The sequence below is a fragment of the Talpa occidentalis genome, unplaced genomic scaffold (assembly GCF_014898055.3).
Source record: "Talpa occidentalis isolate TD23 unplaced genomic scaffold, MPIMG_talOcc4v2.1 talOcc4.4, whole genome shotgun sequence".
NCBI classification, from domain to species: domain Eukaryota; kingdom Metazoa; phylum Chordata; class Mammalia; order Eulipotyphla; family Talpidae; genus Talpa; species Talpa occidentalis.
In genome coordinates this window covers 131,812,682-132,101,039 of record NW_023604295.1, presented here as the reverse complement: position 1 = coordinate 132,101,039, position 288,358 = coordinate 131,812,682, and the positions used below count along the sequence as shown (strand labels likewise).

Here is a 288,358-nt window from a genome sequence, read left to right as displayed (position 1 = left end):
GTCTCTTTACACTACCCACGGATCAACAGAGCATGCGTGTGAGCAGAATAGACACAAGGAACGTGTGTATCCAATCTTCCTCACTGCATTTGCATAGAGTGTTTGTACTGATTCATGAGCACAGGTCCCTTGTGGATTCTGACTTGTGAAAGTTTAGTGAGACTGAAATCTTGTACAAGATGAGCAATTTGCTTCTACAACTGAGTAATCAAGGTGGAGAGTTGGTGCTGACCGTCTGGAGAGGCCATGTTTTTGTTAGTAGCATCATTTGTTTCTAAAGCAAAAAGATGGGATTGATTGAGAGCAACACGAATCAGCAATTACTTATGCTATGTCTTGAACTAGCCAATCACTTGGGCTGAAAATAATGATACAGAAGGAAAAGGGAAAATGTAGAAACTTGTGGTTTCCGTTGCTTTTAGTGCTCCCTTTTTCATCAGTAAGCTGATAGTAGACACTGTTGGTTGAAGGTGTTTTAAGAAATGAAATAAAAATGATTGAGATCATTTTGTGCAGTGATCCATTCTTCTGAAAGAACTGAATTATGTGCATATGAGCTACAAAATATGAATGGCATATAAAAACTAGTATGGTGCAGCGGTAAGAAACTTCGCCTCCCTCCTTCAATTGTCTCACTTTCTCCAAACTCAAATTTTCTTCTAGTCTATTTTGGAAGGGGTAAGATTTTCATAGTAGCATGGAAGTGGAGTGACCACCCTGAATATCCTGCTCTCAAACATTTTTTGCATTTCAAGACTCCCCACCATCCGCTGTGAGATTTAGATTTTTATGAACCAGAGCCAGGAATCAATTCTGTTTCTTTCCTTTTTCTTTTTCCTGTTTTCAACTCATCACATTCCTCCCCAAGGTAAGATCACAGAAAGCCCAAATGCTTGAGTGGAAGAAAGAAATGGCAGCAGAAAATAAGGGCCAAGTATAAATGAATATTTCAAATTTACCATATTGCTAAACCAGAATAAAATTTTGTGCCATATTTCAACTTGATTTACTTTTTCTAAACTCCAAATATCTTGATTTTCTAAGGTGAGCTGCTACAAAAACAACAATATTGAAAGCTGCTGTTCTTATTTGAGCTCCAGGGCTTTGTCTTTGCAACAAATTGTGATTAAATGATGATTTCAGTAATTTTTTTGAACCATTCTCCTATGGAAGATTTTTTCCCCTGCCTTTTGTTGGGGTGGAGACAGGTAGAAAAGAGGGAAGGATGCAGGCCATTGCTAGCACAGTAGCTGTTAACTCTTTAATAATTTATTTGATAATATCTTTAAAATTCCTTTAAAGCCTTAAAAGTTTCCATCAGCAGCGGTTGAGCGCTTGGTTGCGAGGCTTCCCGCAGACTCAGCGCCAGTTCGATCCCCCGCCACCAGCGAGGGTCCCACAAAAAAAAAAAAAAAAAAAAAAAAGGCTTCCATCCTTTTGTATGTGCAATTGATTGCAAAGTCAAAATGTTCCTGTTTCCCCAGGGTGGATATATGGGGATCTAGCCAGAGATAAGAAAATGAAGAAATCCACATTCCAAAGAAAGTCTCCAGACTTTAGGACCAGACCGTGCCTTCAGGTTTTAAGTCTAGGTGGCTCGGCATGCTCAGCAAACGACAATTTCAGCTGATCACAGCAACCTATCACAGACCTATAGACTATATTTTACTTATTTTAAGACATGTAATATATTCATGTTTCAGCATTTCCTAAATCAAGTACCCTTACCATCAACACTGTCTTAGTCACTTAAGCAGAATTTCAAATATAGTTGCATTTGCTCTTCATGTGAAATGCTGTGTAGAAAAGAGACAGCATCAGAATGTGCTGAATGAGTGCAAGTGACATGGAAGAAGGTCCTACATTCAACTTTGGGAGGATGCTGTTAACCCTGGAAGCCAGAAGTTTGCACATGAGAGCTAGAGGCAGAAGTTACATCGAGACATAGTAAGAAATAGTTCAAAGGGGGAGATTGCTGTTCTCTAGGTCTATGTAATTACAAAACTTATCTAAGAGCTCAGAACTTTCTGGTCATTTATGTTTTCTATTTAAAAGTATCTCATCCACACAACTGTTGATGAAACAAAATAGATTATGTGGGAGATACGGTCATTAATGACCTTAAATCCAAAGTGATTCAGAAGAATCAAACCCCAAATTGGAGATTGTTCTACAAATTTATTAACCAATATATTTTGCTTATATATGTTTGATATGATCTGTCCTGAATCTACTTGGAAAGCAAAAGAGACTTAAAAGAAGAGACAGCAAGACAACTATAGAAAAGTCTATGTTCTCACCATTTGCTTTGAAATGATGTGTTCATTTCAAAAAGGAAAAGTTATGTCTCAAAAGTCACCCCTTTTTGCTCCTGTAGCCCACTACAGATTCGTAACAGGGTGGTCCCCAGGAAATGGGGATGATCCAGATTTCCTGCCCCACCCAAGGGAGATTGGAACTGAGCAGGGAGGAGAAGACAGAAAAAAGGAAGAGGGAGAGCAAGAAGACCTGGAGGAGGCACATGGAGCAGAGAGACATGTAAAGAAACTGCTTTTTTTCTCAGCCTTGGACTTTTACCAGGGACTTGGATGACATAGAAGGAGATGCTTAAAACAGTGTGGGGGTAAGAGACCCATGGGGAGGTTAACTATGGCAGCCTTTATCTGGAATTTGATTTTGTTCTATTTCTTCCAGACTTGTCTGGCCCCATTAGACCTACCAAGAGGTGCCTCAGACTCATGGCAAGCTTTCTGGCCTCAGTGGCCCTGATTTGGGCCATCCCTGTTTGGCTGGAAATTTACCCAGGAGGGGATGGGTAACTTTGGATGTTTCATGTTTAAACCTTTTATCTCTTCTTTCCTTTCTCTTCTCTTTATTGCATACTGTTAATACAGTTACCTCTATTGAGGTAAAATTTGTTCATGACACTGTATATGTTTTAGACATACAGCATTTGCTTCCTGCTCTAAATTGTACAGATCCAAAAGATATGCTGACACTGGACGAAGGCAATGTAGGATGCAAAAACCATCCCTCTGAAGAGAAGCAAAGGCTGAGCACCCACTATTATTTTTTTTTTTTTCCATCTGAAAAGCCTTGACTCATACTTCCAGGCAAAGTAGATTTCTGCATACAGGATGGCTACTGTGAAGATGGCTTGTTAGTTTGCCTGTCAGACAAGGGGCAGGATCCCCAGAATATTCTACCTTATGTTTATGTTTACACATCCATGCTAAAACAATGAAGAAGCAACTACAAGGATGTATAATCACATACAGAATTGTATAAGATGACTTTCGCCCATCCATCCTAAGGCCTCATTATTTCCATAACAACTAAAATTCCATGAAGGGGGTAAAAGGGGCATAAAAATACAGAAGCCCCTGTATTCAAGTCCCTCTAGCAAAGGGTTAAGTCATTGCGTAATGATAGAGGAAGAGAAGAAATTGGAGTTTTCAGCTGGATTGAACTTACGATAACTGGAAATGAAAGCAAGGCTGCGGGGTTTGCCTGCAATTCTGTTAAGGGACTTTGAATTAGAAACTTGACAGAGCACAGTTGAAGGATGTGATTGGAAAAGATAAAAGTTCAGACTGCTCCATTATGTAGTTACATTTATGTGTCAAGCATTTTAAAGTGTAATAAATTTTCCTCATATTCTTTTGCTGGGAAAAAAAAAACATACAAAAACAAAGGAGAGATTTGCAAAATCTATACTCTCATCCAGTTGAACTGTAAAGATTTCATATAATCTCAGCCTCCAAACTAATTCGTCAAGTACTTTGAATACAATGTTACAATTCTTTGGATACAATTCTTTTTGTGCTTGTATTTTCAGACAATGCTACTAATTGTATTATTTTAACAGCCCACTAATATAACATTCTACTTGTAATGTCAATATCTCAGCTCTTAATAATTTTTTTCCCAATCGTTTGCACTTTTCTGAGAGCTTACTTGATAAATGCTAAAATGCATGTTTATTGTCAGATTTTAATTCCTTTTACATAATTTTTTAATATCATGTTAAGCAGTTCTATTAATGCTGAAAAAGTTGGACACTAAGTGTGTGTTCAATTCAATTTGTTCGAATATGATGTAGTAACTCATCAGGAGCCATAAAATTATATTATAAAATTTTACATCATAAAAATGATTGAAGAAATGGGGCTGTTTTATCATCATACAAAGTGGACCTAATGATTGATTTGTAAGCAGGTGCTTCTGTTGATCAAAGCTAACATGATGAATTATAGCTTGGAGATGGAGTATGTCAGCATCCAGAAAATCCTTTTGTGTTTTGGGCCAGAAAAGCCTCTTTAATGACCTGATGTTATGGACATGGAAATATTGCCTAGAAATTTCCCATGTACTGCTTTATGTCCAGGAACAACTAGAGCAAAACTTTAAAGCCACAAGACTGAGATCTATGACAATATTCGTAATGACCTTGTACAGGTATGAACAGGGGAGGCTGGAAAAGGTAGCCTGATATAAACTAGAACGTAGGAATGGATAAAAGGTCCTTCATTGGAAAACAATTAATAATCAATCTGGATGAATTTAGACTCAGGTTGGGAATGATTTGAGAAGAACATAATGATTTCAAAGGAGCCATGTTTAACCCACGCTGACAGTCTTTTGCTGGAGAATCTATTCACATTGTGGAGATGATGGTAGAAAAAGACTGAACTGTATCTCCAGAGACTCAACTGGTCTTTCAATTTTGAGTGACCTGAATGATAGAAGAGAAACATGGATCACTACTGGCTGAGTAGAGAAGCAAATAATCTTAGGTCATCAGGAGGGAGTTTAAGAAGAATTCCAGACACAGAAAAGAGAGTGCAGGTGCCCAGCCACCTGTGACCAGGCGGGGATCAGAGTCCTGAGGTCCCCAAAGTAGCCGTATTGTTGAACTTCCAGAGACAAAGAAGAGAAAATTTGGCGAGGCAGACCTCTCCTATCTTGCCCGCTGCTCCCCTCAGCAGTGTGTTTCGTCAGTCTGCCTGTTTTGTTCCCCACTCTGTCTCTGGTGAATCCTCTCACCCCCCACACCTCTGGCCTGTACCCCAGTTCTTGTATGCATAAATAAATAAATCTTTAAAAAAATAGGAAAGGGAAAGAATGAAAGCAGGTAACAAGGGAGGGAAGAAAAAAGGAGGGATGCTAAACTTTGTAGAATTAAAATCACACATCTATCCAAGTAATTCTGCAACGATATATTAAAAATCCTCTAATAAATATTTTATTGCATACTTCCGTTTGTTGGGGGTGGGAGGGAGAGATCCGAAAGAGGTAAGTCTTTTCTAAGAAAGTAAGGCAGAAGCCAGATGGGGGAACTGACATTGAGCCCCCAAAAGAACTAAGATTGTACCAGTTGAACAACATCCCCTTAGAAGCACAAGGACATGCAGATTTCTGTTTCATAAATGTAGTCCCTCGGGTTTTCAGCAAATGTGAAAGTTCCCTTCCTGCAATGGGGATTATCTTGTAGCAAATAATGAACTCTCTTACGGGAGCCGCTTACATGGAGTCTGGACAGAATATAAAACATTATCTGAGGGGAATGAAGAAGGACCAAATCCAGGCAGACCTGGAGAGTCAATACTGGGAAGAAGGGGCCAGTACTTTCCTCTTTTTGTGGTTCTTCAGGACAGATCCCAGTCTGTGAAGATGGTAATATTGTTTCTCTTGTTCACTGCAGTAGCCCCAGAACCTAGAACACTGCAAAGAAATAGTAAGACTTCAATAAACTACTTTGCTAAATGAATTAACAAGGGAAAATGCAACTGAATGAATGAATGCCAAATGAAAATTTGCTAACAGAAGCAAATGGATGACAAAAGACAAGAAAAGAAAAAAGAAAAGAAAAGAAAAGAGAAAAGAGGTAAATTTAGCTTCTAGGCCAGCTGAGCTAATATGAATGACTGGATCTGCTAAGTCACAGTGACCATGAACCTTCAGCTACATGGGTGAATTTTGTTTCAACATATTCTGGCACTGTCTGGCCAAGACAAAAATTGCGGAAGTATAATTTCCTGGTTCACAAGGCTACTTAATGATCTATTGCATAAATGAGACAATATAAATGAAATATATGACTACATTTTAAAAATATTTGACATACAATACTCTGAACACTGTTACTTGCATTAAATCTGCTCTTCATTTACGTTTACAAGGATGCATGGCATGCTTAGCTATCTTTGAAAGTGATTAGTGCTAATAATATTTTATAATATTAATATTATTAGCAAGGTCTTGACAAATACCCTCATGTCTTTACTATTCTTTTTTTATTTTTCCTTTATTTTTTCTTAAAAATATTGTTCTTTAAGAAGAAAAGTAGCAGTCATGGTAACTTTAAACAAGAAACATATCATAGAAATCTGAGTGGACATGGCAAAGAGCATCTCAGTAAAAGATATGGGGCTGCGCATTTTTCTTGGTCTGTAGAATGTTCATTTTGAAAGACAGAAACAGACTATGACATCATTCACCAAAGCCATTTGTGTGGAAGAAAAAGAGCAATGCTGCCATCTTGTGTTTGTGAGTTATAAGACAAAGGCTGACATTTTCCTTTAAGAGCACGAATTCTAAGGACCGAATCACACACTGAGAGAACAAGCAACAAGGACACCTGGGCTACAGATGCTGAAAACCATCAGCTTCAGTTCACAGCCCAACCCAGGAGTTATCTAGCAGATTGTTATATTTGTGAAAATGACCAGGGTTGAAAATGACTGCATATCGCTGACAATAAAATAACCAGATTTCCATAATCACTTTGTATGTACTCAGAGGTCTTGCCAAGGGAAAATGAGAGAGAGAGAATAAGAACCTAAGAAAATGAGAAAGAAGCTGTGATATAAATATTTATGTAAAAGCACTGGCTGGACTGGTAGAAATCTCTAGATGCTGACTGTTGATGTCATTGTATTTAAAATAATAGAAAAGCCCACAAATGCTGAAACTGAATTGTCCTTTAATTATCACAGCTCTCTTCCCTCAACAGATGAAAGAATCCCATGTGGTTCAGGAGTAGTACTTGCTTTTGGAAAGATGTCAAGCAAGGTTTGCCTTGCTTTCCAGAATCATCACCACAAAAGCAGAACCACAAAACTCCAGAACCTGGCAGGAGACATTCAGGTATTTTCCCTACCATAGTAATCTCGCTCAGTCATCAGCGAGAAGGTGCTAGCCAGGTTAGTGTTTAAGTGAGACCATAAGTACCATCTGAGGATACTCAGCAATATTCTATTTTCACCCACTCTAAATTTTTCTAGAGACATTTGCAGAAGATTAATATGAATCAATGAGATTTTACGTCTGCATCTATTTCTTTAACTCTGCTTTAATTGAAGTTTAGCTCTACTGTAGGTATCAGATGTCATTATGTGTCCCAGAAGAAACTTGGTATCAAATGAAAAATGGTCCTAGATAGAAAGTATTTTTTTTTTTTAAATATTTATTTATTTATTTATTTATTTATTTATACAAGCACTGGGTACAGTCAGAAGTGTGGGAGGGTAAGAGAATTCACCAGAGCCAGGGCAGGGAGGAGAGCAGACAGAAGGACCGGAGTACACTGCTGAGGGGAGCAGCGGGCGGCAGGAGAGGTCTGCGCGCCATGTGGGACCCTCCTCCAGTGGCCGGGGAGCAGCCAGGGATCGAACCGGCGCCGCAGAGGCCGCGGGCAGCTTCGCAACCCAGCGCTCAACCGCTGTGCCACCGGGGAGGCCCCTAGATAGAAAGTATTTGCAAATATTATCTAATACACTTGGTTCTCTTTTTTTCTTTTTTTTTTTTTTAAGATTTATTTATTTATTTATACAAGCACTGGGTACAGTCAGAAGCACAGGAGGGTGAGAGAATTCACCAGAGCCAGAGAGCAGAGCAGAGCAGGCAGACTGACAAAGTACACTGCTGAGGGGAGCAGCGGGCGGCAGGAGAGGTCTGCGCGCCATGTGGGACCCTCGCCTGGCGGCCAGGGATCGAACCCGTGCTGCAGAGGCTGGGGGCAGCTTCGCAACCCAGCGCTCAACCACTGCGCCACCGGGGAAGTCCTTGGTTCTCTTTTTTTTAATTAGTGGCTGGTACAAAAGAAAATATTCTCAATAGCTAATAGCCATTATTTCAGACAATGTCCCTGATAAAGTATAGTTACAATGATAATGGATTTTCATGGAAAAGGAGCATAAAAATGGAAAAACTGGGGCCTCTCTGGTGGCCTAGTGGTTAAGTCTCAGCGCTATTACCACTGTGACCTGAGTTTTATCACAGCCAGGGAGCTAACCTACATGTGGCGCAGCAGACCACTCCTGTCTCACCCGCTGCTCCCCTCAGCAGAGAATTTCAGTAAATCCACCTGTTCCGTGCCCCATGCTGTCTCTGGTGAATCCTTCCCCCCTCCACACACACACCCACTCTGGCCTACGCCCCAGTTATTCTATGCAAAAATGAATTTTAAAAAGAATTTAAAAAAAAAAGAGTCCGTAAAAAAAAAATACAAAAACTGCAAGGAAAACATGATTTAAAAGAATAGTCATTGGTTTGAAAATGGGGTCACAAAATGTCACAGATCTCTGCTTCTCTACCACTAAAACCTTGGAAAGAGCTATTTATTGGGTCAATCAAAGGGATACATCCATCTAGTTTGTTCTTTTACAGAATAATGTGAGGCATGAGGGATAGTATATAAACACCTGGAACAATATACTAAAGAAAGAAGCATGCTACTATGCAGGTCAACCTATAAATCACATTTTACAAACAAGAAGATGTTGGGAAAATTTCAAAGATGGACCACACACACATGCACAGAATACACACGTGCAGGGTTTACTGTGTGCAATAGTACTCTGGCCAATGTGTAATACATAAGATTAAAGCAGAAACTTACAAAAACGAGGCTCTCAAAACTATACAAATTTGCCATGAGAGAGCAGAAAATATTCAGACAGAAATACCCAAAATGTTAAAACCAAGGTGCAATTTTTTTAGGACTCAAGAGAAACATAATATTAAATGCCTGCATTGAATTTACATTTGTATATACTTTCACAAGCAATGTGTTGATGAAAAAATATGCAAAGGGAAGGCTTAATCATGCATTCTTAGGAAAAATCTTAGGGTTTCTCCTTGAAATTTCACTGCCAGCCTCTTTGCTCACCTCATTAAAATGAATCTTACTGCAAATCACATACATGCAGACAAAAAGACAAAATGCATAATGACTACATCCTATTTGCACAGGTCCAAGTTTCCGTTTTTTCATTTTGTCCTCTATTTCTCATTGCAGAATTATACAATAAATTAATGAAACTATCAGTCTGTATCTCTTTATTTATATTGAACAAGGTCCAGAATCTTTTCAGGCAAAATAACTACTTAATTGTGTGTGATGACAAATAAAAAGAAAAACGTACAATGCCATCTCTAAAGTAGTAAATTCAATGGTAACACACTTATTTAAAAAGGATTAAAGCCCTTCTAAGAGAAAGTTTATGTTCAAATATTAATGGAAGCTGCCTGCTGTATTTTTCATACCTAAAAGTAAGAACAACTTTTTGCTTTCTTTTCAAATTTCAATCAGACATATTCATGTTGACGATTCACCAGGAATCCCAGGCTTAAAGCATGTTAATACAGTATGTAACAACACGCTGACTCAGAGGACAGCTAAGAATAAAGCTGTAGATTTTTGGCAAAACAAGAGAGCTTTTTTGGAGAGCTTGGCAAACAAGCCTGTGTTTGCTGTCACAAAATATAAAACCTATGGATTTGGGGAAACATTCATAAAATTTGCCACAGCCTTTTTTGATGAGTTCTATCGAATCCCCAAAAATATAAGTGCAAGTCCTAAACTCCAGTACCTCAAAAAGTAACCTGATTTAGAAATGGGGTCATTGAAGATTTAAATAATTAAGAGTAGGTTATACTGGTGTAGAGTAGACACTGCATCTAATAATACAACTGTGGCCTTTTAAGAAGAGGACAAAATTGGGCCTCCCCGGTGGCGCAGCGGTTGAGCGCCTGGTGGCGAAGCTGCCCGCAGCCTCTGCAGCGCTGGATCGATCCCCGGCTGCTCCCCGGCCACCAGAGGAGGGTCCCACATGGCGCACAGACCTCTCCGGCCGCCCACTGCTCCCCTCAGCAGTGTACTTCGGTCCTTCTGCCTGCTCTGCTCCCTGCTCTGGCTCTGGTGAATTCTCTCACCCCCCTACGCTACTGACTGTACCGGTGCATGTATAAATAAATAAATAAATAAATCTTTAAAAAAAAAAAAAAAAAAGAGGAGAAAATACCAGGTGATGGTGGAGACAGAGCCTGAAGAGCAACAACTGAGAGTGAGCAAGTGTCAGGTTTTGCTGGTGAACAGAAACTAGGTCTGTTTCTCCCCTGCAGGTGCAGAGGAATGATGGTCTTGCCAATTCCTTGATCCTTTGATAGCCTCCAAAGCCCCCAAAGTTGTGAGACCATAAATTACTGTTGCTTTAAACCACTTCATTTGTGATACTTACAGCAGCTCTGGGAAACTAATAAAACCCCTACTATTAAAAGATTTAAAAATTGGCAAAAACCCAAGGGTGTTTTGTGAAATGATTACAGTGCCATCACAGAGGAAACCCCACACCTCAAGAAAAACTGAACTGAAATATGACTTGGAAGTTGGACTGTCAGAGAAGAGCAACATTGAGAATCAGATCCAAGTTCAGTGGCAGTCACAGGTGACCCTTAGTAGACAGGTAGGCCATTTACATATGTCCATTAGGTATGTCGGACTTGACGTTTTCAGTATATTCTGATAAGTATTTGTACACAGTAGTTATTAAGTCATTTGATTTCATTTATTTTACTTGTATGCAGATTGGTGAAACTGATATAAAAAAATCTAATACAAAAAATGTCTAAAATATTTCTATTTAATCTGAGGGGGGAAAGACAGGAAGAGAAAATGAGAAAACAAAAATTTAATAGCTACTTCACCTCACTCTTATTCCTCCAGGTTTTCTTCATTATTTTCCTCCTGTCCCTCCTTCCACACACAAACTAAATAGAAAAATAGAATTCACATAAAATTGCCTTTCTCCATTATCTTCAATCTTCTTTGCTTATTTTTAATATTAACCACTTTTTCTTAAATTCTTTGTTCAATTCTTCAATCCATTTTGAATTTTAAAAGTTCTCTTTTTCATCTCTATTTCTTTGAAGTCACTTTTGTTCACTTTTGGTGTTTCTTCTACATTAGTTTTAATTTCAATTTTTTTTTCACTTCTAATTATTTCTTAAGTTTTATTATCTCAAGTATTGGATGGTTTCACTTACATACAGAATATATAGAACCCAAAGTGTCAGGGGAAGAAATAAAAGACAAAACTTGCAAGCTGACTGTAGACCTGAGGGACACACCAGGGGTGGGGGGGGCCAACACAGGGGCAGGAAGAGGTCAAGGGACTGTGGTGATGCCTCATCACAGGGGCTGTGGTGGTGGGAGAGCTCCAGGGACCACACTGGAAGGGAGAAATCAAATACTACCCCAAAACTAACTAAAATGTAAGAAAATAAAAACAACATTTAAAAAGTTTTATTGTCTCACTTCTGAGTTGTAATTCTGTTTTTTCCTTTTTTTTCATATCTTGGTTTTATTTTTTTTAGCATCTCAGATTATTTCCAACTGATTTGGAAGATTATCTTTTCAGAGATTTTTTTGTCTGTAAGAAGGTAATTTTCCTTATATCTTTCTATTACGGTAACTTAAAATTGAGTTTTGTTTTTTTGTTTTTTTCATCTTTCCTGCTGCTAATTGTCATGATAATTTTTTTTCTAGCTGAGAGAGGAGTTGGTTCAGATAGAGTCCCACCTTCACAAAGCTCCCTCCTCTTCTGAATTCATGCAGTGTTAAAATAAAGAGGAAATACTATTTTCTGACACTCCCTAGTTCTCTTCCTGTCCTGATTTCTTCTGGACCTTCTCTTCCTTCGTCTCCCAGGTGAAGGCCTCAGTGTGAAGGAAGGTCTTTTGGCTCAGTGTCATTGAGTCAGGGCAGCTAGGTTGCTCTAGAACCTCTAGACCTTACTAAGAACCCCTACACTCCCCCATCCACATCGTGAGTGAAATCCCTCCTGGTTTCCATTGTCTCTTCTAAATTTGAATCACTTACATTACACTGAATATCCCTTTGCTCTTTAGGGATTCTCCTATCATTATCATCATCACCATCACCATCACCATCATCATCATCTGTCAGATGCCAACTTGCTTCTCCACTTCCACCAACGCAGATGCTAAAAACATATGTGCCTTGTGGCTGTTCAGTGGCTTCCCCCTCCCATCAGCATTTTGAGGATAGCTTGTCAACAGTTTTTTTGTAAATATTCTCCATATGTTTTTTGATTTTGCTCTCTATCTGCTCTGCATATTTTAACACAGGCATTCAGAAAGATCCAGAATTATAGTGCCAATCCACTGTGCTTTTCTCTGTTCTCTCAGAGTTGTTTTTTAACAGTGTTAATTCATTTTGCCCTTCAAATCCTTTTTGGTTTGTCTGTTTAATTTTACTTCATCTCAGTGTTTACGCAGAGGTTAAACGATGTTTGACAGGGTTTACACTTAAGCAGTTTAGTAAGATATCAAATTCTGTATGTATGTGAGAGCTCAGATTTTATCTCCTGCTAAATAATTTCATGTTTTCTTCCTTTTCTAGTTGGGGGTATACTAAAGCAGGTTTCTTTCTGAATTAGAATCAATGCAGCCATTACTATACCTATAAATTCTCTTGACTTCTCTGTATTCTCTTCCTAATATTTTGAATGCAATTGTTTATTTTGGGAAAAGTCAAGCTGCTTTGGGGCATTTTTAATTCTTTTATAAAGATACTTGGAAGTCCAGTCATTAAGTTTTGCGGTACAATTTAAAATCACTGATATTTTTCATTTTCATATTTGTTTATCACATAGTGAAACTGTCATTGTAAAACAAATGTTAAAAAAAGCTAAGAAATAAATATAGGAGAATAATTACATAAAAGGAAATGATAAGGAAAATGTATAAGATTTTTAATTATTGTTTGATTAGTAATATATTGATCATCCTTTTTTGCACAAATTTTATTCCCTCTAAAACACATATTCCTATATATTTAATAATTGCTTATGTTGAAGTAAAACTTATTATGTCTGCTGATACAGTTAGGACAAAATTTTCTCAAGGGGAAAACTGTCCTTCGTGTGATATTTCATTTGTGCTGACAAAGAAAGGTTCTAAAAGCCCAGCGGGGTTTCTAATTTGTGCAAACATCTGTAATGGCTATCATATGCTTTCTTTATTGCTTTCTGATTTTCCAGTCATATAAGGTTTGGCTCCTCTCATTTCCACTCATTTCCTTCCTACAAAATGTGCAGTGTATGGACCTGTAAGAGCAAGAAATAAAAAAAAGGTTGCAATTTAGAAAACTACTAAATTTTTCATAAATGTTCTAACAAGATCTCCAGGGCAAAACTCCAGCCTAGAAATTTGGGACACTGAGAAGTTTTGAGTTGTATTGGCATCTGCATTTATCACCATCCTGTATTTACAAACCCTCTACCTGTTCCACTTGTCTGTGATAATTTCTACTTGTCTTGGTAAGAAATCCCTTAGTGCATTCCTTCAAGAGTTATTATACAAAGCGACTGATTACTGATTCCTTGAAATATTCAATGTGTTTGACTTTTTATTATAATATTTCTTATTCATCATATACTTCTTCTGAAGCATCAATACAATCAATAATGTACATTATTTCTGGAAAAGTGAAGCAGTATACAAATAAGATTAAATGCAAAAAGCTCAAGACTTATAAGTGAACAGGAAAGTCCAAACTTGAATTTTGTGTATAAAGTAAAATTCTCCAGGTCACGGCATAATTCAGAGTTATTCAATAGTCTTCATGTTTTATGTTGAGTTTGTTTAGATATATTAGACTCACATTTATTTATAGTCCTAAATCAATCATGTCCTGCTTGTCTTAATTTTTTCAGTTGAATAAAGGTTAATGTACAGTCTTTTGGCAGAGGTCAGGTGCTCCTGTTACTGTTTTTTTTCCCATTTTGTCTCAATTAGATTTTCAGACCAGTTAATACTTTAAATGTTCATGATACTTTGTCACGAGTCACCCCACATATACCAATTGTTAGAGAAGTGAACTAAGAAGATTATAATTAGGTCATAATTAGAACTTCTAAAATAATGTTAAAATAATCCCAACACATTATCAGCATTTTACTCCCATATTCTTCCTACCCTAGGCCAAAAGTGGGTAATATCCAAATTTACTGAACAATCACTGCTTTAGGCATTCACATCAATTTAACTCAATCCTTAAAACAACCTTACATGATAGAAAATATTTTTCCAAATTTTTCTGAGAAAATTAAGACCCACGGAACTGAAGTTTCTTTTTTTTTTTTTTTTACGATTTATTTCTGCATACAAGAACTGGGGTACAAGCCAGAGGTGTGGGGGGTGAGAAGATTGACCAGAAACAGAGTGGGGAACAGAACAGGCCGATCAACTGAAATACACTGCTGAGGGGAGCAGCGGGTGAGTCAGGAGAGGTCTGCTGCACCTTGTGGGTAGCTCCCTGGCTGGGGATTGAACTCATGCTGCAGAGGCTGCAGACAGCTTCACAGGTTGCATCTCAACCCCTTGCACCAACAGGGAGGACCAGAACTAAAGTTATTTACACAAAATCATCACATCTACTTAGTGACAGAAGTTAATTTGGTTCCCAACTCACACTAATCACTGTGGTTTGATACTACCCCAAGACAGTAGATATCCTCACGGAACTTCTTTGCATATTCCAGAATATCTACCTCCTCTTTTCCCTCAAAAACCACAACTCTTTGAAGCCCAAACCAATAGGTAATTTTACTCACTATCTGTCTTTGTTAAAGTCAATGACTTACCTCCTTATAGCTCTCCCTCATTTACTGCAGAATTGGATTCAGATATTTCTCTTCAACAACATTCATGTCAGCACCTGACTGATTTCTACATCCATGTAAAAGGTCAATTCCAAACTCTGCAATGGCCAGTCCATTGTCTTGTCACTCCTGATTTTTATTTATCTCCCATTCTCATATTGCTTCTTTTCCTCCTGACTACTTGCTCTAGTAATCTACTAGAACATTCCTTTATCTATAAGCATCACTAATCTATATTAGTCTTTTGCGTTCCCCACCACCTGAATCTGTACTAGAAAGCTACCATTAGCCAGGAACCCTGCTACATTTTTCTAGTCAATTTATCTTTCCATTCTTCCAAAGGATATTCCATCATTGCCTTCTCTATTCAAACTGTCAACACCCACTTTTCATTCTCTCTTTCATAGGATGACTTTGTTTCTTATTTTCACTGGAGAACTAGAATCACTCAGAAAGTTTTTCTCATCTTCCCACCACCACATCCATGAATTGATCTGCATTTATACATACTTATTTTTAATTGCTAATGGATAATTTTAGACTATACAGTCTACCTAACCCTACCTAAGTCCAACACCTTGCTTGTGCACAGGACCTTCCCATCTTGTTTCAGTCTCTCAAAAGCCTATGCACTGCTGAATCTGCTCTTATTAGAATCTAATGATTTCTATTTTTCCAGTCTCAACAGTCATCTCTTAATCCTCATTTGATGCCACATTTCTGTAGCACTGAGCACAGCACATTAATCCTTTCTTTTCAGACACTGTCAATTCTCTTTCTTCAAATGGTCTCAATTTCATTTTCTGGAGTTTAAGATAAACATATATTTTGATTAAGAGGATAGAAAATCATAAAATATTTTATCATCATATAAATATTATATACTCATGTTTTATTTACTATTTAGCAAGGCAACAATTTTTAAGAGGCTGAAGCAAGAGATGAATATTTTTACTGAAATGTCACATTTACTAAAATGGGAGAAAGTTTCCCCATCAATATTGATTCATGAATGCAAGTTATATATAATTTTTCCCAGAGATTTTGTTAAATTATTGTCATACATAATATTCAGGTTTCAGAATGTCTGCAGGAAGAAAATTAGAAGCCATTGTCATGGAGGCTGTAGGAAAAACAAAATGCCATCACTCTTTAGACAACCATGGAAAATTATGTCATTCCATGTGCTTAAGCTTCCAAGAATTTAAGTCAAAATCTGTGGGAAATAGGCAGTGTCTGCATGTGAGAAGGGTGTAAAAGAAATGTGAAAGCACCCTCATGGAAGGGGCTGACCGGGAAATTTGAGAAGCTTCAAAATTTACTCCATTTAAGTTGAAAGGCCTCTCCTGTTGCAGAGATCATCTAAAATATTCCCCGCTTATTTGTGAGATCCATGACTGAAGATTCCTTGTAAGCACATGGATTTAAAACTCCGGCTCCCGCGGCCATGCTACTTTAGTTGAAGAAAGAAAATGTTTACTGTAAAGTCACAGCATAATATTTAAAACTTAGATTTGATTTCAAAAGTTATAAACATAAAAGATTCTCCCTTCTTTCCTCATCGTCCTTGAACTCGTGTGTTTCTCCTCACGAAACTGGCCTCACATTGTAAACCCTGGTGGGGCAGAGTGAAGTTGTGTCAACAGCTTTGTTTGCCACCCACACACTGACAGAGTATGGCTGTGTATTAAGTCCATGTTTAATAGCTCATTCCCAAGACAGACTCAAGAGCCAAACCAACATAGGAGGGGCGCACATTCAGGCTGTAAATAGCTTTAGGCAGATTGCTCTTGAGTAAAGCATCAAGGTCAGCTAGCAATGTCATTGGTAACTTTATTTTCTATTTTCTGGGAAAAATTCATGGTGATACTTTTTAAATTTCACAAAGACTTGTGGAAGCTTTGAGATCAGAATTGTGCCTACCCAGGTTCCAATACATGAGCTGCGACAAGGTGGCAGTGTTTTCCATTTTTATATAGAATCTGAAAGTTAGAAGTTTATCCTGCAATGATAAGTGTGTTGTCTGCACAGCCCTATTTGAACTGAGAGTTCATCTGCCTGGCAACAGCAGCAATAATATTTTCTACATCATATTGTATCTGTTCTTTGTTCTATTTGTCTCCATTACAAACCTCACCAAGTCTTTTTTTTTTTTTTTTAAGATTTATTTATTTATTTATACAAGAACCAGGGTACAGGCCACATGCGCAGGAGGGTGAGAGGATTCACCAGAGACAGAGCGGGGAACAGAACAGGCTGACCGATGAAATACACTGCTGAGGGGAGCAGCAGGCGCAACAGGAGAGGTCTGCTGCACTATGTGGGACCCTCGCCAACTGGCCGGGATGGAACCGGTGCTGCAGAGGCTGTGAACAGCTTCACAGTGCTGCATTCAACCGCCTGCGCCACCAGGGGAGGCCCACAGACCTCACCGAGTCTTAGCTAATTAGATTAGCATCATTATTTCAGAAACTTTTAAACTTCCCCTATTAAATACTGTTATCTAAGTAGTTTAAAGAGACTGGGCCATTTTATTTATTTATTTTTAAAGGTTTATTTTAATTTATTTATGCATACAAGAACCAGAGTGTAGGCCAGAGGTGCAAGGGATGAGAGGATTCACCAGAGACAGAGTGAGGAGCACAACAGGCAGATTGACTGAAATATACTGCTGAGGGGAGAAGCAGGTGAGACAGGAGAGGTCTGCTGTGCCATGTGGGTCAGCTCCCTGGCCAGGGATCAAACTCATGCTGCAGTGATTCATGCTGCAGTGGCTGGCCAATAGCTTGATAGCGCTGAGAATTTAACCCCTGCGCCACCAGGGAAGCCCAAGAGACTGGGGCATTTTAGATGTGTTTATGTACCCAGGACAAGTATCCAATGCCAAAGGATGTGTCTCATGATATAGGGAGAGATGGTGGTTCCCTCCAGTCTTTGAAGTTTATTTATGTATCTTTTCCCCGTAATTCTGTGGATTTGAAAAGAGAATAATTAGTTCATTTTTTCTGAGAGAATCTACTCTTTGATCAACTCATCCTGATTGTTTTCCTTAAACAAGCTTGCTAAAAAACGTAACTGTGTGGTGATGGATGTCAATGGATGTCAACTAGGAATAATTTTAATACAATTTCCTTTATTTAACATTAACTCTGCATTTCAAACAAGAAAATTTCTTTTGAAAGAGAAGTGAATAATCTATAATGCTCAACGTTGTTTTAAATGACAATTATTTTTATCCAATCTGGTACATTTAACAAAATACTAATTTGTGAAGAGAATTATTTTGTGAGAAGTATATTAAGGAGACCTGTTCCATGACTGAGTAACATAAGAAAATTGTCTACTATGTAAGTTACCTGACTATTCACAATACGTGTGAGTTTATTTAATGCTACAACTTGATCTATAGAAAAGACACATTAACTATTGTTCTAAAGTAATCTGTTGGGCCTCCCTGGTAGCACAAGGGGTTAAGCACAGCACTATGAAGCTATCTGCAGCACAAGTTTGATCAGCGACCTGCCAGGGAGCTACCCACATGGCACAGCAGACCTCTCCTGTCTTGCCTGCTGCTCCCCTCAGCAGTGTATTTCAGTCAATCCACCTGTTCTGTTCCCCACTTTGTCTCTGATGAATCCTCTCAGCCACACACACACACACCTCTGGCCTGTACCCCAGTTCTTATATACATAAATCTTTTCAAAAAATAATCTACTGTTGGGCTTTTTCTTAGAAATCATATTATCTATTAAAATACAATTTGGCCAAGAGTCTAATGAAATATGACTATAAGCAGTACATTCTTTTTTCTTTTCAAATAAAATAGTAAAGTTCTAACAACCTTGTAGCAAATTGAGAGGAATTTATAGAAAATGGTTTCCTCAGGCCCTGATAATCATTTTGTTAACTCAAAAGGCATTTTAAATAGGCCTTAGAAGTAAATAAGTCATCAAGAAACTGCCTAATGTTGTCATCAGTAAACATTATCTTGTATAAAGCATAAAAAATTGTCTACCTAAAGACTACCATATGGTTATCTCTTATTCCTTTTACACACCAAATTTTCTCTAACATCAATCTATGCCTATACCAAGCATTTAGTAAAGTTTATTGGACATAAAGCTACTAGAATTATTTTCATCACAAAGAAAGTTTGATCTAAAAGTCTGTTTTTGTTTTATTTGAAATTACCAGGTGTTTGTCTTTATCTGTGTATATTGGTGGTGAGTATGACTGTTGATTATAACAATGCACACCGGAAACTATTGTGGGGTAAGGAAAAGTATCAGGCTTTTCTGCCCTCCCGCCATTAGGATAGATGAGGGAGCCCTGTGGTCCTGAATGCATGCCTGATGGCGGACACCTGGAGTGGGTACACCTGGGCTGAGAGACTGAGTTTATAAGGGAGGCATCACAGGGATGCCAGCAGAAGCTGAGAGAAGAAGAGAAGCAGAGAGAACGCCCGAGAGCCCAGATAGGGTGAGGATTTGCTGGGGGCTGGGAGGCCTGCCAGCCCCCCGGCCCCCCAGCACCCCTGCCTGCCGTGTGCCTGGTGAATCTAAATAAAAGACCTGCAAAAGCCACTGAGGACCGACTCCTCCTTCACCAGGTCTGCTGGATCAGAAAACCTGCCCTGTGGCCCATTCCTGTCCCTACACCTATATATTGTTTTAAACTAATATTTTAATTTTTAATTGTTTTAATAAAAAACAAAGTTTGCTTCCCAGGAATCAGTTGTTCCTGAAGGCTTGTTATTGTCTCAGGCTGGAGACCCACAGGATGACAGTGACATCCCCTCTCTAATGGTGAAACTCTCCTTTTTAGGGGTCAATCCAAGCATCCTTACTCAGATCTACTGCACATCTATTGCATATTGTAGGGTAAGGTAAAAAATATCAGGCTTTTTTGCCCTCCTGCCATTAGGATAGGGACAGAAACTGAATGCATGCCTGATGGCGGGCAGCTGGATTAGGGTGTGGGCATAGGTAGATGGGTTTCACCTGGACTGAGACTGGACTTTTAAGGGCGGCTTCACAGGGACGCCTGCAGAAGCTGAGAAGCAGAATGGAGCAGAACCACGAGAGAAGCAGAGAGAAGCACCAGAGAACGCCGGACAGCCCAGACAGAGTAACGACTTGCTGGGGGCCGGCCCCCCAGCACCCCTGCCTGCCATGTACCTAGTAAACCCCAATAAAATCCTGCAAAAGCCACTGAGGACTCTGACTCCTCCTTTACCCAGTCTGCTGGATCAGAAAACCTGCTCCATGTCATTCCTGCCCCGCAAACCTACTTACTGAGTAATTGATCTACTGAGATGTCCTGAGTAATTTATCAATGTTGGAGACATAGGTTTGATCATGAGTTGTACTTTATAAATTCTCCCACTCCTCTTACTCTTCCCGATCCCCGGGAACTTAATGGTGATTTTCCTGAAGCTTCTTTCTCTTTACGTCATTGCTGAGCTATTCTTTCCCTAATAGAGTCACGTATTTCTGGCTTATGCAAGACATTCAATCCTATTATAACACTAATACCAAATTGCCTTTTAATTTTCTTATATTCTTTGAGCCATTTCACAGGAGTTTGGAAAAGAACAAGATATAAGCACATATGCCCATAACATCTTGAGTTAGAAATATGTCCCATTGAATAGCTGCTTTTATTTGTTTTGGTTTTACAAATGAATGATTTAGCTTTATTTATTCCCTGAAATTGCGACTAGTCACAACTACCAAATCCCTTACATCTGTTAACAATGAAATCAGAGGCTATAGTCACAGTCCTACCATGAATATTAAAAACTAAGGTGTGAATCAATTCAAAGGCCTAAAACGTATATAAATATTTTACCAGGGATGATTTTTTTAATTATAAAATACTATAGTATATTCATAACAAGTGTGAGCAGCTCAGAAATGTGTGTTATGAATCCCACAGTCCTTCCCCTTCTTGGATGGTAATCAACAACTGTTTAACAATTTCATGATCTTATTCCATTTTTGTGCTTTTATTTTGCTTGTTTTCATTAATACAGGTTTTTTGGTTGGTTTTTAAAGTGTATTTTCTTCTGCATGCTGCTGTGCATAATGTAGAAGACTATAAAAACATTATCCTGTCATAGTTTGCTTGTTCACTCTAATATATCCAGGATGTTTTGCTGTGGTAGTAAATACAAGCATTTTTTAATTATTATTTAGATTGTTGGGTTTTTTTTTTTTTTTGATAAGCCATTTTGTCTATTTCTGGGTATTCAGCCCATTTTCTTTCTTTTTTTGAGATTTATTTATGTGCAGAAAAACTGGGGTGCAGGCCAGAGGTGTTGGGGGTAAAAGGATTCACCAGAGACAGAGTGGGGCTCAGAACAGGTGGACTGACTGAAATACACTGCTGAGGGGAGCAGCGGGTGAGACAGGCGAGGTCTGCTGCGCCATGTGGGTTAGCTCCCTGGCTGGGGATTGAACTCAGGCTGCAGAGGTGATAGCTCTGAGACTTAGCCCCTACACCACCAGGGAGGCCAGTTCATAGCTTGTTCAAGAGAATTTCTTCAAAAAGAATCTTTCTTCTGTAAGAAAATTCTTTGTTAGAATCATAGAAGTGAAATTGTTGCTTAATTGGCTCACAAGTTTTGTATTTTGATATGCATTCCTCAATTGCTCCACCAAAACTTACACTCGCATGTGCAGTACCCATTTCTCCACACAACTACCCGCACAGGATGTCAGTGGTCTATATAACTCCATGTATCAGTCAAAAAACTGTTTTGATGTGACGGAAAATAAATTAAGTACAACCCTCCTAAATCTCAGTTGCTTAACGTAACCAAGATTTTGTCTTTCACCAAAATCCTCTCCCTTAACCTTGGCACTGAGTCATCTGTAACCAAGGTTCTTGAAGGTTGCTGCAAAGAAATTTTTAAGCATTTAGATCCGATAGTAACACATATCCTAACTCTTGCTAGCCATGGTACTCATCACCAGCACCTTCTAATTGCAAAGGGAACTGTGCCACGCAAGTGGGGGTAATAATTGTAGTACCTGTCTGTTAATCATATTATGTATAAAACTATCTCATTATGGTTTTAGTTTTATTTCTCTCTACAATCTTTCAACTGTGTGGTTGCTTTTTAAATTAAGTACTTTTTAATTTTTATCATTGATTTATAGAAACTCATGTACTGTGGGAAAAAACCTTTCATTCTATATATTGTAAATACCTTCAGGCTTTCTGCTCTTAATTATATAATAACAACATTTTTGGCAAACAACCCTGTGTGAAAATTATCAGTTACATCAGTGACAAACCACACACTTTAGGGCCTTTTATTTACATTAACTAAATCTCTTTCAAGTGACAAGGCTAAAAAGACACACACATTTAAAAGTGCCATAAGGGGGCGGGGGAGCAGTGGGTGAGACAGGAGAGGTCTGGGGGGTTTGCAATTGTATGGGGGAATGTAGGGTAAAGAAAATGTCAGGCTTTTCTGCCTTTCTACCATCAGATAGATGATGGATCCTTGTCCTGAATGCATGCCTGATGGCGGGCACCTGGAATAGGGTGTGGGCATAGGTAGATGGGATTCAGCTGGGTTAACTAAGACTGTGCTTTTAAGGGCGGCGTCACGGGGACGTCAGCAGCAGCAGAAGCCGAAGCAGAAGCCGAGAAGCAGCAGAACGAACGCCAGAGAGCCCAGATAGAGTGAAGACTTGCTGGGGGCTGGGAGGCTGACAGGCCAACCAGCACCCCTGCCTGCCATATGCCTGGTGAACCCCAAATAAAAAACCTGCAAAACTACTGTGGACTCTGGCTCCTCCTTTACCCGGTCTGCATGGGATCAGAAAACCTGCACTGTGGCCAGTTCCTGCCCCTTACAATTGGCGTAAGTCGGCAGGATCCATGCAGACGGGTATTGGAGCCCTCCGAAGACCTGGAGGGACTAAGGAGAACAGACTGTTTGCCTGTGATGACGCTGGAGGCGCCATGGCGGCACAGAAGGTGGATACGGTCCGGAGCTGTGGGACGAGACCTCACATGGAGGAGATGCCCGAAAGGACCAGGCAACGACACCGGAAAGGACCAGCCAATGATCCCTGAGGCAGCAGGCCGCTGCTGACGCAGGGAGAGGCCAATGGACATGGACTGATAAACTTAGACTGACAATCCCGCCAGAAGGCGGAGGACCTTGGCAGGTTATGTTTTTTTTTTTTTTTTTTTTTTTTGAGAATCTGGGAGTGGCCAGTGGGCCTTGATGGCCAAAAGCAGCCTGTGCATGCCCAGCAGCCAGGTGGAGGAGAAAAGCCAACTGAGAAGGCAAAAGCTGGTGCTGATGCTAAGTTGAGAAGGCCTAAGCGGCTGTTAAGCAGCCTGGGTATGCTGAAGCCCTGTGAGTCTCGTAAAATCACCTGTGGGTGATGCCCTGCTCATTCTTGAGCGAGGGTGAGGAGCTGAGGAACCTGTCCTTGGCGGACGGGTGGGGAACGTGGCTTGGGGTGGAGCCCAAGCCGAATGCAGAGTTTGGATCCCCGACCCATGTGCTTGTGCAGTGGGTTGGCCTGAGTGCAGGGGTCTGTGAGTCGCATGGGTGGCCGTGAAGGCCGAGTGTTGGAGTGACTGCAGACAGAAACCCTGAGGGTTGGCGATTACCCCCAACAGAATAAAATTGCCAATCCCAGAGCTAGTGCATCCTGGGGGTGGATGCTGTGTGTGCCTTGTAGCCTAGAGTACAGCCAGAGAAGGCCAGGAAGCCTGACGGCTCCTGGTATGTTATAGTAGATGCCGTGAGTGATTCCCCTCCCTCGTATGAGCAGTCCCTTCGGCAGCAGATTTGGTGGCTTATCTGCTGGTACCAATAATTGTCTTTTGCACTAGGTTGGTGCCCTGCCTGGACTTATTTGTGTTCTGTTGTATTTTGTTATATTGTATTTTGTTATATTTGATGTATTTGCTTTTGTGGGCCAGGGCTGCATTGTTTGTTTGCTTAGAAAATTGTATATGTATGTATAGACTGTATGGCAGAAAACCCTGAGGGGGTGGACTGTAGGGTAAAGAAAATGTCAGGCTTTTCTGCCCTTCCGCCATCAGATAGATGATGGATCCTTGTCCTGAATGCATGCCTGATGGCGGGCACCTGGAATAGGGTGTGGGCATAGGTAGATGGGATTCAGCTGGGCTAAGACTGTGCTTTTAAGGGCGGCGTCACGGGGATGGAAGCAGCAGCAGAAGCCGAAGCAGAAGCCGAAGCAGAAGCCGAGAAGCAGCAGAACGAATGCCAGAGAGCCCAGATAGAGTGAAGACTTGCTGGGGGCTGGGAGGCTGACAGGCCTCCCAGCCCCCAGCCAGCACCCCTGCCTGCCATATGCCTGGTAAACCCCAAATAAAAAACCTGCAAAACTACTGTGGACTCTGGCTCCTCCTTTACCCGGTCTGCATGGGATCAGAAAACCTGCACTGTGGCCAGTCCTGCCCCTTACAGGGAATATAAAAATAAAATTTATTATTTAAAAATTAAAAAAAAAAAAGTGCCATAAGGCCTCCCTGGTGGCACAAGGGCTAAGCACAGCACAGTGAAGCTGTCTGCAGCCTCTGCAGCACTAGTTTGATCCCAGGCTGGCCAGGCAGCTACTCATACGGTGCAGCAGACCTCTCCTGTCTCGCCCGCTGCTCCCCTCAGCAGTGTATTTCAGTACATCTGCCTATTCAGTTCCCCACTCTGTCTCTGGTGAATCCTCTCCCTCCGCACCTCTGGCCTGTACCCCAGTTCTTGTATGCATAAATATATAAATATATCTTTAAAAAATACATAAATAAAAGTGCCATATTTCATGTACAAAAATGAAGATAGTAATATGGCATTGACTTAGCAGAATTTGTTATTTATCTTTTTTTTAAAGATTTATTCATACAAGAACTAGGGTTTAGGTCAGAGGTATGGAGGTGAGAGGATTCACCAGAGACAGAGTGGGGAGCAGAACAGGCAGATCGACTGAAATACACTGCTGAGGGGAGCAGCGGGCAAGACAGGAGAGGTCTGCTGCGCCATGTGAGTAGCTCTTTGCCCGGGGATCGAACTCATGCTACAGTGGCTGCAGATAGCTTCATAGGTTGTATCTTAACCCCTTGCACCACCAGAGAGGCCCAAATTTCTGTTATTTTTCTAACTCTATCATGAGTATCTTTTTTTTTTAAACAACTCTAAGAATTTGTGAGATGCTGTCCATTCCAAGATATAATTAGCACAAAAGAGGCCCAACCAGGAAAAAAACAGCCTGAAATGCTAATGAACAAGAATAAGGAGGTATACACAATTGTTCTGAGCTAGCAGGACTTTTTAAATTATACACAAACAACACAGGTACATATTTGGGTAAACATGTCCAAATTTGTGGAAATTTGCAAAATTAGCAGGTAAACAATGATTTTTAAACAATAAATCAGCCTCAGAGTCCAGGAAAACATTGCACAAATGGCTGTATCAAGCACAACTTATCAAGTGACTTCAAGGTGAGAACTCCCTGTTCCTACCCCAGGTTTTATGCTCCTTGCTGAGGCTAAGTGGAAAGTTTCCTCGGGCCTATGTTTAATTGGCTTGAGTGACCTCTAAAAACAAAATGCTCAAAACTCCCAACTTTGTCTATATGCTTGTAAATTTCTTTACCCTTCACAAAAATCCTGTAAAGCAAGAAATAACAGTGTCCTTCCCAATGAGCATTCTGGTGTTATAAAAGCCTAAACAGCTATTATAGAGGAGAAGGATATGAAGGGGAAACTTCTTATCATAGCTCCCACAGCTGATGCCAACACTGCAATTCCTTTCCCTCCAGAAAATTTCTAACAAAGCGTTGTGTAGGTAGGCTCACCCCCTTGGGTAAACTGAAACAGACATCCTATCACAGACCACAAATAACTTCAAATGCAACATATTGGTGCATCCGCTTTGTTATGAAACACATTTCTCTAGACTCTAAATCACATTAGCCATAAACTCTGTTCCAGCCTGGAACTTGGAATATAGAGCTATGACTAGGGGAGATATTTTTAAGCCAAGTGTCAAAAGAATTGGGGTTACATAGTTGTAAACAAAACAGAGATCTAGCAGCCTTAGGATTAACATAGTAATTTAATTCTGTAAGGGCTTTCTATTTTTAAGCCATCCTTTTTTCTAGCCTTAACCCAGGACATAGAATTTGCCATCTCTGTCTTATTTAACTCACTATCCATCTTGGTGCATGGTGCCAAAAGTTTCAGGACATGAGGATAAAAACTTAAATCAGAAAGACTGAATCCAAAAAATTACTGAGATGACAACCATACCAAAATGTACTTTAAAATAGGAGTTTCCCACAAATCCAAGTTCTCTTTTTTTTCAGTAACATTACAAGCTCACAGTTTCAAAGATCATTTTTTTTTTTCCCTTTGTGTATCAATGTCTCATAGAGTAAACTGGGTGGCTTGGTTGTCCCTAAGAACAGATGTATGTTGCTGTAGGAAGGCAGCAACGCCTTTGAGTGTGATCCTTAGCACTTCCCCTGTGGCCACACCATCAACCACTGTAGCAAATCATAAGCCCTAAGTGGCATTACTTGTTTACTTTGTACTCCATCAGGGTCACAAATTCTAGTTACTTTGGGGGTCATCTGGGTGATGGAAATAATGAAATGCCATGGGGAGTGCTTCGGTGTGAGATGAAGTAAACCAGAGTATACCTTCACTGATTAAAGACATTCACAGTGCTTTAAAAACTTTAAAAACTGAGTGCCAGTTAAAAATAACAAAATATACATAAATGTTTCTAAACCATATCTGTTAAAACATGCACTTCTCAAAGACAAGGGTAAGAAATAATACCTTTGTATTCCCAGGCTCTAATGCAGTATCTACTATGAAGTGTTTTGTGTTGACTATTTGTTTAATTGAAGCAAGGAGTTGTACTTCAAGTGAGAATTATGTAAGCAGGGGCTGAAGCCAAAGACGGTTGCAGGTGGCGCCCCCTAGTGGGTGGTGCTGGTGAGGATGGTTAGCCCCAGGCAAAATCCAAAGTATCCGTGGGGGTGGAGACTCTGATAAGGTTCAAAAAAGATAAACACATGCAATTTGCAGCAACATGGATGGCGCTGGAAGGGATCATGCTCAGCGAAATAAGCCAGAAAGAAAAAGAAAAATACCGGATGGTCTCACTCATAGCAGGAATCTAGAAAACTTAAATAAGGGACCAGGAAAATGAATAACTATAAGAAAGTGAAAATCAAAATCAACAGAAAACTATGAACCAGAGACACTCTATGGGGGGTAGGGGGCGGGGAGGGGAGGGATTGGGGTCAAAATAAGGGGGTTGCAATTGTATGGGGAATATAAAAATAAAATTTATTATAAAAAAATAAAATAAAATAAAATAAAAAGAAATAAAAGGGACTGGAGAAGCAGCCCCAGGGAATTCCACATTCAGGATTCAACATTCGGGATTTCAGCATTTTCAGATTTCAGCAATTCCAGGGTCAGCCATTTCTGCCCCCACCATGCCGATCTTCCAGGAGGTTGTTGCAGGCCTCTAAAAGAGGTGGAGAGAGGCTTCCAGCAGCCAACGTCAGAGAGAAGTTTGAAGGCTTTTCAGTAGCTGAGCGACTGAAATTCTTCCCAGCTTTGCTGCTGTTACAGCCTGAAGAAAAAGTTTTAAGCGTCAGCTCCGGGGTGGGGGGTGGGGTGGTTTGTTATTGGTTTTTATGATTTATTTATTTATTTATGCATACACGAACCCGGGCACAGGCCAGAGGTGTGGGAGGGTGAGAGGATTCACCAGAGACAGAGTGGGGAGCAGAACAGGTGGAGCTGCTGAAATGCACTGCTGAGGGGAGCAGTGGGCGAGATAGGAGAGGTCTGCTGTGCCATGTGGGTCAACTCCCTGGCCAGGAATCAAACTCGTGCTGCAGTGGCTGCTGATAGCTCATAGTGCAGATACTTAAACTCTGTATCAATTGGAGAGGACATTCAAGGTTCCTTCTTAGTCCTGCCAACCTCTCTGAAGCCAGATGGAGACAATGAGAAAACTTGGAAAACTGAAGAAAAAGGAGAGCATGCTGCATCATAGGAGAGAAACAGCATGAAGAAAACTGGACATCTCTTTCTGGACCTCCAGAAGTCTCTGGGGTGCCCACCTGTGGCATCTCTTTCTTGGCCAACCCCTATAATTACACCATAGAGAAAATCAAAGACCAGTTGAATTTTAAATGTACAACCTATTCTTTGAAATAAATGTGCTAATGATAGAATTTTAACAAATGATTAAGGACTTATATGAAAAATGAAAAAAAAAAAAAACTAGCAGGATTATCAACGCTACCCTAGGGAGATGAAATCCTCCATGAACTACACATAGAAGAACTCAAGTTCCTGGAATTTAGTTGTACTACAGTCAGAAAAGAATGCACAGGCCATTTAGTCCTATCTTACTTTAGCTGGCAGAATAATTGAGATCCAAATGAGTCATGTTCTTTTCACAAGACACGTGGTCTCTCAACAACAGCTAGAATTCAAGTACTTTGATTCTTAATCTAACCCTGGTTCCTACCACATCATATGGTCTCCTTGTCAAAACAAATCTATCACAGGAGAATATTCCATTTCCAAAGTGCAAGGAGACAAGGAAATAAAAGCACAAAAGGAAAGACAACTCTCTGAGACCTCTGGTGGGGGGAGGGCATGGAGGTGGGAGGGAGAGCAGAGGAAATCTTCCCACGCTCTGTGGAGAATCAGGCAAACCTGGAATGGGTTAGGGCACAGAAAATCTGTAATAAATGCCGTTGTACTAAAAAGAAAAAATCTAGTAGTTCCAATAGAAAAAATTACAATTAGCACATATTATCTGCCTTATTTATCAGAATGCCAATCAAGTTATGATGCATTCGAGTGAACAATTTCAAAAATGTACTGTTTGGCCCTGTAGAAACATTAAGAATGAGAGAGAGACAGAGAGAGACAGAGAAAGGAGAGAGAGGAGAGAAAGAAAAAGAAAGAAGGACAGAAGGAAGGGAGGAGAGAGGAAAGAAGGCAGGCTGGGAGTAAAGACTTGAGAGGGCAGTTTTTTTGTAACGAAGCCAAATTCTCTGCATGTACACTTACATATTTATTCAAAGAACTTTTTTTTAAGAATTTATTTATGCATAGAAGAACTGGGGTACAGGCCAGTGTAGGGTGGGTGAGAGGATTCACCAGAAACAAAGTGGGGAGCAGAAAAGGCAGATCTACTGAAATGCACTGCTGAGGGGAGCAGCAGGGAGACAGGAGAGGTCTGCTGTGCCGTGTGGATAGCTCCCTGGCAGGGGATCGAACTCCTGCTATAGCGGCTTCGGATAGCTTTACAGTGCTGTGCTTAACCCTTTGTGTCACCAGGGAGGCCCTCAAAAAACTTTCATTTGAATTAAATGCTGACAATTTGTTTCCTTCATTTTGAAAATTTTTCTTTAACTTTCTGCAGTCTATGTTTGCTTTCCTGTTGGGACTGTGAAGTAAATAAATGTGTAGATAGATAAATAGACACATACGTACTCTTCCCAGGGGCACTATCTCTATATAAATGTTGCTTTGCTTTGCCTAGATGTGGCTTTGAATTATTTCATGGCCATAGTCAAGAACTGAGGACCCCCAAACTTGGTAACATCTGGGAACCGCAAGACCTGGCAACCCAGACGCGGCTAAACAGTGCTTGTCCATCTCAGGACTGACTGAGCCTCTTCAACTGCTTTCACTTGGTTCCCAGCTCACTTCAGCCTTTGCTTCATCAATAAGTTCTGCATCTGTGGACACTACTCCCACCCAGGCCCTCCTATTTGCCGTCTACCCTCTGGGATACAGGGATGAACAATGGAATTGCATTTTCAAGATTTTTGTCTTAACCCCTCCAGTCCCTTTGAGGGGAGTGAGATATAAAAACTTTGTCTCTATGCAGCGAGACTAGGGGACCAGGTGCTAGAGTCCAAGCAAAAGGTGAAGGTCCCGACCAGGCCTATTTTAGTAAGGCTGAAAAATCTAGGGACTGGTTCCAAAAGTGTTTATGGAGGCAAGTGAACAGAACATGGTGATTTGACTAAACATGGAACATGAGGAAATGGTGAAATTCAAAGACAACGTCTACATGTGTAGCCTGGGTGACTGTTTGAATAAAAATGAGATGATCTGGGTTAGTATACATAAGAAACGGGATTTTTCGGAGGAAGATGACAACAAAGCATCTTTTAGTGAAAAATTCAACTTTGAGGAGACTTGAGGCATCATTTCAAAGCTGAAAAAGACATGTGATTCTTATAACTTGACGATTGTGTGCCTTTAAGCTGAAACACATGTTTCAATGAAAGTACAAATTATTTCTGTGTTCCTGTGTTGTTCAGAAAAACATGAAACAAAGAATCCAACAGACCCTGACTCAAAGCAGTCCTGACATTAGATAATAATATTTAAAGCAAACAATTTGTTTTGTTTTTCTTTGAGGATTTTGGTGAATACAGGGAATGAAACCACGTGAAACCTCAAATAGAATTCCATGTTTGCCTTTTCAATGTCAGTTCTTAAAACTGCTGTGTACATAACAGATGTTATAACTTTAGGCTTTTATAGGTTGAAAGAATCCTTCTATTACTAAATGGTTGTTAGCATATCAAGAAAGCCAGTGGGTAGCTATAAATCCAATTTGTATCTCCACTATTCCCCATGATGATCTGCTGGTCTCAAGCCCTCAGGACTCACAATAGCAGGAAATCACAAAGGAAGGAGGGGGCACCCCCAAGAAGGCAATGGGGGAAATAATCTGAATATTGCTTCTGGTGACCAATAATTCTAAGATATAACGTAGCATTTTCTGATCTCATTTAACTTGAAAGAGCTTGAGAGTATCACATTTCTTCTAACAGAGCAGATGGGCACAGATAGGATCACAGTCTGAAAACACTTTGGACGGTGGCTTCTTTGTCTTCACATGCTTTGTACATTCTTTTACTGTTCACTCATATAGTTTATAAAATGTCAAAAAGAATTCAACACCAAATATTAAGAGTTGTTTCAGGATAAGATCATCCACGCTACCTGATTCTGTTGTTATGGGTGTTATTAATACCATAAAGCTCTTGGGCCCATGTCCTGTGGTCTTCAGAATAAACATGATTCATCGTTATATTACTGAGTGTAGGGCAAATAAAAGGCTTTTCTGCCCTCCCGCCATTAGGATTGATGAGGCATCTGCAGTCCTGAATGCATGCCTGATGGCGGGCACCTGGAGTAGGGTGTGGGCATAGGTAGGTGGGTACACCTGGCCTGAGAGACTGGGCTTATAAAGGCAGCATCACGGGGACGCCAGCGGAACAGCAGAACCATCAGAAGAAACGAAAAGACAGCCCAGAAAGAGTGAAGACTCGCCTGCCAGCCTCCCAGCCCCCTGGCACCCCTGCCTGCCGTGTACCTGGTAAAATGTCGAATAAAGCCTGCAAAAAGCCACTGAGGGCTCCAGGACTCCTTTACCCCATCTGCCCGGGTCACAGAGATCCTGTCAGTGTCCGTCCTGCTGCTACGCTGAGGTACGATTGGATAACTTTGTGAGTTTTTCTATTTATTTGAATGGAAGCCTATGAAGTCACACTAATCAATAATGATAAATTAAATAAATAAATATCCCTCTCAATAAGTACAATGGATTTCAAATTGTGTTATCCAAATCAAGTGTAGCCTTTGAACAATTTTTAGAAATCAAATTGTGATTTTTAATATTTCCTTTTAAAAAACTTTAACCAGCCTTTAAATTATTTTAGAATGCCCTTCTATTTTCATAAAGATATGTGTATTTTGGGATATTAATGGGGTTTATTTTTTGGATATGTTTTTTTCATGAAACTACACAGATAGTAGTTCTGTGCATTTTTCCAACTAAAATGTTAACTCTGGGCCTCCCTGGTGGTGCAAGGGCTTAAGTCTCAGCGCTGTGAAGCTGTCACAGCCACTGCAGCACAAGTTGGATTCCTCAGTCAGGAAGCTGACCCACATGGCACAGCAGACCTCTCCTGCCTTTCCTGCTGCTCCCCTCAGCAGTGTATTTCAGTGGATCTGCCTGTTCTGCTCCCCACTCTGTCTCTGGTGAATCCTCTCACCCCCTGTAGCGGCAGGAAGACAGTGCAGGATCTCTATGATCCAAGCAGACTGGTAAAGGAGAGTCCCGGAGTATTCGGTGGCTTTTCAGGCTTTTATTGCGCTTTTACCAGGTACAGGGCAGGCAAGGATGCTAGGAGGCTGGCAAGCCTCCCAGTTCCCAGTAGTCTTCACGCTTCCTGGCTCCCTGGGGTTCTCAATCTTCTCCTTCTCACCCTGCTCTCTTGTTCTACTGGTTCCCCATGACGCCACCCTTATGGGTCCAGTCTCTCAGCCCAGGTGCACCCACCTATGTATGCCCACACCCCACTCCAGGTGTCTGCCATCAGGCATGCATGTCAGGCCGCAGGGATCCATCATCAACACTAATGCTGGCTGGGTGGAAAAGCCTGACACTTTTTCACTTACTCTACACCCCCCACCCCAGCACCTCTGGCCTACACTCCAGCTCTTGCATTCATAAATAAATAAATCTTAAAAAAATAAATGATGCTAACTTCCTCTTTCCTAGAAAACAAGCTCCTGGATCCCATTACTGAGGCATTCCAGGATCCCAATATTACAGTCACAAGTGTCTATTTCTTGGAGTTTCTGCCCTCAAAACAATTTCCAACAAATGCAGTGAGGGAGACAAATCTCTGCTGCACAAGGCAAGGCAGTACTCAGTTTCCTCCTGGACCCTGGTCCGTGTTTGGTAGGGCCAAGAAGAAAAATTCAAATAAAAATATAACTTAGATTATTTGCTTGTTCATTAGTTTAGTTTTCTTTTGTTTTTGTTTGTTTGCTCAGTTACAGAAAGAAATAAGTCATGAGGCCAAGTCAGAAAATTTTGCTGCTGTTCTGAATCTACAGTCTTCCCTATTCATCCCACTTACTGGGCTCAGAGCTTAAAATTGTATGTGTTCCTTCTGCCTCTTCTGCTCATGCAATAATAAGATGTATTTAGCCAAAATGCCAGGCAGGCTTAGCAAGACACTCCTCTCCATCTGCTTTTGGTTTACTTGTTTTATATTACCTGAATTCTCCAATATCAAATGTGTTTAAAAAATTCAACAAACCACATAGCATCATTGTCCAGTTATTGTAGCCTTCCTTTTTGACATAGGCACACCTAAAAGAAATTGAGGGACCTCCCTGGTGGCGTTAAGCACAGCACTTTGAAGCTATATGCAGCCTCTGCAACACGGAGTTCAATCCCTGGCCGGCCAGGGAGCTACCCCCTCTGGCACAACAGACCTCTCCTGTCTTGCCCGCTGTTCCCCTCAGCAGTGTTTTTCAGTCAGTCTGCCAGTTCTGTTCCCTACTCGTCTCTCATGAATCCTCTCAGCTCCTCCCACACCTCTGGCCTGCACCCCAGTTCTTATATGCATAAATAAATCTTAAAAAAAAGAAATTGAGTGTGCACATGAATCAAGAAGTACCAGAGAATTAGATGTTGGAAGATGACCCATGTTAAATTTCTCCCAAGTGACCCAGTTATAAAATTGCTAGAACTAATGTTTCACAAAATAGTCTGATCCACAATGGTCCAAATGGATCTTGAAATTGCTCAAACAACTCCTTCAAAGCACTTTTTAAAAGAGCTGTAAGTAGCCAAGCATAGATACTTAAGCTTTTTCACTTTGGAACAAGAAATAAATAGGTACCCCATGTACGGAGGACCTAAATCAAACTACAATAAATGGAATTGGAATCAGCTTGAAAACAGACTGTGAGTTTTCTCCTCTTCAGGAATAGATAAAAGAAAGTTAGTTCAAATAAATACTATTGAACTAACTTGAGGGATGGCCATTAATTCCTAGTCATCTTTCCTACGGAGTTTATTTTATTGGGGGGAATTAACACTGAGGTATAGTTATTTAACATGCTCCTTCTTGAGTCCTACCAACTATCACGTCAGAAGAAAACCTAGCTGTTCCTACCCAACAAGCTGTGCCAAAAATGAAATAAAGTGGGAGAGTTGCCAAATCATCTCTGCTATACTAATATTTTTTTATCAATCCTCTGTTGATAAATGGTAGTTTTCTCGCCAACATAACTTTGCATCTATATAAACTAAATTAACTTTCTTAGTTCTTGGAAATTTGAAGCATCCATAAATTGCTTACCACTGAATCTACCAATGTGCATAACCTCTTACTGGTCTTGTTCTGGATTAAAACCAGGTCTCTAACCCCTAGGGAGGAAATGTATACCAAACTCATTTAAAACACACATGTGATATAATGCTGAATTGGATTTGTAATAACTTTTCACAGAGATTTATGAGCCAACTAACAGATGGGAATAATATTTCAAATATTTCACTTTTAAGTACTCAATTGTCTCACACATTAATACAGTAGCAAATTCTCTCTATATATACATATAATCTCAGTACACACATACACACACACACTATTTTATGAACCAAAAGCCCCAATTTTTTTTTAAAACTTGAATCCCAAACAAAATTTTACATTATTTAAATTTATGTGTAACTCTGTGCCAGTTTAATATTCTCAAGCAGATTTAGAAAGACTGAGTCTGGCCCTGCCTGCCATCCGCTGTCTCAAAGAAGCCTTCCAGTCCACACAATTTTTTTTTTATTTCCCTTACTATCTTTCTTTACTATCTTCTTGTGAATAATAGCCTAGCATCTAACCTCAGCACTCTGGATCATAATATTTCATCCTTTTGGAATGCCTCTTTTCTACTTAGGATTCTATTCATTTCCTTTTTATGATTTAAAACCTTACTCAAACCTCAAGACTTCCCAAGTCTGAAAAGTCTTTTCCTTTCTCTTCATTCTATCATTTATTATACATGAACCACAAGGACAGCAATGCTATACTACTGTTTTTTTTTTTTAATATTTTCATCCCATTTCATAAGTTCCTTGAACATGAGCTTTGTGTATTTAATTTCATCCAATTTCTGCTGTGTTGCAAAGGGCCTTTCAGATCTTCCCTTCCCATATTTCTACTAAAATTTTGAGATTGTTGTTTTTCTATAGAAATCAAAACAAAATTATGACTTTGCTATTGTCAGTTTTATTAATACAGCATTGCTTTTGTGAGGTCAGACCAACAAGAAGTCATGTTTACACAATAATACTCTGTTTGACATCCCAGGTCTCTGAAAGATTGTTTATTTTTAGTATTTGTGCTTCACTTTAGGAGAGTCATTTGGGGAGATGAAACTTGTAAGAATACATCCAAATGAATTAGGTAAAAATAGTGTTATAATATGAGAACTCACATATTATCATCACACAATAAGTCTCCAAAGAAATTAATGCTGGACTCCACTATAATTCTAACAAATGGCTTTAATTTCTTAAAAGATTGATGGTAACAAAAATTAGTAGTCGGGATCTATCTGGGGCAGACAAAAATGTACCACTTAGACAGCTTTTAAGAGTTGCCAGTTGTTCTTAATGGTTAAGGACAAGCAAGTATACAACTCATGTCTAATTTTAGGTTAAATCAATTGTACAGGAAAAATACTCTACTGTCTATAATAGTTGCAAATATAGTTTATATAAAATACCTGAGATAGATATTGGCTCAGATGTTTCATTTATTAACATTAGTAAATGTTAATAAACAAAGGTAAACTTATATTGACTGACATTTAATTACAAGCCCAAATGTTTTGCTTTAGATTTCATGCAAATTGTCTTTTTATTCTTTCCAATTTTTTCTTTTCTTTTTGTATATTTTTATTGATGTAAGATGGGTTTACAACATCGCATAGGCTTGAAAGTATAGGCTCACACTTCTTCAGATGCTTGTTTCCAGAAGTTGTCATCCTTCATTCTATTATGTAAATAACAAAACTGAGAACTAAGGGGTGAAACTGAATTGAATTCCAGATTAGCTAAATCTAAAACACCTGTGCTCGTCAACAAATTGTATGCAAGGTTGACTACATTTTCTTCTAAGCTGAAAATAATAAATATTAGACTGTAAATCATTCAAGAGTTAAACTTAGCACTGAATGCATGGATAGTATATAAAACACATTTTAATCATTTTAACTGCTTAATATACTTTCAACCAATTGGAGCAGCTCTATATTTACTTATAACATCTTACCAGATGAGAAATAAGATGGAAAGTAATGACAGTGTATCCCTTATTATAGTCATTTTGATTTTGCTTTGTTTCATTTTGTTGATAAAGCAGGATCTTCATCTGTTCTCAGTGGAATTATGTATGAATACTTGTTTATAGACAAGAAGATAGAAAAACATTATTGAGTGTTGTGTTCAATATGGATGGAAAAGGTGAGCTCTAAGTTTCAATCTTTTGTTAGGTAGATGTGAAATGAGGATCTAAGGGAGAGATGTCACACATTCATGCATATTCTGCATTAGTTTATCCTGCATGAAAGCCCCCAGGAATTAAGTCACTAGAACAAAAATAGATGAATATGATTTTAAGTTTTGTAAGTTAAACTTTAAAGAGCTCACTCTCTTGAAAAGGAAAACAATATGTTGAAATTTATTCAAGTTCAGTCAAATATATAACAATTGATATGATAATAGCAATCATTACATTCAATCAGACATCTCTTGTGCATATAAAAGAACTGATAAATTTCAGCTCCAACAAGAGAAATTTAGAATGTAGGTGTTCCAAGTTCAAAAAAATAGATTGGGCTTATGTTTCTAAAATGGTAGTTTTCCTTATGAGCATCCTGGGATAATGTTTCTTTTTGTATATGGAATGGGCCAAGATGCTTACTTTGGAAAATAGTCCAAGGTTAAAGAAGCATTCATATTACCATATTAATAACAAGCAGAATTGCATAAGCAGAGCACATGTCCTCCTCTTGCATTTCCTCCCCTACACACTATGGATGTGAAGTGAGAAGTAAAGGAATATGGATATAGAATGGAGGTATGTTCCAGGAAAAATATTGTGTAAGGCCTTTATAATAGGTCCTAAAACTTGGCAGAATGTTCAGAAGAATTCCAATGAGCCATGAATTTTTCATTCAGTAGATATATCCTTATGACATGCAAAGCCAAATGCTAGAGAGGAAAGTGAGAAGCTGATGGTTAGAGAATTGAAGCTTCAACATTAAAAGTAAATACTCAAATGATATCATTTGAAATAGGCTGCAATACCTTCATGCTTAAGAAGGTCAATAGAAGCAAAGAGCTAAAATATCCAATTGGGAAGAATCTCAAGTTGAGAGCTACGGCCTTGGACAGTTACTTGGAAACACAGATTGCCTCTTCCTTTCTCTAAAATGAAATGACCCAACTGAATTATCCACGAGGTGCCTTGAACTCCTAAAATGATATAGTTCTGAGAAGAAATACACTTCAGAAAAAGTGTTCCTGACATAAGCCCTTTGCAGACAAAGGTTTTGTTTTACAAATTCTGGAGCGGTGTCAGACATAATAGGGAAATGAAGAACTGAATGGGAAACTTGACTATGAGGAAAAGAAAAATAGAAATAAAGCTACCTTCTTGAAGGATTTAGTAAATAGATCTTATCACCAGTTTCAGAAGCATCATCTCCTATAATAAGAAAGGTTTTACTGTGTGATAGTGAAGTAACTAAAGTATCATTCATTCAACAAATATTTATTGATGGCTTAATTTTCCCCCAAGTAGTTGCTATGAATACAACAGATTTACACAGACGCATAGAGATACATTTAGGGCAGTGTGGGGCTAAATTTCAGGGTACTGCTCCCAAAGAAAGACATACCAACAGTGACAACAAAAATAGATAATTTGAACCTGTGCCTTCACATCTTCCATAATCTTTCTTAAAACCCCCTTTTTTCCTTTTCAGTCCTCTCAAGCATCCGCACTTTCCCACCATCTCATTCCATATGTCCTGCAATCTTGGTTCCAATTTCTAACTCATCCCATTTTCCAACACAGAAGAATTTATTTTTCCTCTTCTCACCATTTCTTCCCCTCTCACCTTCTGGCTCTCTATAGAATAAGCAGTATGCATTTTTCCATTAAAAAGTTTGTTAATTAGATGAGTGATTAAGTAGAAATCTAAAGTGTTCTGGTTTCTGCCCAAAGCACACTTAAGAGGCCAGTGGTTGCAGGATCTAAAGTGATATCTAAGTGAAACAGACAGTATTTTATTTTTGCTTTGAACTTTATCCTAACATAGAGGAGTAGGTACATTATTTTTATAAAAATAGTACAATATCAGATTTTCTTTATTCCCAGTCTTCTTATTTTGGTTCATCTGTTGCTTGACTGAACTTTTTTCATGAATATTTGCTGATATGCATTTCATATTTCATAATGTGCCTTTATTTTGAGTGAGAAGCTAACTGTAATGTTCATCCACCACCCACCTTTTTTCCTCAGGAATTTATATTTATTCAAATAGTAATTATTGAATGCAAACTGTGTGCCATAAAATGCAACATGGGCTACACATACAGCAGAAGTCAGAGCTGAGTCTTGCTGTCATGGTCTTTATCTAAATGGTCTGTGCAGACACATCTCCATTTTCTGCTGACATTGATGCCCAAGATCAAACTGATTTTCCACTTTCAAGTTTCTTCCTTTATTGAGATTGAATGTCTGAAGAATTACATCTTTATCCATATGTTCTTCCATACCTTTACTCAGATAAGACGCAGAATATGCCCTTTCAATTTGCAGATTCAGTCATTTCTTCACTTGAGGGAAACTTTCTATGTTGTAACATTTAACATTTCCCTTTTATATGGATTATCTCTTTTTTTATTATATATCATTGTCTCATCTGTCTTCCCTATTATGTTGTCTTTTGACTTTAATTTTCTTAACTTTCCTGCTGCCTCAACTTTGATTATCTCAATATTTCCTTCTATTTGAGGAATGTAATGTTCAGCTGGGTCTATTTTACTCTGGGATTTCATTTGTTCTGTGTTATTTTGGTAGTGTGGTGTGTTGCCAGATCACTTCTTGTTATATTGCCTGACTTGAGAAGTTCTGTCCAGAATCTCTAATTATTCTTACAGTATGTGCCAGAATTTAAAATTTCATGTGATTTCTCTTTTATATTATCAGAGAAATGTTAGTCTTCTCTGGATGAAGTAGTGAGAGGTCTAAATTATATTATATCCACTGGGAGAAAACAGAGAACTGGACTGAATGCTTTGGCTCTTGTTGGTAGGATGGAACTGAACAGTTCTCTTTCCATGAGAGCCACGTCCTACTTTCAGGAAAGGGAATACCCTTGCAATTTGTGGGATTCCTCTCTTCTAGAACTCTGAAGCTAAATGCCCCTATATAAAAATGTAGCCCTAATTTTATATATGTATTTTATACCTAACTCTACAAAACTAACATTTCTGGCAAAAAAAAAAAAAGAGAGAGAGAGAGAGGAATTATAACTGTAGACCTCAAGCCTACCTCTTTCCAAATTTGGAAATATTATTGAAAGTTTTTAATTTCAATTCTTACAACTACCTGCGACAAGAGTTGATATGAAGTGAAGAGATCTTCAGGGTCCTATAAATCCCATTATCCTTAAATGCCATAGTTCTGGGTGAATACTTTTATCTGATTGGAACTCTGAGCAATAAAAAAAGGAAAGCCAAAGATTAAAAAAAAGAGTTGAAGAAAACATGAGATCCACCTCCAAGCTATTCCTACTTACTGAACTGTGATTTTGTAGATCTATATGGGGCGAGGATGAGATTTTTTTTAATTGTATTATTTTTTATTCAGGTAATGTTGGTATGAAACAGTTTATGATTTAGAGGCATATGTATTTTATCACACCACACCTTTCACCAAGGCACCCACATAGCCATTTTTAAAATGTTCAATACTTTATATAACTTTTTTTTTAAGATTTATTTTTATTTATTTATACAAGCACTGGGTACAGGCAGAAGCACGGGAGGGTGAGAGAATTCACCAGAGCCAGAGCAGGGAGCAGAGCAGGCAGAAGGACCAAAGTAAACTGCTGAGGGGAGCAGCGGGTGGCAGGAGAGGTCTGCATGCCATGTGGGACCCTCCTCCGGTGGCCGGGGGGCAGCCTGGGATCGAACCGACACTGCAGAGGCTGCGGGCAGCCTCGCAACCCAGTGCTCAACCGCTGCACCACCGGGGAGGCCCTATATAACTTTTTTTGAGGATCACCTAGGAGCTTATGAATGCTGTAATAATTGAGAATTCTGCCTATGAAGAAACAAGAGTAAGTGATTGTTAAGTTGAACATTCACATTCATAAATTTCACTGCAGGGGGATAAAATTTTATTCTGAACTGGAAATCAGTGTGTTTGGGGTCAACAACATCTAATTTCTAAAGAGACAGAGAAATGTGGACTTCCTTTAGTTCTTCATAGGTTTTGCATGAATGACTGCAGAGCTCACCAAGGTTTTGCCACGTCCTATGAGCTATATAGAAACTTTCACTTAGAGAGAGACTTAGTAACCTAGAAGCTGCTACAGAATGTAATAGACTACGAGCCCAGCTACCTGGAAAATGGCTACCGGAAATTGTGACATCTGACAGAAGGAAAAGGTACTGAGAGCTGCTGCATTATTTAGCAGACCTTGTTGCTGAGGGGTAGACAACAATCAATATTGTTAAAAGCTAGTCTCTCAACTCAGGAACTGTCAAAAAAGGCAGGTGTCAGGCTCAACTACTCAACAGCATTCAGTAGTGGATGAAAACATAGCATCAGCAAAGAAAGTATAAATTGCTCATGTTTTCAAAATACTTTATTCTGGAGAGAAAGAATAAAATGTTTCTGCTGTGAAACTTGTAATTGAAGTTTCAGTATCTTTAGGTATGGTGTCAACCCAACTATAGAAAATTTGATTTCAAACTCATCCATCATATCTGAATGTAGAACATAACCTAGGAAAAGAAAGTCACTTTCAAATAAAGAGTTCAATTAAATAAATCTGCAGACTGTCATGGAGTCTATTGCTGTGTCAATTAGAGGTGGACATTGGAAGGTAATGCAAGTCAGTCTCCTCAGTTTTCAAAACAGGATGTCAGGTCAGCCTCCTGTACATCTGGAATTTAAATCACATGGATAGGATACCTCTAGAATCAACTGGGATAAAAGAGCTGCACCTCAGGCACTTGTCAGAGGATCCCACTGTAAATAGACTGATGCAGCACTTCCCTGAAGCTTACTTGAGAACGCTGATATAGGACAGGCACAGTCTAAGAGCATGTGAAATCTTTATTTCTCAAGTTTCTCCAAACTGTTTTCTTGTGGTAAGCCAAATGTCAGCTCTTAGAGGGAAAGAAGTCTGGATCACATTATCTTAATTCCCAATAGAAAGACTTTTAGTAAGTTAAGATTTCAATGTTAGAGTCTCCAGTGCTCAGTGTCATAATTCAAAGAATGCCAATATGAAAAAGAATTACTTTCCATTTTGCAAGATTGAATTGTAAACTCAAGAAAACTTCTGTTAAACATTCACAATCCATTTTTTTATAGGATTCAAGAACAAGAGCTCAGATTCTATAATGTTGAATGTACAGACATATTCAAGAACCTGATAGACATAGTTTATATTCCAGCTCTTCCCTTTACTTCATAGGTGGAATCAGGATAATTCTACTACTGGTCTTATAGCACAGTATAAGTTAATATGAGTTAAATAAGTTAATATAGGTGTAGATTTTAGAATGCTGGCACATATCGAGCAATTGCAGGGGAGACATGGCAATGGCTAGATTATAGGAATGGAGATGGAGAGAAGCAGACAGATTGAGATTTTAGAGGCTATGTTGGCAGTTCTTGATGTTAAATTAGATAAGGAATGCAAAGTAGGAACAGAATTTGTATTACACCTGGGTTTACACAACTCAAAAGGGAAATTACATCATTAAGAAAGCAGAGTACATTGAATCTTGACTTTGGTTTAGACATAGAGTTTGAAGTGTTTTTGAAATACTTGATTGGCAGTTGGATATTCAGATCTGGAACAAAGTGAAATGCTGTGAACTGAGTATATATATATATATATATATATATATATATATATATATATATGGAATTTTTAGTTCCTATAAGGATGGGAGTCTACATTATCACCTAACAACCAATTCATGTAATTGTACAAACTAATATATCCACATCATGTTATTTTAAATCAACTCTTAAAATTTATATTAAAGACACAGATAATCACAACTGAAAGAAGTGTTTCAAAACATGATACAAAATAGGCTTAATAGGAAATTCTTTTATATATGCAACAGCCTTAATTTATTCAACGTGCTCTTGATCTCGAAAGTTCAACATCAGTCTCCTGATTTTCTAACTTCCGGATTACAGCACTGGAAGCATTTATGGAAGGTCATTTTTTGATGTTCAGGAAGCTAATATGGGCATCACATCAGGAAACCACCTCTCCACCTTTTCTCCAAATTACATTAACTCTCTTTCTTATTAAAATCCAACAATTTCTACTGCCTGCAATGAGCCCAAACTCATGCTTGAACATGTACCTTATAAAAAGCAGGTAGCATATCAATTGTGTGTTTTATCCATTATCAATTAAAATGTCCATGATAATTTGTATGTGGTCATCTCTATGTGATCCTCTAATACAGAGTTCATTTGATTAATTTCGTAAAACTTGCTTGTCACAGAAGTTGTATTGATTGCTTCCTTTTGTTCTGTTATAGTTCTGTAACTCTGAACACTCTCCGTTCTTGAGTTTTTCCCCTTCATTTTGAGCTGTTACTCCCAATATTGAGAATTAATTGAATAAAAGTCTATATAGGTGGGTAGGTATAGTTTTAAAATTGATAACAAGGGAGTTTCAGGCTTCCTGAAGGTTAAATGAGAATAGGAAGGGATTATCTGTTCATTCCAAATTCCCTAACTCTTCAAAGGTTTACACTGAGTTCCTTATCCATTTCTGCCATGGATATTAAAGGACAAAAAGTAACTTTTTTTTTTGAGAAAAACTTAAATGGAGATAATATATGTAGAAATGTAGTTTCATTCTTCTTTCTAAAGCTAACCTTTTGCATTCATTAATACAGGTTGTAAGTTAGCCCTTTTTAAGGCCTGAAAGGGATTTAATAAAAAACCTCTTCACTCACACAGCTTAGAGGAAGACAAATATTTACTTAAAAAAACAGAAATATAAATTTTCCTAATTTTCACTGAAAGTCAAATTTATTAACATTGCTATATAAACAACTTAGGATCCTACCCAAATATACCCCTTTCTAACTTAAAAAAAATAATAGAAATAGAGGCAAATGTCTCTTTATTTTACAAAAGTGTTCTCACATTTGTGTAAAGTAACTGACCTAAATATTTTAAAATATAGTATCTTCTTGTCCATTATTAAAAATGGCAAACCCATTCCTGTATTAGTTACATTGTTATTTCATATTAGTGTTACCTAAAAAATGTTCTAAATCTTAAAATGACAAATATTCATATTCTGAATAATTTTAATCATCAAGTAATTCAATTTAATTCAGTTCCCCTTCCAATTCTATGCAACCAATATGTATTGGAGTCCTTTTATCATGCAGTTCTTGTAAGTACAAGGTAAAATATGCACCAATGAATAAAATCTATTGCTTCCTTTCAAGAATCTCAAAACGTTGCACAGGAAGATTAATTCAGTATAAGATAAATGCAATTATCATGACAAATATTTGGTGGCACACAGAGAAGGAAACTCAGTATAATTTCTAAATCTCTCCTGTAGCACTTTCAAAAACACATTATCTTATAATGAAATCTTTATGGCTAAACCTTAATATAGTTCTAATTTCATTTATTTTGCTTCTCTCCTCAAAATTACTTGAAGGAAATCATGGCATAAATGATTATCTTAGTCTTCACGGAGAACATGCTAACAGGAATGTTTTGTAACATCTGATATTTGAAACACCTTCCTCATATTCCATTAAGTTTAATCTTGCTTTCATTCAAATTCAAAGGGGCAGAAAAACATGCAGAAAAAAGTATCTACAGAATTATGTTTCATGATGCTCTGTCCTTGAAGTTAAGACAATACTTTGTGAAAAAGCTAAATCTAAAACTAATTCAAATGCATCCTCACTTCTAGATTTGAATTGTCAATATCTCATATATTGCCAATGGATCGACTAAAAAAACGTTAATTGTGTGTATTGATAATCATCTTCTGGCAGTGGTCTGATTTTTCTGTCACTATTCTTATTTTGTTCTTAGTAACAACATTGTTTACCTTCTCTGCTAACATACTGTAGTGATTTTAAGTTATGAATTTCTTGTGACCGTCTCAAAAAATGATTTTTCAAAATTTCCAACTTTCCTATAGTCATTGTTCTGGAAATAGATATTTGATTGAATTAGCAGTTCAAGAATTTACTTTCAAATGTATTTTGGCAAAGAGTGACAGTCAGTTTACATGGATTCACAGCTCCTCACCCTGGTCAAGAATGAGCTAATTCCTAGTAGGAAAGCAGAGAATAGGGTGTTGGTTCATCTCCAAGAGATATTTTTCCTGCTGAATGTTTGGCCCTTCAAAAGAGAATTATTTTCTTTTTTTAAATAGTCTCCTTAGTTTTGTGAATTTTGAATTTTAGTTTTTGAATTCTACATATTGCTTTAAGAAGTACGGACATTTTATTCAGTCTTTCAAATCATGAGCATAAAAGTCTTTCCTCTTATTTGTATCCTCTTCAGTTTCTCTCATCAGTGGCTTAACATTCTCAGCGTACATACCTTTCACCTCTTTGGTTAGATTTAGTTCTAGGTATTTCGTTGTTTTTTATGCAATTGCACATAGCATTTTCTTAATTTCTCTTTCTGAAAGCCCTTTGTTTGTGTATAGAAATCAAATTGATTTTGTATACTAATTGCATAAATTAGTACCATAAATTTACTGAAATCATTTATTAGTTCTAACAGTTTTTATTGTAGTCTTTAGAATTTTTACATAAAATAATATCTGTAAATAGGGACAATTTTACTTCTTCTTTTCTGATTTGGATGCCTTTTATCTCTTTTTATTCTGGCTAGAACTTCCAAAGCTATATTTGAATAAAAGTGGAACCAGAGGACATCCTTGTCTTATTCCTGATCTTAAAGGAAAACTTCCAGTTTTTTTTTTCCATTAGGTATGATATTAGCTGTGGTCATGCCATTCCACGTGTCTCTTAAATTTATCTTTCAATCTCTTTACCTCTCTCTTCTATGTGTATGTGAATCCTAGTATCTCTCAACTCATAAATTGTCAGCTGTATCTAATTTGAATATTTAATAATTACTATATTTCTAGATTCAATTAAAAAAATCTACTCAATACTTTGTTAGCACCTATATCATTTTCACATATTTTCTCTTTATCATTGTACTTTACATGTTGTAATCACGGTATCCAAAGTTCTAGAGCCTAATCCTGCCACTTGTTATTCTGGATTACTCTTACCTAACCACTGTCTTTTTTGTGTGTGTGACATCATGTTTTATGAACATTGTCTCTGGTGATAATATGTTACTTGGGTGGCAAGTATATGTCCCTGAGTGCTTTTTTAGAGTCTGCTCTTAAGAGGGTTGGGTACCCCAGGACTTGACCAATACTTCAAAATGGCTTATTGGCTTGGAGAGGGAAGCAAATGGTTAGCCATTGAGGTGTTTCACTGTCCCAGAAATCACACTGCAATTACAAAATTCCCTTTTCTGTAGTTAGGTCAGAAATAAGTGATTATGGAATTACAGTGTATTAATGTATCATAGTAAGACTAGCATTCGTTAAGCACTCCAGGTGCTGACATTAGGCAGCATTTTTTAATACATGACATTGTTTAGTTCTGAATAAATGTCAGAATTTTTCTATGTTATTCCACTGCCATTGCCCATTTTGATAATACCTTTCATTTGTAAATTGAAAATATAAGTAACTGATAAGTGAAGTTAATGTTTATCTCTCCAACTAGAATTTAACCTTCATGAGATCAAAGATTATGGCGTGGTTTTTTTTTTTTTTTTTTTCATTTTTTTCACCTCTCACTAAATTCCTCATACTTAGCAGAGTAGTTTGCATATTATTAGATATTAAACAAATATTTATTAAATGAATAAACAGAATCACTGAATTTTTAAAAAATGGAATGAATTACATGGTTTTACTTTGTATTTTTGGTTTGGAAACAGCAAAACTACTTAAGTTCCCAAGAAATTCAAACACAACTAGTTGACATTTTGTGATGTAAAAGGGACTTGAACAAATTCAGTATATCTCTGGAAAATTTTCCTACAATTTACATTAATTTCTAATATAGCCCTCTAAGGAATATCCATTAATACTCTTCTAGAATAGGTTTGCATACTTAAGCCTCATTATCTATAATCCTTTCAATATATTTGTCCTTTCTGGGCAGTTTTCCTGTTTAAATAATTGCAATGGTCATTCTTAAACATCTCCTTCCCTGCCTTCCCACCTCAACTCTGTTGCTACTATTTTCACAGTCTGGCATCTTATTCATGAGTCACTGGTTCTGACTTTGGAATATCAGGAGGGAATCATATTTTGATTGAAAACACCTGAGGGGGCAGGGAAGCAAACATTGTTTAAAAATGAACAATGGTGTAAAAAACAAAGGAAATGGGAAGTTCTATTCTGAAAAAAAAAAAAAAAGTTAAGTACAAACAAAGAAAAAGAAAATTATTAACTAAATTTCTATCATTACTCTTTTAAAATTTCCTAATTGGGCTTTTGACAGATAGAAAATTTTTCAGTGCTTTGATTTGTTGTGCAGTTAAATATTATGACTAATATAACTAGATTACTTAACAGTAAAAGCACTATTGGGTCTGTTTTTAAAATGAAATTTGTAAAGTACTCTGCAGCAATAAACACATGTTCAAGTTATTGCAAATCAATTTGAATAACCTTAGTTGCTATTTTTATTTCAGATGTAAGTATGCTATAAAATCTCCAGGGTTGGGCAAAATATAGGTAGACAGAACAGAGTAAACAGGATTGGTGAAGTTACTAAGAACACAAAGAAATTCATTATTTACTCAACACTTCTACCCTCGCAGCAAAGAGAGAAAAAACATACCTGACAGGTTATTTTATCTACACTTATTAAACTGGCTTCCTGGATAACTCCCTTCAGCTGACTCAACCAAATATATTTTGACTCACAGCTCTTCCAAAGTGAGAAGTTGATAGTTGCTGATTTTTTTTTTTTAAATTGAGGTGATGTTGTTTTACATCACTGTATTTCGGGAGCTGAGACCCCTGCCTTCATGGGTTATCACCAAAGTGCTTTTTGATTTTAAAATATTGTGTGAGAGTGAGCATATAGATGCACTCAGGGTCTAATCTCTTTGGAATCAGAATGCATTGGTCTCTGCATCAAGGGAGAGTTGTGTGGTGAGCTTGGATTAAGGCAAATAGATGGAGGAACAAAAAGGGGGCAGGTTGAAGACTGGACAATGAGAAAAAGTATGAAACCAAATATCCACAATGTTTCTGATTCAACCTTTCCATCAAGTGTTTCCTAAGCTGATGATCAAGTTTCTAAATTTTTATAACAATAACAATAAAAGACTAAAAGCTAAAATATTCCATGACAACTCTCACTATGCACTGAAGCATTAAAAAGTCGAATTCATTCACAAAATAGCATTTTTTTTGTTTTTATAAACACATGTAATTTTTGCCCTATAAAATAAAAGACATAGCTGCAATTCAAGTTATAATTCTTTAGATGATTAAATTTTCTGCTTTTTTTCCTCCCATGCCAGGTTTAACAAGTGGCATCAAAGTTGTTCCAAAAAAGTAAGTCTTATTCCCAATATAATTTCCAAACATTTTGATAAATGCTTTAAGTAAAAGTTATTTTTAATACATATATGGCTATAGTTTACTAAATATAAGTATGCAATTTAATTATTTTAATTACCTTTAGCCCTGTGAAAAATAATAGTAGATACTTTTAGAGATTTTTTATATGGAAGAATAAAATTTCATAATTGATGTTTATCATGAAAAATACAATAATAACTGAAACCAAATAAAAGAGATGAGGATATTTAAAAACAAAATTGTACAGAATTTGGTTCTGATGTTGTTAAATATTAAAATCAGCCCTAAGTAATAATAATCCAAACAATACAGGTAGGGAACATTTTGGGATTTTGAAAAGATAATTGCTTTTTCTTTAAAAGTGATGTTTTGCACAATTAAGTCATGATTTCCTAAATAAACTAGATATTCAAAATTGACTTTTAAAAATAATTTAATAAAATCATATTAGGTGGGAGCAGGTTTTTTTCTGTGCATATTAGCAAGAATTGTATAGGAGTTAGAACTTCAGAAATAGAGAACACAATATACTAACATAAGGGTCCAAAATAATTTACAAAATTAATTTAATAAAATGCCTAGAATAGTAGCAATGATTAAAATTATAATGTGGCTATCTGCATTTGCATTTAACAACACATTTAAGCCAGAGTTGAGTTGATATAAAAATAATATGCAGTAAACTGATACCTGCATAGGACACAATAAAAATTCATGTTCACATTGAAGACCTAGAATAATAACAGTACGCTATATGTCTTCTAAATACTTCTTTACTTTTTTTCTCAGTTGTGTTGAACACAGCCTAAAAAGACATCAACCGGAATAACCAGAATATTTCTAAAGTAGAACATTGCATTCCCCCTACCATACCAGATAAAATAATTTAACATATTTACTTGAACCAGAGGCTCATGGTTTCTAACTCCAAACTATGGAGTAGTTTTTGTTTCGAAGTTCCTAGGACTAACTGTGGTTCCTAAATCTATCTACACTTGGTATTCAAATGTTCATCCTGTTCCAGAAAGGACAAGAGGTACATCTTGAACCTTTAACTGTGACTCATCCTTAAAATTTACTTTTTGTGGAAAAGTTTCATTATAAAAAAATATCTAGTATTTATATCAAGATTTATTTGATTACATTTGGTAGAACAAGTGCAGATTTTGCTATGAGACAAGTTGGGTCTCAACCTCTAACTTTACCCAGGGACCCTGGGAATGTATATATATATATCCTTCTTTGAGCCTTAGTTGCCAGCCCACACATGGGAGCCTCATCTCACCGCAATCCTCAGAGGACACATACTATGTTTTAAAAGACCAAATGCCTGCACTAGGTAAAGGGCAAGGCATAATAATAGAACACCCGTGGTTATATATTTTTTTGCCTCCTCTATCCTACTCCTGATGTTTTAGCTAATTTAACAGTAGCATAAAAATACAGAAGTTATTGGAATAAATCAGCTGCACTCAAAAGCTCATGATATTACAAGCAATCATTATACATTTCCAAAGTAACATTCCATAAGATGAGAAGATTGGTTTTAAAAATGTATTTACATTTTAAATTCATATGTGAGAAAGAGTTTTCAGGGCAACAATGACCAAAAAATATATATATATTAACAAAAAGCTACATCTGTGTGTATAGTTTAATGTAAAAATGAAGAAAAATCCCCAATTTTATTAAATGTTGAATGTTCATGGACAGGTAATAGAAACAGAACTACATACAGCAGTCTCCACCAACATCAAAAAATAAAAAAAGAGTTTCTCTAAAGGAAAGAACCTTTTTAAAGTGGATTGGTAGTAATTAGAAGTTCCCATTATTTGTCCATGAAACCTTCTAAGAAAGGTGCTACTTCAAACAGGATTCTAGTAGAACTTGGCACATAAATTTTAACTTTTCCACCACCTCCTACTTTTCACCTTCCTGTAGCTTCACTCACTCTCTTCACTTCAATCTCACATATATATATATATAATATATATATACAGTAATATTAAAAGCACACATGACTGTAAAGCAGAAAATTCATTTTCTACAATAAAAGCGGATTACCATATTTATACACATTGTTCTCAATGACAGAAATGGAGTTTCCTTATAGAGCTGTGAATTAACATACACTATTATGTTCAGCATTTCAAAAGGTGTTCCTAGGAGGATCTGTTTGTTCATGTGCAAGAATTCTAAGGCATTGTAAGTAGTTGTTCCACAGGACAAGTGCTACCCTTGTAATGATATACCCTTGATACCCTTAGCAAGTCTTTAGTCTTCAAATACCACCAGCCAGATATAGGGAAGACATTCATAGTCTACAGGTGTTTGGCTCAAAGTTCAAAAACTTTGTTTAAAAAAAAAGGTTTATGGAATAGCACCATAGAAAGTCTTTTAGAAACAAATCCATTTCTCCAATACTGCATTTTTTTAAGTGGATCACAGGAAGAGAAATAAAGAGATCTTTCAATTCTTACAAGGCCTACTTCCACTTAATTTCATTTTTTTTAAATACAACATTAACCATGAAAACATGAACAATAACAACAGAACAACAACAAAAGAAAGACAATAGCAGCAGTGGTGACGTGAGTATGAGCCATCCAGGCAGTCACTTAAAAGAATCCTGTTCACATCTGTTTTCTCATCAGTTCCTCACAAGACTTCTCAGATTTGGTGTGAAAAGAGAGAACTTCCTAAGAAAGAACTGGGTTTTCCAATCAATGGGGAGTTTTCCAGCACTTAAATAAATGACATTGAGTTACACTACAGTCATTGACACTACTGACAATTCAAACATGTCAAAATGTTGATAAAATGAAGTGGTCTCAAGATCATTGGTGTTTCAAAGAGGTTAATCTGGCCTGCTAGCGAAAATAATGAAGCTGAACTATTCCAGTTTCCAAACATCAGACATACCCACATTTAAAGCACACACCACTTTCAAAAGACTCCCATTTCACAACATCTTCTGTGCATCTGATTTACAGTGTATCCAAGATACAAAGCCAAAGCAATTATCCTAAGATATAAGAAGAGGGCTTTCCAGTTTATGACCTGCAAGATCATTTTATTTTCTTCAAATCTTGAAAAATTGTCCAAAGGAACTTTCTACAGGGTCATAGATCCTGTCCACATTGCAAGGCATCTATGTTAAGCTGTCAGCAAAAGTTGTGGAGTCTTCTTTGGAGATGTGATGGCCTTTCTCCAGCTTTAGATACCGCCAAATATGGAGTTCAAATATCCTGGTGATGCTGATCAGGGCTAGCTGGAAGCTTCTCTTTTAGTACAGAGATAATTCTGGTCTTACTGTTTTCTTCTGCTCAAACTCATTATATAAAACATGTGTGCTAATATTCTTCAGTTTAAAAAATATATGTCTTCTCTCCATTATGCACATTCCTTTATGTTCTGTTGGAGGTTTTGGTGTTATTTTTTGGTATGCATGGTATCTGGATATCTGATGCTTTTGTATCTTATATGAAATCCTTTCTTGTTGATCGTGTCATCAGTGTGAAAATGAATTAATACTGCATCTCCTATGGAATAGAGCTCTTCTGGTGGCTGGAGAAAAATCAACAACAAGGAAATAAATAAATAATAGGATGTATCATTTTTTTCTTAAGTGTAGTTCCTGTTTGATAATATTTTTCTTTGGAATACAACTTAACCCTCCCAACAACTTTACTGAGTAGATATGAGTACTCCTTCATTTGAAAGATGAGAAAACTTGAGTTTCAGAGAAGCAAAGGATGCACTGAAGATGACATGGACTCAGGGATACAGCTGGGCCTGACGCACAATTGAATCTGTTTCCAAGTTCTAGAATATGGTACTTTTTTCCAATTTTTTAAGCCAAGCTCATTTGATTTACAAGTAAATAAAGTCCAGAGAAGATGAAGAGACATTAAATTAAATAGTTTCAGAAGCTGTTCTGAAACAGAGCCACCTCCAGAATCCAAACCATCTATTTTTTCTTGTTTTAATAACCTAAGTACCAAAAAGCTTTTTTGGTTTCATTTTAGTTGCTATTTGGACAGGAGTTTCCTAGTATTATATAAGCAATTATATAAGCAGTAGGCATTCCAAAAGTTGGGAATGTCTTCAAAACAAAATGTGTCTTCAGAAGACCACTGGATGTTCACTCAGTGAAAAAAGGCATTGAGAAACCTTAAAAGTTTCTATTTCTTATTTCTTACAGTGACACCCTCTGACCTGTGCTGGTACTCTGTACCCTGCATGAACCATGTTCCAGCAGTACTGAGCCCACACTTTAGTGGTGGATCCTTCCACTCTTACCAAAAATATATTTGTTAAGAAGGAAAAGTCAATTTGAAAGGTGTGCATATACATTTTCTTCTATATTTTAATTTAGGAAGGTGACAAAATTCTCCAAAGAATGTTGTTTTTAGATTACTAAATATTTAAATATAGATTGCACAATAAAATGTGAATAATGGGCCTCCCTGGTGGCCTAGAGGTTAAAGTCTCAGTGCTATCAAGCCATCACCAGCCTCTGCACATGAGTTCGATCCCCAGCCAGGAAGCTAACCCACATGGTGCAGCAGACCTCTCCTGTCTTGTCCACTACTCCCCTCAGCAGTGTATTTCAGTTGATCTGCCTGTTCTGTTCCCCACTCTGTCTCTGGTGAATCCTCTCACCGCTCCACACTCTGGCCTTCACTCCAGTTCTTGTATTCATAAATAAATAAAACTTTTTAAAAATGTGAGTAAAAATGTTAGAATGTAGACATAGCAAGAAACTTTACTGAATTAATCTGTCTCATTTGATTATTGACCAAATGCAGTAGAGATGGTGACCTGGCAAGGGGATAAAGAGGCATGCTGTAATTTACCAAGCCATTAATAACACTATGCAACTTTCTTTTACAAAACACTGCCTATTTATATGTGTTGCACATATATGCATTGTGAATCAATAGCCTTTTTATCATGTTGCTGTTGAAATGGTATTTACCCCTGATCCACAGAATCGACCAAGCGCCACTGCCGTTGAATCGAGACCATCAAAGAGCTCAACGTAGTCATAGCCACAGTCAGCTTCTTCCTCCACTTCAAATATCTGAAAGGACAACTCGAGCCGAGAGCCCCGTTCCGACACCAGCAGCCACTCACAGTCGACCTGTCCTGGGTAGTTGTTGTCACCAAACTGAGCATGTGAGTACAGGTCTCTGGGTTTTGGTTCAGCCTTCAGCCGGCCACCACACTCTGCCCAGGGAAGAAAATATGAAAGTAAGTTCAATAAGCTTTAAGAGGTCCAACTTCAGTTTGTAGGACAATTATTCTCTAGCTGTGTATTTATGACCATCCTCAGATGTGTTTCTCATAATGAGACACTGTGAATAACAGCATTAATTTACTTAAGTAGAAATATTTAATTTGATTGGGGAAATCATACATACATTATTAATTAGTTACCTTTGTAGTTCTAGTACCCATTTGCTTATATTTTGTGTTTGCACAAAATAAAAAATAATGACCTTTGTTTAGCTTCTTTTTTCAGAGAAATATGCGTATATATTTCACCAGTTATTTCTTTTGTTACTAGAGGTGACTACAGCAAGGAAATAAATATGCATAAAAATCTATCAGTTTTCAAAAACTTTTTCTCAGCAATGCTTTGAATTCAGAATCCCAAAAATTTATAGTAACTAGAGATGAAATAGGGGAAGAATTAGTTGACAATGCTCCCTCCCACCAGTATAGAAGCAAACATATTCCTGGGAGTGTGGGAGGGGAAAGTAACAGCTATTACAAGCATTAGGGGAAAGTAGAGATTCTGTCTCTGTGAATATCTGAGGAATTCCTGGGAAGCAGTAATTTCAGTGCTAAATCTAGGAAAACTGAGATGACCTGGGAAAAGGACAAAAATAAAAATCAAATATGGAGAGATCTGGACAGAAATTACAACATTGGCTGTCAAAACCCAACTGCAATACTGTCAGGTCTGAGGCCAGAGTCCTTGGTGAAACCTGTGACGATGACTTATTAGGCAGCTAAATTTTTTAAATTATTTTTTTAAAATTTATTCATGCATACAAGAACCGGGGTATAGGCCAGATGTGTGGGAGGATGAAATGATTCACCAGAGACAGAGTGGGGAACAGAACAGGCAGACTGATGAAATACACTGCTGAGGGGAGCAGCGGGTGAGACAGGAGAGGTCTGCTGTGCCATGTGGGTATCTCTGCAGCCGGCAGGGATCAAACCTGCACTGCAGAGGCCACAGACAGTTTCACAGCACTGCACTCAACCTGCTGCACCAGCAGGGAGACCCTGGCTAAAATTCTTATCTAGATTTCTCAGATTTGTATATATTGTGGATTGGTGATTTTAAATAACAAAATATGTTTGAGTCCCCAGGATGTAACCCCATTCAGATGTGTCAGAATACAGTTAGACTCAACAAATCCCTGCTGTTGTTACATATTCAGAGACCTTTCTGTGAATAACATAAAAAACTTCCAACCAGGGTTTTAACCATGAAATGTCTTCCCTATAAGGCTGTGTTATGTGATGAATCTCAATGCCTTCTGGTAGGTGGGCATATTGCACCATCTGTTGATGACATAGGTGCCACTATTACAAATTAAACATGTGAGGAGACACATGTGCTTAGAACCACTTCTGAAGACTGGATTCCAATCAGCCCCAGATGTCCTCTCTTGAGTCCCAGAATCTATTAGCCAAGCATCCTCCCTTGCCCACCAAGTAACTCTAGAACTTTTGTCTTTTCCCTGTGACAGAACTCCACAGCCCAAGGAGAAGCTCTGATTTTCATCAGCTATGGGACTTGTCCTAGACTTCATTACTAAAATAAGGATCATATAAAGGACTCCTATCATGGGGGATAGACAAAGAGTGAACAGGGTCTAGATGAAGAATAAAATGCTTGAAATATGCCCAGCACATGGAGAGCGGTCATGTAAGTGTAAGCTATCACCATCAGTCCTATTATTTTCCACGAGAATACCCAAGTGCCATCATCTATACTTCCACTGAGGTATGAAATGCAAAGCCAGAAAAATTGAAAAACCATTTAAAACACTATTAATCTGCTATTAGAAAGGAAAAATATATTTTGGAAGACCAGGAAAATACATGGTAAAAAATATTCCTGAATTCAATATATAAATATATAAAGCAGCATACCTCATTTACACATTTTTCAAAATTCTACCTGTTTGCAAAGTTTCATCTAAATGGCTGATTTGTATTCTTTTCAATGTTTAAAGAGCTGCCAGTGCTGGGTTTACTTTTATTCCACAAACCAGAAGGGCTGAAGGACAGAGCTGTGAGATGAGAAGGGTCTGGCTTTTCCTGCTTGCTTTGCAGAAAGAACATAGCAAAACAAAGACCAGGATCCAGAAGAGACATTCTCTGCCAGCCCCAGCTTGGAACAAAAATCAAGGAGGAAATGAAGAAGTCAAACAATATGGGAAGAGAGATTTCACAAAGCCTTTGTGAATCTGAAAATGACAGTGAGGAATCACAATTTGATTTTATTGAAAACTTCTAGAAACTGGTAAATACAAAAACGATTTCAAGTCCATTTAAGGGTGCCTTAACATATTTCAGCAAGTCGCCCTGTTCTAGTGTATTCCTAGAGATCACTGCTCAAATTAATAAATATGAAATAATACCAATTCTGAAAACAAAGAGAATTTAGTCTGCAGAATACATTTTTAAAGAGTGAAGATTTGAATATTATATGCACAAGAGGTGTGATTTTTGTATGTCCTGAGAGAAATTTCATGAGCAGAAAATATTAGGCAGCATAAAGACAATTGCTTGCAGTGTCTTTAAGAAATCTTATGACTGTTCTTCAAAATATGGTCCATATATCATTTAACACAGTCCCTTTCAAAAATATTTTTAATAAACACATTTCCTGCAAATATTCCTAATAATTTACCAGGCCAGGAAGATATAAAAGCAGTCATTTAGCGTGGCAGCAATACTGCTTTTAAATAAATTGTTTGAAAATAGTCCCCAAGCTGCCAGTGCATCCTCTACAGATTCTGAGAAATGGAAAATGAATTTGAATAAGAAAGGTAACAAGGGGAGAGAAGCCTGGGAGAGCCTTCATTTTAATTTGGAAGGACATGTTTGTTTATTTCCTGGTAAAGTATTAAATTCCCGGAGAGGTTCTGCAATTTGACCTATAAATGCTTTTGGAGGGCATTCTAATTTAATTGAGTTAGATAAAAATAATTTCCTTCCTAGGGGGTTTAGTAATGCAGTATTTGATTTTTAAATGTCATTGACAAATAAGTGTAATGTTTTATGCTATAGAAAACAAGTCTTACCTAGCAGACAATGCCACTTAAAAACACTATTTTCCACTCCATACTTACAATATCATTATATAAGCTATATCTTTTGTGAGAATACACAGGGCATTTTTTTTTAATTGGAAGATTTGTTTCCTTCAGTTAGTTTATTTAAAGCTGGAATAAGGCCTCTCTGTGGGGCAGTGGTTGAAGGCTGGCTTGCAAGTCTGCCCGCAGCCTCTGCAGCTCTGGTTCGATTCCCCGGCTGCCAGGCAAGGGTCCCACATGGAGCGCAGACCTCTCCTGCCGCCCGCTGCCCCACTCAGCAGTGTCTTCTCAATTTGCCTGTTCTGCTCCCCGCTCTGGCTCTGATAAATTCTCTCACCCTCCTGCGCTTCTGACTGTACCCAGTGCTTGCTTGTATAAATAAATAAATAAATCTTAAAAAAAAAAAAAGCTGGAATAATACCATTAATTAACTTTTTTTTTTTTTTTTTTTTTTTTAAGCGCGGAAGGGTGAGAGAATTCACCAGAGCCAGAGCAGGGAACAAAACAGGCAGACTGACGAATACACTGCTGAGGGGAGCAGCAGGCATGGCAGGAGAGGTCTGCGCACCATGTGGGACCCTTGCTGGTGGCCGGGGATGGAACCGGCGCTATAGAGGCTGCGGGCAGCTTCTCAGCCCAGCGTTCAACCACTGCGCCACCAGGGGAGGCCCTAATTAACTTCTTAAAATAAATTTGTACTCAGAATTTCCCCCCAATTTACTGTGGCGGGAAAGGACTTTTCTGATAATGTTCATTTCCTAAAGTTTTGGGAAATATTACTTATTATAAAGTATCTTAGAAGACTATTTGTAATAACTGGCTTTAAAATTCATAGTTATAAGATTTCCTTGTGCAGAAAATTAATATTAGAAATATAAATTCACTCAAGCAATTTAAAATGTATACTTTGGGACTCTTCAATAATAGTTACATGTATTCTAGAAAAGTAGTGAATAATGAATAAAATGCTTTATAAATATAGCAAAAGTGGATATATGTGGTATTGAATTATGTTGTCTTGTCAGTAGAAACCAAGCAAAAATCAAAAGTTCAAAAACTTCTGAAAAATCAATTTATCTTATCAGATTATGAACTGCCTACAGGCAGAAATGTCTACCATGTTCCTATAAATTTCCCCAAATTTCTATTATTTTCCTATAAATAACAAATACCTTGCAGGGTATATTCAAAGCAAGTGCCAAATAAGCATTTAGTGAAGGACTATTTGACATTTGTATTAAAAACAAGCTTTGAGAAGAAATAAATAGTAAGCAGTAATAAGAATTTTATGGCTACTAGCTGTATAAAATAAATCTACTCAGAAAATTCCAAGAGAACTAGGTAAGCAAGACTAAAGCTTATACATGAAAAAAATTAAAAATCAAATAGGTAAATGTCATCATTTATACTTTTGGCAAACGCTAGTGAGTTAAAGGGAAGAAGCCAGGACTCTAATTCCATCTGTTACATTTTGTTTCTTAGATTGTCATTTAAGCTTTAGTCTCATAATCCTCATTTCTGAGATGACAGAACTGGATTAAACAACATCCAAGGCATGTGTTTGCCTAACAAAATGTGATTGAGGTGGTTCACATGGGTATTTGAACAGATATCAACAGGGAAATAAAATCAGCCTAATCAAGTATCTATTTCACCAGAAGATTTGTTTACAATTTAGATAATGAAGTATTCAATCTCTACCACTTGCTTCAAATAATAACATTCCCATTTTGTATTAAATTTCTTCTTAGCCCAAAATTTCTGTTAGGAGAAAATATACTACACTGTAATACATGAACTTTGAAGATAAGGCTGGGCAAAAGTACAGATTTAACATCATTTTAGAAATTTTTGCAAATTAATGAAACCTCCAGATTTTTAATTTCTTCATCTGAAGAGTGAAGAGATAACATCAAATAGCTCTTTTGAGGATACAATGTATGTCAAGTGTATGTAAACCAGGTAGATAGATGAATGGATGAACGGATGGACAAACAGATACACATATGTTTAAAATGTCAAGTACATACCTCATATACCAATAGATTTCAGTACATGATCTCTATTATACTTAGAATCTACCAATGGATTATTAAACACTGCAGGACGAGTCCATGTCAGAGGCCATGAAAATTAAGGCATCACATTTTACCAGAAACCTTGAGATTATTTTACAAATACTATGTCATTTTGACAGCATATTTCCCACTGCATTCTTAGAACCTGTAAGTTCTTGGAACTTGGAAAATATATAAAGAGTAATGTCAAATATATGGAAAATCTTCACTACTATGAAATTTCTAGTTCATGAAATACTTTCCTTATGCAAAATGACTTATATTAATCACATGACATAACCAACTTGTACTATTGAGGAATCCAACCATTATTAGAATGAAACAGATCAATATTCTAACAATATTCATTTTCCACAAATAGACTTCATTAAAAATTCAAAACTCATAATATACTAGAGTAAAAAATAATATTGGACAATGGATTAATTAAAATTCTGATTATAAAACAAGGGGAAAATACAAGAACAATCAGTAAGAAACCATGACAAAAATTACTGCACTGAAATTGTTTCATGGACAAATTTGTAGACTATTTTAACTGTTTCACAACTAAACTAAATTTCTCCCAGAAGTGTCTCAAAAGTTTATGCACTGAGAGTACCACTAGATGTCACTACAAGCTAAATGACTTTAGCCAATATCAACATTAACTGATTTTAACTGCTGATAAAAGAACACTTATGGAAGAGATTATTATTTTGTCTTCAAATTATGAAAGAAACTACATTTTTGCCTAAAAATTCCCACACTTTTCTAAATATTTTTTTTTCCCTCAAAGATATAGAGCAGTCAAAATGTGTAAATTAGGATTAGGGAAAAGATCAGATTGCATGCAAAAATAAATTAGGCACTGTAAAACAGAGATGTATCCAAATTTGATATGTACAATATTACATTAATGCAAAAACAGGCCAATCAGGTAATCTATTGGGTTAAACATTATTTTTGAGTAGCAAGTTATAAATTTCTGTTAAATAGAATATATAAAACAAACTGTTAGAGTTAAGATGAAATTCATTTTACAAAGATTCAGATAATTCTACTTGGTCATACCACAGCAACACAAATCAGACCAAATTATTGCGTTTCTTTCTAGATATTCAACAACTACAAAGATATTTATTTCACACAGAACTTCAGTGAAATTTCTTCTGCATTGATGATCTTGTTATAGGATCCACTCCATTCACTGGAAGAGAAACTTTGGTCTTTGTCAGAAAAGTATGACCCCAACATACTGACCTGTAGAATGTGTGGCTTGAAAGCCTTTTCTTTGTACAGAGGCATCAGAGACAAACCGAACAAACATTTTATTTCCAGTGGCCAGTAGGGGCTCGGGTATCTTGTTGCCACAGAGTCTCCCAAGAATTGGTGATTTTTCTGTTTCTCCATCAAAAACTTCCAAGTGATCATAAGCACATTCTTGATGCTGCTCTATCTCAAATTCACTAAAGGTCTATTAAGAAAAAAAGAACAAAAAAAATCACAAATCACTCAAAATGAGTTCTTTTCTTTTGAGCATAAGTACAGTTCAATAGAATATGTTTCAGCCACACAAAGGATCTAATCCATATAACACATTATTGAAAGGGGGTGAAATCAATACAGTATAAAATTTATGGGAAACCATAATGAGGATAACCATGTAATAAATTCATGTAAAATTCTACTATTTAACTATTGCAACTAATTCTACCATTGCAATTAAGTCAACTCAAGAATGTAAACAGATTATAATAACAAAATGTTTTATTCTGAATTTATTCTAATTTTTTTGGAATGTATCAGAATCAGAATATTTTAAGCAATAATAATATAAATGTATTGGTTTTTAAAAAAATCAGTGAATAACATTTTATCTTTGGGCAATTAAAGTAAGAAGAAAATTGCATAAATAACTTATTTTCACAAAAATTAAATTCAGTAAATCTTAACAGAATAACTAAAACAAATGGAATGTTCACTATATTTCTATCTTAACATCTGATGACAATTATTATTAGAGAACATTAATATGACTTTTGATTATTTTCAATTTACTTTCCCGATAGATTTTAATTCTGGGAAGGTTTAGTATGCTTTCCCATTTAAAAAACATTGTAATTTTCATGACTGGGTCTTAGCAAATTCTTAAGGTAAACATTCATTAAAGGCATAATATATCAAATCTTCAGAAGGAAAGTTTAGTTGAGATGGACTGAAAATAGCATTGTCCAAACTATTAATAGTTCCAGGAACTCTAGGTTATCTAAGACATTTTACTTTTCCCCAGAAAATGTATCAGACAGACAAGAAAGAAATCATCACTTCTATTTAAGTCTATAGAGCAGAGCTAAAACATTACAAAGAAAATTAATCTGAAGAAATATATAATGCTTTAAAATTCATTAATTTTGCTGCAATATATTTAGCATAAAACATGTACACATAAATTTTTCATATACGTGCTTTCATTAATGCAACTTTGTGAAGTGTCCATAATCCTTGCTTTCGTTAACTCATACATTTTATAATTTTGAAAGGAAATAAGTGACTACTGGACCTCCCTGGGTCGAGCACAGTGCTGTGAAGCTCTCTGCAGCCTCTGCAGCGCAGGTACGATTCCCGGCTGGCCAGGAAGGGTCCCACATGGCGCAGCAGACCTCTCCTGTCTCACCTGCTGCTCCCCTCAGCAGTGTATTTCAGTCAGTCTGCCTGTTCTGCTCCCTGCTCTGTCTCTGGAGAATTCTCTCACCCTCCTGTGCCTCTGACCTGTACCCCAGTTCTTGTATAAATAAATCAATCTTTAAAAAAAAAGTGACTACCTCTCCCTTATTGTGGGTCATAGTTAATATTCCTTATCTCATAGTTAATATGAATTATGGAGTCAGAGAAACAAAGATATTTAAAAGAAGAAAAAAGGTTTGATCTCTCCTGCCTCATTCCACCACACACTAGTACAAAAAAAATGCTATAACCAACAAGCATTAGTCATTATTTGTTATAATTATTAAAATAATTATGAAAGAATATTCACTTGACCGAAGACACTGGAAAGTACAAAAAAGATTGAATACATATAGCACAAAGAATCTCACTGGAAACAAAAGCAATGCAGGAAATTTGTGTGAAGACTACAGCAGAATTTACTTATTCTAAAGCACAATATGCAAAGCAGGGTATCACTGAAGGAATTCAACTTTTTTAATTTCTGTAATCCAGTGGCAGAGAGTGGAGTGGATTGGACAGTCTCTACTGGATGGGATCTCTTGGCCGGCTGTCTAGATTAGTCTGTCCATTCATCGACCCACCTACCAATTCCATGTTTATGACCAACCCCATGGACAGAAATCCTGCAGAAGTGGAGACCACTTCAGAAGTAGGTTTCCTGCCTCTTATGAAATAGTATTCTGTCAGCCTCTAACACCATTATACACAAATACACAATTTTACTATCAGTTTGTATCTGTTCAGAAACTAATGAAAATAACATCAACCAGAGATTTTTATTGAACCTAAAACCAAACTTCTGAATGATAAGAACATGTTAGCGCCAGAAAAAGAAACATTTTACAGGAAGATAATACGTGAAAATCTTTGCATGTTGAGTAATTATCTCCTTTGAACATGATTTAGTATTATTGCATCAATAAATATTAAGATCAGAGAAACCTATTGTATGGAGATAATGGTAAGTTGGGGAATTCTAAGTATATCTTTCCAGTAAATGTGAAAAACAGGAACAGAATGAAAGACCATTGAAACTTAAGTGAATGAGATGACTACTTCACTTCCCCATGAAAGCAGGCTGTGTGGAGTAAATCATAACATCTGTTAACAGAGCAGAACACCACTACACAAAATGGCATTGAACGTGGGGGTGGGTACACACTGACACCTGTTCTAACGCCAACTGCCTCCAGCTTTTTGTCAAATTATTCATGGAATCAGATTGGCTCTATAAGAGTCAAATTAGACAAGGTTTTATAGCTGACACATTCTCAAGCAATGCGAACAGCTCTCATTCATTAAGGTATTAATGAATTTTCCTCCTGGAATAGGGAGCAGCTTGTTAGGTCAACTGCAAAGATTGGGTGGTCCTTTTCCAGAAGGCAACCTTACCCAAGCACTCCACTTCACACAAGCAAAAAGCCTGACTAGGTCACAATCTGAGCTCTCTTAATTCTGGCCCTAAATATCACAGAGACATCTACACAGAGGCATCTACACCTAAAAATATATTTCTAGATCACAGAAAGGTATTATAGGAGTCCATGAGAAGATGGAAAAACTTTGAAGATATTTTTTAGATTTCCCAATGATAAAGTGAACTTCACAATTTATTGCTTTATTCTATGACACATAAGCTGAGTAACGAATCTCTATACCTAGAGGATACAGAATGTGAAAATTTCCAGTGACTAGATACCAGCACCAGGAAATGTTCCCAGGAAACTTAGATTCTCAAAAAGTCCTTTCACTTCACAAAGCCAGGATGGCTAACAAAGCTGACATCTTGAGCAATGTGGGACTCTGATACTCTGATTTCTGCTAAAACACTGCCCTCTTGTTTTGTATTTTTAAATATTTTGCAAGCATGGTCACTGAAACTTTATAGGCATTTTGGTATTTAAAATTTTTACTCATTCCAGTTCTATGATTTTTAAGGTTACTAATCTAGGTCTTAAAAAAACCAAAAAGGAGCAAATCACCATGAGCTCTGCTTAGAACTCCTAATGCATTTCCCACAAGGCAAACTACAAGATTAAGGAATCCAATTCAAAGGAAATAAAATTGAACTCTCATTTTAAGCTGTGGAAAGAATAACTGTGTGTTTCTGGAACACGCAAGCAAGCCTAATCTACCTAGCTGGCCACTAGCCAGACTCCCATATGTGGCCCCTTCAAACAACATCTGTGGAGGTGCTTTTATTGAAAATGCAGGTGCTGGCTAAGGAATAAAGCCATGCAGAGTAACTACATATATCACAAAGGACAAGATACTAAAATGATAGGACTTAATGCGGAAATAAAATTTAGTGAGGGTGCCTATTTAAACTAAGGGAATTAAAGAGACTGATGCAATTTGAGCAGCTGTGAGATAAGATTGAGAGCTCCCTAGTCACACATCTTTTGCCTTTTCCTGTCTTCCATAAGAACTGTCATTTGGTTTCCCACAAGATATTGGAAGGATTGGAGATTACTGGAAAAAGGGTGAGTGGAATACAAACTTCAGTCTTCTGACTCAAAAGATGTTTTCTTTTCCAGGAGTCCTCTATAATTGAGATCAAATATACTTTTATGGCTTTAGGGTGGAGAATTATACACTTTATAGGCATTTTTGTTTTCTAAACAGCCCATATATAAAGCTATAAATTGTAACTACGTAACTTAGCAAAACTCTAGGGCATAATAAATCAAATATAAACAATATAAGCACATTAGCCTGTTGCTGTCTGCACCTATGTCTGGAACTTTGTGCCTGTTGTTTTTTGTTATGTGTTGTTTTTAATGAATAGTAGTTCAAAAAATGGAAAAGTACCACAAATGAAATGATTACTTGAGTCTCAGGAGCAAGACAGGATAAAGTCAGAAATAATAGATCCTTATCCTTCTCCATTCAGAACTTTATCCCCTTTCCAGGAAGAAAACTTTCTCTCCCAAATGTTTTTCAACCAAAATTCCTTTTACTTTTAAACTATTATCATGCAATCAACATCTCATATGATTCAAAACATATACACATAAACATATACACAAACAAAAACAAAAACAGGCAAATGCATTGGTTCGTATTGCTTCTGAAGCAAATTACCACACACTGAAAGGCTTAAAAAGAATGCAAATTTATTTCCCTAGAGTCTAGTCTAAAATGGATGGGGGGCCTGTGTTACCGCTAAAGGTCCAAGATGAAAATCTAGTAACATGTCCCATATTCTAGAAGCTGCTCTCCGCTCTGGGTTCATGTTCCTCTCCAGAAAATTTAAAACCGACAGTTCAGCATGTTTTCTCCTCTCTGACCTCCTGCCTCCCTAATATCCTATTTAGAGGGGTGGACCCCATGTAAGGACCCCTGTGAGTACACCGTTCCCACGCTGATAATCCCAGATAATCTCTCTTTTTCAAGATCCTTAGCCACATATTTTTTGCCATGTAACACGTGCTCAGGCTTTGGGAATTGGGACATGGACATCTTTAAGGGTGCGGGACATTATCCTGCCTACTACAAAAATGTTTTCACCCCAGAGAAAATGGTAGAGGATGGAAACTGGTCTTTCAGTGGTGATCACGCTGTAATGTAGATGTAACATCACTATGCTAAGATTTGAAATGCAGGGCATCGCTGGTGGCACAGAGGTTGAGCGATGGGCTGCAAAGCTGCCCTCAGCCTCTGCAGCGCCGGTTTGATCCCTGACCACCTGCGAGGGTCCCACATGGCGCGCAGACCTCTCCTGCCACCCGCTGCTCCCCTCAGCAGTGTATTTCGTCAGTCTGCCTGTTCTGTTCCCCGCTATGGATCTGGTGAATTCTCTCACCCTCACGTGCTTCTGACTATACCCAGTGCTTGTATAAATAAATAAATAAATCTTTTTTAAAAAAAGAGAGATTTGAAATGCACAATGCTGTGATCTGAAACATATGTAATGTTACAAACTCATTTTATCTCAAAAGAAAAACCACTATGACTCCAGATTTCAAATATTTTCTCCCCAACCTTCTTAATTTGGGTCAATTAACTAAATCCCACATACCAAATTTGATCAATAGCCTGTTTTTGTAATTAGACTTTGTATTGGAACACAACTACATCTTTTGTGTATTGTCTATAGCTAGTTTCACACTAAAATAGCAGATTTAAATTGCTGGGACACAGACTACATGTCTCTACCTTTTTCATTGTTAGGAATGAATTTCAAATTCATTGCACTTCACCAAAACTTAACCATGTTTGAATAGTTTTTGCATAAAGTATTATTTTGCATAAATTATTATTACTACCTCATTACTATTTGAATATTAAATATCAATATTTATTAGCAATTTAAATAAAACACTATGCCAAACACTTTATGTACATAGTACACACACAAAATTCATGATTATTATCTCTAATTTCCAGATCAAGAAATCAAAACTTTCAAAGGATAAGGATGCTGTCCCAAAATAATATAGCTCATAAGTAGAAATGGTGGTATCTACACCCAAATTTCTTTGCATTCAAAATAGTTTAATCCCTTCATAGTTCTCTGTTGCATACTTGTTTTACTAAATCACAACTTTCTCTTACTAATAAGATTATTTTCCATTTACATTATTCCATGTGCACATACACAACAATTATGGTTCTCCTTACTCTCTGATGTAAGATGTTATAATGAAAAATAAGAGAAAATGTAGAAACAGCACCTGGGCTGAATGTATTCAGACCCTTACTAGCTCTTAAACTTGTCAAGTCACCTAAACTGCTGGGCACTTCTTTCTTATCTGTGTGTCATTCATGGTACCAACTTGAGATAATATACATGACACCACTTTGAAACACAGGCGCTACACACACATTAGTTCTCAGTGCTGTTTAGCCCACATGGATTTGTTTTTTGCAGCACAAGATATACCCTATCAAGCTGTATTTTACTATTTGGAGAGCATTTTTAAGAACTGAAAAACTTGAGAACATTCATATTTTTATTTGTAGAACTACACATGATAGAGTGCCAATTTTAGAATTTTTCAAAGAATACTTCCAGGCTTTCTGAATCCTAGCTCTGTAGTTTACTGCTTTAACATAAAGACAGTATTCCAAGGGGTTATGAAAATCAGACAGATCACATATTAGAAAAGGTCCATGCAAGAATACAAAAATATCTTCATGAGCTGATATACTCACTCATAAACATAACTTTTTATTTTTAATATTTGTTTATAATTAGAAAATTCATGATCTGGGGTAAAAAATATTAATGAGTATGTTTACTATGTAGTATAGACATAAGTTATATTCAATTTTTTTATTATACTAGACAGCATTTACTGTAGCATTTATTAAATCACTTTTTAAGCACTTCTGGTTTGTATACCGGGTAGTAAACTAGAACCTAATAGTATTTTGGCTACTCATGCTGGACCTCACCTGGAAAACTAGTCAAGAGAGTATAAGCAGTTAATTTATTCATGTTATTTTTCTTTCCCTGCATATGTGCAGTGTTGCACTTTAGCTACATGTGTGGGATTAAATATGCTACATATTCTGTGCTCCTTCTCCTATTAAGAGATACAGCCTAATTCACTTTCCCTTGAATCCTAATCAGCCTCTGTGATTCGCTTTACCAAAGGAAAGTGCAGAGGTAAAGTCCAGGGGCTTTTGAGGTGGACTTGGGAATCTCTTAAAATGCTCTCTTTAGGGACCCAAAACTACCACGTGAAGAGTATGGTTCCATGAAACTACCATGCCGGTTGGTCATACGAGGTGCTCTGGTTGCCCCATCTGAGTCAGCCTCTCTGGCATCCCAGCCAAGCCACCTGACCCTCCCAACGAGACAAATATCACTGATGGGCCTCAGTCGATACCATGGGCAACAGGGAATTGCCAGCGATGCAGCACGCAGGCCATGATGCCCTTACCTACAAACCATGGGCTATAGCAGCATGCTGCTTGTTTTAAACTTGGGTTAGTTTATTATACAGCAAGAGCTAACTAGAAATCTACAACAGAATATTTGCATTACAATGCCAAAAGTCTACAAATCTGCAACAAGTAGATCACTACTGAAGCACATTCCTTATGTTACTGTACAATGACATATATTAGATAAGGCTAATCATAACTGTGAACTAATTGTACTTACAGTAAGTAAATACTATGCACAAAAATACTCATATCTCACCAAGGGCACTGGATTGTACTATAATTCTCCTTACTCAAGAATTGTAAGATCTCTAAATAACCTTGACATTTGTAGTCTTACAAATTAAGCAAACTAACCAAAATAATAGTTCTCTTAGATACAGTGAAAGAAGGCTTGCATATACCCACAAGTCACTACGTACAAGTCACTCTGTATCAAATTAGAGGGGTATTTGGGTTATAAAGAACACTAATCCTCTCCAAATTCACAAAACTATTTTTTTTAATATTTCATAAAATTGTCTTTAGGGACAATTTCTTTTTCTTTGCTTCCATATAGGTAAGAAAAATATTTAGAAATGTTTCCTTATTTTTTCCAAGCAGCCTAAGGATCTAAGAAAGGAAGAATAAGTCTATGAGTTATAAAAGTAAGCTCCATGGAGCTAGTAAGTACACCAAATGTTTTATTCCTTTCCTCTTTGCACTGACCCATAACAAGTTCAGCTTGTAACTAAGTATCTATCAATGGCTCTTTGGCCTAGGGGGAGTACAAGAGTTCATAATTTTCCAAGTTTTATTGGAATCCTTTTTCCAAATGTCAGTTTGGGTTCAAGTTCGTCCATGAAAATTAAAGATTCTAAAGAAACTTGGAAAATATGTTTGTTTTAAACAATGTATCTTCCTGATGAGGTTTCCTGCATAACAAATACTTACAACAAATGTCAAACAAATCTAGTGGTTTGAATTGATATTCTAAACAATGTTGGCCAAATGTCACCTGGTGTGAACTATACCTACTCCCATAAAGATCACAAAGATCAAATTTGCATTACAGCTTTTATGTTACTTGTGAACATCAGCTTTTTATGATACTAGCAAGTATGACCATTGTTGAACAGACATATTTTATGTCCTGATTCTTAGCTGGAATATTTGCATAAGAAATAGAGTCTGTAGTTTGTGAAGGAACAGACTATCCTAGAACTGGAAGGGCTATTCAATAAGGCAATATGTATATATGAAGGACAAATAAAGTATTGACATTTTAAAAGTTGGGGTATATCAGAAGTTCTAGTTTCCTTTGTACAGATGAAATTAAGTGTTGCTTCTCTCGTCCCTTTGCTCTCTCTCTCGTTTAACATAAATAAAGTGCATCCTGGGGCCTCCCTAGTGGCGAGGGGTTAAGACACAGCACTATGAAGCTATCCGCAGCCACTACAGCATGAGTTCAATCCCCATCCAGGGAGGTGACCCACATGACACAGCAGACCTCTCCTGACTCACCCACTGCTCCCCTCAGCAATGTATTTCAGTACATCTGCCTGTTGTGCTCCCCACTCTGTCTCTGGTGAATCCTCTCACCTCTGGCCTGTACCCCAATTCTTGTATGCATAAATAAGTGAATCTTTAAAGAAAAAAGAGAGAGAAATAAGTGTTGCTTCTACCCTAACTAAAGAAAAACCCAGGTAGACTAACAACTCATCAAAGAACTGAAGTCACTAATTAACCAAGTGGTGTGAAATCTACTGAAATGTAGGCCTCTAAGTATCCACTGAAATGTAGGCCTCTAAGCTAAACTTTTAATGTATTAGTAAAGGTCTGGAGTGGAGGAGGTAGCAGTACAGAAACTCTGGTTCTGTACTGCAGACACAGGGGCAGTTTGCACCCGCTCACAGGCTTCCCTTGACCTCAATCTCTTCTTCATGAGAAAGACTATAGGTGTAGCGAGAGATGGGCAAGTATTGTGAGGTTGAAGGTAAGAGTATTGTAATTCCTGCTACTGTTGTGAGAAAAGTATGAAGCCCTCGGCAACCCCTCCCAGGAAAAAAAAAAAACAATAAGCCTTGAGGGAAAAACAAATCCCTATTGCCAGCAGGGCAAATGTATAGACCAACTGTAGCCAGGGGAACAGTTAAAAATAATAATAAAAATGGTCTATCCATGGGAAAGTCCTGGGCCCAATATTCTAAATCAACATTAGAAATTTGCTACCACTGGGAGAGGGAAAAGATACTCTCACATGAAAGAGCAACCAGGGTTGTAAGATGGAGTATGGATGCCACAGAGAGAGGAGACAGGGCACTGAGAAAGGCCATCCCTAAGATCAAAAAACACATGTCCTGTCTAAGATTAAGTTGATCTAAAGGAATAGAGAACCCTTCCCTTCACCATGAAAGTAACTTGTTACTGTGGTCTACCTCTCAGAGGGGGGGAGAGTGGGTGGAGAGAGACACAATTTGTGGAGGAGATGAAGCAGAAACATTAAGAAAATGCCTCTGAAATCCTAGCCCCCACACTAAGAAAGAGGAATTTGAAGCCAATGGTGTCCTAGAGTTAATCGTAGGAGAAAGACAACCCAAACAACATAATTACTGACTAGATTATCTCAACAACACACACACACACACACACACACCCTTTAAGTTTAACAGAAGAGATGTACCAAGCATCAGGCATAAAATTTCTACTACAATACAAGTTTGGGGTTAAAACAAAAATTACCCAGTATGCAAAAAGGCAAGAGAAAAACAACGCTTTGCTAAAAGAGAAATAACCATCAGAACAAAATCAGACAGAACTCTGATTTGAAAACCACAAATGGAATGTAAAGCAACTATGATTAATATGCTAAAGACTTTAGAAAAAATACAGATAACATGCAAAATGCAAAAGCAATGAGCTGTTTCAGCTGATGGGTGATATTATAGACTAAATTGTGCTCAAAATTTGTACTTTGAAGCCCTAATCCCCAATGTGACTGCATTTGGAGATAAGGCCGTTAGGGAGGTAATTGATGTCAAGTGAGATCATAAGGGTGAGGCTCTAACCCCATAATGTTAGTAGCCTTATAAGAAGATGAAGTGACACCAGAGTACTCTCTTCTGTGCACACAGAGAGGAAAGGCCAAATGAGGATATAGCCATGAAGTGGTCATCTACAAGACAGGAACTAAGTCCTTTGAGACACCAGTCCTGAGAGTATCTCAATCTTGAATTTCTAAGCTTCAGAACTGTTATAAAATTTCTGTTGTTTTAGCCACCCAGTCTATGGCCTTTTGTCATGGTAGCACCAGTCAACAAATATACAAAAGAATTATAATGTCAAGTCAAATTGAAATGCAAGAAATAAAAAGCATGGAAAGAGAGATAAAGAATGACTTTGACAAATTCATCAGTAGGCCAAAGACAACTGGAATAATCACCGAACTTGAAGATAAGTCCATTGAATTTACACAAAATTAAAACTCATAAAGGGGGCCTCCCTAGTGGCGCAGGGAGTTAAGTACCGCACTATGAAGCAATCCACAGCCTCTGCAGCATGAGTTTGATCCCCAGCCAGCCAGAGAGCTACCCACATGGTGAGGCAGACCCCTCCTGTCTCACCCGCTGCTCCCCTCAGCAGTGCATTTCAGTCAGTCTGCCTGTTCTGCTCCCCACTGTGTCTCTGGGGAATCCTCTCACCCCCTGCACCTCTGGCCTGTATCCCAGCTCTTGTATGCATAAATAAATAATCTTAAAAAAATAAAAATAAAACTCATAAAGGGACAAAAAATAAAAGCACATCAAAATGTTATGGGATAATGTGAACAATCTAACATACATGTGCTTTAATTCCCAGAAGGAGAAGAGAGACAATAATGCAAAAGAATTTTTTGAATAATTTTTTGAAGAAATAATGGTCAGAGTTTTTTTTTTCTTTAAGATTTATTTATTTTTATACAAGAACTGGGGTACAGGCCAGATGCACCGGAAGGTGAGAGGATTCACCAGAGACAGAGCGGGGAACAGAACAGGCAGACTGACTGAAATACACTGCTGAGGGGAGCAGCGGGCGAGACAGGAGAGGTCTGCTGCGCAATGTGGATAGCTTCCTGCTGGGGATTGAACTTGTACTGCAGTGGCTGCGAATAACTTCATAGGCTGCGTCTTAACCCCTTGCACCACCTTTATTATGGTGCTAGCTAGATTGTCCCAAGTCTTACTAGCTGCAATCCCTTCCACTTTTGACAATATCATATTGCTAAAATTGTTTAAAATGTCTATATGACTATGAATTTATTCTTTTAAATTATATTCTTCAGGTATTCTGTAGTCAGTAATGAAACTAAATGTGTATTATCAGATGATCAGGACAGAATGCAAGACTAAAATAGTACAGGAGTGCATTCATTAAATTCATATTAGAATTTGGAAAAGTCTAAGGATATCAGTATCCATCTAGGAGCACAAATATAATTATGCAAAAATAATGTCCACAAACCACACAACAGAGCAGTTTTATTACAAAAAAATATATGTTTTATATGTGAAACATAGAGTTGACACAACCAGTAGACTATACTGTACAGGGTTTAAGTTTATAATTGTTTCATTCTGTTCTTGCTACAATTCTAATTTGGTTTTGTTCTTTATTTTCCCTATTTGGAAACATCATTATGAACAACATATTAAGAAGTAGATTCTACTGTTTTGCAGTAACTTCTGACTTTTGTAATGCCTTTTAAAGCATCCAGGATAAGAACACTATTGAGAGCTACATGTTACCATTATTATCCCTTGATCTAGGAAATCAGTGACTTGTTTAGTGTAAGTAAGAAAGCATAAAAAAGGAAATCTTTTGCAGCTGCATACTAATTCAATCCAATTACATAAACATCCATCTTATTTCCATGTGCTAACAGTAAAAGGAATAGGCAGTCAACTTAACAGAAGAAACGATGTGTTCACTTACTAATTTGATTCGGTGGCCAGGGGTGGCGCTGATTTCCCATGTGCATGCCTTCCTGCTTGGGTACTTGTCTGGCCAGTTGGGACTGGTGATGAGGCCACTGGGACTGTGGATCTTCTGTTCACATTCAGCTATGCCAATAACGATAATATCCAATCAGTGCATGGAAAGAAAGCAGTCTATTTACCTTCTAGCCCACTGAAGATGTTCTTGAATACCAACTAATCATCACTCCAGTCTCTGTTATCATATTCATCTGCTTTGGCAACATGTTGCTGACATAATCAGAACTGTTTGTTTTCTTATTCACATGAAATTAAGTGTTTACAATGAACTATGTAAGTGTCTAAAGAGAATAAACTCCTATTTTAAACTGTTGAATCTGTGAGTTTAGATTTTTTCAGAGCTGTAAACACTGACAAGTAAGGATAGAAACACTTGGTATGTGAAAAAAAATTAATGTAATATTACAAGCAAAAATCAGTACACTACCCCATGTTCAATTCATCGATATTAACAGAAACATCCTTTACTGCTATTTAATATCACTAATCCAGTTTCTGAATCATGTATTTACATTTTCACTTACTCTTCATTACAGTATACACTTGAATACTTAACCATAATTTTAGCTGTTAAAGTAAATTGACCCTAACTTCACCATGGTAAAATGAAACACGAAGGGGAAAAATAAGGAAATAGTTACCAGCCATGGAGATTGCTTCTTAACTAATTTCAAAGAAAATCTCATTCAATTAATGTGTAATTTCTTTTAGAAGTTTTACAATTAAAATAATTTCAATTTTAGATTATATCATTCCATACTATTAATATCAAACTTAAGAATCTTTAATAACCTCAAACTCTATTCATTCTATATAATTTACGAAGCAGCACCCTAAACATCTTGGTTTAGACTTGGTATTCTTTTTTATATATTGTGCATCTCATAATAAAATGTTATTATTTCTCTGAAAATTTTCAAGAAATTTTCTTTGTATAAATTCTTTACTGTATGGCAAGAACACCTGGTATAATTATACTCAGGACTGCACTAAATAGGGGTGATTTGCTCAAAGCTAACATGCTGTCATTACATTCCTTCCTACTAAAACTTCAACATCATTGTGCTAGATTTCTATAAGGACATTTCAATTTATAACAGAGAAACACAAAAAAGAGGTGAAAGTCAGCTCCTTTCAAAACAACATAGGATCATGTAGCAACACAATACCTTTAAAATCTAGATTCTATGTTGACAAGGGTTCCTAAATTCTATTATCCCTGTTTTTGTTGTATGAAATCTTGAGTCCCCAGGATCTGTCTGAAAGCCAACAAGTCAAAGGCAAGAGGTCTCTACTAAACTGTAGAAGGTGCTCAAACTTTAAGTAAAAGAAAATCCAACCATTTTCTGCAATAAAAATAGTCTTTATTAGGGGTACCTGGATATCATTCTATTTAAAAGGCAGTCTTCTGTAAATGCCTTTCTTGAAAATGTTTTCTGTAATGAACAGAGACTTGAGATATCCAAATTATATTTACCAGCTGTGATCGACAGGCTACATGAAGATTTTATAAAAGCTACCTCAATTTTTCCTCTCAATTACCTTCCTTACCTGCAAAAGAACGAGTTTATTACTCAGCCTGTTGGTGAAATAGGTTATTATACTGAGCTACAAATATCAAACTCCTCATGGATTTATGCTCATATATGAAAATAAAAAAAAGGAAAAAATTCTGTTTGTATATGATTCTGAGCAAAGTATTAACTCACTGGAAAAAAAAAGAGAAAAAAAAAGAGAAAAACCTGATATTCATATTTGAATGGAACAAGGGTTAATTAAGGATTTTTCGCACAATACAAGGTTTGTTCTGACTGTGGTGCTAGTCAATTACCTGCCAACCTTTATGTGCTAATAAATTGTTATTAAATCTGCCTTTGCATATTTTTTGTTCTTTCAAAATAGACATAAATCCAAAAGAAGGAGAAAATCCAGGAGTAAACTGTCAAAAAAGAATTTAGAATTGACTAAGGAGATTAAGATAAATGTCCATATGAAATCTTGGAATATTATACGGTCTTGTGGCCAAAAATTGGTTGGCTTCTATTGTACTACTAGTGTGTTCTGTTAGGTTTTCTGTTTTTTTTTTTTTTTTCAAAACCCACGACTGAAAACTTTAAAAGGCACACAGTATCTGCCACTTTCAAATGTCTTTCTTCTGGGAGGATTTGAGTTTGATATTCTTGATATTTAAAGTGGCATCACTCATTTAGCACGTATATAAGATATTTTGGGAGGGAAAGTAAATCAAAAAGCAAAACATTTAGCAGAAGTTAACTCTAAATATGGAGCCTGTTATAAGGTCCACTCGACAAAGACCCAGGGATAATTTGGTTTCTGGTTTCCAGATGGCATCATGGAAGCTTCTATGTTTATTATACAAAGTTATTCTAATGCCATCCATGTGTGAAGAGCAGAACCTTTAGGTAACATGAGGTTTCCAACAGTATGACTTGGATCTTTGAATAGTGCACATATATATTTTTTTGACATCTGGATAGTCAACAATGATATCACTCATTGATATGATTAGCTCTACTTGGAAGTGGTGCTTGACTCAAACTGCATGAAATTCTACAGGTTGTGAAAAAAGAAAAAGGTCACTCCTTTCATGTCATACCTTCCTTGCAGTCATGTTTGTTTTCATGCAGCACAAATCCGTTACGGCACTGACACACGTAGCTTCCCACAGTGTTGACACATTCATGTTGACACCCGCCATTATCCTTGGAACATTCGTCCTTGTCTAGCAAAGAGATAACCCCATCATTTAGTAAGCAGCTTTAAAAACAAAGGACATCAAAGGAGGGTGATTTAGTTACAGTTAACAGTGGCAAAGGGTAAACCAAGTCACAGCTCTCCATATTCCCAACAAAAGCCAGGCTTTGTTTTGGCTTTGTTTCCCAACAAAGCCAAATGTTTGGCTTATTCCCAACAAAATTGTAGGCTTTGTTTTGGCTTTGTTTCTCCCACTTGTTCTTAAGCGTGGAGCCTTGTGCCTTGAATTCTGTCACTGAGACAACCACTTGTAGTGCATTTTGACTCCTATGCTAATTTAAAACTTGTGAGCAAGAGAGAAGAAATCAACTAATCTTTTCTCAACTAACCCTAATCATTTATGGCCAATTTTTAAAAGTGAACTTAAAAGTGTGAGCAGTTGGAAAAAATGCAAAAAAATGGCATTAAAGCAGAGAAAAATTTTTCCATGGTATATAGACATAGGCTAAACAAGATGTCAAGACTCATGTGCAATCATTTTTTTTAAAATATCAGTATAAATAACCACTGTAGTTGATTTTTTTTCATTAATTTTGCAGTTAGGCTTTAGCATTAATGAATCTGGATATTATATAACATTCCAAGACACTAGAAGGCATCCTTAGATTACCTTAAAGGAGAAACAATTTATATATTTAAAACAAATCTACATTGGCAGAACAGTTTATTAATAAGGAAATCCCTAAAGGGACTTTTGATGTGCTGAAAATATAGGTTATGAGAAGAAATATGAGCTTTAAGAAATAGCCAACAAATTCACTACAGGGAAAAAAGCCAACCTAGATTAGCAAGCAGTCAATCCAGTGAGAGCTTTCAGCCATGTGCTAGTCACTCAGCTGTCACTCCACACCTGGCTTGTCCATTAAAGTCACAACTGGCAGATTGTTCCTGACACACATATATGCTGACACATCACTCAGACTTTCATCACTCCCATGGCACAGACAACAAAAAGGACACATGGCAGTCATATCAGAGGTGAGAGTTAGGTTGAATTCAAAATTACGCTGTCAACTGATTATTCTAGAGAGAATCAGCGAGCTAGCTCACGGTAGCACACAAGTAGCAAAGGCTACCTTTGCTTTTTTATTAAATAGATATCCACTATGGAGATGGGTTTACGATCTGATAGTAATTTTTTAGGATACATTTAATTTTTTTTCAATCCTTAATAATATGAGAGCACACACACGCTTTGGAGCTATATTCATGCGTTGACTGTATCAGTACATTCCAAATACATACAGGCAATGTCAGCTTTAAAGAAATCAGAATATCTATGATTTACATGTTCTCTACTGATTTCTACACTTTTAATATTCACAATGAGGACTCAACCAAAAAAAGACAATAAAAAAATTATTCTCTCATATAGCATCATACAACAAAATATATAAAAACATCAGAAGTCAGTAGAGAATTAGCCTTGTAAGCTTAATTTTAAGAGAATGTATAAAAACTTAGAATCCTCATTCCCTAGCTGTATTAATAGTGAAAATTATAGCTTGTGATTTACCAATGACCTATGCAGAATGGATGATAGTAAACCATACTTTCTGCAGCTATGGCCTCCTCTACTTGAATTTTGTAATTCAGACAGTCATTCAGACTGCTTAGAAAATGATTTAAATTTATAATTTTAAAGTAACTTTCCAGAGGCTCTTTACTTAAGAAGGTTCAAAAAAACTTCCTCATGCATAGACATAGAAGGACATTTTATTTGTACTAAATGAAAGATTCCATTAAAAAATTGCTAGTGCCAGAATTACTCTGAAATAGACACATATTTCCTATGAAAATGTTTATATAATGATTGCTTGGTATACCCAAAATAAAGCCTCATGGAGTGAATTTTAGTAGTATTATAATTCAGGAAGACTTGGAAATCCAACAATTTTAAACAAAGAAGTTTAGAGAAAATTATTTCATATTTGCAATCAACTGCTAAACAGATCCACTGCTCAGTGGCAAACCCTAAGATAGCAGGGAGTGCCTGAATCATACTTTACCTGGACCTGTATGGATCCTATATGAGAGATATGAACATGTTAAAACATAAGCATGAACACAGGTTATTGCTGAGTTTTTAAATGCAGTCATTTCATATAAAAACTATACCGATGCAGAAAATATTTCTACAGTTAAACTTTATTCTAGTGGAAACTTCAAGTCACGCCTTATATTGTATTGGGATGATATTCTTAAGACAGAATAGAATACAATCTGACTAGTGAGAATGTTAACTAAAGAGAATTAAAACTAATATCTTTTTTTTAAAAAGATTTATTTATTTATACAAGAACTGGGGTATGTCAGAGGCGCAGGGGGTGAAAACTAATATCTTTTAATGGTAGTTTTTTTATGCCTGATTATGCATATTTCTGTTGTGACGGAAAATATTTTTAAAAATAAGTTATAGTAGAAAATAAAGAAGAAGAAAGAGAGAAGAGGAAGAGGGGAGGGGAAGGGAAAAATTTTATAGGGTCATTATTGTCTAAACATCCATTTTTTTACTACTTTTTAATTTTATATATATTTTTACATCATTTTTCATTTTTGCACAATGTTTGCATTTTCATCTTGGTTATAGTTCCCATACAATTCCCACCCCCCTTGTTTTGATCCTACTCCCTCCTCCCCCCCATAGTGTGTCACTGGCTTAGAGTTGCCTGTTGATTTTGATTTTTACTTTATTATAATTATAATTACCCTTTTTCCTGGTCCTTAAATGAAAGTCTCATTTTTCACTACTTTTATTGAGGTAACATTGGTTTATAACATTGTGCATGACTCAGAGGTAGAGAATCACACCCTTTAGGTGTGTGTCACCACATCACACCCCCATTAGGCACTAATAATCCCCCAGCATAGTCCACTGCGCCTCCTCCTTGCTTAGCTGTCTCCCTTCCCCACGCCCCTCTGCTAACCTCAATTCTACAGTCAGATTTCTAGAGCTGGTTATTGGTTTGATTTTGCTGACCTTTGCTTTTCTCTATATTCTACATAGGCGTGACACTATTTGGTATTTGTCTTTCTCCTTTTAACTTATTTCACTTAGCATAATGCCCTCCAATTCCACCCTTGTCACAAGAGTTTGTTTTTATTAATTGTAGATTCCCAGTTTCTTTCCTGCCCTCATTCCCACATCTGATGTTGCATAATAAAATCAATGTCACATGAAAATTATCAAATAAATTTATAAAATATATTTATGAGTTAATCTAAAGTTTAGTTAAAATTCAAAATTGGACTAACAGTGGCAGAGGAAAGTTATCATGCCCAGCAAAGTAGCATATAAAACAGCGCCACCATGTGTCAAATAGTCAAATGAAAAGAGAAAATTTCAGTAAATATTGAAAACCCTATAATTATCCCATGCTTTACGTCATGCAGACAGAGGAAATTATTTATCTCAATATTTTAAGTTGTCTAGGAAGTAGTGAGTATGGTATATTTTTAATAATTTTTTGAATAAAAATAAAATTTTAAACTATTTTAATTGAAGAGAATGCATCTTTTGAATGTAAAAAAATTGCAATCATGTTACTATTTATAATTTAAAATAGTACTAGTCAGTGTTTTGTTAGAATCATTTCTGGTTGAATTTCCTCTAAAATGGTCTACAAGCATTCCAAGAGAGAAATAGTGTAGAGTAGGAACAGTATGAAAATATATCTATATACAGTGTAAGGTGGATAAGATGAGGAGCATGTCAGCTGAAATGTCAGAGGTAAAAAATTGCACAAATCATATGGTTTGACTCCCATGTTTGTTAGACAGAAATGAATTGCAAGTCAAGAAATCTGGATTTTATTCCATTTCTGCCACTAAGCAAGATACTTGACATACCAGCAAGAGATCACATTCTCATTAACTTATCTATGAGGTTTATTAAATGAGGTTTATTCTTCCATTTCTGTTCTTGCTGTCACAGAAGTCATAATTGAGACCCTTCACTAGTTTAGGCTTCCCTAAAGAAGGTAAAATGTCTATACTGGACTCTCATTACCCAAACTCATTTGTCATCCCAAATGTGAATGCTACGATTCAGCTTTTAAAAGCATGCCAAATTTCCCAAATGTTGCCATTTTTACACACACACACTCTTACTATAATGTCCTTTAACCCACTTAAAGAAAAATAATTTGTTCTGAGTAGAATACAGGTCATTTCACTACTGATAATAAACAAACTACATCACAAATGCATGCATAGATGTGTATATGTCTATTCAAATATGATATCATATAAAAGTAATGGTTTTATCATCATATAAAGTAAGTCATTACTGTTACTCCAATAACAAACTCCATTCAGTCTAAGAAAAGACCAGTGATATCTTGGATTAGATATCGTCTCAAAATGCTATGTCACCAGATTCCAACATTAGCTAAAAAATTGAATAGACACATAATTACATATAGTGTCCAAAGAACCTTACTTTGATATTCCTTATTTGCTTTAATATGATTTTTAAGTGTACCTAGAATTAATACAGCCTGACACTTTATTTTTGTAGAGACTCACATAAATTTTCTAGTGTATAATATCTTCCAAATTGTCAAGTTACAACATTTTCATGCTAGTTTATGATTTTTAATCAAGGTTTATATGCAACAGTTTGTTACATTTATGAACATGGAAGTGACAAAAATAGTAATTATTCTATTAATAAGTTTTTAGTGTCATCCATCCAATTCCACTTCATAAGTCTGTGAGATTTTTGTTTAAAATCAGAAGCTCTATGTAAAACTATCTCAAAACTCTATATGATTATTAACTATTGTATTTTGGGCTATAAATATTTTATTTCACTGTATACATTAAAAATTCAAATATATTTCCTATTTTTCTTTCTATGCAACTCTCAACTGCAAGAAAGCTAGAACTTATTTTTAAATAACTCCTTCCCAAATAAGTAATCATATATTATTAAATATATTTTTCTTATTATTATTGAATTACTTGATAATTGTTCTTGGAAAAAGAATGTGGAAAATGCTTGACATATTATATAACTTGTTATGTTTTCATGAACTCATAGCCACTTCTGAAATTTTTAGAACACTATTTAAAACAGAATCATTAAAGACTAAGTAAGTCACCACAAAACATATTTTGATTAGTGTATATAATACATTAACAATACAATAACATATTTATTATAACACATATAATAATGTATATAATAACATAATTTATGTATTGTATGTTATATGTAATGTATAATATATAACATATATTATAATGTTACAATACAGTAACATATTTATTCAATCTTATAGATAATATAAATTAACTACAAAAAATAAAATTACAAAATTTAACTCAGTTCAAAAACTTAAATTAATATTACTAATGTGTATTAATATTTATCAATATTTAGTTGCATTTAAAAATTTCTTTACTCTCAAAGATCAAAATCTAATATTTGCAAATCTAAAAATATTGATAACAGTTAAAATATGAGATAACTGGTGTTCTACAGTTTTATTTTTGTGTTTAAATCACACAAAAATTCTCTGAAGGAAACTAGAGAAAATGTACCCTCTTTGTACCTTAAGACAAGCATTCTTAGTATTTTTATATAATAACCACTTTCAAGTTTGTTTCTGCCCACATGCATAGCTGCATGCATAGTACACAGTTAGTTTTATAGTTAGAATTCCATTAATATTTTTATCATATCCAATTTTCATACCATGGAAACATCAAACCACCTTTATGTGTACAAAAAGTACGACAAAGTGCATTTACAATAACTTATTCACCATTTTCCTGTCACATTATTAGATTGCTTCTAATTTCTGAAATCATCACATTATAGTGATAGCCTTCTTCCAGATTTTGAGATATTTCTTCATGAAAGGATCCCAAGAATGGGATTTATGAGGCAAAGAGAATAGTCATTGTAATGACTCATGATCTTTTGCCAAATTTCATTCCAAAAATTTTATCACAATAAACCCATTGTGTTTATATCAAAACTACAACAGTGAATAACATTTAAAAAATCCTTTACTTTCATTTGTGAAGTACTGTATCCTTATAGTTCACATGCTCACTTTCTAATAAATGTAGATATAATAAATTATTTGGCTTTTCACACAATTGCATAATGTTACACAGAAGGACTTACTACTACCCTAAAATAATGTTTTTAAAGTGAATTGAAACTGTAAAGGTGGGTGATCTTTTGTAAATTATAATTCTATAAGATGATCATAATTAGGATATTTAGCTACATATTTCCTTATCTGCTGATATCTCTTGATAGCACCACACCAATCGATATGTTTTCTATCTTTTCTTTTCCCAAGCAAACATCTTCCTTGCTAGCAGAAATGCCCAGGAAATTCAATGTGAAATAGATCTAATTACTCATCTAGAATCATAGCATTTTAAATAGGAATCTGAAAAAGAGCCAAGACTTTTCAACATATCTAAATGAAAACACTGAAAGTTTATACTTAATGATAATTATCTTGGTCTTTATAAAAAAAATCTAATAAAGAAGTAAAAAGTATATCTGTTGTTTTTCAGGTTCTAAGTATGTTGAGTGTAACGTACTACTAATGCCATTTGCAAAGGGTGTGATCAGCTCTAGGGTTAAGACGAACCAAGACAAATTAGAATTTAAATGCTTCACGTCACTGAGCAATTTTTTAACTCCTCAGCTGCCTCATCTGTCAAGCAAATATAGCAATTAGAATATCAGAGTATTATTTTGATTATTAAATAGATAATATATGCTTGCATATAAGTTCTCAAAAATAGTGGCTATAATATGAAAATATGGGGCGTAAATTCTTCTTAGACTTCATTGTTTAGCTTACTTAACTGCTAATATTCCATGAAACCATCTAGATTAATCTTCGAAAATAAAGTATTGTCACTTAATTGATGTAATTTTTTTAAAAAATGGAGATGACTTCTAGTAATACCAGTGAACATGATTTACAGCAAGTTAGCTATGATAGGCTGATTGTATAGTACTGTCTACTGAGGTGTTTGGTTAATGTTACAAAGCACAGCTTTGTAGAGATAGAAGTAAAGACTATATACCCTTATGTGCTAGAAAATAGCATCTTCTGCATATGCCTTCATATCTGTGTTACCAGAATTGAAGAAGTCCTCTATTTCTTAGTATTACTCCTAAGATACAACCAGAGAGTATGTCTTTATAATTTGGGAAGTTTTTCCTGACCATAAATATCAGAGTGAATTTCAAATGTGCTAGGTAACCTTTACTTAACTAAACTCTCTCTCATCAGTCTATCTGTAGCATGCACCATTTAAAAAAGGAATAACTAAATAAAACATATGACTAAAGTAAAATAAAAATGATCTGAATGTTATTAAACTTATAACATTTATTCACTTTTAATTTCAATTTTGAAAAAAAATTTGGGTATCTCTAAGATAAGAGGTCTTATCTCTAACCAGTAAATCACCCAAGATTTGTAAAATACATGAGATATACATAAAGCGGTGAAACCTAAGAAAGTCTTCCTTTCATTGAGATAGGACATTTAAACTACTTTGAATAGCATAAATCTTAAATGAATGTCTTAAAAGAATTTTTAAAAGGCAGTTAAATCAGGGGGAAAGGAAATGAAAAAGACAAAGGAAACCAAGTCCATTGTATTTGGGACATAGTTTTGTGTGTGACTTGGACCTCAATGGAGCTTGTGAACCATTAACTTCAATTACACTGAAAACCCCAAACAAACCCTGGGCATTGTAAATCTCATTAATTTTAAACACATGGGACAGGGATAAATGGACTTTGAATTAACTCAATCCAAATTACTTAATACTAAAGCATAATTGGAATTCAGTTGCTTTAAATTGCTTGCCAGTTTGAAACACAGAATAGATTGCTATACTAAGGTTTATTACAATTTTTATCTGTATTTGAAGTTGCAGAGTGTTTGCTTCGGCAGCATATATACTAAAATTGAAGTTGCAGAATATTATTTTTATAAAGCATGATTCTGAAATTGGGAAAATAAGGTTTCTATGTCTTTTTTTAATGTTTGGTGACCTTTCAGCTCTTTAGAAAGGAAATTTTACATTGAGTTGGTTAAAGTAAACATTGAATTCCAAATACAGAAGCTTCAACTATTAAATATATCTGATAATATATTGTTTTAGTAAAATTGTAATATATTCATATTTCTAGGTCTTTACTGTTATTTCTATAATGAGGAGGGAAATATGGCTTTAATACCTATTTAATAAGAATGACAATATACTAATAAAAAGAGCAAGAAACATGTTGCCAAATTGTAAGAATAAAAAATATATTGTTAAAATATGACCACACATTCCAAAAATAAGATAAATTATTGTGAAAAATATCCACCACTTTTTGGAAATCCATTATTATTCTCATCTACTTGTAAAGAGTAAATTCATATTAAAATCTTGTTATAAAAATTTTGTGCTGTTTGTACTAGCCTTTATTGTATTTAATTAGATTTTACATAAGATCTAAGTGTATCAGTGGCTCTATTACTACATCTGAACTTTAAATTAAAGAAATGTTTGAACTTAGGATAAACGGTCATGCATTCCACAAACTTCCAAATAACACAGAAAACTGTGAAGGACAGCTGACATGCAATAAAAGCCAGCCTACCTTGAAAATTCATAAAATATACATGCAGGACCTGAATACTGGTACCTGAGAAGAAATGTGCTTTGAAGCCCTTCTTGGATACAGTGTTATCAGATTTGAATTCAATCCTCATATTATTGAACTGGGATGTGATCACTTCTGGCATTTCAGCACCACAGAATTTGCCATGCAATTTAGAGTCAGAGGAAAGACCACTCCAAATCTCCACGTAATCATATTTGCAAACCTAAAAAAAAAAAACATGGTTATTGTAGCAACTGGATTTTGAAGTATTCAATGATAATTGTTTTTGGAAAACTTATGTTTGGTATAATCGAACCACAGATGATACAAAGAGGGAAAAAAGATCAAGAAAAGGGATCAATTTGAGACAGAAGGCATGAAAGATAGATGATAGAAGAATTTTACTCTGAATATATTTCCAAGAGATAGTTACATCAATGTATACTTTTTATATGCATTGACAGCATACATCTATTCCAGAAAAAAGAAAAAAAAATGCAGCAAGAAGAACTGAGATGAATATTTGTCAAGATGATAGTGCTGACGGTCACAAAAAGAGCAGCAGTGCTCTATTTTGTTTTTAATTTTTACAAGGCACCATAGAGGAACCATCATGTAGTGCCTCAATGCATTCAACAATAACCATTGTTTTTGTCTTATTTAATAATATCTCCTGGTACAACTAGTCTATGAAATTGAAGTTGGTACAATTCAATCTATGAAACAACCATTAACAATAGAAATGATCCTTTGTACTGTAAAAAGGAGAAACCTAACATTCACAAAATCTTATATAATTTGCCCAAGATTTTATTTATTATCTGTGGCAGTTTCATGGTCAACAGAATGGAGTTTGGCCTGGTCTGGTGTTGAGCTCCACAAACAGTATGTTCTAATCAGATCAGCACCATTACAGACTTTCAAAGTGAGACAGGCACTTGGGACATAAGAACAAGATCCCTTTGCCTTTCACACCTATTAAAAGGACTGATTTTTTTTTTTTTATTTCTTTGAGTTGTTAGGTACTGTGAAGCTACTCTGCTACAGGATTGTAAACAAAAAGGAACTCTAGTCAATAGAATGGAGGTAGTCCTTTATACTAACTTGATTTATAGGCAATGCACTAATAATAAAATGAAGAAGGTAAGTGAATGCCAGGTATTCTTTAGCAATTTTATAGCCACAAACACATGTTGCCATAAAACCCTTTTCCAAAGGTCTGACAGTACACCTTCTAAAGAACATATCTTGTATGAATGTCCTTATTCTATAAATGTGTAATTAGCGAGATTTAATAATGCGTATGATTGAGCCAGGGGGCATAATTTGCACTTTGCAATACGTCAACTCAAACTATTGGTTCTTGTGATATTAATTAACAGGGTGATAAATAAGCAAAATATTGCTAGGAAAAATTAAAGACATTTTTTGTCTACATTGTTGCAACTTTTGTGTTGAACAGGCTTCAACATAGTGTAGGAGAAGGCTGCCACTGCTAACAATGGTTAGCACTGATGTTCCTTAGGGATATTCATCTTATTTAACACATAAAACAAAATTTTACTTTAACTTAGCATTCTCTCTGTGAGTTTTTGCTTATGTCTTTATAAACAGCTAAGCTGTCAAACTATGAAAATACACAGAATTGTGTAATACCTTTCTACACAGACACATCAGTATTAAATGAGTGATTCTGGGATATGTTACAGAGTTTGTAAAAGGTCCTTCCGTGACCAGAAACATGACATAAGAAAAATACTTTTGGAACACAGTGCCCAATTTATGTAAAAGCATCTGTCATGCTTCTTCCTGAACATAAACTAGCCTTTTTTAGAAATACTTATCAATTAATGAACTAAAATGTCATTTCCACCACAATACTTTTAGGGAATACTAGAAAATAGAAGTCTTTCACACTAAATCAGGACTGGTGAGGAGATTCTCATTTGCAAAAATGAGTGACTCCTATGAAAATTTTTGTGAAAACACTGTAAAAATTATATTCTTCATTTCAATATTTCCCCAAATTTCAGATAATTCTAAAAGGAATACAATATTTCATGATGTGGATAAAATATGTCTTTCCCATCATAAAGCCTACAAATGATTTTTTAAAGAAAATTTTAAATGGTCCATGGATCTCTAAAAAATCTATAATTCTCTGAAATATATGTTAATCACGTCAGACTTTAATTTCCTTTAAGTGAACCCAAAAGTTAGCAACTTTATTTTACCTTTGTAAGAGACTTTTTGCCTTAGTAAGAGACTAAAAAATGCTCAGGAGTGTCTTGAAAACTACAGGCAGTATTAAGAGGTAAGAAAAAAGCAATTAAAAACAAAAGAAGTCAGGGGAGGAAGAACAAAGACAAAATTATGGCCTAAAGCTCACAAATATTAACAATTATTCTCTTACTTCTTCCAAGTGTCCAATAAAAGTATATCAAAGACAAAATAATGCAGTTAACTTCATCTTTTTTAGAAGCCTGAATCATATTCATTTTAAAATGAGCACAGAAAAAAGTGCAGAGAGAAAAGATATGGGAGTTAGAAAAAGAAAAGCAAAAAAAGTAGGAAAACGCAAATATAACAAACTTTTGTTACATTTTCTCTGGATCAAACCAGTCGTGACCAGTCTTTTACAGGCCACAGTTCTAAAAGTTCTCATTTCTAGCCTTGACCTTCCAGTTGCACTTGGAGTGTGTGTGTATTCTGACACAGGATCTCTCACATCATTGATTTTACTTGTTGAAATGTGGTCCACTGTCAAGAAATTACACCTTTACCACATAAGCTATATTTTGTAAAAGAAAAATAATGCCCATGAAATGCATCTTCTGATGAGGTTAAAAAATTAATCTTTCCTTATTTGTGAACCATAAGCACATTCATGATGAAAAACTATTTATTTCATGAAAATACACACATTTCCACAAGTAAAATATACCAGGTTCTCCCAAATGGATATTTTTGTTATGACTCAACTAGTGGATGTTGGTTTATTTTTTCTAGAAAAATCTATGTGACATGAAGCTGATGTAACTTGTTCATAGTTCTTTAATAAATCAAGGAAATTCTGTATATTCATACACTGAATAAAACTCCCTCTGGATAACTTTCAATCTCACAGAAGCAGTCTAAAATGTCATTTAATGCCTTCCTTCCTCTCCTCCTTCCATTTACCAATTTGCCTTAGGCGATTCACAAACCATGATGGGAAAAAAGTATATTTATTGTTTACTTACTTCATTGCCCTCCAATTCAAAAAACTCAAACTTCATAGAAATCCTGTACTGAGTTGGTGCAACCACTTGCCACACACAGTTTTTATTAGGTGGGTATTCCTTGGGCCAGCCTGGGGTGGTTATGGTGCCATTAAGTTTGGTAAGGAGTCCACCACAAGCCGCTAGAAGGAAAGAAAAAGCAAAGGTTTTCCCTTAGTAAGGAAGGTTTCCTTATTAGGTTTCCCAAACATATCAGCTTTAAATTTCATCCATCTTCCTTCAAAATCTAGAAAGTTTTGCCACTTACGTCACTCATGTCCTCTATCACAGGTAGTGTAAGAAGAGAACAATAAGTTCATTTTTAGAGAGCGTGCATTTTTATAGGAAACACCAAAAGCAAATTAGTATAAACATAAGTATAAATAATGCTAAATGGTTACAGCTCTATGACAATGATGGCAGAAATTTTCAGAGGGGAATAAAGGAGAAATAAACATTACAGAGAAAGATCAGTACATTAATTTTGTCTGTAGAGATTAAAATAGAAATAGGTGATCCAACTAGAGAGGTGAAGAAATAGGTGTAGGGGCCTCCCTGGTGGCGCAATTATGAAGCAATCCACAGCCTCTGCAGCACAAGTTTGATCCCCGAATGGCCAGGGAGCTACCCACATGGCGCAGCAGACCTCTCCTGTCTCTCCCCCTGCTCCCCTCAGCAGTGTATTTCAGTCAGTCTGCCTGTTCTGCTCCCCACTCTGTCTCTGGTGAATCCTCTTACCCCCCGCATCTCTGGCCTGTACCCCAGCTCTTGCATGCATAAATAAATAAATCTTTAAAAAAAAAAAAAAGAAAAGAAATGGACATCCATGCACATACAAATAAGGTGAACTGGACCTCAAAGGAGGAAAGAATTGTTTCTATAACAAGAATTCAGGAAGATTTCACATTTGCTGTGACATAGCTGAGGAAAGAGGCTACTATAGAGTAAAGGAAATGGAAGATGGCAGCAGAAAGGGAGAGAGAAAGAACTAGACTAAGTGACAGAAGGAAGGGAATGGGGCTGGGGCTTCAGGCAGGGGAAGCTGGGGGGAACCCCTCTATACCTTCACAAGTCCTCTTGTCGGGTCCCAGCTCATAGCCCGGCTCACAGGCGCACTGGTAACTGCCCAGAGTGTTCAGGCACCGCTGCTCACAGCCTCCATGGTCAGGCTTGGCACACTCGTCTTCCTCTACAAAGAAGGTAAGAGTAGGGGAACAGCTAGAGTATTTTACTTATGTATTACCCACGGGAAATGTTTTTCAAAGTATGATGCGTAGTGGTTCTGACTAAAACTGAGTCAATTCATTCCTTCAACAAAGAGCACAGATGATTCACAAGTCCGAGGTGGGTAACATGCAGGAATTCACATCACTGAAAGACTGGAAACCTACTGCAGGGCCAACTGGAGATCACCTTATCTCAGAGAGTATATTTTCTTGTATTAGAGTCATATGGGAATTATTAAAAGCTAGATATTTTACAGAAGTAAAAAATCTCTTTAAGTAAGAAGTTACTTAAAAAAACATAACTACTTGAAATGTTTTTTAAACAGTGTCATTTTTAAGAAATGGATAATGGTGACAATAAATTAAATGGCAAAAACTCAGAGACTTTCAATGTCTTTAAATTTAAAATATTTGGTGTTTCTTATATGGACACGTTGATCCGGAAAATGTAATAATTCCATATTTTTGTAAATACATATACAACATTAATTGGAAGTAGAAGCCTAAAAATATACAAAAATATGTATTATTTTCTAAAAATGTATATGATAGGGTACTCTACCATCTCACTCTTTAGGAATAAACTATTGTGAGCTAAATAGATAACCAAAGTCCTCTGGAGAAATTTTGCACAAAAACAGTAAGATTTTTGACAGCCAAACAGACATCACATGAAAGTATCTTGCTAATATGTTACTTTTATTATAAAATACAACATATAGAGAAAATTAAAGCAGGTACACTTAACATATCCTCCTAGTACATGCAGGAAAAACATTCTATAAAAATCAGTATAGAAAAAAAATTGTTTTATCTTAAAAACAATGTTATTCTACAGGAGACACTTAATATAAATGTCTATGGATTTTGTACATGCATGTTTGAAGTTTCTATTTACACTAAAATAAGTTTTTTTTTAAAAAGATTTATTTATTTATACAAGAGCTGGGGTACAGGCCAGAGGCATGGGAGGGTGAAAGGATTCACCAGAGACAGAGCAGGGAGCAGAACAGGCAGACAGACTGAAAGGCCTGCTGAGGGGAGCAGCGGGCAGGACAGGAGAAGTCTGCTGTGCCATGTGGGTATCTCCCTGGCTGGCTGGGAATTGAACCCATGCTGCAGCTTCACAGTGCTGTGTTCAAATCGCTACATCACCAGGGAAGCCCTATGTATATTAAAATAGCTTTCTATTTGGCCTCAATAAAACACAACAAATATGCAGCAGAAAAATAAACTAAAATTTAATAATGCAATTCATTATCAGTAATCATTATAAGTAATAATTCTGAGTCCATAAATTATTTCCAATATGTTGGAATGCTAGTCTGGAGGTAATGGTTTAGAAATACTCCCACCTGGAAGTAAACTGATGAACTATATGTCATAAACCCCTTTTGGTAATGAATCCTTTATTGACTATGTTGCAAATATTTTATCCCTTTCTGGGTTGTGCTATTATCACTATTTCATTAAAAATAGTGTGGGGCCTCGGTGGTGGCACAAGGGGTTCAGTCTCAGCACTATGAAGCCATCAGCAGCCACTGAAGCACGAGTTCAATACCCTGCCAGGGAGCTAAGCCCCATGGCACAGCAGACCTCTCCTACCTTGCCCATTGATCCCTTCAGCAGTGTATTTCAGTGGATCTGCCTGTTCTTCTCCCCTCTCTGTCTCTGGTGTGCCCTCTCACCCACCCCCGCACCTCTGGCCTACACCCCAGCTCTTGTATGCATAAATAAATGAATCTAAAAAAAATAAGTTAAAAAAAAATAGATGGTGTAATATCCTAATGCAGTTCCTATCCTATATGACACTTCTAAATTCCAGTTTATTTAATAATTTTTTCCCTGAAAAACCACCCAGTATCCTTATGTACAGTACATATTCCAACTTTCTGCATAACTTTACTTGAATTCGACTATAACTCAAAACCTAATATCACAATTATCCCTGACAAAATAAAAAGCTCACCCTTTAAGTCTTTTTGTTACCTTTGAAAAAATTGGCAGCAAACCCTGCCTTGTTCACAGTTCCATCAGAAACAAACTTCATCCACAAGGTGTTGGAGGTAGATCGTATATCTTCAGGTTTATCATAACCACAGAAACGCCCTATCAAGGGGCTATTTTCATTGGTTCCATCTCGGACTTCTAAGTAGTCATAGGCACAGTTGTCATGTCTTTCAATCTGAACAGTAAAAATATGTGAACATATATCTCATTAAGAGGTGAAATAATTTCTATAGAAAAATTATTATATATTCTCAGCACCACAGTACCGACGTGGTCATATGAAGAATTATTTATGTGAAATGAGAGTACTTCTTGTGAGTATGTATGTGGAAAGCCCTACAATTGTCCATGAATTAAAGATGCATTATTCTATAGATAAGAAGAGATTTTTTAAAAGTTCCCAGGGACAGTGTGTCCACAAGATTCAGATCAACAGAAGTTAGTTGCCTAAAAAAGAACATTAAAATACAAGTAGTGATTCTGTGGGCAATAAAATTGAAAAAAATATATATACTTTAAAAATGTGGACCACATATGCCATGAGCAATATATAATTTGCTGTGAAACATAGCTGTAAATGTTTTCAGAGTTCATCAACAAAACTATCACTTTATTCATAAAGAAGCTGGATTCATACACTATACACAAATAGTCTACTGTTTTAGGTTACAAATCTCTTTTTGAAGGAAAATCTGATAATATGGGATTATATTTCTTCCTAGTCTATGAAATTATTTACCCAGAGTTGGCATAGTTCTATGTAGAAAGACCACTATTTTCTAGAATTAGCACTGGGTGTCCCTTTTTCAAGGTAACATGACTTGTTTGGATGAGTCTTTTTTACCTCAACCCACTTCTCTCAGCTCACATAACATGGAGGAATTCTGTCTCTTTTCATAAACAATTTAAGGTCAGACTATTGGCCTATGAAGCTTTATGGAAAAGTGCATGTTCATGGACCTATGTTTTAGCATTGAACTCGCTTTCTAAAAACAACAGTAAACAAATTACATTATTTTTTATTAATGTTATGCATCTCGTACTAGGAGTAACACAGCAGAAATACACACTGTATTCTTATAAAATACCACATTTACTGAGAAATTGTTAAGAAAAATAAAATGTGCCTCTAATGCATGAATTTATGATATTCAGAAATGCTTTGTCTCCACAACAATCCCAGATATCTTACCAATGGCCTCAATTATCTTTATTAGCATATTTTTCCATTTTAATAGCATCAATGTTAATTTCAATGCCAGTATGCTAAATCTGCTCTATTGGTGTTAATTACATTTCTTCATCTACCTTTGATGAACACAAATGAAATTTTGAGATATCTGTCATTTGTGTAACAATTTCTCTAGCTATTTCATTATTTCATCAATGAATATACAGAATGGAGACAAATAAATGCGGTTTAAGCTAAGAGTGGATCAAGTCCATTGATGTTATGCCAGTAACCTTAAGCTTTAAGAGAAAAGAATACCAAACTCATTGATTTATAAAAACAAAAGAAGAAAAAGCAGTTTCTTCTTGAGTTCAGGCATGGACACAGTTCATAGAGCTGGGACCTGAAAGCAGTGTTATGCACAATTACACATACAATAAATATGTTTTGATAATGATGGCAGTGATTTATTACAGACTTTAAGGTAATCAGAGCATAAACCATATATGAATGTGGCAAGTTTATCATAATGTAAACAGAACTCATACATACATTAGAGAATATAATAAAAGTGATAGTAAGTGCTGAACAGTTTTTTGGAAACTGATATATTAAATGACATGGGAAGCGGATCCAAAAACATGAAGAAGAAAGAACAACTATAAAGATTAGCCAGAAGGGATTAGTATTACATTTCATTACTAAATTTGGGCTCATGGCATTATTGGCAGGTTAGAGTAAGGGAAAGCTGAGTGATTTCTATTTAGCAAGAACTAGATTCAGTTAAATGTAACCTAAAGTGGTCACTCTCATTCTGAAACTGCCAACCAGTGCAGAGTTTTGGGGTCATTGCAAGGGGTGAGCTTTCAGAGAAAACGGCAGCCAGCCCTGGAGCAAGGGGCCATGCAGACTTCAGACCATTCATATACTTTTGCCTTTATTTTATAATCTAAATTTTCAAATAAATTTAACATTATAAAATCATCTACTGCATGCCCTAGGTATCTGTAAAATGCTATGAAACACCTTAAAATTTCTCTAAGTAATAGTTTCAATAAAACTCTCTCATGTTCCCAAGAAGTAGAAAATAGAATTACCATATGATCCAGCTACCCCAATTCTGAATATAAAGCCAATAAATTGAAAACAGGGACTTGAAGAGATACTTGCACACACGTGTTCATAGTAGCCTTATAAACAACTGTCAAAAGGTGGAAGCAATTCAAATGTCTATCAAAGGATGAATGAATAAACAAAATATGGTGTATACATACAATAGAACAGTATTCAGTCTCAGAAAGGAAGGAAATCCTTTCATGGGCTAGAACATGACTGAACCTTGAGGATTTTACACTGAGTAAAAAAGGCAAGTATGAAATGGTTTTACTCATGCAAGGAACCCAGAGTAAACAGTCAAATTCAGAGAGACAGAGAGTAGAAGGGCGGAGGAGAAAGAGGATTGTTATCGATTAGGTTAGATTTTCAGTTTTGCAGTATGAAAAGAGTTTTGGAGATTGATTGCAAAAATATTTGAATGTTGAATTAATGCTTAGTGAACTCTATACTTAAAAAAATGGTTAGGATGGTAAATGTTATGTTGTATCTATTTTACCACAAAAAGAAAAAACCTCTCCCAAGACTATAGGAATGCAGTTTTAAAATACAATGAATACAATCAATCGGATGAATTACTAAGCTTTTAGAAACAATATAATCCAAAATCTCTATACTTGGAGCCATACTAAAGTCGTTATTTTTTGCATGGGGGGAAATGTTAAAAGGGGATGCTAAAACACAATGTGAAGTAGCATTGATCATTAAAAAATTAATTTTAATTATTGTGAAAATCCAGTAGCATCTAAAAATTGGTGCTATCTGGGCCTCCCTGATGGTGTAAGGGGTTAAGACGCAGCATGATGAAGCTATCCATAGCCACTGCAGCACGAGTTCAATCCCAGGCCAGGGAGGTGACACAAGTGGCACAGCAGACCTCTCCTGTCTTGCCCACTGCTCCCCTCAGTAGTGTATTTCAGTAGATCTGCCTGTTTCTGTTCCCTACTCTGTCTCTGGTGAATCCTCTCACCCCCACACCTCTGGCCTGTAACCCAGCTCTTGTATGCATAAATAAATAAATCTTTAAAATATATATATATATATATAAAAATTGGTGCTATCAACAAAAGGAATTTTGAATAAAAAGATGAGTCCTGAGTCCAAAGAACATGATTTTAAAATTTGCTATAATCATATTTAATATTTTATTTATTAATATTATTTTATTATTACTACTTAAATTTAATTAATACTGTTCATAGATAATTCTCTCTCAAAGGAGGAGTTAAAAACAAGTATGTTCAGCCAGGTGAAAATCAGAATCATGAACCTGGTTAGGTGCATTTTTATGTGACTGAGCATTTAAAAATCCTGCCATTTGATTTTTTTTTCATGACACAATATTTTTAACTCACTTGTAAATTTAATAAATATTTATTAAAACCTACCGTGGCTACATGAATATTTTGCAGTGTATATATTATAAAAGATGGGGACTAAAACAGACATCACTGACTGACAGGAATATAATCATATAATCTGAAATAAAGATAGCCCTGGAGGTCAAGAATTAAATGCTAGGAGACAATATCCATGCCTGCCTTTGTTCCTAGGACTTGAGTGCAAGAGTACACCAGTCCATGGAATTGGTTTCAATCACACTGGCACCAATCATGAATTGTGTGACCTGGGGCAAGTTTATTTAAACTAACAGATAGTCCTCTTTTCAGTAGAATTATAGCTAAACCATAATTCTAAAGATTACTTAATTCTTTTCTAGTCATTAACCAATATATATTCACAGCTAAACATCCAAAAACAGTACATGGCAAGCTTAAAGTGCTCCCTAAAATCTCTGGTCTTTGCTCTACAAAGACTAGTGTACTTAACTTAAACTAACATAAAATATTTAAAAGAATTAAAGGATTGCTTTTAGTCAGGAAATCCACTAAATAGCTTGATAAAAACTTTTGTACATAGTTCAAAATGTTGTAGCACAAAGTAATGATGAGAGAGGCTATTAAACATCAGTGGTTTTCATAAGGGAAGTGTCACCAAATCAGGTTGTATAGAAAAGTTGACAAGTACCTCAAACTTAATCCCACTTAAATTAATGTACATGGAGAGTTCAATGTAAACATGCATATGCTCTGGGTTTAATTCACTTCTTTTCTGCTTTATTGACATTTCTTTGAATCTGTTACTATAAACATTTTTAGTCCCCCTAATGTTTTCTCTCCCATATTTCTGAATATCAGAAGTACTCAAATAAAACAGTAGTAATGTACAAAGAGCACTGCCGCTGACTAAAGAACAAATTCTCCAAAATGATTTCAGGTATGATCTGTATTCCTTAGGAAACAATGAATCAGTTGAAGAAGAAAGAGCTTCTCAAAGGGTATGACTACAGAAGAATCAGGACTCTATGACCCTCCAAATATTGGCCTTTCCTGCTCAAAGACATCTGAAAATTCATTAGCCAAGGGACTTGCTTCTGGAGAAATATGGGTTTAGGTTCCTAAGGGCTTCCAGTCACAAAATTTTTGTCAACCAATCAATACATACTTTTTGTATGTATATTTCTATTCAAAGACATCTTAATATATGCTGTCCATTCATTAACACTAAATTGATCACAAAGAGCTCTCTAACACAAGCCTATGATATAGTAGGACACCTCTAAGTTCCTGAATTTCTTAGAGCTTATCTATTTACATTTTCTCCATGGGGAAATTCACACATGGGACTATGGACATCAGACAACTCTAGTAGTATTTTACTGCCCTGAGCATGCTCATAAGTGACCTAGAAAGCATCACAACTATTGGTTTGGGATTACAAATAAATTTGAGTGAGATTTTGCAAATAGACAACCTGTGAATAATAAAGATAAACTCTACGTGGATTTGAATGCTGGTTTAGTGTTCTCTTGTGTGAAACTAGGATAATGGCATGAGCTCAGTTCCCTGAACTACAAGATTTAGATGATATATTAAGATACCTTATCACTTCTGAATTTCTTAGAGCCCAGGATCTCTTGTCTAAATTCAGTTTCAGAGTATAACAGGTCCTCTATAATCCAAATTTTTCTTACATATCCATGTTTATTGCCCCTAACATGAAAACTTCCATAGTTTTGTAGGAAAAAATATTTATATTAATTTATATTATTAAAAATATTTAATATTTAAAAATATTTAATTTTATTTATATTATTAAAATATTAAAAATATTTATATTAATTTATAATAATTTATATTAATTTCCATCCACCCCATCATGCCCTGTCTACATCATACCTGTCTACATATGTTCCACCATAAATTCATTCCTCCCATTATCAAGTATTAATCACACATCTACTGGTAATGTAGACAGAGGGATTAACAAGACAGATCAGATTGCAACTCCTTGGTGATTGTATTCTATTGACAGAGACAGACAGTAACCATTTATACAAACAGATCCATGACATAAATTCTGTAGTCATATATACAGCAAACTGAAATAAAATAAGAATGATAGTTTATAGAAACTGTAGGTAAGAAAAAATTTTACAGTTGCCAGTAAGGACTTTTTTAATTATTTCTTTCATTTGTTTTATTAATGATGCACCACTTTTTTATATCCTTGTTTGTGTTTTCACAATATTCTTTCAAGAATATTCAGGGAACATTGTTCCCTTAGGTGTGGTGACCATAGTTCTCCTACTACCACCAACACATATAAGTATTTTTGACTTAAAAGGGTATTAAAAATAAACAGAAACCCATCACCATCCATTAGACCCCTCCAAATAAAGTAGGAATTAAAGCAAAGATCTGGAAGGAAAACATCAGTGGCAAATGCTATGATGGGGGAGTAATCACAGTGTTATTGAAGACAAGAAAGAAGACCAGAGTGGCTGGCACAGAGATAATGAGAATGAGCTTAGGGCCAAATTGCAGGTTACTTTTGTCCATGACAACTGAGTCTGGATCTCATTTTAGGTGTGATGGAAACCTGGAATAATTAAAGCATTATGGTGCTATGATCTTAACTCACATTATACAGTATCATTCTTGCTGTTATATGGAAAATAGGGTATGCAGGGGAAAACAAAGATGTGGTACTTTCATAAATTCCAAGAGAAGGGGCAATCATGGGAAATGAGAGGTGACCAGAAAGTTGGCATAAAGTGGTTATGTATAGAGTATACAGAAGACAAAGTAAATGGAATATGCTGATGAATTTTGCTTTGAAGTTTTAGGAAAAAGTGGAGTTAGGGATATTCCTTGAGTAACAGTAAATACTATTAGGGAATAATAAATACTGAATTAGGAAAGACTGAAGAAGAGATGGCTTAGGAAGACAAAAGAATAAAAGATTTTGTCAATTTAAAGGTGAGATGTCTATTAGACATTAAAATATGTCTACTATATAATTGAAGAAGAAAGAGACATGAGTAAATGAGGCAAAATGAAGAAAGGACAGGGAAGCAGACATAATAAAATGTACTATCAGTCAAACTGTTATATGAATTTTTCCCAGCCCCAAAACTTACTAAAAAATTATCCATTCACCCTATTGACACATATTTATCAAATATGTTCTGTACCAAGTTTGATTCTAAGAGGCTGAAATATAAATCTTCCCTATTTATCCTCATGCTATCCTATTTTTTGAAGAATATTACTGCTACTATATTGATATATTTTTTAAAACTCCTAAGCAATGAAGTCAGCAACTTCTCAAGTTGCACCTCAATTTTTAGATGCATGGAAAGAACACATTCTCCAACATCACTTCTGAAGTCAAATTCCATAATTCATTGAATTATATATTGAAAGAATTATGCTCTTATTTTTTGTAATATCACAAAATACCAGTAATGTGAACATTAGGTAGATAAATTTTCAATGAATCATTTGTTTTGTTGTTTTGGTCTAAATAACAAGTAAACCCTATCCAATTTTAGATTGTTGTTAATTAAATGGTTTATTTGAATAATATTAACAATCTTACTAATCTATAAAAATGAAAAAAAATGCAAATGCAAATAAAATTATCTCAGAACCAAGTTTTCCAAAAACTGCAAGCTGGTCAGGTATGAAAAATACAACATCATGATCATAATAGAAAGAATACTTTTTTCATGATAAAAGGAAATAGGCCTAGGAAAGTAAAAGCTATTTGCAAAGCAGAGAGAGAAGATAACTATCACACAGCTTGGAGACAGGAAGGTGAGATTCTCTGGGCTTTCAGATAATGCCTGGAGTCCCATGGGGATTCAAGAAACACCACCAAGTCAAAGCATAAGTGGCAGGTACACCCAGCTAGCAAATGGGGTTGTCTACTGTTTGGTTGGATAGTGAATCGACCTTTTAATTAGTAAAGGAAACATCTCCTATTCTAGCTGCTGCATGTCTAACCCCTGCCTGGACTACCACCACCATCTTTTCTTCCCACATTCCCTTGGGCTCTCATTTCTTTGAAACATACCCTGGAGTTCCAAACAAATTCTCCCAACTCTCACCTTCTAATTCCTAATCCCTTCTCTCCCGCCCCACAAAACTGAGTCATTAGCCAGTTTGGTAGTTTTAGCCCAGACTTTGTTCCAGAATTCTGTCTGGTCTTTGGTTTATTCTATTCTCATCTCATTTCTCAATTGTGGTGCTGATCTCCTGGACAAATATTTTTGATGAAGTCAAGTTCTTAAGAACACTTAAAACCCTATTTCTGATAAACAATTTTCTATGTAATGGTTAAAAGGTAAAGAATGGATTTTCCCCTGACAACAACAAAAAAAGATGGTCTACCTTTTAACCTTTAAGTTTAGAGGAGAAATAAAAGTTCTATTATTTAATGGACCCTTCAAGCAGTCTTGTGAAACAAGTCTGTGCATTTGTCAAAAAAAAAGAAAAACCTATTGTCAGTACTTCAAACATTTTAATTCAAATAGCAAAGATAATGTAAACTTACTTTAATCTTCTTGAAAATGTCTGCAACAAGAGGAAAGAAAAGGGAGGAAAAAAAACCCCTCTTTTGCTCTTGATGTTCCATTTTATAGGCAATCTTTTGCTTCTCCCCTGATTAAAAAGCTGATTGTCTGGTTCTCTGCTTGTTTAATGAGGATTCCCTTAAATGCCACTCTCATTTATGGAGGATCCATTGCGAGATGTCAGCCTAAATAACTTTACCTCAAAGGCCTGAAAGGTCAGTCCCACATAGTAGTCTTCTGACACTGTTATTTTCCACACACATTCTTTCATCGGTCTGTAGTCATCAGGATAATTAGGAGACTGAATCTGCCCCTCATTTTTACGTATCTCACCTCCACAGATTGCTGAGGAAAGCAAAAATATACAAATAAATAAACCCAGGCCTGCACTTCATTTTCCTTTTCTCCTAAGATAACATTGTAGTTCAGAGCCCGTGGTTATAAAAATCAAAGTTGCTTGGCTGTACTGTTGTCAATATTTAGATGATTAAAAATAAAACCTTTGCCATTTCACTACAACTATCAGATAGTAGCGAGGAATATGATTTTTTTAATCACAGTTCATTCACATTTTTACCCCCGGAAGGATTTTTTTTTTAACTTTTTAAAACCTCTTGAGATTTTGCAAATTTATTCTGTGTGAGTCTGTTCTGAGATTCCCTGAGCTGCTTCTTCTGGTGTTATGACCTCAGGTGAAGCAGCTGATCAGAGCTGAGTTCCACAGAACTCTGGGGATCTGTGGCAGAAGCTAGGCTCACAGCTGGACACCTGTGCCTCCATCCAAAAAATCCTCTTTTCAGCTATACAGTTCATCTTAAAACAAAGTGCTTCCTTTACTTAAACATTTAAAGAAGGCAGAGATCGTCTGTCTTCTAAATTACCTAATTTCTGTGCTAGTGGAGGCAGCAGCAAGAAGGGTCTCTTCCACCCACAACCTGGCCAGAGTTGCTGTTTTCAGGCCAGGAAGCACAATGCCAGTTTATTGTTTTAGAGAAACATAGAAGCATCTAGTAAATTCTTCTTTGAGTGCTGACTCTCTCATTTAGACAAAGCAGGCTCCAGAAATGTGCACAATTACTTTCTGTGCATTTCCCTGTGAATGTTTCAGCAGTACAGGCACTGATAGAACAGGGCTTCGGTAGAAAGGAAAATAATAATTTCAAGTAACATTTTAATATTATCATGAAAGCAATTGAACTTTAAAACATCCTGTGCTGTTTGTTGGTTTTTCCCCAACTCAAAACCCTGAGTACATGAAATGTGACTACATCATGGGTACCAGACAAGTTGTTCTTGCATTTTAATATTAGTGGGTGCTTTTATTAAAATCACCCTTGTAAATGTTATAATATAGGTTCAGAAAAGTTCATCATTAAAGCATGGTTACATCATTCTAATGAAGTCAGTGGAAAAGGTATTTTCACTAAGAGCTCTAAGAAGATGTCATCTCTAAAATACAATGTGACTAACCTTCATAGATGGCCGCAAAACCTTTTCCTACCCAGTTACTGCTGCTCCGAAACTCAATCCACATCCTGCTGTCAGTGGAGGTGAGAACTTCAGGCACTTTGTCCCCACAAAATCTACCTAGAAGAAATAAAAGAATAAAGAATCGTAAATGTGGTTCTAAATTCTAATTGCTTCCCACACTAGCTACGAGTTATATGTGAATATAAAAAATCTGATTTTGTTCATATGAGGCTACCCAAGTCAGACCACTCCAAGTTTTTCAGAACTGGTCTCCTCAAGATGCCATCTCTGGAGGCCTCCCTGGCAGCCTAGGGGTTAAGTCTCAGCACTATCACCACAAGAGCTTGAGTTCAATCCCTACCCAGGAGCAAACCCACATGCCACAGCAGACCTCTCCTGTCTCACCCATTGCTCCACTCATCAGTGTATTTCAGCAAATCCACCTGTTCTGTTTCCCACTCTGTATCTAATGAATCTTCTCACTCCTCTAGCCTACACCCCAGTTCATCTATGCAAAAATTTTTTAAAAAAGATGTCCTGCTCTGGCATGTGGAGTGTTTTGAGCTAAGAGCAATGAACTCCCACAAGACTGAGGATAAGTTTCTGCCCTTGCCAAAGTCCTACCCTTCTTCAAGAAGAGTTTGACACATCCTAAGCTTCCATCCATTTCCTTGTCAGAGAAGCAATCACTGCTTACCCTTTTATGACCCAGAAGAATGTAATTGGGGCGGGGGGGTCTCATCCAGTTGTAGAATTATCAATGGGCATGTCCTCTCTAAGAATCACATCATTACTTGTAGAGGAAGGATAAAATCACCCCTTCTTGTCTATCATGTGACTTCTCCACACTCCCATCCTTGATGTTTTAGGTCCCTAAATGCAAGCTAAATATCTCGTCTGTTATGTTGTATTATTCTCTAACATTTAAAACCGTGTCTACTCTCCATACATATGCTATTGAACTGATTTTCCTTTTGCTAACTCATCAGGTATCGTTGCAATCACTCATCCAGCCTGAGAAGACCCTAGAGGGGCACAGGCTGATTTTCTTTGTTTCCCAATAATGATCTAGTTAATAAAGTCATTACTATGCCTTAATATTTATTTAATAAAGGTGAATAAACAAAACAATCTGTTCAGATCTATTTATAAAGTATTCAAATATGTCCTCAGATCAACCAACTGGCATCAAAAGACTTTATAAAATGGTCACTTGATACATCAAGGTGGGGAATATTATTCTTTGTTCTCCAAAGAAAAAAATTGTAAGTGATTCTGAGAAACTGTCAAATTGTCATCAGTCATTCACAGAGGAGCAACTTGGCTAAGAATGTCTCAGTTCTGAGTAGAGTTCTAGAGTACTCATCTAGCCACATTCTAAAAAGACCCTTGAGGAAACCCATACACTGTTCAAAAGTCATCTGTCACCGCATGTATTCCATGTCATCTATACAGTTATATTCTATGGTGTAGTAGGCAATATAACTAACAGTCTAAGGAGACTTGAGCATGACCTGTGATATTTTTCAATGATGTATCTATTTAGTACACATACTATCTGTCATTTCTTCCTTTCTCCCCTCAACTTTTCACAAACACTATTGCTTACCGGATGTCTGCCACTAAGCTTTCATGTGGAGACAAAAAGGCTAAATATGACAGAACACATAAAATACATGTTGATCCTCTTCTGTGTGCGGCTGGAAGTGGTATCATACATGGCTTTAGTACATGACAAAACAGTAGTTAACTCAAAATGCATTCATGTTAACATCTAAAAGATGAGGTAATGTCTTCTTAGACAGCAAAGTAAATTTGGAGCATGCCGCAGGGAACGGTGTTTAAACAGCACTGTGCCTATGAACTTCCTGTTAAAATGAAGTATCTAGTTCAGACGTAGGAGAGTGTGACCTGAATCTCAACATTGCTGAAAACCTTCCAGAAGACTGTGATGCCACAGTCTCAGGAATAACCTTTGAGGAGCAAGTTCTCAGGAAATGGTGGGGAAAGCTTTTCACATGAAAAACATGGTCAGACCGAACCATCCAGGTGGACCATTATATACCAAAGCTCTAAAAGACATCATTTCTCAAACTTTTAGCTTTATATTTGATTCTTTGATAGGAGTTTAATGAAATGTTTTCTTGGGAACACATGTACACCGATTACAAATGACTTCACTGAAGCTAAGAAACTGAATGTTCAGCACAGTGTATTCTTTAGCCTGATTTATCAGAATATTTCAGGTCTTTATATTTCCTTATTTTTGAACATTTCTACAGATTGCAGACTTATTAAGGCTGCTGTCACTGAATTCAACTGTGTCCATTCCGCAGATTTTAGACGTTAAGACAAAAATCCAGATCTATATGGCACATAAACACCAGTGAGCAAAGCTCTTTCTAAAAATAAAGGAAAAGTCACAATCTCAAAAAAAAAAAAATCAATAAAGAGCAGATGCTGACAAACTCACACAGCTCTCACCTTTAAGTAAAACAGAGGGCAACAGTGAGGCACTTCATGCAAGTTAACGGTGCGGTCTGTGGTTAAACATTGGCAGCAGACTTTCATGAGCGCTAAATCTGAGCTACATTTATGACACAACCTACAAATGCCTCTTCTCAGCCACAAAAACTCTCTGAGAAGCAAAATTGTGATGCCTACAGAAAGAGCTAATATGTTTGGCATAGGAAGCCAGGTCCCAGACATAGGTCTGACGGCTTACACCCACAGCCTGAGCACAGCAAAACAAAACAAAGCACACACACACAATTTATCTGGGTTTCTCATTAAAATTATGATGCCTAAATTAAAAATACAGAAAGATGGTGATGAGGAGAGACTCTCAGCCTAATACATGCGAAAGTTATCCTCAATGATTATTTCAGATCCAAGAACTTCCTCAAATTTTAAGCTAGTTTGAATAAATCAGCTTATTTTTCTGTCAGTATTTTTGTGGTAGGTGAGAAAAGAATAACAAAAATTAAAATGTTCATCGCATACATTTTTAACTAAAAGGTGAGGGTACAATTGACTGTGGTGGAGGGTTATGGATGCCTTGGTGGAGAGTGTGGTGAAGTAACTTATATCTGAGGAGATGGAATTCTATATTTCTGAATAATAGTGTTCAGACCTATGTTGCCTTAATAAAAAAAAAGAAAAAATAACTGTTGGGCCTCCCTGGGATTTCAAGTAGAAGTTCTTTCACGATCCTCTATTCTTTACTTTGTTTTGAAATAATGCTTCCTTTTGTTAAAATTAATACAACTCTAGAATCGACAGGTTTTTACTGATTCACCAAAGGATTTTACTTTTCAAATATTTAAGTCTTATTTTACTTGATTACAACAAAGGGTGCAAAGGGTTAAATACAGCACTGTGAAGCTATCTGCAGTGTCTGCAGCACAAGTTCCATCCCTGGCCAGCCAGGTTGCTACCCACATGGTGCAGTAGACCTCTCCTGTCTTTCCTGCTGCTCCCCTCAGCAGTGTATTTCAGTCAATCTGCTCCCCACTCTGTCTCTGGTGAATCCTCTAACCCCCACACCTCTGGCCTGTACACCAGCTGTTGTATGCATAAATAAATGTTTAAAAAATAGAAAAGATTGTTTTCATATAGGGTAGAATATATGCACAGCCACTTAGGAAGAAAATAATTTCTTACCAAGGAGAGGAGATTTTCTCCAGTATCCATCTCTGACTTCAATGTAGTCATACCAGCACAAACTACTTTTATATAAGTCCATGGTAGTAAAATTTAAAACTATCTGCAAAATGAAACAAAACAACACACAGAGTAAAAAGATAGTAACTACACATTAATTTATTCCTTGAATTTAGGAATCAGACTACTGTGAAAATGGATTATTAACTAATTCTTTCTTCTTCTATATTTCCCTAACATTTCTTCTAACACTTAAAAAGACATTTTCTCATTCTTGTTAATGTTTAACAATAAAGAAGTACCATGTCAATCATTGAACAAATTAAACATATTAGCAATTAAACAAAATATCTGTAAAGTCAATTTGAAAAACTGTGAAACAAACAGAAATCTTCATTCAAGTAGTTTATTTTGAGCTTTCTCAAGATTATGTGACAAACCATGAAAAATTCTGGTTTTGCCATAAAATGTCTTATTTTTCATAAATTTATTTCAATGATGATCATTCACATCTATAATTATGTTAAAAATAACCACTATGTGCCATCGTCCAAAACCATAGTATCATTGCGTGTGTTGCAATGTTTTAAAATCAGTCCTAGGATTGAATATGTCCATGTAACTATAACTGAAGGCAGATGTCACTAGCCTTCTCTATATTCAAGAATATATTCAAAGGGATTTCAAGTAGAAGTTCTTTCACGATCCTCTATTCTTTACTTTGTTTTGAAATAATGCTTCCTTTTGTTAAAATTAATACAACTCTAGAATCGACAGGTTTTTACTGATTCACCAAAGGATTTTACTTTTCAAATATTTAAGTCTTATTTTACTTGATTACAACAAAAGCAAAAACAAATTAGCATGAGAAAAAATCAATTTGATGAAGTAAAATTCATCTGAAAAATACTGTTACATTCAAAAATTAATTCTAACACTAATTTGCTTAAAATCTCCAAGATAATCCTGACTTATGGTAAACCTATTATTTATTCTAAAACTGACTTCGACTTTAATCAAGCAACATTTGAATGAATTTTGGAAAAACCCTTCTATGACAATATGAAAATATCACTATAAGAGAATGCTCAAGGAACAACCACCAAAAAAGAAAATGAGAAAGTAGAATCAATTAATAGTTCAGAAATGTACTACCATTTTTGTGTTAGAAAATATATACTCTTTCTTGGGTATAATATTTAACAGAATGGTAAGCACTAATTATGGTAAATTAATCTCAAATTAGCTTAATCTTTGCAATTAAACTATACCTATAAATATTTATGGCATCTTGTATTTCAGCACCACAATATTCACCAATGAATTATACAGCAAAGCTGGTTATAATTGTCCATATACATTTTCATTTGCTGAGATAAAAACTAAGAATTTATCTAACTATAAAGACAATTGTATCTATAAAAGTATTTAGATTTCATGTTAAACTAAATGTTTTTCATTTAATTTGTATAATTTCTTTGAACATATCTTTTCTTCGCTACAAAGAAATGAAATTTACCACAGACATGAAAATAGACATATACTTTTAAAAATGTAATACAGTAGATGTGACATAATTTGGTTTAGTTTAATAAAAATGTATTTTTTTAAGTTATTCATAAGTTTTGTTTTTTCCTTTCTTTTTTTATACTTCACCTAATTTTATCACCTGAATTTTCTTAAAGGTGTTTAGAAAGACTGCAAAATAAACAAAGACAAAGGATTGATCTTTTTTTTTCAACACTTCATTATTAAAATGTTTGGTTTCTAAACTATTTTTCTGAAGTTCCCAATATATTTTCTCCATAAACAAATACCAATGCAACATTAAGTTTTTCTTAAGACATAATTGGTAAATAATTTCTGCCTTTCCCATTAACTTCATACTTACTTTATTTCTGCTACAAATAGAGGATACTATTACTACCTGATATTTAGTTTCATTCTGCATTTATAGTCTCCCTATAGTAACCACTAAAGTTACAATTCCATATGATTATATAAGAACTCATGATTGCAAAGAGAACAAAACTAGAATACGGACATATATAGTAGACCGCAAGTCTGATTTTATGGCTTCCCTCTTGGATTTAAAAGGGAGTTTTACAATGGTGTGTAAATAGTTTCAACTTCCTCTTCAATGAAGAGAAACATCAACTAAATTGGAAGTATGTATATCATCAAATTTTATTGAAAATTGGAACAATGTGGTTGGACTGCTAACATAAAGTTAATATTGAAAGTCTTGAAAACACACACACACACACACACACACAGTGGGAGGGGCATAACACTAAGCAGAAAAGTTTCCTATCTTGTTTATAATCTTCTATTTAAAAAGCCAAGCACCGTGGAGGAACAAAACTGGCCTATTTTAATGTAAAACACAGAGTCCTTAAGAAGCAGAAAATGTAATAAAGATAGGTTTACTAAAATCAAATCTTAAGGCTCTCGTGTAGAAGCAAAACACCGGCCTTTGACTGTGGTTGCTAGCAGAATCCATACTTGGATTACAAATCAAAAGCACTTGGAAAATATTTGGTTATTTTATATTATGTTATTTCATGTAAATATGGTACATCTGTTTTCAAAGATTAAGAAAATAAAAGCTACCTCACACAAATATGTTTTTATTTTATTTTTGGTGGTTAAGTATCAATATACCAGTTATCAATTTAAAATTAATCATAGTTGTGTTGGAACTGGGGTTGGGGGACAAAGATTTCCTGTGATCTGTTAGGAGTCTTAGCTGCTATTCCTACAGGTAAAATAATTCTATTGCTGTGAGGTTTGCTTCTCAAAGACTTTGTTGAGAATGCTGCAGAATGCTGAAAGACAGGCAGATTGGACAGTCAGGGGAGGGACATCTGCAATTCTCCAGAGAATGATATAATCAATGGACTTTTGTCTTTTGTAAGACATTATGGCTAGCTAAAGTAATCCCACTGGCACCATGGAAATACCAATTAGAATAATGTCAAGGATGAGGAAGATACCAACTTTGTCAACTGGCTGATATTATGGCTCATAAGAAAGAGATATTAGAATCAAAAACAATAAGATAAAATAGATTCTTGGGCTCCAGCTGAAAGCTTGGACAAGTCTAATAAACTCTCTAGAGAGATTGCTGTTTTCTTTTCAGAAATAAGACTAAGGGAGAGAAGATCTGGGATTACCCCATAGGCCAAATCCAGCCTTCAGCCAGTTTTTGTAAAGGTCTGTTGGAACCATTCCTTTACATATTGTCTATAACTGCTTTTGCAATACAATGGTGGGATGAAGTATTGAAACAATCCTATCACTTGTGAAGCCAAAAATATTTACTGTATGTTCATTCCAGAAAAGTTTGCCAACTCCCAGAATAATTGACCATTAAGGTTTTGTTTAGCTCTGAATTGTAACATGCTAAAGGAGGAAAAAATGCATGTTTTCCTATAACAAGAAGTTGTTTATGATTGGGAGTGAGAAGGCTGCCTGCATTCAACCTTTAACTTCTCAGTTTGCTAGTTTACTGAAACTTTCCAAGTTTGAATCAATTTCCTTACTATAAAGTGAAGGTCACCAGAGCAGGCGATCTGGGTAGAATTAAATTTCATGGCACACATTCAGACATCCCTCACACTAATGATGCTGAAAATAATTATAAAATATCCATCCAATTTTCTTTATCTAGCTATGCTGAGAAATATAAAATATTCATTTCATTTCAAAGTTTCATACAAAAATCAAGGTGTTAAAAATCTAGATTTTAGACGATAAAAATCTAAAGGAGAATGGCCAGGAGAACATGGAGGCTGTTTCAAATCCTTGCCTTAAAACACACTCAGCATGAAGGACTATGGGTACTTGGGTGGTGGGTGTGGTGTGGTGTGGTGACATACATCTGAGGATATCTGAAGCTATTCCCTTAAATTATGCACATCTTTGTAAAACACTATTACCTCAATAAAAAATATTTTAAAAAATGAATTAGGGCAAAATGGCATTAAAAAAAAAAAAAGCCCAGAGTTGTGAGACCCTTCATTTCATCATAGATAAACTGTGACAGGTGACAAACAGAAGTTGGATAATGCTGTGGACATTGTTTTCTGCTTAAATTTATCAAAATTTCTAGATTTTCAACTTTTTCTCATTGTCCCTACCCACAGGAACAGTTTTTATATCTCCTTCTTCAATCCTCACTCCACCCCCATATCTAATAACTGCAAACTGGTAGAGATGATACTCCACACATCCTCTAAAAGTGTTCGTCTTCCTTTTTCACTGTCGGTGCCCCCCAGAGTTCTCTGCATTAACTGCAATTGTTTCACAGCATGTGCTTTGGTCTTCAGTTTCATTCTGCCCCAAGTCATCCCACATGCTCAGATCACTTTAATCCCAATATAGTCAAGCTTCTACTTTAGAATCAATGATGTCACACCCAACTCAATATAAATGTGTAAATCTGGGCACCAAAGACTTCACACTCCTAACTCGCCTTTGCTGGCGCATCTTTCACCCTCTCCAACACAGAATATTCATCCCATTTATCCCTGACTTCTTGCTGTTGTCACCTGACAGGGTACCCCAATTTGAGCATTCCTTTAGCCAAGATGTACATAATTCTGCCTGAGATTCTATTTTCCTGTCCCTATTTCTTGAGACTTTTTATATTTCTCAAAGTCTATATCAAATGTTACTCTCTCTTGGGTCATGCTTGTATCTCCCAAAAAGATCTGCGATATCTTATCTCTGCAAACCCATGACAAGTTTTCTCTTGCTTTCCTGTTTTTTTCCCCCAGATTTGGCTGGGTGTTATTGGGTCTTACCCTTGCCTTACATGTTGCTAAGCTTTTGGACAGTTTTTGCATTATTCATTTAGCTTTTCAATTCTGAAATTAACTGTTTTTGTAATAGAAACAAACAAAAAAACAAAATCAAGAGATTTTGGAGAGCAAATATTTCACACACCAGAAGATACATTTATTTTCAATGGAATGAAAGATTGATCTATACAGTAAATGCTAAATTTAAGCACTGCCTTTGGCAATATAAACATCATCTTGAGAATTGACCCCATATGTGGAAGGCATAGATGAGCTATTAAAAGGAAACCTTTGCAAAAGGAAAGAAGTAAAATGATAGCTTTTACAGAGCTCTATAGAAAAAAAAATACTAACTTTAATCAACACACAAGCAATCTGCCTTTGTTAAAAGGTCGGTTGGTTCTAAGGGATAGAAAAATAGACATGTGTGCTGCTGTCAGCTTAACACAGCTCCATTCTTAGCTGCAAGTTGTGGACTGTCGCCCTGCTACCCACATGCACTGTGCAACACCCAGCCCAGACATAGACTGGACAGGAAATTCTCTTTAGTTTGGGAAGCTGGATCCTAGCAAGAAATACATGTGAATTGGCAATCATTTTTTTTTTAGTAGTAAATTACACACACAATAAAAGTGACCACTTTAACCATTCAAGTGCATTAAGTACATTCACACTATTACGTAGTAATATTATTTTTAAAAAATGATTACATTTTTCTGCATAAAATGTATGCTAATTTTAGAAGATAAAAGGAAGATAAAGATATAATACCTATTTGAAACCAACAATGTAACTTTCATAAATATTCTTCTATAATTTTGTTTCTAACATAGGTAATTTAAAAACTGGATCTTTTCATGACTATGACATTTAACTTGCTTTTAAAATTTCACAATATATTGAAAACATTTTTTAAATCAAGTTTTCTTTTGGTTTTAAAAGTTATTGAATTCCCAATTTTTTGTTAACATGAAGAACCGCCTTTGCATTTACTCAAATATTACTTTAAGATAAATATTCTATGTAAAACTATAGATATATATTTTAAATGTGATGCCAAATTCCTTAGAAAGGTTAATTTTGACTTCCAGGAATTGTGTATATGCACAATCATTTGATATTATCATTCTATTCAGTGTTGACAATTGGGTTTTTTGTTTGTTTTTTAAAGATTTCATCTATTTATTTTTGCACAGAATTGCTGGGGTGTAGGCCAGACGTGCACGGGGTGAGAGGATTCACCAGAGACAGAATGAAAAGCAGAACAGCTGAACCTACTGAAATACACTGCTAAGGAGAGCAGCAGGAGAACCCAGAGTTTTGCTTCACTTTGTGGGTTAGCTCCCAGGCCGGGAATTGAACTCAGGCCATGGTGATACCACTGAGACTTAACTCCTAGGCCACCAGGGAGGTCCTCAGTGTTGATGATTTGATAGGTGAAATATAACACACATTTTGGTTTAAGGAATATTTCTTTCATAAAAAGTAAATAATTTTCATATATTGATTGCATATTTATTTGCCCTGAACTTCAGTAAATATTGTTTTCTTAACAATATTCTAATGTGCTATTACCTTTACTTAGCAGTTGTTTATACTTGCTTATTAATTATATTTACATTTTATATACAGTTAAGTATATATAATTATATTTACTTATTAATTACATAATTATATAATTATCTTTATAATCACAATACCAATGTTTTATATCTATTTGTGCTATATAGTCCTCATTTTGATCTTTATTTCTGATTTAATATTTTATTAAATTTATTTTATGTAAATATTTCCATTAAATTACTTTATATTTTATTTTCAACTAACGTTGACATATTTTACAAAACATAAAAACAAATTACTTATGCCTTCCTCAGAAAAATGCACAGTATGAGATAAATTTTTAATTTTTTGACAAAGACAAAATGATTTTATTTTATATATTGAAAGAAATCTTTTCCCAATTTATTTGTGTAAATGAGTAAATGATATTTATAAATGAGTAAAGGATAAACATCATCTATTCTCCCAGGCATGTTTTGGCCTTTTTAATTCGTCCCAGAATTTCAGAAGCTTATTTCGAAATTAGCACAAGATTTTAATTACTTAAGCTTCAAAATATTTTTAACCTGTTTTACAATACAATCCACTCCATCTCATCAGTTCTTTTCAAATTTGTATTAATTATGCCAACCCTCTTATTTTATAAATAAACTCTAGAAATATTTGATCTGGGAAAAAGACAAAAATCTACTGGAAATTTATTTTGAATTATATTAAAACTATACATTAATATGGAAACATTTACAATCTAAAATTTAGTTACATGATATAGATCTTTAGATCCTGCTACATGATTGGATATGACATCTGTTTTAGTCCCAAAGTCTTCAGTGCTCTATAATCTACTATATTTAAAATATTTGTTTTTATTTGATCACCTCTAATTCTATTTTTGAGTGATTCTTTTAAATTTTTAAGAAGAGAAAATATCCTCAGGGCCCTCCCTAATGGCGCAAAGTGTTAAGTTTCAGCAATATGACATTATTGGCAGCCACTGTGGCACAAGTTTGTTTCCTTGGCCAGGGAGCTACCCACATGGCACAGCAGACCTCTCCTGACTCGCCCACTGCTCCCCTCAGCAATGTATTTCAGTAGATCCACCTGTTCTGCTCCCCACTCTATCTCTGGTGAATTCACTCTCTGGTGAATTCTAGTGAATTCACTCTGGTGAATCCTCTCACCCCATCCCACCTCTGGCCTACACCCCAGCTCTTGTATGTATCAATAAATAAAATAAATCTATAAAAAAAAAAAGAAGAGAAAACATTCTCTATAACTAAAGAAAAATTTAATGATTAGCTTTGTTAAATGCAAGCTCCGTCATGTTAAACAGGTTATACAGCTCTTTTTTAAGTTTAAATTCTTCATGTGTAAAATGGAGATAATTATAATACTAAATGGGGTACAAGCAGATAATAAATTTGTCACACAGTATCTGTTGTAATTTAAGCACCCAATAAATATCAATTTTTTCTATCTTATTGGATTGGAAAGAATTCTAGTGTTAATTTTCCAGAATATATTTGAACATATGTGTGTGTGCATACATATATATATATATATATATATATATAAATAATTCTAGTGTTACCAGTATTTATGGAAATTTTTAGACAGTTTTTTTTCAACTTTGATATTGTTATTTGAAAGATTTTTCTAACATTGAACTACTTTCAACTATTTATAGCACACTTCAATTGTTATAAATTATAAAGCTTATTTTGATTTGATTATATTTGTATAATATCCATGTATTTATGTTCATATGCAATGCACTATTAATTTTTTCATATTTGTTAGAATGTTACTAGTTTTGTAAAATAAATGAAGAGTCTATACAGTTTTTACAAAGCATTTAAAATACATTTTGTTACATGGGATGGATCTGAGTTTTTTCAAATTGCAAAAACCACAACGAACAATCCTCTGCAAATTCTATCACTGTATAATAATTTTGTCAACTTGTTGTATATGTTTATTAACATATTAAATGTTTAGTGCTCATTCAATCAGCTTTGATTATATTAATTTCTAAGATCCTGCATTGAGAAATATTTCAAATGAGAGTATTTCTGCAATTTTTTATTTTTAACAGTTAAACAACTTGCTAAGTATATCCAGTGAAGCGAAATTATCTTGAATTCAAGAAAAGCACCTACATTTTCAAACAGAAACAAAAGCCACCAAAAAATGCTAATTAAAAATATAATCACAAGTATAAATTATAGCAAGAGAAAATGAGCAGATGAAATTCTGAAATATGAGAGGGAAAATTGATAAAATTATGTTGGTAAATCTTCAACAAATGCTATTGGGGGGAAAAGACTGTGCAAAATAATGAAGTTAGACCCTTATCCTCAACAATGTACAAAAATTAATTCAACAATGGATTAGAGATCTACATATAAGACCCAAAAGTATAAAATTCTAGAAGGCAACATAAGGAAAAGCATTCATGTTACTGGATTTGGCAACAATTGCTTGGATATGACACCAAAACATACTGCCTGTAATCACAATAAATCCAACTGCAATAAACACTCTAGCTAAAGATAAAATATGCCACCATGGATTAAGTAAAGATAAAACCAAAATATCAGCTATCTTAGGACACACCTGAGACATAAGATCACAGAATGATTGAATGTCTAAAGTAAGATTAAGATATATCAGGCAAAAACATTAATCAAAGCTTTATTAAAATAACAAACTCCATGACTGCAGTTAAAATAATTTACTATATAGTAATAACTATGTATTTATATAGAAAAATTTAATAATCTAAGCACATATGTAATAGTCATAACTATATTTTTAAATGATCAAAAGTATAAAAAGCACTTAATAAATCTACCAATAGTGTCAAATATTAATATACCTTTCTAACTACTTGACAGATGAAACAGTCAAAAATAGTATTATAGAGAATAAACAGTACTATTAAAAAGATGGATGCATATATAGAGAATTTTGAACCCAATCACTGCATGAGATGCATTTGAAAAGCAAAGTTTGTTTTATATGAATATTGGTCATTTCCAAGGTCATACAATCTCAAGCTATTTGAAAGACTGACAACATTCAGATGATAGTCTCTCACTGAAAAGTGACTAAAGGGGAAATTAATTAAGAAAAAAAGATTGGAAAAACAACATATGCATGCAAATAAGTAAGACATATGTTACTGAAAAATATTTGGGTTGAGATGAAACAAAAGATGAAAAAGATAACTAAAATTGAAAAATAACAAAAATACTGTATGTCAAGCTGGTGAAATTCAGATAAAGTAGTTCTTAGAAAGAAATGTACATCCTAAAATGCTTACATTAGACAAGATGCTTAATTAAAATTAAGTTAAACTTCCAACTAAAGAAGTTAAAAAAAACAACAGAATGAACCCAAATTTTAGCAAAAAATAACAAAAGCATGTGAATGAAAAATGAGTTCATTGACCACCTATAACAATCCAATTTTTTTGCTCATCACCATGCATAACATTAAGAAAATATGGTAGATACGCTGATTTCTTCCTACCTGTATTTTGGAATAGTCTATAATAGTTTCTTTAAAAAAAAATCTTGTATACCTTTGAACTCACCCTGAAGCCTTATTATCTTTTATATAACCTTCATTATCTTTAAAAGAATATTCTCCTTATGTTTTTATCATTGTAACATGGACATATAATTCTTTAAGATGATTGTAAAGATAATTAGTATGCATTCATGTATTCCAAGTTAATTTACAAATGTTAGTTGTGAACATTTTAACACCCTGGACAGCTCCAGGTCCATGATTCTCTATACATTAAGTTATAAGGAATTAGATATTTAGATGCATATTTCTTAATTTTAAAATGGGGGGGCCTCCCTGGTCACCTAGGGGTTAAGTCTCAGCACTGCCACCAAGATGGCCCATCACAATGGCCTCAGTCTAATCCCCCCATCCCCAGTCAGGGAGCTAACTCACATGGTGCAGCAGACTCTGTCTCACTTACTGCTCTCCTCAGCAGTGTATTTCAGTAGATCTGCCCGTTTTCCTCCCCACTCTGTCTCTGGTGAATGCTCTCATCCCCAGAACCTCTGGCTACACCCCAGTTCTATGCAAAAATAAAAATTAATAAATTAATTAATGGTGTAGGGAGTTTTCTAGTGATCTTTTTGATACTGACTTTTAATTTACTTTAACTACGTCTCACAACATAATTTTTATTATTTCAGTTATATTTAGACTTATTATCATTTTAAAATTGCATCTTTTTAAAATTTCTGAGTTAGAATAACTTTTATTATAAATTTGATGAGCTTTATAGTATTTTACTTGATGAATCAAACAAGAATAAAAATAAATCAAATTATATTTGAAGGAAGATGAACTTTGGTACTTATAAGACTAAAAGAGATCTCTTGATGGTGTAAACTACCTTCTCTCCCGGGGTCACAGAAACTCTCCAGATGCAGTGTGTATAAGAAGGGTAACCATTTGGAAATCCTGGGGAGGAAAGGTTGCCATTGGATTCTTGTAGTGTTTCTCCACATGCTGAAAGGAGAAAAAAAGACACATATATCTGATTTTTCAAAAACACTGACATTCATATTTCCCAGAAAAGATAAGATCACTATTATTAATTTTTATGAATGACATGGACATCATAAATAAAGCTGAGTCTTTTATTTTTGACAAAAGTATATGCTTGTATTTCACAAAAGTTTTCCCTCCTAAGTAAATATGTTTTGTCTCTCTTACCAAAATTTCAATATAGTTAATGATATCACAAGGGCTAACCATAAATTAAGATTATGAAATAAACTGACAGATACAAAGTTCTTCCTCATGGGAAACTTTCTTATTCATTCCCCAAAAGCTACTAACCAACTTGTATGTCAACCATTTTCACATCCAGTTCTATGTATACCAAGTTTAAATGGGGCTGGGATCACTTGAAAATTTCTATTAATTTTATAGTATTAAATATTTCAGTGTAAATTGCCACATTAATTTATACACGAAGAAAAATAAATTGATGTAAAAACAAACAAACTATATAAATATATATATATAGTTATATATATATATAGTTATATAGTTATATATATATATATATATATAGTTTGTTTTTACATCAATTTATTTTTGGAACTCTTGTAGGAATGTAGAATGGTCCAGTCAAGATGAAACACGGTATGCAAGTTCCACAAAAATTATTAATAGAACTATGTATGATCCAGCAATCCAACTTCTGGGTATTTAATCCAACAAATACTGAAAGATCTCAAGGAGATAGTACGCTCCCCTCTGTTCACTACCAGCCATTTGAATTGTCTGTTATCGGGCAATTATTACCAACTATTGTCCTTTTAACAATAATGTTAAATTTATAGCTGACTGCATCACAGATATTTTCCTTTCAAATGTCTCTTTCATCTACCATATATCAAAGGTTGAGACTTTCCTCTCTGTTTCTATAGGAACACTTGTATAATTTTGCTAAGACCAAACAAAACAAAGGTAGATAGATATGCACAATAATTTCTATTAAATAAAGCCTCTCCCAAAGAATCTTGACCAAGTCCAGAGTATGGAAAGAAATGAAATTACATCCAATCAACATAGTACTACCTAATTTTATTCTTAAATCCATGGCTCTCTTCAACTTTGAAATATAATAAATAAAATAGAGTTTTAAAATGATTTTAAGATAAAGAAATGTTAAAAGGAATGCTAAGTCATCTGAGTGATAATGGTGAGATTAATTATGGAAGTATTTTAAAATATATTTTAACAGTAACTTCCCAAGTCTGAATCATTCTTAAAAATGAAGCACAAAAATCAACTCCAAGAAATTTTCCTTGTCCCGTGAGCATCTCAGCTGGGTATCCTCTCAGACCTATTTAGTGTCTTTACTAACCAAATTAATTCCTGACTAATTGATACTGACTAGCCCCCAGATACCTTTTATATGTACAGTCTGCTTCCTTCTCTGCAATAATAATACTTGGAGCAACTTTCATATGTTATGATAACTTATTTGTTGATAGAATAACTACTTATTGAGCAACTAATTTACATCTGATTCAGGATACCAGAGGCAAAAGCTTCACTCTAACCTTGAAGATGCTCATACTTTAGTGAAGGAAATGACAAGTGAATGGACAATTATACGAGTAAGACATAGATGAGGATCACACACACAGCATTTACCACGACAGGAGTGTGGGAGAACAAGGATATTTTAAGTTAGAGGCAACATAGGAGATGGATCCTAGAGATGAAATAAGGATTGACCCACAAGGCAGTTCTGTGTGCTTCTGCTGGAGGGAGAGGCAGAAGGCAAGCATACCCATCAGAGTGCCACAGGCTGAAGGAGGTAGCGATGAGAAACTATGCTGTGGGAAAATACCTAGAGCTAGAGACATCTTGAAAATTAGTTTTTATCCTGAAAATAAGCAGAGGAACACTGCACATTAAAAAGGAACTTGAACAGCAGTGTGGTCAGAGAACTGAAGATGGAAGAAGGGAAGCAAGAGTCATTTTAAAGCTTTAAGAGGCATGTTAGCAATTGAGACAAAAAATGATGATCCCTGGAACTAAGTGACCTACCCAAAAGGCAATGGGATTGACAGTAGTAGAAAGTAGGGCAGAAGGAGAATAAAACAAGAATGCCTCCAAAGTTTTGATTTGGTGACTGGATGGTCTGTATGTGGCACCAGCACAAAACGAGGAGTACTTTACAGTCATGAATAAATAGGGGGACGGGGAAACTAAATGACTCTAGCACATTGAAAATACATTTTAGCCAAGAATTTCTATCTATCCTCTATCTACACACACACACACACACACACACACACATATTTATACATATATACTTATAGATGTATAATTTCATATATAAACATAGATACATATATACTCATATATGTATATTATACACACATAAGATATATATGGAGAGGATATTCTATTTAGAACCTCAAAAGCATTATATCAGGAACCAAGAAATTAGTATTTTAGGTAACTTAAAGAGACCTTATATCAATTTGAAAGATAAATTTAATGAAGCAAATATTTAAAGCACTACCAAGTTTCTATTGAAAGTAATCAAACTCCATGCATGCTGAAATTAGCCTTCCAGCCATGCAACCTCCACACAAATGTTTATCTGTAGACACGGACAGTCTGTGTATGTACCATGTGGACTCCAGAATTGAGAACAATTTAAATTTGTGAACACAGATTGTCTGTGTCTTATATGAATAGGTACCTTTACGTGTTTTTTAATTTTTTTTAATTTTTATTGAAGTACCATTGATTTATCTCCTTGTTAGTATTTTAGATATGCAATTTTATATAACAAGCAAGATTCTAATTCTCAAAAGAGCCTTTATTTTTAAGTATCAATTTATTTTCTATTTTTATACTTTTATTATTCTACTTGACATATTAATTAAGGAAAAATCACTGAGAGTATATTATGGTTGATAACTGACATAAGTACTATGTAGTAATAAGCCAAAAGGTCATGGCACTAAAGAAAAACTAACTTAAGAGAATATACAAAAAAAAAAAAGTGACTGTATCAGAAGAACTAAGTCACGCAGCTTAGAAATAAAAAAGTGAAAGAAAACCTAAGATTAGAGCAAAAGAAAGGACATTGATTTAGAAAATAAGAGTCAGGAGAAAAAGGTCCCCACAAAAAGAGCACAAATTAATCATTTATGAAGAGAAGACATACTACAACTCTTGTACCTATGAGAGGATCCCCTTCACAGCCAAACTGCTAATTATCCAGGGAAGGGAAGACAAAGAGTTGTAAAGATGACTCATCCTCCACCTCCATGTGGAATATTCTTGACCTGATAGTATGTAGGATGCAAGGGATTATAATGACAGGCAACTAATATGATGTCCTTTAAGATGTCTTAATGGTAGGAAGGCTTAGACGTCCTTGAAGGGCACAGAATAGTGTTCATAACATAGTCAATCCAGTGCTGGTCAGCTCTCCCTTTCTCGCCCTTGCTTTCCTTTCCTTGTCATTTTTGGGGCTATGTAGCCTGGAATGGATAATCAGGACTTATAGCACTAGAGCACCAGCATTGTAAAGGCCCATATTCATTCTTTATGTATAAGCAATGCATAGGGAGAGAATTCTTGCCTGTTTCTCAGAACAAGAAATGGCAATGAAAAATTAAACTAAAAGAAACTTATCCTCATTCGATCACCTTAAAATCAGAACTTTGTTCCTTTTTCAAGCTTTCCATAATGAGTATGGACTGATTGCACAGTAAGGAGACACATACAAGTCTAATTTATAAGTTTGGCATATAAATGATAAATATAATTTATATTATATTTATATTTATAAATGACATATTTACATATTTATAAATATTTGTAAATTTATAAATAATATATTCATATATTTATAAATGGAATTTATATTTACAAATGATAAATATAATTTTGGCATATGAATGACAAAATGATACATACAATAAGTTATTTGTCATTGAGAAAATTCCACCAAAATAACAGTTTACATTGTTTTAAAGGAATTAAAAAAATATATATATTATTAAAAGTTAAAAATATATATATTTTCATGCTGTCCACTTCATGATAGAGAAAAATACATTTTCTATATTATTAAAGTCAGAGAGCAATAGTATTTGCAGCTGATTATTACCTGCCTGTTAGAAACCTGCCCTCTTGGACTCAATGCCCCACTTATCATTGAACATAAAAGCCACAATTTTATATATCTAAGTTTAAATCAAGATTAAACTCTAAAGACTAGCTCTATAAAATGCAGGTCTAATAGAGCTTTGAGCATAAACTCATAAAGAGTAATAAGTAGTCAAATACCTCTTATTGGCTCTAGCAAAACTGTAAGATGAACAACGCCAAAGTGATGTGTAGTTTTGTAACCATATCTTTTTATGAAAACGCAGACACAACCAAATCTCACTTTACAAGCTCTTGCTCTCTTCTTGGGTGATTCTCAAATAAGTTATCCTACTTGAATTTCTATGTGTAGTCTTGACTCTTCAACACCATTCGTGTTACCGGTAAACCTACCATTATCATTACAGCTTAACTTTAAGCACAGTTTAAACATGAAGAATCTATACAAACAATGATATAAACCAACATTATCTCAATTAAAAAAATAAAATTTTAATGATAAATGTACCCAAAATAGCTCTGATTTTCTGCAAAATTATTAGGATATCAATTAAAGTTGCTACCCTTTTTTTTTACCAACTGTACTTTTAGTATCTAGAATAATATTTCCAAAAATGAACTCTAAAGATTAGTAGTAAAGTAGGTTTCCATTCACAAAAAATCTTGGGGAAAAAAGTTGTGTTGAGTAAACATCTTTTTTTGATACAGGTTATTTCTAAGTATTTTGTGCATACTTTAAATGCATGAAATAGCTAGCATTTCCAATTTGGAACCAGACTCTTTTTCCTCCTTAAATCAATATACACTAATATTGCCTTGAATTTAAGGCAAGACCTTAAATTTATTTAAGACCCTCTGTTAATCTTCTTTTCACAATTGCATGCAGTAGGAAAACACACAGTAGCTCACTAGCAACACGATTAAAACTAATTTTTTTGCAATGAAGTTATGAACTCCAGTCAATAAAATTATAATTCATATACCATCAATGATGGTACTTGCAAGAAAAGATTATTCAGTATTCAATTATGAAGCTAAAATAAAAGATAATCCATTTATGTTGGCAAGGAAGTTCCGCATTTGCCTACGAAACCATGCAGCTATTTAATAATATCAACCAACCACGTTTTGTTCTTTCACTTATATATTAAAAGCAATAAAACATACTATCCATGTGCTTGAAATCTGATCTCTAGCAATTCGTTTTTAATTATATCAATGCGTGTTCCAAAGTTCTCTCTTATGCTATTTTATTACTTTGAACTGACTACGTCATTTGCCAGCATGAACAGAAACAAGTGAACAATTGAGTCAGTTGTGGCTTAGTCATCTGGAAGAACACAAGCAGGCATAATCATGCTTCTGTGTTTGTATGGTGCAATACCTGGACATCTATACAGCTTTCTTGCCTGTGCAATATCTCCTTTGCTTAAACGGGTTCGCTGACCAATTGCTGGACGTATGCCATTATCATCGCGAGAGGGGAGAATAGTATCCAAAAACATCCCCCTGAAAAAAATCAGAGGCAAGCCACACATAAGTCATCAAGTTAAGATGCATACATTCCTTACAAATACAAAGTAATTTTTTTCAAACTCAAGTGAATCAAAGGGACACTACATTCTTCTTGCGCTTAGAATAGTATGTCAAATATTCAAACACTTTAATCAAAGTAGAAAAATGGTGTGTTATATGTATGTGCCTAGCATACAGGTGATAATGGCATTCACTTTTTCCTTAGAAATGTTTAAATATTTTAGAATTTAATATAGTTGCCCACCAAGTACACAATGGCCCCTGTTTTAGTCTCTCAAGTAGATCAAATAACTCTTTTGATTAGCAATTTGTAAAACAATTCTCCCTCATCAAGACCTGTCTTCTTAAGCATAACCTGCAATATATATTTGTGAGGGTATTAATGACTAAAGCAAAATGAAATGTTTTACTTTTTAAATTAAACTATTCTAAGAGTTGCTTGCATTCAACTATTAATTATAAGTATTCTTAGAAATCCAAGTGTTACAGTACAAAGAAAATCATCAAATTTTAAACAAATTTTAGAGACAAAATAGTTTTGTGATACACACCCAGTTTAAAACTTTCATTGCAAAGTTAATAAGTAAAAATCCATGCAGTGCCCTAATAATGCTAAGCCATAGATTCTGAAATTTTTGCATCCAAGGTTGTGATAGTAACACATTTTCTGTAATATGCATGACTAAAAATTCTGAATATACTGTACCAATGATAGTCTAATTTTGCAAGACACATCAACATATATTGCTCTAAAGGAAATACAGCTATTAAGTTAAGTGAACTGGGAGACTAGTCCAAGTGGCAAGAAGGAATGAGTATGTGTATATGAGGATTTAAAAACAGAAGAAACTTTAAGTACTTTAGGTTAAGAAATGCAATTATTAAGAAGTCTTTTCAATTGGGGTGAATATTGGGACACTCCTTTCCAAAATTTATAAATGAAGAAATTATGTTTAAACTTCAGTTTAAATGAATAAAATTTCAGCTCTATCCCTTCCTCTAGGAAAAAATTACTAAGCACTACTATATATCTATATTTGCAGCAGTTAAATAAGACAAAAAGATTGTCCCCTCATGATTTTCACATTCCAGTGGGGGGAAGGGTTTGTATGGGAGAAAGAAGTTAAACAAAAGATAGATTAGGACAGGTACTACAGAGAAAAATAAAGAGATCTCTGATTTTCCAGTGTTCAAAGGAACATTCACTTGGAAGTGGAAATTTAGCTAAATTAGGGAAGTAAAGTTTGGAGCAATGTTGTATCTGGGAGTAGAGTTTGCAGGGATAAGAAAAAGTCACAACCACCCAGAGATGGGAGGACCATTAAAATGTTGTCACTTTCAGGTGAAGAACTTAGTATCCCAAGAACTTCTTGTGTATACTATTTAAGATGAGGGGAGGGCGAGAGAAACTAATGACTTATGGGAATTGACCATCAAAAGTAAAAGTTTGCAAATACTTAATAGGAAGCAACTCCAGTTGGGTCAATGCAATTGAAGGGAAAGTTGAGCTATAGGGTAGTCATTCTTCAATTATCTTCCATGAATCATCAGCTATATTAAGAAGGTTAAGTTCAAATTAATGAGGTGTTACAATTCCTATAGCAGTTTAGTACTAGCAAATTATCCAGTTTATTTCTATTCCTTAAAAAAAAATGCAATCTTTATAAGTCTCATTCTTGCCAATTTTCAAAAATGATTCCATTTAAGGTCAATAATATCGTGAAGTAGATAAACTCAAACTCAGACAATAAAATGTTAATTTTATTTCATTCTGTCTTTTAAGTTAAACTGCCTTTCATTCCCAAGGAAGCCAGTCACCCATTCATTTGTTCTTTCTTTGTTCCCAGGAAGTTAACAATTCTTTCCCTGCATACCCAGGCCTTTAAGCAGCACAGGCTTTTTCTGAATATTCTTACTATGACAAGGCATTGAGAGGCTTAATAACTAATATTCTTTTGTTCTGCCTACATTAGAGGAATGAATTAGCTATGCTTTTTAAGAAATTTCATAAAATTTTACATTCCCTTTATTACTGAATAATGGAAGAATTCATTTTATACCATCTACATTATAAATTACATAAGAAAATTCTGTATATCCAGCTCTATTTTTCCCACAAGATTGCTGATGGGTTGCATTCAGGAAACAACCAAAACTTTTATAGACTCTAGAAACGTATAACAAATGACCTTCATCAAAAGAGTATAGACAACTTATTGGGGAAATAATTTTTTTTCAACAAATGATGATGGGAAAAGAATGAAGTGTCTAATGGTAACTTAGACACTTAAGTCATACACAAAAATTAATCTCAGATGGATTAAAGATATAAACATAAGACACAAATTTACAAAACTCCTAGAAGAAAACATAGAGAAAAAGCTTTGTAAAATTGGATCTGGCAATTTCTTGGACATGAAACCAAAAGCACAAGGCAGAAAAAGCAACAATAGTTAGTAGGACTATATCAAACTGAAAAGATTCTTGGCAGCAAAGAAAGCAATCAACCAATACAAAGCAAGAATAAAAAAGAAAAAAATTCAAATTATATATATATATATATATAAATATGAAATCAGAATACATAAAGAAATTTTATAACAATAAAAAATCAAGTAATCTGATTTTTAAAAAGGCAAAAAGACTTGAATAGACATATTCCCAAAGATGATTTAAAAGACAGCCAACAAGTTTATGAAAAGATGCTCAACATCACAAGTCATCAGAAAAATGAAAATCAAAACCATGAAGATGTCAAGTCACAGCCATTATGATGGCTTCTATTAAAAAAAAAAACACAGAAAATAGTACATGTTGACCAAGATATGGATAAATGTGCACATTTGATGGGATTGTAAAATGTGCAGCCACTTTAGAAAGCACAGTGGAGAACTTTTAGTTACTCTAGAAATAGAACAGCCAAATAATCCAGCAATCCCATTTCTAGGTAATATCCAAATAATTGCAAATATGGGTCTGAAAATATCTTTTAACACCACTATCCACAATAGCTAGAACATAGACAGTAAACCAAATGTCCATTGATAAATGAGTGGATAAAAAAATGTTGTATATACATATAACAGAATATTATTTAATCACAAAAAGGAAGGGAATCTATTACATGCTACAACAGGGATGAAACTTGAGGACATTATGCTAAGTGAAATAAAACAATCACAAAAGAACAAATAATTTATATGATTCACTTAACAAATTTTCTAAGTTAGTCAAATTCAGAGAGAGAAAATAGAATGGTGGTTATCAGGAGATTCAACGAGAAGAAAATGGGGAGTTACTGTCTAATAAGTATGAGGTTTCGGTTTTACAAGTTTAAAAAGTCCTGGAAATCTGTTTGACATAAGTGTACTTAATATTATGGAACTGTATACTTACAAATGGCAAAGATAGTATGTTTCATGGTGTATTAAAATTGTTTATCACAATTTTAAAAACTTAAATACTCTGGAATTTGTGGCTTTGAACCATGCCAAATATCTCATTTCCTAAAATTCAGTTATTTAAATATATGTATGAGTTTAGAAGCATTCTCTTTAAAGATGAAATTGTTAGGGGGAAAAGGATGTCCCAAAGCAAATTCCATATAGGCTTTGTGGACTCCACCCCAACCCAGGTCAAAGCCAAAGACACTGGGAACTCCAAATCCCATCACCACCAAAGGGAAGGTGGCTGGGACCTGAGGGTGGGGTTAAGCAGCCAGGTGGATACAAAAGGCAGACACGTGGGCTTAGGGGATGCCCCATTTTTGGCTCTCGGCCAGCTCGCAGCGGTCCAGCGAGCTCTGAGAGTGACTTTGGGTTTCCAGGTCGTAGGATCAGGTAGGACGCATTAAAGACTTTATTTCCCTATTTTCTCCCTGAGTTGTACATTTTCCTTATTTCTTTTTCTCTTGTAAATAAACCTTTTATTAACCCTTTTGGGTGTGTCTCTAGTAGAGTATTCATAAGTCCCTTTAAAGCGCGCGGGTAAGGACCCACAGCCAGGAACCCGTTTAATATCAGGGTTACTCTATAACAAAAGCAATAAGATAATTTGAATTGGATCACTTCTTCTAATGAGAAAATGGTGATGTTCACTATAAGGATATACGTTTATTAAGGAAAAAGTGAATAAGATAATTTTGAAGCACTGAAAAAAATAAATGGTCAGGGTTGGTTGGCAATCAGCTCCAAAGAGGGTGTGGGGGGAGATGGACTGTGGGCTTGTGGAAAACAGGCATTCACAATTGAAACACAAAAAAGGAATACAGAGGGGAATATAACTTTCAAACTTTGGTTTAAATTCATCATTTATCAAGGAGAGAACAAATTTTCTCCACTTTCCAGTACCTTCTCTGTTCCAAAGAATCAAAACTCAGTTTGTTTATAAATAATATAATTCAACAGCATCACTAGAGGCATCTTGGCTGAACTGAAACCCACATCTCCATATTCTACATGTTTCTAGGGAAAACTCAATTCCAAACACAGACATAAAAATAAATTTTTGTAACTCTTAATTAATTTCAGGCCAAATGTGTATATTTTTATCCAAACTTAAATTCAATTCCAGAAGCAATAAGGAATCAGATAGTTACACTGAATAACTATAGATCTATGCAGTTAAAAAGAAAATAGTTATTAAATCACAGTTCAATTTTTAATGATGAAGCTTGGTCTTTTAGAAAAGCATAATTTAAAAATGTAACCCAGTATTAGTAATTTTTTTACAGATACTTCAATACTTTTTACCTTTTTTTTAAAGAACAGGGAAATTAATTTGAAATGTTTATCTTGTTCTTGACCCTTCCTTTCAAAACAGGTGCTAATGAATTGTGAAATGGAGATATGTAGGCAAAAAGAATGAGCTAGAACAGGCACATAAGTGTAAAAAATGGGTATAAAATGGGGAAAAGAGATGATCACAATGGTTTAACAGTTTCAAATTCCTTACCTGGGAACTATTTGCTGGATGACTTCATCTTTAGAATGAAGTAGATCAAACCCAAATTTATTACACTCTTTAAAAACAGCATTTAGTTATTAATGAAATATTTTTAAGGTTAACAGATGGTGAAATTCTAAGTTGGATGAAACAAATTACCTTCCTACCATTATCTCTCAGAATTAGTTTAGTCTAGCAATTGTCAAGTGTAACTTAGTAATTGAGCACAATATACGTAGCAAACACAAGTCACATAGAAAGTACAATATTTCAAATCAACAACCAAGCATCCTATTTGACTTTTGAAAGCCTAATCTTCATGAAATAATGCTCTGCCCATTTAACATACTGTTTGGTTTGGTAATCATTTCCATCGAATTTTTTATGCTATAAGAATATTAAGTAGTTAAATAATCCATACCAAAGTTTTAATTTGAATCGATATATTTAATAGGAAACGTAAGACTATGTTGGCTAGAAATACCCATCAAGTTTTTTGTACTTTCTGGCAGCAATTGTTGAAAAGTAGTTCTAGTTCTAATGTTCAACATAGTTTTGTGAAGAGCCACACAGAGAAAAGGAATTAAAAGTCAAAAGGTATAACCTGAGACTCCAACCTTGAGAAGGTGTTCCTGGCATAGTGCATGATACTATCAAAGTCATATCTTTCTCCAAGTGAGTTCACTTCTCCAGGCTCCATCTTCAGAAAGTTGTACTCTTGACCTAAGGATCAGGCACAAACGTTTCAGAGGCTTTTTTTTTTTTTTAAGATTTATTTTACAAGAACCAGGGTGCAGACCACATGTGTGGGAGGGTGAGAGGATTCACCAGAGACAGAGTGGGGAACAGAACAGGCAGACCAACGAAATACACTGCTGAGGGGAGCAGCAGGCAAGACAAGAGAGGCCTGCAGCGCCATGTGGGATTCTTGCCGGCTGGCCGGGATCGAACCTGCGCTGCAGAGGCTGCAGAGCTTCACAGTGCAGTGTTCAACTGCCTGTGCCACCAGGGACGCCCTCAGAGGCCTTTTAACAGTCAGTAAAGAAAACAGAAGAGTCCATTCTAGGTCTGCATCTGTTGTTGTTGGGTTTTTTGTTTTTTGTTTTTTTTGTTTGTTTGTTTGTTTGTTTTAACTAAATGTCAGATCTTGCTGGTTGAATTTACTTACCTATGTCCTAGCACACAAAAGTGTCCCCGCAGGGTGGCTCTGCTGACTTCCTATTGTATGCAAAGAGTGACACTGAATTCCAATAGTAAAGGAATTTCTGCCCCAAAGGTGGATTACCAAGAGAAGATTTGGGGTTTTTTTTCTTGTATACTCTTACCTTCTCATAATACTTTCTTTCTTGTTTTTTTGTTTTATAAATCACAATTTCTTTATTGTGCAATTCTTACTGTAGTTTCCTAATACAATCTGCATATAGTTTCAGAAGACTATTGATATTTGGTATTTGATATTTTTCTTAATTTCTCAAATATCTTTCAAGTTGGCCTTTTAAGCATGGCACAGAGATGCAAATACCTAATTCCTATTTTCTTCTTGCTTATTTTCTTAAAGTATTGTGCTATTTATTTATCTGAGCTGTGCTATTTTTTAATTTTATAAATTTTTAATTTTCATTTTATATATTTTTACATCATTTTTCATTTTTGCACAACGTATGCATTTTCATCTTGGTTATAGTGCCCATACAATTCCCACCCCCCTTGTTCTGATCCTACTCCCTCCTCCCCAGTGTATACCCCAGTGTATCTCTGGTTTATAGTTGCTTGTTGATTTTGATTTTTACTTTATTATAATTAGTCGCTACATGCAAAAGAATGAAGCTTGACTACTACCTCACACCATGTACAAAACCAACTCAAAATGGATTAAAGAACTAGACATAAGACTTGAAATCATAAAATATATAGAAGGAAATATAGGCAAAACACTACATGACATATACCTCAGTAACTTCTTTAAAGACTCATAATATTTCTTGCACAGTGGGTTGAGCGTAGCGGGTTGAGTGCAGCGCTATGAAGCTGTCCTCAGCCTCTGCAGCATGGGTTCGATTCCTGGCTGGTCAGGGATAAACCCACATGGTGCAGCAGACCTCTCCTGTCTTGCCTGCTGCTCCCCTCAGCAGTGTATTTCAGTCAGTCTGCAGGTTCTGTTCCCCACTCTGTCTCTGGTGAATCCTTTTACACCCCATGCCTCTGGCCTGTACCCCAGCTCTTGTATAAATAAAATCTTATAAATAAATAAATAAATAAATAAATAAATAAATAAATTGTACTGCTTTTTGTAATACTGTGAGAATAAAATAAAAAGTGACATTTTTTCCAAGTTTTCCACCTCTCTCTTATATTACATTTGCCAAAACTGACAAAAAATTATCTTCCTATTTGCTTTAGAGCTTTCCTATGAAACACTGGGAGAAATACAAAACAATATTTGGATGTTTACACAACAGAGCAGACTTTATGCCCTTTGTCACCAAAGACAAACCAACAGCACAAAATTTCATTCAAAACTGAAACAAGATTTTCTTTAATAAAAAGGAATTTCTACTTGGAGGCTTTTTTGATCCAGAAGAATATGCTTCAGAACTTATTTTTAACTTTTTCACAGTGTAATTTTTACATCTGGATGTCTTCATTTTATTTTTTATTTTTTTTTTTTAAAGATTTATTTATTTATTTATTTATTTATTTATTATTTATACAAGCACTGGGTACAGTCAGAAGCGCGGGAGGGTGAGAGAATTCACCAGAGCCAGAGCGGGGAGCAGAGCAGGCAGAAGGACCGAAGTACACTGCTGAGGGGAGCAGCGGGCGGCAGGAGAGGTCTGCGCGCCATGTGGGACCCTCCTCCGGTGGCCGGGGAGCAGCCGGGGATCGAACCGGCGCTGCAGAGGCTGCGGGCAGCTTCACAACCCAGCGCTCAACCGCTGCACCACCGGGGAAGCCCTGGATGTCTTCATTTTAATAGATTTTTCAACTGCCTGTTTGTATCTGTATGGTAATATTATTTCTTGAGAATTTCTTTAAGATTCCTCTCTTATGTTGTTGAAAATAACAAAAGAGTTAAATATACAGATCTACACCAAGGGTTCCAGAAATAGAGAACTTCCTCATAGAGTCTGGGTTGCTATTATTCAGTTTTCATAATTTTATGACTCATTTTAAAAGCTCTGAACATCAAAAAATAAAGTGAGCTAGAGTTCCAAATTCAAAGTTGGAGTTCAAAATTAAATTAGTACAACAAACTACATTTTATTCTAATTGCCATAATACTACTTAATATAAAATATCATATTAATCAAAAAATTTCCAAAAGGTAATAAAGAAATTGAGTGATGCCACAATCAAAATTTCAGTCAATAATACAGCAAAGTTGCAGAGTGAAAAGAATTAATTCCATCTGTATGTATCAATATAGCTCAATCTCAAAAACAAGCAAAAGAAACAAGTCCTAATCTGTCTCTCTGTCTATCTATCTATCTATTTATGTTGTATGATGGACTGCATTTATACAGAGGTCGAAAAAGCAAAATTAGACAACATTCCATTTAGGAATACCCATATGTGTGAAAAACAGTATGGAAAAGTGGAGAGAGCGTGACACATATTTTAACATAGTGTTTACTTCTGACTGATAAGGAAGACTCAATTGAAAAAATACAAACTACTATTTATTATAGTTCCATTTCTTAAAATGAGCGAGAGATCCACGAGGGTTCATTTAATGTCTCTGGAAACTACACACCAGCTGAAGTTTTTTCTGCATTATATATTACATAATAAATTTAAATGATTCAAAAAATCTAAAAGCTGTTTTAATTATCTTCTTGCTCATCATCCTATTTTTTAAAAAATGCTGCATACAAATGCCCTTTTTTTTAACTGTAAGAAAACAATGATATTAGCTTCTTATAAAAAATACAGTTCTAAATGAATGGACCATATGGTAAATAGGTACTGCACAGGTCACTAGTGTGTCTATCTGTACTACAACCATCCTCAGAAAATACCCTTTATTAGCTTTGTTAAAGAAAGTCTTCTTCAGAAAGGATTATTAGTATGTTTTTACTAACATGCTAGCATACTAACATACTAATATACATACAGCTATATGGTAATTTTTTTTAATTATGGCCTGATTTTAAAGAAAAAATTTATAATCCACTATAACACAATATGGTAACAAAATTCTCTAATGAAAGCAAAACATTTCATTACAATTTCTGAAAGTGGGATATTGAGCAACTTCAGTAGTACATATTGATGCAAGAACTAAGCTCTTAACGTGTGTGTGTATGTCACAGTGTTTTGTGCTATTTAAAAAGAACATGGCCATGCACAGTCCAAATAAATAAAATTACATTTGTTTCAGAAAGAAGAGAACCTGAGATACAGAGGACTAAGGGAACTCACCCTAACAATAAAAAAATAATTAGCCTATTCCTTAAAGGTATAAACTAAAATGGATTAGAGTAATCCAATCTTTATACCAATTTAGTTCCTATCACAGAATTTTGCATAGAAATGCAAAGCTGAAGTCTGTACTAAGTAGACTTTGCCCATGAATAACAGTTGATCTTAAGTTTCTGAGCTAGGGAAAGTCATAAATTTGTTGATGATTAATCTCCAACAAGAACTCTTTCAGGGCCTCCCCGGTGGCGCAGCGGTTGAGCGCTGGGTTGCGAAGCTGCCCGCGGCCTCTGTGGCGCTGGTTCGATCCCCGGCTGCTCCCCCGCCACCGGAGGAGGGTCCCACATGGCGCGCAGACCTCTCCTGCCGCCCGCTGCTCCCCTCAGCAGTGTACTTCGGTCCTTCTGCCTGCTCTGCTCCCCGCTCTGGCTCTGGTGAATTCTCTCACCCTCCCGTGCTTCTGACTGTACCCAGTGCATGTATAAACAAAAACAAACAAACGAATAAATAATAAATAAATAAAAACATGCCTCTATAAAAAAATTAAAAAAAAAAAAAAAAAAGAACTCTTTCAAACTACAATTGCCCTGTTGTAGTGATTCCAAATACAGGAAATCTCACCCAATAATTTTTTTTTTTCTATAGACTGAATGTAGAGTCAAGAGAAACATGAATAACCATAATTTGCTTAGCACTATATTAAGAATTATACACACATATTACCTTTTTCTTGTCTTTTTAGATACACATTTATGTTGAAACAGTCTTATTTTTAAGTGTAAGAATCATTCTTGAAAGTTACTTCCTTCGTTATTTTTTTGTCTGCATAGTAAAATATTTGACATAGAGAGGGAACTAAGTAACTGTAGTTAAGAGCAACTTATTATTACAATAGTTGAAATAATTTTCTTTTTTTTTTTTTTAAAGATTTATTTATTTATTTATACAAGCCTGGGTACAGTCAGAAGCGCGGGAGGATGAGAGGATTCACCAGAGACAGAGCAGGGAGCAGAACAGGCAGACTGACGAAATACACTGCTGAGGGGAGCAGCGGGCAGTAGGAGAGGTCCACGTGCCATGTGCGACCCTCCCCGGCTGCCAGGGATCGAACCGGCGCTGCAGAGGCTGCGGGCAGCCTCTCAGCCCAGCGCTCAACTGCTGGGCCACCAGGAGAGGCCCAGTTGAAATAATTTTCAAAAAGTATTATTTCATTTTCATTTATCTCCTAGTTATGTAAAGTATAAAATAAATCTTTATAGCTGGCTCAGGTGTTGAGTCTTCTATATTAGGAGTGCAAGTATCTCTTGCTTTTTCAAAGTTTGCATTACTGCCATTTCACAATTACCCAAGACCTACTTTAGTACCTGTTTTAGCTAACTGAAAGAAATCCAAAAAGGATTTCTGCTTTAATCATAAGTGAAAATTAAAAAGAGCATTCAAAGTTAGTTTTGTAGCAGCTATTCTGGAGGAAGCAGCACCCCAAGCAGCAAGAATAGCACCACCAAGCTCCTTCCCCAAAACTACTTTATTTATTTATTTGTTTGTTTGTTTATTTATTTATTTTTGGTGCGTAGCCTTTCTTTTTCTTTTTTTTTTCTTTTTTCTTTCTTTTAACATGATGGCGCATATCAAAAAAACAAGCAATAACAAATGTTCGCAAGGATGCGGTGAAAAAGGAACTCTCCTACATTGCTGGTGGGAGTGCAAACTGGTCCAAGCATTGTGGAAAGCTGTCTGGAGGTTCCTCAGTCCACTGAAAATGGAGCTACCATACGACCCAGCACTACTAGGGATAGACCCATTACTAGGGAACTACCCAAAGGACACAAAAACAGTGATTCAAAAGAGCACCTGTACACATATGTTTATTGCAGCACTATTTAAATAGCACTATTTAAAACCTGGAAACAACCCAAATGACCCAAAATAGACGACTGGATCAAGAAGATGTGGCACATATACACAATGGAATATTATTCAGCAATCAAAAAAGATAAACTCATGCCATTCCCAGCAATGTGGATGGAGCTAGAAGGAATTATGCTCAGTGAAATAAGGCAGAAGGAAAAAGAAAAATATGGGATGGTTTCACTTATAACAGGAATATAGGGAACCAAATATCAGTATAAAAAATAATAATAACAGTACAAAACACAACAAAGCAAAAACGGACAATTATAAATCAGAGACATCCTGTAGCGGAGGAGGAGGGAGAGGGATCAGAGGGAGGGAGGAGCACAGAGGACTGTGGTGACAGTAAAGAAAACATAAACAGGTTTTCCCCACTATCCAAAAATAGTGTTATATGAAATTATTTTTAGGTCAAAATGGTATACAATGAAGAAACAATTAACATTAATTTATATGAAAAGAGTTTTGAGCATTCCCAGACCTCTAAAAAGACCCTCCAAGTCATACCAAACAACACATAAAAATTAAAATGGAATTAACCTATATTAAAAGCGGAAATGATATGATATATACTCACCTGTATAAAGTAGTTTTGGATAGTGGGGAAAACCTGTTTATGTTTTCTTTACTGTTCTTAGATATTCAGCACTACATTCATTGAAATGATCTTTTCCTTGGGACGTTACAGCTCACTTTTCTTTTATCTCTTAAACTAAACCTTCTTTCTTTATTAGAGGATTCTCTACAAAATGTTGCCTAAATACTGATGTTTCCCTTTTTTCTATCTTTAATTTTATTTTTCTTTACCCTCCAGCTTTTCCCTAGGCATTCAACTCTACTATCAAATTTCTACCTTTAGACATACTCTGAAGACAAGACTGACCTTTCCTTTGTCTATTAAACATATTCAGGTGTCCTATCCAAAGATTTCTTAAGGATATGCTAAATAAAAATACTGTTTGTCTTTCTCTCTTTCAAAAATTTGTTGCTCTATCCATATTTCTTGTTTCACTTGATAGTACCAGCATTTATCCTGTTGCCTAAAAATAAAACTTTGAATTCACCTCTCACATGATGATACACCTCTTATAGTATTTTTGAAACTTTTTTCTGTTTTCTCTTGACCTGTTCCACCCTTAGTCACCTGTTAAATTATTTCATTTTCTAATAGATTTCCCTGACTTCAGGTTCATCCTTCCATCTTCACATGCCGATTCGCAGTTAATGATTCCTACAGCTGAATAAATTCTTATTTAAAAAAAAAAAAATCTGAACTCACTCTGTTTTCAATTCTTCAAATATTCCCCAGTAGCAACAGGATAAGATCTAAATTTCCTGGATTCATATAACAGATCCCTGCGATATAATCTCCCTAAGTAATTCCCAATTTAATCTCCCATTTATAGCTTCCCAAGCTGCCACAATTGACAAATAAAAATGATTCAATTTTCTGTAATTGTAAGTTTGACCATGATTTTTTTTTTCAGCTTAGAAATTCCACCAATCTGTATACCTGAAATTTCAGTTCTCTCTTGACTTGCCAAGGCACATTTGATCACACCTGCTTGACTACAGTATTCTCAACATATGACTATTGTTACTCTGCACTTAGCTTACAGTTATTTGCTTATGTGCACGTACCCCACACTAAGCTTCATGTTTTTCATGATGGCATCTAATGGTGCTTTAATAGCTAACTGGCACCAAGCAGGTGACAAGCAAATAATAGATCAATGCTGTTAATTATAAAAAATTCTATGGAATTCAATGTTTTAAACCCAAACTGGACATGAATAAGCAAATAAGGATGCAGTTTACTTTCCTTACTTTCCTTTACTTTGCTTAAAATTCACATACTACTTTATAAAACAACTTCAAACGGGGTTTTCTCTTCTGGCAATTCAGGTACACTGCATAAATTTATGAAAGATAAAACAAATAAAAAAAGGCTTAATATGTGGCTTTTAGCATATAAATCAACTGAGAGAAGATTAAATTTTAATTATATAATATATTTCAATTACCGCAAGCATTCTTAAGAATTTTCTTTAGGGTAGTAAAATTTAAGGGGAAATCGCAAAGAAACAATTTAGATCATCCTGGAAATGACTCACTTCACTGGAATTTTCTCCAGAAATTATCCCTGGTATTACATAGATTCCTATGGTAGAGGCACGTTTTGCAGCAAACCCTGGGACTCGTTCTAAATCCCTACAACATAAATTATAAAGCTAAGTATAGAAAATGCTCTTAAAAGAAAACATAACAATATTAATTTATGATTCAATAGCCTACACCCATTCTTGGAAGGCACAGATATTTGAAAACAAAACAGTTCTATCTTAAGGGAAAAATGTAAACCGAAAAACAGCATAAGACCATTTGGTCTATAGAAAGAAAATTTAAGATATTACACGATCACGGGTATGTTTTAGTCAACAGAATGTTGATTCTACATATTAAAGAACCAGTTGATATATTAAGAAGTTAGATGATAAACATATAAACAACGAAAAGATACTCAGTCAGCTTAAACCCCACACATTCTGAAGCCTCTCACCTGGCTGGATGTTTTCTCTTATGATGGTTACGTGATTATCTCGATCTGGTCGAGTGTGTTCATGCCAAAAGCCTATCACATGGCCTAATTCATGAACAACAATTCCAAATTTATCACAGTTCTTGCCAATAGAGATCGCCTGAGGTCCATTTCCTCGTCGACCTACATAGGAGCAGCATCTGGAATAAAGTAGAAAGTGGGGTGGTGGTGGAAAGAGTGATGCCAGATGAATTAAAATACAGTGAAACTTTTGTAAAGAATTGTGATAACTACAGCACCCAACAGACTCAGATGCAGAACAGCTTTCACTATTAAGTATGACTAATTTCTAGTAGCTTGGTAATTTCTGTACAATAAAACTCTACAGATAAGTTGAAGTGCTTTTGTACTGATTGATTGGAATATATTGAAATACATTCCAATCCATCCGTACAAAAGCATATCTTAAATCAGTTTTAGGAGTATCCAGAAGATAAATCAGAAAATAAAATACTTGTGACAATGTTCAATGTGCTATTAGAGGTACAGTAAAACTCAAGACAGTGACTCACATTTATTTTTAGCATAGTTTTATTATTAAATTATTTTTTATTGAGGTAGTTTTAGGGGAACAGATTGATAGCTCTTTAAAGGTATGTTACCACACCACTAGTACAGTTAGCCTCACAGTCTGTATAAATTAAGTAGGCAACTACTTTGCAAGATGGACATCTGATAATAATCCATTATTTCAATAATTGTGTGTTTTTAAGTCTATTTTCCCTCTTTGAAAACAAATTTATTTATAAAAGATGTTGGTTAATTAGTACTTACTTTCCTACTCAATGGAGAAACATTTTGTAAAAGAAGATTCAAAATAAACAAAGTGAGAAAAAAAAATAGCTTCACAAGGCATATTATCTAACATTAACGGTTAACTGGTGGAGAAAAATCAATTAACTGTCAGAATTATGAGATTTTGTGAGATTATCAAATGCCCAGAGGTATATGTAATTGTGACATTCCATTTAACCTTCTGAAAGAATCTTTCAGACTGTCAAAATGTGAAACATTTCTATATTTTCCTACAAATTTTCAATTTATTGAGGATTGCTTACATATTCAATGTTTTTCTGTCCAAAATATGGAAGCTACATTTACTCATTTTGTGTTTGAATCTGATGTACCATGATTCCCAAATATTCAAGACCAATTATTTATTGCCCTCTTTTGCTGTTTAAAGAGGTGACCCAATTGATAAGCTATTTTTAATTGTGTACTATATTCTTATTCAATTTAAAACTTACTGTAATTATGATATTATTATACCACTTAAATCAATTTTAAAGTTAGTCTTCCCAATCTGTACACCTAAAACATAGACAGTATTGTAAACATTACCTCAAAGAAACATTTAATTTTAAAAATTAAAATAAAATTTTATTATTTCCCCACCTATTTGATATAGAATTAGGTACCCAGTAAATACTTATTGAATAAAGGTTGACTGTAGCAGCAAAAAGTGGGAAATTCAATGCATTAAATGATTCAGGTGGTTGAATATTTAATAGTTGTCCATATAAATGGAGATAGTTTTAGCTTTTATTTAAAAAAAAAATCACAAGCGCGACAAGTTGCCATGACTTAGAAGGTAAGCTAAATCATAGGTATCAAAGCTATACAAAATGGTTAGATGTGTTTGCCTTCCACATTAGGCTTCCTGAAATCCTATTTCCAGCTAGAAATAGAACTTATAAATGCAGCAATCAGCATCACAGCCACAACCTCACAGATTCTCCATAGTCAATGAAGATTTACAATGAGTATTGGTAAGTGCTATACAGCAAATGCCACAGCTCTTGTGAGGCAGAAGACCCAAACTAAAGTCCAATAAAATTTTGCATTGAACTTGACATATATCCAGTCTAGATGGTCCTCAGAATTTTGTGTGAAACCAACTATCAAACTCTTTTGAAATTTAATTTTTGTGAGATACAAATGCAGCAGCATTAACATTAAAAATCTTCATAATTATGAAATAACAACTGCTTTAAGATCATGTCCAATAATGGCAATTGCAAATAAAATTTGATATTTATGATGTGATTAGAATGACTACCAGAACAATTATAAATTCCTATAAAAATTATTATCCTTCTTATCAACTGAAAAAATAATGTAGGATAAGGTTTGGACTAGAAAATTATAGCAAAACAAATTTAAAAACATTCAATATTACTACTGTAATAATTGTAAATATATGAATGCATGAATCCATAAGAATCTAATTTCAGGAATGCAGCTACAGATTTAAGTGTATGAGCAAGTCACAATCTCAGTTTTCATATCGCTAAAATCTTTGAAATGTATCTTCTTCAGTCCACACCCCTGAATGCCACACTGGGAAACTCAGAAATGGGTACTGAGGGGGGTGAGAGGAAGCATATGGAAGAATTGCACTGGTGAAAAAGAAGGTAAAAGCACACTTAGTGACTGAAATATAAGCAAAACCACACTGTGAAGGAGGAAAAGCAGTTGGCAGGACAGAACAAGTGAAATGGAAAACTCTGAAAAGAGCCAGATTAATACGAAGAAAATAAGAACAAATGTGAAGTTGTTAGAAATTGAACAATAAAATAGTGATTGGTGCTTGGATATATTTGTTTTACAACACTGAGGGTGGAGAAGAGGAAAGATGTATTGATCTGAATACATTATGTATTTAGAATATGTAAGCTGAGCTATATCCATTCCTCTTAGATAACCAGAAGGAAGGAAGGACAGTCTAGATTTGGATCTTTTAAATATTAAATAGATATAAAGAACTAGGAGGCATTTCAAATGTAACCAAAACTAATCAAGCTAAAATTAGAGTAATATAAAGTATCACTTGAGCCAGTTATACTTTAAAATTATGCATTACACAAAAATATATAGAAAGATATGTATATTGTCACTCACACTGGGTCAAAATTCAATTCAATTTCTTTTTAAGGTAACAATTCTAGGAAAATATGGCAGAATAAGCCAGATGATGCAATTTATTCCTTTCTATACCTAGTAAAGGATTTATATTTCAAAAAATGCATGGCATTAAGGCAAAATCTATTCCCGCCAAAGGATTTAAGAATGATTTTTAATTCCCTGTATGATCTATACTAGAGTGTATTCAAATAGCTATAACTTAGTAGGAAAAAATTCTTTTCTAGAAGAATTTCAGTTAAGAAACATAGAAGGTAAACAACCCAAATGCCCAAAAATAGATGACTGGATCAAGAAGATGTGGTATATATACACCATGGAATATTACTCAGCAATCAAAAAGATAAACACATGCAATTTGCAGCAACATGGATGGCGCTGGAAGGGATCATGCTCAGCGAAATAAGCCAGAAAGAAAAAGAAAACACCGGATGGTCTCACTCATAGCAGGAATCTAGAAAACTTAAATAAGGGACCAGGAAAAAGAATAGCTATAAGAAAGAAAATATCAAAATCAACAAACAACTATGAACCAGAGACACTCTGTGGGGGGGTTGGGGGGTGTGGAAAGGAGGGATTGGGGTCAAAATAAGGGGGCTGTAATTGTATGGGGAATATAAAAATAAAATTTAAATTAAAAAAATAGAATTATTAAAATTAAATTTAAAAAAGAAACATAGAAGGAATAAAAGAAAAGCACAGCATTACAAAATTGCTGTTTTCCATGAGGGGACTTTAAGGAGGCTGTCAACACAGATGTCTGCTGATCAGCTGTAGGATGGAACCAGGTACACTGTTTCCTGGTGTGAAATAATGTAGACAACACATCCTACCATGTATTCCTAGCAGACAAACTTACAATCCAAACTGGATTTAATCAAATATTTAAATATAAATTCCAATTAAAGAGAAATACAGGGGAGAGAAGTTTGAAAACCTTTTCAATTTAAAGTCCATTTAGTTTATGGCATTGCTTGCAAAACTGCTATTACTGTAAACTGGCTAGATTATGGGGTGTGTGGGGAGATGTGGTGGCAGAAGCAGCAACAAATGGAAGATGTAAGTTAATGGCATTCCTTAAATGTTATAGCAAGGACTTTAGATTTTATTCTCAGACTAGCGTTTCCCAAAAAAATGTGTTTCAAGATATTGATATATATCCTAACTTTTAAAAGAGTAGAATGGATGCACCCTTTTAAAATCCATTTAGAAAACACCTTACAATTGGTTGAATATTAATAATGTTCATTAGCACACTGCTGTAGAAATATCTATTGAAATTTAACACAGGATTTCACAATTTACAGAACAGTTGTTATGGAGCAAATATATATTTATCATCCTGTAAAAAGCGAATCTGGAGAACACCACTGGAGGACACACCAAGGTGTCTCAAAAAGTATGATCTGGGCCTCCCTGGTGGCGCAAGGGGTTAAGCCTCAGCACTATAAAGTTATCACCAGCCGCTGCAGCATGAGTTCGAACCCCAGCCATGGAGCTAAACCACATGGCACAACAGACCTCTCCTGTCTTGTCTGCTGCTCCCCTTAGCAGTGTATTTCAGTGGATCTGCCTGTTTTGCTCCCCATTCTGTCTCTAGTGAATCCTCTCACCCCCACACCTCTGGCCTGTACCCCAGTCTTGTATGCATAAATAAATTTTAAAAATCTATAAAAAAAAGTATGGTCTCTTCCTCTAACAAATAATTTAAAAGATAATGACAGAGACAGTGAACTGGTGAGGCAAGACAGGAGAGTATTTGGAGTAGACCAGGTGTGAATTGGCAAAGCCATGAAAGGACTCAAGAACTGACAAGAGACAGAGGTGCAAACCAAAAGACACAGTGACTGTCAATAGACGCTGCCTGCATGGATTTTAGAAGGAGCACAACAGAATAACTAATCAGCGATGCTGAAGTTTCTATTCAAATGGGTGGGACCTTGGCAACACCATTGTTATAGTTGGAACACAGGGAACTGTCACTGAGGCATGCAATAGTAGAGGAATACACTTGGGGGTGAGCATTGTTTAAAATACAATATTTTCTTATACGAAATTCATACTTTCTCATGAATAAAATCCTAAGCAAATAATAAAAAATGAATCTCATGTATGGATTTTTTTTTCTCCTTCTAAATTTAAGTCATTCCCTGGCTCTACTTACCCACAAGGCCGATATGTGAACACAATGTAACTCTCTTCATCACTCCTTTCAATGAAAGTCACACATGTGTGCTTTTCCCAGTGCCTCATGGCCTGCTTGAACATGGCTCGCTGGCTGCCTAGAAGAAGGGCAGGACATTAATGAAACAGTGTCTGTCCAGGTAGAAGTGCTCCATGCTGGCTTCTCCAGCCTGAGTCTGAGCGGTTCCGTCACCCCCTCTGACATCAACCAGAGAATACTAGCCTAGAGCAGCACACAGGAGCCATTGTTAAAAATGGACACTGACCTTGTAATGAGAAGGTTCAAGCTCATTATCTCTACAAACAAGTGTGTCCAAGGCTCTATAAACAGGACATACATTCTTCCTGTCAGTTGAAGAGAAATCAACTTCCAGATTTAATGAAAACAGTTGAAACTCAGTTTAAAAACCAAAGTACTACTTTAAACTCTCAAGAGTTCATGACTATATTTACCTTTCAGTTCCAAAGATGTTCTCAATGAACAACTAAGGTGAGAGGAGTATTTCTCAAGTCTGGGTTCATACTCTATGAACTATTTTATATACTGATATTATATGGAAATGGACACTTAATCTGCGTGGTCATTTCTACTTTTTGAACAAAACAGACACTCTGGGACTATCTTACCAGTGAAGTTGCCTCCTATAACATAAGGAATAACACCTCCAGGCCATATTCTTTCAGTTCTTGATGTAGCAGCTCTGGGAACTCGATTTTTCTCATTTTGCCCTGAGAACTTTAGAGGTACTTTTCCCTTAACTGTGTTGTTTTGCTCCAAGCCTGCAGTGACATTTAAAACATTCTGTGAAACAGAAGTCCTTGGTCAGGGTATCATTTACCTCTTAACGGATGAAAGTTAAAATGCCTTATTTACATATTTGTATAAATATGCCTGAAGTCAAAGTCCATTAAAGAAAAACTTCACTCATATTACATACTTGGAAAAAGCATTGAAATATTTAAGTATTTCAAGTCAAAATACTATTTCTTAATGCTCTATGAGATTTTGATAAATGCTCATATCATAGCTAACAGAAGATAGTTTTATATATTTTAATGTATTAAATCACTACCATGCTTGATAAAACCATCTTTGTTTGTTACCCAATTTACTGGGAAAAAGCATCAAATATAAAATAAACACCTTACATACATTCTTAATGAGGAGCAACTAAAGTTAAAGAAACATAACAATTGTCTCAATGAGTTCTAGAAAAACTTACATCAGACATCAACTAACAAAATAAGAATAAAGGACTCTCTCAACATCTATCTTTACATAGTTTTCATCATAATGGCAAACGTAACTGCTAGCAGTAAAATATTTACTGTACATCAAGTCAAGTGTCTGTAACTATAAACAGATATACCAGCGCCAATTCTTCTTATCCTGTCTATAAGTTGGTAGAGGGCCCCTCGTTTCTTTGACATACCATGGTCTCCAAATCCACCTTAAAGAAAAAAGAAAATAGGTTAAACTCACTGTAGCAATTTAAAGTTCTTGTAAATAAACAACAGCAATAGCAATAGGCTACATTGATTTCTGTTTAGACATTTTCTTTTACATGGACTGGATGTGATAGAGTTGTAAATCTTAGAACAAGGTAAAAATGCTACAATAACAAATTTTGGTAACTAAAAATAAGAGTATGAGGGAGATCCAAAGAGCAATTTAAATGACTTTATTTGGACATCACAGCAATTGAGTCAACTATCGATAATTTGAAACATTTTTCTTTGCTGTGACCTTGACATCACATGTTATGTAGGATGACAGCAAGGGGTCTGACCTGCGACCACATTCCAGCTATTTCTCCAATGCAAACAGAAGCCAAATCAGCACATGGAAATAAAAACATTAGGAGAGCAAGTGTATAGTGTGAAATTTGCCCCAAAGTTTTGATCAATTTTGAAATGTTTCTGAAAGTACATATAACAGTCATATAAATTTTTGAATTAGTTTCTGTAAGTAACACCTAATTAGAAATAAAATGACATATAAGAATCCAAAAAGGTATTCATCTGCACATATGTGAACATTTATAATTCAAAATATAGAAGAATGAGTTTGGGTAAATAGCTCTTCCTGCAATTTTATCAACAAAAATTAATAAAGGAGTGATCCTATTATATCTCAAGAAATCCAAGCAGATTCCATTATATCTCAAGAAATCCAAGCAGAGCATTGGATGAAAATACAGGGCCTTTGATTCTCATTCCAAATCTTTAATAAAATTCTCTCCCAATTTTATCTTGTATTTTCCTTTCTCCTTGAATTTTTAATAGGCAAATAGTAAAGCAGCATCACTGAGCAAATAATCAGTGTAACTGCTGCTGATATCAGTACAACATAGATGAATTTGTACCACTAGGTGTATCTGCCATTCATGAGTCTTATTTTCAGAAAAGAATAAAAAAGGACCAGGATTCTATAAAGACAAATGACTGTTCTCAGACTTTGAAATATTTCCTTCTAGTCTCTCTCTTTTGCCCTTTGAAATGAATGCTGAAACCTAATTACCTCGAGTGAGGCTAATACAAAACAAAAACAATAATAAAAAGTGCTATCATAGAAGCCTTTTATAGAAAAAAAATCAATGAAGCCCTTATAAGGCAAATAAGTTAAAATGCTTTTTCACTGACTAATAATCTGCTTAATTATTTGCATTACACGGTCACATTTTTTCTGTGCCCCTGGAGAAAAATTTCCAAAATTTTTTCATTGAACATTTTAGAAAGATGAGGTAATACTTAAAGATATCCATTCCTAAGCAGTTACACAGGAAACATTTTTAAAGGATGGCATCTATGTGTTTGAAATGACCTTCATGTATCAATATTTCATATTAGATGGGTATGAAACATATATAGAGCTAGAAAAAGGTTAATTATGAAAAAAGGAATGTCTTGGATAACATTAAGATAATTATAAGGACAAGAATAATCATAAAATTGAAAAGAACAATTTTTCAAGACTAGCAAAAATAGTGTTTTTAAGTATGTTATTTAGCAATCTGGAATTTTATAGCAATTGAAATAAAACTGGGTAGGTAGTTCATTAAATTAAAAAAAGAAATGTATAAAATAAGTGGTTATTTCTCACATATTCTAAGGGCAAAATAAAAACACGTGAATAGGGGAAATCCTCTATTTCTGAATTATATACAGTATTGTAAACCTATGCTACCTGAATAAAAATATATATAAAAAATATACTTTTGAGTGAGAAAAAAATAAATTTTTATGAGACAGACTAAACATTTTGAGATAAGTAAATAAAATAGTCAATTTGGCACAAACTGAAAGGAAAAATAATAAGAAAAAATAAAATGTAGCATATTTTTAAAATTAAACTGAATATATAGTGCATAATACATTTAAAGACATGGACCTTTCACAAACATATTTTGAACATTTTTTTTTATGGCTGACAGTGTTATCTGTTTTATATTATTGATTTAAAATAATGATATTTTTCAGTTTTTCTCAGAATTGAATTTTAGTCCACACACAGTCACTTCTTGACTATGTGGCAATGTAGTGAAGTGTAAAACTTTCTAAATTTTGATCTCATTTGTAAATCACAATATTAGTAACTGCCCTATGGGGCTGCGATGAGGAGTCAGAGTCAATATCTGCAAAGCACTTAAACTAGGTCTGGTACATGGTAAACACTACCAGCTTGTTAAATAAATTAATTAAAGGAAAATTATGAACAAAACAGAAATTTCTAAGCAGGCTAATTTTTATCTAGGAAATTAATGTTGATCTGTAGGACATGAAAAATCATCCAAAGAGTATTTATAGTATGTCAAGAGTATATTTTCTGCTAAATTATTGCAAACTGAATCAAATCATCAACCATACCTGTGGTATGTCCAAGTTTTCCAAAGGGATTCTGTGTAAGGTCAATTGTCCTATCAATTTGAAAGATATTTAAGTCTTCATCATCTAAGGCAATATCACCCCAAAACACAGCTAAAAAAAGAAAATTTCAATTAAATGTAAAATATTTGAATAAAAAAGGTAATTAGAAAAATATCCCTAAAAATATGTAAAAGTGACCCATATAGATATAAACAGATACTCCAGAAAGTAATTATAACTGAATATAATGGACATTTTTAGTTACTATGAACCAAGTGTAAGCTTGAGCTACGTTTCTTTTAATGTTTGTTGGGAGTGAAAAATCAGTTCCTTGAATGAAATAGTTACTGATTTATGGGGAGTTCTAAGAAAGTGAAATTGACAACATGAGCTAATCTGCAAATAAGTGAAAATCAGATAAGAAGGCCTGCATTTAAAATGGATGTTTGTGACTAGTGCAGGTCTTCACTAACAGGTAGACAAGGTAGTATCAACAAAACTATGTGCTGTGATAACTTTATCAAGCAAGGTGGAATTAAGACAAGAGAATGCTGTGCTATTAAAGCAATTTATCATATTTACACATTTATAATGTACCTATTCTAAACATAACATTATCTCTAGATCAAAAAAAAGTATATAGAACTACCAAAAGTATTAAGTCAAAATTTATTTAGGCAAAGACTAGGTAGCAGGGGTTTGATCTTTAATGAAATATAAAATATTGTTCATTTATTTGGGTCTTCAAAATCATTACCTTAAACTGGAAACACTCTGATTCTTTAAACCATTGTGAAAAACTGGGACAGTTTATTTATAACCAATATGTGAGTTTCTCCTCTGTGGAGAAATTTCTTTTACGGAAACAAAACAAAAAAATACCTCCTTATTTGAGTTTAAAATTAAAATAGCATACCCCTTATTAAATTTCTGTCAAATTTTAAACTATAATAACCTTAAGACACACAGCAAACTTTAGAAACAGAATAAATTAATTATGAAACAGTAAAGCATTGGCAAATGCCTTAGAAACTATAGGATATGTGTCCTGATACAGTTTTACATATTTTCTTTATAAAATTTTATTTTTCAGATTATTCTACTGAAAGGCCAAAAGGAAAAGGAGGAAAATACATTAAAAATTTAAGAAGTGACAAAACCCATCCACTTCAAACCACCGTCTTTATGAATTTTAGCTATAAGAACTAGTTAATATAATTTATGAGATTTAAACTTCAATTCTGAAAGCTGCACCATGTATAAGCCTAGATGAGATATTTATCATATACAATTATTTACCCACTTTAGTTTCCTCATACAAAACTAACTTGAGATAAGAAAGTATAAATCTAAAAAGGAGTAAAATAGACATTAATTCAAGATCATCTATCAGTTAGACATATGAAAAGAACTTCTTCAGAATAAGAATTCTAGTCACCCCCCTGCTCTACTGCCAAAGGCAACAGCAGTTTGTAGAGGTAAAGAGATTCATACTATCTTTTACTATATTGGCTCACAGAAATAAAAAGATTTACTCTTTCAGCAACTTGTACATATGCAATAAATATTTTTGACTGTAGACAACATACTGTATATTTCATCCCCATGACTATTTCTAACTGAAGTTTTACATCTTGACCTCCTTCACCCATTTTACCCTCTCCCCACAACTCCTCCCCTTGATAAACAGCATTCTGTTCTCTGTATCTATGTGTTTTGTGCCTTCATTTGTTTTGTTGTTTTCTTTTTGGGATGCCAAATATAAGTGAAATCATATGGGATTTCTCTCTATCTGACTTAGCATAATATCCTCAAGTGTATTCATGTTGTCACAAGTGGCAAGATAACACTGTTTTTATGACTAAGTTATAATGTTGTGTGTGAGTGTGTGTGTGTGTGTGTATGCTATCACAATCACATCTTTTTCATCCATTCATCTATCAGTGGATATTTGGTTTGTTTCCACGTATTGGCTATTGTAAATAAAGCTGCAATGAACATGGATGGGGGGAGTGCAGATATCTTTTTTGAGATGGTGTTTTTCTTTTCTTTTGATGAATACCCAGAAGTGGAATTGCTGGATCATAGGGTAGTTACATGTTTAATTTTCTGAGGAACCTCCACTCTGTTTTTCATAGCACTGTTTTACATTCCTATCAACATTGCACAAGGGTTCCAATTTCTTCACATCCTTGCCAACAACACTAGCTATTTTCTTTTCTTCACTAGACACATGGAGATGGTCATTCCTGCTGTATATACAACTAGTAAATCATTGTGTTCTATACCTAAAACTAATGTAATATTTCAAATACACCTCAATAAAAAAATAGGGCCTCCCTGGTGGTGCAGTGGGTTAAGGGTAGCGCTGTGAAGCTGTTTGCAGCCTCTGCAGCACAAGTTCAATTCCCAGCCAGCCACGGAGATACCCACATGGTGCAGCAGACCTCTCCTGTCTCACCCACTGCTCCCCTCAGCAGTGTATATCAGTCCATCTGCCTGTTCTGCTCCCCACTCTGTCTCTGGTGAATCCTCTCACCCTCCCGCACCTCTGGCCTGTACCCCGGTTCTTGTATAAATAAAATAAATCTTTAAAAAATATATATATAAATGGATAAATATGTCAATTAAAAAGCATACTTTCAAAGAATGTACTACACCCTTGCCCACAATGGTTCTCTAAATTCTGTCTCTAAGAGACTCACTTTAGACACAAGGACACAAATAGACTGAAATTGATGGAATGGGGAAAATTTCCATGTAAATAATAACCTAAAAAGAGCTTTGGTGGCTATTATATTATGTATGTATAATTCTTAGGCACCTTTGATGTTAGAGTAACACAAGAGTACTTTGTACTGCTTGATACATCACTAGATAAATTTGAAAAATTTAGACCATAAAAAATCAACTTTAATATCAATTTTCACACGATAATATTTTATTCATTTTAAGTATATGATACGATGAGTTTAGACAAATGTATACATTCATGTGACCACAATGATAATCACAATGTACTATTTTCAGGCACCCCGGAAAGCTTCCTGTGGCACCCCTTTGCAGTTGATAGACTCCAGCCCCTGGCCTGCTTTCTGTCACTACACTTTTGCCTTTTCTAGCATTTCATATGAATGAAATCATGGAAAAAAAAAAAAAAGACAGAAGAAAAATCTGTAGGACAGTTATATCAGTGACTAAGAGGTTGATCTTGATGTCTGAAATTGAATCCAGATTCGAACCAGCTTCATATTCAGACACATGTCGGGGAAACTGCTGATATTCCACTGCCCCTAAACTCAGAATCCCAAGAAACAGAGAAACTACTTAAGGAAAATATCTTGTCTTTTATATAAAAGACTTGTAGGGTTTGATAAAAATAAATTTTATTCTTTCTCCTTCAAAATTTTATACTGTGGTCAGATAAAACCAAGTTTGCGAGTTATTTAAATCTTCCAGTATTTGTATTAATTATGCAAACACTTGAAGGCACTGGCTGGCAGCTTTCTGCCTGGCTCTGCCTTTTCTAATGGTGGGGACAACTGGAGACACTCAAATATTTAATGTTTCTCTAACATTAAATTGCATAGGATTTACTGGACATAGAGAAAAGCCTCAGAGCCTACATTTTTTAACAAGGTTCCACTACTAGAAATAATTCTCGCTGTCATTATCTGTAACTATTTTTCTGCAAGAATAAATGTTTATTCCTCTCTAATAACTTAGTTGTCTTGAAAAATGAGGCATGAGGAAAACAGAACACAATTTGATACTGCTACATTCATATAATAAAACCAATATGAGTAAAATAAAACTCAAATGTGTTCTACATTTTTATTTTCTTGTTACGACTTTGCACATGCAATCGGATTCATGTCTTGATAGATGATCTCAAACACAGATGAACAGTGCAACGATTAACACTTCAAGGGAGCAAAATCATTACTTCAGAGGAAGAAAAGGCAAGAGGGTCGATGATTCTTTAAAGGAGACAAAATTGCTCTGGCTGTTTTATATTTATTGCTTTTTTTTTCCCCCTGAACTAATAGTTTCAGAATCACTCAACAGTTCTATGCACACCATGAACTGCTTCAGAAAAAAACCAAGAACTTCTTTGAATGCAAACAATAGAGAGTGACTGAGCCAACGCATTTATGTGCCGTCTAGATGCATGGTAGGTCATGTGCCTCATATTATCAACTTCATATTATCGACTATCAGGAAAAAAAGATAGATGTCTTAGACACTTCAACTTATCATGTAGGTTAAGATGTATTTTCTTATCTGCATATATTTGCAAGTTTTCTTAATTCACCCCTTAGTTTAAGGGTTACATTTCTGCATCCTAAAATATTTTACTTATATTTCAATATAGCAAGCTGTACCATGGCAATTTATGTTATTATGGTTAAGAATTTGCATTATGATCTAAGATATATGTGATTTTAGGCTCAGAGATATTTGTAATTCTCAAGTCCAGTTTGGAATTTTTTTTTATTTTTCTTTCTATATGGTATTTTCATTCACTTTGAATTTAAAATATTAGAAAGAAATAGTTAAAAAAAGAGTTATCACTAATCAGCCCTACAATGATCTGAAGTTAGAGATATCAGAACTGGCGATAAATGACAACACTAAGGAGATGCTCAAATACAACTAGAGTATTTACTATATGGTTTGGAATTCTGCTTGGATTTCTATGGTCAAACCTGGGATTGGAGCTAAGCAATAGGCCAAAATGAAATGTCAAAAAGAACAATTTTTAAACTATATGGAAAACCACAAGTTTTGTTTTTCTCCTGAAGGTTATTTGTATTCAAAAAACACTAAAAAAGTGCTAAAAAATAATAAACAATGAAACTGGAGACCAAAAAGGAGTGCTTTTGTTGTAGTAGACAGAATAAACATATTTTATCAAATAATATGACAAAAATAAGGAACTCATGATTGAAGTTCTCTATACTCTAACTATAAATATCTCTTGTACCCATTTCTGGATTCTCTGATAATCTCTGGTCTTTCATTTCTGACACTGGGGTCCTGCTTCAAGGAGACTCAAGTCTATGATTTCCTAAACACCATGTGCAAAATAATAATAACAATAACGACAATAATAATATGTATGAGCCACCACATGTCTTGCAGGGAAAAAGATCCGCAGCTGATTGTCAAAAGTTATCACACAAAGTAAAGATTCACTACTTTTACCAAAAAACAAAGGCTTTCAGTGCATTAAGGAGAAAGTACTTGCAAACTACATACCTCAATAAAATGAATGTATTTTCTTGAATTAATACTAAGATATCTGATAGCTGGTTACCACTTGAAAGTACACTGTAATCGACAAGGGGGCAGATCCTTGGGCATCACCTACAGAAAGTCCTCCCACAACACCCCCTCCCCAACGAACAGAGTTAGGTGTATCATCTGCTTCCAGAACCTGCCTGTGTTTCTGTTAACAACAGGCCAGCACTCAAAATTTTATGTTTTCAATCATCTGATCCCTCAATCTGATTTGAAAACGATGACCACATACAGGAAGCATGTGTGGCTCATCTGTAAATCCTTGTTGCCAGAGTGCCTGACATAAAGTAGTTCCTCGATATATGTTTTGAGTCACAAAAGAATGAGAATGAGAAGATACTTTGGATTGGGGAATAAGTTATATTTAACAAAAATGAGGTTAGGCATGCTACATATTCCACAAATTTGCCTTAAGACTAGGTATACAACCATTCCAAGGAATGATTAGTTCAGCCTAGACTGGATTATTGCTACTCATTTAAAAACACAACGACAAGGCATCTGCCTTTCTCTTATGTTACAGTGTCCCAGATTCCTAAGCACGGTTATGAGAATTGTGTCCCCATGTCTCTAAGCACCACATTGATAGGCTGAGGAAACATATGACTGAGCTAATAGAGCAGTTATCTTGAGATTTATGGGATCTGGAGAGATAGTTCAAAGATTCAATAACAGCCAAGAGCACTTGCTTATTATACTTTTTTCATATACAGTTTAAACTTTCTGCTTTTATTAATACTGGATTTAAAGAGGAAAAGTGATGTCATGTGAAGCCCTGACAAGGCTGCTCTGGCTGCTGTACTCAACAATAAAGGCCTCCTGAAAAATTTCCTCAGACAAGGATAACAAAGAAGACTCAAAGGTAACTATTTTTACATGATTGGCAACTACTTAGTAAACTCCCAAGGAAAAGTAAGACTTGGCAAAATTATTTATACATTTGGGAGATGATATCACCTCACTTAAAAAGGAAATAATTTCCTGGTGGCATTTTATATAGAAAATAAATTTCCCCAAAAAAATGACAAACATGAAAGTTAGCATAATTTCCAAGATTGAGAAACAATTATTTATAATTTTATTTATTTTTTTAACTTTTTTTTAAAGATTTATTTATTCATGCATCCAAGAACCGGGGTTCAGGTCAGATGTGTGGGAGGGTGAGAGGATTCACCAGAGACAGAGCAGGGAACAGAACAGGCAGACTGAGTGAAATACACTGCTGAGGGGAGCAGTGGGCGAGAAGGAGAGGTCTGCCGCACCATGTGGGATTCTCACCAGCCAGCTGGGATCGAACACATGCTGCAGAGGCTGCGGACAGCTTCACAGCCTGTGCCACCAGAGGAGGCCCTATATAATTTCATTTTTTTTTAAAGATTTATTTACCTATTTATAATGTTGAAAGCACTTGATAATGTATTTTTATATCAACTCTCACAAATACTCCTCAAAAAAACTGAGATAAGTTTTTTCATGTAGTACATTCCTAATAATAATTAAAAAAAGCATTTGCAGCCCAATGATATTAGTGGTTGTTCATGAGAAAGCATCCCAGGCAGTGATCTATTTAAAATATTTTATGTAATAAATAGAATATTTTATAGTTGTTTGAAAGAGCTTCATTTCTACTTTTACTATATACTATCACATGAACAAAATCATCTAATCTTTGATTACAAAGTGTGCATGAAGTGAAGACTACAGATGAGTTAAATCAAATAGTTTTCTCATAAGTTGGATTAGAAGAGATTCTTTTCAGTATTGTTACCCTTGTCTGGCTACTTTAAAACAAGATGCTTTTTTGTATTAATGAAAGATTTTTTGCAGGGAAGGGGGGTGGTGCTATATAAAAAGTGAGACACTACTTATATCATTGATTATAAAAAAAGAAACTGGGGCCTCCCTGGTGGCTCAAGGGGTTAAGCACAGCACTGTAAAGCTATCTGCAGCCTCTGCAGCAGGGTTCAATCCCCTGCTGGCCAGAGAGCTACCCACATGGCGCAGCAGACCTCTCCTGTCTCACCCACTGCTCCCCTCAGCAGTGTATTTCATCGGTCTGCCTGTTCTGTTCCCCACTCTGTCTGGTGAATCCTCTCACCCCCACAACTCTGGCCTGTACCCCATTTCTTGTATGCATAAATAAATAATCTTGAAAAAAACCTGTTCAATAATACTCCAATCTAGAGATCCCTTCAAAGAACATAAAACTGATGAGAATTAAACAGTCTTCTTTCATTATTCACTGAATCAGAAAATAAAATATAATCTCAATACAAAATCAAATGTTTAATCTAAAATATAAATCAAAAAGACTTGTCTATACATATACCACCCATCTGCATCCACGTACACTATGGCATATATGGTAGAGCCAGGGATATTCCAAAATACAGAGCTATTTCATAATAATAATTCTTGACATTAGTGAATTTCAACATGAATCTAGATTATTTAACAGATTCTGAAAACAAAACACGAATGGTATGCTATCTATTTAAAATCATTTTGTGTTTCAAATATAATTTTACATTACGGGTGTTATTAAATATTGAATTTCTAAATAAACAAATCTTTTTTTTTAAGACAAGAACCAAAATTTTTCCCATAACAAAAGATCCATTGAAATACCATACCAATCTGCATTTATAACCCACAATGCCCGAGGATTAGATTTCTCAGGACATTTTTAAAATATCACCCATACCACAAATAATCATTCTGAACTCTTTGTCTCGAAAGAGAAAACACTGTCAGAGAAGAACGTTGATCAAGAAACTTAAAAATAAATACTGAAACTTTTTTGTGTGCAGCCTAATATTTTCTCTTGGGAGCTTTAACGAAATGAATGATTGAAGTTCATGATTTTTACAAAATTGTCACTCTTATACTGTTCAGATAAAGAATAATCAACCAAGTTTCATTTATTTATATTCCCCCATCATACATCTAAGGTCAGAGCAAACACTTGTTTTGTTTTGTTTTTTTTCCTTTCCTTAGGCCCATAATTGTTTACACTGGTGGTGAGCGTAGGAGTCAACCCTGATATTTCTTTTTTAATTAGGTTTGTTTGTTTTCTAAATATTGACACTAGCTCTTAGAATAAATATTGATGTCTTCCTGGAAGTAATATTGTTCATGCAAATTTGATATTTTCTATATTCTAGCTATGTTTTCCCCACTGACTTTCAGCTCTTCCCACAATCTTTTTCCCCACTTTTATTTAGTCTACTATTATCATCAGTTAAGTGAGAAAATGTCAAATTCCAACCTCACAGGGTATTTGTCATCTTTGTAAAAAGATTTCCTCTGCACAAAAGCCAAAGGCTAAAATCTTTTTTCCTTTGGTTCATATTTCCTGCTACACAACCAGTAAAGCGTATGCACGTATAAACTTTATAAAATTAAAAATCTCATTGATCTCCAAAAACTTGACTCCATATACCGATTTCTATCCCTGCTTTTCAAAGTTTCAGGAATGTTCAACGATTGGGAGAACCCTCCCTTATAGCCTATCAGATCTACCTTTTAGTTGATAAAGCATTTGTTTCTAGCAATGGCTTTAGATCATTTGTTAAAATTATAAGAGACTGAATCAGAAGCATCGTTTGTTTAAAATTTTCAATTTGAGGTCAAACTATAACCCATCTGAGCCTCAGGAAGATCCCATATGGGGAATGAAGGAATGTATGGTTCCTTTTTTTTTTTTCCAATCTGCAGAAACAAGGCTGTTTGCTGCACTGGCATAAAGAAATGATATCTTTTATTGAAAAGCAAAGTGTCTACCAAGAAAGTTACTTATTAAAAGAAAATGGAGTTCATAGTGCCTTGCACACTGGAAGGAACAAAACCACTAGAGACTCTGCTTATTATCTAGTCACAATAATAATATTATTGAGTAATTTGCCAGTAACGTTTCAAGACACATTCGAGATAAGTAGAAGAAAATGGATTTTGAAATACAAAAAGCTATATGTTCATATTAGGTAAATAAAATCTTTATAAATACCAGAAAATAATTTTCTTTAATGACGACATTTTTTAAAGTAAATACTTAGAACCAACATGATGAATTTTAGCAAGTAGATATAAAATAGAAATTTGCTCATAAAATCCCCCAATCTCTCTATAGAACTATCAATGAGTTAATTTTACAAAAAAAAAAAAAAAGCTTAGAAGTTAAAATTACCATATGTATATCATAAACAAAAGATATATATTCAACATTGAGCAAGATAATCCAGTTGTAAAATAAATCTATATATTAATTCACCTTATGATAAATTCATTGGAGGCTTAAAAAAATCAGTGTCTAAATAATGAAAAGAAAGCTCATCTATAAAAAAGTACCACCCCCAAATAATACATTCAAAAATTATGTTTAAAATCCATCTTTTTCAGGCCCCCCTGGTGGTGCAAGGGGTTAAACACTGCGCTATGGAGCAATCCGCAGCCTCTGCAGTATGAGTTCGATTCCCAGCCAGCCAGGGAGCAATCCACATGGTGCAGCAGACCTCTCCTGTCTCACCTGCTGCTCTCCTCAGCAGTGTATTTCAGTCATTCCGCCTGTTCAGTTCCCCCTAGGGGATCACAGAATGTACTCAAGGACTCAATGTAAGATGAAGCATAAAATTACATGAGAAGTTTATTCATTTGGAAGCACCATGCTGAGATATAGGATTTAACAACCTTGAAAGGACACTGGAAGATGATGCAAACAGACTACAAGGATAAAGCACTGACCTGCCCTAACTATGAGAGAAATGCCAAAATTGCCATCTCAGAGAGAGTAGAAAGCTCTGAGAAGCAAATGGACTCATATATGTACACTATGCTCAGTCAGAAAAGCCACCAGATGACTAGGTAGCAGGACACTGGAGAAACACTGTGTACCAAACCTACAAGAAACACACTGGTAAAAAGGAAGCAATATCACTAAGAAGCAATGATCGACTGAAAGAAGACTGATAACAGAAGATGGTGTTCTAGAACTGGGTGCACTACAACAATGGGTATGACAGAATCTTGAAAAATGGGGGCCATTATCATAATGCCAAACTATAGTCACATGCAGGACCACAGAGCCACAGAGAGTTATGAGAGAGCTCATAGAAAGTGGTCTTTAAAGGCCAAAATAGATGTGCAACTAACCAAGGGTATTATTATTATTGTGTACAAACAAAAATAGAAAGCTGGATGATCAGAAATTGAGAGGTTACTTCCCACCTCATTGAGCTTCAGAATCTCAACCAGTTTTAAGGCCTGGAGTCCATATACTGAAGAGCGATCTGGCTTCCAGGAGGAAGACTCATAACACAATGAAAAGAAGACAAAATTATGATCCTTCAATCCTTCCACAGAGGCCTATAGCTATTTCCTTGGGGAATCTGTCACAGACATTCTGGGGACTCTTGGAAACAGGGTATAAGTTAATGCTGACACTTGAAAACCCATGGACCTCCTGCTAGGGTGGAGCCATATGGGAAGTAATAAAGGGAGTGCTGAGCCAGGATTGATTCATGGTACTTCCAGTGGGTCTGTGACCCTCCTAATGGTCATTTTTCAAGTCATTAAATGTATAATGGGCATGACATCAAGAACTGTCACAACTTCCTGATTGGTTTTCCAGCTTTCCAGACCAATCACATAGGTGAAGTCTCTTCAAATGAAAACCACATCAGGCCACCCCAGTGACACAGGGGTTAAAATCTCAGCACTATTAAGCTATTTCCAGCCTCTGTGCCATGAGTTTAATCCCCAGCCAGGGCACTAACCCACATGGTGCAGCAGATCTCTCCTGTCTTGCCCACTGCTCCCCTCAGCAGTGTATTTCAGTCAGTCTGCCTGTTCTGTTCCCCGCTCTGTCTCTGGTGAATCCTCTCACCCCCACACAACTCTGGCCTACACCCCAGTTCTTGTATGCATAAAATAAAAAAAAAATATTTTTTAAAAAATGAAAACCACTATCAAATCAGACACTATTACTATGATTGTTCTCTTTATGAATAAGATGTGAAAATGTGGAAGAGAATGTTGTTCCCACCTCAACTATGTCTTAAAATAAATCCAGATAATTGACAAAATTATCACTTTTCTTAAATCCAGACAGCTAACACTGCAAATTGAACTAAATTCCATCCAATGAATAAGGCCCTATAAAAATCCGAGTATGAGAGGAAGAGGCAAGCCCTTAAAACTGGATAAGAAGAAACTATCCAAAATTTAACCAATTCTTAAAAGCTGACTGTAGACTAACATCACAACAAAAAGCCAAAGGGGAGAAGCAGATGTGGTCCGATGATTATCATTTCCAGTAACCCACTGGGAAATCTGTGTTTCTCATCCCCCACAGCTTTGGACTCAGCATTTAGAGATCCTTATCAACAATGAAAGACATTTTAAATCAGAAGCAAGAATCCCACTGAACTTTAAACTATGACTGTGGCCTGGGTACTTTGGACTTTTTGTGTCAAGAAACCAGCAAGCAAGATGAGGACTCATCATTCCAACAGGGTAACTGAAAGTGATGAGAGGAGCAGAGCTGTGCTACAAACCTGGAGACTGGGAGATGTTTGCCAGCAGCCAATGCCCTTGAGTTCCTTGTCATCCTTTCTAGAGCAATTTTGATTATCAACATAGCAGTCATGGTCTGATAAGGGGGTGTGGGCATGGGTGACATCAGAAATAAGCCACCTAGACTCCCCAAGGAGGCCCTAATACTACCAACCAACAAAGTATGACTTTGGTGAGGAAAAAAAAAAAACAACTCATGAATTACAATTTCTGCTGCACATGATGTATAGGTGATCATCAGTGAACCAATTCAATTTTATATGTACTATTTATTTTTCAAAGCAAAATAACTATAATCATTTAAGTAATGTGTCAATTTCATTTTTAAAAAACATACCCTAGAACAGGAAATTTGGATAAGTAAAAATATAAATGTAAATGTCTTTACAGTCCAGTCATACTGTCTGTTTCGAATGCTGGTATTCTTGTGCCGCCCATGAAGAAAAAAATTTAATACTACCTCCTCTTACAGCTTTCATTTTACCAAAAGAGAATAAAGTTTGAGTATGGAAGTAATAGTCTCTAATTAAATGCCCCAAGGAATTCACCTACTTATAAATATTATATTTAGTGATATTTCTTACTACAGAACCCACTATAGTGGATTCCCATTGGATCGTTTCCAGAATCATTTAAGCTTGCATTCCTTTTTTTCTACATTTACAAAACAAAGAAAAGAAGATTCCTTAAAGAATCAGCAATGTTTACTGTATTTTTAAAATGTCACTTCTAGAACAGAGCATCCATAGTACAAACGTAGAACAAATATAAAAACTATCTAATTATAAATATTATTTAAAAACACGATTTTCTGTGACCTTAGAACCCTAATGAAATGTTTGATGTTTGTGCCTTATAAATTCATAAAACTGTTAGAACTTTCCTTAAATTGGGTATTTAAACTTAATGAATCCTGTTAGAATTATACAGGGTGAAAATATGTGTAAGAAAGTACAGATTCCTATAAAATTATTCATATATTATTACACAGAGTAAAACCCTAACTGGAAGCAACATCTGATAAACTTTATGTGATAAAAATGTACCCTCCTGATAATAAAATATACAAGATTCTTCAAAGGATCATTTCATGTTTTCAACACTTTAATATGAAAAAGTCCCTCAAAGCACAGTGATTCATATTTTGTACTTGGGCTCTGTTGTTTATTTTCATGACAGCGAGTGTGCCGCACATTCAGGAAAGGAAGCGAAAAGCAGACCCTGAGTAATTTCAATTAGGTCATCTCTCTAATGTAATAACCACAAAAACAATTTATGACCCTCTGTGCTATTATAACTTGCATCCATTTTAGGAAAGAGGAAACTTTCCATGTATTTTTCTCAGATCTTATTGGGAGCTAGAGTTATTGAATATGGAGCCTATTTCAATGTATGCAACATAGATGCAATATATTTTTAAATGTATATACACATAACACAATGACCTCCAATTCTAACAAGAGTCATAAATAACCTGTTGCTTAATGGTTTAGAGTCATGAACACTTTCTAAATGAATGTGCACTGAAACAAAACAATAAAGGTAAAACTAGATATGCAATGATAAGACAAACATTTCAGTAACAAACACAAACTCATTGGGAATGATTGAAGATATTTGACCAACCATCAAGGCACAAATTAAAATTTTAAGCTAAACTCACTTTGGGCTAGACTACAATTTAATATTAGAAAGACAAAATTCCCAGGTTCAAAGAATATCCCATGGCTAACAGAAATCTCTTATTAATATGGTATCAGAAATAAAAATATCCTGAAAATGCTCAGAGCTATAAGCTTAAGCAAGAAGGCAGTTCTCAAAAATGTGTTTTGAGCTTTGCTAGACAAAAAACATTTCAATGTGAAGTTTAATTTGGCCAAGTTCAAAACAATTCCAGGTTCTCCAAGGCTTAACACCTATACACCTGTAGTCTGTCTTTTCACTGGCAATGAAAGTGACTTTCCAAAACCACAAGGCTTCACAGTTTTTCCCATGTTGCCATCATAATAATTACTACAGGGAGGGAGAAGCTCTGCCTTTGAGTAGAAAAACTACCAAAATAATTTTGATTTCAGGGTTTGAAGAAATGACATTTTGGTAGAACAATACAATTTGAATCTTTCTCTTAAAAATTATTGGTAACCCTATGTTTATAGCAGCACTATTTACAATAGCTAAGCTTTGGAAACAGCCCAAATGCCCAAAAATAGATGACTGGATCAAGAAGATGTGGTACATATATACCATGGAATATTACTCAGCTTTCAAAAAAGATAAACACATGCAATTTGCAGCAACATGGATGGCGCTGGAAGGGATCATGCTCAGCGAAATAAGCCAAAAAGAAAAAGAAAAATACCGGATGGTCTCACTCATAGCAGGAATCTAGAAAACTTAAATAAGGGACCAGGAAAATGAATAACTGTAAGAAAGTGAAAATCAAAATCAACAGAAAACTATGAACCAGAGACACTTTTTTGGGGGGTGGGGGGCAGGAGGGGAGGGATTGGGGTCAGAATGGGGGGGGTTGCAATTGTATGGGGAATATGAAAATAAAATTTATTATTTAAAAAAAAATTATTGGTAACATGGTCTCCCCAGTGCAGCAGTGGTTGAGCACTGGGCTGCGAAGCTGCCCGCAGCCTCTGCAGCGCAGGTTCGATCCCCGGCCACCGGCGAGGGTCCCACATGGCGCACAGACCTCTCCTGCCATGCCCACTGTGCCCCTCAACAGTGTGCTTCATCAGTCTGCCTATTCTGCTCCCCACTCTGGTTCTGGTGAATTCTCTCATCCTTCGCACTTCCCCAGTGCATGTATTAAAAAAAAAAAAAAAAAAAAAACTTTAAAAAAATTATTGGTAACAGAAAAGTCATCATTTTTCCCTTTTAGGCCATCAAGATGGCTAAACTGGCTCAGATTTCCCTGGGAAACAGTCAACATACCTATGATTATCTTACTAACCATAGCATTAATACAACTATTTTGGTGAATGATAGTCCTCTGACGCACAGCCCAAAAATGTCAGGACCAAGCTTGAAATTGATAACTTTTTCCCTAAGGCAATATTTTACCATTCACTTGTTTAGTCTGTGTTCCAATGCAAAGAAATGATCAATTAGAAATTAGGGGAAGAATTCAGAATTGAAGCCAGGCACTGAAATAAATGTGCTTTGAAATCCCCTAGCCAAGAACAAGTTCAGTCCCTATTAGAAGCGTGTGAGTCCTGTAGGTCATCTATAGGATGCCTACTAATGAGAGTGTTCTGCCAAAGCAGTCACAGCAACCTCAGAAACGTAGATACACAATCCTTATTTAGAAGTTCTGCATTGTGAACGAGAAGACAAAAAGTACACAGATATTAAAATTCTTGTTCTGCAAACAGAACTCTGGGACCAAAGACAAATGAAGTGCCATAGCTAGCTTTTTTTTACTGTTTACAACTTAGAGAAGGGATGTAGAAAGTTCTCTACATGTGCTTATTTCTCATAACAACTCATATGAGTTGATACACCCTTTTACAGATAAGATAAGTGAAGTTTAGTGAGGGAAACAAACTTGACTAACCCAGGCATTTTATTTATTTTTTATGTCATAGTCATTAATGAATAACCTCATGGAAACCATGGTAATTACAATCAGGTAAAAGATAGCCCCAACATAAATTTTCTTCTCCAGTGACATCTTAATATGTCTGCTTTGTCATCACTCTAGCCCCCTCTCCCTTCGTGCAAATCATCCAATGCTGTTGATTCTACTTCTTGTCGAGTTTTTCTGTCTTCTCTAGGGTTTCTGCGAGCACATCAGGTCGGACTCTCACCACCACCTAGCTGACCTAATCAGTAGCTTTCCTATTGGTCTCTGGCATGTCACTCCACCAGATTTATTTTCCTGAAACACTTTCAACATTACTCTTCTGCACAAAATTGTCAACAAATAGCCCCACTTCCCCTGGTATTAGTTCTCCAAGTGTGAGCCTTGCATTCTACACATTAGAACTTGTGAGGGGTTAGATAAAATATTGATAACTGACCTTCACCTCCAATCCACTGCAATGTAATCTCTGAAACCAAGACCCATAAATATGCATTTTAACCAGCCTTATCAGCCATATAGTTGGGATGCCCCGCTCCTCAAAATCCAGCTTCATTCCCTTGCCAGCCTTGTCAGGCTTTGTCTACATCTTTGTCTTCATTAGGGCTGTTTTCTGTGGCTTCTTCTCTTCTTACTTTGTACTGTCTGTCTAAGTTCAAATCCATTTCCTTCATGCTACACTCTAAATACTGGAAGGCTTCTGAGGACTCAGGGCAAACAAACATTCCACATCAAATTCTTAAATGGCAACATAATAAAATACAATATGCATGTGCCTATCATCATGAAAAGTGGAGAGCAGACATTCTTTCTCCATGACTCATGGTCATGCATTATGAGTAGGCATGAAGAGCACTGATTGTTGGAGACCACAGGAATACAGTTATGTTGACATTAAGGTCACTGTGTCCCCACTGGTCATATGGGGGTCACACCTCCAGCTGTGGGAATACTTACTTCCAAATACTTTGTCAGTAAAGCTGATAATTAAACTTATTAAAAATCCTATGCCAAAAAAGAATCTCTAAGGCTCCAGTAGGAATTCCAAGAAATAAAATGTCCAATTAACACACGGTTTTGTGACACAGATTTGTATTAGGTGTTGCAAACCTTTATTTACTTCAAGATTCAAAGTTCTGCTCTACAGAATAGAAACATCTCTAAATCTGACTTCAGGTGAAATGTGCGTTTATAAATCTTTCATAAATGGATTTTAATGTGTCTCTTAAAGGTAAATATAATCTCATGAAAATCCATCCAAACATTTCTATAAAGAACCACATTAAGTTTGAATCTATATAAAATCCCAACATGATGTATCTATACTTGGTTTTGATTATTTTAATTCAACAGAGAAACAGTGGTAGGGAAATAATGCAGTTTTAGAAATCTAAATGATCTGAATATAAACAGCCAGATAACTTCAATGAACACTGTTTTCACATATTGATAATGAAAAATATAAATGCCCAAAGTTATGCAAGGATAACTGATATAGGTGGTTTTATTTATATCTGATTGTGCTCTTACGAGTCTCTTTAGCATCTTTAGCATATGCACCACACCCTTTGAATTAGGAATCACATCATATGAAGGGACTAGATAAGATGTTTAGTGAATCCTCATCACAACTGATCAACATCACGGTCAGAAGTGGGAGCTTGTATGCTGACTTTAAAGTCAGAGCTGTTAGGCACAATGTGTTCAAGCTCACACACACACACACACACACACACACACACACACACACAGAGTTCTTGATGCCCAATAGCCTTTAACATCACAATGTTGTTCTCATAACATTTTATTCATAATTATCTTCACAACTAATTTATTGTGAATAACCAATATTAAAGTTATCATGGTGCAAGTATTGTTACAAACAACTTACTAAGCCATCCAGTTATTTTCCTCAGATTTTAAAAGACTAATGAAAAAATAGAGTCTTAGAGAAATTCAGTCATCAAATCACCAAACAGATTCAAACCCAGACAGTCTGATTACAGAGTCCAAATATTTAACTATGGTTACTTTTTTAGTATCTTTCTTTTATAGCACTTAATGCATCTTAATGTATATGCTAAGCTATGTCTCCCAAATTGGTTGTAAAATCTTAATGGGACTCTGACATATTTCGCTTAAATCTTGAGATTCTCATACACGGTCAGAGAGAAGTTTCTCATTAGGTACTAATGACAACACAATTCCTGCAAAGATGTAACGTTACATGTTATTTCAATCATCAATGCTATTTTAAATGTTGTTCTGTGGGGCTGGAATCTCTTTCTTCTATTTGTCCCCACGTTTTCACTTCATCCATTTTCATGTTGAAACCAAGTACAACTTCTGTGAACCCCTAAACTTCAGAGGCATCACCATGGAGATGCATCCTCCCCTACCAGGCGAGACAGAGTCTCTTATATATTAGGCTTTCTCCCTTGCTCCTCGCAGTGTATGATAAATTACAGACAATTGAAATCTGACCAGTCTTCCCAGAGAATTATGCATTTCCCCTTCCTCTGGATTACCTGTGCTTGTTTATTATTTTTCAATCCTCACTATAAAAAGCTTAAAATTACAGAATCAAAAATGCACCCTTCCCTGAGCTATAAAGAAAAGACATCATTTCCCACACACTGATAAAGAAAATATGATATATGACAAATATAAAATAGTGATAAGAAAATCATGAGACGAAACTAACCCAAATACAAATTCACTTAATGGTCTTTGTAATATTGAATCTTAAATGTCTATAAGTCTAAGACTTTTCTTTTGCTATAACAACATAATACTGAACTTGGTTGTTTGCTTGCCTCCAGTCTCAGTACAATTATTAAGCATATGGTCATAACTTTTTCTACTTGTCTTTCTTATGAGTCCGCCAGTATTTTCCAGATCCTAAAAAATCTTCTTTGAGGGGAACCCATTGGCTCCTTTTACTCCTTTCAAATGTATAGCTATTCTATTTTCACAAATAGTTACAGTGACTCTTACTCAGACATTCTTAAAATCCTAGTCTTTTCATATCCTTTGGCATCTCCCATTGTTACGGGGTGACACTGGGTGACACTGTGTGGCTCCAAGCAATGGTATATACAAATGTAATTAGTGAATACTGGCAAGAAGTCAGTAATTACTTGAATGTTTAAAGTAATAAAGATCAAAAATTAAATACTATAAAAATAAATTTTGAGTTTAAAAGTAAAACACATATGACAATATCCAAATGAAGAATTCTAGTGACCAGAGGAAAGTTAAATATAGAGTTGAATAGGGTGAGCACCATATTGGATAACAAAAGTCACTACAGCAAAGCAAAAATACCAAAAAAACCCATAAATTTTTATTTTAAGAGATTCTGCCACAGGATCTCTTCTGAACCCTAAAATTGCACAATTCTCCAATGGGATTTGTTTCCTTACAAATGTTACAGACTCTACTTCGAAACCCCTTCTCCCTAATGAAGTTGTGAAAAGATATTTAAGGGAAAATTTTGTTCTTTTGTTAAAGAGAGGAGCAAGGCCTCTCTTGTGGTGCAGGGGTTAAGTCTCAGCACTGTGAAGCAATCCGCAGCCACTGCAGCACTGAGTTCGATCCCCAGGCAGGGAGGTGACCCACGTGGCAAAGGAGACCTCTCCTGTCTCACCCACTGCTCCCCTCAGCAGTGTATTTTAGTTGAGCTGCCTGTTCTGTTCCCCACTCTGTTTCTGGTGAATTCTCTCACCCCCCTGCACCTCTGGCCTGCACCCCATCTCTTGTATACATAAATAAATAAAATAAATCTTAAAAAAAAAGAGAAGAGCAGAAATGCCATAGTGTCCTTGACTAAAGGGAAGGAAATACACTGTCTTCATTTGTGCAAAAAAAAAAAATGCCCAAGAGCAAATGGATGACCTACCTCAAAGGTGTTATTTTATGATAAATAAATACCACTGCAGTTAACATCTCTGCAAATGGAAAGCCAGGACAACAAAACCAGCTGGGTGCTGCAGCATGAGGTGATGTATAAATAGATGCTCCGTGGGGAGAACATAGCCGTGGAGAGGCAGGTAGAAGTTAGATCCTGGTGCTGCAGCGTTGGCACAGTTAACCAGACTCCAGATGGAAAAGGGAAGCTTGCGGGAGCTAAAGAATTTGAGAGGCACAGGCTGTCCATCTGGAGTACCTCATGGTTCCTGAACACTGCAGGTTGGGGGAGAAACTGAGCAATGACAATAAGCAACAAAGGACAAATACTATACACACTCTCTTGGACCTGTCTCCCACACTTGAACCTCCATCAAGCAAAGTCATTGTCTAGTGTCAAAGTGTAGAAATCACACATCCTTTCAGCAAGGCACTCTGGTTATCGTGGTGGAAGATGGAAAACCTACAATACTGTGTCTTGACAAGACAGCTGCTTTTGACATCTTATTTTGACCTTCACTTAGACTCCATCTTTAGACATGTTAAGGCTATTTGAAAGATATGTAAAAAGAATAAGAAAAAACTCAATCAATCAGCTTTGTAACCATGTAAACATAAATAATTTGGAAATTAAAAATGTCAGAAAGAAAATTTTTACATATCTTAAGTTTTCCTTTTCCTTTTTTAAACTCATTCTTGCTCTTTAAGCTCTTTATTCTTGCTCTTTATTCTTGCTCTTTTTTCCTTCAAAGTATTGATCTACCTACCTTCTTAATATGTTGATTGTCTCCCCAATGATATGCATTATGGGGAGTTAATATAGGCATTTTGGCAGGGAACCAATTCTGTTGTGTCTTCCATTGACTATTAATATATTTAATTTATAAAGAGAGTAACCTTAGCAGGAACTCAATATCCAGGGCCACAGTTTTTCTTTCTTTTTTTTTTTTACTTGTATTTTCAAACACTTCAATCCATGAATTTATCAATATTCATAAGAAATTTGTAGGATTCAAGGGCACATATCAAGGGGGTCCCCATTCCCAAACTTGTGAGGGATGTCTAAAACTAAAACACTCTGCACACATCACTTCTTCATTGCTTAAATCACTGTTCAAAATATTCTAGTTAACACACAATTTAGAACTGACTCCCAAAATGTTCCCTTCAAAATCAGAATATAATATTATTTATTAAATATTTCAAATGTTTTCTCAAGATTGTACAGAAGTTTTTTTAATAATACACTTGATCCATTGGATTCCATTACTCAATAGGCCAATAATATGGACAAAATAACTATAAATTATTATAAAAATGTAGTATAATCTTTTTGTGTATTTTCCATATCTAAAAGAGCATCATTTCACATTATCCTTTAATTATAGTGTCCACTAAAATTATTCATTGAGTATGAAATTCTGCATTTTGAACTGTATGAGAAATATTAATATAGATACTATTTGTAACTGCAAAAATCAACCATTCTACCTGTTCAGAGCTACCAAAACATAAAACACAAAGAGAGCAGATGTTCAAATTTATAACAAATGTGTAAAAATAACCACAATGCTATACAAAGTATGGTACAAAGTAGATTAGCAATGCTCTTTAAGACCAAAAACACTGTTCTAAAAAGAATTAAAATGATTAAAACAAGTGAGAATCACTTGACTGGGTGGAAAAGAGACAATGATTATAATAGAGTTCAAAACATTTCTGGAATATAGCAAAGTAGAGCTGGTATTTGTCACCTAAAGAAATCTCACTCTACTATAAAACACCATGGCTGGGTAGTGGGTTCATGGAAGCACTCTGCATTAAATGAAGGACTGTCTTTACCACTGGTACCACCAAGCCTGCAATCATATACAATTTACTCAAACATCTTTTCCTCCACATACCCTAAATTTAATGCAGGTAATTTAAATCTTTTTGAAGGATGTGCTGTCCTCTTGAGACATCATGTCTCCTTTAAAGGTCGCCTAGATCTTCTTGAATGTAAATGCTGAAGCCTTGGATTAACTGTCCATGGACCACTTGCAACCAACCTGAATGTTAAGTCAGTGGCCCCATTCCTGCCAGCAAGCTGAGTGTGGGGTTCACATTGTGCAATAAACCTTTATTTGGGCACTACATCAAGCCTGCCCAGCCCCAATTTGCCCATTACTTTGCTGGTTCCAATGTCTTGCCCTAAATTCAAGTCCTCCTGTGCTATAAGTGTTCTCTCTTGGAAGGATTTTAACCAACATTAAGGGGCAGTATATAGCAATACAGGTCTTCACCACGAAACAAGAAAGATCAAAAATAAATATCTAAACTCATAACTTGGGCCTCCCCAGTGGTGCAGTGGTTGAGCTCTGGGCTGCAAAGCTGCCCACAGCCTCAGTAGCACTGTTTCGATCCCCAGCCACCAGCAAGGTTCCCACATGGTGCAGCAGACCTCTCCTGCCGCGCCCGCTGCTCCCCTCAGCAGTGTACTTCATCAGTCTGACTGTTCTGTTCCCCACTCTGGCTCTGGTGAATTCTCTCACCCTCCCATGCTTCTGACTATACCCAGTGCTTATATAAATAAAATAAATAAATCTTTAAAAATAAATAAATAAATAAATAAACTCATAACTTAAGGAATTAGAAGAACAAGCTAAAACAAAATCCACCAGAAGGAAGGAAATAATAAAAATTAAAGTGGAAATAAATGAAATAGAAATCAAAAATCAGTCCAAACGATTAATGAAACTAAACGCTGATTCTTTGAGAGGGAAAACAAAATAGAAAAATCTCTACTAGGCTCACTAAGGGAAAAAAACATTCTGATATATAAAATCAGACATGAAAGAGATGTTACAACAGACATCTGAAAAATAGAGGCTCATAAGAGACTACTATGAACATCTTTATGACCATAAATTGGATAATTGGATAACTTAAAAGAATTAGACAAATTTTCAGAAACATACAGCCTTCCAAGACAGAATCAAGAAGAAACAGAAAAACTGTATATATAAATTACTTAAAGAAAATGGAGTTACATCTGTCATTTCACTATTGTTTTTCTATTCAGTCCTTGTATTTTTGTTGCATTCATTTTCAATAGCTGCTGTAGCAAATTATCATAAACAGAAGCTTAAACCAACATTCATTTATATCAAGTTTCCACAGGGCACAAATCTAGGCACAGTGCAGCTCAGCAATTCATCTACTTAGAACTTCACTGATACTGAGTTTTCAGTAGGGCTACATTCATTCCTGAAGACTCTGGAAAAGAATCCATTTCCAAACTGTTTCTTTCAGTTGTAGAGACGAGGTTCCTATTTCTTTGCTAGCTGTTATCTGGGAACTGCTCTTTGCTCCTTAGTGTTATCTGCATCACTCTTCACCTTGTCCTCTAATAACAGCAGATAAAGACCTTCTCAAACTTCGGCTCTCTGACTTCTCTTTTACCTTCCTCTTCTGCTTATAGGGGCTCATGTGATTACACTGAGCCAATCCAGAGAAAGCAGGATAAATTCCCTATTTTGAAATCAGCTGGTTAAATCTTAATTATGTCTGCAAAGTCCCTTCCTATCAGTAGCTGAATTAGTTTGATTGAATAACTAGAAGAGGAGAATCTTGGGGGAATATCTTTAGAATTATATCTACCACCATCTGCCCTCAGGCCCCCAAAGGTTCAAGTTCCTCCCAAATGCAAAATACATTCACACCCCTCCCAATTTTCCCAAGAGTTTCATCCCATTACAGTATCATCCGCTCAAAAACCCAAAATCACTCATCTAAATCAAGTGTGGATGAGTAATCCATTAAACAGAACTCCTGGGAACCATTTCTATTTATCTGTGGACCTGTAAAATTAAAGACATATGTTATCTTCCCTTAATATACAACTGTGAAACAGGCATAGGATGTCAGTTACAAATATGCCTGTTCCAACAAGGCAGGGGGAGGGGAGCGGGGGATGAAACAGTCACAGCCCAAAACAGTTTCAAAATCCAGGTGGGAAAAATACATTAGGTTTTCAAAGCTCGAGGAAAGTTCTCTTCGGCTCTTGCTTCTGCCTTCCTGGGTCTTTGGGGGCTCACTGCTGTGCCCTCTGCCCTATTGCTTTGTTTTCTATGAAAGTTAGGACCTGTTTGAGGTGGAGTAGTTTTATCAATAGTTTCATCCATCAGAGAATTTTGATGCTCAAACAGCCTTACTTCATTTCATGTTCTCTGTCCTTTTTGTCTAAGTTGGTTGAGTTTCCACCAGTACAGAATTGTCGAGATTATAGGTTTTGCATGCATGTCATAACGTTTTACATTATTAGTCAACATGCTTTTCTACACATCTTTCCTCGATAATCTCTTCTCTATTTTGGCTTCTGTTGAGACGACTGAGGGACAATACCCTTCAGATTCCTAGAAACTCCCTGGTTTGAATGAGGAGATCTGTAAACCATACCCTTAATCTCTTCAAAGGGTCTTTCATGTACCTGAACACTTTGATCTTTTGATCTTTCTGAGGTTTCAGAGAAAAGTTGTACAGTCACACCCTTAGCCTTTTCTCCAGTGACTATAAATCCTTTAATTTTAGTATTTTGTCATCTGGGTAGGCTGAGAACTTCCAAAATTATGCAGTCCTTTCATTTTACCAGTTTTCCCCTCAACTTATCTTTCTTTCCTCACATTTTACCATAAGCTGCAAGAGGAGCCAAGTGTTTGAATTAAATTTTTGCGCCCCCCCCCCCACAAATTCCTATATTGAAGCTCTAGCCCCCCAGTGTGGCTGTTTTGGTTTTTTTTTTTTTTTGAATAAGTAAGTATTTAAGTTTAAATGAGGTCATGTGGGTACGGTCTTGATACAATAGGATTTACATGCTTCTAAGAAAAAACCAAAGTGCCCACTTTTTCTCTGTGTGAGCAAAAGAAGAGGTCATGGAGAACAGGGCAAGATGCGGCTGCCCACAGGCCAAGAAAATGCACATTGGAAGGAAGTCACCTGAACCTTGATCTAGAAAAGATACTTAGCTTGGATCCTTAGCTTCCAAAACAGTGAGAAATACATTTCTGCTGTTGAAGATAACCCAATCTATGGCACTTCCTTATGGCAGCCTGGGTAGACGAACACCACTTTTACCCTCAACATTAAACTTGGAAATCTCAAGTAAATTTCAAGTCTATCAGTCACTGGTTCTCTTGCAACAAGACCCAATTTTGCTGAGCAGTCTGCCACTACAGAGCCTGTTCTCCATTCCTCCAGTTGCCAAAAACATGTTCCCCATTCCCCATGGAAGCCTTCACCAGAAGCACCCCTACTACCCCTATTCGACTAAGTATCATGTTCAAGGCAATTTAGGCTTTTTCAATCATGTTCCTCAAAATCCCCACAACCTGCTTCCAAAGCCATTTCTACATTTTTAAGTATTTGTAACAGAAGCACTCTTCTTCCAGGTGCCAACATCTGCAATTAATCTTTATTAATTCCATGACATATTATCACATATTTTGTGGCGTAACATACAATTTATGTCAAGGTCATTGTAGGTGAGAAGGCCCAGCACGATGCTACTCGGCTGATGCGTTTGCTTACAGTGACAAGGCTAAAATTGAGTTCTCAGCGGGGCTGCTCCCTTCCAAAGGCAGAATTCATTTCTTTGAGGCTGCAGAGAAGTCCCTGAGGTCCCTACTTCCTTAGGAGCCTCTTTCAGCTTCTTAAAATCACATATTTCCCTTCACCTGTCCCTCCAGCAATAGCAAATTGAGCTGTTCTCATACATTCTCCTCACACTTCAAATCTCACCAATGTCTTTGTCTTTGAGTACTGTGGGTTCACCCAAACAATCTAGAATAGTCTTATGTTTATCAACTGTTTAGAAACCTGAATTCCATTTGCAAAGCCCCTTCACGGCAGCACCTGGATTGGATAACCTGTGGTGGGAAATCTTGGGGGGCTGAGGAAGAATATCTTTAGAAACTGCCCACTGCATGTGTGTTCCTCAGATTTTCCTCCTCTATCCTCATTAGAGATATTTGAATGTTTTCTAGAATTCCATTTTATTTTCTCCTTTTTGACTATAATAGTTTTTATATTTTCACATGGGCTTCATATAATCCTGTTGTTATAATGCTTAGAATATCCAGTTCACGCTTCATACCATCCACTTGCAATTCATCATTTCATTATTTCAAACAAAAGTAAGTAAATATACTTTAGTATTATGCATGTCTCTTACCATTCCCTCCACAACGTCATCCTATGTGTGACATTGAAAACCCTCTCACACAGTGGTTGCTGCTCTCTGCTGAGTCACCAACTGTCCCGCCATTACATGACTCCCATCAACATACAAACTTGCTCCAATACTTGCCATTCCATTCAAAATCACTCCTTGACCCCCCCCCCATGTCCTTCATGTCATTATGTTATTTTCTGCTTATAATTCAGAGCAATTTTTAAAAGTTGTCTATACATACTGCCGTTAGTGCCTCCTTAGCCAACTCTTTTCCCACTTTATTTTCACAATCACACTAAAACCTCTCTTGCCAATATTAGTGATATTTCAAGTGGTTTACTCCAAACTCTTGGCAGCATTGGACAAGGCAGACCACTCCCTTTCTCAGTACCTCATAGTTCTAAATTTCTACCTATGTTAGAAATTTTTAGCTATTCCTTTTCCACAGTCTATTTGCTAACTCTGCAAAATTTTGCTTCCTAAATGTTAGGATTTTCCAATCTTTTCCCCAGATTTATTTCTCTCTCAATAATGCCTCCCAGTCAGTTATACCCAGTTATGTGTATTTGAGTAATAACTAGATAACAAAGATTGCCAAAATCATTTTTTTAGTTAAAACCTCTTGTTTAAGCTCCAAGTGTATAGATTCACTGCCTAGTTGACATCATTACTTGGATCTCAGCTATCTTCAACACAGCACATGCAAAATCTTTTGATCCTCCACTCCAACCTTGCAACCCCAGTGCCAGAATTACATATCTCTAGGAATGACATCCACATTATCATCTCTCATTTTCTATCTCTTTTTCTCACTACTTCAATCACTAGAGTCAAAATTATCATCTTCACCCATGGATGCTGCACAGATAGCTTAGTGGATTTTCCTAGTTTTACTTTTTCCCATACCAATCTAGTCTCCAAAGAGAAGAGGCTCTGAATACCTTTAAATGCAGAACTTTTCGCCTCCTGTTTAAAACCTCGTAAAGATGTCCTTTTGTATTATGAAATAGTTCAGTTGTATTTAATATATGGCCTTGTTAAGCTCTATGACCTTACCTCATATCATAGTTGTGACAGTATGTTCCAGTCACACTGGTCTTCCTTCACTTTCAGTAAAATATCAAGCCCCTTCCTGCCTCTAGAATTTTGTATAAGCTGTTCACTTGTGTGAAGAAATATACTCTTAATTATTCATTCTTAATCTTTCTTATATTTAAGTGTTTATTATGGGGTTAATCATAGCATCAAATGCAGGGATTCTGATTAAACAATATAGATAGCTCCCAGACCTTCAAGATCTACCATCTGTAATATGTATAATCAAGCACATAAATAATATTATGACAAACAGCATGGGGTAGGAGTAATTTTGGACTGATGGAGAAGGTTCCTCTAAGAAAGGAATATTTAAATTGAGACTTAAATAATGAGAATGAGTCAAGTAAGTAAATGATTTCAAAGTCAAAAAAGCATGTGCAAAGGCCCTGAGTCCAAGAAAGCATGTCCTTTGTTAGAAAAATGGCCATGGAGACTTAAGTATTTTGAGTCATAGCAGAAGGACCTGCAGTAAGTTTGAAGTGCAGGTCAAGATCAAGTCTGGCAGAGCCTTGAGAGACCAGATGAGGAAGCTGGAATGTATAACACTGGACAGCTTTTGGAATTATTTGAGCAAAAGAATGACACAATTTGATATACAAAAATAATGTTAATGTAGTACAAGTTAAAACATCTCCATAAGATATGATATAGCCTAAAAATCAACAGTTGATTAAGAGCATCTCCAATAATAAGATAAGAGCATCTCCAATAATAAGAGCATCTCCAAATACTGACTATGCCTCCAAAGAGACATTTTATCCATTTATTATGAAATTATATCAGAATGAAACTTATTCTCCAAATAGCTGAATCCATAAAGCCTGAAATAAGAATTTACTTGAAATTGCTAAAAATACACACATACAAACACATGCACACATAAAGAGTCATTCCCCGAAATAAAGTCAGAATAGCTAAACTCAACAACATTATGATGAGCAGAAGCCAATATATGTCATACGTAGCAGAACAACAACAACAAAGCTGTGAATGTTCAATTCCTAATATATTGATTACACAGCAAAAAAATCAGAATAAAAAATAATTCCAGTCTACTTTAGTAACTTTATATAGTACATGCATCTTCTTTTTCATGAGTTTTCCTTGTCTGGGCTCTAAATGATGAGGTCGGTTATAAGTATTTTGCTTCATATTTTCTAACGAGTACATGTGGCTTAAGAAAACTAGAGGAAAAAAATTCCAAATAACCACAGCTAGAACTCAGATTCATAGTTTAGTACTAAACACTTCCTGGCATGAGTATTTTAAAGGTTCAGTTTTAAGGAGATAAGCAGTTTTAAAGAAAGCTTTCTCCCTGACATACATTTAATCTATTCTTAATAAAAATCATACTAGGAATATCCAAAAGAAACAAAAATATATAAAATACTACCAAGAGAGAAGAACTTGTGATCTTTTAAAACTTGGAACTTGCAAAGTTAGCTAAGATTTCTAAAATCATAAATAAAGTTGACATTACATTATAATTTTGAAAAATCCTTCAAGATTTTTGAAATTGTATATTAAGAAAGTACATCATGTATCTGAAAGTATCAGCCTGTAAATACCAACACCAACACACAATCTCATAACATTCTGGACTTGAAAGAAAAACATCTTGTGGGCATCTAGATAAAAGTACATGACATGTAAAGAAAAAAATCATTTCTCTTTGAGAGGAGCACTTTATTTCTAAAATAAATGAAGAGTATAATTAAGATGCTCAAAAAAATTAAAATGAGCCAGACTTCTATCCAACAACTCTAACTTTTAATCTAAAGGATATAAACTGCTATCACCGTGAAAGAACTCGGAGAATATGGTTACAAATAGCCTTCTGGGGAATCTACTTCAAACTTCAGGGGACTAACTTCAGAAAATCAAAACAACTAAAGGAATATCAACAACAGAATTTGTGTGGAGAATTAAATGATCACTTATACAACAGAGAGAAAAGAATGTTAGAAGGAAAAGCATATTGTATATTACAACTACAAGCTCTGACAAAATAGAGAATAAAGTCAATATATATATAAAGACATTTTGTTTCATTATCTTCAAGAGTCAGAATTGACAATAATGACCCTAGAGCTACCATTGCTAGCCTGAGAGTGTTGTGTGTGATATCTGGGACAGTATAATTATGGATTTTTCTAACATCTTCTATGTCCTTAAGAACCAAAGTAACATAAGAAATTAAGTAAAAATCCAGGGATCAACATTTGAATTGGAAGTATCTGAATGAACTCACGAGACATTTTATCTTTAAAATATATGGATATTTCATACATTTTCCAATGAGTAGGCCAAGAAATAATGACAAATGGAGGGATTCTGGAACATGAGGAAAGAAGGAAGAACAATAGAAATACACTTTTAGGAATATACAACAGACCATACTTCTCATTACTTTTATAATCATGTGTTACTATTGAAACAAATATTATAACATTAGTGGACACTCAAGACAATATTTTCCCAGCTTTATTGAGAAAAAATTGATATTATGCAAGTTTTAAGGTATCAATGTGTTGATTTGATTCACTTAGACATTGCAAAATGATTACCAGCCCAGTTTTTAGCTAAAACCTCCATCAAGTCACATAACTACCATTTTTGTGGTGAGATGTAAGATCTACCCTCTTAGCAACTTGTAATAATCATGCTGTGTATTGGATCCCCAGACGGTATTCATCCTAAAACTAGAAGTTGTTCTTTTGACTGATGTTTCCCACATTTCCTCCACCTCCCAGCTCTTGGTAACCACCACTCTGTTTCTGTGAGTTCAGCTTTTTTAGATTGCCACATAGAAGTGATATCATACTGTATTTAAGACAATGATACTTAAATCTGAGAAAGGTAAAGGGAACCAAATGGAAGGAATATTTCCACACTTCACTCAATGCAGCAGAATATTGATACCAGAACTCTAAGATAAGTTCCATTGGTATATTATAGCAACCACTAAAAAAAATGTAAAGAAATACAATCAAAACCACCATAAATAGATGGATTGCTAATTTTATTTAATTATGGAAGACTGAAATACATCAAATATGATTAAATTAATCAGTTCATTAGTAATATTTAAAAATACTAATTGGTCACTTTTAGAGGATGAAAGGGAATTAAATGTTTGCCTTTAAAATTGTGTAAATGAAAGAGTCAAACATTTACTCAAACTTTCCTATACAAATGATACCTCTTAGTTCTATAACCAAAAAATAGAAGAGGTGAAGTATATTAATAAACTTATCAATGTAAGTTTATTATCAATATAACAATTCTCAAGGAATTAATAATCATAAGCCTTAACTATCAATAACTGTTAATATAAAATAAGCTAAAACCAGATATGATGTGCATCTTGATAAAAGAACACACCACAACCAGAGGGATCTATTTCAAAAATAATTACATGTCTGGATCTAACTTCTAAGTGCAGGAGATATAGCAGGCAGAGGTACAGGTTGATTCACTGTGAATTCCTAAAGCAGCAAACCCTATACTAAGGTCAACTCCACCGGTTAAAAGGTATGTGTTCTCCCCCAGGTAGATTATAAGGAAGAGAGATTAAAGGGGAACCTGTAGATTAACAGAGACTTAGAAGATAGATCACACTTTAAAATGGCCAGACTAAACTATAGTGTCTAGGAATGCACTCTCAGCTGATAAAGCTGTAGGGGAAAGTGCTTATAAAAGCCAGCATAGTGTTTGCATTTGGAAAGTCCAGGACAGAGATATACCTTCGAAATAGCACAGGGATGGTTTCTGGGGCTGATGGAAATGTTCTGTTTCTTGATCTGCATGGTGATTAAAGGATATTCACCTTACAATGCACTAAGCTACTTTGTCTGGTTTGCTTCATTGACATTTTATCCGATAATATTAAGGTCTGACAAGGTTAGATGTAGATCATGGACATTAAGTTAGCACCACATTAAATTTATATATTGTTAGAACAGAAGAGATTGAATAAGAAAAGAAAAAGAAAGCACTGGGGGGTGGGGGCTGTCACTTTTTTTCTTGCCTTTTCTATTCCAGGGAACCTCTTCCTCACAGCCTGTTTTCTAAGCAATTCTCATACCTCTGGAAAGTCATTGAAATCAGTATCATGCCTGGAGGTCCCATCTATTGACTTCAAGAGGCCAGAGAAGGTACAATCAGGATAAGTCATATATTAGAGATTACAGAAATGATAATCTATAACTTCACTGTATCTTTAAAATCTTTTCTGTTTCCCAGCAGGTATTATGCACTTAAAAAGGGGTAGGGAATGAATAACATCAATAGAAGAAAATGGATATGAGGTAGGAGGACTCCTAGCAGGACAGAAAGTAGAAATAAAAGAAGCTCCTAAACATTTGAAGCATAAACTCAGCAGCAAGGACTCAGTGCTCAAGAGTGTCCCAGCTCCCACACCAGATGTGCAAATAATAGTCCTGGGGTGGTGGCTGAGGGAAAAGCTGAACTCAGAGAGCACTTGAACTCAAGAGGGAAGCAGCCAGCAAGCAGGCTCCTCCTGGTGGGGCAGCCTTGCTGAATAAATGGGCAGCTCCTTCCTTCTCCCCAGACTTCTCAACACATAGGTCAAGAAAGGCAACTGAAATATTTCTCTGTGTCCTGTGGAGGATGCAAAGGCACTTGATGGTGGATATGAGCCCAAGGAAGTTACCACAACAGAGTCAAAATGTTCCTGCAATTAAAAGCTGAAGGACAGAGAGCCAGGACAGAATGGACTGCGTTGGAATTTTCAGCAGTGATGACAGTCCACAGGGCTTGCGTCAGCAGGGACACAAGTTCATCATGCCTGATTTCCACAGCGAACCCCGCCAATGAAACAGCAGTGGGAAGGAGCCCAGAATGGCACTCCCCCGCAGAGGCCAGTGAGAACCAGGGCAGGGCTCACATCCTAGGTTTCCTCTCTCTGAAGAGTGTGACGTCACGAAACCCTCCTGCCTGCCCCCTGAGATGAGAAAACATCTCAGGGAGTACTTGAAGGGAAACAGATCAGACAGAAGAGTGAGCTGACTTGAACAATCAAGCAACATGAGGCTGAGAAAATTTTACTTGTTTTTTTATTGGCCCCTGATTTTTAATAGACTGTTGGATGTGGGGGCACATGTAGTACAGAATAAAACTTGTGAAGCCTTATTCGAGAATTTTGGGGGGAAGTTCATATACTTAAAACTGCCTGACATTCTAATGAGAACTGGTGAAAGATACCTAGATCATAGATGTGTGTTGCTATATTTGATAAGAGCAGTATTATATCTGAGCAATGGTGACACTAGCTTCCACAACTATTTCCATACACTGAAAAATTCAATGTCATAATTCATTCTACAGTTCAACAAAGCACAGAGAAAATTTAAATTGTTGGATCTTATGCACACAAAAGGAAAGATCTTTGCCAGAGTTAAAGCTGCAAGAAACACAGTACTGATTCTTATATATTTAATGTATAGCTGTAAACATTTAATGTATGCTAAACATCACCTACACATTTAATGTGCATTAATGTATTTAATGTATAGCTATAAATCTATAATGTGTACAATTATATCAATTTATATAACTAATTGAATTAATATATTCATGTTTTAAAATATTTTTCTGTCAAGTAATTCTAAATATTTTTCTGTCAAGTAATTCTAACAATAAGAGGTTACAAACAAAAGAATGAGAGCAAATCTGAAGTTTGAAAGTCAGAAAGTTCAATTAAAAGCAGTACTAGCTTCCTGTTCTGAGTTTTCATTTCAGGGATGAAAAGTACTTTCTCTTAGGAATGCTCATTTTCTACCCATGAAAAAAAAAAAATTCAGCTGCAAATCTCCCAGTATAAATAATCCAGAAGAGATGGTCATCCCAGAAGCAGGTTAAATGACATCTTCAGATTTAAAAGCACATGGTAACATGCTGAATAGCCCAAGAAGCACTGTTCTGAGGTCTAGAGAAGGGGGTGGGGTAGGGGATTCTCATGGGTGAGGACTAAGGAAATTCTGATCTCAAAAGTCTCTGGGGGGCCTCTTTGCCTTTGTACCTCACCTCTTTTCATTGTATCATCTGTGCTTCCCCAACACAACTTATAGACTAGGCTAGATAAGTGGCGTGAAAGACTAGACAGTGACCATCTCACTTCCTAGTCAGGATGTCCATCCCTCATCTGACTTTTGTGCAAGAATCAGTCCCAATGGGTGCTTCTCCTTGCAATCCAACTCTATCAGTCATTGCTCTGACATTCTCGTTGATCAACATAGCACAGTTTCCGCTTTAGTATTAAAAATCCTATATGGCACTCTGCTCTCCCCTGCTCAACTATCCAGTCATGTGCTAAGAACGTGTCTTTCTATCAGTCAGTTCCTCTAGGTGCCATATCTCAGAATAAACTGCCTGCACAGAATGTGAAGCATGGCACCCGCCCCCCCCATGGGCACACCTGAGTGCATCAACTTTAAAGGAAGACAAAAATAAACCCAATAGAAACCTAACTGTATAAAAAATTAAATTAAACTTGAAAGTGGCTTAAGAAAATTAAATTAAGCTCAGAATTGAAAACAACTAAATTACAATTCAAGACAACTCTCCCTGACTAATGCTTTAGTCAGGGAATACAGGCAATGCCTTAGTATTAGTCTTGAGAGATATAACTATTCATTGAAATCAAGAAACCCATGACATATATTATCAATAATATGTTATTGTTTTCCTTAAAAGTTGAATTCAACTGCATTCACAACTAAAAATGTCATCTATAAGTATGTAAGTATCCTATTTTTTTTTTTTTTAAGATTTATTTATTTATTTATACAAGCACTGGGTACAGTCAGAAGTGCGGGAGGGTGAGAGAATTCACCAGAGCCAGAGCGGGGAGCAGAGCAGGCAGAAGGACAGAAGTACACTGCTGAGGGGAGCAGCAGGCGGCAGGAGAGGTCTGTGGGCCATGTGGGACCCTCCTCCAGTGGCCGGGGAGCAGCCGGGGATTGAACCGGTGCCGCAGAGGCTGCGGACAGCTTCGCAACCCAGCGCTCAACCGCTGAGTCACCGGGGAGGCCCTAAGTATCCTATTTTAGAGGCTTGCTAAGGAAAAATTAAAAAGTAACAGAACAGTGCATAACACAGAATATGAGCACTGTATGAACAATTGCTATTGCTATTGTCATTTATTCATCTCCTTATCTTACCAGAGACATACTATTCAAGATCACTTTACAGTCACTATCCCACTGTCATACATAACAAATCATAAGATCGTGCAACTGGATGAAACTGTCAATTATAAGCTCATAAACTTACAAAGATCATAAGAAACATATTTCCTTTTATATATTACTTCAACATTTGTATTTTGAAAGAATTTCTCAGGTATTATAAAGCAGGTAAGATGAAAAGAAAGTAGGGTTACCACTTCTTCCAAAAAAAAAAAAAAAGGAAATTCATTTATCTAGATGAATAATCTCCCTATGAGATTTTACCTAAATTGCAGATTAGTTTGTTTTTAAAAGGTATTTCTTTAAAGCAAGGATTAGCCAATTTTTTCTGTAAAAAGCCACATGGTACATATTTTACTTTAGTCTTTGTAGGTCATAAATTCTCTGTTGCAAATTCTTAATGCCACCACTGTAATGCAGAGTCAGCCTCAGACTACATGTGTATGAATCAGCACGACTGTCCCAGTAAAATTTCATCCACTCCAGATTTAAAACATGCAGTAACTGATTACTCACGTAGAAAACAAAATCCTTTAAGTGATTAAAAAATTCACCAATTACAAAATGATCCGTCTTTAAGAATTCAAGATATTTTAAATTCTCCAGTATCACACTTAGGATTACTTACCCACCCACTACTTCTTCAATATGGACCCTCTGCTACTACAACTGCTGGTGGTACATACCAAAGGGGGCATGTGAACCTGGGAAACATCCTTTTGTACCTCCTCCTCCTCTTACCACATATGTAAAAACAGCTGAACTCCAGTGATTTCTGAGAGAATGCACTCAATCCTTAAATTCTGAACATTCTCCCCACATCTAGCTCCAGATTTAAAAGTATTGGCTTAAATTAGTGGCTAAATTAGCAATGCTGTACTGATTGAACCCCAGCCAAACTGGCTTGTTCCTGAGATATTTATTAGGTAACTGAGATTGTGAAAATTTCATAATGAGCAATTAATCATGTCAATTATTACATTCTTGTTGGGGGGGAGGGGTAAATCATTCCCACACATCAGAGGACTTAGAATTTAGTCATATCAACAGGGAACTGATATCGAGGGATGAAAAATACTTATCTGTGTGGTAGAACCTTTTTTGTCTTAAATACTCTGTAGACATTACTTCATAAGTCCTGCCCAATGAACCGCAGGAATTATTAGATTTATTTCTAGAAGGAGAAATTCAGACATCACAAAATACAGTGTCATGGAAAGTCAGCTACTAGACTGAAGACAGATTTCCTGAACTCTCATCAGGTCCTGTGATATCTGCTGCAGAACTTCTTTTATATCTGGCTATTTCCAAAGGAAAGCTCGAGAAGGAGTGATTTCATTTAAATTTCCTTTTCCTGAGAAAAGTCAGACTTGCTGAGAGAAAACTCATACAAAATTCATCTACTTCTTTACAGACAATGGAAAGATAAATCATCCTCACATTATCCTGTTTTCTTTTATGACATTCTTTAAGGGAAGAAACAGACTTTCATAGCTATAAGGGGAAAATGAGCTTTGTGGTAGTTTAAGCCAAGTTGAGAGCCACTTGTTTTGTGGTGCTAAACAACATTTGATCACTTGATGCCCCAAATATGGGCATTGTTTCCCCATCATGTCCCCTACTTATTTGAGGGAGATTGGATGGGGTGGTGCTATACTTGGTTCACCTGCATTTGTGAATCCACTCATCAACTTTAATTACCCAAGTCCATCACCCCAAGATGATTATTAAAATTCAAAATTACTTCAAGAAAATTTGATGGGGAAAAGGGGAAACCAGACACTTTAAAATTGGATTTTCACTCCTGACTTTTCTGCACCACAACTCACAGCATTAACGATGAAGCAGTGGCTCAGACACAAGTTAAGACAAGTGAAGTAGGAGAGACAGGAGCTTGAGGGAATCCTCAGACGGTAATTGAGGCCTGCTGTGCTTGTGAGAGTCACACTGGAAATTCATGCATGGTAACGGTAAGTGGTAATATTTACTTTTCATAGCTCTAAGATTCTTCTGGAAATATTTCTTATTTTAAGGCCCTATAAGAAGAGCATTTTTATTTAGTGATGATGTTCCAGTCATACTGAGGCCCTTAAACACTACGGAAAATACCACGGCTTCCACAGTTCCACATTTTGCCTGTCATCCTCTTGCCTGAAATGCCCTTGCTCCCTATGGCAAATCCCCCCTCAACTCCAGTCACCTCATTCAGGCTCTGCCTTCTCTCTGATGACTTACCCAGCTCTCCTAGGATCGTCTGACCTGCAGAACTCTGCCACAGTGTCATTAGGTCACTGATCACAGTGTGTGGTCACTTCTGCTTGCAAGTCTGTGTCCTGGGTTAAATGGCCAGCATTTAGAAACCTGGATCCATCCTTGGTCCCTTGGTCCTTTATAGGTTCACTCCTAGCACCTCGCATCTGATCTGACACAGAGCAGGGGCTCATATCAGTGTGAGTAAATGGCTTGGACAGATCATATTGACTTTGTTGGGTTGAGATCTCATCTAATTCTGACTTTTGTAGAGATAAGTGACATGTTCAAGGTTCTGCAGCACAGGCCAGGTCTCTTGGCTCCCTTCCCACTCTGTGTAATACCACATCTTAGGAAACACCAAAAAGATAACAGTACAAAATAGAGACATGCTTACTCTTTTCCACACCAAGTGACATACACCTATCTAAATAAGGGAGATGGAAAAAAACAAAGAGGATTTTTTTTTTTAAGTCAAAGTGGAAATACTCCTGGATCAGGGTTTGCCAACCTCAGCACCATTGTCATTTTGGGCTGAATGACGCTTTGCTGCCAGGCTGCCCTGGAGGAAGTTTAGCAGCATCTCTAGTCTCCACTCAATAGATGCCAGGAGCGACTCCTACCCCAACTAGTGACAAACAAAAGTGTCTCCAGCATTGCCAAGTGTCCCCTGGGGGCAAAAGTGCCCTTGATTGAGACTGCTGCAGCCATTCTCAGAGGAGGTTAATCCCCTACATTACTGCAGGCAAAGCACCAGCTGATTAGCATGTACAGTTCACTGGCTTCAAACCAATACTCTCATATTAAGCATACAAGCCAGAACCTTAAATTCTTAATTGTCTTACATTTTCATTAATCCGCTTTATTAAAAATAAAGATGTTGTCATTTAGTCTGTGGCTGTTAATGCAGCAGCCAGAGCAGGGAAAAAAAAAAAAAAAAAAAAAAAAACCTACAAAACTAGCTAAAAATTCCAGTCCTGAAGGGAAATAAACACATTTCACATGTTTTGGGGATATTTTAATTTTTACTTTAGCTTTACTTTAAATTTGCTTCAAGATCCTCCCTTGTTGTCAAATACAAGAATCATAAATCCAATATTCCTACAAAACACAGTTCAAGGGAGTAGAAATTAGCAAAAGAGTAAATGAATATCCTTGACTTTACATCTTCCAAAAATCATGCCTTGTATGGTGGGCAAAAGCTTATATACTCGCATTTTCTTTGTTTTCTAAATTCTAAAAGTCTGCTCCAGCACACAGACTCCTGCTCTCAATCCAAAATATGAGCATGACATCAAGTTCACAATCCAAAGCCATAATGGCAAACATAACTACTCAATGGCCAAAGCAAATGCTTTTTTATTTTTGATAAAGAAGCTGTGATTTATTTTTAAAAATAACATAAACCTGATATGCTCCATTCTTCTAGTGCCATAAAACTGTATCATGACTTACTGAGTAGAGTTGAAACTGGAATTGTTCAATTGTATAAACATGAGGTTCCATTATTGCAAAGTTAATGAAATGTCAGAGCTGGTCAGTGCTGCCAGCTGGCTAGGAGTTCTTAGGGTCTGGCTTCAGCTCCTGACTTTGACATGACATCCCTGGGTGGCAGTTGGCCCCTCCAGCTTACAATACATGGCACAAAGGCCAACTGCCATAACCAGAACAAAAAGGGGGGCCCCCTGGAAATCAGGTGATTTCATCACTAGATTATGCACATTAACTTTTGAGACTCAGAGCCTCTTCCTTCTGCTTGCTGTGACAGAGTGGCCTCCCATCCCTGACCCCAGGTTGCCTGCCCTGTGGTCTTCCTGTCCCCAAGAGATAAGATCTTAAGCTAGCGGGTAAGAGCAAATTGCTTCACATTATATCCAAACTCCAGTTCTCATGGGAGTCTTATATAGCCACTCATATTTTTAAATGTATTTATTATCAATGTCACTTTAACTATAAAGTTTTACCTATTTCTCATCCTTCTTAGTATTTACTCAATAAGATCTTAAAAATATTAATTCATATCTTAGAGAATAGATATACACACACACACACACACACACTTGATATTTTACTTGTAGTACAATCCAAAAGTTTCCAATTTATCTGAGAATCAGGGAAGCGCCCATGGCTGGCCAATCATAATTACTGCCACTAACTCTCTGACCCATGCTAATATTCAAAATCTAATCTTTCATTTAAATCAATTATTTCCAACCCCAAAGCCTCATTAAATAGCAAAGAAATCTTATAATCATAATCATTTTTCCAATAATTAATGTCAAGACTAGAATTATAACTTTATTTAATTTTTTTAACTGACAAAATGTTGATAATCTATAACTCCAAAAATCAACAGTCACTGATTATTGAGAATGAAAAAAAAATTGCTGTATTTTGGGAACTTGAGTTACTTTTAGGGAACATTGCCCAGTTTTTTCCCTTTCTCTGTGGCTCAGAGGCTGGGCTACTGTCTATGATTCAGGACTCATCATATGTAATAGTTCCTGGGTGGCAAATTGGAGGCTAACCCAGCTCCATTTTTGTGCCAAGCCTCACCTAAAAGGAAAAGCGCCCTGTGGTAATTCTTCTGCTCAGAGGGGACAGTTGTTTGTAATGTATCCAAAGACAAGTATAAGCTGGTTAATGATATCTCTCCCTGAGAGACGACTCACACCGCAGCAGCTCAGGAATCTCTCAAATGTAGATGACCAGGCAAAGGAAAGGCTCTCTAGGACCAAAGGCCCATCTTCTCAAATCCAGCATGTGTAAACCAGATCCTAACTCTCAGAGATAAATAGGCTCTGTCTAAAGATCAGGATCGAAATTTCCGGTGTTTACACATAAAGAACTGAAAATCCTACAATGATGTTCACAAAAACTCAAGTCATTGAAGTAGTGCTCTGCTGTTTCACTTTTTTGTTTTTGTTGATTTCAGTCTCTTCCTAAAACAGAGAAAACTTGAGACTTCCATGTGGTACATGACTCTCATTTACACTAATGATGGATTGAATTTATGACTGACAGGGTTATGGAAAAATTCTTCAGCGATGCCCCATTATCAAGTGAGGGCTTGCAGGTCTAAAGAAATCACTCTAAAATCTTGGAGTGGGAGGAATGGAAGAATTACGATGAGATGTGGGAGGAGAGGCAGTGGGGGAAGAAGGATGGTTACAATAAAGAAGCGAAGGCAAAGAACAATGGAGAAAAAGCAACCCCCATTTTCTGCCTCAGGGTAATTGAAGAATGGCAAATGATGTTCATGCAAATTTCGAGCTTTCTGCACTGCTCTTTCAACTACAAGTTTCAAAAACAAACAACCAGTAACACAGAATCACAACAAGTATTTGATGCTAATATGTTTAAATAGTTTCAAAACAGATACTCCTCTTGAGTTTATGATGTTTAGACTGTGGATGCCAAATGAGTTCCTTACCTCCTGTTAGCCATTCGTTTTTGGCTTTTTCTCCCTTTTCAGTGTACTGGCTTAAGTCATTTGGGGTGTACTGTCCTCGGGTCCCAGAGGCCCAGTCAACCATTCTGAAACCAGCTCTGACAAGCCACAGCAACCCGGGGATAATCAGCTCTCTTTCTCCTCCTCTCTCCCCCAACAGCTTCCTTCCCCTCAACTCCAACCCAAACCCTCCCCTTTAACTGCTAGCCTTTTCATGCAATTCAGGTATCCATGCATTGCTTCTCAAACTCTGCTGACTTTCCTTTGTATGTGTTACTGTTGTGCTTCTGCTCTCCTCTGAGTTTCCATCTAAACATGTGGTGTGGTTGGATTTTTTTTTTTTAATTGTAAATAGTTGTGACAGATACAGCTACAGAGATTCAAGCCACAGCACCGGTCTCAGCTGAAGCGTAGCCCCACACACCTGTCAGCACCCCCTGTGGCTGTATTTCCCACAGGGACCACAGCCTGTTCTGCTTTTTCTGGTCCAGCAGCTTAGAGCTTTATGCCTTCTTACTACAGAACATCAAGGGAAAGATGTCAAAAAGTTTTCTACAAAAACCTGCCAAGATGTCTAAGTGATAGAATAGTGATGCAGAACTTAAGGCCAGGAGACAAGCATGAGACTTCTATCAACCTTGGAAAACAGGGAGAGGGAGAAAGCAGAGGGGAGAAGGGGAGAGAAGAGACCAGAATGGGAGAAATTAGAGACAGGGCGGGGGAAGAGTCGAGGGGGGCTGATAACAATCTGATAAGCCATGTGTGTAGGGTAAGGTTAAAAAGGTATCAGGCTTTTCTGCCCTCCCGCCATCAGGATAGATGATGGATCCTTGTCCTGAATGCATGCCTGATGGCGGGCACCTGGAGTAGGGTGTGGGCATAGGTAGATGGGATTCACCTGGGCTGAGAGACTGGGCTTACAAGGGCGGCATCACGGTGATGCCAGCAGAAGTATAAAGAACCACAAGAGAGTAGAGCAGCAGACACCACCAGAGAACGCCCGAGAGCCCAGATAGAGTGAAGGTTTGCTGGAGGCTGGGAGGCCTACCAGCCTCCCGCCGCCCGCCCCCCCCCCCAGCACCCCTGCCTGCCTTACTTGATAAATCCCAATAAAAGCTTGAAAAGACACCGAGGGCTCCAGGACTCTCTCTTCCTTTACTCCGTCTGCTCGGGTCATAGAAAACCTGCTCTGTGCCCCTTCCTGCCCCTACACCATGGTAACTAAAGCTACTTTTCATCAACATTTTGATGCTGTATTTCAACTCACTGCATATCAATAACTTTGTTTCAAATTTTTTTCTAAGAGCTCTTAGGAAGACAAATTTCTGTAAAGGAACTGCATAAAATACCCAGATTATTATAAATGTTTTCTAATTTTGAAAACTAGAACTATTTAGGCACCATTGACAGCTTCTAGTTGAATGTGCCCAAGCAATTAATAAATTTTCTACAGCTTTTTACAGTTAACAAAGTACTTACACTTTCATTGGCTTCTCACAACTTTGGAGGGCCTGTGGGGCAGACCCTCAAATTCAGAGCTCAGAGAACTTAGATGACACTAAAACACTGGAGAGTAAGAAATTGGGGTAAACCTGGGGCTTTCTGCTCTGTGAACCATGCTTTTCCCAATACCCATTAATTTAATATGCTACAGGATGGGTTCAGTTAAGAAAAGTAGCAATATGTAAAAAATTAATTTGTAAATTATTTCAAATCTGTTGATCAGTTTTAGATCCAAGCCATTGGATAGAAATAGTAAAGCTAATTTGAATCTTTACTTACTATAAAACTTTATTTTCTCTTCCATAGAACCAAGTATTATGATTTTACACACAAAGTCTAGAGTTCATTTGTGTAAGAACAAGCTTCAAATGCCATTACTATATAGCTCATAACAACGTAGAACTACTCAAAAAGAGATTTAGCTCCTCAGGACTTAATGAGAATATAACTTGATGGGATGGGATTATAATATTTTCCATTCTTCCATCACTTTCTCCTCTTATCTCTGTTCATAATGAAAATTTGATTTTAATACAAGCATCATATTACAGCTTCATTAATTTGCCCTATAGGGAAAAATCTAATCCCAGGCTCTTGAAATTTATCACCAACTGAACATTACTTCTACCATTTCTATTATCCATTTGCATACACATCTAGTATTTTCAGTTGCAATTAAATGAACTGTAACATTTGGTTGGGATTCATGAAGTAGCATCATTGAAAAGAAATAAACCTTTTTTGAGCAATGACACTCAACAATGATAACAAACTACAGAAAAATCAAAACTATTCTCAAAGACATAAATTTTTTACCTTTTCCCACTATGCATTTATGTGTGATAAAGAAAGTTCTGCACAGCTTTAAAATACAAGACAGTTTCAAATTAGATTTTATAAGTTTTCTCTATACTAGAATCGATTCCAGTTCTCAAAGTAATATTTTCACATAATTGAAAATATTGCTGGGTAATCCAAGAAAACAAAAAAAAAATTGAGCACATTATATCTTTGCAGTATGCATTTCATCAGAGATACCTAAGAATTTATTACTTAGAAACACTGCTAAAGTATTTTGTTTTATTTTTATTTTAAGTTGATGGCAGTATTTAGAGGTATGGTGATGATGACATAAAACACACACTGAAAATAGTCACCTAGAAGGCTGACTTTCTACAGATCTAAATCACTGAAAGAATTTAGCCCCCCAAATTAGGAAGTCACTTACATTGACTCTGACCTCCCATCATAAGAAGTCCAGGTGCTGCTTCTTGAACTTCAAGGGCTCGGGCAGCCCAGGTATTGCCCCAACACTGCATAGAGCAGTGGTCAGTCTGGAAGTAAAGAAGCACAGTAGTATCCCAGAGTGAGTGTTTTAAACAAGGCCTTCAAGAGGCACTACACTATATCCATGTCTGGCCACATGCCATTTGAAATTATGACGTTATCACTATCCCACCACAGCCAGAAATGGTGATGAAAGCCTAAAGTAAATTGTATTTATTCAAAGGCTATAGGAAAAGAGTTATGAACACATTTTCCCATTATTGCCATTCATTTGAAGTTAGCCTTAAATGGCAAGATATTATAGCTTAATATTAAAAAAATTCTGGAGCACATAGAAAATCAATTATAGATAGTATATGAATTATATTATGGCCTATAAATAAGAACAAAGTGTAACAATATCTTAACATAAAGAAAATTATTTTAAATGAGCTTCAATTATAGGAGACAGCTATTTTTATTTAATCTAACCGTCTTTAAAATAAACTTAATATTTGTCCCATAACTAAAACTAGTCTAATAAAGGTATATTACATTATTGCTGAAAAAAGTAGCATATAATTTAATTAATGCACAGTGCATAAAATGTAGAGCAGCCAACTCTAAGTACCACTGTGCCTTCCTCTTGCCACAGAGAACTCTACTTATGGAGCAGCCTGGCCAGTCCAGTGCAGGGGTACTGGGGGACTCTGATAGTGTCTCTACTCACTAGTCAGTGCCTCAGGGAATGCAAGTGCAGACTACCCCTCTGAGGCTCATTCACCAAAACAAGGCTTGTCTATATAGGATAAGTCCACTCCAAGTATCTTTGGCACCACACAAACTAAATAAAAAGCACAGACTGGAATAACCAAAAGGCGGCAGTGTGTGACAGTAGAAAAAACACTGGTTTAGGAGGAGACCAAGATTTGGTTTCAATTCTGAAAGGTAATAATCTATGACTTCGCTGATCTAGAGCAATTGTATTTCATTTCTACATGTTGCCCAAAGACTCCCAGATGGATGGTTGACATTGACATCATGGTAGGTAGAACTGCCAGGAAAGCTTTTGAAACCTAGGTCTATTCAGGCCCCACTCACAGGGATTCTAATTTAATGCAACTGGGATACAAGTAAAAGTTGGTAATTTTTAAATGTCTTGAAATAACTCAAATGTGCAGCAAGGATTAAAAATCATGAATTTAGAATTCCAGATAATCTCAAAGCTTTTAAGCCTCCAAATTCTATGATTCTGTAACATAAGTTCATTTCACTAGTCTTGGAAGGCATGAAATATTACATTAAAAAGACAAAGAATTTCAAATGATAGGTAAAGAAAGCATTACATAACTACTGAATTATAGAAAATAGAACCTTGGATCTTTTTTATCCTTCAAATGATATACCAATATCTTATATGTATGCAGATACTGGTGAGGATAAAATACATTTACTTATTAACTTTCCAGCTAACATTTTCAGAGTCTGAAATTGTACTGCCAACTAATAACAATATCTTTATCTACTTAAAATGAACAATAACATTGCAAAATATTTTAAGTTATACTAGTGAACAAAATTTTAATTTTTCATTCTTTTAGAATTTTATATTTATTACAATTTGAGATGTACAAATTGAATGTACAATTCTTACATCTTGGATTTTTAGAGGGGAAATGGAAAAGCAGTAATCAACACTAGAATCTGAGAAAGCAAATAGAGTCATTTAAAGGACAACAGAGTTAGGGAATAAATAAACCCAATCTTAACTAAAATGTGCTTAAAGATGATTCATGCTTTTAGGTAAACAACTGTAAGAATTACAGTGTGTGTGCCTCCTTGACAGCACAAATGACGATGTAAATCCTATAAATACTTAGAAGCACAATTTTTTGTGAAACTAAATGTCAGCTATAAATAAAAAAGCAAAATAAATGATATATAATATAAAATGACATAACTATGTCACTGGCCTACAAATTCCAAGGTTATCATTAATAAAAGTTGTTATAGCAAATTTTATTAAATTTAATGAGCTGCAGGGCACTATTATTATCCCCATTATATACTCAAGGAAAAAACTCAGAGAATTTGAATAAGCTCCCCATGTTCTTGCACTTAGAAATATCACAACTAGAATTCAAACCTAAGGCAGTCTTAACTCCAGAGATTCTTAATCCCCAAATGTTCTAGAAGGATACAACATAAAAGACATGTAGGGCCTCCCTGGTGGCACAAGGGGTTGAGCACTGCACTATGAAGCAAACTGCAGCCTCTGCAGCACAAGTTTAATCCCCAGTCGGCCCAAGAGAAACCCACATGGCAAGGCAGACCTCTCCTATCTCGCCCGCTGCTCTCCTCAGCAGTGTGTTTCAGTCAGTCTGCCTGTTCTGTTTCTAATTTGTCTCCAGTGAGTCCTCTCACCTCCCCTCATCTCTGGCCTGTACCCCAGCTCTTGTATGCATAAATAAATCTATAAAAAAAATACTAGTAGAATTTATATTTAAAAAAACAAAACAAAACAAAATAAAAGACATGTCATTTGGGGGTGGTCCTTTATTGTGACTTATGTCAATCAACACCAGAAGCAAAGTCATTTTTCTGCCAGAAAAGACAGCATGGGAAGCTTTGCAAAGTTCATGAACCTTTCTTTTCCATGGATCTTTTCTAAAGACATTACCTTCACTCCTATACTTTGAATTCAATAGGTTGCTGGAGAACTATCTTATGCATTTATTTAGATGTGAATAGAAAACAGAATGGAAAGTTGGCCCAGAAATGCCACAGAACATATACACATATAAATGCACAAGCAATTTTAATGTATTAAACCACAAGAAACACAAAAATCACCTCAATGCTACCAACATGAAAACTCAACCAAAAACCCAGAGACAGAAAGACATCCTCCTTGAAGTAGGACTTTTAGTCATCTTGAAGAAGGCCTTTATTCATCTTTCACAGTGCTCATGATTTTTCTGACATCCAAATAAAGAAATCTTAGGGAAAATCCTCAAATTTGAGTGTAAAGAAAAGTAGCAGAATCTGCTCTTTGAAGATATTTTTGGTTCTAGTGCCTGTTCTGTCAGTGATTTAATCTTACTCTCTTATTCTCCCTAACCTTACTCTACTCTCACAAAAATGAAATGGTTGATCTATATTGGTGATTTCTCCCAACATTCCAACTACAGTCTACAATTAACATGTAGCTATAGTTGTGTTCAGCAAAGGCCTTCAGTTTTTCACACAAAGTTCAAATATAATTAAGCACTTAGTTTTAATAAATGCATGTGCCTAAACTCCCACCAAGACAGAAATTATATTGATACGTTTAAGAGCGTGTTTTCTAAATAACAGAAGCCAAGATGTGAAGCAGGTAAAAGCAGAGAACTTTGTTAGAAATAAGTGAGAGTAGAGTTTGGAGTGGTTCCTCTGCCCTGCCTTGGGGTTCCAAGAGTTTGGGCTCCTCTAAGGGGAGAAAATCATCCCCATAGATTCTCTCTTAAGATTCCCACCAGCACAACATGGCCTCTGACCACAGATGAAAGCAGTTAAACCACTCTGACGCTCTCTGCTTTTCACCAAACACAAAACAAGGCCAATTTCTCAATGCTTGAAAGTTTCACTGGTAAATTATAATTGGTTTAATAGTTTGTTTATTGTGCTTAAGGCAATCCCACATTTGCATCTCAGATAGTTATCTTTTAAAGTGATTTTGAACAGCAATTAATATTCTTCTACACTAGGGCCAAGCTCTAGTCATAAGCTGAACTGCAACTTCATGCATTCTAGCCAGTTCCCAGATGTAAAGACTCATTCAGCAAGGTGTGCACTGTGACTGCAGAGTTGTCTACAGTCCTTGCTGAGTCAGGTGGTCTCTCTCTCTCTGCCCCACCCCTCTCTCACTTGACCTTAACATATGTTCCCTTTTGAGTCAACAAATGCCCTCCTGGAAGGTTTGAGAGCTCAGCTCTGCTCCTCTCTCTGAGGTTTCTGGATAACCCAGTCTCCCTGATTTCGTGAACCTGTTTCCCAGCTGGTAATATTGAGAGATGGCTAAAGAACATTCAGCATTCATGGCCTCAACCACATGAACAGTTAACACAAACTTCAATCCAAAAGAAGCATCTTTCTACAGACAATTAAGAACCTGGCAAAAAAAAAAAGACATAAGCATGTAGTTCAGCAGATCACCAATCATCTTAACCACAAGGTTTTACTCAAACTGCTGGAGATTTAGTCCTGTTCTCAACAGTTACATCGTCCTATCTGAATAGTCAGTCTTATTTCTCTGACACTTCTTTTTTTCCCTCAAATCATCTTCTCTAAAAGGAATTCCTAGTTTGGACTATTGACATATAATAGTAACGGTTAATATTACATTTCCTATCACTTGCAATAGAGCACATTTGTAGGAAACAGGACTTAATCTACAATGGGCTGTCCTCCTATCCTCTTCCTAGTTATCTAGGTTTAGCCTATTAATCATAAATATTGCCTGTGATAAAGATGATATGAAAAGATATACTCCCAGGTAAACTCAAATAAACCAGAATTAAGAGACTGAGGAGGGGGCTTGGGGGGCGGGGTTGTGAATCTGGTAGGAATTGTTGACAAAGGACCATTTGGATATAATTCTCCTGTGAGCACATTTGGAGGGAAGTACTGATTATCTTTGATCTAGACTACATTTTCAAGAATTTTTTTTAGAGCACAGCCTAGGCAAATCGGGCAGATTTTTTGTGCTAAGCACCATAAATAACATCTCTCTGGGAGCAACATCTGGACAGGCTGCTTGCAGTCCACTATAAAAGAGTACCCTAAACTAGGAGCCCCTAATTGTGATACAAACTCTCTGCATCCACTAGAGTGCCCACTCCACAGCACCCCTAGGGGATCCAGGTTGCAGGAAGAACTCGCAAACATGAAATTCATACTGTTTGCTATGCTGGGCATAGCAAAGGTGTTTGTCTCTGAAACAGACCTTTTTGCCAGCATCTGTGAAACTTGTAGGCTGATCCATTAGCTTATGAGAACTGTGTGCAAGAATCTCAGACCTTTCACAATTCTTTACAAGGCCATTATTATTATTCACACTTGTTATCCTGTGGCATCCCTGGCAGTCAGCTAAGGTATAGCCTAGCCTCCCTCAGGTAACACTGAACTGCCTTTAACACCAGACTTTCAGGTTACTTTCCTGCTCATTTACTCTATGGGTTTGAAGACCAGGACACATTGCATTTCATAGAATCAAACCAGCTCTGATTCTATAATATGTGTAGGTTTTATGTATATTAGGTCTATTTAGATTTTTATTCTATAAAAATGTGAATCATAAAAATCTTTATTAGAAAAGAAAATTTAGGGCCTCTCTGGTGGTGCAGGGGATTAAAAACTGCACTATGAAGCAATCTATAGCCTCTGCAGCATGAGTTCAATCCCTGGCCAGCCAGGGAGAAACCCACATGGCGAGGCAGACCTCTCCTGTCTCGCCCGCTGCTCCCCTCAGCAGTGTGTTTCAATCAATCTGCCTGTTCTGTTCCCCATTCTGTCTCTGGTGGATCCGCTCAACCCCCACATATCTGGCCTGTACCCCAGCTCTTGTATACATAAAAATAAATCCTTAAAAAAATAAAATTTAAAAAATAGAAAAGAAAATGAGGAAGATCAAGATTTCTGCAAATCTGCAGAAATGGAACATTTTTTAGTAAAGCCTATTGTTCCCCGAGTTAGCAATAGTACAATAAAACATTTTATACACAGCAAAAGATGAAAGCTAAACAGAAAATACTATCTAGGAAGGTAATGAATATTTAAAAAATGCATTCCAAAAAAAGAGTTTAAACACCATTCCTTGTTGGCGCTATATGCAGCTAAAGAAGGTGAAGAATGAGAGGATTATACAGATTTACTGCACTGACTTCTTATAATTTGGGAACTTCCCCCATTGTATACTATAAATAATTATAAACTAAAATATAAGTGTTGCACATAGTACCTCGGTTTAAATTGCTACTATGAGACAGCAGTTATTTTGCACAACTGCAAATTAAGGATAAGACGCAGGAGGGAAGCTTCAAGAAATCCGGGCTTGATTTTGGAACTCAGTATTCACCTATTTACAACTCCACTTTCATACCTCAGCAGCATCAGCACTGCCCTGAATTTCTCAGGTGAATAAATGATATATCATTTGATTTGCTTAAGCAGCTCATTGTAATTAAGCCACAGTTCAAAAAGTAATCTGCATGTGCTGATGGTGAGGTGCAGAACAAAAACACTTGGCTCAGAAAAGGCTTTTTTCACACAGTAAACACCATAAATTTAGATAACAGTCAGCTAACTGAGGTCTTAAACTGGTTGTCTCTAGCACATAGTGAGATGTTAGCATTTAGTAGACATTTATTAAATATCCACTACATAAATTAGATAAGTCTATTTTATTGACTATTTTAATCATAACAAACTCATCACATACTAAAGGTGATAAGCATTTTCTTATCATAAGAAAACTATCCATTGTGGGATTGGCTGAAATCTCTTTTTTTTAAGATTTATTTTTATTTATTTATGCATTCAAGAACTAGGGTGCAAGCCAGTGTCATAGGGAGGGGGAAAGCGGATTTACCAGAGACAGCGTGGGGAGCAGAACAGGCAGAGCCACTGAAATACACTGCTGAGGGGAGCAGCAGGCAAGACAGGAGAGTTCTGCTGTACCATGTGCGTCAGCTCCCTGGTGGGGAGCAAACCCAGGCCACAGTGTTGATAGTGCTGAGACTCAACCCCTGCACCACCAGGGAGGCTTTCAAATCTCTTTTTAAGAAGTGTTTTCAATAAACATGCAATTACTTCACATTTCAAGTGATATGATGAGCCTTTTTTAAGTATTTGCATGTGAATGCCAATGCAAAAAGTGTTTTACATTTAATTAAAGATGGGAAAAGAGAAGAACTCATCCCAAAAGGGTTTTTTTTTTTTTTCATTTTATGGCAAAATGAGTACTTCTGTGGGAAAGATCATTCTAAAGGTAATTAACTATGATGTGCTTATATAATTATAAGTATAAACACATACGTTTTTCTGGAGCTAAGAATGCATTCTTGCTTTAACTCTGGATGATAAGTTTCTCATCAAAGAGCCATAGCAGAATGATCTCTGATCCCCTAACTTCTCACAGCTGGTGAAAGAACCAGACTGTTGAATCAGGAGAAAAACCACACAGGTACCTCCTCAGGTAAAGATAGCACAAAGGCAGAAAGTCCAGTCTGGCTCTGAATGAAAGCACTCTTCTCAATATAAATTTGCATGCACCTTTATTTATTGTTCCCCATTCTGTCTCTGGTGAATCCTTTCACCACCATCCCTCCCCCCACACCCTGCACCTCTGGCCTACACCCCAGTTCTTCTACGCAAAAAGAAAAAAAAAAAATCAATAGATTTTCAGGTCCCAATTTAAGCAACTGGTTTTGCACTTCTGATCTGTACTTCAGAATCTGTATTTTTTAAAAATGTTTCCAGGTGATTCTGACACTCTTGACAGGTTTGAGAATAGCTCGCATGGGCCACAGAAACTGATAGGGAAACCAGAACAGTAGACAAACTAATGCGTTTTGGATGAGAATTAGGAGGCAGCAAAGGAGTGAGGCAGACCCAGGAGGGCCCCCTGTCTAATAGTCAGAAGAGAAATGGAAGTCACAGACTCCAACTGGCGATGTGAGGAAGAGAGCGGACCAGGAAGACCATCAGGAAATGATGCTGGACCCTCCTCTGTGAAACAAGGTAACAGTGCTGCCAACAGACCTCTTAGTTTCTGGATTCAGAGACGGTATCACTTTTAAAAACATCTTTGATTTAATTTTTCTCTAGGAAAATAAGAATACAGTCACATTAAACACAGACCCATCAATTTTAAAACATTGTGTTTTGGAAACATGAAATCTGGGCAATGCATTTAATGACTGAAGAATATGAGATGGTTTTATCATGTGTGCTGCAGAAAGATGAAGCCACTAACTTAGTGAACTTGAAAAGAAAGGTGTTCAAAAATGAGGCCAAGGACCAAAAATGACAAAAATCAAGCAGACTCGATTTTCCTAATTCGTAAACTAAAATAATCATTACTTTCCCCACTCCCCATCAAAATACACCCCCCAAAAACGGAAAGAACAGATGTTTTTAGTAACTAGGATTTCAGGCCTAGGACTTAGGCTCAAGTTTCATCACTTAGCTGCTCTGGGTGTGGATGTGTTAGTTAGTCTTGATAAGCCCCAATGTCCTCAAACTAAAAGTAGAAGATGCTTAGTATTAAGGGCAATTCTTTTAAGTGATTGATATTGTTATGTGAAGTAATACATTGCCTGGTACTGAATGCTCGGTATGTAATGTAGTACTAGGTACTGAAGCAAATGACAATTTCACTATTACAATACACCAGAGCACTTCAGTTATAATTGAGGAAAGAATTCCACCTTTTGATATTTGTGGCTTTCCAGAGGACCACATATTGCTGGAGCTGGAGTTAGTTGTAGGGAATCTGGCCAGTCCTCCTAACTTTATAGAGAAACGGACTTGGACATCAAATATATACACAATATATATTTCTACTAACATCTAGTAATTGCTCAAGAGAAATTTGACTCAGTTTTTTCTCATTTTCACTTTTTGGTGAAACTAAAGTAATGCATGCTTATTAGAAACAAACCAATCAAAACCACAAGCAACTCACTCACCTCCTCTGGTCTCAGCTTCTTCATGTTACAAATGAAGATAATGATGATTCTGTTAGTTACTTCTCTGTTATTGTGACAATTAAATAAACATTGCTTCACCCAATAAATAAAAATATTTGATCACTAGAGGGTTTTATGATGGACATGTTTTGAACAAGTCCACCCCTAACATACAGTTAGCATGGTCTAAAAAAAAAGATATATCTCGAAGTTACAGATAACTTTCAACATGCCCTTACAGTTTTTCCCACATTTGGTGGCTTTGTTTCAGCTTATTCTAAATGGTATTGGTATCAAGCTCCTTACTGGTTATTCCCTACATCCAAAAATTCAAAATGACTAACTAGAAAACTGACTATAGAACTGAGGCTACCAGAGCAGGAGGGGAGAGGAGGGAACCAAGAGAGGAGGGAGCTCAGTGGACTACAGGGAGGGATTATGGGTGTTTTGGAGGTGGGTGTGGCAAACTATCAACACCTGAAAGAGACCCTGTATCTCTAAATCATATACTATCAACACCTGAAAGAGACCCTATATCTCTAAGCCATATACAGTGTTGTTTAACCCATGTCACTTCAATACAAAAAAAATTTTTAAAGAATCCAGAGTGGGGCCTCCCCTGGTGGTGCAGCGGTTGAGCGCTGGGCTACAAAACTGCCTGCAGCCTCTGCAGCGCTGGTTCGATCCCCAGCCGCCGGGCGAGGGTCCCACATGGTGCGCAGGCCTCTCCTGCCGCCCACTGCTCCCCTCAGCAGTGTGCTTCATCAGTCTGCCTGTTCTGCTCCCCACTGTGACTCTGGTGAATTCTCTCACCCTCCCACGCTTCTGACTGTACCCAGTGCTTGTATAAATAAATAAATAAATCTTAAAAAAAAAAAAAAAAGAATCCAGAATGAAGGCATACACAAGAACTGGGATCTCAGACCCCTTCTTATTATCTAATGTTTTTGTCATTCCCTGGTGATGTCACATGACCTCACCACTAAATACCACCTACATTCTGATGACTTCTGAATTCCCACCTCCAGCTTACGTTCTCCTGAGCTCTAAACTCATGTGATGAGCTACCTATTTGACATTACCATTTAGCTGTCTCGGTAGCATCTCACTCTAACCTGTCATTTCTCAGTGTTACCCATCTCATGAAGCCATAATTTTCTATTTCACTCTTCTAATAGCTCAATTTTTAAACTTCGGAGCTCCTTTGCATCTTCCTTTACTTCTTTCTCCCTTTTCCTATTTCCCCCACCTCCCATTGTTAGCACGTCCAGATAATTCTATTTTGAAAATGTATCCAGAATCTCAACACTTCCTTTCATGACCGTGTCTGGACAGGACTACTGCAATGGTCTACTCATCTTCTCTTGAAAAATACTCCTCCTGCAAATCTATTCTCAGGCATTTAAGGAGCTTCAGAATTTAGAGCCTCTCTGTCTCCCAGTCTAATCCCCCAACCTCTTTTGCCTGAATTTCAGATGGAGTGAAAACAGGCTTAGTGCTTTGCATTCTTCTCTTTAAGGAGTGAGACAATAATACAAAACACAAAAGATTCAGAGTTGGAGGACCTCGGTGCACATAGCACCTCTCACACTTACCAGTTGTATACAATATAAGCCGTGGAACATCTCATAGTCTCAAATTACTTTTTTTTTAAGATTTATTTATTTATACAGTAGCTGGGGTACAGGACAGAGGCGCAGGAGGGTGAGAGGATTCACCAAAGACAGAGTAGGGAGCAGAACAGGCAAACAGACCAAAAGCACTGCAAAGGGGAGCAGCGGGTGAGATGGGAGAGGTCTGCCGTGCCATGTGGGAATCTCCCTGGCCAGCCGGGAATCGAACCTGTGCGGCAGAGGCTGCGGACAGCTTCACAGTGCTGCTTACTACCCACTGCGCCTCTGGGGAAGCCCTTCGAATTATTTTTTAAATGAGAATACTACTTGTTCTTTTAGATTGTTGTAAGAACAGATTTGATATTTGAAAGCACTTTGAAAAAACAGGGACTTAAAAATATTTAGTATTCATTGAAATCTCATCCTTCTGTAACAGGGTGGTCCCCAGGAAAGGGGGAGGTTCCATAAAGCCTACGTCGACCGGACGCCACCAGTTCACTCTGATCCTATATGGGGTATTTTAACAAAGCCAGCTAAAAACTGCTGTTAGTTATTTCTGCCCTGTGATTTTATGCAAAAATAGGAAAAATGGTTTAAAAGTACATTTAGTTTGCAAACTTTTACTATGCTGTTAAAAGTTTGGGATCAAGGTTGAGAAAATTTGTGTTTTACATCAGTTGAACCATTTTAACATTTTTTTCCCTGTGATTTTGATATATTTGCTATCTTGTTTTAGCCAATGCTCCAAATTTTTTTCTTTTGGCTTGGATAATGGACTATTTTTAAGTAATGAAACTGTCATACTGGACATTCATGGACAATGCTGCTAACTGTTGCTTCTCTTACACACATTGTAACCCTGAAAAAAAGACTGTCTCCTAACATTACACCCTGAGATCTGTGCCACCATAGATATGGTGGAATAAAAATTAAAAGGGGGGATTGTAACAGGGTGGTCCCCAGGAAAGGGGGAAGTTCCAGGTTCCCTGCCCCACCCAAGGGAGGGTGGAGCTGAGCAGGAAGAGAAGAAGCTGCAGGAAGAGACGGAGGAAGGAAGCAGGATGGAGCAAGGAGACCTGGAGGAGGCGCATGGAGCCTAGAGACACGTGAAGAAACTGCGCTTGTCTTTTGGTCGTGGACTGGGTGACACAGATGTGGGTGAGACCCGTGGGGAGGTGACAATGGCAGCTTTTATCTTGATGTTGATTTTGCTCTTTTCCTTCTGGGCTTGTCCAGTTGTTTGTGACCCTTTTCTGTGGGTCCCCACTGGAAGATGCTTTAGACTTGTAGCAGGCTTTGGGGCCTTGCTCTGGGCCAATCCCATTTGGATGGACTTTTACCCACGAGGGGACAGGTAACTCTGGATGCTTCATTTAGAAACTAGACTAGAAACTAGAAACTAGACTCTTTGCCTTACCTGTATTGTTTCCTAGTTTTATTAAAGTTCCTTCCCATTAAAGTCTCCTATGTTTTGTGTTGATGCGGCGGATGGCAGAACCCATGTAGAATAGGCAGGTTTGCGGGGTTTGGGCTGCCCCTCTCCCTGTCCTATAACACTTCCTATCAATTTAAAACCCAGCTCAGACTTGGTTAAACATTTCCAAGGCAAACTAGGAAGAGTATCTTTTCAATCCTATAGCACTGTTTATTATTAATATTTATTATATTTTGCATCAACTTATATTATTGTACAATTAATATTGTAATTCTGTTTAACTTATAAATTTATAAAGTCTCATATGTGAAAACCATATTCTGCATTTTTATTACACTCACCTGTATATTTATTCTATTATTCCTGAATAGACTATAATCTCTTTGTAGAACAGGACACCATACAAAATATTCTTTCATTCCTCACATATTCTACAGGTGCCTAGTACAAGAAAATGTGCACATTTTTATATATGACTATTTGGGTTCAATGAACAGAGATTGCTTTAACATCTCATAATGAATAAAACTTATGCTACCCCTACTGAAGAAATATCTATTGTGACCCTAAAGGGGATAAAGTGTAACATGATGGACTTTTAATAAAAGCATAATGATGACATTCCCTTAAATATGTGTCCATGCCAAACTGTGGCCACAAGTATAATCTTCATAAGGAGAAAGTTACCAAGTGGGATATTGTTCATAACTTAAACAATTTTTTGAGATCACCGTGTCAGAAACCCACACTCAAAGAGCTTAAAGGAAAATAAGCAAGCTGTCAGAATCTCTTAAGCCTGTTTTATTTCACATGTTTTAGTTGCAAGCAATTACCAAAATAAATGCTTACTGGTTTCTCTACTACAAAGATGCAGAAAATACAAAACAGTTTTCAGAAAAATTCAGTTATGAAACTGAAACTTTGAAAATGACTTTGACTCCTCCAAGGAATGGTCCCATGGATAGGACACTGAGTGCCCCCCACCTCCTACCCACCCACCCCCACAAATAAAAAAGACAAAATAGAAAAAGGGAAAAGCTGATAAAGGGAGTCTGCCTCTACCACCTTGTACAATTGCTATAATGAGATACAGGTATAATTCAAAGAGGTAATTTACTGAGGATGAATAGGACTAAATTTAAAAACTTGACTAGTCACACAATTATTCTTTCATGGATAAGCCTGAAGAAATAAGAGCAATTAATCTAAAACTAATTAAATATCTTATCTCCTTTGTTGTGATTTAAATAATTCCCTGCTTTACACCTAAATTATTTAGCTGCCCACCAATAAATTCACTATGTGTTTTATATACTAGACTATTTTTTTGGTTCTTCATTTCACTGGAGCACGTGTAAAAGACAAAGGTTAAACACACAGACTTTGGAGTTAAGGCACCTTTATGCTAAGCCTGGTCTTACCACTAAGCTTGTGACTTAGGATAAATTGCTTAATCACTCTGTGCTGTGGTTTCTTTAGGCAAAAAGCTATTATAGCATTATCAGTTTCTTGTGTTTTTTTTTATGGGTATTAGAATTAATTAGTTTATTTAATATAGTAAAACAATTTGGCACATGGAAGGTGCTGTACATTTTGCTATTATTAGTTGTAATCAACGATAGAGGTCAGCAAACATTTTCTTAAAGGGCTAGGGAATCAATAATTTAGACTTGCAGCAAGTCCATACTAACTTCGGTGGCTGCAACTACGCAGTTCAGCTATTGTAAAATGAAAGCAGTCAGAGACAACAAAAAAAGGAATGGGCAAAGTTGCGTTTCAAAAATTTCTTTTACAAAATTTTTATTCATGAAAACAAGTCAGTAGTTTGCTGACTCCAAAACTACAATGTTTAGAAAACCAATCCTATCCTAAAATGAACTGGTATGATGACTCCAGAAAGACAAGTTAGTCATCCCTACAATATAATCAAGGTGTTTTCCTTCCTGCACGTTTCTCTCATTGGTGATCGACGGGAGAATGAGTCAGAAAAGCAACTGATGATGCTTTGAGAAAGCAGATATGGAGTGAAAACATTGGTTTTTACCAGATACTCTTACCTTACTTTTGTTCCCAAACCTAATCATCCCAATATTTATAACTCTAATTTTTCTATGCCCTCCTTGAAGTTGTGTTTGATACTAATTTTAAACAAATTTCACCTCTGTAAAAGTAAGTGTATGTGTGTATTTCAGTCCAGGGAGGAGGAAGTATAGTAGGATGTGCCAGTACAAGAAGAGAACAGGGTGACAGGTAACCATGGCTTAGGAGATAAGAATTTCCAGGAGTATGGAACATCACAAGAAATAGGGAGAATTTCGTACAACAAAACCTTTGTGCGGGAGACATGAGTCAGGGCAGAGGGAAATTTAAAAATGAGTGTTTCACCTAAAGAAGAAAAATGTCTCATTCATTTAAAATCCCATATAAATTGAACTCAAGAGCTTTATTGGTAAAATGTTTAATTTCAATAAGCTGCTCCATTTGATGTGTACGATCTGATTCACTTTGCATATTCATGAAACCAAAGCCAAGATCAAAAATGCTAAACATCTACTACTTGCAAAAGTTTACTCATAGACTCTTAAGATCTCTTTTTATGACTCCTTCCTGGTGGTATTCCATACCACAAGTAACCATTAATTGTAGATGTCTGTCTGACATTTTTTTTAAAAATCAGCACAGTTATTTTGCGTTTCATCTATGTGATACATGTTAATCAATCACTCCTTTTTATTGCAGGGTAATGCTCTATTACACAACTGTATCACACCCATGGGTGGACATTTTGGTGGTTTCCAGTGGGGGCTATTTCAAGTCCTCTATGAAAACTCATGGAAGAGGTCTATACAGACATATGCTTTCATTTCCCTTGGGTAAACAAACAGGAGTGGAATCATTGGATCAATAGTAGGTATGAGTTTATGTTCTTTAGAAACTTTCAAGGTTGTTTTAGTATTTTACTTCCCTAGCTGCACTGTATGAGCATTCTGGTTATTCCAACACACGTGGTATTATCAGGATTTCTGAGCAGTACTGATCAGGTTGTAAGCAGTTCTTCAATTTGCCTGATGATCATTGAATTTAAGACATACTAATAGGCATTTCATGATATTTCAAAGTTCTTTCATTTGCACTTCCCTAATGTCAGACGATGTTGGATTTATTTCCATGTGCTACCTGCCACTTCTCTCTTTGGTGAAGTTCCAGGTCAGATATTTTCTTCATTTTTCATCGTGTTGTTAAGTTCTTATTATTGAATCTTGAGAATATTTTCTCAATTTCAGATACAAATTCCTTTATCTATATTTAAATTGCCGTGGTTTTCTCCTAATCTATAACTTCTCATTTTCTTGAAAGTATCTTTTGAAGAGCAAAAGTTCTTAATTTTCACAAGGTATAATTCATCAGTTACTTATTTTATGCATGTAGTTTGGAGGTCTTTAGTTCCCACCCAACTGATGGCCCTATAGATGGCAAGCTGGCAATCATGGGCCGCACCTTATTTATTTCCTCCCTCCCAACGACCACTGTCTTTTGTTTCTTGATGCCCAATGTCTTGGAAACTATTGTTCCATATATTTTGTCTAGATTTTTGTTGTTTATTCTTCAGGCACAATAATATTTGATCTTTGTTGCTCATTCCTGGCCAGAAACAAAAGTTCACATAACTTGAATTTATTGTGATTCTATTTATACTAAGAAATATAATAATTACATATATAATAAGAAACATAATAATTTAATTTGAACCAAGTTTTCTTTACGTGGTGAATACCCATATAGAAAACCTTACTAAAGAAGCAGAGCTTAAAAATTATAATCTATCTATGGGCAGTTAAAAGGCCATGAATTGACAATCTTACTCAAAAGCTGAGTACTAATTCAGCTTTTGGCATGGAATGGAGTTAATGGAAATTACTGCCATCTTGAAAATGGTATATCCTAATGTAAGGTCAGAATAATTTCTTTAGAAAAGAAAAATCTGTATAAACACAACCTAGACCAAAGCTAACTAAGAATGACTAAACATAATGCAGAGAGAAGCACCAATATAAGGAATACAAAATTTAAAGAGCAAGACAGTCACTGGGGTACCCAAGCTGTCTATGAGGTGCCCAAAAGCAAAGCTATTGTTAGGGGGAAATGATGTCCTGAGTTAATCCCATACAGGCTTTGTGGACTCCAGACTAAAGCCATCAAGACATTGGGAAAGACAAATCCCATCACCACCAAAGGGAGGGTGGCTGGGACCTGAGGGTGGAGTTGGGCAGCCAGGTTGGATATAAAAACCAAACACGTGGGCCTTGGCGTCTCTCTGGCTCGCAATCGCTCGCCTCCTGGCTTCACCGCTCCTGGCTGGCGGCGAACTCTGAGAGCGCCATTTTGGGATTCCTGATCGGCGGATCGGGTAGGACTCATTTAAAACTTTGTCTCCCACTTTTCTCCCAGAGCTGTACATTTCCTCATTTCCCCTTCCCTTGTAAATAAACCTTTTTTATTAACTTTTCACGTGTGCCTGCAGTAGAGCATTGATAAGTCCTTTTAAGCGTGCAGGTGAGGACCCACAGTCAGGCACCCTGTTTTGTATCGGGGTTGCTCTACAACACTATGAGTAGGCTAAGGTTAGCCTCAGAGTTACTTTCTCCATCTTCTTATTTTCTATATTCTCAATGCATTTATGAAATTGACCTTATCCTTCATGTTAATAATTTTCATGTTAGTATTTACCAGCAACGGGTATTTGTGTTTTAAAAGAAAAGAGGTATAAAGAGAGCAATGCTTAACTCAAAGAAAGCATTAATGGCATATTTTCAGGAAACTGTAATGAATCAGTAAGGGACACACTGTGAGGCAGTGAGTGACCTTTTAATTCACCTTCATTCCTGAAGTCACTACCACAATTTGCATAATCTGTTCCAGAACAGAGTAAACATGACACTTGTGATTGCTTAGTGCTTCAGAATTGCATTCTGGCACTAAAAGGAATCTGGGGCTCTAGAGCAATAAGTTTCTTCAAGATCCTGTAACTAACTGAAAGGTGCTACAGGAAATTTTGAATCTGTGTAAATGTTAACAGAGGTTAAAGTTTTATTACTAAAATCTTGAATAATTATGAGGAGAGGTTGAAGATATTCGCCTTATTATAAATAAAAATTAAAAATCTAAAAACATCATTCATGGTTTTTAAAAAGTTAAAGAGATAGTGAGATGCTTCTCTGTTTTCAAAATCAGTAAAGCAGAATGCATTAAATATCAAAACAAATGCATTCCTAATCTACCTCACTAGAAAGTTTAAGGAAGTATGAACCTAATTCTTTTTGCAAGGTTAAAGAGCAATCAAATCTGCCTGAAGGCAGCATATCAGTGTAGGTAACTTGTAAGGCTCCCTTCAAACTGTCTTTCACTTGCAAATCACAATGTCTAGTTTGAGTTACATGTGGATGCTCCTATCCCATGAAATTTGAATCAGATCTTTTCAAGTGAAGGGCATAAAATGTTTTACATTTATAATGAAGTCTTCACAAATAATTCATGAAACTTTGGGAGTTCTTGTGCATAACTAGGACTGAATGGATATCCTGAAAAGTCAGCTAAAACACAAGGTGATTTGATCATTATGAAATTCCCATGAAAACCAAACTCCCATGAAAACCAAATCATAAATGATTTATGATTATATTTAATATGCAATGATAAATGAGTTTTAAATAAAGTGATTTCATTATCTTTATTTTAAGTTCTATAAGTAAAGAATAAGTAAAGTTCTATAAGTAAAGAATAAGTAAAGAATAGCTAAAGTCCCTTCTAAAGACTGGTATCTCAGCCAACACGACAGACCATGTATTATAGGGGCTGAGCTTCCTGCATAACTAAAAGTGCTAGATATTTTTTTTTTATCTATCTCTGTGAACTTATGACAGAATAAGTAAAAAACATATTCATGGTTGAACGAGGGGAGGTCACCCAGAAAGACAAGTGGAAGACTAAAATCAGCTTTTAACTGAGAGCATTTGCCACACTTAGTTGACATGAATATTGGATTTTGTTGCCAAGCAGGACTCCAAGGACAGAGGACACAGCCCAGGGCCCACCAAGCTGGAAAGTACAGTAGGATAACCCTCCTCAAAATCTGGAACTCCCAAATCTGCGACTCCTAAGTATAAAAAAGAATAAAAATTAAACTCATGCCACCCTAGGTAACTATAGAAATACTGATTTCCTAGAAGCTTGAAACTAAGTAGAGGGGAGAAAAGCAAATATTCTCTGAAATCTCATAAGCAAAATCATCCCAAAAGGAGGTTTGCATTCTAAATTGCTATTACCATGGTAGCCCAGTACGTTTAAGTAGAGAAATTAAACTTGTTTTGAATTGTTAGTACAGTTGTCTCTCAGTATCTTTGTGGGGGGGATTTGGTTTTCATACACCAAAAATCCTCATATTCTCAAGTCCCCGTGCACATGCTCCACATAGGTTACATCATCTTAAGACTGCTTATAATAACTAATATAATCAATGTAAGTCGCACATAAATAGTTATTATTCTGTATTGTTTACAGAATAATGACAAAAACCAAGTGTGTGCACGTTCGGTGCAGATGCACCCAGTGCAGGCCTGATTATTATACATGGCATCTGTTTGGATCTGAATTTGGTTTTATCTACAAATGTAGAAACCATGGTTATGAACACTTGACTGTACTCCTGACACCCAGTAGAAGCCAAGAAAAATCTTTTCACATTCATTACTCCAGAGCACTTAGGAGGCCACATAACCTGAACACCAAGTCCAAAACCACAGTATGAAAAAATTCAAGCCAATTTAACCAATGAACACAGAAACAAACATTCCAAACTAAAGATCAATAAAACAAATCCAAGGATGTAAAAAGCATAATAGATTAAGCTCAAATTGGATTCATCCCAGGAATGCACAGTAGGTTAATATTAGTAAATTAATTATTTTAATACACAATGTTAAAAGGTAAAATAAGGACAATTATATCATCTTAGTAAAGACAGAATTCCTTAATCTGAAAAAGTTTTTTTTTTTTTTTTAAAGACACCAAATAACATAACTGATAGGTAATTGAAAGCATTCTCTTTAAAACTGGGAACTGAGTAAGCTAGCTTTCTGTCATCACTTCCACACACACTGGAAAATTCTCAGCATAGAAGGCAAGAAAGAGTAACTAAATTAAAAGCAGAAGGACTGTAAGGGAAGAAACAAACCTACATGTTTACTTCAGATGATTTGATTGCCTATATGAAAATATGTAATTAATTATTTAAATTAATGATAAATTGGCAAGAATGTTAAATAAAATAAACATCAAAATATTTCTGCACAACAGCAGCAAATTACTTAAAAGAGAAATTTTATAAAATGGTATATTTATGTCATCAAAAAATAGAAAATAGATATTAAATAACCTGCCCAAAAATCTTTACAGGTAAAAACATTAAGAATGTATTAAACATATTAAAGATAAAGTAAGCAAATGCGGACCTTGTCCATGTTCAGGGATTAGAAGACACAAAAGCATAAAAATAATTCTCTCTAAATTTACCCGTATATTCAGTCAATTCCAATCTAACTCTAAACAGTGGGACATGAAGAGTTGCTTCTAAAGTAATATAGAATACAAAAGTCCAAACATAATCTACATACTCCTGAAGAACAGCAACATAAGGGGACCCACAATTACAAACATCAAGAATTATGAGAAACTCAAAGGGATTTCAAGACCAAATTTATTTGCTCAACAAAATATAGCCTTGTTTTTCATTGCATTTCTTACCTCATTCATCTACCTGCAAATAGTAAATTTGTGACTACACCATGTTGGGCTTTGTATTATATTGCATACTTCTGTGACCTCAAGAATAAATCCAGGTTTCATTCACAGTAAATGTTCAATAGAGGTTTGATGAATTTGTGAAATTGTAGCTTACAGCCATGTGCTTAAACTTAGCTCTGTGTAAACATATGATTGCGAGGTTGTAAGCTCTTGAAGTTACTCCAGATGGCAAATAAAACCTGAACCAGAAATTACTGAAAAACTATATAGCCAAGATTCTATTCACACATAAGTCAATGTGAATTAAAAATTGTCAATGTGGGCCTCCCCGGTGGCGCAGCGGTTGAGTGCTGGGTTGCGAAGCTGCCCGCAGCCTCTGCGGCGCCGGTTCGATCCCCGGCTGCTCCCCGGCCACCAGAGGAGGGTCCCACATGGCGCGCAGACCTCTCCTGCCGCCCGCTGCTCCCCTCAGCAGTGTACTTCGGTCCTTCTGCCTGCTCTGCTCCCCGCTCTGGCTCTAGTGAATTCTCTCACCCTCCTGTGCTTCTGACTGTACCCAGTGCATGTATAAACGAAACAAACAAACAAATAAATAAATAAAACATGCCTCTATTAAAAAAAAAAAAAAAAAAAAAAAAAAGAAAAAAAAAAATTGTCAATGTATTTTGAGTGTATCACGCATTTGAGCAAATAGTGAAGAGAACAACACATAGAAAATGTTTATATTAGTTACCTCTGATTGTTCCAAATCAGAGATTCCAAACAAAATGATTTTTCTCTTGCTCCAAGCAAAAAGATGTATTAAGGGCATTTATCCTTTCAATTGCAAGTTGTAGAGAACTTGAAATATGAATGCAATTTCATGATAATGTGAGAAGAAAAGATATTCACACCACAAACATTTTTATAAAGATCATCTTCCCCGAAATAAGTAGAAGCAATTTAAAAAATCATCTACCTTTCATATATTAATGTTACTGTGAATAAAAATGATAGTGTTACTGTATTTCAATAAAGTGATTTTTACTTCTCATTTCTCTAACTCTTGTAATAACACCATGAGGATCATAATATCTCCATTTTATATATAAAAAAACTGAGAAGTAAAGGCTTAAATCACTTGCCAAAAGCCACTCCAAATGTGTTCAGAGTTAGAACTCCTGTCCCATTCACTCCAAAGCTCAAGGTTAGGGCCTCCCCCGTGGCACAGCAGTTGAGCACAGAGTTGCGAAGCTGCCCGCAGCCTCTGCAGCACTGGTTCAATCCCCAGCAGCTCCCCGGCCATGGGAGGAGGGTCCCATATGGCGCGCAGACCTCTCCTGCCGTCCGCTGCTCCCCTCAGCAGTGTACTTCGGTCCTTCTGCCTGCTCTGCTCCCCACTCTGGCTCTGGTGAATTCTCTCACCCTCCCCTGCTTCTGACTGTACCCAGTGCTTGTACAAATAAATAAATAATCTTAAAAAAAAAAAAAAAATAAAGCTCAAGGTTAGAATTGATATGTTATTCTGCCTTCCTGAAACCTTAAAAGACAAATTTTGAAGCCAACCCCAATTTGCAAAAATCACCCATATAAGAAGGAGGAGGGGCAGAAGGAATAAGAAAAGGAAAGGAGAAGCCTCATGAGTTCTGGATTCAAATTCTCATTCTATCTCTGAGGGCGGGGCATAGTTTATCTTAAAACACTAACTGTAGACACACAATTAATTTAATAGAGTGAAAGAAATAGCTCAGAGCTAAGTGTTGTAGAGACATGACTGCGTGTTGCCTGTGTATATAAAGTGGGACAGCAGATGATATAGAACAGAGTAAACATGACAATATATTTCAATATAGAAATACGATGATCATAGGATGATCCTATGATCATATGATGATCATATTTCAATATAGAAATATGATGTCTTATACAACACTTGCTTATGAAGCACATAGTCTTCTGAATGAAGCCTCATTCTACCACTGAGTTCCATTACACATGCTGGAGATCTGTTTTTATTGTAAACATTCATCCCAGGACACTTAATAGTCAACACCTTATAGTTGACATCTTCCTTCCATAGTAGTATAATTCTTAGTCACTATCTCATCCAGTAAACTACTCACAAATGCCTTTCTCCATGGAAATATAAGCCTACACTAGGTGCCTCATCTGCATTCCAGATAGCAAATTCCAATTATTCCTCCCCTGGTGACTGCCCGAGGGCCACAGTGCACCTCGGCCCAGATAGACCCTAATTCTTCTCCTGGGATTAATATCTATAAAAGAATAAAAGAAACACTTGTCCTTACTTTTGGGTTGAGAAAAATAGGTAGAGAAGGGAAGTGTGGTTTACCAGATTTTTTTCTTACCCGTTTGATAGAGAACAAGTACAAGCAAGTACAAGAACTCTTCCTCCGAGGAATATATACGGGAACCAAATAAGGGATCGGGAAAGCAATAATAATAAATAAATAAATAAACAAAATTAGTAGGCAGCTATAAAACATTCTGCAAGGAAAAGGGAGGTAGAGGAAACAAAACCGAGGAGAGACGAACACAAGAGACTATGGTGATGGTCCGTGGGTGAACTGGTGCTGGGAATTTTATGGGAAATACACCTGAAAAGAAAGGCATACAAGTGTGCATTGTACAAAAAATGAATAATGACATAAAATAATGATGTAAAATATCTCTCTCTCTCTCTCTCTCTCTCTCTCTCTCTCTCTATATATATATATATATATATATATATATATATATGTATAGAAAAGGGAGGGCCTCCCTGTGGCGCAGGCTGTTGAGCACCACACTGTGAAGTTGTCCACAGCCTCTGCAGCATGGGTTTGATCCCGGCCAGCATCAGAGATACCCACATGTCGCGGCAGACCTCTCCTGTCTCACCCACTGCTCCCCTCAGCAGTGTATTTTGTCAGTCTGCCTGTTCTGTTCCCTGCTCTGTCTCGGGTGAATCCTCTCACCCTCCCACACTTCTGGTCTGTACCCCGGTTCTTGTATAAATAAATAAATCTTAAAAAAAAAAGAAAAGGGAAAAAAAGAACTCTTCCTCCTAGAAAACATGGTAATTTGTTAAAAGTAATACGCACTTTCAAAGAAATTTTAACACAGAAAATAATACATAGAGTATATTTCTTGAATGTATTAAACTTCTTACATTTAGGAAGTCAGAAGAGAGCTTTGAGAAGTTTAGTTAACACTATGATCCCTAAAAGCTGTCAAACATTTGACCTTAGGGTTTTTGGACAAGTTAGAATTAAAAAAGATAAAGTTATTTAAGTATTTTCTCACACTATATTTGTTTTCTCAAAGATATTCACACATCATTTACATACAGAGTATATACTATAAACCTCTTTCCTCAATCTTGTGCATTTGAAAGGATGTTCTTCACACTCTTCATGGACTCATAATCACGAATTCAATGAATACTCAGAGAACAAATCTAAAGTGTGAAGCCATTTAACACCACGTACCACACAAAATGGCAGAGCTGGAGCCAAGCAGTGGGCACTAACAACGGAACTCTACCCATATCCCATTCGATCCCTACCTCAGTGGACATGGAAGGCCTGCTGTCCCACTTTATATACACAGGCAACACACAGTCATGTCTCTACAACACTTAGCACTGAGCTATTTCTTTCACTCTATTAAATTAATTGTATGCCTTTTACATAATTGGAACATTTCATCTGTAACTCCACACTCAGAAAATACTCCTGGAAAAAGAGTAGGGCTTGCCCCAGATTTCATGCCATTAAAAGTTTCCATCTTTAAATATGATATATTGGCTCATAAGATGCAAGAATATTGAAGGCAAGGTGTGTTTGCCCTATAGGAAATCAGATGGGAGCCCATGGCACAAACACCATCCTTTCAATAGTCAGTCTTAACACATCTGTGCTGGCTGCAGAGCCAGCAGAAGTATTCGAGTAAAAGAATGGCATCTGGAATCCAGAACCGGAGTTCAAGTTCTCATCACTTACCACCTCCGACAACAGGCCTACCACTGAGTCTTTCTGTGTCTCCGTTTGCTCCTTACTGCTGATTGATGGGAATAAGGTGAAGACAGAGACCATTTAAAATTTTTAAAGTAAAAATGTGAATGATGTTATTATGACGTACATCCTGACAGCAATCCTTAGATAGCAGAGGCAAGGAGTCCAAAAATTCATTCTTTGGAAAGTTTTCCATTTGGCTGCTTTCTTATTGTGCCTGATATTCCTCCCTGAAGTATCAAAGGCTGTAACTTCCATACAATAAGGAATGCTTGATAATGCAACAGACTGAGTACAAAACACTCTATGCCCTCAACCCTTAGCTACCAGGCCTGTGTGGGTAGCAAGACTGGGGCAGAGGAATGAAGTTCTACCCTTCCAAGTACAAGACCACGATGATACAAAAGAATGCTTGAAATCCATGCACAGCCAAAGAAGAGAGCTCAAAGAAATTGAAATGAGCAAGCAGGCCAGGGAACATTCCAGGTGCCCTTGTGACAAGCCCAAAGGCTGCCAATTTAACATAGATGAGAAATGTCAGGAATGAAGGAACTATCCCATCTTCTACCCCTCCACCTTTGCCTCTGCCATCACATAAATTAAATGTCATTCCATCACAGAACATATGATGTGCTGAGAGTAAATCCATGCCTTGTGTCTCCATCTCTCTAAGGACTTCCCTGACTTGCAGAACAGTCCAGCCTTTTAAAACCTGCTGAAATGTAATTTTTAGACACTGAGGTAAATACTTTAACTAGTAAAATAGTGCAAACAGCCACATTTTATTCTGGAAAATTAGTGTATTTAGAAGTCCTTCTGACCTACTGTAATGCATGGTGTCAACATTTGGGGATTATTATCATTGGAGAAAGTTACTTTGTTTTTAAAATGGTCGACAGCAAATATTTTAGCTTAAAGGATAAATGTTAATTGCAGAAAAGCTGAGTAAGACAAACACCTCCTCAGTTCACTTTCTGGATTTCAATTAACACCCAATTTGCAATACTTCTTAATACAAATATATAGTTGAGCTCTTTACAACAGCTTGACAGGATTAGCACACATTTTGTAAGGATCTGGCGAAACCAGCATTCCATTACCTAGCCCACAATGTCTCAAGATGGAATAGTCAATAGCTCATGGTTAGGGCTGACAAAGACAAATAAGCAAGAGATTCCCTCCTCCCTCTTGCTTTCTGAGAAAGAACACCTTCTATAAAATGCGTTGCATAGCTTTGAGGCTATTAAGAAAAAATCTTTTTAATGTTCCTCCAAGCATTATTATTCCACAGATAACTAAAGGAAATTAGTCACTAAAGCCATATTGCTAAGTCATTCTACTGTCATCAGGGTTGGGGAGAGGCCTCTCCACTCCTTAATTTAGGAAAGGTAAGTCCACACAATTAAGTCTAGATCTTGGAATATGAAAGAAGAATAAGCTGCCTCAAAATTCCTCCAGTTGATGAAATCCTATGTCCCCAGGAAACTTGCCAGGCACCTGAGCCCTGTTCAGGCCTAGCTGTGGGCTCAAGATGCTGCAGGGGGCCTTTCCTGTGCCCCCTTCCCCCCACTTCCCCAGACACCAGATGGTCTCAGCAGGATGTGCAAGGCCTCATTTTAAATAGATTATTTGCCACTCTCTTTTCTAAGCATTCTGAGAAAAGCTTAGATGGGGTCCCACTTTAACCTGTTTTAAGGAGATGGGCCTAAGGTGCTAATACAAACAAAGGTAATATTCTAAAATAAAAAAATAATAATGGTAATAAATCACTAGCACTTGACACTACTAGAGTTCTAGAAAAAAATCAAGGGGTCACCGCTTTCAATGATTAAGGGATTATTATTAATGTGATTATTTAATATTATTAATTAATAGCTTCCATAGTGGTAACTACAGGCAAGTAGACTAAATTTTAAAGCAGGGAAAGTGGCACACAAATAGGATTTATACATGTTAAATGGGGAAGACAATATGGCTTCTGTAGAAGAAAGTACACATGGCATATATTGACATTTGTGGGAAGAAGTCATCATGAGGGCAAGAAGAAAAGTTGAGAATTACACAATAACTTTCTCAAGAAGCCTTCACTAGGTTCTTATAGACTTAGCTGTTTCACCATGGACTAAAGAGGCCTCAACAGAGAAGGGAGGGCTAGAGGGAAACCATAGGATTCCATGAATTGTTCCACCAAATCCCTCAGAAAAGGGAATCCAATTAGATTTTGAATTTGCAAATGATACTACCCTTTCAGAGACAAAAAGTAGTAAGATCTATGTGAGCTCTTCCTATGCATAAACAAACAAACAAAAATGAGATTCAGAGCTGGCTTAGTTTGAAGGATTTAATTTATATTAAAAAAAAAAGCCTATCATTCATACTTAATAAGAGCAATTTGCGCCAAAAATAGACTTGGGCTAAAAAATTTCTTTTGGAAAAAGAAGAACAGAATTCAAATGCACAGTTACTTACAATCAATCATTCCTTTCACAAAAACTATTTTGGCCACTTCTGAAGTGACACTAGAGGCAAAAAGAAAAAAAAAAAATCAAGATCTGAGGATTGAAAATAAAAACAGCAGAGACCAGTTAAGAGAAGCAGCTCTATGAAATGCATTTTTAATATAAGGGCTCAGCAATCTAGAGAGGTGCCAACCAAGAAACAGATGTCTGGATATGTAATATTATGATGGAATAAAGGAGACAGGATTATACATCACATTCTAAAACACCAAGAGGCTACCCCTGAAGCTAGAAAGTACAACATCAAGGACCAAAGGAATGATAGGATCTTACCAAGAGATTATAAATTTATGAAAATTATCCCAAGAACTAAAATACTAGGACACTGGCTATAAAGAAAAGAAGAAAAGAAGAAAGAATTCTCTAGGATGCCAAAAGCCTATTCCTAGCCCATATGCTACATTAAAGCAAAGATAACCTTGCAAGTCACTGACCTTTAATCATTCTTGGATTTGTTCCAGGAAAAGGAGCCATCTATTCATAAAATTCAAGGTGGAAAGTCTTTCTTCAGGGTGTTCACACTTGACTAAGAGGAAATAAGTCTACCCCACTGTTCAACCACTTAACCTCATCAGATTTTTTAGTGTCTACCTAGCATTCAAAAATACACATTTCTTCTATCTTCCTTCTTATATATGCCCCTAATACAAAAGGAGATAAAAGAGGAAGGCAGTGAGGCAGACATAGAGGAAAGAAGAGACAGAGAGAAAATGAGCGACAAGGAGGGAAGGGAGAGGGTATTTGTGAATCCAGAGTAGGTTTATTAGTTCTCTCTGCTTCCTCTGGTAATCCCTAGACAAATCTGAGAGATTAACTTGCCCAGGTTCTATACAGCTATTAATACTCAGATTAACACCTCTGATATAGTACAACAATGAAACAGGACACCTCAGTCTCTGTTCTGGAATAACTACCTGCAGCATCAGCTTCCAAAATCTCTCAGGACCCTGCAGAACTAGAGAGAGTAAGAGAAATCTGATTGCAAATTGAGATGCCCACGTGCTGCACTAAAGAAAGTCCCAGCATCCCTTTGAGTTACCTGCATCTGTGCATCTATTTATATCAAGAGATTAATTACCTATAGTCTGTCCTAATGGAGCTGGTTATATAACTCTATCTGAAGTTGTGCTGCATTTAATTAGCTCCTTTCATTTATATCAAAATGTCTCTCTAAATCAAAGTTCAATTAAATTAATAAGGTTTAAATCTTTCTATAATTTCATGAACCTGAAATCAGAGTTCTGATAGATCTGTAAAATATATTCTGTGTCACAATAAAGGCTGGCACAATATTTAATAAGTTACAATTAAGAATATTTCTCTTTGGGTAAATGATTTTGATTAGGACAGAAATTTGTAAATGAAGTATGAAGATCAATATTAATAACCTATAGATAGTATTGAGAACATGCCAGATACCAAACAGTGGTAATTCAACCTTGAGATAAACATTCAAAATCAGTTATGACCTCTGTCCTCAAGGACTTTATATTCTAATTGGGCTTGGAAAAGATGAAACTATGTTCTTAGTCATTTCACTCATATCAGATATAGAAGTAGCTATATTTTTATTAGTCTAGATTCCAGGTCAACCTGAATGAGTGTCTACATTTTGAAGAAGACCTCCAAAAGACCAGCTAAGAACACAAGGTAATCACTTCACACAGACAGACTTTGCATACAGAAGACCTAAGATGTAGTCCAAGGCAATCATAACACACACAGGTAACCTCAACAGAGCACCTCTTTTCCTACCTATGTAAAGGGAAGATTAACAAATTCCTCCATGTTGGGTTGTGTTGAGCAGAAATAATGTCTTCAAAAGTGCTTTGACACCATAAGGCCATGTTAATCATTATGACATTAAGTCTCTATACATTTTGAGGACTCTGAGGACCTCTGACAGAGAAAGTCGGAAAGGAAACTTTATTTCAATGGCCAGACCCTCCACTCTGCTCTTTGGAAAAGAACAGAGGTGTGCGGGTGTCTGGAGAGTGCCCTCTCTTGCTTTTGCAAGACTATGGTTCACATTATCTGTCCTCATCTTTTATATTTAGTGACCCTTTTTTGACTCTTGCTTGGGATTTCAATGCACAATTTAATTTTTTTTCCTGTTATTACAACTTTATTTGTCTTATATAGTGCCAAATGGGAGGTACTAAGATCTTACTACTCTTTAGCCAAGATGGTAAATTAAAGTCTTTCATTTCACTAAATTAAAAAGGCAGGGTCAATAATTTAAAAAGTGATCTCAGATTTGGACATACTTCTCAGCCTTCCTCCTGGCCATTTTTATTTCTCTTTCACACACACATACACACACACACACACACGCACACAAGCAAACATCCATTGGTAGATCTCTTACTCAAAGATAGGGAAGAAATAAGCGTAGTGATCCATTCAAAGTTGTTTTTGTGTTGTTCAAGCTTAAACATCTATGAGCAATAGTAAACCAGTATTAAAGGAAAAATAAGCATAAATTCTATCAAAGATATGTTTTCTTGCCCTAGATGATCACTTGCTGAGGAAAATAAACATTTTGCTTGAGATGTGTTTCAGTATACAAGGTGCAACTACTTAAACTTTGAAATTTAAAGCATTCTTAAATTTTAAAAAAGTCACTTATGTCCCTAGAACCTTTATTTCTGGGCAATGTTCAACATAAGATATGCCTAAAACAATATGACTTTGGAAAATATAATAGCTAACTTGTGATACCTCATATATTATGATAGACTCCTTTGAAGTTACTTTTTCCTAAAAGGCAGAAACATGCTTTCATTTGAATCAAAAACTCCATTTACTTTCCTGAACTTGGCCGGTGTGCACATATGTCCTGCTTTCCTCCTGTTGATAACTGGTTGAAACTTCCACATCACTGAGCTTTCCCAGACATTACACATACTTCATGTAAAACAAGAACCCATACAATTTTCACCCAGTTACAAACATTTTTCTAAACAATAAACACAATAAAAAGTGTGTTTACATAGTTGCATAGTGCTGAATTCTGGTTGCCCAGCCACTTGTCACCCAAACCATCAGGGATGGCCCAAGACACTTTGGTTGAGCTAGATTGAATGTTACCGGGAAAAGGAGAAAACTTACAAGCAAAAAAACGGAATTAAATCATTGTTCCACACTGACAAGTTTCTATTAAGCTACTCTGAGTTGTGAATAAGCTGCTGATGTCCAGTGCACCAAGATCTGACTCCAAACACAACCGGCATACTCTCCTGGTTAAAACAACTGGTCATGGGGCCTCCCTCCCTGGTGGCGCAGGGGTTAAGTAAGCACCGCACTATCAAGCAATCTGAGGCCTCTGCAGCACAAGATCGATCCCGGCACGAGTTCGATCCCCGGCCTGCCAGGGAGCTACCCACATGGCGCAGCAGACCTCTGTTGTCTCGCCCGCTGCTCCCCTCAGCAGTGTATTTCGTCCATCTGCCTGTTCTGCTCTCCGCTCTGGCTCTGGTGAATCCTCTCGCCCCCCGCATCTCTGGCCTGTACCCCAGCTCTTGTATGCATAAATAAATCTTTTTTTAAAAAAATTAAAAATAAAACAACTGGTCATCAATGATACACAGTAAGGAGGAAATTTTCCAGCATTTTCCTTCAGGTGGGCACTCTCTTTCCTTCAGGCCCCAGAGGTGGAAAAGGCTTACCGAACCAAGGCAGGGACGAAATCGCAGTCAGTGTCCCACCAACCCCTGCACAGACTCTGGACAGCACAGACACTCTTGCTACTCGGCCTCCTCCCTTCCTCTTGGCCTCGCCAAAGCCCACACCTCTGAAGATGGGACAGGATGTGCCTTCAGTTTACAAACAATACCAAATCGGCCCCAACAACCTTTGTAACCTTCCTTCCCAAGTTACTGGTGAGTTCACACTGAATGCGAGTCACCTCAGCTCCAAAGACCAGGAGCCCGGCGGAAGCTGGGAGGCGCGCGGGCGCCCCGGGGCGCTGCGCTCACGTGGTCGCGGGCGGGCAGCGCTCGCTGCGGGGATCCCCGGCGGGGCGGAGGGGAGCGCCCCGGCGCGCGGAGAGCCGCGCTCGGACACGGGACGCGCGCCGGGGAGGGGAAAGTCGGGGCGCTGGGGGAAGCTGAGCGACCCGCAGTGCTGGCCCAAGTGCAGATCCCTGGGTGCGCGCAGCCAGGAAGACGCAAGTTTGAATGGGGTAGCAACTGGATTTTTTTTTAATGAAGGTTTATTGCAACTGGGCACAAGGTATTAGAAACTCATCTGTCTAGCGCGAGAGCTCCCGAGGTCGTGGCAGCCACCCGCTGCTCCTCGCCTGGAAGCCGCGCTTGCCATCCCGGGCGAAAGAGCGAGCAAAGGTGTCCCGAGGTAACGATTCCGTCCCCACCCACCTTTGGGGGGACGCTGCCCGCTCGGTGTCAGGCGAGAGCTGGGGAGCCGCGCCCTGGAACAAAGAGGAGGTGCAGCCCCCCCAGAGCAGAGCCCGCGGGGTGCTGGTATTTAAACCCCGGGCAGCCAGCTGCGCTTGGGGCTCGTTTCGTTTCGCCGCGGGGAGACTTGGGGGGGGGGGCGGAGGATCAGAACTCGGGGAGGTTTTTCCCAAACTGGGAGACCGGAGATTGGCCTCGGATCCCACGAGCACAGAGCTCCAGTCAACTAGTGGCCGCGCGGCGGCCACTTGGGGGTGGGGAGCAGAAGCACAGGGAGGGCCGAGCAGCGAGGAAGGAAACAGGTGAGCGCCCGCCGCCCCCTCGGAGCCCCGCGCGGCGGCCCGGGCGCACGGCCGCCCCGACCTGGAGAGGCACTTACTGGCTTTGCACGGGTCCTTGTAATCTATCGTCTCCGCTTTATCCTCTTCGCCCGCATCAAAAGTGTAATCATAATCGAGGCCGGCGCAGACCCACAGCTCCCCGCAGAAAACGATCCCTGAGGTCACCAGCCACAAGAGCATCCTCGGGGAGCGCGTTTCCAGCCCCATCCTCCTGCGCGGGCGGCCCGGCGCGCGCGGGACCCGAGGCGCGGGGCGCGCGGATGAGCGGGGCGCGGAGACCGGGTGCTGCTCCTAGGCGGGACCGGGGTGCTCAGGTGTCCCGAGACATGCAGGTGCGGGCGGGACAGTGGCGAGGGCCAGGACTGCCTGTTACCCACCCCCCGTTGCAGGGAGAAGTTGGCGAGGGGCCCGCGGGTGGGCGGAGGGCAGGTGGGGAGCCCCGCTCCCCGCGGCGGGGAGGGGCGGCCGCGGGCAAACTCGGCTCCGGAGCGGGCGCTCGCCGCGGGCCAGGGCGTCCTTCTGGCGGCCGAACTTCCCGCGGCCGCGGCTGGCGAGGGCGCCCCGCGGGCTCAGCTGCGCCCCGAGCTCCGGCTCCCGCGCCGCGCCCCCGCCGCTGCCAGGTCCCGGCGGCCGAGCGCGAGCCGGAGCCGCCGCCTGCGCCCGCAGCCGCCGCTCCGGGAGGATGAATCCGGTCTGCACATCAGCACATCTGAGCTGAAAGGGGAGACCGAAGAAGGGGGTGGGGGGCAGGCATTTCTGCGCCGCGAGCCCTTAAAAAGCCTGCAGAAGCCAGCAGAGCCACTGACTGCGAGGAGAGCAAAAGTGTGAGGATTTGGGGATGCTCTGTTTGCCTTTTTCTCCCCAGGCTGTCTTTTTTTTTTTTACCCTTTCCTAACTTGAAAAAAAAAAAAAAATCTTCGCAGCATCTAACCCAATCACTTGCATCCTGCTTACTTATTCATACAATCAGGGTCAAGATCCGGGCCACAGACTCCTCTCTGACTGCTTTTGATAGCCTTACACAAACAAACAGGCAGGAGCGTGCTGACAATTCCATTTATATTTAACTAAAGATAAAAATGAATGTATGCTGTCTCTGCGTCCACGACCAGCAATTAATAGATGGCGTTCGTGGCTGTGGGGAGCGCCAGACTGGGGGTGGCGCGAGGGATCGTGATAACTTAGATGCAAATCTGCAAATCTCTTCTGCCCTTCCCCCCTATAACCCCCCCCCCCCAATAATCAGCGAGTGTGTGGTTCTTTACTTTGCTCCGATTTAACCTTAGTGAAGCTTATGGAGGAAAAAGTGTGTGCGCCTTCTGCGCTCGGTAAGGAAACAAACTGCCTCCAAAGTCCCCCAACCAACAAAGTTTTGCTACGAACTCAGTAGTGCAAAAAAAAAATTTTTTTTTTTTAATCCAAAAATCAAGTTGCAGATTGCAGCAGCAGGAAACGTTAAGACCTTGCTGATGGGCTGGCGCTAAGGCTCACGTGGGCGCAGGAAGGGAAGTTGGAAGGAATACTCGGGAAGCAAATTTTCTGTGACAGTTCTGGCGCCCGTGCCCAGAGTTGCTCAGGATCCGTGGGCTTCAGTTGTTTCCCTGCTTCAGAGGAGAGTGTGCAAAACCTGGCAGCCGGATCGGCGAGGTAAACCACATGTCAGCCTACCAGACGCAAGACAAACACAGGTTGTGGGAAATTGGGGAGAAAAAAAAATCAGAGGAAATCTCTGCAAAACCCCTGTTGTGAGCAATTCAGAGGTTTCCCCACATCTGCAAGTAGTTTCCAAAATAGGTGAGAGGACCTCTCCTCCCCCACTTTTACAAAAGACTGGTGGTTGGGATCCTTCCCATTTCCAACTAAGTCTTGAACTGTCACTTTAGCAGGGACTTGTAAAATAAATCTTGTGGCCTTTACATCTTTAGTTAGCATTTAAGTCCCCACCTTTCCAACTTACTGCCAACATATGGTCTCCTCTAGTAGGAAGGTGAGTGGGTGTACACACACACACACACACACACACACACACACACCCCTTTGACAGATAGATCCAGTCTGATTAGGGGATTTGACAGGGATTTTTGTTAAAGAAAAATTAGAGGCTAATCTTGAAGGCGTATCAGCTGTTTCCGACTTAAACCACAAGTAAAAGGATGGGTGGAATAGGTAGAACTGGCTGATTCCACTGTCCTGGCACCAGTGGGGCTTCCTCAGAGGCTACTCCAGTGATGGAAACTCCCTTCTATAGATCTCAAATTTTTAACCTCCAGGTCACAGCACAGCAAATTTGAAAACAACATGTTCAATAAGGAGGTAGAGGTATTTGGTTTGGAAATCTCCTGCTGAGTCATTCTCAAATTCATTTACCCATCCAAAAAAAATGTTTGCATAATTAATAATGGTGTTGCTCCAGTGCAGGGCTCAACAAGAATGTGTTCTCCTTAGTTCATCTGAAAGCCCAGAAAATGCCACTTTCCTTTAGAGGATGCTTGTTCTTGAGTGGCTGCCAGTGTCCCCACACACAGATTTTTTAAATTTCCCTTGTTAATCTAAACAAACATCCTATTTTATTACATGTAAGTTTGCACGACTTTATACCTTAAGTTTGCCTTTTTTAATTATTATTATATCATTTGCGTTGAGATAGTGTTGGTTTACAACATAGTATGATTTAGGGGTAAAGGGTCACACCTCTTCAGATGTATACAACCACACCACACCCAATATTAGAGCACCTGGAATATACTCCACCGTGGTCCTTTGGAACCCCTCTATGCACCACTCCCCTGCTCTCCCTTTGGTAAGTTCAATTTTTCAGTCTGATTTCTCAGGTTTGTTTTGGTTCAGTTTTGCCTAGTCCTTCAAGTTTGTTTTGTTTATATCCCATATATGGGTAAAATCTACAATATTTGACTTCCTACGTCTGATTTATTTGTTTAGCATAATTCCCTCCAATTCCATGCAAGTTGTGATAAATGGCATGATTTCATTTTTTTTTTTTTCTTTTTGGTAGCTGAGCAGTAGTCCACTGTGTATATATAGGACATCTTCTTTATCTGTTGTTGGACGCTTAGGTTATTTCCATAACTTGTAGAGCATAAACAGTGCTGCAGTGAATGTAGGAGTACATGTATCCCTTCAAATTACTGCTTCTTTGACCAGATACCTAGGAGTGAAATTGCTGGATCCTGTAGTCGATCTATTTTTAATATTTTGAGGAAAACCCATACTTTTTTCCTGGAGGCTAGACCAGTCTACATTCTCACTAACAGTGTAGAAGGGGTCCTATTTCTCTAAACCGTCTCCAACATTTGTTGTTTCTGGACTTTTTGATATGGGCCATTCTCACAGGTGTGAGGTGATTATCTTATTGTGGTTTTCATTTGCATTTCCCTAATGATATGCAATGATGAGCATATTTTTCAGGTGCCTGTTGGCCATTTGCATGTCTTTGGAGAAATGCTTATTTAGATCTTCTATTTTTTTTTTTTATGCATTGTTTTCTTTTTGTTGAGTTGTAAAAGTTAATTCGCAGATCTTGGATATCAGTCCCCTTTTGGATGTATGATATGCAATATTTCCCCCATTCAGTAGAGATTTTAAAAACTCCTTTCACTGCGCAGAAGCTTTATAGTTTGATGTAATCCCATTTGCTTAATTTTGCTTGTTTCTCTTGCCATTGTGGTCAAGTCTCCAAAGACATCATTGAAGTTAATATTACAGAGCTTTTTGCCTGTTTACTTCTATATATCTTATAGACAGGTCATATATCCATGTCTTTCATCCACTTACAGTGAATTTTTGTGAGATGTGAGATAGTGGTCTAGTTTCATTCTTTTGTATTTGATTGTACGGTCTTCCCAACACAATTTGTTGAAGAAACTTTCCTTTATCCATTATATATGCTCTCAGCAAATTTGTTTCAGATTGACTGTCCATAAAAGTGTGGGTTTATTTCTGGTTTCTTAGTTCTATCCCATTGGTCTATGTGTCTGTTTTTCCAACACCATCTTGTTTTGATTACCATAGTTTTGAAATAGAGCTTGAAGTTTGGGACTTTTTTTTTTTTTTTTTTTTTGGTCAGTATTGCTTGAGAGTCTTTTGTGGTTCCCTGTAAATGTCAGTAATATTTTCTTTATTTCTTTGAAGATTGCCATTGAAATTTTGATAGGGATTGCATTGACTCTATGTATTGCTTTAGGTAAAATGACTATCCTAATAAGCATTACCCTTTTTGTAGGAATAAATATATCTCATTCATTTGTACTAAAAAATGGTACCATATAGGAACATTATTATATAATGATGCCTATTTTGTTTTCCTTATAAATTTATCATTACTTAGTCTTTCAATTTTATAATTTTGCAATCCAAATTTTAATTTAGATGTACAAATGAGTGAGATAATAGAACCCCAAATCAAAATATAAAAAAGTTTTTTTAATACCTAATACTTATAGAACATATCAGTTTGCATCACAATATCCTGAGCTTCAACCTGACTTATTTTTAAATTTTATTTTAAAGTGTTTATTAAGTCTAAGTTTATACTAATAAAACACCTATCTTAAATTTTATTTCTAAATTTGCTATGACTGCAAACAAAAATAAATTTGGCACTGTCCATAAAAAAAAAAATGAAAAAAAAGAGAAAAAAATAATAAGAACATGCATCTGGAAAGCAGTTGAATGTAACCACATACGTGTGCAGCAAGTGAATCCAATCTCCTCAGGAAGATAGAGGAGATTGATCCTTTTAGTAATGCATGTGCTGTTGTCATCTTGGCTTCCAGCTATCAACTGCCCTTGACCAGCATCACCCCCTGTGGTAGCAACACATCAACCCCCAGCAATCCTAGGGAACAAAGCATCCGATATAGCCAAAGAGAGAGGCACACTCTGCCAACTGCAGTAATTATAATTAACTTCCTTTTTAAATGATGTCAATTAGCAATGTCTATTCTCTAGTCAATTTGTGAAAAGCCAGCTGGGATTGCTCTTTGTTATAAAACCAAGTATAGGTATCCTCTGCCTTTCAAAAGTTAGCTCTCTAGCTCCTCATTTTTATTAACGACTGACATTACCTTTTTCTCTAACTCGAAAGAAACCTGAGGAGGATTTTTGACAAAAGCAAAAACAGTGCTCATGTTGGTTTTACAGCAGCAGTTCTAGAGGCTACATGCACCCCAACATCTTGAGTGGCACAGCTATGCTCGCAGAAATCCTTTGTCAGGCTGCATATTTATCCTAATATCCTGTTTTTACTATATATTATTTTAGGGCCTTTTTTGTTACTTGGTATGATTTGGTAGATTATTTTGGAAGTCTGAGAATGCTCAGAAATTATTCCATCCAAATTTATGGCAACTGCTTCTTTGTTTTATGGTATTTCAGTTTATGAAAGTTTTCATGGGAACACTATTTTCAGATAGTGGGGGGATTATCTCTAATGCATGAATAGATTGCCCTCATGTCCCTTTGAAATAGGGTTGTAAGGGTGCTATAGGCATCCAAGAACTGTGCCCAATAGAGGACAGATAGTCTGTGAGTTCTCATCCACACACATAACTGTAAGACCATACACACTCAGAAAACAATAATGGGGTTTATTTAACAAATAGGAGAAGAAAAAGTTACTAAGGCCACTAGTGGTCACCTCTCTCACCCTAGATAGTGTCCAGTGTTCAGAAGGACACGTGTCAAACTAAAGGCTGCTCATGCAAGATGGTGCTGTCCTGCCAACGAGGTCCTGGAGCTTGTGGGAACTGGAGGCCCCAACCCAGATCCAACTCCCGGTGAGCCCAGAGGTGCTCACAGGCGGGGCTGCTGAGATGAGGCCACAGCAGCCTGCAGCAACAGTCTAAAGGTCGAGATGACAGCATCAGACGCTAGACCAAACAACAACAGGGACAACAGCACCAGGAGGTGATAACCGCAATCCAATAAACAGCTTTGCATGAGCCACTGACCCACACCAACAACAAATAGCTCAGTGAGACACCAGGCCCAGGCCCTCCCATGAGCTTTGCTTCTGCTTTTCCTTTCCCAGGTGGGTACAGAGTAGCAGGAGACCAGGAGTCAGCATCCAAGTGTCTTGGAACACAGGGAGACTCGGAGGGACATCAAGCTGGCTCCTGGGTTCCCTTATATTCTCTTTCAGAGTCCCCCACCCAAGATGGTACTCCCTGATTGGACCATTGAACCTGGCTGGCACTCAAGAAAAAGGTTGCCCATGGTCAGCAACTTTTGGTGCAGATGGGTAAATGCACCGTGTTTTTCCAATGGCTCCCGCTGCTCACACAGCAATGGAAAAATGTCAATCTTACCCTGCAGGCCACACTGCATGGCCCAGGTATCACCTTGAATAAATAATTGTAATAGTTTAGATACCCAGAGAATAAAATGTGTTTCCTGCATTCCCTTAGTCTCACACTTTTCCTCTGAAGTAAATAGTGCTAACCTATATAGTCTGTATATCAATTTACTCCTATAAAATTATCTTATCTACAGGTCTAAAGCAGCCAATATTGACAATTTCAGATGGTTCTGAAGCAGGAAGTTGCTAAGTCTGCTGCTTGGAGTCTGCTACTTGGAATCTGCTGCTTGCTGGAGCGGAAAGTTCCTGCAGTGTGCTCCTTGTCCACAGTAGTGGCCACGGCTACCTTGACCTCCTTCCTGAACAATGAAGAAAGTCTATGATAGATGGGGTGACAAGCTTCCGCATACAAACTGTACAAAACCTTGCCATTCCTGCAATTCAGGGCTCAGACTTTTGGGACCTGTCCCACTGGGCCTGCCTGGGTGACAAATTTCTCTCTCTCCCCCTCTCTGAGTGCCGTCTGATTTCTCTGGGAAATTGCCAAAACAGTTCAACCTATTAAAGATTTTTTTAAATTCTGCTTTGTATTAATGCTGTTGTTCTTCTCAACCTATATTCATCTCTGTCAAATATTTTTAAATGAAGAGATGATTCTCTGGCCTCTGTGGACTTAGATGTCCATATTTTCTTTTTTTTAATAATCTTACATTCTATGATTTTTATATTATTTCATATATTACCACTTCAGGATGCTCCCAACTCTTGATAATTAGGATGTTATTGCTTGCAGTCAAAATCTGTTCTATCGCTGTTTCCTAAGTAACAAATAGAGTGTCAAAGACGGAATGAAAAAGCGAACAGAAGGCCATATTTGCTTCCCAACAAAAAATGTTAACAAAGCTATTTGTTTGTTCATTAAGAAAAAGACCACACTGGGGCCTCCCTAGTGGCACAAGTCTCAGCAATATGAAGCTATTGGCAGCCACTGCAGCACGAGTTCAATGAAGCTATTGACAGCCACTGCAGCACGAGTTCAATCCCCAGCCAAGGCACTGACCCACCTGGCGCAGCAGACCTCTCCTGTCTTGCCTGCTGCTCCCCTCAGCAGTGTATTTCAGTCAATCCACCTGCTCTGCTCCCCACTCTGTTTCTGGTGAATCCCCTCATACCCCCACACCTCTGGCCTACAACCAGTTCTTGTATGCATAAAACAAAATAAAATAAATCTTTAAAAAGAAAAAGACCACATCCCCCGAGGAAAGGAAGAGAAAAAGGAAAGATTCTTCCTTCTGCAATTGATTCTGGTGTGAACAAGACCTGCTGACCTACAAGTCTCTGGCTATGCCTTGGTACTCAGTGGTTTGCTGTACTGCCCTGTCTCTAGCAGGCCTTTGCTGTGGGGAACAAAGACACCTTTGTTTTATGGCTTTTAGCTACTCCAGACCTTTTAACTTTCCCTTTGCCTCATTTGATGTCACCCTCTGCAGCTTAAATAATGCTTTATTTTACTATCTTTCCTCTGAGACTCTCTCAGCGCTGAGCAAGTCTACTCAGCATCTCCTCATTCTAGTTCATGTCCCAAAGTGTGATACTTAAACTACTGATGGTAACTGAGGTCATTTGAAGTAATATCATGATAAGGTTTAAGATTTTCTAATAGTTGCATATATGTGTCTCTATTACAGAAAATTAATTAACAAATCTGTAATTATATATATATATATATTTCTTATATCAATGCTTAGATTACATCGTCTGTTGGCCACAACCTCTCCATCAACAATGCCACAGTCATTTTCTCTCTTGCCTCCTTGCACCCCTTCTCATTTCCAGAGGCTATGTTTGGACACAGAAGCTGCATGTATTTACTGTTAGTACATTTGGTTTGCTTGCTTGCTTGCTTAAGCATTATTTGCTATATAAGTCTCAAGAGGACCCACTGCCTTATTTGTTCAGAAACCGATGTGCATGCTCAGAAGCCATTTATTTATTGCCTAGCAACATCTGGAAATAATCGTTTTCTTCATTCAGGCATGAGCTCTGTGAAAGGGAGATGAAGGAGGAACATAAGAAGGGGTGTCTCATTTCCCACTTGGTGGGACTTAGGTTTGAGTGGACCAAGAATAATCAATTATGGAACCTCTACACTTATACTGAATCCTCACTTTGTCCCCTCTGCCCAACTGGGAAGACACACGATTTGGAAGTAGTTCCTCAATCCAGAGCCAATTCTCTGCTTAGTAGCTTGGTAAATTTGAATCCACTTTTTAAACCTCGTGTGTCCTAGAGTTTCTTAATCCATAACACAGGTATCTTAGGGACAGTAATACTACATAGTGTTTTCACAGGATTGCTAGTTAATATGTGTATTGATATGTTTTTATAGTTCTTAGTCTTTAGTGAACTGTTATACTTCATACTCTCAGATTAAGTCCAACTATTTCCAGGTCCTCTAGATACATTATTTGAAAAGATACATCTTTTCTTTCAGTTTCTCCTAAATGGCTTAACGCTAAGGTAGACTAACTTATGCAAAGTTATGCTGGAGAGAGGAAATAGGCAACCTGTTAAAAATAGGCTTCATCAGCAGAAAACAGTTTTGCCATCACGTGACTGTTTTGCCTTGGACACATTGCTTCCCTTGCTACACTCCTGATTTTTTTTTTTAAATAAAAATAAAATTTATAACATTATCTGTGCAATGTAATTCCTGGTGGTGTAAGTGCATAAAAAGATGGTTATTGTCATTAATTACTAGGTTCCTAGTGATCTCTGAGAAAGCCTCTACATTGTGAGATTTTCCATTGTCAAGCAAGAAATTACACACACACACACACACACACACACACACCCACCCTTAACTATAAGTTAAGATAGGACAAGTATATTTGAAAAATTCCAAACATATAAAATCTTATCAAGTTGAAATAAATATTTAGATGACATTGCTAGATGTAGGTTATAAATTCCCCAGCAATATGCTTTTGTGACTGACTTATATTTAGAATGCTTCACATCTGATCCTTTTCCATAACCTTAATCTAACTATAATCCTCTGTTCTATTTTCCAATTACGGGCATGAGGTAATCTCCCAATTTTTCCTAAGTAGTTTCCCTATACAATTAAATTTGTATCCCATTTCACTCTATTTACTTTTGATGATTAAATATAGACCTTGAAGCCTTCAATAAAACATTCTACAGACATCCAAATCAATGAGAATAACTCAATTTTTTATTTCTATTTTTTTCCAATTATGTCTATAGGGGTAGTGTTGGTTTACAGCACTGTACTTGTTTTAAGGGTTATAGAGTCAGACCTCTACAATTGTATGTCTTCACAGCAAGCCCACCCCCCAAAACTCCAATAACTCTCTACCATTCCCCACTGTGTTCCCTCTTTTCCTCCCATAGTCCCCTTCTGGTTGCAGTCAGATTTCAAGGGTTTGTCACTTGTTTGGTTTTGTCTGACTGTTTTGTTTCCTTATATTCCACATATAAGTGACACCATCTGCTATTTGCCTTTCTCCTTCCGATTTATTTCTTTAGCTTGTCCTCTCCACTTCTAGCCATATTGCTGCAAATGGCAAGAGTTCATCTTTTTTTTTTTCTTCAGATGAGTAGTAATCCACGGGGTATGTATACACCACATTTTTCTAATCTACTCCTCTGTCCTTGGGTATTTAGCTTGTCTCCATAACCTGGCTACTGTGAATAGGACAAGAATAATTTAATTTTAAAAATAAAGCAATGAATTATTACCAGCTTTGGGCCCATTATCCAAGTCAATCACTTTTCAGTGTTTTTCTGATCTGCTATTCTGAATAAGAATTAGAATGGGCATCATTCATGAATATATTACTATCACCTCCTAAACTCTGACCTCCCACTACCTCTTTTTTTTTAAAGGTTTTTATTTATTTATACATACAAGAACTGGGGTACAGGCCAGAGGTGTGGGGGGGTGAGAGGATTCACCAGAGACAGAGCAGGGAACAGGACAGGCAGACTGACTGAAATACACTGCTGAGGGGAGCAGCGGGCGAGTCAGGAGAGGTCTGCTGCACCATGTGGGTAGCTCCCCAGCCAGGGATCAAACTTGTGCTGCAGAGGCTGCAGATAGCCTCACAGGTCGCGTCTTACCCTCTGCGCCACCAGGGAGGCCCCCACTGCCTCTTTTAATGGACTACTCTTTGGGTGCCGCCGCAGTTCTGCTGATCTTGTTGATGTGTGCTGGGTAATAGAGAACTACATATCTTACAGTAGCCAAGAGCCCCCAGCCCCAGCTAAAGTCCATCTTCCCTCACTCTTCCCATGAAGCCTCACTGTATATTATATCCATCCTGATCCCCAGATTACATTCCAGACAGAAGAGTCTGCCTTGCATTTCAGCCATTGATTCCATTAAGGACAGAGGCCACATCTTTCCCACACATGAATACCACAGAAAGTTTCGGACATACTAGTGAAAAATAATTTTCTCTGCTGATAAAATTAGTATTGAGTCCATGTCAGGCATCTAGATAATATTCAATACACCATCACTGGAAACATTTAACACTAGAATAAGAACAAAAGCTATTTTTTTAGATATATACATTTTATATAAAAGAAGGGTGTGAGGGCCTCCCTGGTTGGTGCAGAGGTGAAAGTCTCAGCTCTATCAAGCTATCACCAGCCACTGCAGCATGAGTGTGATGACCCACATGGCACAGCAGACCTCTCCTGTCTCATCTACTGCTCCCTTCAGCAGTACTTTTCAGTACATCTGCCTTTTCTACTCCCCACTGTATTTATGGTGAATCCTCTCGCCTCCTACACCTCTGGCCTACACCCCAGTTCTTGTATGCATAAGTAAATACAAATAGAGAAAAAAGGGTTTGAGATCATAAAAGGCCTTTGAATCTTTGCTCTACTTCGTAAATGTTTTTGCACACTTATTCTGTCTTATTTCACTTTTTCTCACTTTTAATTAAAATGCTCACCTCATACGGTTATGTCATGATGCAACACTTTAGTGTGCAGATCACAATTCTTAGCATGAATCCCGGCATTTGATAGGAGCTCAGTGGCTGAGATGCTCTCTTGTCAACAAATATAAATGTTCATCAGCATTCCAACAATCAAGTCAGGGGCCCTGAAAAGAAACTTGTAATGAGTATTTATGAAGTGGCTGGGGGAAAAAGATTGCCTTCTCAGATAAAAAGGACATACTGATCTCAGAATCTCTTCTCTCCTTTCCATTCCTGCCTGTGAAAAAGACAGTGTTCAAATAGTAGTCATGCCCCATAGCCAATTTTAATTTGCCTTCTCAAAATAAATTTCTGACAAACCCAATTTTCAAAGCACACATCTTTCAATAACCCATAGTAAATAAAAAAACACAATGATCAAAATGACTTAAATTAGGAAAGCTGGCATTGTCCACTAACCCCTTGAATAGCTGTGGGATAATTGTTCGGTATAAATATAAAACTCGTGTGACTTCAGTTTTTATGATGCATTGTAAAATCACCAAGTTATTTTATAACTTATTTAACTCTATTCATAATATGCAGCTGCACTTGAACACTAGTCTTTCTGTGAGTATTTCTAAACTCTCCATTATGCTCTAGGTCTGGTTCTGAGGCCAGGCCAAATTTATTTTGTAAGCTGTACTGGGCTTTCAGGTGGCAACAATTAATGACCTTGGCCTTCCTCTTCAGGCATTTTAACTCATTTGGAGTTGCTTTTCCAACCACTAAAGCAATAGTTTTGCACTATAAAACCAACTCCCAATCAATATGAAGCATCTGAAGTGTGTTTATTTATATATTTATTACTTTGCATCTTCAAAGCACTTTAATGACATTAACTAATGGTCCCTAAAATAGGTGAACAGGGGAACATGGTTTGCTCCCGGCTAACGACACCAACACCAAGTTCAAAACCTGAATGGCTGAAGTGGCGACGACTCAAAGGAAACAATTTCCCTCATGTTTTTCCTCTTCCTCACCTCCTAGGGAAAGCTTTCATTCAGATTTCCTCTGTGTCTGACAACCAAAAATAATCAATCCTGTCAACAGAGCTGAGCATTGTTGGTCCAGGGACCTGAATCATCTGAGCAGTGAGGCTGATGTCTCACAGGTCAGCAGAGCACGAGACAGGTATCCATGTGCTCCGGTGGGTGTCCACGGGAGATCTGGCTTATCAAAAGCCAATTAACCAGACAAGGTTTTGAAAGCATCCCTCATCCTCAATTATCTAGCTATTTCAGATCACAATGGGTGTGGTGGCTCAATTTTTTGCTAGTGGGAAAGTGCTGACATCTCTGGATAATTTCCTCCATTTTCTACTTTAGTTTGCATGTATTTGATAGAAGGTTATACTTTCTAAATTATTACCAGTCTTCTAAAAACACCACCATCTGTGAGTTGAGGTCGTAGTTCATTTGGAAGACTGCTTGGTATCTCCTCACTGTTAAGTTTCTGTTCTAACAGAAAGGAAAGGGTTGCTATCTTTTTGCCTCTCTCCCACAGTTCTGCAGAAGGATTTTTTTTTAAGTCTACTCATTCATATGCGTTCCAACATCAACATAAAAAGTAATTAAATCCTATTGCTAGAACATTCTCTAAGTACAGCTCCCTTTTAAACTAAAACACTTTCATAATTTCAAAAGGGAATAACAAAAGATTTAAAGGCTTCTAGATAACCTGTAAAAAATGAGCTGGTTCTCCTTTGTTTTCTTGCTTCTATAATAACAATTGCAGTGAGAAATGGAAATTGTCATGTGTTTGACTTTAAAATCAGTGCAAAGTTTATGGCTTTACTCTTTTGAAATCATCAGACCACATGCAGAGAACCTGAAGCTGTTTGCTCTTAATTACTAGTAAAATAGAAAAGCAATTAGTAGAGCAATTAAGTCAATATGCATTCAGGCCTCTTATTAGCATTTTTATTCTAATAACCTAGGATATAAATGTTCACAAGATATGCTCTTAGAGGATAAGTGAAGTTATCGCAAAACAAGGAGCTCGTTATAAAATGGAGTATGTGCTAGGTAGTGAGCTAAGCTTTACAAAAAACATCATATAAGAGCAGTTACTAAATTGTGTTCTCCCTGCCCCCCAATTAACTTGCTCCTCACTGAACCCAAATTTACTGCTTTGACTTTAGTATCTGAGTTTCATAAATAATTTCCCAAAACAATATGTAATAAATGTGAATGTGATGACACATTTTAATCTTGCTTTAGATCTTAATTGCAAAACTAGTTTGTTTTCAAATGGCAAGTAATATAGATTGAAGTGCTGACTATTGTTTGTTTTTTAAAATTTCCAGTGATTTTTGATTTTCTATCAAAGACTAAATCTGTCTTCCCTAATTGTCATAATATATATTGTTCATTAAATTAATCCTTTAACCATATCATTCATTTCAGGGTAAGTTTTCAGAATGAAATTTTCATTTAAAACTTCCAAAGATTTCTGGGCCTCCCTGATGGTGTAGGGGTTAAAGTCTCAATGCTATCAAGCTATCCAGCCACTGTGGCATGAGTTGGATCCCTGGCCAGGGAGCTGACCCACATGACACAGCAGACCTCTCCTGTCTTGCCTGCCTCTGCTCCCCTCAGCAGCGTATTTCAGTGGATCTGCCTGTTCTGCTTCCCACTCTGTCTCTGGTGAATCCTCTCACCCCACTGCACCTCTGGCCTACACACCAGTTCTTGTATGCATAAATAAATCTTTATTAAAAGAAAAAACTTGAAGATTTCCAATTGGTACTTTATACCACAATGGTGAGTGTTATGTTCATGGCATTCTCATTTATTTTGTATATATTTTAAGCATTGCTTTGTTTTATTAATGCTGTAGTTAGTATGATGACAAAAAATCAAAAGCACATGCTCCACATCAGATTTTGGATACTGAAAATTCCAGAAAAATATTTGCACATGGAATCTACTAAAGTGTATCAAGTAAAAGACAGGACAATATAACCTCCTTTTCTAACAACTTGATTACATTATCAAAGCACTTAAAGAAATAATGATTTTGTAAGCAATGAATTTATAACAAAAATTGTGACACTAATTAAATGTCTCTAACATATCATGAGAGAGAGAAAATATAATAATCGAAATCACCAGATAAACTTGACTATACTGAAACATTTGCTCTGGATAATGTTTTACTAATCCTTTCAGATCCTGTTTTTCAAGGCCATATAGCATTGAAGTTCTTAATTTTAAAAGCAGAAGCAATGCAGCAATTGGGCACTAATTGGCTCTAGTGTGTTCAGAGACTGGGGTTCTGACTGGCTCGAAGTCTGAGGCATGGCTAGGACTGTACAAAGAGGGTGCTTTATTCACACTACTGTTGGCAACTATAGCCTTGTTGGCTGGTCAGTTTTTTGACATCCTGCGACCTCTAGTGAGAACCAGAAGTTGTCAGCCAACATAAATTTCCTTGCGCATTCCAAATCCCTATAGGAACTTCAGAGAAAGTCAGCAAAAAAAAAATTTTTTTAATTCAACAAGGCTTATCAAGCACTTTTCATTTTTCAGATCCCAGCATTAATTCAGGTTGGAGAGAGTGAAAACACTAAAAAATATATTCCTTTAGAAAATTTCCCTCAAATTTTTAGAAATGTCTTTGCCATCATTAGTGTACCTTCAATTACTAGAGAAAATAAAAATGCATACAAGCAAAAGAAAAAACAGCAAGAAGTCCAATGATAATATAAGCTGAGTATTGAAAGAAAATAATATGCCTCTTAAATATTACAAGTAACTAAAAGTGAACAGTTGATTTGATATTTGCTCTTAAGCAAACATTTTTGCAAGTTTTCTGCTGAATGTTTAGAATAATACAATTATGCTATATTTAAGTTAACCCTACAATCCATATTATTATTCTTGAAATTAAGGTAAAAAAATAAGTGTATTTCAATGCAAACACAAATGTACATAAGGTATGAATGAGAATAACAAAACCATAACTCAATACATAACCTGCATTGGTACTCAATCTGAAAAATTTTGTTCTAAGAACTGTTAACTTTTATAATGATGCCTTGTAATCTGAGGTCAATCTACACTTATTAACAGGATGTATTTGTACAGAATGATGAGCAATCTAACGGGGTGGACAACATGTAACCTGATAAAAAGTGCTAAATACCTTTCTTAAAAAACAAGTGAAAAATTACAATTGTGCCATGAAAATGATCACTTTCACTTTAGGATATGAGGGGAGAAATTTTAATAGAGATGTTCAATGAGTGGACTTAACAGAAGATGTGGGGGAGAGTGAAGGAAATAAGTAAACACCTTCTGTTACCTTTCACACTAACTTCTGTGCATCTTGCTTGGCCTAGGTTTAGTCAATCTGTTATACAAATGAGGAAAATATTGTCTATTTAGATCTTACCTTGGGGTACTAGTCTTAGATCTCTTCCAAATTTTACAAACGCACTTTACAAATTTTTGTATTTTAATCTTCTGTTAACAGTGAATTTATTCATGTGGTTTTTTGGCACTGGGATTTTTGCATAAACAATATACATTTTATAGACATAAAATCCATTTTATAGACATAAAATCAATGCTTCAGAACTACGGTTTCTATGGTATATTTATCCTCACAAGAAAATTGGATGGCTCCATACCTATTCTTCAATGATATAACATTTAAGATACTCCAAGAAGATGAGTTAAATAAAACATTCTTCCTGAGAAAAAGCGTCCTTGGTCAATAAATATTTTCTTGAAGATTATGCTTATATATAAAATCTTTTATATTTTATTCATTTTATTACATAAAATCCTTACAGTAAATAAATGTATTTGATTTAATCTCAAACTTTTTGGACAATATCTTTAAACTTTCATTCCAGGTATCATTTTTGAGAAACATGAATATAAATATTTATGCATAATATTTTATATTTATATATAGTAATGCATATACATGTGCATAATATACATATATAATGTTGAACTATGACCAGATAACTCTAAATTAGATATGTGTATGTATAGTTATTACTATAGATGTAATTTTTCTAATATTTGAATGCGAAGCTGAGTCCCACTGTGTCTTAAATTCCTGTTAGCTAAATTCAACCCATATAATGACAGAAATATTTTCTTAATCACACAAAATTAATTGATTAAATTTGGCCATGTTGTATCTTGTTTGCTCTGATTATCTTTTCTTTCTTTCTCTTAGGTAGCAAATGGGGAAATTAATAGTCCTACCTAAAGCTCTTATTATGGATCTAGCTTCCTCAAATTCTTAAAAGTTGTTTTTACACAACGAATAATATAGGAAAAAATTTACATTATTATTTTCTCTATCATCCACGATTCCTTCCCTCTATCATATTTTGGTAATCCTGGAACAGTTTTAAATTTTATAATTAGCAACTTTGGAAAGTAGTTTCAAATAATCAATCAATATAATTCAACTGAAAACAATATATGGAATAAAATGATATATTGTTACAAAATTTATATTAATTTTTAAAACAGCTAATTTTTAATATATTTTGATAGCATGAATCATCAGAATTATAGCAATTTAAATGATCATAGATCACTGTTCAGTTTCTTCATTTCTAAAATAGTTGAAACTATTATTACCTTGGCAATCCATGAGTGGCAGGTGGCCAGTAAGAACATTAGTTGCATGTCACTTTCTTTGAGTTTACTCCGAATTTTCTTTCTAAGTTTCTGCTAAATGGCAGTTTGTAACAACGTATATGAGAGTTAATGTTTTAGAAAGTACTAGAAGAGCATTGCATTCTCCCATGGAGAGAAACTTTGCTTAGTTGTTTCCTCATACAAAAAAAATATAGATAAAGGCATTTTCTTCTACATACTGGATAGAGATGAACTGAGGAACATCTGGCTATCATCTTATGCCATTAACACTGTGGTCATTCAGATGCCCTCTAACTGCTCAGACAGAAGTTAGTAGTAGGTTTAATGCTATTCAGATTACATGGTAGAATTCATTGTTGGTGATGGTGGTGGGATTGGTTTTGTTTTATTGTTTGCTGAAGAAACTGACACACAAAGTAAAACAACATGGGAAAGAAAATTCAATTTTATTTTCTTCCCAAACCAATTCAACAAGCATTCTGTTATACTCTCTAGGGAATAAAATGGGACATAATTTCTTTCCTGAAGCAAAGTATGTTTTTGTAGTATGAAAATAGTCACCCAGAAGATGATTATTTGGCTGCCACTGAAATTCAAAATGGGCTACATCACCATAACATAACTAAATAATTATACATAGAAATATAGATGCATGTACATAATATATATATAGCGTTAAACTATGACCAGATAACTCTAAATTAGATATGTGTATATATATTAGATATGTGTATGAATATCATACAATATTTTCTGTTTTATTCATCTTTTCATGAACAAAATGCTGGACAGAATAGGATCTATATAAGTACTTCAGTAATTAAAGAATAGTGATTAAATATTAATTTATAAGTCATAAATCGAATGCTAGATATCCTATATCTTCTTGAGTAATTTATAACCTATTCTTTTGGTTAGCTGAATTCAAAGTGGTGCTCAACTTGATAATGCCAATAAGCTGGAAAAAAATTTTGCTACTTTTAAACTGTCAAAAAGTATCCATCCATAAACTTTAGGTACTTTTCTGTATTACATATCCATTTTGATACAAGAAAAATCAGACATTTGGGGATGCTTAGATGATACCTATCATTACTAAAAATGATGACCTTTTTCTGATAACTTTTATGAATATTTTTGAGTATTGAATGCTTAAAATTTTGCAAGATAATAGTGTGAAACCTACACACTCTTAAAACTCTAGTCTCAGTTAAGCTGACTCTCATTTTTTTTTTTTTTTTTTTCAGATTTTCCCATCTGGTACATCTGGAATAGGGATTAAAGAAGAGAGACTTTCTCAACAGTGGAAGTTCCTTTGTGGAAAGATGACATTCTATCTTAGATGCTGATACTCCTGGATATCCAGATTTTCACTATATCACCAATCAAATGTAATAATTGCACTTTTCATAGAAAATTATTGATCAACATGTTAATGTTATAAACATTGATCTGACAGTGTTTTTATTATTTGTTTCAGGGGTCCTCCCTAGTGCCCTGCAGGTTAAGTCTCAGCGCTTTCATCACTAGGACCTGCGTTCAATCGCCTGCAGCAGACCTCTCCTGTCTCGCCCGCTGCTCCCCTCAGCAGTGTATTTCAGTAGATTTGCCTGTTCTGCTCCCTACTCTGTCTCTGGTGGACCCTCTCACCCCCAGCATCTCTGGCCTACACCTTACATTGTGATCAAAGAAAGTAGCTTTTGACATATTTTTCTGTTTAGAATGTATTAAGATTTCACTTGTTGTCAAAATATAATTAGCTTTTGCAAAAAACCCAATTGGCATAGGAAACGAACAGGTTTTCTCTATAGTAGCATAAAAACTTAATATGCATGTGTTAATGTCTTTATTTGTCAAACTGACATGTTTTTTGTTTTTGGCCTGACATATCTCTTAAAGATAGGATGTTTAAAAGCCTCCAACTTTGCTAAGAATAGCCAACAATTAGGAGATGAAGTAAAACATTTAACAGATGAGTGAAAAATAGATTGGCATGGGGTAAGTGTAATATAAAAGTGAAAAGCAGGAGCCAGAAAATTCAGTGTGAGGAAATATTTTGTCTTGAGGATTGGAAAGGATTACCAATATGATAACACAGTTTACATGATTCTTAAAACATAAATAGAAGTTGGATTTATAGAAAAGGGGTCAGAACAAATACGTCAAAGTTGGTCTCAATATAACATAGTGAATATTTGCTCAAGCTAATAATGCAGATTGCTCGCACTATGAGTTACATATTGGGAAATGAAAGGTGGCACAGGCTGTGCAATTGTTCATGTTATAAGCAGCTAGAGTTATTCAAAATTTGGAGAAAGAGAGACATAACAGTATTGGTTGTTTGGGAAGGTTAATCTGGTGTAGTTTTTCAGAATGATTCAAACTTGTGAATCACTTGACATCACAGGGACAACAGGAAGAATGTCAGTCTACTGAATGGAGGATTAAGTATTCTGTTAAGTCAAGGAATTACCAGGAAGGAGTAATTTGTAGAACTGGATAAACTAAACAATTGTTCCCGATGGAAAGAGACAATAAAGGAAAGAGAAGAATCTACCCCTACACTAAGAGTTCTAACCACAATGACCTGAGATGCCAGAAACACAGACTAGAAGGTTAGGATACAGGTTAACCCCTATTTTAAATTTCCTCTGTGCTCAAGATTCCCATAGGAGCCTACACCTGAAGAAGTAGGGTCCTATATTTCTAAATAATATGCAGCATTGTAAGCCATAGTCACCTTAATCACGAAGAAAGGTAACACTCATATCTAATTGTCAATCCCTATTTGGATACTTCTGACATATCTCAAAGTTATGTTCAACTCGAACAGGTTCTTAAACACAAACTGGTTTCCCATGTAGTGAGGGTTTTTCTCCCCTCAATGACTTTTCTGTTTTACATGTTAAAATTTCTTTGAAAAGATTTTCTTAATAGCTACATAGCATTCTACCTTAAGGATGCAGAATTGCCCTTACCATCCCAATTTGTTGGGTATTTAGATTTAGCACCAATTTTATGGCAGTTCAACAAACATTCTTCCTAAACTTGTTTTTGCAATTATTTTCTTAGAATATATTACTTAGCATAATTCAATATAAATAAAATATGTAGTGAAATTAATATCAAAAATATGATTATAAAAGTTTAATATCAAAAATGATTATTGACATTTATTTTACATATTATCTTTTTCAGAAGGACTTATCACGTTTATATCTTTGTCACTATAGAAGAGTGTGTATTCTCACTGCATGCCTACCTAATAATGAATATAATCTACTTTTAATCTTTGAAATTTTTAATATGCAAAAACATTATCAAATTGACTAGAATAAACGTGATTAAATAGTAGTGATGTTGAACAATTTTTCTTTTATTAAGTACTTACACTAGTCTTGGGGATAATGATCTTTTATAATCATTTCCTAGGGCCTCCCTGGTGGCACAGGTGGTTGAGCGCAGCGCTGTGAAGCTGTCTGCAGCCTCTGCAGTACGGGTTCGATCCCTGCCGGCTGTGGAGATACCCACATGGCATGGCAGACTTCTCCTGTCTCGCCTACTGCTCCCCTCAGCAGTGCATTTCGATCAGTCTGCCTATTCTGTTCCCCACTCTGTCTCTGGTGCATCCTCTCACCCTCCCACACATCTGGCCTGTACCCTGGTTCTTGTATGCATGAATAAATAAATCTTAAAAAAAAATCATTGCCTAGTTTTTAATTGAACCATTTTGAATTTTCCTTATAGATTTTTTTTATAATCACTATAAATATTTTCCTTCTAATTTGTCACTTTAACTTGTGTGATATATTTGTGACACAGAAATTCCTTTTTCTTGTCTTAATTCAATCACTATTTGTGATTTCATTTCCTTTTATGATCTCTTCATCTATAACTAAAGATCAGATGATATGTGCAATTTACTTTATGCATCATATATATTTTCCCCAATAAACTAGGAAATCAATTTTCTCAACACCATTTTACTCAACATCATTTTTCTTCCTTTCACATTTTGTGATAGTAGACTCTACTTAAAGATTCTGCTCTTTCACAATATCTGTCTTTGCTAGATCTACATTTTATTATTTTGTCTTAATGTCATATATACTTAATATGGTACATGCTATATATTATGGAATACACATTTCATTAGGCATATAATTATTTACTAGCACTGCTCTCTTATTAGTGCTCTTGTTCAAAATGCTCCAAGTTAATTTTGCCCATGAACTCATGTGGTGGTTAATTTTATTGACTAGATCATGCATGGAGTACAGAGAAACTCAGTTGAACATTACGCTGAGTGTGTCTGTGAATGTTTTTGAAAGAGATTAACATCTGAATTGATAGACTGCGTAAATCAGATTGCCCTCCCAATGTGAAACAGTCTGTAACAATTGCAGGTGGACCTAGGATTTATATGTATGGGATATATATAGAGAGAGAGCATATATATATAGCATATATAGCATATATATAGCACATATATAGCATATATATAGCATATATATACATAACATAAATCGCAAGATAGTCTCCACATCTGAAAATAATGAGTTGTTGGAAAAGTCATGACATATTTTGATAAAGAAAAAAATACATCATGATTTTGACTTTTCCAAAAACCCAATAATGTGCTATTATTATAATAGTGGACTATTAACAAAATAAAATCATTTTTATTTGACATTAATATGTTGCAATAAAGTTTACTGAAAAGACAATAAAAGAGCCTTTCACTATAAATTAAATGCCTTTCCAAGTGCAACACATAAAACTTACCTAGTCTTGTTCTCTACATAACAATAGAGCTGGGATTTAAAGTATTACTACCAATCAATAAAGCATATACCAATTAAACTTGGATATTTGCATACATCCTCTGTAGGTGTCAGCATTGCTTTGTAATAGTCCTATATGCAGAACTGTGTTTTCATCCTGTTGTAAGATGCAACTTCTGTGTTTAATATAGAATTAAGAACCAAAAGGGCCTTTAAAGACTTTAAGATATCTCCTATTTATTTTTTACCATAATAAGTTGTGACTGAATGATTTATTCCAGTTGGTGAAAAATGTATATTTATGTTGCTGCTTTTGGCCTGAATAAGTTCTCTTTGCATGGCATTCTCTGGATCTGAAAATAAGATGCTTTGCAAATATATGTTGCAACATTTGTAAAACCTAATTCTGTTGGACAGATTTAGAAATGACATTCCAATACTTCTGGTTGATAACAGTTCACATGGCACTTTGTGGGGTAATTCAAATCATAGACACCACTAGACGCCACGTATATTTCACTCTTCTTAAAGGTCCTGGTTAAAAAAATAAAGAAGATATCGATCTTAGAAAATGATGTATAAGATGCTATGTACCATTGCATAGCAAAGTCTTTTCCATCAGTATTATAAAAATAGCCACAATTAACAAAAAGATACATAAAACTGTGCAGCAAGAAATGGTTCAAACTAATTATATCCAGGCTTTTTACAACTTGAGTTATTAGAATTCAGTCGAGAAAGCACACTTATTTAGAAAGGAGAGTATCTGAAGGATAGTTATCTATTAAAATTTACACCCACACCAAGAGGGTATCTATTCTGGGGCATTTTTCCCATAGTCTGTGTTTCAATAAAGACTTTATGAAGATTTATTATATACAGGGCTCTGGAAATTCAGGGATTAGTGAGAGCTCAATGTGATAGAACATGATTTAAGATGCAAACATAATGCTGTTTGCATCTGAACTAGCAACCACAAACAGTCCTGCTATGGAGTATTTATTTATGCCTGCATATTTCTTATCCTCTACAGCACTGAGGATAACAAAAGCATTGAAATTAATTTGGCATCATTTATTGAAGAAAACATCGATGGTATTTACTAACATATTATCACACCAACATACATAGAATTACTATGGAACTGATACTGCTGAAAAGAGACCCAAATTGCTTAAAATATGCTCTAGTATGTCATCATAAAACCAAGATGACAACTAACTGGAAACTGTAAATGATGATTTAATTGTAAAGGCTACCAAGAAAAATCAGGGTCACAGGAAACATAACAGCCAGGTGTAACTATTCAGCATATAACTCATTTCAAGCAAGAGAGATGTAACAAACCTTTCTTCTCACTCAGTTGCCTTAAATGGTACTCTAGTAAAGAGGAAAGCAAATAGCTTTGTTCTTTTATGAGTGTTGGTGTGATTTTTTACTAACATAACATGTTAGTAAATATCATCGATGATTTCTTCAGTAAATGATGCCAAAATCATTTTAAAATTTATTTTGTAGCTCCTTTTTTAGGTAGACATTCTCTGAAACATCTGAAATAGGGTATTTCAGGTGTGAAAAAAAACCAAGAGCAGTTTTTCTTTAAATACCACACAACATATGGAATCTCACTTGTAGCTGGCAGAGTTACCTTTGAAAGGGGAAAAAAAAATCAGACATTTCCTCCAATCTCTCCAGAAAGTAAACCTTTATAACCAATTCTGATTATTTTCTCATGCAAAAATAAGTAAAACTGCAGCTGAAACGCCCTTCTTGTGACTGCTTCTAAGTGCAGCAGATGGCCAATGTGAAGATGTCAAGAAAAAAACTATTAAAAAGGTGTACTTTTACACATCTAAAGTCCAAACCCCCAAATTTCCTTCCTGTATTCAAGCAAAAAGAGTTGATTTATTACCCATTTCTATGAAAGCCACTATCTAGTACATAAATACTCACAATGTCAGGAGGATAATAGTCAAACCATACGTGACCAAATAACAAATTGGTTTTGCTGGTTTGATCAGGAGGAGAAGCAGGGATGGAAAGAACTGATGGTGCAACTTCAAGGAGCTCTTCCAATTTGAGCAGTGAGAAGACGGAAGTCCAGAGGGCTTAACTATAACATTTACTCACAGTTGCTTGGCATTAATTCCACCAAGCTGGGCCTCTGTGTTATTTCAGTATTCTTCTTATTCATCCATGAAACCTATAGGTCAACTGGACTTGTAATGTCTAAACAGAGTCAAATTGTACCACTACATGCAACTTGTTTGGCTTCTTCAATTAACTTATTAAATAAAAATGCAAATAGTTAACTTTGGAAAATATTCTATTTGAATGAAGTATAACAGCCTTAAAATGCTGCTTTAAAGGTAAGCTGGACCATTGGGGAACATAACTAAATTTATTCTAATTATTTATGCTTATGTAGTATAATAGTATACTATAATAGTATAATACTATTTGAATGCAAATTTCTTTTTTCCTAAAGAATTTCTCAGTACTGTTATTTTGACTACTCCATTCTCTATGTGAGTTATTACTTATAGACATTCATCCACAAAACAGAAGCATAATGGAATTCCTGTGTGATAATCCACACATATATTTATATTACGATATCTACAATGTTCTGTAGATACTGAAAACAAAATGTCATACTAGGACTTGATAGACCTATATATGTAGATCAAGATGGTATGTTAATTGGAAGTCATGCACAAAATTTCATCTCTGATATTTACTAGATCATATCATCACTGTCAATGAGCAGAACTTTAAAGCATATGATTAAAACCTGACTGAAATAATCACTTTTCCCTCCTGGAAAAAAATCTCAGTGTTGAACTGGCTTACTTTTAGAATGTGTCTCAAAAAATTGGAAGCATCCTATTGAGGTTCTATAGAGTATATACTGATGTGCAGTCTATGACAGGAAAATATTTTCTCTACCATGTATATATTGTTAGATAATTATGCATTCTTATTTCCACTGGTCTGCCCCATTTTATTCCTGTTTCTCCATAATTATAATAGTGTCCCTATCCCTCTCAAAAGTGTCTCAGTTCAGATGATGATTTATACAATTGCTATAGCAATGACACAATAAGAAAATACAATAGTTACAGTTCTCCCACCACACAAAAAGAGAAAATAAGGGGGGAACTTCTTGGAGTTTACCCCGTGAGTCTGATGTGCTGCTATGATTGAAAACTAAATCCCTTCTCACCTCTAGCTGTTCCATTATCGCTCATAGTCTCACTGAGGTTACTTTGAGGGTCAACGTGTTATTTGTTCCACAAAGGCTTTGATTTAGCCTTCAGAATGGTTACATTGGATTGCAAGGTCAAAGTTGCCAATAATCTTTATCTTCTCACTAAAAAAAGTTGAGTCTTTTTCCAGACATCTATGTACTATGGTTTCTGACCTTCCTGCACTGCCACAGAACACAAAGCTCTTCTGCCTTCTCCTTTCTTCCTTATCATAAAAGAACATCTGAGGGAGTTCTGAGTTGAAAGAGCTTTCAAACATTGACCAGAGTCTTTTAGACAGTGCAGTTGGCAGAAAGAACACTACAAATAGGCCGTTTACATCAATCTCAGTGTCAGGAACATTTAAAAATATGTTAATTTTTACATATTGCCTTACTTAAGTTTACAGTTTTGAATTATTTAACTTGTGGTTTGGAGATGATCAAAGTGAATGGTAAAGAATAATTCATAGAATCATATGCAATTGCACATTTTTACTGGCAATGTAGGAAAGAAAAATGATATCTCCATTGCTGCTGGATATTATTGACTGTCCCCGGTTCTTGAATAAATAAATGAATCTTTAAAAAATTACGTTTAAAGAACTAATAATAATTACAATAGTAATTTACCAACTAAAAGCTCTGGCAGAAGCACACTGTTTCTTCCTATGTGAAGCATACACATCTTCCCACTCACAGGAGTGCTGGCAGGAAAGAGCATGAAAGAAAAATTCACTTCTCTATGGACAATCCAAAGACTTACACGTAGATTGCAACTGATGAATGTGCCCCCCAGCATGTGTGTATGATGCGTGTTATAATAGTTTGTGACTGTGTGAAGCTGTGTGCATGTGGGAAAGAAAAAGAAACTCTAGCTTTAACCACACACACAGTATGGGATAGCTTTTCCCAGCTGAACCAGTGTGGCAGTTCGCAAGGCAAGAAGGAAAAACAGGTTTCTGCATTGAAAGACACATAATTTAAGACAAAGAAAATGAACTCCATTCAAATGTTAAAGTAACAGAGCAATATAGCCATAGCAATGAAAATCAGTATCCATGTGTAAGTTTGCATATGATTTAAGAAAATTCATAGCTAAAATATTTCATTTTACTGGTGCCAAGTTAGTCCAAAGCAAAAGGCTCAATCAGAGGCCTCTGTGATTTTTCAGAGTTCAATTAGAAACATTAAAAAACTAAATTGTTCACAATGAATGCTACACTATAAATGAAATAACAACTCTGTCAAGTCATAACACAGATAATTTAGTCATACTCTTGTGACCACATAAATAAAAAAAGTTAGAGATGAATCAAAGAGGTAATCTTTCAGGACTTCATAACTCAAAGGAATCATGTGGAAATTCTGCCTCCCTATGTTCATGCTGAAATTCTGCCTCCCTATGTTCAAAGAGGATAGAGAAGGTTATAAACAAATAGACAAAACCATAGCACTGAGTGAGTGCACCCTGACATTATTTTTATTTTTTGGTCGAGAAATTGTGGCATCAGATAAATGACTTGGCATTTTAGCCTTTTCTGAGTTGTCATCCAATAATGGGTTTGCACCATTTTCACAATTCTTTAACCCTGTCTGATAAATTCTTTTAAACTCTAAATCAAATTATTAAAATGAATGCTAAATGAAAGGGCAAACTATAAACTGGCTAAGGTCCAGATGAGGTAAGGTACAAAATAAGGCAAGATTATTATAGCACTATCTAAGGGATTATCAAGCAGGCACTTTACAGTTATATTATCTTGATAATTTCATTAATATCATTATTACTTTTTTAATTTTTATTTAAAGATTTATCTATTCATACGTACAAGAACTGGGGTACAGACCAGAGTTATGGTAGTGAGAGGATTCACCACAGACAGAGTGGGGACCAGAACAGGCAGATCGATTGAAATACACTGCTGAGGGGAGCAGCAGGCGAGACAGGAGAGGTCTGCCATGCCATGTGGGTAGCTCCCTGCCTGGGGATCAAACTCATGCTGCAGTGGCTGTGGCCAGCTTCATGGGCTATGTCCCAACCCCTTGCCCCACCAGGGAGGCCCTCATTATTACTTTTAAATATTTAAACACTATATCACACTTGGTTTTCCTTGAAGCTCCATATAGTCTCCTTGGGGATCAGAGAGACCTGACACTGGGTACAACCAATGAAGGCTTTTCTCTTAAGTTACTGAGATTCACACAGATGTAGCTGCTCCTAGCATCTACCCCCTTTCTGGTCTGAGAGCTGAGCTGCCCCAACAGTGGGCTTTATCGCCCGCCTACCAGGCCACAAAGAAAGAGTTTGGCATCATTTTTTCCTGCCTCAGGGCATCTCAGGGACTCTACTACCCATTGATGGTCAAAAGCTCTGTAAAGCCTTAAGTCACTGCTTAGCTCAGGAGAGGTACAGGCCATGGACTTGGAAGCTGAGAAGGTGACTATTTCCAGAACACTCCCCAAGCAGGTGCTTTAAGCCTTAACTTTCCAGATGATTAGACAACTATTGTTGTAGATATGTCATATATCTCATTGCATCAAACAACTCTGTTTTTGTTTTTATTTTTTTTTTTTTTTTTTACACAAGAGGGTCTCCCCGGTGGCACAGTGGTTGAGCGTTGGGTTGCGAAACTGCCCGCAGCCTCTGCAGCGCAGGTTCGATCCGGGGCTGCCAGGCAAGGGTCCCACATGGCGCACAGACCTCTCCTGCCGCCCGCTGCTCCCCTCAGCAGTGTGCTTCGGTCCTTCTGCCTGCTCTGCTCTCCGCTCTGGCTCTGGTGAATTCTCTCATCCTCCCGCGCCTCTGACTGTACCCCAGTGCTTGCATAAATAAATAAATCTTAAAAAAAAAAAGATACACGAGAGAGAGAGAGATAAAAGCATTGACTCGGAGGAGTCAATATATTTTATATATTTTACCTTTTGAATATACTAGCAAATGTTGCATCAAACAACTCTGATGCAAACAAAATGAATAGTAACTGGCTTTTAATCAGTTGGTAAAAAAAATTAGAAAACTTCAGAGATTTCAGAGTAGGACTATTTCTCATCATCTAAATCTTGTTTGTATGAGTATGCATATAAATATATATTAATTTTATGTGCATATTATATTAACAAATATCAATAGTTTTATATGTATATTTATATATTAAAAATCAGTTCGCTCTAACCTAATTGCCTAATATAAAAAAATCTTTCTGTAAATTAATAAACACACAAAAACATATTATTCCCTATGTAAGAAATAAACTAGATTTTTCAACAAGGTAGTTAGTGTTTTCTCTTTTTAAGCTTCTGTTTAGTTCATCTTGAAGAGGTGGAATCACTTCAAATACCTATACTCAATCTCCATATATATGGTTAAATTCTCATTAAGAAAAAACCTTCCATCTAATTGATGCAAATATTCAATAGCAAACATTAATTTATCCTCATAATTTATAAGTTTTTTGTTATGGTAGAAATACACTGTTTTAATAAATGACTATTAAATGATTGTTCTAAAAATGGTAAATTTGAAGTAAATTTGAAGCTTCTAACCTAAATAAATGACTAATGACCAATTCACTGTGTAAGTGTGCGTGTATCTATAGCCATATTACGTTATCTATATATATATATATATATATCAGAAAAAGAGGGATATTGGACATAATAGAAATATTTTCAAAAGTGTTCATTTCTTGTTTGTCTATGAGCAAATAGGAAAGATTTATAAATTGATTTTAAACATTGGGATGGGGGGTTTGAAAAGGGATGAGGGATTCCAATTCCAAATTAATTGAATTTTTTCTGGCAAAAGGTTTTCTTAAACAAGTCATCACTAATGAACATTTTTTTTAGTGGCTATTGTTTGGTGTTTTTTTTTAATTTGTTTATTAAATTTTTAAGTTTCACTTTAAAGAATCATAGACTGGAGAAAGGTAATTTATAACAATGTCATGTTTTTGGTTGACATGCACTGAATACTAACAGAGGATGAATCTGCACCCTGTAATTTCAGGTTCCTGCATCTCAAACTAGATTTGGTTAAACTGCTGATAGGAAAATGTCAAGCATATCTCTTTCTGGTTTATTCTTATCTAATGTATGTAATTTATAGGACTTTTAAAGAATAATAGCAATCCTAACTTTATTTTCAAAAAGAAAGATACTTGTGTTATCTACAGAGTACAGAACATGCAAACAGACTCATGTGGCTATTTATTCCTGTAGACTTGAAAGTGTATGTGCAAGTATGTGTGCTCATGTGTGCACACACAAGTGTGTGTGCACGTGTGTGTGTTGCAAGAAGACTTGTCAAGAAGAATTCTGTGGTTGACAGAGAAGACAGCCAGTTATTCTTCAGGCAATTTTCACTAACTTTCATCTGCTCCTCCAGAGTTTTCAAGAAGATGTTTTTGCTCTGAGATCAATGGTTACATTTTGGTCCAGGAAAATTAATAACTAAGATCCAAATGAATGTACATCCCTTTTAAAAATGTTTTGCAAGACTTATTAAATTAATTTCTTTATTTTTTCCTCAATTAGTCAAATCCCACAAATGATTTAAGCCAGAAGATAAAATCCTAGAGCATATTTGGTCCCAGAAATAAAATCCTAGTGCATATTTGAAAACACTGAGTTTGTCCTGTGAACACAGCCAGTAATAACAAACTCTTTGTGAAGGAGACCCAGGTCAGACACTAAAGAAGACAAATGAAAGGTGTCACAGAATTTGACTCTTGAATAATCTTGTGTACAAGTTAGTTCTCTCATCCCACCTCCACTCACAAAAACTGGTTTATCAAAAATTGAACTTACTATCAAATATTGTTGAGGACAGATTGGCATTGCAATAGGAAAATTATAGTCTTTTTTTTTTTAACAAATCTGATTGGACGTCTAAAGTTCTAAAGCCCAAATGTAAGTAACGCCAAAGAGTACAATTTCCTGATTCTACTGGAAAGAATTTTTATCTTCCTGTCTATGGCAAGACGTCAAATTTTAGCTAATGTTAAATACTACTTTAAATTCATAGTCTTGAGTTGTGACTGTTTTATTAAGGTTATCAGTCTTCCCTATTATAGTTTAGAGGTTTAAATTAATTGTTATTTTATACATTATGATTTTATGAGCACATCTATGATTTATTACTAAATAAAAAAATGTTTAAATATCTCTTTTATTAGTATAAAATATTCTAAGTAACAGTGCAAGGTATATTTTATTGATCAACAAGCTGATTCTTTTTTTAAGTACCAGCCATTTCCTTTAGGGTAAAAGTACTGATGTTTTAACAAAATATAGAAAGCCTAATACTTCATTTCAGTTTTATTCTTTATTTCTTTTTGTAAATCTCTGAATTATAGAATCTGGGATTTCTCAAAGATATATTAAATTAAAATACTATGAGAGACAAAATTTGGAGTTCTATTTAATAATACCCATATTTGAATAAAGTTTTAATATATCTCTCCTTTTGATTGTACTATGTCTCAAAACTCTATGCAGTAAGTAAGAAAGGCGGGACAAAAGAACTACATCAGTAGAAAATTCTGTTGTTTGGGAATTTTAAGTAAATAAATTCTTGCTATGCTTCTAAAGGGTTTATGTTCTAAAATGATAAACCCACAGTCAGGTCTTTCTCTTTTTGTCCTATTGCATGTTATTAAAATAGAACAACTTATTTTCATCACTTTATAATCAGGTGGCATGATATTTTTGATATTCAGAATCTCAAAATTGACAGTCCAGAGACAGAGAATTTTTGTATACAGGGTGAGTATAGATACAGAGGGGCAGTTGCTTTAAGAAAGTAATTTGCATGTCATTCATTCCATCTCATCAGGTTTGACTGTCCCCTGGGGAAGGCCAATCACCACAAAGATGCATCTCAGAAGCCTCTGAACATATTTTGGTATTTTTAACTGCAGTATACTGCGTCAATTTCAAAGTTTTATGAAGAAGGCAATATCAGACCCTATGTAGCCTCTTGCTTCTGGACCATTCTATCTGAAAACATGTCACCTTAATTCAGAGTTAATTTGGAGTTTTTTGGCTACCAGTTTGCTTGCATGTTTGCCCATATTGCTAGAGAAACACTATGACATACAACATGTTTTCTCCAAGGATAGATGGTATCTTTGGGCCCTAATTCAGAAAAGATGCATTTACTAAAATCCTGCATTTAAGTTGTAATACTCCCAGAACTTTCTGCTGAAAGAGAAAATAAAATCTAAGTATTTATTCCTAGACAGAACATATCCTTTTTTAAACCAAAAGAAAAGGATCCCAGGCTATGGTGTCTGTCAGAAAGATACTGAACTATGTTCCCATCCACTGTCAAGCCTGGATAGAATTTCCCTTAGCTACTATAAATATTTCAGAGATCCTGGGAGCTAAAGTATCTCCAAGTCAGATAAGACTGTAGATCACTTTTAGCCAGGTTAAAATAGATACACTTAATTATAGCTCTTGTCTTCATTATGGAGATAACCATAATAATTTCAATAATAACTGCAGTAAAAATAATAGCTACCATTTACTGAGTGCTGTTACACTGTGCTAAATCTTACTTAATCTGCATCACTGCACCATTTAGTGGATACTAAAATCTTCCCATTCTCCAAGTAGGAAAACTGAAATCTACAGAGGCTGAGCAAAAGCCCTAGTCAGTAGCTTCTAAAAGTTGAGCCATGATCAACTTGTCTTTTCCAGACCCTGCACTCTTTCACCACCCCCTTCAAGGGGTGTTTTGCCCGCAGTGAAAAGATTTTAAATTATCTGCAGTTCTGAATTACTTTTTTTTAAATATCTGGGTGAGACTACTAGATACACTGAGTGTTATTAGCAGCTCCTGTGATGGAGCATGGAAGCTCAAGAGAATTTAAGCAAGTTGTTATGCCTAAATATAATGGAGGATCTGGAGGGAAGGAGGAAGCAATGAAGTCTGCTGTTTCAGAACCATCAACTTTAAACCCCTATTTGCTGATGCTGTGAGTGAGTAAGGGGTGAGTGAATGAGTGAGTGAGTGAGTGAGTGAGTGAGTGAGTGAGTGAGTGTGTTTTTGAGATGCTCAGTGAGCAACCCACCTTTGAAATTTGGCTATGATCTGTCTGGGCTGCTAATAACAAGTTGGCCAGAAAAAGCACTACATTAAAGAGCAACGTCAAAAATGTTTTTTTAACTAGGCCAGACAGAGTCAGAAAACATACATAATGTCTTTCCTATTAAAGAAAAGGGATGCACAGAAGCTAATATTTGATATTTAGACCATGGTTAAAATTGTATTGAGAAATATTCTAACGCCATTCATATGGGAAGGCAAGCATTACTCGTGTGATGTATGGATAATACAAAGAAATTAGTATCTATCACAAATAAACCCTTCAACTTCATTAACTATCATCCAGAGCAAATAAAAAATGGGCAATAATGAGAAGCAGGCAGGTAAGCAGGAAGAAAATCCAACAGGTGAGTACAAAAAGGACAGAAGTTCTGAATAGATGAGAACTTGCTTGAGGTTGAGTGAGGGAACAGTGCTTCTCTGGCATTCAAGGGCAAGAGCAGGTTGAGACAAATGTCCAGATATAATAAATATTAATATTAAAACAAAAACTAGGGATCTCCCTGGTGGTGCAAGGGGTTAAGACACAGCACTATGAAGCTATCCTCAGCCACTGCAGCATGAATTTGATCCCTGGCCAAGGAGGTGGCCCACATGGTACAGCAGACCTCTCCTGTCTCCTTGCTGCTCCCCTCAGCAGTGTATTTCAGTCAATCTGCCTGTTCTGCTCCCCACTCTGTCTCTGGTGAATCCAGAAACTCCACAAGACTCACTAAAACATCTAGCATTACACAGTCTGCTACAGTGAGAAATCTGACACCCTCTCTCTGTCCTAGAGATAATTGAGTTTAGAATAAAAACCGCTCAAGACAGCTAAAATGTCACTCTGTGTAAGGACACTTATTCTTCCTTGACAGTAATGTTAGAGTATTCAGACAGCTACAGTGTCCTCGTGTGACATTAACCTATTGAGGATCCATTTCATTCACTTAAGCTAAATTAATAATCAGGAATAAAATAAATGTCTGGAAAATATTAGCAGAGTAAGCTCTTTTGTTGTTGTTCTTTGGGGGAGTAAAGATAGAGGGGAACAGCATAGGTCTATGTATTTAGACTCAATTTTATTTTGAAGGGAGGTAAGATGGGCATCAGGGTTATCATATACTTTGCCTGTTTACAATTGTTTTTGTTTTCCCTTCTAGTTGCTTACACTGATTAGCTATATTCATTCAGGGGCAAGATTTTTCATTCGCAAAGAAAGGTGCTTTAGAAGCCAATGATTTCAGGATTGGCCAGAGAAATAATCTGTTTTTCAGTACTAGAAAGACTCCACTTACCTTAAAAAATATACTTCTTCCAACCCCAATTTATCGGGAATTCATTTTCCTGTCTTGATTTATGTTTTTCTCCCTAAGGAATAAAAATTGTATATCAATTTTTTGATGAGGCAGACAAGAAAAAGGGAATTGTACTTGGGATGGCTTATGTGTACCAGGTATCGTGTTAGCTACTTTCCATGTTTTATTAGATTTAATCCTCAAAAGAGAAATTGAAAAACATTCTAATCTCCATGTTATAGATAAATAAAGTAAGACTTATAGAGAAGGTCAAGTTATTTGTATGGGGTGACACTCTTTTAAGTTCAAAGAACTTCCATTAGAATCCATCCTGATGAATTTCAAAAGGTCTCTCTGCTGTCTTATTGAACAAACCCATAGAAATGACTGTTTGCTGTTCATAGGTCACAATGAAGTCAGATGCATAGGTACCCAAGAAAATAAGCATTAAGTGTGTTTATCAGGTTGTCTGCATTCTAATCCTAGATATGAGCTAAATGTATGACTTAAAATGATTCCATCTTTTTGGCTAAATGGGAATTTTAATGCTAATTTGATGATAATGTTATTGTAGCATTTTACAATGCTGTTGATTCAATTAATAAGCAGAACTGCAATACTATTTTTGATAATTACTCATTTCTGTCACAGACTTCACATATAAACTAAAATGTCTGATTCCTCAAAGTTTTTAAATTTATACCTCTTGTTTTTTTAATAATAAATTTTATTTTTATATTCCCCATACAATTGCAACCCCCTTATTTTGACCCCAATCCCTCCCCTCCCGCCCACTACCCCCCATAGAGTGTCTCTGGTTCATAGTTTTTTGTTGATTTTGATTTTCACTTTCTTATAGTTATTCATTTTCCTGGTCCCTTATTTAAGTTTTCTAGAGTCCTGCTATGAGTGAGACCATACTTCTTGTTTTTTTTCCTTCTTTACTGCACTGTAATTACACTTACTTTTAATATATTGTCATGCCAACTTCTTCTAGAATCTAAACTCAAAGGGCCTATCATGTCACACTTAAATGACCCCATTAAATGTTTCATAATTCATGCATATACTAACAAACAAAACAATCTTCTCACTAAGAGTGATTCTGCCACCAATTATTTAAGTAACGATTCCTTACATATGCCACTACATTCTGGTTGCTTCCTTAACTTTGCTTCTTCAGTGCGTTCTCCCTTGCTTTCCTCCCGCCCCCCTCATTTTTCCTTCCCCCCCTTCTATGTCCCTCCTTTTCTCCCTCTTTTCAGTGGGGTAGGTTTTTTACAATCCTGCCTTTTTCTAGTTAACATCTCAATGCTCCAGCACTGTCCCAGCAGCAAAGCATACACACTTCTGACTCAGTCCCCGCGTCCCTATCTTATTCTAGTAAACGTTGTCTCTTCTTGAATCTTGAGCTTCTGTGTGGCTGCCCCAGTCGCCACCAGACAGAAATAATCCCCTTCTGCTTCTGTGGCAGGAAGCACAGAATACCAAATGTAGTACTTAGTCACAGTAAATGACTAAAGATAAATGAAGATTAGTATAAATGAAGTTGGGGGTAGTGTGATGTGTGCTTCATCATAGAGAAAACCAGCACAAGATTATAATATTTTAGTAGAAAGTTTACAAATGGGATATGTCAAATGTGGAAAGAAAGGTTCACTATAATCAAATCCATAGCTACTCAGACTTCACACCCCCTACCATGAAGAACAATCTATGTGAAGGGGTGTTGGTCAGAAGTTCCTCAGGACCCTAGTCCAGAGTTTGATTCTGTCCCTTACTAGCTACTGAATACTGAGGAATGCATGTATTCCCATTGATTTTGGCCTTCTGTACCTCCATATTCTAAACACTGTAAGATCAATAGCTTGTCTGTGAGCTACACAACCCCTAATGTCCTCTCCACTTATAAAGTCAGTGATCGGAGGGATTTTAAATACCTTTAAGGGATTTATCCTCTGCTATTTTATAAACTTCCCTATGTCCAAATACCACCAATGTTTAAGTACACCCAATTTTTCTGAAGTTATTTTCTCTTAGACTTATTAGTCGTCTGACTGTGGTAGGTAAGGGTTTGTTTTGCTTGGGCCTTGTTCCTGTTGCCTCATACTGTGCCTTGAAAACAATACAGTAGTTTGAATGAAGTGAGATGAGGATAAATATTGTCCTCACAGCAATGGTAGCCAAAGTTCAGCAAGTAGAGAGAGGGATAATGGCCCATTTCCTATTTTGTATAATCATGGGTGGTAGCCAAAGGTACTCTGTTGAATTTTGCTTCCTGTATACACTGTGTATCATTGTGTGCACTACTCAGGCCAAGTTTTAGAGAGTATGCCAAGTGGAATTTCACACCAGGCTCGGAGGAAGGGAAAGACAACAAAGCGAACTTACTTCCCCTCCCTTCGCCTTATTCCCAACCCTTTATCAAACAACAGAGAAGACTTATACGTAACAAACATTTCTGATAGAATATAACCCAGGTTTGCCAGAATATGAATCAAATCTCCACAGCTATTATTTTTGCCATGTTTCCCAGCAGGAACTGCGGGGTGGTGATAATCAGCACTAATCGAGGAGGCTGAGGGAGCAGGCTTCCCTGCCCTCTACTGACAGCAACGCTCATTATGACTAATTCCCCAGCTTCCCAGTTATCTTGCCATCTAATAGCACACCTGTAAACAGGGCCTTGGGCGCTCCTATATTTGCTGCTGACTCTCAGATAATGCCCTGGGATTTATGAGGTGAAAAAGGGCGCACAATATAAATGGAAAAGGCTTTGGGATGGAACGAAGCCTCACTCCAGAATCATGTCAGGAAAAGTCGGTGCAGGAAAAGACAGAGACAGCAAAGGAAGAGAGCTCCAGACAGCTGCAGAGGTTAGGAACCATTGTTTAGAAGAGCGCTTTAGCGGAAATTGAGTCGATAAAGTGGGGAGGTAGAGAGTGACTAAAAATGTGAGCTGGTTACCTACTCTGAGCCTCAGTTTCCTCATTTTTAAAATGATGCCCGTGCACAAAATGGTACATGTGCATGCGAGGGTGGTGACTAACACTGAATGAATTAACGCAAAGCATTTAGCATCACAGCTATTAAGTATTCCAGAAATATAAATTATTGTTATTGATGCAATGATAACATAGGGTGGATAATTAGTTCACGAACAATTTAAGAAAAATGAAAGTTACATAGCACAGCAAAGTTGCAGAATGTGGAAATTAAGTATAACTTCATGTCAGCTTCTTAAGCTACGGAAGATGGTATGGGGATGAATCCTGGGTTGATAATGAAATATGAAAAGACATCATAAATGTAGAGTGTAATTGTGTTTTATTTTTGGCACAAAGTGAAAAAATGGAAATCTGAAACATATCTAACAACATATTTTTAAATGAGGATTTTAAACTTAAGAAGAAATCTAAGCAAGTATCAGAGCAACTAAAGAAAAATAAATATGGAGGTAAATGTCAAACAAAGAGAACAGGGAAATCCTGGAAACTTCTATTATCCTGCGTAACTTCCTTCCCAATTATGCTCATGGAAGATATATTAGTAGGACAATTTGTAAACAGCTTAAGTTATTCCAAGTCTATCCAATCATAGATATTTTTTTAAGGCAGGTCATCATTGTCCTCACCATGGACACTAATGTCTCTATGTGAGAAATTTCCAATGACCGGGGAGAGAGAATTCTCTGGCAGAACCCACTGGCTTCCTTCCATCTTAGTACATCCTCTTCAGACTGAGTCAAGGAACTGTCTCATTTACATGAACTAAAAATGAGTTTCATGTTGACACAGATCTCCAGCATATTGTTAAATGATATTTTGTCTTCCATGAGAGTTTTAGATGTCTATTAGGGAAAAAAAATGAGTAAGAAACACAGATGCAGAAATCTTTGAATAGAAACATCTCCTAACACAGTGTGTGTCTGCATGGGTGTATATAACCCCATGCATACTTACATACATATCACAATGTGGGAAGTTCTGGCTGTTTTGAAAAGAAAAATATAAAGTTGGAGAGGAGACTAAGAATAAATGGTGGAAATTAGGACACTGGGAACATGTGCTGTCCCACCTTAACAGACAGAAATAATTATGAGAAATGAACTGACAATGGAGCACAGTTAACCTGTGTGCTTGGAAGGCAGCTTATGATGTGTCTGAATAGGGAAGTCAGCTCTAGTTCATATATTTATGAAGTCACGGTTGGTTATAGAAAGATACTGGGTGCCATCTAGAATATCATTGTTAATATACATACTTTCTAGATAGATGTAATTACTGAATGGATAGGCCTTGATATGGCTAGTTCACAACTAATTAGATTCTGGGTTCTTTGATAACCCGAATTCCTCAAATCATTTTTCCTATGTAGAAATTGTCCCTTTTTATGTCTTTTTAGATTTTATTCTCATGTAACAAGTAATAAAGTCTCTCACACATTCCCCATGCAGTTGATTCTTATAAGGAAAAGGAATTCTGATATTAAAAAAGATATCCTTTCATGTGGGGAATAGGAAAATGTCACTCATGCATGTGTAAAATTAACCTAAGGAGATTAAAAACCATGAAACTAATAAAATACCGCCCCATCCAATCCTGAAAGTGTGTAACAAAATCTTCCATTTATTAACTTTTCCATTACCATCCTGTCTTTAAAAAAAATGTGTTAGATCTAAATACTTATGCCCTTTACAGAATCCAACTAGAAAATCTGAGTTTAGCTGTTTGGGGACCTTGAATACTACGTCATATAACCTTCAAACAATTCAGTGGCACAGACAAACAGACTCAGGGAAGTTAGTGATACTTAAAAGGTTTCCTCACTTCCTTTTTCCTTTGCATACTGTGCCATTCCCTTACATACAGGATCTGCCACAGAAAAGTTAGTAGTTTATAAAACCTTAGAATACTTTGAAAAGACTTTAATATTTACCATCACTTATCTTAAAAGAATAATGTACAGTAACATGAGCCTCTAAGAGATATTTATTCCTAAGCTTTTTAAAAATTATTTAGAATAGTTTTCTAGTGAAGACAGAATTTAGATAAGTGGCCTACATATTAAAAAACTGATAGAATGAAGATTGGCAAATGTAATGCAATTATACATTAGTTAGTATTTGAAATGGAACTTAATGAGAAAAAGAATAGACTTAAAAAAAAATGAAGTCAAATTATTTAGACCACCAATGATGGGATAAAATCAGAGTGAAGGTTCTGGGGTAGGCAATGAAAAACAAAGAGATAATTAAATGGATCGGAAGGATCAGAATAGCTTGATTTTATTTAAATATATCCCCAAATGTCATATCATAATTAAATTCACAAATAATACTAAATTTAAAATGTTAGGGCCTCCCTGCTGGTGCAGGGGGTTGGAATGCCACCTATGAAGCAGTCCGCAGCCTCTGCAGCATGAGTTCGATCCCCGGCAGGCAAGGAAGCAACCCACACGGCACAGCAGACCTCTCCTGTCTCGCCCACTGCTCCCCTCAGCAGTGTGTTTCAGTCAGTCTGCCTGTTCTGCTCCCTACTCTGTCTCTGGTGAATCCTCTCACCCCACACATCTCTGCCCTGTACCCTAGTTCTTGTATAAAAAATAAATACATCTTTAAGTAAATAAATAAACCCTTTAAAATATAAATTTAAAAATGTTAAAAACCTCAGTTTCACAGCTTGATTGCCTCTTCAACTTTGTAGACAAACTACAATAATTCATATATTAATAATTCATATATGACTAATCTAAAAACTAAAAAACATGCATTTTCTACAGACATTCTGTAGATTTCCTCCCCTATATTTCTAACAGTTCTTGAGAATTAATACCAAATTTTGAGGAATGAGCCAAACAAGGAGACTTCTGGTAAAGCAAAAGACAATGGAAATTACAAGAATGTATCTAAATCTAAACCAAATATAGACACAAGCTTTGATTCATTTAGAGAGATACTAATTAAATTTGAATGTAGGCTACAATCTAAGTTAAGTGTAAACTTGTGTATAGTAGAGGAACTTTAACTAGTTGCTTATTAGCTTAAGCTTAAATTCACATAAGACATTAACAAGCTCATCAACATCAACTGAAACAAAAAAACATTGAGCTGATGCAGATTACACTAAAGACCTGTCATGCAGACTAATTACATGTTTAGATAGGTGCAGCTGGGTGTTTATTCCCATTCTTAGCTGAATCACATTCTCAAACTCCAGAAGAAATTGCAAGTCATCAGAGACTTGAAATCCTATCTTTATTTCATCAGGACATCTCCATCAGAAACTCAATTTTCCCCAGACCTAAGAAGTTCATTAGCACATGCAACATTGCTTTGTAAACCAAGATGAACTTCATCAGAACAATTTCCCCCAAATTTTAAGTATCCTGCATGTTTGGTGCCTATGCGACCAAAATCTTGTGATGCTAATGTCATTAAATCAATATATTAAACAGAGAATTTGAATTCAAACAAATATCAAAAAAAAATTGAAACAGACTTCATTATTTCTCCAATGTCCACAACGAATACAGTTTTCACTTCCTGAAAGCAAGCTTTGTATAGAAAACAAAAAGTAAGGTCAAAACTCAATTATCTGAACATTCTCACATTTCTAACTTGCTTGCCATCATGTAAGTAAGTCCTTTCCAGGTTTAAGGAATGAGAGATTTTCATCAATTCATCTTTGAGTTTGTGGCAATTTTCATCGGGCAATAAAATACCTGAATTCCTCACCAAAACCTACAAACATTAGCATAAAAGGCTTTTAGCAAAAAGGACTGATGATGAAAGGCATTCTTTAAACTGCCAGCAGATCCAGTCCTTGGATGACTGAGGAGCAGTTAGTCCCACTCTCTCCTGCTGTCTCTGGTTCCTGGAAACTGAGTCTCCCAGCAACTTTTCTGATCATTTCACCCTCTTAAAAATTAATAAAATATGTCCATTGTTCCTCTAGAAATCTTCTCTAGCTAACTAAATATGCAAATCTGCTCTAAACAATGCATTTGCATGTGAATAGCAGCTTTGGTAGGCAATGCTTTAACCCAAAAGAAGCATGGTGACTCAGCAGGGACTGTTGTGACTGGAAGGTGATTTGTCAGTGTTTTCCCAAATTTTAGTATTTAGTCTGTCAATTTAAGTCACCACTCATGGAAATGAGTTCCAGCAGCATATTCTAGAAAAAAAACAGCGCTGAAATATAATGGAGGTAAGTTTCATTCCCACTACCAGATACTCAGGTAGATATTACATAATAGGCACTTGTGTGAGGAATTATGTCACTGGGTACTTTCCAAAAAATACTTCCTTGTTCAAGAATTTGAGTCACTATTGCTTTTGTGACATGTGAAAGATCTGCTGTCTGTTGCTTGATCCCCTCCCTCGATTTCCCCCCCTTACTTTCCCTCTCTCCATCCCTCCCCCTATTACCCCCCTCTCTCTGCCAGCTTTGGCACCCTGGTTATTCTCATGCTGCTTTACATAATTGGTCTCTGAGTAGATGAAGCTGCCACCTGTTCACAAATATAACAAGTCACTCTCCTTTGAGAGCATGATTTCACTGAATCAAGATGGGATAATGAGCCTAGACAGCAGTTTCACATCTGTATAAACATATACTCAGCTCCTACGTTCAGTCTGATAATTTCCCATAATAGAATAAGGATTATATTTAAATGACGGCAATGTAAGTATTATCTTGCTCTTATTTTGATCCTTCCATTTTATCCTTTCCAGTTCTATATTTACCCACTTTACTTCACTTCCACTGAGAATATGCTGTGTCCAGATTATCCAATCAAAAGTATTCCCCAAAGACATCCCTTAATACAGGATCACATAATCAAGATATCATATTTCTGGACCTTAATTCTCTGCCTTTCCTTGAGAATAAAAAGCTCAAAAGGAAGGTTTTTATTCATTTTAATATACTGGAGTTATCTAAAGGTTTTTGAACAACAAGGATAATCAGCTTCACTGCACAGATGAAAATATACTGTATTTTCACTTTAAACCTTCTTTAAAAGGTTTAAAAGGATTAACTGTCATTCTGTTATAGAATCAGATTAAGTGACTAAAGAAAAATCTCAGAGCTGAGGGTTATCTCTACCCTTGGCCATGATTGACACCATCTGCTATAAAGGAATATTTTTGGAAAATTTGCAGTTTTCTCTGATTGAAGAGTTGATGGCATATGTAATTTCTACTTAAGTAGAATGGTTTCAGAACTAATTCAATCAAACTTCACTATAATTAAAAATATCACAATATTTTCTATTGGATATATTCCTTGTGCCATTTACAAAATCCATACTAGAAATGGGGAACTTTAATATGTAGGTGTAATTGATATGTAGAACGATAATGGACATATGACTACATACACACATGAAAATTTCCATATCTGCTAACAATATTTTAATTCTTGATTCTTAAAAGCATAAAGGACAATATTTTTATCCAAAATCTCAAGAAAATAGATGAAGTGTTTGATAACTTCACTGATGACCATACCTAATTACTAATGCGAATGACAGACAATTCATTTTCTTCCCCACTAAAATTCAAATTTTTGTAATATGACTGTCATTCTTATGACATGGCACCTATGAAATCACATATGTATTATTTTTATAAGTATGTAATGCATAAACATCAGTTCATGTCTCCAATATATATATTTAATTTTACAAAGTATGTTCTGCTTATAAGTCTTCATAATTTTACAAAGGAAGCTGTGAAGTTACATAATCAAACTCTTTTATTTTACTGATAAGGAAATTGAAATCCACAAATACCATAATCCAGAGAGTGGTGGTCCAGGACAGCAGGAACAGAATCTGTTTGGTTAATTCACACATCCCCATGCTCCACAGAGTGACAGGTAGGCAAGGCTCTCTCTGAACCCTTTGTACTTAGATTTTCACAATCAACATCTAATGTTTAGCAAATTCCACACAAAAATCATTGAGTACTTTCTGTCTGTAAGGGAATATGGAAGATGTTACGGAAAAATAATTTGTTAAGATGAATGACACACTCCTGCCTTAATGTAATTGATCATATGTCGTTTCAGTCCAATACCAACGCAATAAGGTAATTGCTAAAAAAAATAGTTGCAAAATACTGAGAAGGGAGAAATAATTTCTTACCAGCAGTATCTGGAAAGTCTTCACAAATGAAGTGGTATTTGGCATAGGTCTTAACAAACTATTACAAAATCAATTTACAGGACCTTTACAAAAGTCCCAAGAATGCTCTAGGATGAACTAATTTGAATAAAAACACAAAGGCAGGAAAACTGTGATTTATGCTAGTGATGGGTGGTTGGCAGGAGTGTAATACATGAGAGTGCTCAGAAGTAAGTCTGAGCGATACAGGCCAGATTGTGGGCATTGAGTGTCTGTACTTAGTCCAGTAGCAATGGGGAAAGAAGGCTCTTTCCAAGGGAGTAACAGATGAGCGAATGATAGAGGTTGTTTTGGCCACAGTTCCGAAAAGAAAAGAAAGATCAGACCTTTCATTTAGGATTCTTATGTGTGGGGCTGAATTATGTGTTGGATTGTACAGCCAATAAATACTTCCTTTAAAACCCAACACGCTTGTCTGGATGTACGCATTTTATTCAATGGGAAATGACTACTTGTAGCACGTAGGTGGGAGAAGGACATATGTGGGCAGATTTGAGTAATGAGAGAGGAAATCCAGAAGTAGGTTTTGTATTTCGAGGGCATTTCTTGTTTTCAGGAAATAATTCTATAAATGCTTTTAGTATTGAAGTGTTTTTTTTTTTTTTTTAGATATGAATGTTGTCTCTCTGGGAGACAAGATGAAATTATTATAAGAAATTTAAATAGAAGAGGTGAAAACAACCTGGTGTAGACAGAAAGCAATATGACCCCTCTTCTCTTGAGCACCTGTACCCACTGGTTACCTTCAGCTCTATTCAATCCAGTCTAGAAAGTGCCAGATGCCAAGTCTCCCACGTTATTTCCAAACACACAAACATACACCTGAAAGTATTGCTTGATTACAATACTAAATCAACTTCAACCTGACACTCAACAGAACCTTTAAACGCTTTTAAACTTCCTCATCTCATTCCATTTTAAACAATGCTGTAGAACCCAACAGCATTAATAAACTAAATAGAATAGGTATAATTGTTGACACCTTTTTATGTGCATAAAATGTCCCAACATTTATAAGCTAAAATTTAAACACATAAATCAAATTTAAATGGATCTTATTTTTGTTTAAATGTTAGTCTGTTTAATATTAGTGTATAGGAGGAATGTTACCCCTTATTGTAAACAAATGTAGGCAAGAATCATTATTGCTTTGGTATAAAGAAAACAAAATTTACAAATTACCTTTCCCTTTCCCCTGGCATCCTGCAGTAGTCTCCCATTGAGATTTAAACTCAGGACCTCTAGAGAACAGATGGTGGAGACCTTATCTCCTCGCTGATCACAGCATGGGGCAATGTAACTTGGTCTGATAATGCAGTCACTTGAAATATAATGCTGCTTTTTGTCTCCCATTTGCCTCTGATTTTTTTTCTAGATAAATGCTTTATTTTTATCATCAATAAATATTTCATTTCTATTTGGCCTGCCCTCACACACCGACCTGAAGCAAACACAACCAACATATATAATCCTTTCTGTTAGATTTAACTGTGACTGGGAGTATATACATAATTAGTAATCCAAATTTCTTCCCTCTGGTATTTTTTGTTAAGCAGATTTGTTGAGGACAATGTAAATGGAATAAATCCTTTGGGAAAGGAAGGCAGAGAAGGACAAGGGAGATGTTCAGATCCAGACAATTCCTCATTTTCAACAGGTAAATAAAGGTCCTGACCAGACACTGCAGTGGATTTTCTTCTTCCATTTTCCCTCGGCTTATAACAGCGCCTATGGTGGGTGAGACTGGTACTAACATACTCTAACACAGTTATCTACATTCATATACACAAGTACCAATTTTAAACTTTGCAACAGAAACTTATAAAAGGCAGAGAACTTAGGAAAACAATGAAAAACAAAGAGCAATAACAACAATGATGGTAATACCTTATTACCATTGGATGCTCTTAGCCCTTGGCCCAATTTTCAGCCTATTCTCATTATACTTGGAAAGAAACTTAAAAGTGTGAAATATTGGGGAAAGACAGATTTTGGAACATACTACTTTATTTATACTCTTTATGGGGCATTGAACAAAATATGAAAAAATCACAATAGAAATCATATATTAGACTTTTTTTAAAAAAGGGCTACTTAACAATAAAAAAAAAACCAGAAATTTTTTCTAAATTAATGAAAATTGATTTGTAGATCTCATCGTAGGGTAGGGATGCTGTGTTTCACAGTAAGTGACTTTTACCAGACATGATGATAGAAGGCTTTTTACACATTATTTTTGCACTGTACTAACTTTCACTCATTTAAGATGAGCTCATAATAGAATTAATAGCTTAATACCTTAACAATAACTCCAGCAACTTTGGAAAGCTTCTATTTCTATTTTGTCCACAAAAGAGCTGAATTCTCCTGCTCCTAAAATCTGGCTTCATGAAACTTTTGATTCTGCCTTACAATTCACATATCACATCAAAACATCACCAGTAGAAATTCTGGTTTCAAAAATAGTGTATTAAAGTTACACTGGAATTTTCACTTAAGAAAAAGCTATAAATATTGAGGGCATCAGGGTAGGAAGCAACTGTAAAGCAGATAATTTTGTTTAAGAATTAACACAGGTCAGAATGATTTATACAGAGAGCCTATAACAGATAACACTGAGCATAACTCCTGTATAAAACAAATGCCCTCTGTTGTCACAGCTGGGAGAGTGACCTTTTGAACTTTCTAAGGCTCCACCTTTGTGAATTATTGGCAATTTCCTCACTATTGGGAAAGCACCCCCTTCCTCAGCACCATGTTCTTTCTCCCTCTTTCTATATCTGGGTACACAGAAACTAAATAAAAATAGAACTGTTGGCAAGTTGAATGTTTTTGCTGTGCAAACCAGGTTTTGCCAGAAGTCCTTTAAAACCAAAAGCGACATCTTTGTATGGCAATTGTGAGACTAGAGCATCTTTTCTGGGCAGTGCCCTAGAAATGCTCTTGTTACATGTGACATGCTTATTAGAAGACACTCTTGGCTGATTTTCAGAAAGGAGTCAAGAACAAAGTACCTGTGAACAAAATTATTCCACTCTTAGGAGAACCAACAGTAGTCATTTCTCTATTCTAAGCATTTTTAGAAATTGGTTCGTATACTTACTTAGCCTAACACTCCCAATTCACCAGGAAGGGCAACAGAAAAAGGAAGACTTGAAGCACTTCAGGCTACCCATGACTTGAATTCCCCAAGGGCCTGTACTGGTTTAAGCAGTCTCAAAGGCAATAGTGGGGGTAGTCTCCAAGGACCCCATATATGTCTCTAACAAATCTTGTGCTGTGTGACATGTCACCTGTGCTCTGTCCCTTTCCAAAAGGTGTTTGATCTATTCTTCGGTTTGCTTCTTGTAACAGCATTCTGTTATAAATGAAGTCAAGGTAAACTGATTCTAACTTTCTTGCATAAAACCACGCAAAAGGGCCCAACTGGATCACGTCTCTCAGCTCCTCAGTTCACTGTGTTTGCCTTGAGGCATTTCTGGCTGGTTCCACAGCATCTTGCTTCTCGTGACCTCAGAATACAGTGAGGCTCCCGCAGAGACATAAGGATTTATTGAGGGCCTTTCCACATCGCAACAAATTGCCAGGTAATTAGAACCAGCAGGTTAGTTTCTCTGAGTCAGTATTTTCAGGACTAATGCTTCCCTTTCATTAGAGGTAAGATCCTCAAAATATAAATCAAGGTGTTTATCAAAACCTAGCTTGAAGGAGTCAGCTAATGGGGAGATGGATACTGTTATTTTGAGAGAAAGCTTAGTAGGGATTTCCAAGTCCAGCAAGAGGGAGAATTAGACTTCCTGAAAACCTGGTCACCAAATATATCTAAAATTGTAAATTAAACTCTTGATTATTAACTATAAACATGGTTTATTTACTTGATGTTACACATTCTGTATAAATAAAACTGAAAATAGGAAGGAAGTGGGGAGGGAAAATGAATTGGTGCAAATGTCTCTATATTTCTTTCCTGTTTCAGTGTACATAATTATAACTACAACAATTGTAACACATTATAGGAGTACAGAAACAAGGACAAGGACTGTGTTCACTTTTCAAGGCTTCTTGTGTTCCTCTGCTAAAATAGATTTAAATTGATCTAGATTCGAGAATAATCCCTGGAGCCAGAGGCCTGAGAGAATATAGGGTGGGTGGTAGAGAAGATGCATTAAGGTTAAATAATAAATATAGTACAAAGGTTTAAACCCTCTTCTCCATGAGCACCAGCCCCCACCCCTACCATTCTTTCTCTACCTTGGCCAGCCCAACAGTACAAGGTTGACAGAGGCATCGTCAAGTCTCCTTAAATGTGCCCCAGGCCTAGGAGGGAAGGGCACTGATGAATGTACTGTGTGAGTCCTATGGGTGGAAAAAAGAAGGATGATAAAGGCAGATCTCTGGAGGACTATCCCTCCAGAGGGACAGAAATGGACAGATTATAGAAAATTGCTACTAGATAAGACATAGATAAATTCAAAACAAATTTTCCTCTGGGATTCCCTCCTCTGGATAGTTAAATTCCTCTTTGGAATGGAAATTGACCTCTAGTAGTTTCCTTTATTTTCTTTCTCCTTCTTGTTTAAGTGATGCTTGTAAGGAATGTTTTTAAAATATTTTCAATTCATTACTAAGAAAGCAGAAAGAAAAGTAAGAGAACAAAGTTGAGATTTACCTCACTAGAGTCCTGCTTTTACCTCAATTTTTTCAGTTAGTTTTGCTTGTGTCAAAAACTAAGATGACTTCCTGGGACAGCAAGTCTAACAGAACACCTAAGAAAAAGTGGGAAACACAAAGAGCCATGGCCTGGGTATAAAAGAACTCCAAAATAAAACTAAAGACAGAAATAAAATGGCAAGAACTGCACCTGTTTGTTTAGATAGAAGGGGAAAATTCCTGATAAATAAGGAACATAAATTGGTTTGTGGCCAAATTCATTAGCAGGCTCCAAAGTCTCATATTGAGGAATTATTTTAAGTTGTTTTTGGGTTGAAAGTGCCCCCAAATACTTACAATCTTCACTGGAAAAACTTACTTTCAGTTAAAGTTTTAAAACATTCCCACAGACAAATTCTTAAAACACATGAGTATATGGTAAAATACCTAGAGGAGCAACAGAAACTGAAGTCTATAGACATGTATTTTAGGAGCTCCAGATATTGGAGTGATCATATAAAAATATAAATAACAGTATCCACTATGTTTAAATAAATAAATAAAATGGGGAATTGAAATGATATATAAGCAGAGACCAGAAACTTTGAAAATATAACAAGAAAATTTGGAAAAAATACTAATAAGAACTTTTAGAAACAAAAATATAATATCAAAAAAAAAATTTAAATTAGCCCTTGCATTAAAAGCAGATTACACCATAGGAAAGAATTAATTAGTAAACTAGAAGAAAAATCTGAAGAAATTATTTAGATTCTAGCCAGGAAGAACGGCTGTAAAGTCAATGACTGCAATGATAAGCCATTGGGGAGGCCAAGAGATGACTAATCAATATCCATGTAAAGCAGATGGGGAGAGGGGAGATTGGGGAGTCATCAAGGAAAACTGGAAGGCTCCACAATTTACTAAAAACTGTCTCTACCACATGTTTAAGTCACAGAATTATTTTAATGCTTTTGTATTGTTCTCCTTCTTTGTTTATAGAAGAACTACATGCACAGATTAGAAGCCTCTTAAACAATCATGGATCTCCAATAAGATCAATGGCACTGCTGAAGGAGGTACACTCCTAGGATCCAGGTGACAGAAAATGTAATGTGAATGGTGTGGCCTTGGGGTTGTAAAACAAGGCAATCTTGGATTTGAGCACATAGAAGGGAGCACTAAAACTTGAACTCAGTGAAGTGCATCGAAGTTGTAATGTGACAGATACCTTCTCAAACTGATTCTTGACCTAGTCAACCCTACTGCATCTGAACATATTTCCCACGTTTTTTGAACATGGTACTTCCTAAGGCTGGATGATCTGTCGTTATCAAAAGTCTTTCAGAGGCATGGATTTTAGTATCAAAGAGATTGATGTTAGACTAATAATTATTTTGTGTAATATCTTCCATAACCACAGTCTGATTCATTAACTCCAATTTCCTCACCTATAAAATGATAGCTCTTGAACACTTTTTACCACTGCGGAAATTACTTAAAAAGAATAAGTGTTCTCTTTCATTACTATTATAATTATTGTAAAATATAATTATTGTAAAATATATTATTCAACACTGACAATTAATATGATGAGATTAAAACATTCCATGCAATTTCCATATATCTTTTCAAAGACTGCAACTTTTAGAAATGCTAATCTAAAATAGTACTAATGATTGACAAGTCTACACATAGATAATTCTGTTTTTAGCATATCAAAATGTCTAAGCATCTTTGAATTATTTTAAAAAAAAGCTTTTCCATAAGAATGCTACATTATTTACTTCAAATAATCGTTTATCTGTGAAAAATCAAGTACAATATGTCAGTTGTCGGGGATGCTAAAAGTGTGCCAAGTCAGAAAAGGGATGGCCTGTGATTTAAATAAGCTAAAAATAAAACTGCTTTTAAGACAGTGTTCTGCTGTCAAATGTGAACAAATAATGGTGACAATAATTCACACATGTACATCTATTTTAAATCCAGACTGCTAGGGAGTATGACCAAATCCCTCAATGCTAACCTTCTGTGCATAGATAATGACTACACTGCACATTTATTCCTTAGCACAAACTAATGCAAGTCCATAATATGGTGATACATATATTTTTATTTTATAGTAGGAACAACTATGAAGAATATATTGTTCACATGTGGGCCACCTTTTAGATTTAAGAAGTCGTTGTTGGAAAAGTAAAATTTTCTTAAAAGTTGTCTCATTTTATAGCAACCCAGAAAACTACTACTATCTAAACCTCATTTTTCACCCCCAATGGGCAATTAAAAAAAAAAGATACTCTATCAGGTAAATAATTACAAAGAAAAAAGTACGAAATGAGGATTAAAAAAGTACTGCATAATTGAAATTATATATATATATATACTATATATATAATATATATATATATACTGTTCCTTCTGTGGGTGGATGATGCAGACCCCAAAATTGGCGTTTAGGGCAGTATCTCCCTGGTTCTAGGAGAGATTAGACATGAAAGATGTAATGTTGGCCCCTTCCCAATAGCCCAGGAATAAACACATCAAAATGCAGATGATTCTGGTTGAAATATTAAGTAACCTGTTCTTGAACAACACAATTGGATTTTTATAGAGATTATTATGAAGGCGGCATTTTCTCTAGATCTTGGGAAATAGGGCAGCTTGTGAAACATTGCAGGACATACATAGTTGGAAGAGTTAGTGGTGAGAGGCCCTCTTGGAGGAGTGTTCTGGTGAACTCCAAGGACCATGACATAGAAAATTTGTCATTAAATGTCCTTTTTCTCTGCATTTTAATTCCCCTTTTGTTTACCACCAAGTCTTCCATAACATTTTACAACACAAGGGCCGTTAGATGGATTATGGAAAAATCAAGAACGCACCGTGCATACATAGAATGATGTCACTCAAGGAGACACACTAAAAATTGCTGAAGTTAACTAGCAAAGAAGGCCATGGCAGCAGAGGAGGAGATAATAAGAGGTAAACCTGTTAAATTTATGGAATATGCAGCAAAAAAAATTAATGAGTGCTGTACATTCCATTTTATAACCTTGTCACTTCACTTATTTTGTAAAAGTTTAGGTGTCATTTTTTGTTGCTTGAAAAAAATTGTTATAGTCAATTAACTGCTGAAATACAAGCTGAGGCCCATTCAAAACTTTAAGTCTATCAGGAAAAAGATCTACTGAAATTGGGGGATGCAAACCAGAAGTGATTAGGTGCACGCCCCAAAGGGACCCAGCAGTAAGATGAAGAAAGTTCAGAAGCAAAGAAAAGAAATTATTTGAGTGACATAATTTAAAGTCTCGCTGGATGTTTGTAATTAGTTGTCTTTTGTGTTTTTTACTTTATGAACTTGAGTCATTTACAGGCTTAGATTTTGGTTTGCTTACCCAGGCAACCACAGCTTAGAGCCTCCTCAGCCTAATGACTTCCTTATTGAATTAAATTATCAAAACCTACGTCTAGTGCCTTGCTGTTGTCCTAGGGGTTAAAGTTTCAGCACTTTCAAGCTTTCACCAGCCACTGCAGCACAAGTTTGATCCATGGCCAAGTTGCTAACCTACATGGCACAGCAGACCTCTCCTGTCTCACCCGCTGCTCCCCTCAGCAGTGAGTCGATCTGCCTGTTCTGCTCCCCACTCTGTCTCTGGTGAACATTCTGTCTCCCTTTCACTCCCTCACCCCTCTGGCCTACACCCTAGTTCTTGTATGTATAAATAAATAAAATCAATCTCTAAAAAACAAAACAAAACCTATGTCCAAACAAAAGTTTACTGATTAAAAAAAAACTTGTTGTTTTTAAATAGAGATGAAATTATGACTTTCATGTATTTATAAATTGAATACATCACTGATTATATTTTACTCAACAGTTAATGATAGAACCAGCAAGGTGACAGAGCCAGTTCAAAAGAATAGTCAATGAATCAAACATAAACAAGCAAATTAGGAATGGTGAAATGAATTTTCAAATAGCTGCAAAATATCCCAATTAATGGCAATAATCAATTGCATTCTATGAAAACTCAATTTATATTTTTATGGTCAAGAATCATTTGCCTGATTGTCAGGTTTACAGCTTACTGAATTGTACGATAGTTCAAAGACAGCAAAAAGTAGATATAATCCTCATTTGCCCAGTTAGGTTTGGTTCACTGACTCTTCCTTCAAACTGGTTCTATCACCTTGTTGATTCTATCATTAGCTGTTGAATAAAATAAAATCAGTGATGTATTCACTTTATAAATACATGGAAGTCATAATTTCATCTTTATTTAAAAATAGACACTACAAAATGATTTTTCCCCCATTTCAAGTCTTTCAAACATATTCCTGACATTTTGTGAACATTTCCCATTGTTTGTGCAGTGGTGTGTTAGCTATCTAAACATATTTCAGAATTAATATCAGAAGAAATCATAGAAACTTACAAAAAAATTGAAACACAGAAGTGAAAAGCCCTGTGTTTCCACCTGGAAACACAAATGACACCTGAGAAATTATGTTTTCCATTATGCCCCTTTTTACAACTACATAGAAATGCATACTTGAATATGGAAAAATTCGCTTATGCTTTTCTCAAAAACAGACATTCATTTTTTTTTCTAGAAAAAAGTAATATATTTGAAAATAAATTTCTTCCAAAGTTGTTCAAGGGACACGTTTTCTCAAACTTTACATGTTCCAACATGTTCTCACAAATATGATTTCCAACAAAATACGTTAAACCAGCATAAACAGCTGCACAATACCCTATAGTTAAAGTCCAAAATTGTTTCTAATATTTTAGTTGATAAATCTGTGAAAAATATTTTTAACTATAATCATGCTGTCAGTTAAGGGTTCATTTCTACAAGTGAAATATCTGAAATAAACAATATGTTTTTTGAGACTTTCGTACATATTGCCAAACTATAGACCAGAAAAAAATGTACCCATCAGCAGCACTGTCCTTCCGCTAGTCAGCAATATTGTATTTTACAATGTTTAATATCTGCCAATTGCAGAGCTGAAAAATAGTGTTTTGTTTTATTTGCATTTTCTTGATTAGAGAAGGATTTTCTTGCCCCCGCCCCTAACATTTACCAGTTGTTTTCTTTTCTGTAGTGAATCACTTTGCTCATGTGTTCATTTCATTTTTTCCCCCTTAAGTTACTAAAACTGGCATTGCATCATTTGCAAGTCTGCTATCTTTTTTCTGGCCTCTTGCCTTGAAGCATGTTTCTCTGACTGTTCAAAGTTGTAGGTAAACCACTGGGACCCCCCAACTGCACTCCAAGGGTCTTCCTGCCTCCCCTCCTACACTAAACTTGTTCCTACTGAAACTGGACTTCTCCAGATGGAAGGTCCCCTCAACGGACCCCTCTGTCCACTCAAACTCACTTGGTGTTCAAATGCTTTATTGGAGTTGCTGACACTGCAAGGCTGCCAGCTTTGGGGTGGGGTTCAGCCCTTACAGAGTAGTGAAACCGATGCATTATTTTATAATGGGAGGTGTGCAATATTTTCACACATTTTTTAAGACAGTTTCTGATTCATGAATTAAAATCTGGATGTTCTGGGAGACTGGGAAGGATGTTCTTAATCAACTCTATTCACTACAGTATATTTTCAGTCTAGTTTTGGATTGTGTCCTAAATTCATATTTTCATGCTTGGGATTTATGGCACTGTTGTTTCTATTATGATATATTTTAAAATTAAAGTCTTCTAGTGGAAAGGTTATATGTAATGATGTTTACTTTTTCCACCTAAAATGGTCATGAGCGAAGTTAGGGCAAGACTTCTTTTCCCAATCATAGGTGTGAAAATCAAGTTAAATGCCATGAGAGGTTTTACAATACTTTTTTGCAAACTCTTGATCTTAGCCAACATATATGAGAAAATTCTACTTGGAATCAGTGGTGATACATTAATATCAGTTGAACGAGGAGAACATTGGTAACTATTCAGAGGTGGCATAAACCACCTGTGTTAGTGTGTACATAGATTCATTCACACAATCATGTCAGAATTCTAGCTGTAATATGGAAAAGAATGATATATAGACTTATTTCAGTTTCTTTCATTTTGTATATCTTTCCATGTACATTTGATGAAAGAAAGAAAAAAGGAGCCCAATTTCCCAATTTTTTTTCTAATGGCATACAATTTATTCTGTTAACTTCTCAACCTTATTGCATCTTCTAATGGGATAAAATATCATTTATGTTTTAATCAAACTCTTGGGCAAACATTTTGAGAATTAAAGTTCAACAGTTAGCATCTATGAACAATTATTAGTTTCAAACCCTAAGGTACCAACTGGTGAGCCCAGCTGGGTCCTTTCGTGGGCATATGTTGATCCGCTAAAAACATGTAACGATGGAGCCCTTTTACTTGGAGGTTCATAAGAATATTATAAGAAGCGCTGTCATGGCTAAAATCCAAATATACTATTCTGTGATTCCATGTTCAAAACTTATAATTGCTAAACATGATTTACAGGCCTGAGTGTCTATTGAAGTTTTATTTTTGTACTCAAGGAGACACAGCATAATTGAAGGGAAGTGAGGATTATGAGAAGGTTTGATTTATAAAAGTGTGAACGAGCCTTTCCTAGATAGTTTCCTTTCAGTTATCATGAAATCAAGTCATCAAACAAGCAAAAAATGCCAAAGATCATGGATGCCTATAGCACTGGGCAGAAAATTTATAGGAAAAAAAAAAAGCCTAAAGGAGCTGCAGAATAAGTAGCCTGGGGTGAAGGGCAGGGGCTTCCTTCACTACTGGAATAATTGCCTTTAACTTATCAGAATTTACACATCTGGCTCTTATCAATAGAGTCAAAACTGAAATAATGCAGATTGGGAGGGCAATAAAGTCCATTTTGGACAGAAGCACAGTCAAGTCAGTTAGGCAGAAAAACAGAAATTCCTCTTCCCTGCAAATATTTATTTGATACAGGGAATGATAGCCTTAAAATTCCTTTTGAATTCTAGAGAACTGGGAAAACCATTGCTCCAATTTCAGTCTTAGATTTCAGAAAAATCAGTAATGCTAAGTATTTATTTTAATGCTATATAGTTTTGTTGTTGATACTGACCTTATTACTTCCTAAACCGAATATTTCATATGGAGAAAAAGACCAGTTATTAGTCAAATGACTGAGAAATGTGTTTGGCTTTATTGAGAAGTTGTAAAAGCATCCCTTTCTGATTGTAAGGAGTTATGGAAAGGCAATTAAGAGATAATGGGGCTTTGTGGTGAAGAGGGCAAAGTGGGTTTCTAATTCTGACACTAACTATTTGACTTAGAACTCCTTTTCCCCATTTACAAAGCAATTCTGATGTTATCTTGATAATTACAGGTGAAAATTCATAGGAAGGAAACAGAATTTCACTCAGAACACAGTAAGAACTCAATAGAAATTAGCACTTAATATTAGTAGGATGCTGGGGGCAGTTTGGAATTAGTACTACCTTGAAAACACTGATAGATTACTTAAATTTTATCTCTTAAATAAACAATAGGTGTTTTCTGAATCACATATAAGGAGTATTATTGGTATTCTCTGTTCATCCATTATTCCTTCTGGAATAATTAGGTAGCTAATTCTGGGGATGAGGTGAAAAAAAAAACAGGACAAAGAGGCTGAAATAGCATGAAAGGTAAAGAATGATGGGGAGATTATCTAGCATAGTATGAGTCACATTTATAAAACGGATTCAGAGGCAGTATGTCAGCTCTATGAGATCGCCAGACATATGGCACCACAGTGTGGCAGCTGCTGAATTATTGCCTGGATCATTTCAAGGTGAAAAGGCTATATGGCATCTGGTGTCATTTGGGTGTTCCCAAATGTTTTTCTAACCATGCAACTATATAAAGATGACTGTTCTTAAGCTACAGCTAATAATATCCCATAGTATTTCATCAATTCCTCAGACTCCAAAAACATTCGTTATTAACTCTACCGCAAACTTTGCCCACCAAACATCACAAGGTTTGCCGAGAGTGTTGCCTAGAAGTGACTGATCTATTACTTTCCTTTAAAGAGTCTGGATCATGCCAGTCATTTGGATGGTACAGAGCTTAGTAAGTTAAGCCACAGAGTAAAGAACTTGAGCTTTGAGTTCTAACTTTGATAGGTATTTACTGGACTTCAAGTTCTTTTGACACTTAGGGATGCAGTAATAAACTTAATAATATGCAAAAGGGTTGTAAGGTATGAGTTCAAAATGGTAAGCTACTTAAAAAAAAAAGAGATTAAAAAAGAGACTAGAACATGAAACATGGAATGTGAAGACTAAAGTTTATTCATTATCTAAATGCCATTTATATTTATTAGAGAGTATGAGATAAGCAATATATGAGATGGTGAATTAAAATGGCAAAATATTGAGCTATATTAATTAAAGAACTGAGTTTTTAATGTCACTAATTAATTCATGATAGAAATATAAATATCCATAAACTTAGAATAGCATAATTTTAGAAATTATTTAAAACAATGATTCCCAAAGCATGTCTCCTAGCATCTTAATGTTTCATAATCAAATAAAGTTCAAAAACACCAAGTTAAACAAACTCACATGGACTTCTTAATGTCTTTCAAATACAAATTTCTTTATGTATTTCTAAATGTGAGAGAATATAGTATTTATATTTCTTTAACTTATTTGATTATGAAGCTTTTTCACTATGGATCTTAAAGACCAAAGTTCCAAGAAGTTGACTTTCAAAAAAAATATTGAAGCCTTTATTTTACGTAATATAACTAAAAAGCAGAAGTCAGTGGCTGGCTAATGGCAGACAGTCCTTGATATTGTCCAGTGATTTTTTTTTTCTTTTACTTCTTTTATAACTGATATTTTATATAATATGATGGCTAACTAATATTTTTTAATGAGGTAATTGGTAACATATTCCTATGTCCAAAATTATTGTTGGTAGTATAGCTGGAAGTTTATTAAAAAATGTGCTATTTAGGCTAACATTACACACAGAGTAAACAAAGTACGAAATACTACTTTATGACACCTGGTTTCACTGCCGAACGCCAATTACCTTTTAAGGCATGAAAAAGAGGAGTCAGTCTACCCAATGCAAACATTTAGGGCACAATCCATTGCATCACACTTGAAAAAATACATACTTGAAATTGCTTCTGAAAAGTAGAGAATGCCCACTGACATGGAAATGGGTTGGGCACAGCACCATCTGCTAGACAAAGTTGCCCTTTTTGTTGCATTGAATACAAAGGTGACTTTTCGCTTAGCTCTGTGTATGGCAAGCTGTTCTCAAGTGAATACCAATAAAGCAATATGAAATGTTTGTTAAATAAAGAAAAACCAGACAATAGGATGTGTGGTTGATGTATGCTGGATTAATTTCCTGTATGGGTGAGTTCTTCACATGGACTGAATCAGGTGGCTGGAAGAACGGGTCATGTCTGTAGGGCTATCAAAGGACCCTTAACAAGGAACCAGATATATTTCAATTATACTCTAGTACAGACTGATAAAGGAACTGTGAAGTTTGCAATATGAGGCCAAGAGATATTTCACCTGCTGTGGCAGTTAAACTAAAATGCAATCCGACTAAAGTAAATAGCCAGTCTATTTGTGTTATGCATATAGTCTAGAGTAAATTCACAGGGTCTCAATCTTAACAGAAATGTCAAGTGGAAGCACATTACATGCCCTCCCATGTATTCAGAAAACCAGTCTAGATGCTGATAGCATTGGAAATTGATCAAGTGTTTGAACAGTTTAATATTGACATTAGAACCACAGACCATGCTTCATTTATGTACATAAAATTTAAATGGCATGTGCAAATCTGCCAGGAAAACAACATTTAAAATCAGAGCTGAGTTCTAACAGTTCTCAGAGAGAAAGAAGGATTTCACAGTCTGGTGACAGAGAGTATGGAATAATGGCAACTGTTCACTTAACAGAAGTCACTCTTTATTTGTTTATCTTTTATTTTTTAAAAAAGGCATAAAATGCATATGTCTCTGGGCACATTTTCAACAAACAATAATGTGTTATAATGAATTATGAAAAAAATCTGAGTTTTTGATGAATTGAAGTAAAAGCCCGATTAAGATAAATTGAACATTTCAATAGATCTTAAATGCATAACTCACAGGCAATAAGGAAAAATGAGGAAACCTTTTTCTAAGAATATCTAACCTCCATGCCCTCCAACTTATAAAACATGTAAGGCAGCACAAATTTCTGCTAAATGTTCACTATTCTGGGAGTTCATTGGCAATCACTAAGACAAGCTAGGCTTGAGTACAAAGTTATAAAAAAAAATAGCAAAAATTTCTTATTTCTTGCTCCTGGACACAAAACAAGACAAAACAAAAAAAGAAATGCTTACATTGTGGAATTTATTTATATGTAATCTTACATTTTCTTTCCATCACATTATTCATTCTAAATGTAAAGTAATAGGACAGATAAACCTATCACAATGGTTATACAACTATAACTTCTTGTGATTTAAGAAAGATTAAAAGAGATAAAAAAAAATAAAATAGGAAGAGGAAGATCTGAGCTGGTTTAGTGCTAGGGAAAATAACCTAGATTAGAGATTTCCAGATTTTGACCTGGCAAGATTTCAAGAATCTTGTATATCCCTAGTGGATATTAAATCTTCTATTGTATATTTCTGTTATAGAGTCTAGACTAGCTCCAAAGAATGTATTTTTTTAATATAACTGAAGAAAACAAGAAGAATACATGCAATAATAGTATCTTATCCTGAAAGTGCTTAAAAGAAGACTTCAGATTTTCTAGATATATTTCAATTATTTAGAAACAGCACTCTTCTTACTGTCTCCTTCTCTAGAACATCAGGCTAATACATCATGGTTTCACTGTAATTATCAATTGAGATGGTGCAAGAATATTTGTACATCATTATATAACATAGGGCTTCCCTGGTGGCTCAAGGGGTTAAGACGAAATTTATGAAGCTGTCCGCAGCCTCGGCAATACAAGTTCGATCTCCGGCCGGCTAAGGAGCAACCCATATGGTGCAGCAGACCTCTCCTAACTCGCCCGCTGCTCCCCTCAGCAGTGTACTTCGGTCAATCTGCCTGTTCTGTGCCCCACTCTGTCTCTGGTGAATCCTCTCACCCCCTGCACCTCTGGCCTGTACCCCAACTCTTGTATGCATAAATAAATAAATCTTTATGCATAATCCTAATATGTTCCTATTATAGACATAATCCTAATATGTTCCTATTATATACTATGTGCATATCATGTGTATAAAGTAGAACATGCATGTACACAATATATATATAACAAATATGTTATACATATAATAGGTACATATTGTGAAAATTGTATAGTATATGTACCTTGCCCAAGTTAATGATCGAGGAAATGAATGTATTCTTTAATTTTACATAAATATACTTTCTTTTAGATACCTGAACAAATTTAAATAAGAAATTATGAACTCAGGATTATTACATAGTTTTACCTATATAGCAATCCTATTAAGTGGAAACTAAAAGCAGATGTCCAGGATATTTCCAGTGCCATTTAATATATCCAATTATTCATTTGTTATTCATCCATTCATTTGAAAAATATTTAAGAACTTACTCTATAACAAACTTTGTGATCTATTTTCTACACTAGGTAAATTACCTGAAGTATATGCAATAGTCATTTAGTAAATATTTAATCCCTACTTAATGTTATCAAGAGGGTACTAAACAAGAATCAGAAGTTTTTATTGTGAATTTCTTAATTTTTTTTCTTTTAAACTAACAATAGCTTAGACCTCAAAAATAATTTTACAATAAGGGGGACTTCATGTTGAACACAATAAGAAACAACCAAAAGAGGGCAAATTTTTAAGTTTTATGACGAGTATTTTAAAATGGTGTTTGTTTCACAAAGGTGAGATTCTGTTAGACAATAGAAATGGACAAATAAATTTCACTTAAGGGTTTATGAACATCATTCTATTCTTACTTAGCAAAAACTTTGATGAGTTAATTTTAAATTAATCAGAAACACGGATTATATTTCTTCTAAAAAGTACATGGGTTTAAAGTTAAATGGAAAAAGTCCTTGGCAAATGCATTTTAGAATTTATTTTACCCCAAATGTTTGAATAATAGTCAAAGACATTAAATGAAACAAAAACACAGCTGGGTTCCTCCATCCTCAGTAATTATATAATTACTGGGCATGAGATGAATCTGTATCTTTAGTAAGCATTCATCAAGTATCCAGTAAGAATGCAAATAGATAACAACTAGATTAAGCAGTTTTTAGTGAAAATTGCATTCTTTTCATGCTTGAAGTACCATGAAATCAAATTAATTTCAAAATATCAATGACTCAAAATATTCAGGAAACATTACCTACAGTATTTCATATTAATGCATTCAAGTATTTAAATGAAGAAAATATTTATGAAAGTTTATAGCAATTAACACATTTGGTAATTCTACTAATTTCAGTAAGACCTTTGAGAAAATGAAGTCAGTATAACTGCCCGTGTACAAAATCCTGCTGATAACTTCAAAAGAAAATTTCAAGGACAGGGAAGGGTAACTTTTTTCCTGTTGATAATTTGAGATATTAGCTTTCCTTCAAATATCTTCTCTATACCGATGTTTTCATTTTATTATTCTTAATTATCCATAAATTAATATTATGATATTCCTAAAAATTTTTTAAAAGAATTGTTAACCTGTTATTGTCCAAATTCCTAGAGAGGTCCTCCCCGGTGGCACAGCAGTTGAGCTGGGTTGCGAAGCTGCCGGCAGCCTCTGCAATGTCAGTTTGATCCCCGGCTTCTCCCCGGCCACTGGTGGAGGGTCCCACATGGCACGCAGACCTCTCCTGCCACCCGCTGCTCCCCTCAGCAGTGCACTTTGGTCCTTCTGCCTGTTCTGCTCCCCGCTCTGGCTCTGGTGAATTCTCTCACCCTCCCGCGCTTCTGACTGTACCCAGTGCTTGTATAAATAAATAAATAAATAAATAAATAAATAAATAAACAAATAAACAAATAAATAAATCTTTGAAAAATAAATAAATAAATAAATTCCTAGAGAATGGGGATTCGTGATGATATTTTATCACAGGTTCACTGTGGGATCTATAATTACGTAAATATATTGTTCAATCCAATAGTATATAGGATAATATCTCTTCTTAATAAACCAATACAGAAAGCTCATACTCCAAGCCAAAGGTGGATTAATCACGCTATTTATTATTCCAAGCAGAGGGCAAATGAAAGAAATAAAGGCTACATTTATTTTGAGGTGGGTCTTTCTTCAAGTTAGTACAGGGGGTGCAGGTTCAACTAACCAGGCACTGATGTCAGCTGCTGCTGCACATGGCAAAGCAAGGAGCAGAGAAGTAGACACCCACAATGGGAGAAACAAGCCTGATAGCCATTTTGGTCACGGTAGTTGGGTCAAGCTTCAAACACAGCCATCGCTTCACAATGATGCCATCCTGTCTCTCTAGCTCCAGCTCAAATCACCAACACTGGACGTGTTTGATATTGAACTGAAACCTCTTCCCTTTCCAGTACAGGCCCTTAAATAGTATTTTAAGGATGAATTACCCTACTGAAGAGTTCCTAGGCACAATGTATTTACATCAATTTGCTTGGCACCCGCATCTTTATTGGATTCCTACAGTGTCTATCTTCTGCCAAGCACAGGGACAGCCTGAGAATTAAATTTTCAGCACAAACAGCTGGGGTACATTGAAGACAGTGCAGAAATAGAAAGCAGATTGGAGGGGGCTCTGGAGCCAGTGGCTCGAATGGGGCCAGTGGCAAGCATAATCAGTTTTTTACCAGCTACAATGCTGTCCTCAGATTGTAACTCAAAGGAACAACAGGGCCTAGGGCTGGGGCAACAATAACCAGGAAGGTTTGCAATTCACAAGGTGCCACTGGCAATATGCACTGAGCAGTACTGCCAGGACTGCGGACTCTGATAAATGGGAAATTCATAATAGAAGTTACTCTCAGAGTAGAATGGGTAGTAGGGGAAGAACAGGGGTCATGGGAGGAAGAATATCTGTGCAGGTGGAAACAGTTATTTCTGAAATTTCTGAAACTGAGTGATAGGGCTCCAGACAATCATTAAGTAATTTTTAATTAAATAAAAAAAATAGCTCTCCTGCACACCTGTGACTATACAGTCTTCTCTTTTCACAAATTTGTTCCTTTTGGGGGCAGCCCTCTCTGGCCACTTGTGTCTGTATAAGCGTCCTTTTCTTTGCTAACCTTTTTTAATGATAAGTGAGCCCTTCTGGATAAAAAGGAAAAAAATAAAAGAAAGCCCTACATGGACCAGTGATTTTAATGCATTATAAATGGACGTTTACACTGAATGTATTTACCTAAATACCATGAATTTATAAAGGAGAAATTTATTTACTTAAGGTTTCCATGATTATGAAGTAAACATATGGAAAACTTCTTTCCCCATTATGCACTGTTAAAACAAAAGACATCAGTCAAAGTGACTTAGAACATGGCCTTTGATGCCACCAGTTCTGGAGTGGTGGAGAAATTGGGCTTGCTGGGGTTTAATTTATGACTCCTACTTCTCCTTACTGCATGACTCACGGTAACTCCCCCAAGTTCTCTGTGAAATAAGGGTAACAGTCAAGGGATTGGGGTACGGCTGAAAATGTGTGATGTATTCCATAAATGTTAATCATCGATAGTAACAAAAAGTTACTGGGAAGGCCATGTCTGCTCTGTAAACCATGACACAATGTGTTCTCCTGCTTTCCAAAAGGGGTATGTTGGGGTTCCTTAACAAGGGTGGTTTCTAAGGCCTCAAATTTAGGGCTCTTTCCCAATCATAAGGAGATCTAAAAGGGCGTCCAATTTAAAAAGTAATCCTTTCTCAAAAATTAAATTCTCTGGGTCTGTGGTAGCCAAGGGGACTTTCTCTTCTTTTTTCAATCATTAGTAGCAAAACACAAAAGGTTAGATGAAACAAACAAACACAAATAATCTCAATTATTATCGATATTTACCAATAATTAAAGAGGGGCAAGAGGTACTACCACAGAATTGAGAAGGTCCTCGGTCAGATGACAGTGTGATCTAATTTGTCTAAGAATCTGTGTCTTTTCCTACAAGACTGATTAGAATTTTTTTCTCAAGATACTTCTGAGCTCCAAAATTTTGAGTCATTTTAGGAACAACATTCTGTTGTCCTCTGGGGTTGTATTTTCACCACAGACACAACCGTGTGCCCGTTATTTTGTGCCCACACATTTGCTACTCTCTTCACCAAAGAGCAACAGAAGGTGGTACAAGAGAGTTGAATAAGTGTTTAAGGATAGCCAGTTGAAAACATCTTCATTTCCCCAGCCTGCAGCTGGTTTAGCCAGCAAAATTTGCAGTGCAAGTGTCTAGATTAAATTATTGTCCATTAGCTGTCTGAACACAAGTTCATATGGGAATACAATCCCATGGTGTTAGGTAAAATATGACATTTTGAAAGCAGCTTAGGTACTTCCTTAATAAGTACCATAAAAATAAACAGAAGAACAGAATGGAGGAACTCACCCTAATACATTTTTAAATGTGTGGTATTTCTCGTTGTTAGGGTGAAGATAAATTCTGTATCTACTTTGCACATAGCCAAATGTGCTATGAAATATTATTTATGTGCTTGACAAATTCCCAAGTATAGCATCAGCCTTGCTAAAATACCCGTTGGCACGACATTGCACTTCCAAATTTAGCATTATGGCTGACAGCATTTTTCTTGGTCTCTCAGAAGATGACCAGCCAAAATTTCACTGCATACATTTCCAAAGGCTCTGATATTTACTTACCTCTTTTTAGAAAATAAATTCTCTGAGTGTGAAAACAAACTCTGATGCAACCTTTAACCTTATTAGATTTCAGGAGAGGAGATAAAAATAGCTCTGTGAGTATCATCCAGCTGATAATTAAAATAATTATGCCACTTGGAAGGAGTAAAGTGAGATAAAGTAAGATAAAGTTAAAATACGGATATAGAGACTATAACAGCAACTTAGCTTTTAGATTTTTTCATTAATTTTATGTATGACAGTCACTGTGTCCTTATCTAAAACAGGATTTTACAAGCCCTCCTGATCTTAAATTTTTTATGAAGAGGAAGGATGAGTGGAGATAAGTATTTGAAATAGCACAATTTGAAAGGAAGTCCAAACATAAAGTCATTAGGAAGCAAGTGAAATTAAAATTAAAGCACTTACAAATACAGTGATGGACATTAAATTGGTATTGCTTAATGTGATGCAATCTAGATTCTAAAGTAAATCTTACAATGTAACAAAAAAAGGTGAGTGGGGAACTCCATTGACATTTGAATGTCAGCCTCTGGCTTCTTCCAGTTGAATCCAAGCTTTGTTTTGGCTCTAAGTTTCCATTTCAGTATCTACACCGTCATGCTCATTTTTAAAAATAGTAACAATGCTGTGCCAAGAACAAGGACAGTGCCAAGCCTAGAAAAATCTATAAAACCATGTTTAGGAAAGAACCAAACTGCTTCTAAATGTCAAACAATGTGTGAGAAGTCATAATTAAAAAATAATCACCACAAATCTCTTACTACTTTGCTCATAAGATCTAAAATACGCTGAAGTCAATGTGACCAAGAAAAAGATTTAGAGCCAAAAGCAAAACACTCATCTTCACTCACATTTACAAGCAAATACCCACCAACCCTCGGAGACTGTGCTTTCCAGCTAAGTATGGCACGTGGGATTCTAGGTGTCTCAATCAAGACACCTCAAGGTCACCCATCCCGTGGATCCCACTGACGGGTACTTTCCTCTCAGAGGTTAGTCTCAAGAGGGCACCTGAGCATCTGGCATCTTGAGATTGTGCCCAGTGCCCATCTCCAAGCCTGTGGTAAGTTATTAAACTCTCTAAGAGCTTTAGTTATCATCAGAGAACATTACCCTGAGTTTCTACCCCAAAACAGACCAGGACAACTCCTGCTTAGAAGTGTAAAGAATACAAAAGGCTCCACTTATCACCAAATTCTGACAAATGTCTACTTGCTATGAAGCTATGCAATTTTGATATTTGCATTAACATAATAGGAATAATTCATAATATTAGCCACTATTTACTGAGAATATATTAAGTGCCAGGCACTCTGCTAAAGATTTAATATAAAAATATAAAGTACCTTTTTTCAATCCTTATATAATAACCTTCTTTCATACTAAAGACCTGAAGCTGATGGGTTATTTGACCAAGTTCCTAAAACAGGTGAATTACATAAATGAGATTCAAAACAAATCTACCCGGATCTAAAAACACTGTGAAGTGTCTTCTTGTGTCCATTATGACAAAAAGATCTTATATGCTAAGTTTCCTTTTTTTCAATTTATTGAGATGTAATGAACATATAGTATTATATTAGTTTAAGTTAACATAGTTATTTGATATGCAGGTATACCTTGCTTTATTGTGCTCCACTGTGTTTTTGTTTTTGTTGTTCTTTCTTTTTTTAAAAAAATGGAGTTTGTGGCAATCCCTGTGTAAATACAAGCCTATCTGTGTCACTTTTCTTGCATAAACCATGTCCAGATCAGTGAGCTTAACTGGCTAATTGTGTTCTAACTGGCCCAGTGACTGGGCTTTTCCCCAAGAAACATCCCAACTCCCAGTGAACAATATTAAAATTTGGCCAACATATAATCCCATATTAGCCCCTAAGTGTTCAAACAAAAGGAAGAGCACAATGTCTCTCACTTTAAATCACGAGGTAGAAACGATTAACCTTAGTGAGGAAGGCATGTCAAAAGGTAAGATGGGCCGAAAGCTAGGCTTCTTGCACCAAAAAAAATCAGCAAAGCTGTGAAAGCAAAGGAAAAGTTCACAAAGAAATAAAAGGCACTTTTCCAGTGACCACAATAACTCGTAAGAAAGTAGTGACATGGAGAAAGCTTTTATAGTCTGGATGGAAGATCAAACTAGAAGCAACAGTCTCTGAAGCCAACTTTAATTCAGAGCAAGGCCTTAATGCTATTCAATTCTATGAAGCCTGAAAGTAGGTGTGGAAGCTGAGGAAGAAAAATTCAAGGCTCACAGAGCAAAGAAGCCAAGTGCCCAACACAGGAGCACAAGGTGAAGCAGCAGGTGCTAAGGCAAAAGCTGCAGCAAGTTATCCACAGGGTGTAGCTAGCCTTACAGGTGAAAGCAGCTATGCAAACAAGAGGCCATCAATGTAGACTATATTGGGAGTCTATACAGCCTTATATTGGAACAAGTTGCCTTCTAAGCTTTTCATAGCTAGAGAGAAGTCAATGTCTGGCTTAATGTTTCCAAGGACAGGCTGACTCTCTTGTTAGGGGTTAATACAGCTGGTGACTTTAAGTTGAAGCCAGTACTCATTCACCATTCCAAAAACCCTATGGTTCTTAAAAGTGATGCTAAATCTAGTCAGCCTAGCTCTATAAATGGAACAAGAAAGCCTGGATGATGACACATCTGTTTACAACATGGTTGACTGAATACTTTAAGCCCACTGCTGAGACTTACTAAGAAGAAAAAAAATTTCTTTCAAAATATTAGTGCTCATCAACAATATATCTAGTCCTACTCAGAAGCTCTGATGGAGATGCACAAGGAGGTTCATGTCGTTGTCCTGCTTGCTAACACAACATCCGTTCGGCAGAGTGTGGATCAAGGAGTCATTTTTGACTTTCAAGTTTATTAAGAAATACATCTCAGGGCCTCCCTGATGGTGCAAGGGGTTAAGTCTCAACACTATGAAGCCTTTGGCAGATACTGCAGCAGGAGTTCAATTCCAGGCCAGGGAGGTGATCCACCTGGCACAGCAGACCTCTCTTGTCTCACCCACTGCTCCCCTCAGCAGTGTATTTCAGTGGATCTACCTGTTCTGCTCCCCACTCTGTCTCTGGTGAATCCTCTCACCCATCCCTTGCACATGGTATTTTTGGATAAATGCTATTGTGTGCTTTCCTACAGTATTTATCTTTCCTTGACTTATTTACTTAGCATAATGCCCTCAATTGGTTTACTAGACTAAGGTATAATGTAAACATAAATTTTATATGTAGTAGGAAAGCAAAAAATTGAAATGGCTGGCTATATTGCAGTATTTGTGGTGGTCTAGAACTGAACCGACAATATCTCTGAGACATGCCAGTATGTATGCATAATGAAATAATCACCAATGTAAGTTTAGTCAATATTCACCACCTCACGTAGTTACAAATTTTATTTCTTATGCAAACTTTTAAGTTTCTTAGTAACTTTCAAGTGTACCATACAGCATTTTCCACAATAGCCACCATGCTATATGTGACATCCCCAAAACCTATTTACTTTACTATTTTTAAAAATGTATTTTAATGAATTACTTCTTCTTAAAAAGTTTGATAAGATAAAATAAACAGTGAAATGATCTAGACTTGGTGTTTTCCTCATGGGAAATTCTATTAAAGAATTTATCAAATAAACTGTTTTTATTTTCAATGTCTTCTCATGTAGAGTTTGTTAGAGGTTTTTTTCCCCCAGAAATTTGTGCATGATTTCCCAGGTGTCAGATTTATCAGCATAAAATTGCTCAGAATGGTTGTGTTATTATTCCTTTTTCTATCTGTAAGAGTGGATGAGCAGGGCCTCCCCTGTGGTGCAGTGGGTTGAGCACAGTGCTGTGAAGCTGTCCACAGCCTCTGCAGCACCACTTTGATTCCCGGCCAGCCAGGGAGATTCCCACATGGCGGGGCAGACCTCTCCTGCCTCACCTGCTGCTCCCCTCAGCAGTGCACTTCGGTCCTTCCGCCTGTTCTGCTCCCAGCTCTGTCTCTGGTGAATTCTCTCACCCTCCCGTGCCTCTGGCCTGTACCCCAGTGCTTGTATAAATAAATTTAAAAAAAAAAAAGAATGGATGAACAAAGTAACAGCCTGTCCCTCATTCATGTTACTGATAACTTCCTCTCTTTTTCTTCCTTTCCCTCTTCTAATTTTGTCTTTCTCTCTCAATTATTGTATTAGATAAAATGTATTGACAGTTATTTTTTAATTGCTGACCACCTTCATCACTTTCCCCCACCATGATCTCTTGCTCCTGACAATCAATAATCTGCTGTTTCTATGAATTTGGTTTTGAAAATTTTCACATGAATGAGATTTTATAGTATTTGTCTTTCTCTGTCTCATTTTACTTAGTGTATTGTCCTTAACTAGCTTATCTTATTAATTTAGCCCACACAATACTACCTGGTATTGGACCATGTTACTATTCTAGTCACCTGGAAGTAATTACCACTTAGTATTTATCATTTGTTATGGACTTCATTGTGTCCCCCAAAATTCATGTTGAAGTCAAATCCCGATGTTGTGATTATACTGGCGAGAGGGCCTTTAAGGAAGTAATTAGAGTTAAATGAAGACATAAGAGTATTGTGTCCTTATATGAAAACATACCAACTCTCCTCCCTCCTTTCTCTTCTCCCCAAGAGTGGGCACAGAGAAAAGGTCACATGAGGACACAGTGGAGGCAACCATCTGCAAGTCAGAAGAGAGTCCTCACCAGGAATCAACATTCTTGTCACCCTGACCTTGGACTCCAGTCTCCAGGACTGAATTTCTGTGCTGAATACACCCAATCTGTGGCATCTTGATATGGCAGCTCTTGTTGATGAACACATCATTCCTGATGGGGATTTAAGACATTCAAAAACAATATCACCCATGCAGAATGTGGAGGAGAAAGCTTTGCAGTCACAGTGCAGAACTCGGAGCTCTCTCAGACAACCTACCCTAATGCATGCATCCCTGGAAAAAAGAATTAAAAAGACTCAAATACCTTTTTGATCAATGTGGACCTACTTTCTTAGGGTTCATTGCTTTGTCGTGAGGCTTTCAGTAGAAAGATACTTGTGATAAAAAAAAATGTTTTGGGTGGTGGTGTCCTTAAAATGGGGAACTAAGTCACAGGAACACTAGCTGCTAAGCAGCTAGACTCCAAGTAACACTAGACTTTTGTGTTTATGCTTGTACCAAGAAGTTCTCTTTCATCTTCAACTCCAGCTAAGTAATCAATTCCTAATGAATTTCAGAAAGCCAGTTCTCCTTCAGCACCAGACGGGCCTCAAGAAGCGTGCAGTGGCTTTGCGCTCCTGTCCAAAGGCACCATGGGGTAGCTCAGCTTCTCAGCAAAACAGGTTTCATAAGTGGGACTCTCAGTATGTTTCACTGTGGCCATTACTGTTTGTTTTTCTTGTGCAGTAACACTGAAGTTCTCAAACAGAGACTAAGCTGAGTGATTTGGTTTTAAAATATGAGGAGATTGTGTTGGCTTTTGTATTTCTAAGATATTTTGTATTTCTAAGTCTCTGCAGTGACTACTTAACTGTTTCTAATGCCTAATAAAGTGGGAGCAAAGCTTTCCTCCTCCTGCACCTTCCATTTCTGGACATCCATCCTCTCAACATCCCTAATTTATGGAACATTTCTTTCTCTCTCTTTCTGCCAAGTGTAGAAGTCAAGGATAGTACAAAAACATTCAAGTTGGCCAGCTGCCAGTGAATTCTGCTGCTAGGGATGTTCTGTCTCTTGGGCTGCTTATGGGTATCACCCAGAGTAGAGAGCACAGAGAGTATTTTGTTATTTGTGTTTTCACAGACTCCTGACTCTAATTGTGCAAACACAGCATTCTAAGGACATCTACCTTCTTTTGTACTTTCATCTAATAACAATTTTTTAAAAGAATTTGTATTTTATATCAGCATTATGATTCTTTCTGGGGGAAATTTTCGTGTCCTGTTTTGTTACAGATGTTTATCACTGAAATGAATCACGTGTAGCACAGACAAAACCCAGCCATCAACTACCACAGGACTAATTCAATTTACAGACACCTTGGATGGATAAGTGAATTCACACATACTCTTTAAAAAAAAAAATCCCATACTTCACAAAACAATATACAAGATAATCTCTTTACAGAGGCACATCATGTAAATCTAGGCATACTATATACCTTTGACTCATTAATTACATATTAATAGAAGATGTCCAGTAATTATTTGTTGGTGACAAGGGCAATTTTGATTGCATTCTGTGTGCCAAAGAAATCCCAGGGAAGTGTGGATCTTTCCCAAGGCACTACATATCTGGCTCCAGTTTTAAATAAGCAGTGGTTAGCTTTATTGAGGGGACTAGACAGAGGTCACTGGAGGAGTCAGCCAGAATTTGGAAGTGGAATATTGCTGGCACTCAGCCCTGTTTCTAGTAACTACCCCACCCTCCTGTTCCCAAGAGAACACATGCACACTTGCTAGCTGAGCAGGTGGCATCGGCTGTAGTCATAAACAGCTCCTTTCCTGTAAGGGAGCAGAGGACTAGGTTTATGGATCCATGAGCTTTCCTGTGGGGAAGCCATTATGTCCAGTTAAAATTGTAACTGAAAACATCCGTCTCTATCAACTTCTCAGCAATTCTAGTCAACGTGCCACCTGATGTCCCTCAGCACTGCTCTCCTTGCTGATTCCTTTGAATACCTGTGCAACTAGCTTCTGAGTTGAAAGGTAGTATGCAGACAACTAAAATTTATTGAGTTTGACTGTGTGCGTGAAGAGGAGTGACTGTGGATTTGGTCTACCCGCAAAATTAATGTCGGGGAAAGAAAGCCAGTTGGGATTCAATGGGTCTCTGCCCTGTTTTCCATGTGTTTACTTCCTCTGCTTCCCTAATGAATTCCATAGCTTTGGAATTCCAAACTATTATGTGGAATTAAGACAGAGGCTCATTATTTAAAGCCAAAAGGTTACAATCAACTCCACTCCAACAATCAACCAATATCCTTTTGTTTACTGGAAATATAACAGGAAAACACTACCTTGTGCCTAAATGACTTGGGGAGCTATTTTCATAATTGCTTATTGAATTTTCCTAATTAAACAGAAGTCTTTGGCACAAGGAGTCCAACTGTTGAGACCCGAGACACAGGGCTGGCAGAAAATTTGTCAGCAGAAATTGTCTTTTGTGCAATCTGTGTGCTACCTGGCACAAAAAGTACTTTGTAAATCTTGATTATGATTACAACACAATGGTTAATTAACAGGGCTTTTCTTTGTCTTTACAAACAGTTCTTTAGAGTCTTTGACATTAATGAATTGAGGAATGAGAGTTTCCCTACTGGTGTGTGCAATAAAAGAGAGTCAGTTTGTGTTGTTTTCCAAAGGATATCCATTGTGCTGACAGTATTCCATGGCGTGAGCCCCACAGTTCCACAGGCAAAGCCTCAAGCTGGCCAAAGAAAACGGTGACCCCACTGGACTTGAGTGGGTCAAGGAGTTATATGGTGAATGGTGAGTGACTATAAAATTAATCTCTTATTTATGTTACACTGTGATAATTCTGCCTAAGAGTACAGCAGCCACAAAAGTCAGAAAGTTAAAAAGAATGGCAAAAAAAGAAAAAAGTCTTAGACCATTTTACTGTTTTCTGGTGTAAACTTCATGGAGGGTTTTGTGTTCAAAAAGCACTTTTCAAGTGCATATATTTATAATAACATACATTTAAAGGACACAATATAGTATATTCTGAATTGTAGAACTGCGCATTAAGAAAAATGAATTTATATAACATTTTTAAATGTTGGAGATTAAATGGAAACCTTAATTTAAAAGCATCAGAGTACCTTAAATTATTTAGGACTTTCTTAAACAATAATGCTGAATTAAAGAAAATTGGCAAAGAGTAACTTAAAAGTGGTTTTCCAATTTAGAAAAGTTCCTTTACAGACATTTTCAGTGAAGATATAGTAAAAGGAAACATTTAAGCATATTGTAAAATATTCAGGTTAGATGAGAAATCATTTCCTGGGGGGATTTAGCTATTGGAATACATCACCAAAATTAAGCTCAAAAATCGTAAATCTTTAAGACATGACATATTTCATCTGTCCAGTACTGATTGTGAAGAAGGACAATCACAATACATGATTTCACAAAGTATGAATTTTTCTGACTATGAGGTAAGGAGTTTATTTCTTCAAAAATACTATGGGAAAAACCATTAACTTGATTTCAATGGAGTAAGTGGGCAAACAAGCACAGTTTTACAGAAGCTTTCATTGCTTCACAGAAAATAAACATTTCTCTGCAAACATGTTGCTGCAGGCTCTATAAAATTCTTAGCTTAGATTTTGGCTCTTTTTCTACATGAACATAACAGCCCATGAACTCATATTTGGAATCCCAAGCAATTACATAACTCATTAGATCTTGCCAAGATCAGTATTATTTCCTCTTGATGAGTGTGATTTGTTTATGAAAAATAGATATCTATATTATATCAGAAAAGGTCCTAGAAAATGAGGTTAGAAATTAAAATTGTCATGGGACAACTTTTAGAACAATTTAACTGGGCCTCCCTGGTGGCACAGGCAGTTAAGCGTTCAATCCCGGGGTTCAATCCCGGCCGGCCGGCAAGACTCCCACATGGCGCTGCAGACCTCTCCTGTCTTGCCCGCTGCTCCCCTCAGCAGTGTACTTCGTCAGTCTGTCTGTTCTGTTCCCTGCTCTGTCTCTGGTGGATCCTCTCACCCTCCCACGCATCTGGCCCATACCCCAGTTCTTGTATAAATAAATAAATCTTAAAAAAAAAAAAGATTTTCCACTAATTAATGGAGACAGTTTTAACTCCTGTAGTGTAATTTTATACTGATCTCAGGGATGCAATATATTGGGTTGTTGGAAAAATCATGACATATCTTTCTTATGTTTTTCAAGCAAAAATGTGTCATGACTTTTCCAACAGCCCAAGTCTTGTGAAAAATCTACATACTAATAGCCACTCCACTGTTCCCTCATGAAGTAATTCAAAGTGTCTCACAAGTATAGCTCATACCACTTATACATCTCTGAAAAAAATGAGTATGAGTGACAAAGAAATTTTAGAACTATAAGAGAAAATCAGAATAAAGACAAAGCTTAAAACACACATGCATTCAAGAGAAGGAAAAACACCAAAGAGCTAACTGAACAGACAGAAAGGAAAGGTCCCAGCAGCTTAAGGTGAGACAAAATATTGTGGTGCACTATGACCTAGTGAGGAAAAGGCCCAGCAAGGAAAGGGGTGCACACCTGAGTAGAGGATTACAAAAAAAGAGAGAGATGAAGACCAAGTGATGTCATTAGATTTAACAGTCATCATTAGTGATAAAGTCATCAAAGTGATAACAGTCATCATAAGTGATGTCTGATAAACAGTCATCATTAGTGGGAGAGAATAAGCAATGGTACGTGAAGAAATTAAGAGAAAAGAAATCTAGATTATTTTACTGGA

General features: G+C 36.3%; 1 protein-coding gene across 3 annotated transcripts; it reads right to left on the bottom strand.

Moving 5' to 3' along the window:
- Window positions 1-49,488: 49,488 nt before the first annotated feature.
- TLL1 (tolloid like 1) lies at window positions 49,489-216,666 on the bottom strand. 3 transcript variants are annotated; one of them, XM_054701039.1, is made up of 22 exons: window positions 215,832-215,871; window positions 184,909-185,014; window positions 142,582-142,692; window positions 140,085-140,165; window positions 139,342-139,494; window positions 138,695-138,812; window positions 133,570-133,748; window positions 125,297-125,402; window positions 119,584-119,708; window positions 113,938-114,053; window positions 103,147-103,249; window positions 99,484-99,600; window positions 98,213-98,358; window positions 89,789-89,984; window positions 87,637-87,762; window positions 86,556-86,716; window positions 83,356-83,536; window positions 74,509-74,634; window positions 71,830-71,957; window positions 59,518-59,731; window positions 52,834-53,084; window positions 49,489-51,419 (listed from the first exon to the last, which is right to left on the bottom strand). In XM_054701039.1, the coding sequence occupies exons 2-22, from the start codon at window positions 184,997-184,999 to the stop codon at window positions 51,285-51,287; spliced, it is 2,964 nt and encodes a 987-aa protein (XP_054557014.1). In that variant the 5' UTR covers window positions 185,000-185,014; window positions 215,832-215,871; the 3' UTR covers window positions 49,489-51,284. The 3 variants fall into 3 exon arrangements, with proteins under 3 accessions (XP_054557014.1, XP_037382309.1, XP_037382308.1); XM_037526412.2 differs by lacking the exon at window positions 215,832-215,871 and adding an exon at window positions 193,676-193,749; XM_037526411.2 differs by lacking the exon at window positions 184,909-185,014 and having other exon boundaries at window positions 215,832-216,666.
- Window positions 216,667-288,358: the final 71,692 nt, after the last annotated feature.

What these genes read in the sequence shown, in the direction of transcription:
- TLL1 (XM_037526411.2), bottom strand. Translation starts at nt 216,000, where the DNA reads ATGGGGCTGGAAACGCGCTCCCCGAGGATGCTCTTGTGGCTGGTGACC. An exon ending in AAGAGAAAACATCCAGCCAG is followed by an intron (nt 125,403 to 133,569) that starts GTGAGAGGCTTC and finishes CCTGATCCTTAG; the next exon opens with GTCAAGAGTACAACTTTCTG. An exon ending in CTGTGACCCCGGGAGAGAAG is followed by an intron (nt 103,250 to 113,937) that starts GTAGTTTACACC and finishes TTCATTTTGCAG; the next exon opens with ATAGTTTTAAATTTTACTAC.